The sequence below is a fragment of the Bos grunniens genome, chromosome 11 (assembly GCF_055505025.1).
Source record: "Bos grunniens cultivar Pamir isolate PY7600 chromosome 11, Bosgru_T2T1.0, whole genome shotgun sequence".
NCBI lineage: Eukaryota > Metazoa > Chordata > Mammalia > Artiodactyla > Bovidae > Bos > Bos grunniens.
Window position 1 is genome coordinate 103478554 of NC_141175.1, and position 243793 is coordinate 103722346.

The 243793-nt window shown below is 41.9% G+C and overlaps 4 protein-coding genes and 1 pseudogene across 14 annotated transcripts; 3 read left to right on the forward strand and 2 right to left on the reverse strand.

Moving 5' to 3' along the window:
• Positions 1-3959: 3959 nt before the first annotated feature.
• Positions 3960-180530, forward strand: MGAT4A (alpha-1,3-mannosyl-glycoprotein 4-beta-N-acetylglucosaminyltransferase A). 4 transcript variants are annotated; one of them, XM_086328065.1, is made up of 17 exons: positions 53613-53694; positions 58346-58542; positions 99975-100118; positions 108191-108358; positions 109736-109876; positions 120943-121076; positions 141321-141367; positions 143719-143832; positions 145679-145754; positions 153029-153143; positions 154269-154399; positions 156720-156827; positions 157744-157937; positions 162348-162426; positions 163233-163299; positions 173197-173309; positions 173452-180530. In XM_086328065.1, exons 2-17 carry the CDS (start codon positions 58449-58451, stop codon positions 173476-173478), a joined length of 1752 nt encoding a protein of 583 aa, XP_086184191.1. In that variant the 5' UTR covers positions 53613-53694; positions 58346-58448; the 3' UTR covers positions 173479-180530. The 4 variants fall into 4 exon arrangements, with proteins under 4 accessions (XP_086184192.1, XP_086184191.1, XP_086184193.1 ...); XM_086328066.1 differs by lacking the exons at positions 53613-53694; positions 58346-58542; positions 99975-100118 and adding exons at positions 3960-4047; positions 51123-51245; XM_086328067.1 differs by lacking the exon at positions 99975-100118.
• LOC147363730 (uncharacterized) lies at positions 52970-58542 on the forward strand. The gene is made up of 2 exons (XM_086328078.1): positions 52970-53446; positions 58222-58542. Exons 1-2 carry the CDS (start codon positions 53077-53079, stop codon positions 58320-58322), a joined length of 471 nt encoding a protein of 156 aa, XP_086184204.1. The 5' UTR covers positions 52970-53076; the 3' UTR covers positions 58323-58542.
• LOC147363731 (F-box/LRR-repeat protein 14-like) lies at positions 135737-137312 on the reverse strand (annotated as a pseudogene).
• A 586-nt stretch (positions 180531-181116) lies between the features above and the next one.
• UNC50 (unc-50 inner nuclear membrane RNA binding protein) lies at positions 181117-190119 on the reverse strand. 8 transcript variants are annotated; one of them, XM_086328077.1, is made up of 6 exons: positions 190050-190119; positions 188557-188840; positions 187024-187144; positions 183010-183149; positions 182820-182921; positions 181117-181447 (listed from the first exon to the last, which is right to left on the reverse strand). In XM_086328077.1, the coding sequence occupies exons 2-6, from the start codon at positions 188834-188836 to the stop codon at positions 181311-181313; spliced, it is 780 nt and encodes a 259-aa protein (XP_086184203.1). In that variant the 5' UTR covers positions 188837-188840; positions 190050-190119; the 3' UTR covers positions 181117-181310. The 8 variants fall into 8 exon arrangements, with proteins under 8 accessions (XP_086184203.1, XP_086184198.1, XP_086184199.1 ...); XM_086328072.1 differs by having other exon boundaries at positions 182820-182924; positions 190050-190083; XM_086328073.1 differs by lacking the exon at positions 190050-190119 and adding an exon at positions 189894-189995.
• An 11-nt stretch (positions 190120-190130) lies between these two features.
• Positions 190131-224174, forward strand: COA5 (cytochrome c oxidase assembly factor 5). Its single transcript, XM_086328079.1, has 3 exons — positions 190131-190301; positions 221470-221553; positions 223646-224174. The coding sequence occupies exons 1-3, from the start codon at positions 190203-190205 to the stop codon at positions 223685-223687; spliced, it is 225 nt and encodes a 74-aa protein (XP_086184205.1). The 5' UTR covers positions 190131-190202; the 3' UTR covers positions 223688-224174.
• The last annotated feature ends 19619 nt before the right edge of the window (positions 224175-243793 follow it).

Consider the following 243793-nt stretch of genomic DNA (forward strand, 5'->3'; position numbering starts at 1 on the left):
CCACTTGATTTAGTGCTGACATCTTTTGGAGCTTTTGATATCTGCCACAATGATTGAGATGTTGGAAGGTATGCAAATGTGTTTTCCACTATATTTATTTATGTCCCCTGCCCCAAAACCATAAACATGTTGCTGAGAATGTTACTTAAAATAAGAAAGAAACCAAAGTTTTTTTTTCCCCTATAATGCACCACTTGGACTGCAAGGAGATGAAACCACTCAATCCTAAAGGAAAGCCCTGAATATTCATTGGAAGGACTTATCCAATATTTTGGATACCTGATATGAAGACGTGTATACCTGTGGCGAATTCATGTTGATATATGGCAAAACCAATACAATATTGTAAAGTTAAAAAATAAAATAAAATTTAAAAAAAAAGAAAAAACTCTGATGCTGGGAAACATTGAGGGCAGGAGGAGAAGGGGATGACAGAGGGCATCACCGACTCAGTCACCGACATGAGTTTGAGCAAGCTCCACAAGATAGTGAAGGACAGAAGAGCCTGGCGTGTTGCAGTCCATGGAGCTGCAGAGTCGGACACAACTTAGTGACTGGACAACAGAAACAGCGCACCACTTAAAGAGCAGCTGTGAGCTATCCCTGCTTGGCTTGCCTGTTTATTACTTTTGGGGCTGGTGTCATGAAAGGCAGGGACACACCCGGCTAGGAAACTGGTTTCAAAACTACCAGAGCATGTGTGTGTTCACTGGTTTGCGTTTCATAATAGTGTAAAGTGGACACAGTCTAACCTTTATTTCAGCCACTTTGAGGGAGAAAAGAACACCACGGCCTCCCGGAAGAGTGGATTTTATGTGTCAGTTTGATTGGATCACACAATGCCTGGTTAAATGTTATTTCTGGGCGTATCTATGAAGATGTTTCCAGAAGAGATTCACATCTGATTTGAAGAGCTGACCCCTGGTTGGGGAACGTGACAAGTTCTGTTCTGCTCTGCACTTAGCACAACCCTGGACTGTAAATCTGGAATAAAGGGACGTTCTTTCCTGTAACCATGGTTGTAACTCTCCCGAGGGGATCCTTGAGTTACTTCAGAAGGCCTCATGTATATGCACACGTGCTAAGTCTCTTCAGTCCTGTCTAACTCTTTGTGACCCATGGACTGTAGCCAGTCAGGCTCCTCTGTCCATGGGATTCTCCAGGCAAGAATACTGCAGTGGGTTGCCATGCCCTCCTCCAGGGGATCTTCCTAACCCAGGGATCGAACCTATGTCTCTTAAGTCTCCTCATTGGCAGGCAGGTTCTTTACCACTAGCGCCACCTGGGAAGCCCAGAAGGCCCCGTGCCAACATCTAAATCCCAAGGTCACTTCCTCGTCTCTCTGCCCAAGCAGTTCACAGTCACTCCCGTGAAGAGGCGCTTTGCTGTATGCAACCAAGCCATAAATGGATACACAATATAAAAATACTACTAAATTAGAGCCTGTGCTCCAAAGACAATCCCAGGAGAGTGTTGGCAAGTGCGGGGCCATAGCAGCTGTGTATTTATCCAGGGTGGGGTTGGGGAAGGCCTCACCGAGGGGTCGGGCTTTGGGGACATGTTTGAAATGGGGCCAGAGAAAGGGAGGCTGCCATCGAGGAAACAAGCAGGTACATTTCCTGGCATCTCTGAACGCCCTCCTGTCTCCTGAGTACACAGTTCTTAGCATCCAGGAGAGGCTGGCCGGACTCCAGGGACCAGACGTTTCCAACACCAGCAACACTGGGATTTTCATTCTTTGGGGCTGTTTCCCAAACCTCAGGAAGCTCATTTCATAACGTCTTCTTTTGACAGATATTTTACTGATCATCCACCAGGAGCCGGGCACTGGTACACAGAGGGGTGGGGAGGGGGATACTCACGGAGGGGGTTGGGTCCTGTGGCCTCTTGTGTGGTGACTCAATGTGACAACTGCTGTGGGAAGATCCCTTGGAGGAGGGCATGACAATTCACTCCAGTATTCTTACCTGGAGAATCCCAAGGACAGAGGAGCCTGGAGGGCTGCAGTCCATGAGGACGCTAAGAGTCAGACACAACAAGAGCCGAACACAACTGAAACCATACATTTACAAGTTACGTTTGGACCACCAGGAAAGCCCTCTGAAAGCTTTTGTTTTAATCTATATGACATGACCACCGTCCACATGCTGACAGCTCTGTCCCTGCATCCCAGGCCACTGCTCTGGCCCCATCAACATCCTCAGCATCTCCAGACTCCCAGTAGAGTAAACACCTGCAGCTCTAGACCACATCCCTGCACAGATCTGCTCTTCCTGCCATCGTCCCTGAAAGACTGTGATATAGTAAGAAATAGGTGGATTTCATCTTTGTACTGTTTCTGGCACAAGAGCTGCTGAAACACTTGCAACTTCCGGGTGGGGTAAGAGGAGCAGCTATCGTTGTTCAGAACAAGCCCTACTTCAAAGCTCGTGCTGATAAAGTGACTCTTGGAGGTTTGGGGCTGGTTTGCCAGAGGAATGAACCTTGAGATTCAAGACTGGCGCTTTCAGGACTTCCCTAGGGGTCCAGTGGCTAAGACTCGGCAATTCCAATGCAGGGAACGGGGCGGCACAAGTTCAATTCCTGGTTGGGTGAGGGAACTAACGTGCCGCCTGGGATGCAGCCAAAAAAAAAAAAAGATTGGAGCTTTCAACCTCATCCCCACACTGCCAGGGAGAGGAGGGGGTGGAGGTTGCATTCAGTCACCAATAGTCAGTGATTTAATCAAACATGGAATGTCCGTAAAACCCTAACAACAGGTTTTGGAGGCTGTCGGGTTGGGGAACACACCAAGGGAAGGGTGGGGTTCAAGAGAAGGCAGGAGAGATCTGTGTGCCCCCTCGCATGCCTCCCCTCACCACTCTACATACGCCCTTTCCAGGAATCTCTTCCATCTGGTTGTGAGTTGTATCCTTTATAGGAAACTGGCAAATATATGGAAACTGTTTCCCTGAGATCTGCGGAGTCAGTCTAGCACTCTGATGACCCTGAGGAGGCAGTCGTGGGAACCCCTGATTGATGGCTAGTACGTCGGAAGCGCAGCAGGCCTGTGACTGGTAACTGGAGTCTAATTGGAGGCAGTTTTGAGGAGTTGAGCCCTGAACTTGAGGGCTGTGACTCTAGCTCCAGGGAGATAGTGATGGGATCGAAGTGAATTCTAGGATACCCAGACTGTGTCCAGAGAGTCGGAGCATAGATTGCATGCTGCATGCTCAGTTGCTCAGTCGTGTCCAACTCTTTGCAACCCCATGGACTATAGCCCACCAGGCTCCTCTGTCCACGGGATTCTCCTGGACAGATTCTGGAGTAGGCTACCATTTCCTTCTACGGGGAATCTTCCTAGCCCAGGATCCCCCATCTCCTGTACTGGCAGGCAGATTCTTTACCCTGAGCCACTAGGAAGTCACTATGTCCATAGGCTGAGAATAACACGGATGACACCTTGCTGTGCCTCTCTTCCATCTCTGCATTTAGAGATAGCAAGTTGGGAGCTTGAAGCTGGCCGTGATGGGAGTATTGACACCACAGAAATCAGGGACCTTTACACATCAGAGCTTTCAATAGCCCCAGAGAGCCAGTTGTTAGACATCTTCCAGCACACTATGGAGAAAGAGGGTGAGGCTGTCATCTTGGCAGACAGAAAGGAGGAAAGGACAGCACACTCAGGCAGATTTGTGGGCTTCATGGTGAGACAATGAGGCTTTTTTTTTCCTGTGCACTTCCACTTTTCTCTGAAGTCAGCTGCTTGCACAAAGAAGCCGAACAGGACAGAAGCCTAGAGCCATGGATCCAAACCAGCTCAGCTTAGAAACCGAAGTGCTGGGAGGTGCAGAGCAGAGCAAGGGGATGCAAGGCCCGCGGGGATGGATAAATAGGAACAGCTGAGAAGGCAGGGGAGGACGCGTACCACCTGGGCTGGGCGGAAAGCTGGGGAGACGGATGTGCTCATGGGCGTTCAGAGCGCTGCCTTTTGACAGGGTCTGATGCGCGGGCCCTGCGCTGCAGACGTGGTGACGGAGATAGGCTTGGACCTTGTCCTGCATTCTGGTGAGGAAGACAGGCACCCCGGGAAGAAACAATTCCAGCGTTGCGGGGAGCACTCTAGGACAGGGGTTCCGAAGCTTTTGGGCCCCAGGGACTGAGTTCATGGAAGACAATTTTTCCACGGCGCGGGGGGGCAAGTGGGGGAGGTGGTGAGCGGCTTAGGGGGTAATGCCAGCAGATGAGGAGCGATGGAAAGGGACTAACAAGGCACAGACCAGGGGTTGGCGGCCCCGGCTCTAGAGGAAATAAAAGGAAATGCTGATGCCAGGTCACAGGGGGGTTACAAACTGGAAGCCCGTGGTATGGTGCTTTTGTTTTGTTACCAATCTGGATTCTTGGACTCTCTGTAAGTTTTAGTTGCTCAGTGGCGTCCGACTCTTTGGGGACCCCATGGACTGTAGGCCGCCAGGCTCTTCTGTCCATGGGGATTCTCCAGGCAAGAATACTGGAGTGGGTTGCCATTCTCTTCTCCAGGGGATCTTCCCAACCCAGGGCTTGAACCCAGTCTCCCACATTACCTTAGATTCTTTAATCATTAGAAATTGATAAGTGGGCCCCTAGAGGAATTCAGGCAAGGCTTTATTGAGGCTCAGGGCTACAGTACAAGGTAGCAAAACAAGTAACAGGTGCCCTTGCTTGCTGCCTGAGTGGGGGTGGGCTGTCCCTTAAATGGGGTGAGCGTGGCTGTGGCTCAGTGGGTCCAGCTGGAGGGGTGGCTGAGAGGGTCTGCCCGCCCCCTTGGTGGTGCTGTGTGCAGGGGGGCATGCCCAGGATCCTGCTTTTGCTCAGAGTTGGCAGTTAGTTTGTGGCCTTTTTGTATCTTATGGTTCATAATTTCCCTGACTCTGCTAAGTTATTTTTAGTTCCTTATAGTTTCTTTGTATTCTGTTGCTCAAGGAAATGAGTGTTTGTCCAGGTGCAAGCATTTCAATTAGGGCTTCTCTGGTGGCTCAGCATTAAAGAATCCACCTGCTAATGCCAGAGATTTGGATTTGATCCCTGGGTTGGGAAGATCCCCAATCCCATGGACAGAGGAGCCTGCCAGCCTACAGTGCATGGGGTTGCAGAGTCAGACACGACTGAGAGACTGATCACTTCACTTCAGAGAAAACAGAAGCAGAGCCAAGAGACCGCCAGCATCACCAGCACGAGAGCCTCTAAGTAGGAAAGGCTGGGCAGGTGACCACATGGACTGTAGCCCACCAGGCTCCTCTGTCCATGGGATTTCCCAGGCAAGAATACCGGAGTGGGTTGCTGTTTCTTTCTCCAGGGGATCTTCCTGACCCAGGAATCAAACCCAGGTCTCCTGCATTTCAGGCAGGTTCTTTACCACTGAGTCCCAGGGAAGCCCCAGACAGTCAAAGCATTTCCATTTTACCTTTTTTTTTTTTAATGGAATTTTGTTTTTAATTGTACAAGTTTTAAAAGAACACTTATTTGGCTGCGTTGGGTCTTAGTCGCAGTGCGTGGGATCGTCGTTGCCTCATGCAGAATCTCCTGTTCCGACACATGCGCTCTCTAGGTGCGACAGGCAGGCACAGTGGCCCTGTGGAATGTGGGATCTCAGTTATCCGACTAGGGATCAATCCTGCATGTCCTGCATTGCAGAGTGGATTCTTAACCACTGGACCCCCAGGGAAGTCCCTGGAATTGTTTTAAAAGAGGGGAAGGGCAGGAAGGTGGGTGAGGACCACACACGGAAGGCGTCTCCTTGATTTTGGTGAGATTAGCCCAGCCGGTGTCAAGTCACAGCTGCCCACTGGGCACCTGCTGAAAGGGTGAAGCCAGGCCTGCAGGTCAAACGTCCCTGCAGGCGACGGAGCTGGCGCTGGACACGAGCCCCGTCCTGTCCCGTTCCCATTCTTCATGTGGGCCTATTACTCTAATCATCTATTCATGTGTACCAGATGGTCATTTTCTTCTAATTTGTTTATTACTTTTTTCTTGACTTACGTGGTTGCATTAGAGTTTTGCACATGGGAGCCTGCAGGGGCATCTTTGTTTATTACTTTATAACCTAAAATGGAGGCAGAAAAGCTCTTAACCCAGTTTTATCTTAATGCTAAAATTTTATTATCTTCTAATTCTTGAGCTTTGAGCACCGTGGAAAAACAATCCTTGAGGAACAAGTGTTATAAATTATTAATAACTGTTAAATTAGCACGGAGTTCAGTTCTCCCTAAGCGTGTTTCGTAACTATGGAGCAGGGAGAGGCCCTCGTTGGGTCTCCCTCTCATCCAAAACTGAACAGCTCATTAACATAACAAAAGACACGACACCTTCACTCTCAACGCTCAGCTCTGTGCTCCCAGGGACAAGACCAGTTATCTACTTCTTATAAATCACAATATGACACTTCCTTCTAGGATAGTGAGGATCCGACGAGTTAGTAGATGATTTGCACACATTGTAAGAGTGTTTAGTGGCCTTGTTGTAATGATTAGCTGTGCGAGTCTTGGTTTCCTCATCTGTGACTTCGAGCTATTGTTATAAGTAGCAAATGAGATACTGAACGTCAAGCCCTTTTGTTGTTCAGTCACTAAGTCGCGTCCTACTCTTTATGACCCCCTGGACTGCAGCACACCAGGCTACTCTGTCCTCCACTCTCCCAGAGTTTGCTCAGATTTATGTGCATTGAGTCAGTGATGCTATCTAACCATCTCATCCTCTGCCTACCCCCTTCTCCTTCTGCCCTCCACCTTTCCCAACATCAGGGTCTTTCCCAGTCTCTTGGCTGTTTGCATCAGGTGGCCAAAGTATTGGAGCTTCAGCTTCAACATCAGTCCTTCCAATGAGTATTCAGGACTGATTTCCTTTAGGATGGACTCCTTTGCTCTCTGTGAAGTCCAAGGGACTCTCGAGAGTCTTCTCTAGCACCACAATTCAAAAGCATCAATTCTTCAGCACTCAGCCTTCTTTATGGGCCAACTTTCACATTCTTACATAACTACTGGAAAAACCATAGCTTTGACCATACAGACGTGTGTCAGCCAAGTGACGTCTCTGCTTTTTAATACACTGTCTAGGTTTGCCATAGCTTTCCTTCCAAGGAGCAGGCTTCTTTTCATTTCATGGCTGCAGTCATTGTCTGTAGTGATTTTGGAGCCCAGGTAAATAAAATCTATCACTGCTTCCACTTTTTCCCCATCTCTTTGCCATGAAGTGATGGGACTGTGTGCCATGATCTTAGTTTTTTTTTTTAATGTTGAGTTTTAAGCCTTGGCATATAGTAAATGCTCAGCTACTGTTTATGCTTTCCCTCTTCCTCTGTTTAAGGGAAGCTGGTAATTGAGCAACACTTCACTTGGCAGGAACATCTGCGGACACTCATGTCCTTACCCATCTAAACACAACCAAGTGGCCAAAATAAGTACCAGTGAGGCCATGTTCTGAGGACTCTGGCTTCCTCCGTGATGACATTTTCCTTAGATCCTGTCTGCTCTCTTCTTCCCAAGCAACCTTCTGAGCTTTACCTCATTTAAGCCTCAAAACAACTCTTTGAAATAGATATTACCCCAATCTTAAGACAGGCTTAGAGAGGGTACCAAATGTGTCCAATATCACAGTGATGGTGTCACAACCCTTCCTGAAACCCAGGTCTTTCTGACTTCTGAGCCTGGCTTTGAACAACTCTGCAGTTTCCAGAACCAGAGCCAATAGGAAATATCTGATTCCATGGAACTGTCTCAGGCAAGCACAGGGACAGGAAGGCAAGGAGACAGGAGATGGTGCCCAGCAGGATCTCAGGGGGCAAAGGATGCTTCAGAGAGGAGGGGGATCTTAGCACGGCTGGCTCCTCCCCCGGCCCCCCTCCCCACCCTACCCTCCCACCCTCCTTAACCTCGTTCAGATGTTGTCTTTTTCTCTCCTCAGAACATTGCCAAGCTGTTTTTTGTTGTTTTTTTTTTAAGTACAGCTTTGTCAAGATGTGCTTCACATACAGTGTTGTGTATTAATGCATGTAGGTGGAATCTAGAAAAATTGTACGGGTGAATGTAGTTCCAGGGCAGGAATAGAGACACAGATGTAGAGAATGGGTGTGTGGATACCCCCTGGGGGAGGGGGAGGAGAGGGTGGAATGAGTTGGGAGATTAGGATTGACATGCATACACTACCAGCTGTGAAATAGCTAGCTAGTGGGAAGCTCGTGGGAGCACAGGGAGCTCAGCTCAGTGCTCTGGAATGACCTAGAGGGGTGGGGGGGAGGTCCAAGAGGGAGGGGACACATGTATACCAATAGCTGTTTCACTTACTTGTACAGCAGAAATGAACACAACATTGTAAAGCAATTATACTACAATATAAAATATAATTAGTTATTTCTTTCATCAGCGTCTTATAGTTTTCAGAGTACAGGTCGTTTGTCTCCTTAGGTATATTTATTTTGATGTGATGGTAAATGGCATTGTTTCTTTCATTTCTCTTTCTGATCTTTCACTGTTAGTGCATAGAAATGCAAGAGATTTCTGTGTAGTAACTTTGTATCCTCTAAGTTTACAGGATTCATTGATGAGCTCTAATAGTTTCCTGGTAGCATCTTTAGGATTTTCTACGTATTCGGATTTTTCTGTGTATAGTATCATGTCATCTGCAAACAATGACATTTTTACTTGTTCTTTTCCCACTTGAATTCCTTTTATTTCTTTTTCATCTCCGATTGCTGTGGCTAGGACTTCCAAAACTATGTGTTTTTTAAAATATATATTTCTTTATTTGGCTGTGTTGGGTCTTGGTTGCAGCATGCAGGATCTTTCATTCCAGCACGTGGGCTCCAGAGTGCACAGGCTCAGTAATTGCTGCTCTGTGGGCTTAGTTGCTCCGTGGCTTGTGGGAATCTTAGCTTCCAACCAGGGATCAAACCCACATCCCCTGATTGCAAGGTGGATTCTTAACCACTGGACCACCAGGGACGTTCCCAAAACTATGTTGAATAAAGGTGGAAAGCTTGTCATTAGTCTCCAGCAGACTCTTGGTGTGGCTGTACCGCAGACCCAGTCCCTCCTCCTCATAGCTTTTCCCGCCCTGAGCTCCTCTCCTGGCTCCTCTGGCCCCCAGGTCCTTGTCTTCCAGCTGCGCCCCCCAGCCTGGTTTTCTGTTTTTCTGGGCTGCTCTGTTTCTAGCTGATTACAGCTGGCATACAGCCAGAAGCCTCATCCGCCAAGGGTGGAAGTCGTCTAGAGTGAACGTGTTCCCCTTAGAGAATTTGAACCCACCCAGCATCTTGCCATTTGTATGGACCTTCCTCATTCTTAGTACAATACTATATTTGATCCCAGAGCTGACGAGTGCTTCCCATTCTCAGTGAAGTTCTCATCTCTGGAAACTGGCCCACTCTCAGTTTTCTGAGCCCTGCATCCCAATTCCAAAAGTTGGGAAATCATATATCAAGCCTCAGAGAAAGCTAGAACTCCTATACATACCTACAACCCATCCATTCACAATCTATTGCTTTCAAATTGGAGTTGATCATTTGGGTCTGGAGCCAGACGGTGCAAGAATGATCTTTCGCCCACGGGAGAGCCATTGTCAGTCGTTACATCCTTTCAGAGGGTGATTTAGTGGTGTGTCTGCTGCTGCTGCTGCTCAATCGCTCAGTCACGTCTGGCTCTTTGTGACCCCAAGACTGTAGTCTTGCAGGCTCCTCTGTCCATGGGATTTTCCCAGCAAGAAGACTGGAGAACCACCAGGGGAGCCCAGTAATGTGTCAGGGCCTCTTAAAAGCCCTTAGAATTTTTCATTCCACTCCTAGGAATTTATCCTAAAGACATCAACAGATGTGCACCCAAATTTGTGTGCAAGAATATCATGCAGACTTTCTATACTGAAAATCTTGGAAACAGCCTACTTTTCCAAAAATAGGGCTAAATAAAATATGGTGCACCCAATAGTGAAATATTATGTAACTATTAAGTCATTTCTCACACAATATTTTTAAAATAAGAGAAATTCCAAAACTTTTAAGAATTTTTTAAAAATAAAAGTATACAAGTGAAAATTGGGCTATAACATTTTTTGTAATATTCCAGTTTTGTACAGAGAAATAAAAATGTTTGCATGTAGGCATGCTTATGACAGAACCAAAAGTATTAACAGTATTTATCTCTGGGTGGTGGTAGAATTACTGGTCATTTAAAAAATACATGTTTCTGTATTTTCTAAGTATCCAACAATCAACGTGTTACTTTCCTAATCAGAGAAACAATTATTTCTTTTATTCAAAGAAATTAAGCCAGAAAAAGGCAAAAGCACTCAAAACCACCAAAATCTTTGCCTTTTTTTCTTAACTGTTTCACCTCATTTTTCTCAGTAATATAGATAAAAGAGGAGCTAACATTTATCATGCTAAGAGTCTAACTTCACCCCTTATCTCTGGAAGGTATATATTTTCCCATTTTAAAAGTAAGGAAACAAAGTCACAGTGAAAAAGGTGGGAAAACCAAGACGTGAGGGAATTTGTTTGGTCCAAAGGCAAGTTCTCCTCACTTCTGTGCGATTTCTTCTTGTGATAATTTAAAAAGATTTTTTTCTGGCTTGCACTGAGTGGCGTGTGGGATTTTAGTTCCCTGACCAGGGACCAAACCCAGGCCCCCTCTAGTGGAGGCACAGTCCTAACCGCTAGGCCGCCAGCAAAGTCCCTTCTTGTGATAATTTTAAGTTGCATCTTAATCTGTACCTTAGCAACCTGATTTTATCAGAATAAACTTCCCCTTTGGTTAACAAAGATATTCTGTTTTTCATAAATTCTCGTCCTAGTTAACTCTCTAGCTAAGATTTTGCACTGTGTGCTGTGCTGAGTCGCTTCAGTCTTGTCCAACTCTTTACGACCCCATGGCCTGTAGCCCGCCAGGCTCCTCTGTCCATGGGATTCTCCAGGCAAGAACACGGGAGTGGGCTGCCGTGCCCGCCTCCAGGGGATCTTCCTGACCCAAGATCAAAGCCGCGTCTCTTGCATCTCCTGCATTGCCAGGTGATTTCTCACCGCTAGCACCACCTGGGAAGGCCGAGATTTTGGCTAACTAGCACCAATTCTTTGAATACTCTTATTAGAAATTCAGCCTGATTGGTCTGAATAAAACAGGAAAGCTGTTCAAGCAGCCTGCCTGCAGCGTTTTTGCACACGCCTTCTTGCTTTGGCAAGTCATCATCGTCAACAAATATCAACACACGAATCTCAGAGAAGTACAGAGTCCTGTGATGAGGTTAAAGCAGATTGTCATCTCCCCAGTGTCTCATAGAAAATGCTTATGGCTGGCGGTGACAGTACCCTCCTGTTCCGGTAAAGGCCAGTTGACAGTTGTTGGAAGCCCCCTGGGGCACCGAGGGGTGGAGGGCTGACCAGGCTTCAAGTGCTCTTAGGCGTGACCCACTGTCCACATGTTGTGAAAACTGCCTTTCACAAACTGTGGCACCTAAATTTCAGATACGACTGGGAATTACGTCACGTAAGTCATTTTGCCATTTGTCTGCACCTGTGCTTTCCCTGCCTCTGTGACACAGTGACCACTGTGTCCTGCTAATCTGTTGTCATAAAACCAGGAGGGACTGAGCATACAGGCGCGAGCTGGGCAAAGTCCAACTACTATCCTTCAGGCTTTATGATAAGGGAACAGGAAGCCCGAGACATTAAGCAATTTGCTCAAGGTCGCACGGCTTTGAGTGCACCCTCCTGCCCAGGACTGTACTGTTGCATAAAGAGTTCCGTGCTGCTGCACACGTGGCTTTTAAGCGCTTTTCCTGTGGCCGGTCCGCACTGAAAGGTGCCCTAAATGTGAGCTCCATCTTGAACTTCAAAGAGTTCATCTGAAAAAATAAAGCGAAATATTCCAGTCATAACTTTTCACACTAACTATATATTTAAAGGGACTTCCCAGCTGGTGCTAGTGGTAAAGAACCTGCCTCCTAATGCAAGAAATGTAAGAAACACGGGTTCCCTCCCTGGGTTGGGAAGATCCCCTGGAGGAGGGCATGGCAACCCACTCCAGTAAGAATACTGGAAAATCCTGGGAAATCCCATGGACAGAGGAGCCTGGAGGGGTGATAGTCCATGGGGTCACAAAGAGTTGGACATGACTGAAATGACTTAGTATATGCATATTTAAATGAATTATTTTGGAGTTTTGAGTGAAATAAAATACATCATCAAAACTCATTTTACTTTTGTTTTTACCTTCTGAAAACGTGCTTACTGGAAAAAAAATTTATATTTTATGCTGTGATGTAGTTGATTTACAATGTTGTGTTAGTTTCAGGTGTGCAGTGAGATGACTTGGTTATACATACGTGTGTATTCATTCTTTTTGAGATTATTTTCCCATGTAGCTCATTACAGATTAGGTCCTTGTTGTGGAAAATCTGAAGTTGCAAATGTGATGCACATTCTGTTTCTAGGGATTCACATTGGAGGAACCTGTTTCTTCATCTGTAAAAGGCTATCAGTCAGTTCAGTCACTCAATCGTGTCTGACTCTTTGCGACCACATGGACTGCAGCACGCCAGGCTTCCCTGTCCATCACCACTATAAAGTGCTATAAGCAATGAAAACACATGTAACGTGCCCAAGTCAGAGAACGTTCTTGAAATGTTTGCTTTCCTCCCACCGAACTCCCCACCCCACTTTCTCCCACCAGAACACCCAGGTCTCCTGATCCCCACGTGCACACATGTTCAGAAACGCTAAAAGAACCACTGTTTCTCCACTTCCATCCAGACTCCTCTTTAGCAGAGGCAGTTTTAAAGTCATGTGTTTTAAAGTCATGTGTTATTAGAAATCTTATAATGTACAGTTTGTAAACGGCAAGTCAGAAATTGGAAGCTCAGGCCAGGATCCTGAGACTGCCTGTCCGACAGCAGAGGCATCAGAGAATACACCCATTCATAAGCTCGCCAGAGACACGAGGTGGAAAAGACACTGACGTACAGACAGGAAGTGCAGACAAGGCTGATTCGTTGCCACTGAAGCTTGCTGAGCGTGGTCTGGCTGTGACGTAAATTATTCATGCATTCCCCACGGCACCCTTGTGTTGAAGGCTGATGTCAGGACAGGACCCCGACTTCCTCTTCTGCCCCTCCGGAGCTGAGCCGCGGTGTACAGGGTCGACACACCATCCATCCTAAAATCCACTCTGTCCTCCAAGGGGGCCCACAGTGCAAGGCTGGCCAGTGCAACTAGGCTTCCTTGTCCAACTGCCAGAGACAGACGGATTCATTCAGTGGCCAGCCCGATACCCCCTGATAATGGTGATAATGTCTGGAATTGATTTATGGTGCTCCTCTTGCCATGAGAACGCAGTGGAGGCTGGACTGCATAAGTGGCCTTTTGTTGCAGGTACAGAATCATCCTCTAATTGTTCATCTAATGTTTCAGATGTCCTAGTCAGGAATAACAAATTCATGTGCTATAGGGGCCCAGAAGTCACAGTGGTAAAGAGTAAGATGAGAGACTTGCCTAGTGGTCCAGTGGCTAAGAAGCTGCCTGCCAGTGCAAGGGACATGGGTTCAATCCCTGCTCAGGGAAGATTCCACATGTCACAGAGCAGCTAAGCCCATATGCCACAACTACTGAGCCCTCGTTCCTAGAGCCCATTCTCTACGACAAAAGAAGCCACCACAATGAGAAGCCTGTGCATTGCAGTGAAGAGCCAGCACAGCCATAAATAAATAAATTTTATTTTTTAAAAAGGAGTAAGATGATAGGGAGTGTTGGGGAATGTCCAAGAGGAGATTGCCTGTCCCATCCTTCCGGAATGCTCCTTGCAGACCCAGCACAGATTGTTGCCTCCTGAGGGCGCATGTCTTGGGTTATTGCATCTTCTGATTTTTCACAAGAAGCTGGATTCCCAGATTTTAATGTGGAAATCTCCTAGTTTTTAAATTTAAGTGCTGAATGAATCCTTCCATTGGTCCAGTTCAACTAGACTGTTTATAATCTCTGATCTTATTTGTTTCCCTATGTAAAGATAGCCTTTCACAGGAAGGGACATCACTGTTTCTCCCATATTCTCTTTTGTCCTCTCTTACACCGCATCATTCTTTGCATAACGTGTAGCATTTATATCAATTATGATCTTCAACCTTAGTCACCAGTTTACTGCTCTGGTATCCCAGACTCTGTGCTCCAGGTTCTTTTTCTTCTTCATCATTGCTTTCTGTGTCTTCTCCGCATTTCTCAAAGGCCTCCAGACACCTCGAAAGGAAAGGCAGCGTGAACAGGAGTCAGTAATGACTGTCTACTGACTACATGCCTTCATCTCTAAGACAGCATTTTCTCTCTTTCGAAGCCAGGTCATTGCCAAGATGGCAGGAGTTTAGCAGAGAAAAAGGGAGGAATTCCAGGGTAGAGTCCAGAAGGCCTCTCCTTCGGTGTAAGGCAGCACTAAACAGTTAATGCGCACCCGACTCACCTCCTAGCATCCTCCACCCCTCCTGCTCCCAGGTCCCACCATCTGTGGGGACGTTCTCCCTTTTCCGGGACGTGTTCTGTGGTGGGGGCCCACTGCTCCCTCCCGCTCTCCCCGACTCAGCCCAGTACTTTGTCTTTGATGACAGATCCCATCTGGTTACCCTCAAGTAACCAGAAGCTTCAGGTAGAATTCAGTGACATCCCTGGCTCTTTTGAGTCTAACAGGCCATTTATTTTTTATTTATTTGTTTCTGTAGTATCAGTAAAGTCACAAATTGACTTACTGTCCATAGAGAGCAGATCCAGACCATTTCTTTATTGACGAAGTTGACATTTTGAGAACTACAAGACAGCTGGAGAAGATACTAAAGCACTTGTGGGACTTCCAGGGGCAAAGACTCCGCGCTCCCAGTACAGGGGACCTGGGCTCGATCGCTGGTCAGGGAACTACGTCCCGTATGGCACAACCACAAGTTCACGGGGCACAGCTAAGGATCCTGCGTGTCACGGCGAAGACTGAAGGCGCTGTGTGCTGCAGCTGAGACCAGTGCGGTCAAATGCGTAAATATAAATGAGTATTTTTTAAAAGATACTAAAGCACTTTTTAAGGAACTGGAAGAAGACAGCTGTCTTTTCAGGAAATGAACTGAGAAACGCTGGGTGAAGCAACGTTAGCGTCTACTCGCGTGGAAACCCAGGCATGCGGCAGCTTGTCCACCAGGCCTGTACTCTGGGGTCGCACCAGGAGCACTCGTAACCGTGCTGATGGCAGGGATCAGACTGGGCTCTGCCACAGCGTGTCTACTGGTAGCAACACAGGAAGAACAATTTCCTGTAAAATACTCCTACTTGGTAGAAGAAACATGATACAAAGTGTAAAGTTACACTGCTGTCCACTGAGATCCAGCACACACAGAATCTGTTGTTTAAGAGTTTTTCGTATACATACAGCTGATTTTGCTTCCCAAGGGGGCTCAATGGTAAAGAACCCGCCTGCCAATGCCAGAGATGTGGGTCTCATCCCTGGGTCGGGAAGATCCCCTGGAGAAGGAAATGACAACCCACTCCAGTATTCTCTGGGAAATCCCATGGACAGGAGAGCCTGGCGTCCTACAGTCCACGGGGTCGCAAAGAAAAAGACACAACTTAGTCAATAACAGCATTAGGTCCTACTGTACAAGGGAGTAAATCCAATATCCTGTGATAAACCATAAAGGAAAAGAATATAAAAATGAATTATGCGTACATATAATGGAATCACTTTGCTATACAGTGGCAACCGACACAACATTGCAAATATATCAATAAAAATAAATGCCCTCATAATATAAGTTTTTAAAAAAGTTTTATCTACCCAGTCTTGAAGCCTGTGGGATTTTCTGAGATTTCTGCAGCTAATAATGCCAACATAAAGATTTCAAAATTCTCTGCGGGGAACAGAGGAGCAGCCGGATGCCCACTGTTGAGGATACAGGACATTCAGAGACTGTGTCTCATGTCTATAGGCACACATTTTTGCCTCCCTGTTCTGTGTTGAGCGACATACACTGGCTTGCCTTTGGTGTTTGGGGACACTTTTGCTGCCCCACACTTTGTAACTGGGCTTCATCTCGCACTTGTTGAGTTCTGCCTTAGGGTGCACTGCATGGTCCACATGTTCTGATGCCAGGCACATCTTGACGTCTTAACGTTTTGTGTTCTGGGCACTCGTAGCTTCCCAAGGTTTGAGTGTCAGTGTATAGCCTATGGTGTGTGATAGTCTCCTGTTTGAGGCATCCCAGGCTCTCTGTGCATAAACCTCCAAGGGTACAGTGGCTGGGGGCTGTGGCTTCTGTTCTTCTAACCCTAGTCCCCAGAGAGGCTGCCCTGGAGAAAGGGTCCTACAGAACAACACAATCCTATACCTTGGCGTTTAATAAGAAAATCTAAATTTCCCCAAAGTGAATGTGGCCCCATCACCAGGGGCTCCCTGTTCTTGCCCCTCACGCCCATCCTATCCTCACCATAACTCAGGAGCAGGTCTTTGGAAAACCTGCCTCCCAGCCACCAACAAATGGACAGCAATGGACACCCGGCCAGAGGGGAGTCATGACCCCTCCCTGCGGGGAGCGAGCTCCGCCCGTGGCAAAGGTCATGAGGAAGGAGGCTTGGCATACGCAAAGGCGGGATCAAGCCTCAGGAGTCTCCCTGGAAATTCTCGAGCAATCTACCCCCAAAACCAGAGTCTGCCTACTTTCTGCTTTGTGCTTTCATCTACACCTCTGACTTTACGGAGGGCTGTCCACCACTACCTCTCTCTGAAAAAAGAGTTAGCTTACAGCTCCAGTTAATAATTCCTGGGTGTGACAGTGTTTCAACCTACAAACTCCCTTGGAAGTCCTCTAGCCTGCCTGAATAGGTTTTTCCGGCCACATGTAATTGCTCAGAGCCTCCAAACTGTGAGAGGCATGAGATGTTCTAAACTGTCTAAATACAGATTCCTTTGAGCAGTTAAAAGATTGATTAGAAATTGTATTGGTGAAGGGATTTTCACTTGTTGGGCCAATGTTTGCTGCTAAGTCTCCATATCCCTTACCTGCTGTGTCCCTGGCAGTGTATTGATTAATATAATTGGTGTAAATAGTAGCTTTAATGTTTGTAACCTTGGACCCTTGAGTTAATTCTTTTTCTTGTTATAGCCCACCACACCTTTGCCCTGTAGGAATGCAACTTTATCTAATGCTTTTGGAGGGTGGTGCTTGATTTATCACCTTTAGAGAAAAATAAGTTTTCTGAAGAAAGGGTCTTAAAATGTTAACAGGCCTCTGGGCCAGAAGATGATGCAAATCACCTAAGCTTTTGCATATGATAAGTTTGCAGGAAGAAAGCCTGGCTTGCTGCATGACTCTACCCCTTCCCCCATTATCCTCTATGCACAACTTAAGGTATAAAAACTACTTTGGAAAATAAAGTGCGGGCCTTGTTCACCGAAACTTGGTCTCCCCATGTCGTTCTTTCTCTCACCTTCTGGCTGAATTATTCAGCCTTTTTTCTCCACTGAATTTCCTCACTGAGCTATCCTTATTCTATTACTCTTTATATCCTTAATTAAAGTTTAATTAAGCAGTTGTTTCCTGATCCTCGCCGACGCCGTCCCCGCTTCGGATTCCCTGGATCCACCGGGGCTGGACCCCGGCACCTCCCTTTCTGGAATTTTGAAACTGGAAATCAGAAAGAATGAGTGTCTTTCCCAGTGGAGGAAATTGTAACCTAGGACTCTAGTTGGCGGCGGGCGTGTTGTTAGCAGGAAGACGGAGTTGCATTTGGGGAGATGCGGAGCCAGCAGGGACCCCAACATCCTGGGGGTGTTTGTGTCTTGCTGTTTCTGAGGCTCATCTCCCACAGCTTGTGACCTAGCAATCTTCCCCCAAGCCCCACTTTCTGCTAAATTTTCTTCTAATTGGGTTCTACCTGTTGCTGTGTTTAGTCGCTCAGTCATGTCCGACTCTTTGCGACGCTATGGACTATAGCCCACCAGGCTCCTCTGTCCATGGGATTCTCCAGGCAAAAATACTGGAGTGGGTTGCCATGCCCTCCTCCAGGGGATCTTCCTAACTCAGGGATTGAACCCAGGTCTCCCACATTGCAGGTGGATTCTTTACAATCTGAGCCACCAGGGAAACTGGGTTCTATCACTTGCAATGAAATTGTCCTAATGATTATAGTGAAGTTGGGTGACATGCTGCCCATAGGAGCAAGGACAACAGAATTGCATTTGATGTTGGGGGTGTGTTCCTAAAGACCTTTTATGATTTATACTGGATGGTATTTCCAGTTTCCAACCAAGATGGCACTGCAGTGTACCATTACTGTAAACAGAGTGTACAATTTATTTGGCCCTACAGATTTTACTTATGTCAAAGTTTGCAGAATTTGTCCTCCTCCTTCCATCCCTTCCCTCCCTCCCTTCTTTCTTTCTTTCCTTCCTTCGTGTCTTCCTTCCTTCCTTTTTTAGTATTGAGAATTTAGGGGTGAGGAGGGGAATTTGGGGCCCTTACTGAAGACATTCAAAAATTCTTTCACATTTCTCCCTTCAAAAGATTTAAGACTTGGCTTTTTCTTTTTTGGATGATGTCAAACAGTTTTCCAAAGTATTGGTGTTAATTACCCCAGCAGTGTGGAGAGTATGGAGTAACTGGAGTTACTCCATATTTTCAGCAACATTTGATATTGTCAGTCTTATTCATTTTAGTCATTTTACACCACTATACAGTGAGCAGAGAGTGGCCTCTCATTATAGTCTTACTTTGCATCTTCCCAATGACTAAGGAGATTGAGCAACTTTGCATAAGTTTATGGCCATCTGGATATTGTATTTCATGAAGTGCCTGTTCGAGTCTTTAGACCATTTTCTTCCTTTCTTTTTTCCCATTTTCCTGTTGGGCCATTCCTCTTGCTGACTGATGGATTGAGGTCCGTTGTATATCCTGAATATCAGGGCTAGTGCAAATATCTTCTCCCACACGTGGTTTTCCTGTTCAATCACTCAGTATCTTTTGGTGAACAGGAGTTTTTAATGAAAGTAAAATGAAAATAGAAATCTCTTGATTGTTTCCTTTATGGCTAGTGCTTTTTATATTTTATTGAAGACATCTTTGCCCCCAAGGTCATGAAGTTATTCTCTTTATTTTGTCCTCTAACAGTTTTATTGTTTTATTGGCCTGGTCAGCTTATGCAACCACCTCCTTTTTCTGTTCTAGGTACTATCTTGCATGTCCACATCCACAGCACCCAATTGTCATTCTAACTAGAAACACACTGGGAGTCTGAGGGCAGGCAGTTCCCTAGTGAAATAAGCTGGTATCTGTGGGCTATTGAATTTGTAATAAAACAACACAATTTAAAACCAGCAAGAACACAGCATTAAACCAAGCAGGGCCCCATTTGCTGCTCACGGGAATCATCTGAAAGCTTTAACGTTGTTTTTTGTTTGCTTTAAGCTGTATGCCTGGACTACACTGCGTATCAGTTACGTCAGAATCTTTTGAAGTGAGATCCGGGCAGCAATAATTTTTTAATCTCTGGTGAGTGCAAAGGGCAGCCCTTTGGGAACCACTGAATAGGGGTGGTTTATTGGGTTCATTTCTTTTAAATGATACAAAATCTGAAGTTAGGCAATTGAAGCGAGATGTGGCAGCTTCACTAAGTACTTGGGACCCAGGTTCCACCTTGCCTTCAGCCCTCCTATCTCTGTGGATGAGGCCTATGTCCTCAGAGTCAAAAATAGCAAAAAAAGCACCATTCCACACAACAGGAAGGAGGAAGAGTCAAAGGTAAAAGCCTTACCTGACGATTTCTGCTTGACTGTCAACGGCAGGAAACTCATCATATTGTCATCTGGTTTGTCAGGGAGATTGGGGAATGTATTAATTTAGTTGGGCACATCATCATTCCCAATAAAACTGAGGTCCCATTAGCAAAGCAGAGTGGAGGACATAGAATAGGCAACACTGTGTTTCTTCCCCAAGAGTTCTTGTTAAACAAAATAAGAACTGCTGCCCATTAGAGAGAATTCCTTCATTCCTAGGGTCCATTCAGTCTGTAGTGGGAGAAACCTCTATGCCATATAGTCTAATTGTAAACCAAAGCATGTTTTCTAGAACGATTCAGATATATTGTCTCATTTTTACATCTGTCTTATTGAAAAAGAGGTCTTCAACTTAAAGAGATATATTTTTGTTATCAAACCTGACTTGGGTCCATTTGCCCAGGTGGTAGTAAAGCCAATCTGCTGATATCAGGTTGTGATGAAGGAAAGTGACAGAGTTTATTGCAGGCGCCAAACAAGGAGTCCAGGCAGCTGGCGCTTGAAAGATCTGAACTCCCTGATGCTTTTAGAGAATAGATTTTAAAGACAGGGGTGGAGTTGACCAATCAACCAACCGATTGGTTGGTGATGAGATAACCAGCAGTTAACATTATCAATCTTCTGGTTCAACCGGTCTGGGGTGTATGTCCTTGTGAAAGCAGAGGGTTAACTTCCACCCTGTGGGGTTTCAGTATTTGCAAAACAGTTCAAAGGACATGGCTCAGAATATTATCTATAGCCCTTGAGGAGGAAACAAAGGTCCTTGACTTTGTTTAATGGCTAAACTACTACCGTTTTGTCTCGATTGTTTTCCTTTCTTTCTGCATTTTCTCACTTCTCTGATTAAGATTATTCTCCACAACTCTAGGAAGACCTAGGAGTCTAAAGTTTTCCTACAGACAAGAGGTAGACAGAGGACATTGGGGGGTGAGGGAGGGGTCCAAGAAGACCCTATACGGCCCTGCTTGGTTACATTTCTTTTTTGAGACATTTTTACTGCATTAGATCCCTGTTAAATGATAAAAATTCAACTGAGTAAATTTAAAGATCAAGTTGGCTTTATTAAATAATTCACAAATTGGACAACATCCCACCTGGCAATATAGGAAAGCATTCAGGTGAGCTGTAGAAACGGGAAGTTTTTAAAGGCATAAATGGGGCAGAAAAAGCAAATTATTAGCAAAGAATGCATTGTTTCAGGCAAGGTTTCCTAAGGAAAATGGAAGGGCCTGTCAGGTGGATTGCCTCACCAGTTCTGACCAGTTAAGTCCAAATGGATTGGTTAAAGTTTATATTCCTGAGTGGTTGACACTGCAGTTAGCTTGGGTGTCGAGTCTTATATTGTTGACTTGGGGTTTAGTGCAGTGACTCTGTTTCGGGCCTGCTGTTTCCTTCGAACAATTCCCCTCTTGGGTTTCCCAGGTGGCTCAGTGACAAAGACAGCAGCTGCCAATGCAGGAGACACGAGTTTGGTCCCTGGGTTGGGAAGATGCCCTGGAGGAGGAAATGGCAACCTGCTCCAGTATTCTTGCCTGGAGAATTCCATGGACAGAGGAAGCTGGTGGGCTACAGTCCATGGGGTCACAAAAAATAGTAGGACACAACTGAGTGGCTAAACAATGACCATCTTCTCTTTGTTTCAGACACTCAGCTTGGCTGAGTGATGGAATCAAAGTTTAAAGCTTCAGCAGCATTCTTGTCTGTTGCTTTGTAGTTCTCATGGGTTCTGCTGATCCCCTGTGTGTATTTGTAGACCTGGCCCTTTTTCTTCTGAGTCTCTGTGATATTTGCAGGCCATGGCTTCAGGTTTACGTGTTGAAGCTGGTCACTGTCTTTGTTCATTTTCTGATGTTCCATTCTTAGGGAGGTCATTGCCTGGTGCTTGGCAGCTGCAAACATGCATTTAAAGGTTTTGAGAAACTGGTGGACCAGAGATTGCTATACTTATTATAAGCAGAAGAATTTCCAGTGTCTGGAGTGCACTTCAGAGCCATGGTCCTTAAGACCCAAACTGATCAAAGTCACGTAAGTCAAAGAAAGACTCGAATGAAAGTCACCTTTAAAGCCAAGGGGCTTGCTTGGTGATCTTATGTAACTGAGTTTCAAGCTCCCCAGAAATGTTAATCCAGGTGGAGAAAGTGGTGTTGGTCATGCCAGGAGGGCCAGGCACGGACAGAGGAGCCTGGCAGGCTATTGTCCATAGGATCACAGAGAGTCAGACACGACTGAAGCAACTTAGCACCAAGCATGGGGCACAGTTAGAGAACCTCAAGGTCATTGCCTGACCGTGCACAGCGTCTGGACATTCATAGGTTCAAGGAGAGTGATAATCACCACAGACAAGATAAATCCTGTCAGGGCACAAACCACTTCTGCTCAGGTGACATTGTGAATGGATTCACCCAGGGATTATTGCATTTTCCCTTTCAAGCCACAGTTCAGTTTGGTTTTCTTCTGGCCTGAAATCAAACGTTGTTCTAAATTCTGGAGGTTCTGCCCCCCCCTCACTGGCAGTGGTCTGGGAGATACAGGTAGTGTTATCTTTCTAAGCCAATGCCAGTGTAAAGGGAGAAAAGAGAAGAATAAATGGTTTCATGTTTAAAGTATGAAGTCTGGACTCAGCATCTTGGGAGGAAGCAGTCTACATGGATGCCCGTTATTTCTCTTCCCCATCCATTTGATTCAGAGGTCTCTAGGGTCTGCACAGACAGAAGTCAAAGTGTGTATCCGAAGTTCACATCCCTGAAGTTTGGCTGCCATCTGGGGATGAGGGGGACCTGGTCTAGTCTCTTCCAAGGAAAGCCACGGGCCGTCTTTGTTCATGAGTGTGCGTGCTAAGTCGCTTCAGTGGTGTCTGACTCTCTGTGACCCCATGGACTGTAACATGGCAGACTCCTCTGTCCACAGAATTTTCCAGGGGTGGGTTGCTATACCCTTCTCTAGGGGAACTTCCCAACTCAGGGATCAAACCCGTGTCCCATATCTCCTGCATTGGCGGGTTCTTTACCACTAGCGCCACCTGGGAAGCCCATCTTTGTTCTTACTGATTCCAAATCAAGAGTGGGAGAAGACTGAAAAAGTTAGTTTGGAGAGTCCGGGCTAGATATTTGAAGAAACTAGAATTTAGGATCCATTCCAATTTACAGGGATATATCAAAACCTCAAAGAAAGTTATCAGGCCTAGAATTTAATGTAGACAAAGGTACGAATATAATTTTTCTCTTTACAATTACCCCATTTCTTTATCAGAGATAATCACCATAAAACCAATTTGTTTGTGTTAAACTTGGTCTGAATACATAAGTGTGGCAAGAAAAGCAACTGGCCATATAGATTCTCTTTATGATTGCTTTGCCAGAACCTTGTATACAAAGTATCAGGTCAATTTTTCCAAGGGTTCTTATTAGCTCCATAAAGTCAATCTTAGTTTCTTAAAGGTCATATCTGAGTCTCTGTGTATCTTTCTCAAATATGACAGTTCTGTGAAAGCCTTGGTAATATAACCACTATTTCCAATTGTGTCCTGTTACAAGGAGAACAGATTTTTAAATTGAATTTATGCAAATAATTATGTTGCCAGGAAAAGGATATGTAAGAGCTTCCAAATTCTGAAGGTGTCAGGGAGGGATGAAGGTAACTGTTTCAGCTTTGCTTACAAAGGTATGGGCTTCCCTGATGGCTGAGATAGTATAGAATCTGCCTACAATGTAGGAGACCGGTGTTTGATCCCTGGGTTGGAAAGATCCCCTGGAGAAGGGAATGACTACACACTCCAGTATTCTTGCCTGGAGAATTCCATGGACAGGGGAGCCTGGTGGGCTACAGTCCATGGGATCGCAAAACGCTGAACATGACTGAGTGATTTTCACTTTACAAAGATATATTTTATCAAATTGTTGTAAATTATAGATAGCATGAGAGAAGAACTTTCCTTAGATCCAGAAAAGCAAAACATTAAGGAACCAGTAATAGATTAAAACAAAGAGTCATACAAGTTGTAGTCTATTCCTCAGTTCATTCAGTTCCATGTTACCAGTTTTTGTTCTGCTTGAATCCAGTTTGTCTATTAGTTCTGGAAATTCTTACCCAGTTCAGTTTTATGATCTTCCTTTTATGAGAAACCTCTAGCTGTCAAAAAAGTTCTTACCATGAATCCTCATGAAGATGAAGCACTTTTGCAAAAACATCAGAGTAAAGCAATAACTCTTTATAAATGACAAAAGACTTCTTAAAAATGGCCATTGTTAAAGATTTGATGAAAGTTCATTGTAGTGGAATTGACAGGGAAAATTTGGTTATTTCTGTAGCACAGCATTTTAAGATAATAACTGGAATTATGACTAATAGCATTATACGAGGACATACCAGAATTTTAGAAATTTCATATAATTTCTGAAACATTTATATTAATAAAATCAGTTCAGTTCAGTCACTCAGTCATGTCCGACTCTTTGCAACTCCATGAATTGCAGCACGCCAGGCCTCCCTGTCCATCACCAACTCCCGGAGTTCACTCAAACTCACGTCCATCGAGTCAGTGATGCCATCCAGCCATCTCATCCTCTGTCGTCCCCTTCTCCTCCTGCCCCCAATCCCTCCCAGCATCAGAGTCTTTTCCAATGAGTCAACTCTTCGCATGAGGTGGCCAAAGTACTGGAGTTTCAGCTTTAGCATCATTCCTTCCAAAGAAATCCCAGGGCTGATCTCCTTCAGAATGGACTGGTTGGATCTCCTTGCAAGTCCAAGGGACTCTCAAGAGTCTTCTCCAACACCACAGTTCAAAAGCATCAATTCTTCAGCACTCAGCCTTCTTCACAGTCCAACTCTCACATCCATACATGACCACAGGAAAAACCATAGCCTTGACGAGACGGACCTTGTTGGCAAAGTAATGTCTCTGCTTTTGAATATGCTATCTAGGTTGGTCATAACTTTCCTTCCAAGGAGTGATAGAAGCAGGGTCCGATGCTGTAAAGAGCGATATTGCATATGAACCTGGAATGTGAGGTCCATGAATCAAGGCAAATTGGAAGTGGTCAAACAAGAGATGGCAAGAGTGAATGTCGACATTCTAGGAATCAGCGAACTAAAATGGACTGGAATGAGTGAATTTAACTCAGATGACCATTATATCTACTACTGTGGGCAGGAATCCCTCAGAAGAAATGGAGTGGCCATCATGGTCAACAAAAGAGTCTGAAATGCAGTACTTGGATGCAATCTCAAAAACGACAGAATGATCTCTGTTCATTTCCAAGGCAAACCATTCATTCAATATCACAGTAATCCAAGTCTATGCCCCAACCAGTAACACTGAAGAAGCTGAAGTTGAACAGTTCTATGAAGACCTACAAGACCTTTTAAAACTAACACCCAAAAAAGATGTCCTTTTCATTATAGGGGACTGGAATGCAAAAGTAGGAAGTCAAGAAACACCTGGAGTCACAGGCAAATTTGGCCTTGGAATACGCAATGAAGCAGGGCAAAGACTAATAGAGTTTTGCCAAGAAAATGCACTGGTCATAACAAACACCCTCTTCCAACAACACAAGAGAAGACTCTACACGTGGACATCACCAGATGGTCAACACCGAAATCAGATTGATTATATTCTTTGCAGCCAAAGATGGAGAAGCTCTATACAATCAGCAAAAACAAGACCAGGAGCTGAACGTGGCTCAGACCATGAACTCCTTATTGCCAAATTCAGACTTAAATTGAAGAAAGTAGGGAAAACCACTAGACCATTCAGGTATGACCTAAATCAAATTCCTTATGATTATACAGTGGAAGTGAGAAATAGATTTAAGGGCCTAGATCTGATAGATAGAGTGCCTGATGAACTATGGAATGAGGTTCGTGACATTGTACAGGAGACAGGGATCAAGACCATCCCCATGGAAAAGAAATGCAAAAAAGCAAAATGACTGTCTGGGAAGGCCTTACAAATAGCTGTGAAAAGAAGAGAAGGGAAAAGCAAAGGAGAAAAGGAAAGATATAAACATCTGAATGCAGAGTTCCAAAGACTAGCAAGAAGAGATAAGACAGCCTTCTTCAGCGATCAATGCAAAGAAATAGAGGAAAACAACAGAATGGGAAGGACTAGAGATCTCTTCAAGAAAATCAGAGATACCAAGAGAACATTTCATGCAAATAAAAAAGTAAACAATTTTAAACTTTCTGACCTTTAGCATTCTGACTGGCAAATTCAGAAATAGTTTTTAAAATTTCTACAAATACATCTCTTCATAGTACAATTTTTATAGAACATGCTTACTAATAATCCCAAATGGCTTTAATTTTTCTATAAAAGGGAGCCAAAAATGAATAAACCTGTGTTCAGTAATTAATATTTCATTACTTTATCTTACTTGGAAATAATCCAAGTATTCAGTGAATTTCCATCATTTAACTCTGAAAACTCTAATGGTGTAAGTTACCAAAGAGATTCGGGAAATTATGTAAATAGACATATGAAACAATTATCACTAAAGAGTTCATCTAAAAACTTTTATCTCATCTATATCTATTGTTCTTAACGAGCATACTTAGATTACTCATGAAATTTTCATGAGACATTCAAGCAGTTAACCATCATTCCAAGTTACATGCAATTTTTTCTGAAAAATTTTATAACAGAGATAACGTGGGCTTATTTGACTTTTAGTAAACCTAGGTAGGCAGGAGAGAAAGGGGACGACAGAGGATGAGATGGCTGGATGGCATCACCGACTCGATGGACATGAGTTTGAGTGAACTCCGGGAGTTGGTGATGGACAGGGAGGCCTGGCGTGCTGCGATTCATGGGGTCACAAAGAATTGGACACGACTGAGTGACTGAACTGAACTGAACTGAAACCTAGGTAGAATAAAATCATTATACTTAATGCTGATAACTCCAAAGACATGTCTGTATTAATTAAACCAACAAATACAAACTTGTTTTTATGTATTGAAAATCATCCTGGATCATGTGAACTTGAAAAATATTTGGATTTGTTTCTATTGTATTTTTGAAAGTTTTTATGAATCAGATCAGATCGGTCGCTCAGTCATGTCCAACTCTTGGCGACCCCATGAATCGCAGCACGCCAGGCTTCCCTGTCCATCACCAACTCCTGGAGTTCACTCAGACTCACGTCCATCGAGTCAGTGTTGCCATCCAGCCATCTCATCCTCTGTCATCCCCTTCTCCTCCTGACCCCAATCCCTCCCAGCATCAGAGTCTTTTCCAATGAGTCAACTCTTCGCATGAGGTGGCCAAAGTACTGGAGTTTCAGCTTTAGCATCATTCCTTCTGAGAAATCCCAGGGCTGATCTCCTTCAGAATGGACTGGTTGGATCTCCTTGCAGTCCAAGGGACTCTCAACAGTCTTCTCCAACACCACAGTTCAAAAGCATCAATTCTTCAGCACTCAGCCTTCTTCACAGTCCACCTCTCACATCCATACATGACCACAGGAAAAACCATAGCCTTGACTAGACAAACCTTTGTTGGCAAAGTAATGTCTCTGCTTTTGAACATGCTATCTAGGTTGGTCATAATTTTCCTTCCAAGGAGTAAGCGTCTTTTAATTTCGTGGCTGCAGTCACCATCTGTAGTGATTTTGAAGCCCAGAAAAATAAAGTCTGACACTATTTCCACTGTTTCCCCATCTATTTCCCATGAAGTGGTGGGACTGGATGCCATGATCTTCGTTTTCTGAATGTTGAGCTTTAAGCCAACTTTTTCACTCTCCTCTTTCACTTTCATCAAGAGGCTTTTGAGTTCCTTTTCACTTTCTGTCATAAGGGTGGTGTCATCTGCATATCTGAGGTGATTGATATTTCTCCCAGCAATCTTGATTCCAGCTTGTGTTTCTTCCAGTCCAGCATTTCTCATGATGTACTCTGCATATAAGTTAAATAAACAGGGTGACAATATACAGCCTTGAAGTACTCCTTTTCCTATTTGGAACCAGTCTGTTGTTCCATGTCCAGTTCTAACTGTTGCTTCCTGACCTGCATACAGATTTCTCAAGAGGCAGATCAGGTGGTCTGGTATTCCCATCTCTTTCAGAATTTTCCACAGTTTATTGTGATCCACACAGTCAAAGGCTTTGGCATAGTCAATAAAGCAGAAATAGGTGTTTTTCTGGAACTCTCTTGCTTTTTCCATGATCCAGCAGATGTTGGCAATTTGATCTCTGGTTCCTCTGCCTTTTCTAAAACCAGCTTGAACATCAGGAAGTTCACGGTTCACATATTGCTGAAGCCTGGCTTGGAGAATTTTGAGCATTACTTTACTAGCGTGTGAGATGAGTGCAATTGTGCGGTAGTTTGAGCATTCTTTGGCATTGCCTTTCTTTGGGATTGGAATGAAAACGGACCTTTTCCAGTCCTGTGGCCACTGCTGAGTTTTCCAAATTTGCTGGCATATTGAGTGCAGCACTTTCACAGCATCATCTTTCAGGATTCGGAATAGCTCCACTGGAATTCCATCACCTCCACTAGCTTTGTTCGTAGTGATGCTCTCTAAGGCCCACTTGACTTCACATTCCAGGACGTCTGGCTCTAGGTCAGTGATCACACCATCGTGATTATCTGGGTCATGAAGATATTTTTTGTACAGTTCTTCTGTGTATTCTTGCCATCTCTTCTTAATATCTTCTGCTTCTGTTAGGTCCATACCATTTCTGTCCTTTATCGAGCTCATCTTTGCATGAAATGTTCCTTTGGTATCTCTGATTTTCTTGAAGAGATCTCTAGTCTTTCCCATTCTGTTGTTTTCCTCTATTTCTTTGCATTGATTGCTGAGGAAGGCTGTCTTATCTTTTCTTGCTCCGTCTTTGGAACTCTGCATTCAGATGTTTATATCTTTCCTTTTCTCCTTTGCTTTTCCCTTCTCTTCTTTTCACAGCTCTTTGTAAGGCCTCCCCAGACAGTCATTTTGCTTTTTTGCATTTCTTTTCCATGGGGATGGTCTTGATCCCTGTCTCCTGTACAATGTCACGAACCTCATTCCATAGTTCATCAGGCACTCTATCTATCAGATCTAGGCCCTTAAATCTATTTCTCACTTCCACTGTATAATCATAAGGAATTTGATTTAGGTCATACCTGAATGGTCTAGTGGTTTTCCCTACTTTCTTCAATTTAAGTCTGAATTTGGCAATAAGGAGTTCATGGTCTGAGCCACGGTCAGCTCCTGGTCTTGTTTTTGCTGATTGTATAGAGCTTCTCCATCTTTGGCTGCAAAGAATATAATCAATCTGATTTCGGTGTTGACCATCTGGTGATGTCCACGTGTAGAGTCTTCTCTTGTGTTGTTGGAAGAGGGTGTTTGTTATGACCAGTGCATTTTCTTGGCAAAACTCTATTAGTCTTTGCCCTGCTTCATTGCGTATTCCAAGGCCAAATTTGCCTGTGACTCCAGGTGTTTCTTGACTTCCTACTTTTGCATTCCAGTCCCCTATAATGAAAAGGACATCTTTTTTGGGTGTTAGTTTTAAAAGGTCTTGTAGGTCTTCATAGAACTGTTCAACTTCAGCTTCTTCAGTGTTACTGGTTGGGGCATAGACTTGGATTACTGTGATATTACTGTGAATGAATGTTTTGCCTTGGAAATGAACAGAGATCATTCTGTCGTTTTTGAGATTGCATCCAAGTACTGCATTTCAGACTCTTTTGTTGACCATGATGGCCACTCCATTTCTTCTGAGGGATTCCTGCCCACAGTAGTAGATATAATGGTCATCTGAGTTAAATTCACCCATTCCAGTCCATTTTAGTTCGCTGATTCCTAGAATGTCAACATTCACATTGATCATGTGACCTTGAAAAATATTTGGATTTGTTTCTATTGTATTTTTGAAAGTTTTTATGAATAGTAAATTTATATAGGTGCTTGCTTGTTTAAGCCAATTAAGTAGAGCTCTTTTACAAGTTAATTGTAGTAACCATTCAGAAGTTGAAAAATATCATATTGAAAACATTTTTTGTTACTCAGTTGCTAAGTTGTGACCAGCTCTTTGCAACCTTATGGACAGCTGCACGCCAAGGGTCCCCTGTCCTTCACTATCTCCCGGAGTTTGCTCAGATTCATGTCCGTTGAGTCTGTGATACTATTTAACCATCTCATCCACTGCTTCCCCCTTCTCCTTTTGCCTTCAATCTTTCCCAGCATCAGGTCTTTTCCAATGAGTCCCCTCTTTCACATCAGGTGGCCAGAGTATTGGAGTTTCAGCATCAGTCCTTCCAATAAATATCCAGGGTTCATTGCCTTTAGAACTGACTGGTTTGATCTCCTTGCAGTCAAAGGGACTCTCAAGAGTCTTCTCCAGCAGCACAGTTTGAAAGAATCAGTTCCTTCGGTGCTCAGCTTTCTTTATGGTCTGCATCTCACATCCGTACATGACTACTGGAAAAACCATTGAAAAACATACATCATAAATGTACAGAGATCTTATAATGCTCATGGCTCAAATTTTAGCCATGAATCAAGTATAAGAATGAAAAAACTCACTGGTTTATAAATAGCAGTTGGAATCAGCTATGTTTATCCACTCAGATGGCTAACGTTTTTTGCTGTTTGTGGAGAAGACTTAAGATCTCTATTTGCTGTGGACAAGTCATCTTATGGAGGAAGTGGCAAGGGAGCATTTACAGCAGTTGGTATTTTTAAAATGCCTCTTTCCCTTTTTATTTTTCCTTCAGTCTCCAGAGATCATGGACTGTGTTTACATTTCAAAGACATTATGAGATTTAAAAGTTCAGGGAGCAAAGAAAGAATGCACGTTTTTTCCCTCAGAGTTTTGGAGTATATATATATCATCAGAAATCTAGGATAATTTTAGTTAACATTTTTCTTCATTTTCATAAGTACAGGACTATTTTGTTTCCAATATCATCATCTTTTATAATGTCTACGGTCATTTTGAGAAGAATAGATGAGGTTTGGTGGATTGTGAAGATAAATGGGCTGTGAATTGCTTCTAGAGTTGCATTTATGGTTTTCCAGAGCTTTGCAAGACAGTTGCTTCTAATGCCTCATGGAATTGGATTGTAACTTAAATGATACCATAAATGATCTACCGGCCTAATTACATTAACCCCAGTTAGTTTCTTTCCCTCTGGGTGGATTGTTTTATTTTAGCTTAGAAAAAGGCCTGAAAACAAAAATTCCTATCAGGAATTTTTTAGTTTAATTTATTAGTTCAGCCAGCTTGGTGGCCTGCCTTCCATCTTACTGTATTTTAAAAAAAATCTATCCATTAATCTCAGGAAGTAATCCATTTACAAATACTTTTAAAGATCCTGCCTGAGTTGAAGAAATTTTTAAACTCTGGCCCTTGGTTTGGCCTTTGACCAAGGAGTGAAAGATGAAGAAGAGAATCTTCTATAGCTTCAGGCGGTATTATTTTAAAGGGAGGGGACACGTGTACATGTATGGCCCATTCATGTTGATGTTTGTCAAAAAACCACCACAATATTATAAAATAGTTATCCTCCAGTTAAAAAGTAAATAAAATTTAAACATAAATAAAGGTAAGTCTTTAAATAGACTCCTTCTGGTGGAAAGGCAGTTTAGATCAGGATTACTATGAAGAGAAAGTGTGAAAATTAGGAGGCTAGCAGGGAACAGGAGGAGTTACTTCAGTCTTACAGTCTTTCTTTTTAGGTGTCTCATATACCTTGAATTTATCAACGGCTTTTTTTTCCCCGTAGAAATTAGGAAGTGGGTTTTATTATTTATTTATTTTATTTTAAAACCTTCGGCGGTGCTGGGTCTGTGTTCCAGCATGCAGCCTTCTCTAGCTGTGGTGTGCGGACTCAGCCTCCCCACAGCATGGGGGAAGTCAGTGTTCCCAACCAGGGATTCAACCTGTGTCCCCTGCATTGGAAGGGAGATTCTTTTTTTTTTAAAATTTTATTTATTTTGGGCTGTGCTGGGTCTTCACAGCTGCACGCAGGCTCGCTCCAGTTGCGGAGAGCAGGGTCTGCTCTCTGGCTGTGGTGGCGGGCTTTCATTGCAGTGACTTCTCTTGCTGTGGAGCCAGGGCTCTGGGCGCACAGGCCTCAGTCGCTGCCATACATGAGCTCAGTAGCGCAGCCTCTGGGCTCGAGCACAGACTCTGTAGTTGTGATGCGAGGGGTGAGCGGTTCTGCAGCATGTGGGATCTTTGGAGACCACGGATCAAACTCATGTCTCCTGCATTGGCAGGCAGATTCTTTATCACTGAGCCACCAGGGAAGTCCCACTCAGCCTTTTACAATGAATCTCTCAGTGCAGCTATTTTGGAATCTTGAAGCTTTTTGGAAGCTTTTGCGTACCAATTAAAATAGGTAGCTCATTCTGTTCATTTAGTTCGAAATCTCTTACTTTTAAATGCACTTCTTAAATGATCTCACCTAATTGGCACATTCCTCCTGATGGCCATTGTAATTCTAGGGTGTAATTCCCCTGAGAGCTGCTAGTAGCTTCTTAGGACCCTTAGCCACAAATGAGGTACGACCCACATCTCTGTCCAGTCATAATTTGGGGCCCCCAACCTGACAGTTACCAAGCTAAGTTCTCGACACAAAATTCTAGATTGTCTTTAGTAAGTGTGGGGCCATTTTTGAAGCTGTTTGTAGCTTCTGGAACTGTCGGGACCCGCGTTAGGCATTACTGACAAAATGGAGGCACGGCCCCAGACCCCTCTCCTCGTTCCGCAGGCATGGATCCCGGGATGAAGGAGTTAGGCCTTGTAATTCTGACTTGTCTTTTCCTCTCCTCGGCTGAGTTGACTGAAAAGGAATATTAAGGTGCTTATTTGGCACCCCACTCCAGTACTCTTGCCTGGAAAATCCCATGGATGGAGGAGCCTGGTAGGCTGCAATCCATGGGGTCGCTAAGAGTTGGACACAACTGAGCGACTTCACTTTCACTTTTCACTTTCATGCATTGGAGAAGGAAATGGCAACCCACTCCAGTGTTCTTGCCTGGAGAATCCCAGGGACGGGGAAGCCTGGTGGGCTGCCGTCTATGGGGTCACACAGAGTCGGACACGACTGAAGCGACTTAGCAGCAGCAGCAGCATTGGTCTTGAGAGGAGCATGAGAAGGCACAAAGCCTTTTGCAGCATTGCTCAGAAAATAATTCATGAAGTTAATCACTGACATTTGTTGAAGGACTTTTACAAAAGAGTGTTCCAGGATGAGTACATAGGTCGTAGCTTGAGGCCATGGGAGGGATTGTATATGAAGCCTATTTGTGAGGAGAATGTTTATGGCAAAGGAGTTTACTGAATTTAGGGTTTAGAAATAATTAAAATAGTTAGAAGTTATAGATTTAAGGAATGTTGTAAAGTTAGCATATTTTACTATAGCTTATAGAAGTTAGGAATTTTTAGAGACACTATAGCTAGAAGCCTTTTTAAGAGATAGTGAGCTCAGGATGTTAGGGGCAAACAGGATTTAGGAAGATAAGTAGTAAACTGAGGAATGTAGCATGAGCTACAATGTAATCACAAGTTAACTATAGGACGCATTAGAGGAGGTAGATAATAGATGATAAGGCTGATTCCGAGAGAATCACTGAAGCAGGAACTCTGTTTGAAGAGCAACAATGATTTATGGAGATAATAAATCCGGGAGAGGGGGAACTGAAAATGTCAAACCTCTGGCCTACTGTTTTTGTAAAAGCATAAAAGAGAATCTTAAACTTGGAATAAACAGGCAGTCCATAGAGAAATGAGAGGCTGTCTCATTGGGTGACACCGTCATCTCTTCAGGTTGAATCAATCCCTGGTTGCTGGAGTGGGACTCCGGCATGGAACCACAGATTTTAGACATAAAATAAGAAGGAGTGCCAGAAGCGGGGGTGCCTGAGGATCCCATTAACTAAGCCTTTGGGTTATTCAGAGAGAAACTAATCCCTCAGAGGGCTGTGTGACCAGGGGATGGTGTGGTATCTCACAGCACGCATCGTCACACACACATTTTCTTGAGGGAGGCAGGTGACCCAGTGTCTGACCTGCTCTGTGAACAGCCTGTCCTGACACAGACATCTTCGGGCTTGGTGTCAGACTCTCCAGCAGCTTTGAAGTGTTTGATCCATGCCCATCGATGTTTGCAGCTTTCTGGCCTCTGAGATCCTTCTTAACACGACAAACTAGTCTTTACTCAGAGGTAAAGAATTTGCCTGCAGTGCAGGAGACACGGAAGATGTGGGTTTGATCCCTGTGTCAGGCAGATTCCCTGGAAAAGGAAATGGCAATCCACTCCAGGATTCTTGCCTGGGAAATCCCATGGATGGAGGAACCTGGCAGGCTACAGTGCATGGGGTCGCAAAGAGTTGGACACGACTGAGCAAATGAGCATGCATTCTTATTAGTGATAGCCTTTATCTACACAAAACAAGGCAAATGTGCACTTTAACACACCAGCAGTAACCACAAGATGTTACCACAGCCTGGCCAAGAGAAGGCCAGGCCCATCCCCAGTAATTCCCAGCGTGGACTAACCCAGGAGACTCTAGTAAGCAGGCTAGAATTGGGGAAAGAGATGGCAAACGCATGGGGAATTGCAGACTGAACCACGGCTAGCAACTGGGTCCCAGGTGGAACTCTCTGCTACCTCCAGCTGACCTGCTAAGCCCTGGGCTGGAAAACCAATTAGATGGGAGAGCTTGATGCAAAAGGAGCAGAGCTCAGAATGGAGAGGGAGGTTAACCATGGCCCTGGAAACAGTGAGAGAGAGAGTGAACTCAGAAGGGGTGTGTTTCTCTCTGTGCTTCTTATTGTCCCCAAAGCCCTTGGAAATCTTCTTTGGTCCTGCTGCTGCCACCAGATCTGTTAAAGAACAGAACTTCGACTGAGTACATTTAAATTTATCAAATTGGATTGGGTATATTTGGTGCGTGTGTATGTGTATCTGTATATATATAAATGTGGTAGTGGGTCTTCATTGCAGCGTGCAGGCTTTCTCTGGTTGCAGAGCACAGGGCCTGGAGTGCGTGGCCTCAGTACTTGTGGCACATGGGCTTAGTTGCCCCACGGTGTGTGGGGATCTTCCTGGACCAGGGATTGAACCCTTGTTCCCTGCTTTGGAAGGTGGATTCTTAACCACTGGACCACCAGGGAAGTCCTTGGATTTTTAAATAGTTTGTGTATCAGGCAGCATCCCATTTGAAAATAGAAAGGAATTCCATCAAACACTGGAAAAGGAAAGGTTTTCAAAGGTAGAAAGAGGGCAGAAAAAAGAAATCGTTATCGAAGAATGCATTGTTTCTGGCAAGGTCTCCATCGTATGGGGACCAAAGAGCCTACTGGGCAGATTATCTCAGTAATACTAACCAGGTAACTCCAGGTGGACTGGTTAAAGGTTATATTCCTAGGGGAGTTGAGACTGCAATTAGTTATTAAGTTTGCTGACATGGGGCTTAGAACAAGTGACTCCATTTGGGGCCTGCTCTCTCTTGTTAACACCTCTTATGATTTAAAATCATAATTTTCTGAATAGTATGAGGAAGGAGAAGCAGGAATGCTCATGATACGTGTTTTTTAAAACAATATTTACTTTTTTACTTGGCTGTCCCAGGCCTTCATTGCAGCATGTGGGACCCTTTGTTGTGGTGTGCGGGCTTCCCTCTAGCTGTGGCACATGGGCTCGGTATCCCTAAGCTGTGTGCCATCTTAGTTCCCCAACCAGGGATGGAACCCACATCCTCTGCATTGGAAGGCAGATTCTTAACCACTGCACTCCCAGGGAAGTCCCTGTTCACGGTGCTTTTGAGGGAAACTACCATGAGGTGATGCAGGAGGCTGCAGATCAGGGGCCGGGGCGAGGGCCAGGCTGCGAGTTTGGGGCTCACCCCTTCCAGTAGATGGAGCCCCCGACATGCCCTCCACTCCCCAGGCCTCCTCTCCTATAAAGACTAAATCCTTATTTCTGGATGCACCTCGGTTTTTGGTTCTAGTTCTTGGTTTCAATCCTTCACAAAGCCCAGATATTGCCCTCTTTTTACATTTATGTTCGGTTGCAGAGGTTTCTGTAACACTTTGCCAGAGGCTGAGGTCACCAGGGCTGGTCCTAATGAGGAGACAGGAGAAACGAGACAAAACACTTGGAGAGTTTGTGAAAGGCGGACAGATAGGAGTAGGCCTCAGACCCCAAGTGCAGGGGAGACATGGGGAGGGGGGACGGACCATGGCTGAGTCTGAGATTCCAGCCTCAGGCCCTGGGAGCAAGAGGGTACCATCTCCTCCTCAAGCCCCGCCGTCAGTGGAGACATAGGAGATGTATTTTGGAGAAAGATGATGAACTTGGTTTGAGAAAGGGCAAGGACAGGAAGCAGTTTGTAACACGTACAGAGAGCCCTGGTGTACAGTCAGGGGACAATCAGGTGAAGACGCGGCCAGCTGGCTCAAGTCAGGGTCCTGGCTCACCAGGCGCTCTGCGGGGGACAGAAACACAGATGGAGGAGGCGCTGGCAGAAAGGCTGAGGGCGCTCAGGGAGGCGGGGAGGGGACGGCTGAGGGCCGAGGACCAGACCTTGCGTCTCTTGACATGACAGGGCAGGAGGAAGGTATAGAGTCAAGAGGAGACAAGGAAGGGCGACAGGCTCAGAGGAGGAAAGGTGCAAAATCGTGAGATGCTGTGCGGAGCGGAGAGTTCGCAAAGGGCCAGGCAGAGCTGAAGGCTGCTGAGAGGGGCCGGAAATCACACTGGCAAGACCTCTCAGACTTGGGAGTCTGTGGTCCTGGGAAAAACTGTCCATTCGGCAAACACAAAGATAAAAGTGGGAACATTCCCCTCCACACTTCAGTGATTTCCACAGAGGATGGTTTTCAGACATGCACACATATGTGTACCCTTTCTTTCTTTTTTTAAAATAGAGCATTATATATATACGTGTGTGTGTGTGTATACATATATATATATGGACTTACCTGTTGGCTCAGACAGTAAAGGTCCACCTGCAATGTGGGAAACCTGGGCTCGATTCCTAGGTCGGGAAGATCCCCTGGAGGAGGGCATGGCAACCCACTCCAGTATTTTTGCCTTGAGAATCCCAAGGATGGAGGAGCCTGGTGGGCTACAGTCCATGGGGTCACAGAGAGTCAGACATGACTGAGCGGCATAGTGCATATATATGTATTTGTAATATATATAGAATATATAAAACATATTCTAATATGTAACATGCACATTATTACAATATATACCACAAATTCATGTATAACACATATACTGAATGGAAACCCTAAGTCCAAAGACCACATCCACTGGTTCACATCACGGCAATGATGACCGAGAGGGTGTCACAGAGGTTGGAAGCCAAGGCCCACAAACCAGATGTGGCTAGAAAATGTGTCTTGTCTGGTCCTCCTGCTAGTTTAAAATAGGATCATTTACATGAGAATCAGAATTTCAGCTTCTTGTGAAAAGGTGGGTCCCCAGGAGACAAGTGACCAGATTGTGCGGTGACCACCCCTTCAGACACCCTGGGTGCCCTCTTGTTCGCGCTGCCCCATCGCTCGCCCCGGCCTTCCTGCATCGGGGACTGAGACCAGCTGTCATTCAGAATGGTAACTGAGCAGGACGCGTTCTCAGCTCAGCTCTTGTCACTTGCTTTGATGCCTGTCTGGGTCCACAGACCTGTGTTAGTCTTGGTGTAAGGCAGGGTCCTTGCTAGGATCACTCACTTTAAAAGAACAAACAAAAACTTTATTGAGGAATGATTGACAAATATAATTGTATACATTTAAAGTGTATAGGGACTTCCCTGGCAGTCCAGTGGTTAAAGCTCTGAGCTTCCAGTGCCGGGGTCAAGGTTTGATCCCTGGTCAGGGAGCTAACAACCCACATGCTATGCAGCATGACCAAAAAACCTCCCAAATAAACAGTTTAAAAGAAAAATCCAGTTTAAACAAATATAAAAATACAATGTATAACATGATTTTACACATAGACATTGTAGAATGATTATCATTGTAGAATGATTGTAGAAGACCAAGATAACGAACAAAGGGAAAAATCTTAAACTGAGTGATATGCCATAACAAAGTACTAATCACCAAGAAAAGTATCTTTGTCCCCCGGTGTCCATAAAATCAAGCCCATATAAATAAGGGCCTATTCTATAGAGTCTCAAATTCAAGCTGGAAACAAGTGACATTTTTGTAATGTGTTTTTTTTATATTTGTAAATGTGTTTTTTTAAAATATTTTCTATCAGTCATTCTATAAGTCATTTAATTTAATTTGATTTAATCATACAGAAGAGTGGCCTCAACATAGAACCCGTCTCCAAGCTGAATGCCAAAGATGATCTTGAGTAGTGATAACTTCTCCCTCTCCTGCCTCAGATTTGACACCACCCAAAAAGCTGGACCAGTTTGCGGAGAGGCCGTTATTTTGCAAAATGTGCTTTTTGTTTCTCAGTCTGTGGGTGGGGCCATTTAGGGAACAACCATATTTGCACAGTCAGATTTTTGGTGGAAAGCTGTTTTTGCAAGAGACACTCATTTCGTGTATTCGCAGTACTGCTTCCCTGTTGGCAGCAAGAGGAAATGCCATTAGAAGGTGAGAGTTAGCATCTGCAGCTCAGATACTCAGAGCCTCAATGTTGGAAAGAAGTAGACAAATCCTAAAGAGAACCAGGACCAACATGACACAGCTCAGGTCACGTGTTTTTGTGTGACTGTGTGTTTCTGTCCTGTTGGATCCAAGAGGATTCTGTGGAGGTTACTTTCTTGCTTCCCTAGTGGATCTAGAGGAGACCCATGAAACGACTTTTCCTGTGCATGTTTCTCCTCTGATTGTTCACTTATTTATCTATAGATCAATTAAATAATATTTATATTGAAATATAATTGATTTACAAGGTATTGGTTTTTGAGGTACAGCAAAGCGATTCAGTTTCATCTGTGTATGTTCTTTTTTTTCATGGGCTTCCCTGGTGGCTCAGCAGTAAATAATCCATCTGCCAATGCAGGAGACTTGGGTTCATTTTCTGGGTTGGGAAGATTCCCTCGAGAAGGAAATGGCAACCAACTCCAGTATTCTTGTCTGGAGAATCCCATGTACAGAGGAACCTGGTGGGCTACAGTCCACGGAGCCACAAAAGAGCTGGACACACTTAACAACTAAACAACAGCAATTCTTTCTCAGTGTAGTTTATGAGAAAATATTGATACAGTTCCCTGTGCTGTACAGTAGGTCCTTGTATATTTAATATCTAATGGTATGTATCTGTTAATCTCAACTCATCATCCCTCCCCCACTCCCTTTTCCCTTTGGTAACCGTAAGTTTGATTTCTATGTGAGTCTGTTTCTGTTTTATAAATAAGTTCATTTGTATCATATTTTAGATCCACATATAAGTGATATCATAATGGTATTTGTCTTTGTCTGGGTTATCTCACTTCCTATGATCCTCTCTAGGTCCATGCATGTTGCTGCAAATGGCATTCTTTCATTCTTTTATGTGCCTGAGTAATATTACATTGTGTATATGCACCACAGCTTCTTTATCCAATCATCTTTCAGTGAATGCTTAGGTTGCTTCCATGCCTAGGCTCTTGTACATAGTACTACTATGAACATAGAGGTGCATGTTTCATTAATTAACTAATTTAAAGTCAGTCTTAAAGCATTCATGTGCTGGGGCCTCACCAACATGTGGGTGCAGATCGTGGGACCCAGAGGTAGGGAGTGGGAGTGGGAATGGGGGTGGGAGTTGGAGAGACAGCAAGAAAAGGAGTCAGGCCAAAGGGCTGAAAGGAACATGCAGACTCACGGAAAGGCCTGTGGGGGCCGCAGCCTGTGGACAGGTCAGTACCTGCCACCCTCACTCTGAGCTGGGTTCTGGGGTGCAGCTTTGCTTCACTACCTGCCACTTCCTCCTCTCTCACCGAACGCCTCTCCCCATCTCCCCCACTTAACCTCCTCTGTGTGCAATGGAAAGACTCGGAATATGGAATCCAGTCTTATTTGGCCCTTAGCGGTATATGACCTCGACCCAGATGCTCTGCTGCTCTGGATGGTGGTTTCTTTTTATGTACAAGTGAAAAGAATGATCAAAGGGGACTTGAGGCTCCTCCTAGTTCCAAGAGCCTTCAGTTCTGGGCTTATGATATTGGTATATTTTTCAGTTTACCTACATAGCTGTTTGCCCCAAAACAAGTGGTGCCAAACTTAGCCTGTGTCATTTGCTAAGATAAACAAAATGACAAAATGTTTTCTACAGTTGTGTTTAGTTTTCGCAAAATTCCTAGGACTCCTTTAAGTGGTTTTGCAGGGGCTGCTGGAGGCCAGCATCATGATCAAGGGCACAGATGCCTGCGGGTTGTCAGGACTGAATCCAGGCCCAGTTCCTTCCCATTGTTGTTGTTGTTTAGTCGCTAAGTTGTGTCTGACTCTTTTGAACCCATGGACTGTAGCCCTCCAGGCTCCTCCGTCTATGGGATTTCCCAGGCAAGAATACTGGAGCAGGTTGCCATTCCTTTTCCAGGGTATCTTCCCAACCCAGGAATCAAACATGCGTCTCCTGCATTGGCAGGTGGATTCTTTACCACTGAGTCACCAGGGAAGCCCCCTTACTTCCTAGTTTTGTGAATTTAAGCAACTTATTTAAAATCTCTTGCCTCAGTTTCCTCCTGTGTAAAGAAGTAAAATCAGTGGCTCAACCTTTTAGGGTCGTCATGAAGATTGAATTAATTAATATGTATGAATCTCTTCTTGGGATGCCTGACAGAACGTGAATGTTCCGGGAGTGCTAGCTATATTTACTATTATTTCAATCTTATTTGCAATTATAGAAAAATAGCAGAGGCCTGGAGAATGGTTTAAAGACACTGGGCTGGCAAATCCAGAAGGGGATGTTCAGTAGGAGGTAGCCTGTGATGGGGGGCGATCGTCGTTTACCATTTAGATCCCCTTCTTGCTCTCCAGATGTTTCTGATCTTAGAAATAAAACCAGAATTACTTCACACCATGCTGCAAAACACAGTCCAGACTGTCTTCACTTCCTTACCACCCACTCATCCTTGGCAAATGGCCATGTCGCCTTTGCTGACGCCACTCCTCTAAAATGTCCCTTGTGAAGGCAGCTGGTAAACCCCGATAGCTTCTACTCACCCCTCATCCCTCCTGATCTTGCTGACGTCACCTGATCTTTCTCTTATATTCTAACGTTCGTGTCCCCTTCCTGCCATAGAGCACGACCTCTGTGTCTCTTATCAACTCCCGTCCAGTAGGGTCAAATCATCTTCCTCCTAAATATCTCCTTCCCTGGGATCTCTGCTTTGGTTTGGAGAGCTGCTATCAGCCTGATCTCTGACCTAAAAATCTCAGTGTAACTTTTGCCTTCCTCCACTCACCTCTCCCTGTGTGTGTGTGCTAAGTTGCTTCAGTTGTGTCCGAATCTTTGTGACCCTGTGGACTGTAGCCCACCAGGCTCCTCAGTCCATGGGGTTCTCCAGGCAAGGATACTAGAGCGGGTTGCCACGCTCTCCTCCAGGGGATCTTCCCAACCCAGGGATCGAACCCAGGTCTCCTGCATTGCCAGCAGATTCTTTTCCCATCTGAGCCACCAGGGAAGCCCCACCTGTCCCTGTAACAGCCTGAAATTGGGACCAATTAGTTCTCACTTGGAGGATCCACCCTCCTTCCCCTGCCACCCACTGCCCTGGCTGCCACCAGGAAGATCTTCTGACCCTTAGCTCTGACCAGTCATTCTCAAAAATGTCCACATTATCTACTGAATTAAGTCCAAACTCCTTATTTAAAAATTTTTTAAAATGTTTTTAATTGGAAGATCATCGCTTTACAATGTTGTGTTGGTTTCTGCGGTACAACAGCTCAAATCAACCGTAAGTGTTTATATAAATATCCTCTTGATCCTCCCTCCCACCCCCATCCTAAGCTCCTTATGCGAGCGCTGAATCCTCCCCCCGGGATCCCCCTGCAAAAAAGGGGACCCCAAAGCCCAGTCTTTCTATGCAGTCTCGTTTCTTGTTCTAGCCCCTCACCCCAGTTCAGTCTGGGCCACACGGTGCTTGGTGCCAGAACACAGTAAGCCCTCCGCAAATATTTGTCCAACAGGAAGGAAATACGATACATTGTCAGATAGCAGCTATGGCAAATGCCAAAATTCAGGAGGAGGGAGCTTCCTAAATATTTGTTCTTTTCTGTTGAGGCCAAGATGATGATAACTTTTTCCCCTGGAGCTTGGAAGAGGAAGAAACTGGCACGTACTTTCCCCACTAAGTTGAGGCTTTCACTTGAAAGGAGAAATTATTTCAGGTTTCTGGGCAGAAGGTACCTTCACCATTACAATAACATTTGACAGACACTCAAATGTAATGTGCCTTTATAGGAGGGCAATGAAATGGTGAATTATAAGGACCATTAGATGATGGGAAGGGAGTTTTTTTCCTCCCTCTTTATCAGATTTTTCTAATAAAGACTCAATTCTCATTTGAGGCAAATTCTTTTGGGCACTTTCCCAATACAATTCCAATTTATTTTCCCATTATCTGGGAGCAGTTCTTTGATTTTTTTTTTTTCATTAGAAACCTGCAGTGCCACATCCTGCTGGAAGTGTCAGGGTTCCATTCTCCAACACTGCTGAGCGCCACTCTCCCTGGCTCTGTTGTTGCTGAATGGCAACATAAATGTGGCCAGTGAGATAGGATTCAGGGTGGGAAATTAGGAAACTGATTGAGATATATACATATATATATATAGGGAGTTCTATAAATGCTGAAATGCAAGAGGATTTATCCAGGTAATCTCAAATCCTGGGTTTGGGGAGGATTAACAGAATGGGGAAACTGTGATCATCATGATTAGAAATAGGTCATTTTTGTCCTCTTTAAGATGGTTTAAGACATGTATACCTGTAAGCCACGCATTGACTGAAACTTTAGCTTTTTTGCATCTTGGGCCACCTTGATGAGGTTTGGCATCTTGGTCTCTTTACCCCTTCAATCCATGCTCAATTGTCTTAAATTCAAGTTTCAAACTGAAAATAAGTATAACTACCTACTTTTTTCAGGCTTCCCTGGTGGCTCAGCGGTAAAGAATCTGCCTGCCACTTCAGGAGAAATGGGTTCAATCCCTGGGTTGGGAAGATCCCGTGGAGAGGGGAATGGCAACTGACTCCAATATTCTTGGCTGGAAAATCCCAGGGACAGTCCACGGGGTTGCAAAGAGTTGGACATGACTAAATGACTAACAACAGCAATCTACTCTTTTCAGCTAGTAGGTGACAGGAGTGTGGCGCAATGGAGCAAGACACACTGGATAATCTAAAAAACCTGTTTCTGTTTTTGATTCCAGAATGTTTTAGCTTTCCCATTTGAATGGCCGTATGTCATTTTTTAAGAGCTCAGTTTCCTTCATGAAAACAATCGAGTCCTGGGGACTTCCCTGGCAGTACAGCAGTTAAGACTCTGCACTTTCACTGAACGGACATGGGTTCCATCCCTGATCGGGGAACTAGCTCCCTCATCCCTCACAGCACATGGCCACAAAACATTTAAAAAGTGACGACAACAAAAACGATCAAGTCCTGTTTATGAAGACCTGAGCTGCCTTCCCCAAACGCCTGACCCCTCTGCTCTGCCCTTTGTACAAAGTCACGTGATGGAAAGTTCTGAGAGCAGGAACTCAAACCTGTAGCCTCATGGACAAGTTCAAGTCCGTCTGTCCCTGACCTGTCAGCAGCAGGCACCCTCCCCACCGCAGCTGGGTCCCAGAGGCAGCTCCTGCCCCTGCCTCGGGCTCTGCTCCTCCCGCGCCTGCTGCTCTGACCCTTTTATGCTCTCCCTTCTGTTCTGTTGTTTGATTGCTCAGTCATGTTCAACTCTTTGCAACCCCATGGATTGTAGCCCACCAGGCTCCTCTGTCCATGGGATTCTCCAGGCAAGAATACCGCAGTGGGTAGCCATTCTCTTTTCCAGGGGATCTTTCTGACCCAGAGATCAAAACTGTGTCTCCTGCATTGCAGGTGGATGCTTTACCACTGAGCCACCTGGGAAGCCCCCACTTCTGTTTACTTTTTATCTTTTGGCTGCTGCTTCCTCTCTGCTCATGGCTTCTGCCTACTTCCTCTCCTGTCTTTCCACTTCTGCCCTGACAGCAAATGAGACCACATGTCTTTGTTTCAAAGATGTTTGAAGAAGAGATTTGATGAGTCCTCTTGGTCTCAGCTCTGTTTAAGTCATGCCTACAGAGAGGTCCGTGTGTCAGGGCCCTATATCCTGGGATATCAGCTAGTCTGTAAAACAGCTGGACCATCTGTCGCACTGTTATGAACCAGAACTTTTGATTTTTTGCCTACCCATGTATCACCTGATTAATAATAGGATAATGAGTAAGCAATACTCATTTAGCTGGTTTGCTATGTGGAAGCCTTGTTATTTAGTTGCTCAGCTGTGTCCGATTTTTTGCAACCCCATAGACTGTAGCCTGCGAGTCTCCTCTGCCCATGAGATTCTCCAGGCAAGAAGACTGGAGTGGGTAGCCAGTCCCTCCCCCAGGGATCTTCGCCAGTCAGGAAGCCAATGTGCATCTCTTGTATCTCCTGCATTGGCAGGCAGGTTCTTTACCACTGAGCCACCAGGGAGGCTTTAGATAAGCCAGAGTCTTTAGGAGGAAAATCAACAGGAACAGAAAATTCTCAATGATAAAAGGATGGGGCAAGTATTCAACTGGTGAAAGAAGTCAACATCTAGGGAAAGGAAGATGGTTCAAGGCTGTGAACCAGGCCTGCCCTGCCTCCTCACAACAAAAAGGAACAGGAACCCAATTGGCACAAGACTTGAGTTCCTTTGGAAGGAAGACTCTGTGTTTGTACTCATGCATGTTCAGGTACCTCTTTTAAAATTGTTCTCTTGTCCCTTAGCCTAGAAAAGATTTGCTTACTTCTCCATTACCTCCAGGATAAGATATATACTGCGGCCCCTCTGTGCCTTCCCATGCAGAACCAGAGGCGGGTCAGTCTTATGATGTGTCACTTCAATAAGCACTTTTAAATTCACAAAGCAAATTGCCATCCAAAAGCGTTTTAGAGAGTTCTGACAAAATTAATTTTGTGAAACACTCTGTGGAGGTTGTCTTGGAATGTTTTATTGACATTTCCGTGCACCAAGATTTTCTATTCCAAGGACATTCCTGATTTCTTATACCATTTCTACTTTCCCGAATGCCTTCTATAGAGACCAATTTGAACAAGGCTATTGAATGGAGTGTTCAGAATTCTGGAAGATGCTTTTCCCTGAAGAGACACCTGAGCTCTCACTCTCTTACATTTCTGAAGCGATGCGACATTTTCAGTTGCATTTGAGACACTAAAGTTAGCTTGTCCATTGAATGATCTGTTTCTCTACTCTCTATCTTATCTGAAGCTTTGTGATTTTAAAAGTAATTTAAAATATAATGGCACCCCACTCCAGTACTCTTGCCTGGAAAATCCCATGGACGGAGGAGCCTGGTGGGCTGCAGTCCATGGGGTTGCTACGAGTCGGACATGACTGAGCGACTTCACTTTTTCCTTTTCACTTTCGTGCATTGGAGAAGGAAATGGCAACCCACTCCAGTGTTCTTGCCTGGAGAATCCCAGGGACAGAGGAGCCTGGTGGGCTGCCGTCTATGGGGTTGCACCGAGTCGGACACGACTGAAGCGACTTAGCAGCAGCAGCAAAATGTTTATTTATGTGTTTATGGCTGTGCTGGGTCTTCATTGCTGCATGTGGCCTTTGCTCTAGCTGTGGTGGGCAGGGGCTACTCTCCAGCGCGCAGGCTTCTCGTTGCAGTGGCTTCTCTCATTGCGGAGCCCGAGCTGTAGTGCCCAGGCCTCAGTAGTTGTGGCGCATGCGTTCAGTTGCTCCATGGCATGTGGGAATTTTAGTTCCTGGACCAGGGATGGAACCCATGTCACCTGCATTGGCAGGCAGATTCTTAACCACTGGACCCCCAGGGAAGTCCCAAGCCTTGTGATTTTGATCCTAGGCCAGTGAAATTTAAAAAAGGAAGCAAAAACAAAGCAGTGAGCAAATATTTACTGGGAGCCTCTAGTGAAAGAATGTAGACAGGGCAGACAGTAGCAGCCCAGCAAATATTTGTTGGATGATCATAAGACACATTGTTTTCTCACTCAGGTAAAAATACCACAGCAACTTTGTAGCTGGGGCCAATGACATAAGGATTGGCCTTGAGGATTCCTGTTATAATGTTGCCTTTATATTCTGCAATCTTCCTGTCACCAAAGCTTGAGGTTCTGTACAGTCTTCATCTCCTAGCCTTGCCCCTGCCCAGGTGCCGTGCAGACTGGCACGTCGCCCTCTGTGTGTGTCTTCCTCTTTCTCACTGAATGCTTATTTCCTTTCCCCCCTTGTTGGTGTTGGTCAGTCATCTTGTCCAGCTCTTTTGGACTGCAGCATGCCAGGCTTCCCTATCCCTCCCCATCTCCCGGAGTTTGCCCAGGTTCATGTCCATTGAGTTGGTGATGCCATCCAATCATCTCATCCTCTGCCCCCCTTCTCCTCCTGTTCTCAATCTTTCCCAGCATCAGGGTCTATTCCCATGAGTTGGCTCTTCACATCAGTATTGGCGCTTCAGCATTAATCCTTCCAATGAGTACTCAGGGTTGATTCCCTTTAAGATTGGCTGGTTTGATCTCCTTTTCCCCTACATCTGCGCAAATCCCACACCCTTTCTCCAAGGCTCAGAGCAAGCGCGTCCTCTGCCACAAAGTCCTCCTTCATTCTGTCAGAGAACGCTGCCAGTGGCTCCCATGTGCCTGCCACACAGTGATGAATCAGACGGTCCCCAACCTCGAGCGGTGTAGCAGCTGAATGAATGAGGCAGATAAGTCAGCAGATGATTATATCTGGTGCCGCCCAGCTTTTTTTTTTTTTTTTCCTTTCACTAAATAGAACACAGAGATAATGATATTTGCCATGACTCTCAGGCTGCTTGGAACTGGAAGGTTCCAGCTGCCCAGATCTGAACCAAACACTTCAAAGGCTGAGAAGCACTGAAGCATGCCCGTCCTCTAACTAACACCAGCTTGGTAACTCAGGGTGATACTCCAGTGTGATAAACCCACCGGGAGGAGCAGGAACAGAGTACAGTGGGTCCCTCTCCCAGTCTTGGCAGAAAGGAAATCCTCCTGCAGAGTTGGCCTCAAGCTGAAATTTGAAGAATGTCAGCTGTATCTGCGACAACGTAGAGGGATAGGAGGGGTTTCAAGAGGAAGGGAACATGTGTCTACCTACGGCCGATTCATGTTTATGTATGGCAGAAGCCAACACAACACTGTAAAGCAATTATCTTCCAATTAAAAATGAGTATATTAAAAAAAAAAAGAATGTTAGCCGTAGAGGGTGGTGTGGTGGGGCTGTGGAGTGAGTTGCTAGAAAAAACCAGGATGCGGTGCAGGCAGAGAATGGTCCAGGATGCTGACACGGCTTGGAGGACAGAGGCTAGACTGTGGTTCTTGTGACAAGCAGGCATGAAAGAGGAGAGTTGTGGGTGTTCCTTCAACCAGACTGTGAATTCCTAGAGGGTCGAGACCACATTTTACAAGTCTGTGTCTTTAAACCCCTAATCACAGAAGGGCTCAATACAGCATCCCCAACTGATAGGAAAGTCTCCCGTTCCGAGTGACAATATCAAGATGGCTGCCACGAGACATGTGGACAGGTCTCTCAGAAGACTGTGTGAATGTGAAAGGTGTTTTCTAGAGTTCCTGAGTCCCACTGGGGCGGAAAAACCTGACAGGCTCCATTCCCTCTTGTTTCCAGGACAAGCTCTGGTTTCGCTTTAAAGAATGCCTAAAGTGGTGTTTTATCCTGAAAACCAATTTGCTTGTTTACCTGTTGTCTTGAGCCTCCCGTGTTGCTGCCTTTCTATCTTCTGCTGTGTGATGCTGGAGCTGCCAGTGGGCAGGCTGCAGTTGCTGGGCTTCCTGGAATGGGCTTTCTGTTAGTATAAAGCTGCCCATAGAAGGCCAGTGGCTGGAGGTTAGAAGGCAGAGGAAGGAGAGAAGCTTCCTGCTTCTGCTTGCAACACTGTGGCAGCTGTTGGAAATTGTTGCCAATAGTTGCAGAACAGTGGGTTGTGGAGTGATTCCTGTGTCCAGCCACCTAGGCTAAGACAGCATCTTTCAGGGTTCCAGACCAAGAGCAACAGTTCTCCAATAATGCATCAGCAGACGCAAGCTCCAAGTGTCCACCCAGGGGCACTAGCAGCCTCTGATCCTTGGGTATCAGTCATACATTCTGTCTGCTCTTTGTGACCCTTCTTTCTTTGTTCAACCCTTCCAACACCTTTGCAAGCAATTTCCTGTGTAATATTCCCTCCATCCAAAAAGAGCTAGAATAGTTCCTGCCTTCCCTTTTTCCTTCCTCGTTCTTTCTTTCCTGTCTGGCCCATGGCTGATGACACTTGCAGAGTTGTGTTCAGTTGCTACTGCTGTTGTTGCGGTGGTTCAGTCACCAAGTCATGTCCAACTCTTTGTGACCCCCATGGACTGCGGCATGCCAGGCCTCCCCGTCCCTCACCATCTCCCAGTTTGCCCAAGTTCATTTCCACTGAATCGGTGATCCCATCCAACCATCTCATCCTCTGCTGCCTTCTTCTCCTTCTGCCTTCAGTCTTTCCTAGTATCAGGGTCTTTTCCAATGAGTCGGCTGTTCACATCAGGTGACCAAAGTATTGGTGCTTTAGCTTCAGCAACAGTCCTTCCAGTGAATATTCAGAGTTGATTTCCTTTAGGAAATCAGTTGATATAAAAAAGGGTAAAGAAGCACTAGATCTATGAAAAAGATGACATAGATTATGTTGTCCTGTTATCCAGAACTCCAAATGGCCTAATATTGGACAGTCATGGTCCTGAGTGTATTATTCAAGTAAAGGTTTTTATCCCGTTTGAAAGGTATTGATGGAGTAGCACAGTTGAGCTGCTCAAATTGGTTTCATGTATGAATGGATTTCAGAGGCAGGGCTGTTGATCCAGAATCTTTTCCAAGTACCAAATTCATAGAGGAAGAGTGAGAAAAGAAAAAAATCCCCAAGGCTCTGCCATCCTCTGGCACACAATTATTTCCACCTGACCTTTGGAATATACGTCAAATATAATGAAACCAGTGAGTCAGCTTTAATGGTGTGGCCAAGTCACTTAGAAGGAAAGAGAGATCTCGCTAAGCCTTCTAAACTTCCTGCCACATGGCATGCTGAGGGCACCAGTTCCCAGTAAGATGGTTGGATTCCCTTTTGTTTGGGGATTTTCTTGAAAAAACTGTTTTGCTGTGCTCTGTACACATATGTGAACACCACTGGCCACAACACTTCAGTATGGCTTGCTTGCGTGCTAAGTCGCTCAGTCGTGTCTGACTCTTTGCGACCCTATGGACTGTAGCCTTCCAGGCTCCTCTGTCCATGGGATTCTCCAGGCAAGAATTCTGGAGTGAGTTGCCATGCCCTCTTCCAGGGGACCTTCCTGACCCAGGGATTGAACCCACATCTCTTAAGTCTCTTGCATTGGCAGGTGGGTTCTTTACCACTAAGGCCACCTGGGAAGCCCGTTCAGTATGGCACGGGCCTATAATTCCACAATCCTATAGCCACACAGCCTGGCTTTTGTTGAATAGCCTTATAGGTACATCTACCCCGAGGGGGTGAATGTGGACAAACAGGAAAGGGATCATTCAGGGGTTCTCTCACAAAGAGATGAGCAAAGGTGTGGGGAGAACATGTAGAAATGAAAACAATTTTCTAAATCTAGCTCTCTGCTCTCTTTCATCTGGATAAACCTTAATGACCACCTAGAGTTGAATATTAAATATGGTGGTTAGTTCAGTTTGAATTCTCCCATTAATTTATTGGACCTTATGTGCCCTGTTGATTACACAACAGAAATACTGCGTACACTCTGTCTGAAACACTCTGTGGCTAAGAAAGAGTTAATAAACTCTTACTGCCCAGCCGGGTCCTAGTTCCCCAACAGCTTCTAGACTAAAGAGATAAAACACACAATTTATGAAGAAAAATGGGAGGGCTCCTGCCACCTGTACATGTTGTTCAGTCGTTCAGTCGTGTTTGACGCTTTGTGACCCCGTGGACTGCAGCACGCCAGGCTTCCCTCTCCTTCACTATCTCCGGGAGCTTGCTCAAACTTGTCCATTGAGTCAGTGACGCCATCCAACCATCTCATCCTCTGTCGCCCCCTTCTTCTCCTGCCTTCAGTGTTTCCCAGTATCAGCGTCTTTATAAAAGTAAAGACTATCAGAGTCTTTACACCTCTGCATGAGCCATTTACAAAAAAGTCAAAACAAAACCCGGAAGGCCCTCCAATGTGATTCTCATGAAGGTTTTACAATTGCGAAAAGAAAAGAAAAAGATCCCATTTGAGCCAGTAGCCAAAAAACCAGAATCACAACATTCATCAACACTCATAAAATGCTGCAAGTTTTATTGTTCATGCATGGAGGGGACTGGAGCAGAAAAGAACTAAAGATCCTGTGTTTGATTTCTTAGAAGCTGATTGCTACAGGCACTGCCCCACCAAAAACTACTCACCATCAAAGTGATGAAAGATTAGCTTCCTGTGTGTACTCTGCTTTTAGTGTCACCTCCAGGAAGCCTTCCCCGCCCTGAAAATCTGATAGAGGGCCCCGGTCTGTCTTCTGTCCCAGTAACCAGAGCTTCTGGCACTGCTTGTGGTCTAATTCCTTCTGCACCTCTCTCACTAGTCTGGAAGCACCTATGGGTAGGCACCAGCTGCCTCCACACCTCTGAGGAACTCAGAACAGTCACCACATCACAGTTTTGTTGGAGACAGAGTATAGAATGGTGAAGTTACAGGCAGAACTTTAGCCTAGATACCTCCCCAGCTTCCACTGATTGTGTGGACTTAAAGGCCAGGAGAAGGCAAAAAGAGAAGCTGCAGAATAATGGAACTAGTGAAGTATCACAGGGACTTCGCTGGTGGTCCAGGGAATAAGACTCTGACCTCCAAAGCAGGGTGATCTGGTTTGATTGCTGGCCGGGGAACTAAGGTCCCACATGCCTCGGGGCCAAAAAACCAAAACGTACAATGGGAACAATATTGTACCAAATTCGGTAAAGACTTTAAAAATGGTCCACATAAAAAACATCTTAAAAAAAAAAAAAAGAATCTTGCAGAAAAGATGAAGAAAAGAACTAGATGAGACTCAGTGGAGTTTGTGTGAAAGTGTTTGTTGCTCAGTCGTGTCTGACTCTTTGTGGCCCCATACACGGTAGCCCGCCAGGCTCCTCTGGCCATGGGATTTCCCCAGGCAAGAATACTGAAGTAGGTTGCCTTTCTCTTCTCCAGGGGATCTTCCCAACCTAGGGACTGAACCCCGGTCTCCCACATTGCAGCTGGATTCTTTATCATCTGAACCACTTGGGACAGAAGTGATTGGAAAATCCAGGATCATGTACTCTGCAAATGAAGGTGAATGACAAATCCATTCTAACCCATACCTTGGTGTATATCCTGTGATGTTCTCATTTCTTAGGACAACAAACTGAAATCCAGACTTCGTGGAGCTAAAAGTGATTGGTTTACGACAAGTTTAACTGTAACACCAGATTTCTCCTGAAACCCGTTCTTCTGTTGCCAGATGGAGTAGCAATAAGCTATCAAGAAGGGCCCCAAAGGAAGGCAGTTCTGTTTGTCCTGCTTTTTGTCTTTTGATGTCAGTTCTCCACTAACCTTTGTCCAGGGGGAATTCTGCTGTCTTCCTGGATAAGCCCATTGAGTCCATCGTTGAAGCTTGCCCTTTGCAGCTGTCCTTTCTCTCTGACATATGCCTCTGCTTCTAGAATGTTTCTGAATGCTTTCATTTTCTTCCTGAGAGAGAAAAAAAACTGGAGAAAGTAGAGTGAAATGTATCTTTTTAATAGTCATCCACTCAACAAGATTTTGTCAGCTGCTGAAGATATAAGCAGAGGGGTACAGGAATGCTGCAGGGACTCAAACCCAGTCAAACAGATCTGGGTTTGAATTCTGGTTGGATCACTTACTAGTGCCTACATCACTGTTTGTATCAGTTTGTATTGTGTTATTTATTTATTTATGCCTATGCTGGGTCTTCGATGCTGCCCACGGGCTTTCTCTAGTTGCGGTGCTGGGGCTTCTTATTGCAGTGTCTTCTCTTGTTGCAGGCACAGGGCTCTAGACAAGTGGGCTTCAGTAGCTGCGGCACTGGGGCTCAGTAGTTTTGGCGCAGGGGCTTAGTTGCCCTGCGGCATGTGGGATCTGAGTTCCCAGATCAGGGATCGAACCTGTGTCCCTTGCATTGGCAGGTGGATTCTTAACCATTGGATCACCGGGAAAGTCCTGTATTGTATTATTATTTGTACTGTTAATCTCTCAGGGCTTCCAGTTTCCTTCCCATAGAATGGGGAGCTCCCTGGGCAATTTAAGCTTTTGGCCAGTCTTGTGGACATGGCTTTGTTAAATGCTAGTGCTCTCTTCTGCATGGAAATTGCCTGTCATTGAGCATTGTACACCAAATGGAAAGCTTTGGGCTTTCCATTCCCAAGACATATGTCAGCCAAAATATATCAATGTATCAAAGGTTGTATCAGAGTAGGTTTCAGCCTTTATTACTTACATCTGGTCATGAAATTTTTGCCAGCTTGCTACTAGGAATTGTCTTTATCTTAGACTATAGGAGGAGAAGGCAGTGGCACCCCACTCCAGTACTCTTGCCTAGCAAATCCCATGGACGGAGGAGCCTGGTAGGCTGCAGTCCATGGGGTCGCTAGGAGTCGGACACGACTGAGCGACTTCACTTTCACTTTTCACTTTCATGCATTGGAGAAGGAAATGGCAACCCACTCCAGTGTTCTTGCCTGGAAAATTCCAGGGACGGGGGAGTCTGGTGGGCTGCCGTCTATGGGGTCGCACAGAGTCTCGGACACGACTGAAGTGACTTAGCAGTAGCAGCAGTAGACTATAGGAAATCTGGCCCTCAAGCCAGTTACTAACCCAAGTCCTAGTACCAAAGGATACTAAGAAAAACAGGCAGACCACTCAGATCTCTCAATAGATTATTATCTATTTGGTTCTCAAGTTAACCTCCAACTTTACAGAAATGGTAATAGATTAGGACATGGAGCTCGCGAGAAAGGGACAGGAGAGGGTGGTGTAGTGGAAAAATCAGAAGCTTTAGCACTCAAATGATCTGCATTTAAACCCTAGTTTATTTATCTTCTTGCTAAAGCTAGTCCTGGACTCTTGGTAGGTAAACTGAGGATAATAATGCCCATTAGTGGGGATGTCGCAAGGGCCACAGACAGTGGGTGAGGCTCCTGGACCCTCGGAAGCTCTTGCTGGATTAGGGCGGGAGCTGGCCCGGGACCGGTCACCGGGAATGCTGCCCAGCGGGGTGCGGCGGGTTGCGGACCGCAGTTGGGGGAAGGCGCTGAGGCCGCGGCAGCCCGGGTGGTCGGGTCGCGCGCCAGGCAGAGGCCGGGGGCTCCCCGGGGCCTTTTGTTGGCAGCCTGAGCTGCCTCCGCGCACACGCCCGAGAGGATTAAAGCCAGATGTGGCGGCCCGGCGCCGCCGAGCGCTTAGAGCCCGGGCCGGAGACGCCGCTCCAGACCCGGCGGTGACAGTGAGTGAAGCGGGGAGATCTCACGAGAACGGTACAGGCTGCAAGGCGGCGCCCCTAAATGACAACCGGGCGGGCCTCCGGCCGGCGGCTGGGCCGCGCGGGGGCGCCCGGGGGACGGCACAGGCGGCCAATGGCTGGCGGGGTCCCGGGCGGGGCCGGCCGCGGGGGCCGCGGCGCTCCGGCGGCGGGGCGGAGCCGCGCGGGGAGGCGGGGGCGCCCGGCGGCTGCTCGGTGGCGGCTCGTCGGCGGCCGCGGCAGGACTGGCAGCGCCGGCGGCGGGTGAGGGGTTCGCGGCGGCGGCGTGCGGGCAGCTTCGAGCGGGGGCGCAGGGCGGCTGCGCGGAGGGCGCGGGATGGAGGGGCGGCGCCGGGTCGCGGGAGATCCACCTGCTGGGAACGGAGCCGCGGGGCCGCGGCCGGGCCCGGAGCTCGTGCGCCTCCGGCTGCTGCGGGGCCGTCTCGGGGCGCGGGCGGGCTGGGCCTCGGGGGCGGGCGCGGGCCAGGCCGCCCTGGGCGCGCCGTCAGCCCCGCTCCGCCGCCGCAGCCCCTCGTTGCCGTGCGCTCTCTCGGTGGCCCACCGGGCGCCTGATGCGCTCTCCGCGCTCCGTGGCGCGGCGGGGCTCGCTGACTTTGGGGCAAAGTGAAGGAAAGTGGGGGTTTTGGGGGTGAGGCAGAGTTGCTCGCGGGACTGCCCCAGGGCTCACGCCCGTCCCGGAATCGGCGGCGTCCCAGGGCCGCGGGGCAGGTGGGGCGGGGGCGAGGCGGGCCGGGGTTGCTCCCGAGACGTGCACCGTTCTGGCGAATTTTCCTACAAAGTCAAGACCTGCGGGTCCTATGTGTAAGCGCACCCCCATACCCAGGCCTCAGTTCCCCGCTATCGAGGAAGCTGCGAGTGGGATCCCCGGGTCGGGGCCAGGTGATTCCACTGAGGGTACCACCAGGTGACAGCGGGAAGGCGTGCTTTATGAGCTGGCAGTCAGACCACTCGCGCGCCCGCTTTTTATTTCTCGCAGCGAGTGTTTCTCTGGAGCCCGCTCATTGCTTACAATCCGGATTGCGAAATAGAAGCAGGCGCAGTGTCTGTTTTCAGCCCTCTCCATATATTTTGCTGTTGTGCTTTTGCTGTCGGACGACTTCTGGCCAAAGAAGATGGCAACGTCGTTCGTTTGAATTTAGAAGCTAAATTTAGAAGTGAATAATATGCGTTTAATGGTTTATCTTTCTTTTTCTGAATGTTAAAAAACAACACCTCTGTCATTAACAGGTTATCCTAACAAAGGTTTCTTTAGCCCGCACCGTGTAAATCTGAAAACGCACAGGACGATGAAGTTATGTAAGCTGTATTAAGGAAAAATAGAAATCCTATTATAAATATAAAACCAATGAATTTTAATAAAACCGCGCTGAATAAAGTTACAGGGCTTACATCATGGTATTTATGAGGGTGCCTTTCCTTCAGGCACCCCTGTTCTGTCGGAATGTCAGTGAAATCATATGTCAAGCATTTTTAGCCATGGAACATACTATTTCGGAGAACACTTTAAAATCAAAGGTTATGTATCTAATAATAACATAAGACTGCAGCCCTTAAAAGACTGTTAATAAAACAGGTTTTTCTCCAGCCTGAGATCTGGAGTTGAAAGTTGGAAACATCTTTGGCAGGATGGAGGAGATGACCAATAACTTTAGCCACCGCCTTTTTGTTGTTAAGGATTCCGATGTGTTAAGTGATAGTCTCAGAGAGCGTCAAGGTGTTAGATTGAAATTTTTGTTGAGTGTGGACTCTGACAACAAATATGGATCACTTCTCCTGCCTTAGGTAGTCAGTCAACCCAGAGGGCTCTTGGCTGTCTGAACTACCTCTCCTGGTTTGAGAGCATAGGGATCACTGGTTTTGCTCTTTTATGGTGCAACTAAACTTCATTAGTGTGGGAACCCTGATTAAAAATGTATGACAGTATTCTGAGTAAAATGCCCTCATATTTCTCTTGCTGAATTTCAGGTCCTGTTTGTTGGTAGAGTTCATTATTTGCATTTTCTTCAAACCAGATATGAATAACTTCCTGGATCCAATATTTAATATTCCTTATGTTTTTCATTTTACCAATACTGTATCTATAATCTACTTTCATTATAGAGTTCATTCACTTTTACTTGTCTCTCTACCCCTTTATACTGACTTTCATACAAATAAGTATTTAATAAAACTGTGTTTCAAAAATCTTTCATTTTCTACTTCTTCACTTCACCTTCCCTGTGATTACTGATTGAATGTTTATTCTAATAATCTGTATACTTCTGGATCTCTTATCAGGACAGTATCTTTTTTGAAGTAAAGTGGGGCTCAGGTGGGGATATAGCAACAGAAAATTATATGCATCTTCATATAATGCCATGAAAAAATTAAAATTCCAAGTTACATAATTCACTGAGTTAACCCTTCATTTTTTTTATAATCAGAATCATTATCGAGTGCTTTAAAAAAAAATTATCTGGCTGTGTTGAGTCTTAGTTACAGCATGTGGGATCTTGTTCCCGGACCTGGGAGCAAACCCTGGCCCCCTGCATTGGGAGCACAGAGTCAGCCACTGGACCACCAGGGAAGCCCCTTGAGTGCCTATTGATATGTTAATAAGACAGTATATTAGGTACTTATGGAATTGAGTTGAAATTCTGGGATTTCACCATGAAGACTTTAGACATGGATATGTTAGATGAATAACTTTGGTTTTAGAAAATAATCATAATTTGAACGCGAGAGTATCTTTGGAAATTCTTGATTGCAGAGAGTAAGGGGAAGGGAGGAAGTAGAAAAGTTCAGTGCCTCTAGAGTATTATATCACTACTACAGAGCTGCTGGTCAAGGAGGGTTCACAGGCTGCTTGGGTGTGAGTAGGGGAGAGGAGGGCCCAGCCCAGGGTACAGGAAGTGAGAAATTCATTCAGATTTTAAGTTGAAATTTTGAAGTTGCCTGTGAATTTTGCAGTTTATTCCATAATAGATCTGTATTTGTTGTAGAGTCTAATTTTTTTTTTTTAATTCACACTTTAAACTGTTGGGTAAAGATAACACCTCGGGAAGATTCTCCAGTGTAACCTGAGGCTTGGAGTGCCCCTGGAGCTTCTTTTCACAGGACTGCGGTGCAGAGGGGCAGAGGGTGGGGGATGAGAACTTGGACTTCAGAGTTGTGCAAATTAGGGTTCCTTCTCTGGGTTCATTTCATTGTACAGTAGGGGAAGCGGAGTTTGGAAGATTTAGGAGTTTGGAAGATTTAGAGCGTGTGAGGAAATGCTTAGTGAGTTGTAGTGTCTCATTATCGTTATTAATCCAGATGATCTTTTCTCACTAGTGGAGCTTTCTAGCCATGGTCAGTTTTACAAACCAGCTGAGATAATTTCTGAATTGCCTACAAATGGCTGCTTTAGCCAGAGAGAATTGTCCCTCGGGCTTCCCAGGCCTCTTTGGAGCTGCATTAACTCACCTACTGGAGTGACACGTGGTGGACTGCCAAGTGCCTCTGTGGTCCCCTGGGGCCACCAGGAATCAATGCATATCTTGTCTGGCCTGACATTCCCCGAGGGAGTGAAATTGGTTCTTTGCAGAGAGGCCTAAACCAGTGACTGGCTGCAGGTTTTTGGTTTTATTTGTTGTTATTAATACAGCTGACATTTATTCAGAACCTAGAATTGTAGTAGGTACTATGTAGTACTATGCTTAAGTACTTCCAGGGACATGATTTCATTCTATTTTCTTTTTAAAAGATTTATTTATTTTTGGCTGTGCTGGGTTTCTGTTGCTTCGAGCAGGCTTTCTCTAGTTGTGGCCAGTAGGGGCTACGCTCTTTCAATGCGGTGTGCGGGCTTCTCATTGAGGTGGATTCTGTTGTTGGGGAGTATGGGCTCCCAGGTTCGTAGGCTTCAGGAGTGGAGCGTGTGGGCTCAGTAGTTGTGGCGCATTGACTCAGTGGCTCTGCGGAACGTGGGATCCTCTCAGACCAGGGATCAACCCCCTGACCCAGATTCTCAACCACTAGACCACCTCATTCCGTTTTCTGAACAGGTTTGCTGGATGGGAGGTGATCTCCAGGTTTCCTGAGTTAAAGCAGTGCTCAGTGGTTAATCCTGGGTCCGGTGGCATCCTGGTTGGATCGCCATGTTTTCAAAATGCCAAAATAATCCCAGTTTACACCTGAGGAGTAGGTTAATTGTTGGAAAAACTACATTTATCTTATGCTGATGATCAGCAGCGGTCATCACTGTAACCTTTTTATTATTTATGAGAACAGGAGGAGCCGAGACAGTTAGCTTTCTCAGTTCCTGGATGAAACCACAAAGCCGAGATAATTGACATGCCTGAAGTCACGCAAGTAATGGTGGGGCTGGATCTAGGACCAGGGCTTTTGACCCTTGTAAGTTTTGTCTGTTTTCTTTAAACATTTTGAGCCATTAACTATTATTGTGCAATAGGAGGATTGTAGAGAGTGAAGAATGTTCCTCAGGAACCATTGAGTGATCCTTAGAGTTCTCGTGGGCCCCACCACTTCTTCCTTTACATAAGTAACCATGACTCTCTTTCCACAGACACAACAGAACCAACGAGCAGGGAGTATAGTTGAAAGCTTTTTTCCCCAGAGGAGAAGAACCATATCGCTCAAGGATATCACATGAGTCATTTGGATGTGGGGGGTTATCTTTACAGATACAGTGTAGCCCAGCCAAGAATCTGTTTGTAACAGTGACTGATAAATGAAGAAACGAGTATTTTGCATCCTTGAGCAAGTTTTTCTTTCCCTTTTCCCCTTGAATAGGGAGAAAGAAGCATCCACCTATGAAGACCGTGCAGACAGTCCTGAATAATAATTGTGAATGGTGTGGCTGCCAGACTAGTTCTGCTGAGCATCTGAAATGAACCTCTCCTATTGATTGTTTCAGTTGGCCCCGAGCCAGGAGTACTGGGTTTGCTTGACTTCAGGATAAAAAGAAACGGACTTGGTTATCATCGTAAACATATGAACCAGTGTGATGGTGAAATGAGATGAGGCTCCGAAATGGAACTGTAGCCACTGTTTTAGCATTTATCACCTCGTTCCTCACTTTATCTTGGTATACAACATGGCAAAATGGGAAAGGTAAGGAAAACATCTCCAAAAAATGTGCATGCAGTGTGTTTGGCTTTTTGCTTTGTCAACGGTGCATAAATGCTCTGAGTTGAACACCCCTACAGTCTGCGTATTTCATGCTATCTGCTGGCGGCCTGCCAGTTTCTTTCTGACACCGAAATGAAACAGTATTCTTGGACGGAGGACACAAAATTTCTCATTTGAATGGGGTTTGCTTTGTTTCTTGATTTCTTGTAATTGCTTGTGTAGAAACATGCTCATCAGCGGTTTGTATTATAAATGACAGCCAAGTTGAGTAATGAAGACTTTCATTTTGGCATTTTATTTTTCATTATTAAACATCATCAATGTTTAATAAGCTTCCTTGTACCGGATATTGTATGAAACACTTAGAAGGACACAGCGGCTTCATGAAATTTATACGCTGATTATCCTGATGATTTGGTGCTGTGTAGTTAATGATTTAAACCGCATGTGTTGATAGGTTGCTCTTTAGGTAAAAGTATTTTTGAAGTGGGTGAGAAATTCGTCTGAAATTTTAAAAATTAATTCTGTTGAGACTATTGAACTGTGTTTTTAAGGAAGGTTATCTGTTTAGAGATTGGAACTGTATTGAAGGATAGTGTATTTCTTTTAAAATATATACAGTAAATTCCTACCCCTATTTTTATTATTTGTAGACTTTTAAGTAAATAATGTACTTGTTTATGGCTGCCCTAGTTGCAGCCATATGGATTGCAGCCTGTGGGCTTTCTCTAGTTGCGGTGAGCAGGGGCTACTCTAGATGCAGTGCATGGACTTCTCTGGCAGTGGCTTGTTGCAGAGTGGGCTGTGGGTGCACAGGCTTAGCTGTACCACAGCATATGGGATCTTCCCAGACCGGAGGGTGAACCCATGTCCCCTGCATTGGCAGGTGAATTCTTAACTTCTGGACCACCAGGGAAGTCTCCTACCTCTTCCTTTTACATATCTCTTTTCCTCATATTAATCTAGGAAATATTAATGGCAAGAAGAATGGAGATTTGTTAGAGTCAGGGTAGAGTAGTAATCATCACTTGGTTATCAAAAGGTGCTATTGTTGGCATTATTGACTTGCATGAAGGTAACTTTATTCTCTATTAATTTTTCTCTGGTGTGTGTGTGCTGTGACTAAGTCACTTCAGTCGTGTCCGACTCTGTGCGACCCCATAGACGGCAGCCCACCAGGCTGCCCCGTGCCTGGGATTCTCCAGGCAAGAACACCAGAGCGGGTTGCCATTTCCTTCTCCAGTGCATGAAAGTGAAAAGTGAAGGTGAAGTTGCTCAGTGTGTGTGTAGATATGTATATATCTGTGTCAGTGTGCATATATTCATGAAATAAGCTGATATAAGCAGGCAAATGTACTCTGTGCTTTGAGCAAGTTTAGTATTGTTTTTCTCTTTCTCTGAGTTGGGCTCTAATTTTGGAAGGCATTCTTTGGGGGGAAAATGAATAAAACACTTACTGAAGATCTTTCTTCTTTGCACACAAATACATACATTTTAGATTTCATTTTTTAATCATACCAAAAGGAGAGGACTTACTTAGGAAGAACTTAGTTAATCAAACTATTGGTTGGCCCTGATGTGAGTAGAACATATGACTGGCTTTAGCGGTCAATTTAGAAAATAAGAGAGTTAATCCTGAGAGTATATGGAATTTTTCCTTATCAGGAAACTTATCTACCCAGAAAGTTATAGTAACAGAAAATTGACCCTTTTGACTGGGTCTTATTTAAAACTTTTGGCATCTCCATTCCATTTATCTGATTTCTTACGTAAAGGCATTACTAAGCACTATTTTTGTGTGTGTTAGGTTGTCCTTAGAATCAATATTAATCAAAAAGAATATACAGGTTTTGTCACCAGAAGGGGAAAGAATGTGGTATTCAAGCCACACACACACAGTCTCTCTGCTTCGGGTGGCACTCTGAGCAGCTGTAATCCTCCTGTGCATATTTTTCTGCTCTGTTTTTCGGTTTGGTGTTTTGTCTGAACTCTTTCAGGTATCAACAGAGGTCTCCTGTCGTGCTTATGTAAAATCCCCTGTGCTTTAATGACATCGTTTATGTAACCACTCTAACTGCTGAGCATTTGGATTCTTTCTAGATGGTTCTGGCAGTCAGCCTGGATTTTCCAGAGCCGGCCTCATTTCAGATGTTTAATTCTTGTATACTCATAAACCACATGCTCTGCTTTTTATATTGAAAGCGTGGTTTCCGTAATCGCTGGATGTTGCTGGGCTCAGAGTTGTTATTTTTCATGCATGCATCACTCCCTTTCCTGTACCTACCTCGTGCCCATCTCTGTGTTATATGCTGTAAATATGAAAAGGAAGGAGAAACTACTCACCTTTGGAAATCTCAAGAACCAGTAGGGGAAGGTGCAAGTAAAAAATGTGATACCATCTGATAGATAGAGCAGTAACAGAGTGCATATTATAAGTTATGAAACAATAACATAGTCTCATTTAATCCTCATAACAACCCTAGGAAGTATGATTACTCACTTTCTATAGATGAGGAAACCAAGGCTGAGTATAAGAAACTTGTCAAGGTCGTACATTAAGTGGAAGAGTCAAGTTTAAGCTCGGTCAGGCTGGTTCCAGAGATGATGCTCTTAGCTATTGGTCTGCTGCCCAGAAGAGCAGAGACCAGGCAGATTAGGGGAGAGTGGGCATGGCAGGTAGAGGGAGCTGCCTTTACTTTCATGAAGCTCTGAGAGAGTGTGGAGTATTTGTGCTTTGGAATTGTAAGATATTCATTGTGGTTGGCAGATAGCGTTCCAGGACTGTCCCAGGGCTTAGCTGGTAATCCCAGTGTGGTCCCTATCATATTTATCCTAGGTCTTCATTTACCACTTGAAAGAATAAATGAGCTGGTCCATGGGATTGGCATAATTTGAGGAAGATATCAGTAACTCCACTAGGAAAGCTGGTGTTCAGGCCAGGGTACAAGTTTCTGCAGGGTATACTGGATTCTCACATTAAAAAATGAGACAGAATTTCAAGTGTATGGAAAGCACAGTGGGAAAGCTGTATGCAGGTGTGCAAGTGGGACGAGAATCATTGCATGTCTTACTCGTGTGTGTGTGTGTGTGTGTGTGTGTGTTGGGGGGGGAGGTGGTTCTCCTGATGAATTTCCTATTTTGGTCAGGTACAACCCAGAAAGTGGACATCTTAGACCCCTGTCCCTAGGGATACCTAACATTCATGTATGTGTTTCTGTGTGGACATGTATTTTCATTTCTCTTTATCTATAAGTAGAACTGCTGGGTCGTGTGGAAACTCTATATTTAATCACTTGAGGAGCTGCCAGACTTTTTTTCCCAAAGAAGCTGGACCATTGTGCATTTCCTCCAACAGGATATTAGGGTTACAGTTTCTTTACATTCTTGATGATACGTGTTTCCTGGCTTTTGGATTCTACTTGTCCTAGCGGTAGTGAAGTAGTATATCATTGTAGTTTTTATTTGTATTTCTAATAATACCTAGCATCTTTTTATGTACTTATTAGCCATTTGTATATCTTCTTCAGAAAAAAATGTCTATTCAGGGTCTTTGCCTATTTAAAAATTTAAACTTGAAGAATTCTTTATTCTAAGGCCAAAATACGGTAAGGGTAGGGGATCAACCACCTGTGTATCTAATATGAGGCTTAAAAGACAAAGCTAGTAAAATCATGTAACTATCAATAAAAATGTATACACACACTAATTAGGGAGCGGACAAAGTAAAAACACATAAAAGATGAGATAAAAAATGTAAAATGAGGGGGTGGAATAAAAAAAAGTGTGCTGTCATTTCAGTTGTGTCCAACTCTTCATGACCCGATGGACTGTAGCCTGCCAGATCCTCTGTCCATGGGGTACCCAACATAGGAACACCTAAATACATATAGCAGTTACTAACAGACATAAGGGAGTAATTAACAATATAGTGAGTAGGGAGCTTTAACACCCCACTTAAATCAATGTGGATAGATCATCCAGACAGAGAATCAATAAGGAAACATTGGCATTAAATGGCACATTAGGTCAGATGGATTAAATATATATAGGCCTTTCAACTCCAAACGAGCAGAATGCTCATTCTTCTCAAGTGTGCATGTGATCAGTATTCTCCCGGATAGATCACCTGCTAGGCCACAAAGCAAGTCTCAGAAAATTTAAGAAGATTTAAATCATATTAAGCACCTTTTCTGACCACTGCAGTATGAGACTAGGAATCAACTACTGGAAAAAAAAAATATGTGAAGTCTAAACAATATGCTACTAAACAATCAGTGGGTCATTGAAGATATCGAAGAGGAAATAAAAATATACCTTGAGACAAATGAAGATGGAAACACAGCATTCCAAGATTTATGGGACATAGAAGACTCTTCTAAGAGGGAAGTGTATAGCAATACAGGCTTACCTTGGGAAACAGTAACAATCTCAAACAATCTAACCTTACACATAAAGGAACTAGAAAAAGAATAACAAAGCCCCAAGTTAGTACAAGTAAGGAAATAATAAAGATCAGAGTGGGAGTAAATGAAATAGAGATGAAAAAAGCAGCAGCAAATATGAATGAAAGAAACTAACATCTGGTCCTTTGAAAAGATAAACAAAATCAATAAACCTTTAGCTGGACTCCTCAAGAATAAAAGAAGGCCCAAATAAAATTAAAAATGAAAAAGAAGTTACAACTGATACTACAGAAATATAAAATGTAAGAGATTACTATGAAAATTTGTATCTTAGCAAATTGCACAACCTAGAAATAATGGATAAATTCCTAGAAACATACAGTCTTCCAAGATTGAATCAGGAAGAAATAGAAAATCTGAGCAAACTGATTACCTTAATGAAGTTAAATCAGTAATTAAAAAAAAAAAAAACTCCGGAATAACAAATGTCCAGGATCAGATAGCTCCACAGGTGAGTTCTACCGAACGTTTAAAGAACATTTAAATACTTCTCAAAGTATTCCAGAAAGTTGAAGAGGAAGGAACATTTGCAAATTCAGTCTATGAGGCCAGTACTACCCTGGTACCCAAACCAGGCAAAAATATCACACACAAAAAATTATAGGCCAGTATCCTGGATGAACATAGATGTAAAAACTCTCAACAGATTATTAGCAAACTGAATCAACAATACATTAAAAGTTTCATACATCATAATCAATCACGATACACCACATTAGAAACATTAAGGTTAAAAGTCATATGATCATCTCAACAGATACGGAAAAACATTTTGATAAAGTTCAACATCCATTTATGATAAAAACTCTTAACAGAGTGGGCATAGAGGGAACATACCTCAGTATAATAAAGGCTGTATATGACATACCGCTAACATGATCAACAATGATTCAAGCTTACAGTTAAGTCATAGGAATGTAACATAGCATAGGGAAAATAGTCAATAATACTGCACTGATTTTGTATGGTAATGTCATAGACTTGTCATGATTATTTCATAATGTATTTGATTGTCAGATCCCTATGTCATACATCTGGAACTAACACATCGTACATCAGCTATATTTCAGTATTTAAAAAGGGAAAAAAAGAAAAAGTCCTTTCTAGATACAAGTTCCTTGTGAGAAATGTGATTTGCAAATATTTCCTATCGTTCTGTGAGTTGTCTCTTCATATTCTTGATGGTGTTCTGTGAAGTGCAGAAGTTTTAAATTCTGATGAAGTCCAGTCTGTTTTTTGTTGTTGTTTCTGCTTGTCCTTTCGGCATCATATTTAAGAACCCGCTGCCAAATCTAAGATCGTGAAGATTCTCCTATGTTTTGTTTTGCTCTTCAGTTCAGTTGCTTGTGGTGTCAGACTCTTTGCGACCCCACACGTTGCATGTTTTGCTCTTACATTAGGTCTTTAATCAATTCCAAGTTCATTTCTGTGTGTGCTGTAAAGGACCCACTCCATTCTTCTGCATGTGACTATCCAGTTGCCCCATAACCATTTGTTATGTCTCCTGTAAATAACATATAGTTGGAGCATGCTTTTTTAAAAATCCAGCCTAATAGTGTCTGCCTTTAGACTGGACTGTTACTCATCGACATTTATATGATACTGATGTAGTTTGATTTACAGATGCCACCTTACTCTGTAGTTTTCATATGTCTCATGTCTTATTTGTTTCTGTATTCCCACTTTACTTTTTTTTGCATTGATTGAATATTTTCTAACGTAGCATTTTCATTTCGTTAGTGACATTTTTCACTATTTTTTGAGTATTTTTAGTGATTGTTCCAGAGTTCACTGTGTACATTTCAGCTTATTGGATTCAAATTCGAGTTTATACTAGTTAATTCTAGTAATATATAGAAAGTTACTCTTATTTAGCTCTGTTCCTTTTCTCCTTTGTTTTGTGGCACTGTTGTTCACACATTACATCTGTCAATGTTATAAACCCAAGAATACACTGTTACAATGATTAATTATTACACCACCTGTTATTTTTCCCTTAGCACATAGCAGCCTTTTTCCCCTCTACCTTTTTTTGTGCTGTTTTTAGCAACTTTATTACATTCCCATGTATTACAGATTCAACAATGCATTATATACGTATCATTTTATGAAGTTTATAAATCAGTTGAGGGAAAGGAGAAAATGGGCATCAGCAATTATATAATTGCAGACTGTATGGATTGGATCACTCGTATCAGTTGTTTGCAGCCTGGTGAAATTCCTTTAGTATTTCTTATGAGGCAAGACTGCTAGCAATGAATTCTTGTTAATTTTTGTTTATCTTGTAATGTGTGAATTTTATGTTTATTTTCTAAAAAAAGTAGCTCTCCTGGATGTGGGAATCTTCGTTGACAGGTTTTTTTTTTTTTTTTTTGCGTGTGTGTGTTTGTTTTTTAGTACTTTGTGTTACCCACTGCCTCTAGCCTCTGTTATTTTTGCTGAGAGATCAGCTTTTAATCTTATTGGGGTCCCCCTCGTCAGTGATAAATCATTTTTCTCTTGATGCTTTCAAGATTCTCTTGTGTTTGACTTTCATCCTTTTTACCATGATGTATCTGTTTATGGGTCTTGCCTCCTAGATGTGTGCAGTTCAGTTCAGTCTCCCAGTCGTGTCTGACTCTTTGCGACCCCATGAATTGCAGCATGCCAGGCCTCCCTGTCCATCACCAACTCCCCGAGTTCACCCAGACTCATGTCCATCGAGTCGGTGATGCCATCCAGCCATCTCATCCTCTGTCATCTCCTTCTCCTTCTGCCCCTAATCCCTCCCAGCATCAGGGTCTTTTCCAGTAAATCAGCTCTTCGCATGAGGTGGCCAAAGTATTGGAGTTTCAGCTTCAGCATCAGTCTTTCCAAAGAACACCCAGGGCTGATCTCCTTTAGGATGGACTGGTTGGATCTCCTTCAGGTCCAAGGGAATCTCCAGAGTCTTCTCCAACACCATAGTTCAAAAGCATCAATTATTCAGCGCTCAACTTTCTTCACATTCCAACTCTCACATGCATACATGACTACTGGAAAAACCATAGCCTTGACTAGACGAACCTTTGTTGGCAAAGTAATGTTTCTGCTTTTGAATATGCTATCTAGGTTAGTCATAACTTTCCTTCCAAGGAGTAAGCGTCTTTTAATTTTATGGCTGCCATCACCACCTGCAGTGATTTTGGAGCCCCCAAAAATAAAGTCTGACACTGTTTCCACTGTTTCCCCATCTATTTCCCATGAAGTGATGGGACCAGATGCCATGATATTCGTTTTCTGAATGTTGAGCTTTAAGCCAACTTTTTCACTCTCCACTTTCACTTTCATCAAGAGGCTTTTGAGTTCCTCTTCACTTTCTGCCATAATGGTGGTGTCATCTGCATGTCTGAGGTTATTGATATTTCTCCCGGCAATCTTGATTCCAGCTTGTGCTTCTTCCAGCCCAGCGTTTCTCATGATGTACTCTGCATAGAAGTTAAATAAGCAGGGTGACAATATACAGCCTTGACGTACTCCTTTTCCTATTTGGAACCAGTCTGTTGTTCCATGTCCAGTTCTAACTGTTGCTTCCTGACCTGCATATAGGTTTCTCAAGAGGCAGGTGAGTGGTCTGGTATTCCCATCTCTTTCAGAATTTTCCACAGTTTACTGTGATCTACATTGTCAATAAAGCAGAAATAGATGTTTTTCTGGAACTCTTTTGCTTTTTCGATGATCCAGCGGATGTTGGCAATTTGGTCTCTGGTTCCTCTGCCTTTTCTAAAACCAGCTTAAACAGCTGGAAGTTCACGGTTCACATATTGATGAAGCCTGGCTTGGAGAATTTTGAGCATTACTTTACTAGCATGTGAGATGAGTGCAATTGTGTGGTAGTTTGAGCATTCTTTGGCATTGCCTTTCTTTGGGATTGGAATGAAAACTGACCTTTTCCAGTCCCGAGGCCACTGCTGATTTTTCCAAATTTGCTGACATATTGAGTGCAGCACTTTCACAGCATCATCTTTCAGGATTTGAAATTGCTCAACTCGAATTCCATCACCTCCACTAGCTTTGTTTGTAGTGATGCTTTTTAAGGCCCACTTGACTTCACATTCCAGGATGTCTGGCTCTAGGTCAGTGATCACACCATCGTGATTATCTGGGTCATGAAGATCTTTTTTGTACAGTTCTTCTGTGTATTCTTGCCATCTCTTCTTAATATCTTCTGCTTCTGTTAGGTCCATACCATTTCTGTCCTTTATCGAGCCCATCTTTGCATGAAATGTTCCCTTGGTATCTCTAATTTTCTTGAAGAGATCCCTAGTCTTTCCCATTCTGTTGTTTTCCTCTATTTCTTTGCATTGATCGCTGAAGAAGGCTTTCTTATCTCTCCTTGCTATTCTTTGGAACTCTGCATTCAGATGCTTGTATCTTTCTTTTCTCCTTTGCTTTTCTCTTCTCTTCTTTTCACAGCTATTTGTAAGGCCTCCTCAGACAGCCATTTTGCTTTTTTGCATTTCTTTTCCATGGGGATGGTCTTGATCCCTGTCTCCTGTATAATGTCATGAACCCCTGTCCATAGTTCATCAGGCACTCTATTAATCTATTTCTCATTTCCACTGTATAATCATAAGGGATTTGATTTAGGTCCTACCTGAATGGTCTAGTGGTTTTCCCTACTTTCTTCAATTTAAGTCTGAATTTGGCAATAAGGAGTTCATGATCTGATCCACAATCAGCTCCCAGTCTTGTTTTTGCTAACTGTATAGAGCTTCTGCATCTTTGGCTGCAAAGAATATAATCAGTGTGATTTTGGTGTTGACCATCTGGTGATGTTCATGTGTAGAGTCTTCTCTTGTGTTGTTGGAAGAGGGTGTTTGCTATGACCAGTGCGTTCTCTTGGCAAAACTCTATTAGCCTTTTCCCTGCTTCAATCTGTACTCCAAGGCCAAATTTGCCTGTTACTCCTGGTGTTTCTTGATTTCCTACTCTTGCATTCCAGTCCCCTGTAATGAAAAGGACATCTTTTTTGGGTATTAGTTCTAAAAGGTCTTGTAGATCCTCATAGAACTGTTCAGCTTCTTCAGCGTTACTGGTTGGGGCATAGACTTGGATTACTGTGATATTGAATGGTTTGCCTTGGAAGCAGAGATCATTCTGTCGTTTTTGAGATTGTATCCAAGTACTGCATTTCGGACTCTCTTGTTGACCATGATGGCCACTCCCATTTCTTCTAAGGGATTCCTGCCCATAGTAGTAGATATAATGGTCATCTGAGTTAAATTCACCATTCCAGTCCATTTTAGTTCGCTGATTCCTAGAATGTTGACATTCACTCTTGCCATCTCCTGTTTGACCACTTCTAATTTGCCTTGATTCATGGACCTAACATTCCAGGTTCCTATGCAGTATTGCTCTTTACAGCATCAGACCTTGCTTCTATCACCAGTCACGTCCACAGCTGGGTATTGTTTTTGCTTTGGCTCCATCCCTTCATTCTTTCTGGAGTTATTTCTCCACTGATCTCCAGTAGCATATTGGGCACCTACTGACCTGGGGAGTTCCTCTTTCAGTATCTTATCGTTTTGCCCTTTCATACTGTTCAAGGGGTTCTCAAGGCAAGAATACTGAAGTGGTTTGCCTTTCCTTTCTCCAGTGGACCACATTCTGTCAGACCTCTCCACCATGACCCACCTGTCTTGGGTGGCCCCACGGGCATGGCTTAGTTGCATTGAGTTAGACAAGGCTGTGGTCCGTGTTATCAGATTGACTAGTTTTCTGTGATTATGGTTTCAGTGTGTCTGCCCTCTGATGCCCTCTCGCAATACCTACTGTCTTACTTGGGTTTCTCTTACCTTGGACGTGAGGTATCTCTTCACGGCTGCTCCAGCAAAGCACAGCCACTGCTCCTTACCTTGGACGAGGTTGCCTCTCCTGACCTTGGACGTGGAGTAGCTCCTCTTGGCCCTCCTGTGCCTGCGCAGCCACCACTCCTTGGACGTGGGGTTGCTCTTCTCGGCCCTCCAGCACCCGCGCAGCTGCCGCTCCTTGGACGTGGCATTACTCCTCTCGGCTGCCCCTGGCTCCGGGCGTGGGGTAGCTCCTCTTGGCTGCTCCTGTGCCGTCGCAGCCTGGCGCTCTCTGTTGTATACTTGAGCCTGCGTACCAGTTCTAGCATAGCTATTCCAGATGACATTACTGAACAGGGAAAACATTCTGGAAATTGGTGGAAGCGCTTGGTGGCAGGAGGGATAGCCAGCAGAGTTCCAAGGACGTGTGCGGCACCTTTTGACTGCTTGAAGGTCATGATGCAGGATTGCTGCTTCCTCAGTGCCAGGTGACATGGCCGTGGGTCAAGCCACCGGGCCTACTGGAGAAAGCTTGTTTGTCATGCCCACCACTGATTTGGCCCACACAACCCTCCCATGCTTTTCCCAGAGCATCAGCAGCAACTTCTGTGTCCATATGCTTCCCTCAAAAGATTCATAGTTTACAGTGAGGGAAAATGAGATTGCTGGATGGGTTTAAGCAGATGGTAAAAGAAGGAGGAATTCGTTCTCTTTGGTGAGGAAATGGTGTAAATGTTTTAAAAATTGCACCTGAGATGGCGCTCAAGGGACCTGTGAAAAAGACCAGACTGGCTATAGGTAAAACTGGATGGTACTCAGGGATTATTGATTGTGGCAAGCAGCTTCTGAAGCGAGAAGGTGCTAGAGCCTTTTTCCAAGGTTATATCCCTAACTTGCCATGAATTATACCTTATGCACGCATAGATGTTTGTGTTCATGAGCATTTGAAGAATCGTTGGCTAGAACAACACGCAAGAGGCTCTCTAGACCCTGGAATAGTGATTTCCTGGGATGTAGTACTCTGTCTCATGCCTGTGGTCAGATGGCCAGCTTCCCTCTGAACCTAGATGTGTAGGTTATTGTTTTTTCAGTCATTTATTTCTTTGAATTTTTTTCAACCTTTCCCCTGCTCTTGGTATTCCCATTCCATTTAGGATGATATGTTAAATGGTGTTCAGTGTCTCTCTGAGGCTCTGTTCTTTTTTGTCCTCTTTCATCAGCATAATGTCTATTGATCTGTCTTCAGGTTTGCTGGTTTTTCTTTTGCTGGTTCCAATCTGTTGAAGCCTTCCGGGGACTTTTTCCTTTCTGTCATTGGGCTTTTCAACTCCAGAATTTTCATTTGGGTCTTTCTTTAAATTGCTGTTTCTTAATATTCTTTATTTGATGTACCATTGTCATACCTTCCTTTATTTCTTTAGTGGGGCTTTTTTGTTAGATCTCCGAGTATAATTGTAATGCCTGCTTTGAAGTACTTATCTGGAATCCTGTATCTAGCTGTGCTCACAGGCAGTTTTTGCAGCCCACTTTTTTTCTGGTCTATGGATCCTACTTTCCTATTTTTTGCACATCATAATTTTTTTTTTTTTTGACACTGGACATTTTTTAGGTAATATATTTTAGTAACACTGGGTACTTCCTCACCTCAGGGCTTGTTTATTAATATTTGTCTATTTGCTTAATGACTGGCTGGATTATTTCAGTGAAATCTGTCCTCCTCACCCCCCTCAAGGTTAAGTCTCTGTTGGTGCTTCCTTGGGGATGGGGGTGCATGATTTGGGTGCACCCACAGTCATCCTGGGATGACTCCTCCGGTGACCACTACACTAATTACTGTCTAATCGTTTATCACAATGCCCTGGAACATACATTCTGCTACAAATTAATCCAACTGTGGATCCCTTGGAGAAACTTCCTGAGTTCAGTGTTTGAGATTTGTTCTGACCACAGGAAGGCTCCTCCTAGCTGTCACTTTCCTTGGTTCTCTTTAGCCAACTAGCCACAGATGCCTACAGCACAGGCTGCCTCTTCCTGAAATCCACGATGCTCTCCATTCCCTTCACCCCAACCTCCGCTGTCTCTCAGAGGGCTCTTAGTTCCAATAACTCTGTGCTCTGCCGCAAATGAAGCTGATTTCCTTGGGAACAATTAGGAGCTATTTGTTCTGTGGGCCACTTTTCCTCCTGGCAAAATTTCTGAGCCAGGGCTCTGGAGGTGGGGTGGGGACAAAAGAGAGGCTTCTGTCTGGGTGGCACCCCCACTTTAGGAGCTGAGCCCTAGTGAAGGAGAAGGGGCCCGTAGCCTTGGGTCTGCCTCACCAGCTGGAGGAAGGTCTGTGGGGACCCCAGTGTTCTCAGCACACTGAACTGAAGGTGGAGCCTTGGAGCCTGAGAAGGTCAGAGGTCATATCTCATTTGCTGTATCTGGTGTCTGTGTTTTTATATCATTTTATTTAAAATTGTGATTCTCATTGGACACAAAACAGTGAACCAGAGCTTGTAGATTTTTTTTAGCTTTTCTTTATGGAATAGCAAAGTGAAAGTTGCTCAGTTGTGTCTGACCCTTTGTGACCCCATGGATCATACAGTTCATTGAGTTCTCCAGGCCAGAATACTGGAGTGGGTAGCTGTTCCCTTCTCCAGGGGATCTTCCCAACCCAGGAATCAAACCGGAGTCTCCTTCATTGCAGGTGGATTCTTCACCATCTGAGCTACCAGGGATGCCTGGAATAAGCAAAGCTTCTTTCAAATAGAATATAAAGAAAATTAATGGAAAATCTAGGATTTGGAGTACGCTTTCATGGTTCTGTGTGTGTGTGTGTGTGTGTTAGTCTCTCAGTTGTGTCCAGCGCTTTGCCACCCCATGGACTGTAGGCCCTCCAGGCTCCTCTGTCCATGGAATTCTCCAGGCAAGAATACTGGAGTGGGGGACTTCCCTGGTGGTCCAATGGCCAAGATTCTATGCTCAGCGCAGAGGTTTGGGGTTTGATTCCTGGTCAGGGAACTAGATCTCACATACTTCAACCAAGACCCTTTGCAGTCAAAAAAAAAAAAAAAAAAAGAATATGGAGTGGGTTGCCATTTCCTTCTCCAGGGGATCTTCCCAACACAGGAATCAAACCTGGGTCTCCTGCATTGCAGGCAGATTCTTTACCATCTGAGCTATCAGGGGAGCCCTTTCATGGTTCTGGCTCACCAAAATTGTGTAATTGTGCTTATTGAGTGCTTTCTGGCCTAGATCTGATAGATAGAGTGCCTGATGAACTATGGAATGAGGTTCGTGACATTGTACAGGAGACAGGGATCAAGACCATTCCCATAGAAAAGAAATGCAAAAAAGCAAAATGGCTGTCTGGGGAGGCCTTACAAATAACTGTGAAAAGAAGAGAAGCGAAAAGCAAAGGAGAAAAGGAAAGATATAAACATCTGAATGCTGAGTTCCAAAGAATAGCAAGAAGAGATAAGAAAGCCTTCTTCAGCGATCAATGCAAAGAAATAGAGGAAAACAACAGAATGGGAAAAACTAGGGATCTCTTCAAGAAAATCAGAGATACCAAAGGAACATTTCATGCAAAGATGAGCTCGATAAAGGACAGAAATGGTATGGACCTAACAGAAGCAGAAGATATTAAGAAGAGGTGGCAAGAATACACAGAAGAACTCTACAAAAAAGATCTTCACCATCCAGATAATCATGATGGTGTGATCACTGACCTAGAGCCAGACATCCTGGAATGTGAAGTCAAGTGGGCCTTAGAAAGTATCACTACAAACAAAGCTAGTGGAGGTGATGGAATTCCAGTTGAGCTATTTCAAATCCTGAAAGATGATGCTGTGAAAGTGCTGCACTCAATATGCCAGCAAATTTGGAAAACTCAGCAGTGGCCACAGGACTGGAAAAGGTCAGTTTTCATTCCAATCCCAAAGAAAGGCAATGCCAAAGAATGCTCAAACTACTGCACAATTGCACTCATCTCACACGCTAGTAAAGTAATGCTCAAAATTCTCCAAGCCAGGCTTCATCAATATGTGAACCGTGAACTTCCTGATATTCAAGATGGTTTTAGAAAAGGCAGAGGAACCAGAGATCAAATTGCCAATATCTGCTGGATCATCAAAAAAGCAAGAGAGTTCCAGAAAAACATCTATTTCTGCTTTATTGACTATGCCAAAGCCTTTGACTGTGTGGATCACAAGAAACTGTGGAAAATTCTGAAAGAGATGGGAATACCAGACCACCTGACCTGCCTCTTGAGAAACATATATGCAGGTCAGGAAGCAACAGTTAGAACTGGACATGGAACAACAGACTGGTTCCAAATAGGAAAAGGAGTTCGTCAAGGCTGTATATTATCACCCTGTTTATTTAACTTATATGCAGAGTACATCATGAGAAACGCTGGGCTGGAAGAAACACAAACAGGAATCAAGATTGCCAGGAGAAATATCAATAATCTCAGACATGCAGATGACACCACCCTTATGGCAGAAAGTGAAGAGTAACTCAAAAGCCTCTTGATGAAAGTGAAAGTGGAGAGTGAAAAAGTTGGCTTAAAGCTCAACATTCAGAAAACGAAGATCATGGCATCTGGTCCCACCACTTCATGGGAAATAGATGGGGGAACAGTGGAAACAGTGTCAGACTTTATTTTTCTGGGCTTCAAAATCACTACAGATGGTGACTGCAGCCATGAAATTAAAAGACACTTGCTCCTTGGAAGGAAAGTTATGACCAACCTAGATAGCATATTCAAAAGCAGAGACATTACTTTGCCAACAAAGGTTCGTCTAGTCAAGGCTATGGTTTTTCCTGTGGTCATGTATAGATGTGAGAGTTGGACTGTGGAGAAGGCTGAGTGCCGAAGAATTGATGCTTTTGAAGTGTGGTGTTGGAGAAGACTCTTGAGAGTCCCTTGGACTGCAAGGAGATCCAACCAGTCCATTCTGAAGGAGATCAGCCCTGGGACTTCTTTGGAAAGAATGATGCTAAAGCTGAAACTCCAGTACTTTGGCCATCTCATGCGAAGAGTTGACTCATTGGAAAAGACTCTGATGCTGGGAGGGATTGGGGGCAGGAGAAGGGGACGACAGAGGATGAGATGGCTGGATGGCATCACTGACTCGATGGACGTGAGTCTGGGTGAACTCCGGGAGTTGGTGATGGACAGGGAGGCCTGGCGTGTTGCAATTCATGGGGTCGCAAAGAGTTGGACACGACTGAGTGACTGATCTGATCTGATCTGTGTATCAGGCATGGTTAGAAGTTTGGGTGACTTTAGTGAGTATATCAAAAATATTCCTGCTGTAGTGTAAGGGAGGAGAGGTGGTTGTTCAGTAGTTAAGTCATTTCCGACTGTTTGTGAACCCATGGACTGGGAGGAGAGGGAAGACAGCTAAAAAAAAATAATAATAAACAATAAGCTAAAGAATAATGTGTTTTTTAAACTTTCTTATTCTGAAATTTAGACTTTACCAAAAATTTGCACAGTAGTATGCAGAGTTCCCTTATGCCCTGTAATGTGAACAGCTTACATAAACACAGAGTACAATTTCCTAAGCCAAAAAATTCACTTTGATACAAGACTGTTAACTAATTTACAAAGCTCATTTTTCTGTCACCAGTTTTTTCCCATTAACGTCCTTCTTCTGTTCTGAGATCCGGACTAGGACCCCACACTGCATTTACTCGTCATCTTCCTAGGAGCCTCCTCCTCCATGGAAAATTTCCTTATTTTGTTCTCAGCATTTTTGCAGTGATTTGGTCAGTTACCTTGTAGAATGTTCCTTATAAGGAACTCGTCTGATTATTCCTCACGGTTAGACCGAGGTAACGCGTTTTTGGTGAGAATACCAGAGAAATGACATTGTGTCCTCCTTAGTGCCTTATCGGAGAAGGCAATGGCACCCCACTCCAGTACTCTTGCCTGGAAAATCCCATGGATGGAGGAGCCTGGAAGGCTGCAGTCCGTGTGGTCGCTGAGGGTCGAGGACACGACTGAGCGACCTCACTTTCACTTTTCACTTTCATGCATTGGAGAAGGAAATGGCAACCCACTCCAGTGTCCTTGCCTGGAGAATCCCAGGGACGGGGGAGCCTGGTGGGCTGCCGTCTAGGGGGTCACACAGAGTCGGACACGACGGAAGCAACTTAGCAGCAGCAGCAGCAGTAGTGCCTTACATCAAGGGCTGCCTGAAGTTACAGGTCTTGTGTTAACCCTGCTCACGTGGCTCAAGTGCTGTCTGCCAAGCTTCTCCCCTGAAAAGCTGCTGTTCTTTTCTTTGTAATTAATAAGTATTTTGTGAAAGCATCTTTAAAACCAAGCAGACGTCCTGTTTCTCATCGTACGTTCGCTCAGAGCTAAACAAGTATTGATGGTTTTTGTCGGCGACAGTCACGGCTGTGCTCTCTGCCAGATATGATTTTCTGTTTCCATCGCTCCTTCTGTGTTTATTAACTGGAACTTGACTGAAAGAAGAGATGTCTATTCTCTCTCATTTATTTATTTCTTGTTATATGAGTGTGAACTCATGAGTATGTATTTTGTCCTATGGGTTATAACCCTCAACAGTCGTTAATTATTTTATCGTTAGATTGTCCAGAGGTGGCCATTGGGAGCTCTTTGAGTTGGCTTCTGTGACTTAAGCATTGCTTCAGTTTCAAATTTGTTGAGGTGAAATTCACATAACAAAATTAACCTTATTAAGTGAATAATTTAGTACATTCAAAATGTGCAACCACCATCTTTAGTCTCCATTCATTTTTTTGAGCAATTTTTAATATTCTATTGCCATAATATGGTCCAGGATCACCTTGTATTTTCTCTGCCCCAGCCCTGGAAGTCGTCATTTCTTCAAGGAACCTCTAGTTTCTTGAGGAATGGAGTCTTGGTGGACTCATTCCTTTGTGGTACCAGCACTTCTTGTTCCTCTTAGTGGACAGTGTAAGGCTCTCTCTACATGCGTGTGTGCGTGCTAGGTTGCTTCAGTAGGGTCCAGCTGTTCGTGAGCCCATGGACTGTAGCCTGCCAGGTTCCTCTGTCCATGAGATTCTCCAGGCAAGAATACTAGAGTAGGATGCTATGCCCTCCTCCAGGGGATCTTCCCGACCCAGGGATCGAACCTGAGTCTCCTGTGGCTCCTGCATTGCAGGCGTATTCTTTACCACTGAGCCCCCAGGGAAACCTATATATGTATATAGAGAGAGGATATATATATATATGGAACCACCAGGAGTTCATGCTGGTCCCTCTGACTTTAATCCAGTGCTATAGTATTCATTCTTGTCTCCACATTTCCCTGTATCCATAAAAAACATGGCTGTTAATATCCCAATATAGTAATTATTAGCTAAATCTCAGGGTGTGTGTAGTTTCAAGGACTTCCCCGGTAGATCAGCTGGTAAAGAATCTGCCCTCAATGCAGGGGACCCCAGTTCGATTCCTGGGTTGGGAAGATCTGCTGGAGAAGGGATAGGCTACGAATTCCAGTATTCTTGATTTCCCCCGGTGGCTCAGACGGTAAAGAATCTGCCAGCAGTACAGGAGACCTGGGTTGGGAAGATACCCTGGAGAAAGAAACAGCTACCCGCTTCAGTATTCTGGCCTGGAGAATTTCATGAACAGAGGAACCTGGCGGTCTACAGTCCATGAGGTCGCAAAGGGTCAGACACAATTGAGCATCTTACACTTTCTTTTCTTAGTAGAGTTTCAGAGTTGCTAACCCATGCCCAAGTGAAAAGTAACATTATTTGTACATGGTTCTTTTTGTATTTACTTTCACAGTTATATAGTCAAATATTTTGCAGAGTTCCTTATTCCTTGTTTTAGTCATTTCCTCTTCGGTGTGGTTATACTGTTTATTTATAACACACATAGGTCCATTTATTACTGTGAATATTCTATTTTGGATTTCCCCCATATCCTGTGTAATTGCAGTCATGTACATTTTGGATATGTGAAACATTTTCTTGGTTCTGAGACTCACCAGTTGAGGAAAAAAATGTGTCCTGAGAGAAATGTTCTCATTCCCTCTGCCCCATTTCCATCCTTTCCTTTTTTCTCCAGTGCTCCCACCTGTCCTTTGCAGGTAAATAATCTCATTATTTTCTGGCTCTTTCCTTCCTATATTTCTTGGGGCACCCATGAGCAGATACACAGACATTTTCCACATCCTTTGCTTTCTTCCATGAGGGATAACACACCATAGATAACGCTTGGTTTTTCACTTAGCAGTGTATGCTGGAAATCATTCCCTGTCACTTCATTTCGTAGAAATAATCTTCATTGCTTTTTTTTTTTTTTAAACAATTTCATAATACTCCATTGTGTGGATGAACCATAGTTTTCCAGCTACCCTCCTCTCCAGGGACATGTGCATATGGTTTTATACATCTCCCATCCATGCAGTGTGTGTGTGTGTGTGTGTGTGTGTACATGTTTTCTGCCAGGCATTGTGCAGAGCCTTGAATAGTGGAAATCTAGCTTATAGAGGCTTTTATTTGTTGGTTTAATTTTAGCCTTAATTTTTTATCCAGATCATGGGAAATCAAGATCTTAATTTTTTGGAAGAAAACTGGAGTTGTTATCTCTGTCGTAAACATGAAAGTCTGAGGGTAGAATAGTTTTGATTAACATTTAGATTTAAATACCTTATTCAGGCAGGAAAAGTTTTTTTTTTTTTTTTGCTGAAGTATTTTTTGTTTGCCTATCTAACTTAATATTTAGTTTTCAAAACCAGAAGACAGAAGGTAGGCCAGTTTTTTAGAGGCTCTATTCCATACTTTTTCAACAGGAACCTGAAAGGTGACTTAACACATTATTGACCGGAGACTTATCACAGCCACAGGCATTAATTTCTGCAAAATCCCCCAGTCAATAACGTGTTAAAGCAAATTGCAGTCATTGTTCATTTTTTAAAGTTTATGCCTGCAGTTTAAAAAGTAATAAATAATCACATGAGACATTTTACTTTCTCCCCAGTTGAGATGATAAGATATTTTCTAGCCATGAGGAAGCAGAAGTGGCATGTGTATCCCATCTTCATTTCAGCAGATTTCAGTATTTATTGTCTTCAGAGCAGTTTCCTGTCAAATAGGAGTTCGATAACAGGAGGATTGGATTCCCTGCAGTAGTGGAAGGTGGATGTTGGGTTGAACCAAGGTGTGTGCTGGCGGCAGAGAGGCCTTGGATGGTAGTAGCATTTGACCTGCTGGATCAGAGGCCCAGATGCATAAAGGATGGAAGGCAAGCAGGAAGAGATGGAGGGAGTAGGAGAGTGGGGACTGGAAGCTTCTGACAGACCAGAAGCAGAGATGGTAAGAGCTGGTGCGGTAGTAGGAAAGGTGATGAGAGATCTGAAGGGCCGGGAAGGAGTTCATGATGGAGAGTATCATGGTTCTATTACTTTCTCTAAATCTTACTTCCAGTAAAATATCCTATTCCTTTAGTGTGCTTGTGCTCAATCACTTCAGTCATGTCTGACTCTTTACGATCCCATGGACTGTAGCCCTCGGGGCTCCCCTGTCCATGGGATTCCCAGGCAAGAATACTGGAGTGGGTTGCCATTTCCTTTTCCAGGGGATCTTCCTGACCCAGGGATTGAACTTGCGTTTCTTACACTGGCGGGTCTGCTTGCCTCTCTGAGGATGCTTTATTTACACCCGAGATGCTTATGAGCATCTTGGGTATTTTTTGCAATGAAATATACTTTGTTAGGTTAATAAGGCCTTTTAAGCACCCTTTGTTCATGGTGTTAGTTTTTTCCATGCTGGTATTTTCCCTAGGATTCTTGATTGTCCTCCTGGTAGACATGTTGTAAACTTAAGCATGTTTTATTAGCATCTTCTGATTATAAGGCCAGCTAGAGTTTTTTCCTCTGAGATGAGGGAATCTAGTCTAGAAGTGTGATCATTTTAGGGCAAATCATTCTTCTTTTAATTTTTTGTATGACCATTGTTCTGATCATCCCTTCCCCTCTCCCACTCTTGTTACACTTCTTAACATTGATTGAAGACTCTTGGGCTTGCACAGAATCTCCCCCTGCTGCATTTCTTGGTATACACAGCTAGATACAAAATTATATACATACTTTATAAGGAGATATGCTTTATTAGAAACAGCATATACTCAGTTTTATTGACAGTCTCCTTATTTACATTAACAAAAAATTAACCGTAAATTCTTTACCTCTTTTATCATCATATCAACCTTTTTCTGAAGATTTTTCTTTTTTAGTACTATTTACAAAATGAGTTTACATCTACTTAATATTTTTTTTTCCTTCTACTGTCACAATTTGTCTACTGAAGGTCCTTTTAAAAAGGCTGTTGCCTTAAAATTTGCCTGGTGGTCCAGTGGTTAAGACTTGGCCTCCTAGTGCAGGGGGTGTGAGTTTGATCTGTGGTCAGGAAACTAAGATCCCACATGCCATGCAGCATGGCCAAAAGATTAAAAAAAAAAAAAAGGAGAAGAGAAGAAGCTGATGTCTTTATCTCATAAAAACTCTCTCTGACAACTTTGGAAGCATGCTTGCTTTCTTAATTCAATTTCAGTGCTTGCAGACAATCCTAATATTTTTCTGAAATAGAAAGTGTGGAATAAGTTGTGCCTTAAGAGTGCTACTTCCTTTCAGGAGGGATCATATTAAAGACCAATATTGGGTCTTCTTAGGATTTCATGAAGAAATGGCAACCCACTCCAGTATTCTTGCCTGGAAAATCCATGGACTGGGGAGCCTGTCAGGGTACAGGCTACTCCCTGTACGGATGAAGAAAAGTGTTGCTGTTGTTCTTAGAAGATGGTCATTGGTTGGTTTTTCCAGTTTAACCCATCGTGGTGCTGTCCTCTGCTTTCTTTATGAGGTTTTCTTGATCTCTAAGACTTTGTTCTATGTTCATGAACTCCAGCTCTCGAAAGAGGCGTTCTGATAGGATTGGAGTTTTGTAGGGCAACCAGGCCGCCTGGGACTTGTTACTTAAAGGAGAGTGTGAAAAGTCATGTGTGGGGTAGGAAAAATGTGTGTGTGCTCAATCACTTCAGTCCTGCCTGGCTCTCCTGTGGCCCCATGGACTGGAGCCTGCCGAGCTCCTCTGCCTCTCTCGTGCCTCCTGCATTGGCAGGTGGGTTCTTTACCACTGCGCCACCTGGGAAGCCCCCTGGGAGAAGTTTGCGTCCTGTCAATAGTTCATCTCTTTCCTCACCTGGTGGTTACTCGAATTTACTTCTTTGTTAATCCTGGGCATCTTCAGTGTAAAGAAACTTCTGTTGATGCCTTGATAAACTTAGAGAAAAGTTTCTTCACAAATCCTGTGTCTGAGTTATGGAAAAAGAGCCTAAATGTTCCAGGAAATATGATATCCCTAAACTGCATGTCTGGTGGCTTACAGCCATGATAGAGTTTTCCCTGGTACCTTATGGTTGATTAATTAAGCCAGTGGAGGTTAAGTTTAAAAACCTGACCTTCAAGATTTGAAAGTAAACTTTACAACAAGATTTGTTGTAAAGTTTTTTTTTTGTTGTTGCCTCTCATAATTTGAATTTATCTCGGATTGTCTCATAACTGCACCATTCCTCCAGATCTTTTATCCGTTCCTATTTTTCCCTCTTTAATCAGTGGGCTTCCCTGATGGCTTAAATGGTAAAGAATCCACCTGCAGTGCAGGAGACCTGGGTTCAGTTCCTGGGTCAGGAAGATCCCCTAGAGAAGGGAATAGCTACCCACTCCAGTATTCTTGCCTGGAGAATCCCATGGACCGGACAGCCTGTGGGCTGCAGTCCATGGGGTTGCAAAGAGTAGGACATGACTGAGCAACTAACACAAACCCAAGGTTCTGTTAATTTATAAGCAGTTTGCAGAGAGATAATAATACTGATTAGACCTCTGTTACTGCTATTTCCTGGGCTTTCCAGGTGGCTCAGTGATAAAGAATCTACCTGCAATGCAGGAGATATGGGTCTGATCTCTGGGTTGGGAAGATCCCCTGGAGAAGGAAATGGCAACCTACTTCTCTAGTCTTGCCTGGAAACTCCCATGGACAGAGGAACCTGGTGGGCTACAGTCCCTGGGGTCGCAAAAGAGTCAGACGTTACTTAATAGCTAAACAACAATTGCTATTTACTGCTGCTGTTTCAGGAGAAATAAGCCTGTAGTTTCAAAATTGAAGATAAGCATAGAATTGGCATTTGGGAATGGTAAAGAATGCCATTTGATGGTCTCATTCAATCCTCACCACAGCTCTAGGGAGATAAGGGAGTATGAAATCCATGTTTGACGTGAAGACACTCGGGCAGTTAGTAAATTACTTCGTCCCATACTGTTATGTGATCGGAGAATGATAGAATCTGAGTACAGGTGGATCTGATGCCGTGGCTCGTACCACCTGAAGCCGACTGCCCACTGCTGCAGAGAACGGTCTCCACAGAGGAGCTTCTGGAAGTCCCGTTTTGTTGGTCACCGAACATGGCTTCTTTCACGTGGTTTTTCTAAAATAATACGTTCTTTGATAGTATTTAATCATGTTCTAGCCCTGTTCATTTATGTTGTGATTTTCTTTTAGAGTATGAGATTTCGATTTTAAGAAATTTAGAAAAAACTCAAGTTTAATTTGATTGTTTTTCAGCTAAAAAGTCAGTTCACTCTGCCTTTACTTAAAGGGTACTTAGGTCATGCAGGTAATCTGTTGCAAATTCCCTTCGAATTGAAGTGTCTATGTTATTGGTTGCTGAAGAAGTATGTGTTCATTTGACTGATGATGGTGAGATTTTATTTTGGCACATTAAAGTCTTCCTAGCAACATGTTGTCATAGTTTAGGATGGTTATAACCTTTTGTTTTCCCCCAGATATAATTATACAGAATCTTAAACTTTCAGAGTTTAGGTTTATTGGTCTGATGCAGGGGACACATAAATCTGGGGAATTTTGATCAAAATAAAACACATAGTCAATGTGTTTTATCAAACATCAAATTTAGTATCTTTCCTTTTATTATGGACCTAAAAAGCAGGCTATTTCAGTTGTGCTAGCCTGAAAGGACCTTGACATTGAGTAAATCACCGAGGAGAATGTCCTAGACTTGACTTACATAGTTTGGTTTATAACAGAGTTGATTAAGGTGAACCTGAGGCTGCTGGCAAAAAGATTTATAGGTATTTAGAAAATGTAAGTTTGCAGTGTGGAACTTGTTACTTTGAAACCATTTTCGGGGAGTGAGTTATAATGAAGGTCAGGTGTATCATGGAATGTGTGAAATTTTTGACTTGTAACAAATGTTTAAATATTTGGATTAACAGAAGGTGCAGAAAGAACTCTGGAGATGACAGATGACCAGCCTTCCTCTGGCAGAGTAGGACTTGATTCCTTTTTAGAAGTGAAAGGCAAGGTGAATGTGGAGAATATTTAAAAGTGTTACGAAGCTGTTGATAGTATTTTCTTTTCCTGAGGAACGATGGCAGTATTATCATTGGTAAAAACAAGAGCCTGGAGCCTTTGGTTCTCTTAGAGCTTGCTCTTGGATTTTGGAAAAGTCACCTTTCCGGCTTTGTTTGGGGTTTGAGTTTTTGTTTTTCTTTTTGCCTTTCATTTTCCTGTTAACGTCATGGAGGAATTCTGAAGACCGGGTGAAGTGCTTGAAGGTAAAATGTAAGCAAACAGGTTTTTTGGGTTTTTTCCCCCCTCCAAGGACAAAAAGGTGGATCCTGTCAATTATGGAACTTGCCATTTGGGGACATGTTAATTGAGTAGTTTCAGAGCATGAATATTTATAAAAAGAAGCAGTGACTTCTGGCAGCCAGCAAAAATGAACTAGGATTAAGTCTAGACAGTGAGCCTCTTACAGGACAGTGACCATGTCCCCACCCTACCTGACCCCATTTTTGAAAATTTCAGAGTATAGAGAAAAAATATAATGAATGACACAGAAGTATTCCCCCCCACCCCCAGATTTCCGTACTTACTTCCAGTCTTCTAACTGTTACTAAGCGAAGCGTGGCATGCGTCTCTGACCTCTTTCACGCATTTTCTGCCTCTGCCCCCGCGTTGACCCCGGCAGACTATGTCATGTCTGTGTGCCCTTCTAGTCCAGTGTTTATACGTTAATTTATGCATGCTAATGCCCATAAATTATATGTATGTATAGACATAACCTTTCTGTGTTTTATAACATTTACACAAATTGTATAGTGATCTGTGTAACAGTGCTACGCAAGTATTATTCTACAGGTATAGTAACATCTCGTCTTTTTTTTTTTCAGTCACATCATTTCAGTGTTTCTGAGGTCCGTAAACACCTGGAGCCCCTACTCCATCATTTTTGCAGATGTTACTCTGCAGTCATCTTTTACACTGTTCTGTTCTTATAAGATTGGTCCAAGTTCTTCTGAACTAGCTGTATGACATTTTCATCCTTGTTCATTCAACAGCTTGCCTTGACTCTTTTGTCCCTGTATACATGGTAGTTAACGTTTAGCACGTGATAACAAAACCTCTTGAATTATTAGTTTTATTGACGTCTTTAACATGCATATTGTAGTCCTCATTTCAGTGTTTGCGCACACTTTATTCTTGGTATTGAGTCATAGGAGTTTTATGGCTAGTTGATCTTCATTAAGGAGGTCAGAGTGTTCCAAGATTACATATCAGTTGTTCAGCTGTAGATAATATTTTTAATGGGCATCATTTATTTCCTCAATAGTTAGGATGATCATATAATTTATTGTCCAAACTGATGAACTAGAGAGTAATTATTATTACTATTAACAGTTAGCCTGGGATAAGAGTTGCAACCCACCCCAGTATTCTTGCCTGGAGAAACCCGTGGACAGAGGAGCCTGGCGGGCTACAGTCCATAGGGTCACAGAGAGTCAGACAGGACTGAAGTGCCTGAACACACACAAAGAAAATGACTGGCCATGTTCGAGCAAAACAGGGAAACCGATTTGCTCGTGATGGGAAGTGAAGTTCTCAGTGGTTCTCAGAATCACTGTGAACCTGTGTACCTGAGAGAGAGTGTGATCCAGTGCACTCATTAAACACTGCATAGAACCAACCCAGGGTTGCAGTTAATTCCTAAAGAAGGAAATACAACCAGCAAGAAGGGGAAATTGTTCCCTGGGTGGTGGCAAGCTTGTGCTGACGCAGTCATGAAAGGAAGTTACTTTTTAGTGTGTTGATTGCAATTTAGAAGGTTAATCAACTCTCTTCTCAAGGGAAATAAGCTGTACTCTTTCTCACCTGATTGATAAAAAGAGTAAAGATCACTGGAGTTTCCTTATCAGAAAACTCAAGATAAAGGTAAGGTAGAAATAGAACACTGCAGATGCCCTCGTCACCCTCTGTAAGGGACGTTTCTTCCTGCTTGTGAACTATGCCTCTTGTGTTCTTTTGATACACTGGCCAGAAGTTAATGTGCAAACTATCGCTGAGTAATTGAACAATGCACCCATGAGTGTTACAGCTTTCCCTGCTTGGTGATGAATTCAATCTTGAAGGCGATGTACTAACCCCAGTTATAGGATAATGGTGGTTTATTGCCACAGTGCTCTTTGGTTTGAAACTAGCTTTCTTCAGATTGCTTGTTTTTGTCTCTTTAGCTCAGTTAATTTATTATTCACCTCGTGCTTGTTGAATGTGGACAAGGCAATGTTTCACCAGGTACTGGCAGTGTGGTGGTCAACATCCTTGCTACCATAGTGCCTGTGGATAATCGAGATGCTCAGTGGGGAGAGGTTGCACAGTCATAGCTGAGCAGCTGACCAGACTCGATGACTTAATGCTGGCAGTGAAACACGCGAATGGGGTGGACAGTGACAGGTGGGCCCGAGGGCCACCTGTTTACATGCAGGTGGTCAGACAAGGCCTCTCCGAGGAGGTGAATCGAGGCCTGAGTGATAAGAGGCCAGGGAAGCAGGCAGAAGGGAGTCCCAGCAGGAGAATCAGGATGTGTACAAGTCAACAACGAGCTTGGTGTGTTGAAAGACCATCAGGGAAAGTGAGCCCAGGTGAGGCGCAGTGCGAGGATGGGGGCGTCGGGAGGAGGGTAGAGATGCCATTGTGAGTTCTGTGATAAACGCGAGGTGCTTAGGCCAGAGATAGAAATTTGGGTGTTACTGGCAGCTGCATGGTGTGGCCAAAAAGAAAAAAAAAATTTTCTGTATAGATACCAAGAGAGATGAGTTGGGAAAGTGAGACTGACACATATATGCTATCAATACCATGTATAAAACAGATAACTAGTGAGGACCTACCAGGGAACTCTACTCAGTGCTCTGTGGTGACCTGAATGGGAAGGAAATCCATGGAAGAGGGGATAGATGTGTGTATTCATGTAGGACTTCCCAGGTAGCACTAGAACCCACCTGCCAATGCAGGAGACACCAGAGACACAGATTCGATCCCTGGGTTGGGCAGATCCCCTGGAGGAGGAAATGGCAACCCACTCCAGTATTCCCTGCCTGGAGAATCCCATGGACGGAGGAGCCTACAGACAGAGGCGGGCTGCAGTCCGTGGGGTTGCAAAGGGTTGGACACGACTGAAGCGGCTTAGCACACACATGTATACCTATGGCTGGCTCACTTTTCTGTACAGCAGAAACTAACAAGACATTGTAAAGCAAGTATGTTATGTGTGTGAAGCCATTTCAGTCGTGTCCAACTCTTTGCAACCCCATGGACTGCGGCCCAGCAGGTGCCTCTGTCTGTGTGATTCTCCAGGCAAGAATACTGGAGTGGGGTGCCATTTCCTCCTCCAGGGGATCTTCCCAACCTGTGTCTCTGGAGTCTCCTGCATTTGCAAGTGAGTTCAAGCGCCACCTGGGAAGCCCTGTACACCCATACGCCTATTAAAAACAAAAACACCAAAACCAAACAATCAACTATACTCCTATACAAAAACTAAAAACAAAGAAGTGTGAGTGTTATTGGCATATAGACAAACTGAGTGTCCTGGGGATGGACGAGAAAAGTGAGAGGGTTGAGTCCTGGCACACTCCATCACTGAGGTCAAGGGGAGCAGGAAAAACGGAGAAGCAGGCAGAATGTTAGGGGTTGTGGCGTGAAAGGTTGCCTTCAGGGGAGCAATTTCAGGTGGAGAGAAGTCATCAGCCACTTGGAATGCTACTGAGAGGTTGTGTAAGATGAGGACAGACCCGTTTTGTGTGCAGTTTTGAGTTTCTCATCCTGACATGTCAGAGGTCTCCAGGATCTGTTCATCTTCATCTTCCATCCTGAGTACTTGATATTAACCCTGGCTTGTTGACCTTCTTTACTCCTGTGAATGTCCCTCCCCTAGCCCCCTTTGCCACAGCCGTATCTGCCCCGTAGGTTCTGGCTGCAGTGACTCAGCAGTCCCATAATCTCGGGCTGCCCACCCTCGTGGCGCCTTCCAGCCGGTATGTCACCGCGTGGCCTGATCTTAGAAGTTGGTGCACGGATGCGCTCAGCCTCCCAGCAGCGCCTCCCAGGGCGTGGCCTTGCTGACCCTCCTCGTGCCCTCTTCTCCACGGGCTCTGCTCCCGAGTTCTGCCATCTCATGGCTTCCTCAGGGCTTCGTTTCTTCTCGTCCTCCTGTACTGCAGAGTGGCTCTTCCAGTCATGGTTTCTAGGTCCTTCAGTGACAGTGGTATTATTGCTCATGTGTGTGTGTTGTGTGCTTTCAAATTAAGTCAAAATTTTTATTGAAGTAAAATATGCCCATAGTTTAAAATTTTTTTGGATAACTCTGAAAGGTGATATTGGAAGACTAACATCCAGTTTCATTCCTTTTTAGTCTCTTAGTTTCCTAAATCTCCTAAATCTTAAAAGAACCTATTATATGTTCAGTTCTTTTGGCAGTTCCATATTTATAAATTATATGTGTGTGTGTGTATACTACTTTCTTAATTTTTTTAGACATCTTTTAGATATCATCTGCTGCTAAGTCACTTGAGTCGTGTCCGAGTCTGTGCGACCCCATAGTCGGCAGCCTACTAGGCTCCCCCGTCCCTGGGATTCTCCAGGCAAGAACACTGGAGTGGGTTGCCGTTTCCTTCTCCAATGCATGAAAGTTAAAAGTGAAGTCACTCAGTCGTGTCCGACTCTGTGCAACCCTGTAGATGGCAGCCTACCAGGCTCCTCTGTCCCTGGGATTCTCCAGGCAAGAACACTAAAGTGGGGTGCCATTTCCTTCTCCAATGCATGAAAGGGAAAAGTGAAAGTGAAGTCGCTCAGTTGTGTCTACTCTTAGCGACCCCATGGACTGCAACCCACCAGGCTCCTCTGCCCATGGGATTCTCCAGGCAAGAGTACTGGAGTGGGGTGCCATTGCCTTCTCCTAGATACCATCTATGGACTTCCTATTATAGATGAAAATTTAGCTCTGATTTCCTCTTTCCTTCTCATTCTTCCAGTGTAATCACATCACAGTTTTCAGCTAAATCGTGATACCATATTTACATTGTTGAGACTGAATAAATATACCTTCTGAGCTGCGTATTGTCTGTGTACCTTTCCTTCAGTGTGCAGCTTTTTGTTTCCCCGATATTAAACAGTTTTTATTCTGGTTTCATTTTCTGCGTGCCTGTTTTATTCCACTTGATTCTCTGGGCCATATGTCTGTCAGTAGTTCTCTCCAAATCTTTTCGCATACCAGATAACTCACCAGTTTTATTTTCTTCCCAGTTACTTCCTTCCTGAGACTCCCTGTCCTTCTCCAATCTGGACGGTCACACACCAGGCCTCTGCAGAGCTGTCTTTTGGCTTTGCAGTCACAGTTATCCCTTTGTCTCCCTCTTGGGAAGGGCTTCCCTTTTGGCTCAGTGGTAAAGAGTCTGCCTGCTGTCCAGGAGACCTGGGTTCAATCCCTGGGTCGGGAAGATCCCCTGGAGAAGGAAATGGTAACCTGCTCCAGGATTCTTGCCTGGAGAATTCCATGGACAGAAGAGCCTGGTGGGCTATAGTCTGCAGGGTTGCAAAAGGGTTGGACATGATTGAGGGACTAAAGCATCACCAGCTCCACCCTCTGGGGAGTGTTTTCCAGATTGTGAGTGTTTCTTTTTCTTGGCTTTTTTCCTTTGCATGTTCTCCAGCAGCTTCCTGAATAGGTCCGTGTTTGAATATTTTAAAATCCTAGTTTCATACTTCATTGATGACTGGGTAAAGAGTTTTAAGTTGAAAATTTTGTTTTTTCTGAATTAAAAGAAAAATGCTCTTACTATCTTCTAGCAGCCAGTAAGGCTATGGAGTCCTATATTCTTGGTATATTACCTATTGCCTTTATCCCTTTAGAAACCTTTAAAATGTATTTTATCTTTCTTTTTCTCTTTCTTCATTCCCCTCTCCCCCAACTCTCCCTTTTTCTGTGTTGTACTGGTTAGACAATCCAGTGTGACATTGAATAAAACTGGCATGTTCCCATTAAATATGATGTGAATTATAGTTTTTTAAAATCACAAGTTTTGGATTTTTAAAAAATATTTTATTTTTCTGTGCCAGATCTTAGTTGCAACATGCAGGGTCTTTAGTTGCAGCATGCAAAGTCTTTACTCTTAGCTGTGACAAGTTGGATCCAGTTCCCCAACCAGGGATTGAACCCCCAGCTTCCCTGATTTGGGAGTGTGGGAGTCTTAGCCACTGGGCCACAAGGGAAGTACCGATAGTTAAGTTTTGTCAATTGCTTTTTAATGCATCTATTGAAAATCATGTTCTTTTATCTTTTATTCTATTAATGTGCTGTATTAATTGATTTATGATATTGAACCAACCGTGCATTCATTACCATCTGAGCCTGGTTTTTTTTCCTGTGGGAGGATTTTTACCAAAGAACTACCTTCTGGCTTTATTGATTTTTCTTTGTAGATTAAGTTGGGGAGAACAGACATCTTACTGTATAGATTAAATTTGGAAGAACTGATATCAAGAAATATCAATTTAGATCTCCTTTGATTTCTTTCAGCAAAGTTTTGTAGTTCTCTGGGTAGAGACCATGGACATAATTTGTTAGATTTATTTATTTTGGGGACTGCTAATGTACATGGTACTGTGTTTTGAATTTCAAAATCCAATTGTTGATGGTCTGTAAGAATGCAGTTGGTTTTTGTATATTAGCCTTGTATCCTGAAACCTTGCTATAACTGCTTATTATTTCCAGGAGTTTTTTTGTTGATGTTTGCGATTTTCTACATAGACAGTTGTCATCTGCAAACAAAGCCACTTGTCCTTCTTTCTTCTCAATTTGTACAATTACCTTTATTTATTTAAAAAAATACTCATTTCTGTGTATTTGACTGTGCCAAGTCTCAGCTGCAGTGTGTGAGGTCTTGGAGCTTAGTTGTAGCATGCGATCTCTTAGCTGTGACATGCAGGATCTAGTTCCCTGAAGAGAGACTGAACCCAGGCTCCCTGCATTGGGAGCGTGGAGTCTTGGCCACTGGACCACCAGATAAGTCCTTGAATATGTGCTTTTAATTTCCTTTTCTTGTTTTATTCCAATATGATATTGGGTAGGAGTCGTGAGAGCAGACATCCTCCCCTTTTTCCTGATCATAGGGGTAAAGCGTCTAGTTGATCACTGAACATTCAGTGCAGTGTTAGCTGTAGTATTTTTGTAGATGTTCTTTCTCAAGTTGAGGAAGTCCCCGTGTTCCTTAGTTTGTGGGACAGCCATTGATTTTTCCATATATTTTCTCTCTTCATCTGGGTGTACTTGGTGATATCTCATATTATAAGGCTTTCTTCAGTTTTCTTTAATCTTTTTTTCCTCTCTGTTCTTCAGATTCGTTAATTTCTCCTGCTCTAGCTTCAAATTCACTCATTCTTTTGCCACCAGACATCTGCTGTTGAGGCCCTACCACGAATTTTTCATCTTAGTTACTGTTCAACTCCAGAATTTCCATTTTGTTCTATAATTTCTTCCTCTCTGTTTTCTCTATTCATAGCATCAATTTCATCACACTTCCCTTTAATCCTTCAGATGTGGTTTTGTTCAGTTCTTTGATAGTAGCGGTTTTGAAATCTTCATCTGCTAAATCCAACATCTGGGAACACTCAGATATTGCCATTGACTGCTGTTTAACCCAGGCTTCCATGGTGGCTCAGACAGTAAAAAAAAATCTGCCGGCAATGCAGGAGACCCAGGTTTGACCCGCAAGTCAGAAAGATCCCCTAGAGAAGGGAATGGCTCCTCACGCCAGTATTCTTGCCTAGAATTCCATGGACAGAGGAGCCTGACAGGCTACAGTCCACAGGGTTACAAAGAGTCTGATAAGGCTGAGCAACTAACACTTTTCACTTTCACTGTGGGTCACCCTTCCTTTCTTCTTTGCTTGTCTTCCATGTATTTGTTGACTACTGTATATTTTACTTGGGCTTCCCAGATGGCTCAGTAGTAAATTATCTGCCTGCCAGTGTGGGAGACACAGGAGTTGTGGGTTTGGTTCCTGGGTCGTTGGGAAGATACCCTGAAGGAGGAAATGGCAACCCACTCCAATATTCTTGCCTGGGAAATCTCATGGACAGAGGAGCTTGGCGGGCTACAGTCCATGGGGTCACAAAAGAGTCGGACACGACCAAGCAACTGAGCGTGCATGCATGCTTTTTTTATAAGTATATTGATGCAGCTCTAGATTCTTTCTTTTTACCTTTGACAGTGGCGGTAGTGGTTTTGTTCGCTCATTTGTTCAGTACCTTGACTGGACTAAATCTCTTGAGTCTGTCTCTCCACAGTGTGACTACTGATGCTCTCCACTTTTGTCTTGGTGTATTTTTATTTTTAAGCCTGGTTTCCTCGTGGGATTGCACGTATGTCTGCATAGTACTGTGCCCAGCCTCAGGTAGCTCAGAGGTTGTGATCAAGCGCTCGGAGCAGTAAAGCTCCCTCCCCTGCTGGCGGTGCATGTGGCTGGCGGGGCAGTCAGACTTGAGGCTCTCCTCTCCTCCTCTGGCCTCTTTCTGTTCCTCTGTGTGCAGGTGTGTGTGGGTGCCCAGGCCCCTCTCTGGTCTCTGCTGTGCATGCTGACAGTTCCCTGTCAACCTGGGAGATGGGAAGAGCCTTGTAAGCCCCCATAGCTGTCTCAGTGCCCAGAGCTCCTGCCCCATCTCTGATTGGTCTGCAGTGTCCAAGTCCAGTGCTCTCCCCAAACAGAGCAGCATCTCAGGCTTGCACGGCCTCTGGCCCTCCCTGAGCACCTGCCTCTAGATGACACTTTGACCAACAACACTGAATCTGATGAGTCGCTATCCCACACCCACCCGCCGTGCCCCAGGGAACTGGCACGTGTCCAGACCTATGTCTGCCCCGTTGAACCTCTGAAGTTGTATAGCTGGGGAGGCAAGAGAGTAGCTGCTGCCAAGACAATCAAAGACTTAGCCTGTTCTTCCCCCTAAGTGCCGTCGTCTTCATGAATAAACTCTTCTCAGTCTACTCTGTCTTTGGTTCATTTCCCATAGTGCTGAAATGGTGGGATTCCCCCCCACCCCTTGTAGCTTTATAGTTGCTTTTTGGAGAAAGCATTGAATCTGTGGGCTCCCTCAGTCTTTTATGCCATAAGTTAAAAATCCCCTGAGCATTTAAGAAAAAAAATTTTTTTACTTTAATTTTTTTTTTTTACCTTTTGGCTACACCAAGTAGCGTGTAGGAGCTTAGTTCCCTAACCAGGGGTTAAACCTGGGCCCCCTGCAATAGAAGCAGAGTCTTAGCCACTTGGCCACCAGAGAAGTTTCATCCCGAGCATTTGTTTAATGTTCCCTCAGGTGATTCTGATACTCAGCCAGCATAGAGAACCACCATACCTGTGATTCTCCAAGTTCTAAATTGTTGCTGCTGTTTAGTTGCTTAGTTGTGTCCAACTCCTTTGCAAACCCTTGGTTTGTAGCCCACGGGGCCCGTCTGTCCGTCTATGGGATTCTCCAGGCAAGAATACTGGAGCAGGTTGCCATTTCCTTCTCCAGGAGATCTCCCCAACCCAGGGATGGAACCTGGGTCTCCTGCATTGCAGGTGAATTCTTTACTTTCTGAGCCAGCAGGGAAGCCCTCAAGCTCTAAATACATACACACAAAATCACAGCATAGCAAAGTTTTTTGCCATATTGAACTTCTTTTTTTTAAAGTCTTTAACATCCGAGATTTTATAAATAAGGACCCAATTTTAACATAGGAACTGAAGAGGGCTACAGTGTAGACCCATTTTCTGCCTAGTTGGCCAGTAGCCTCTCTTGTTTATATATTAAAGTTGGCACATTTGGCCCTTGGACTTGCCTGGGGTATTTATTTTATGTTCAGCTCAGTTGGCCAGCATCCATTTCCTAAAACAGTTTCCTAATCTAATTTTTCCAGGTTGGAAAGCAGGAAATGTATTCTGCTCAGAGGTTGTCTGGAATCTGTGCTTGAGGTGTTCTTAACTCTAAAAGGATATTATTCACGGCTGACATATTAGTGGAGACTAAATTGAGAACATTGGGTTATTACAGGACATTAGCTAACTGACTTTTTTGCGTGTGTGTGCTGCTTTAGAAATACTGCCAGTCAGACTTGAAGGATGTGAGTAATTGCCCAGCTCTAGACTTGATTGTTTAATGAAGTACACAGATAAAGGTGCCCTGGGCTCTTTAGCCAGTAGTGGAAAAGAATAGCTTTAAAAAAAGGAGATTAATAGATCAGTCTTACTTAATAGAATGTAACTGCATGAAAATCTTAAATAAAGTGCTAATCAATGGAATCCAGCAGTTAGAGCAATGTTAACTTTTGGGGTACGTAAGCTTTCATGTTTCTGGATTAGTGGTTCTCAAAGTTTGGTTCAAGGACCCATGAGGGTTCCTGAGACCCTTTCAGGAAATTTATGAAGTTAAGACTGTTTTTCTAATAACACTGATATGTTATTTGGTTATATCCCTTTTTCACTCTCATAAGAAATAGCAGAAAAACAGATACAAGAATTCAGCTGTACTTTAAGCCAAATATTAGAGATTTGAGCAGATTTCACTCGACCAAATTTTTTATTTTGGAAAATGTAGTTACTTTTGATACAGTTTTTTATGTTAACATGCAATGGGTTATAATTCATATAAACAAAAGGTCTTTAGGGGCTTCCCTGGTGACTCAATGATAAAGAATCCACCTGCCAGTGTAGGAGATGTGGGTTCAATCCCTGGGCTGGGAAGATTCCTTGGAGAAGGAAATGGCAACCCATTTAAGTATTCTTGCCTAGGGAATCCTATGGACAGAGGAGCCTGGTAGGCTGCAGTTCATGGGGTCACAAAGAGTTGCACATGACTTAGCGACTAAACAACGGCAATAGACTGTTGAGCTTACAGACTGTAAGTCTCTCTTACTCTTGCCCAAAATCATGTATTGTGTCAACGATCTCATACTGCCTAGAGTTCTACAAACACACTAGGAGTTTTATCTCTTTTAGCTCAGGCTTAACAGACCCACCCTACTCTTTCTTCATTTGATAAAATTCCATTCATCCTTCAAAATACCGTTATCTTCTCCTTGAAGCTCTCTCCAACTCTTCAGCAATCCCCTGGGCTGTAGCCCACCAGGCTTCTCTGTCCATAAGATTCAGAGATCAAGACCATCCCCATGGAAAAGAAATACAAAAAAGCAAAATGGCTGTCTGAGAAGGCCTTACAAATAGCTGTGAGAAGAAGAGAAAAGAAAAGCAAAGAAGAAAAGGAAAGATATAAGCATCTGAATGCAGAGTTCCAAAGAATAGCAAGGAGAGATAAGAAAGCCTTCCTCAGCGATCAATGCAAAGAAATAGAGGAAAACAACAGAATGGGAAAGACTAGAGATCTCTTCAAGAAAATTAGAGATACCAAGGGAACATTTCATGCAAAGATGGGCTCAATAAAGGACAGAAATGGTATGGACATAACAGAAGCAGAAGATATTAAGAAGAGATGGCAAGAATACACAGAAGAACTGTACAAAAAAAGATCTTCACGACCCAGATAATCACGATGGTGTGATCACTCACCTAGAGCCAGACATCCTGGAATGTGAAGTCAAGTGGGCCTTAGAAAGTATCACTACAAACAAAGCTAGTGGAGGTGATGGAATTCTAGTTGAGCTATTTCAAATCCTAAAAGATGATGCTGTAAAAGTGCTACACTCAATATGCCAGCAAATCTGGAAAACTCAGCAGTGGCCACAGGACTGGAAAAGGTTAGTTTTCATTCCAATCCCAAAGAAAGGCAATGCCAAAGAATACTCAAACTACCACACAATTGCACTCATCTCACATGCTAGTAAAGTAATGCTCAAAATTCTCCAAGCCAGGCTTCAGCAATACGTGAACTGTGAACTTCCTGATGTTCAAGCTGGTTTTAGAAAAGGCAGAGGAACCAGAGATCAAATTGCCAACATCCGCTGGATCATGGAAAAAGCAAGAGAGTTCCAGAAAAACATCTATTTCTGCTTTATTGAGTATGCCAAAGCCTTTGACTGTGTGGATCACAAGAAACTGTGGAAAATTCTGAAAGACATGGGAATACCAGACCACCTGACCTGCCTCTTGAGAAATCTGTATGCAGGTCAGGAAGCAACAGTTAGAACTGGACATGGAACAACAGACTGGTTCCAAATAGGAAAAGGAGTACGTCAAGGCTGTATATTGTCACCCTGCTTATTTAACTTACATGTAGAGTACATCATGAGAAACGCTGGACTGGAAGAAACACAAGCTGGAATCAAGATTGCTGGGAGAAATATCAATAACCTCAGATACGCAGATGACACCACCCTTATGGCAAAAAATGAAAAGGAACTCAAAAGCCTCTTGATGAAAGTGAAAGTGGACAGTGAAAAAGTTGGCTTAAAGCTCAACATTCAGAAAATGAAGATCATGGCATCCAGTCCCATCACTTCATGGGAAATAGATGGGGAAACAGTGTCAGACTTTATTTTTGGGGGCTCCAAAATCACTACAGATGGTGACTGCAGCCATGAAATTAAAAGATACTTACTCCTTGGAAGAAAAGTTATGACCAACCTAGATAGCATATTCAAAAGTAGAGACATTACTTTGCCAAGAAAGGTCCATCTAGTCAAGGCTATGGTTTTTCTAGTGGTCATGTATGGATGTGAGAGTTGGACTGTGAAGAAGGCTGAGCACCGAAGAATTGATGCTTTTGAACTGTGGTGTTGGAGAAGACTCTTGAGAGTCCCTTGGACTGCAAGGAGATCCAACAAGTCCATTCTGAAGGAGATCAGCCCTGGGATTTCTTTGGAAGGAATGATGCTAAAGCTGAAACTCCAGTAGTTTGGCCACCTCATGCGAAGAGTTGACTCATTGGAAAAGGCTTTGATGCTGGGAGGGATTGGGGGCAGGAGGAGAAGGGGACGACAGAGGATGAGATGGCTGGATGGCATCACTGACTCCATGGACGTTGAGTCTCAGTGAACTCCGGGAGTTGATGATGGACAGGGAGGCCTGGCGTGCTGCGATTCATGGGGTCGCAGAGAGTCGGACACGACTGAGCGACTGAACTGAAGAGAGACTGTTGGAGAGTTAAGCAGAGAGAGAATTAAGGGTTTTCAGTTTAGGAAATATGCTATGTGATAGTCCAGGGATGCAAGAAGGCATGGGGAACAGTTGTGTTCTGATCCAGGTGGGGGATAACATGAGGGCTTACAATGGCATCTGGATGAAGATGAGGATAGGTACTTACCTTATACTAAGGTAAGCAAAGGTGATGAAATTTCAGAGCCTATGAAAAGCTTCAACATTCAGAAGGGTGGATGAGTGGGGCCCAAGGAATTTTCGAGAGGTATTTTCAGCCTATAAGTGAGAACTTCAGGATGTGGGTATTTTTCTTAGCAACTGCAGCCTCTGTTGTTTCTAAGAGGATGACTGTCCCCTCCGTCCTCTTTACCTCCCCAGATGTAGGAGTTGTCACGTTGGCTTCACCATGTGGCTGACCTTGTAGGAACTATTAGAGTGGGTGGGACCGTGGGAAACTTGATGAACTCACTGGTCCTTTCTGTGTTGTCCAGTGCGATTCTGAGGACTAGACCCCCATCCACTGAGGTTTGCTCTAGATAACGTGGGAAGAGTTGAACTGTGAATGGAGGGAAGTGCTCATTTCCTTAAACCCAGTTTAAAAGTCCTCATTCTACCAGGAAAAATAGACATCAGTGTTTACCCAGTCGTCTGGGTCCTGTGGACATCTTTACTTTTATTGGAAGTGATTTTATAAATAATACATACATAAGAATAGAAGGACAGTGAAAAACAACTCTCTTGTAAATTTTAACGAAATTAAGCATGGCAAAGCCACATTTTTACTCTCCTGTTTCCACTTTGCTAGGTGTATAAACTAAAATGGACGGTATCCTTTGACTACAGGATGTGACCCTGGTACACGTCTTGCTAGTAAATTCTAATTCCAGATTTCAGATGCACGTCTAATGGGTTCTAGTTCATCATTCGTTGCTTCTAGTTCTTCTTGACCTCTATTATCAAAACACAAAATTTTTGAAAGCATTTGCAGCTCAGTATTTCGTTGAAGAGAGTATATCCATCTTCTTTGCACCTTGATTGTAAACGTTTTCATTATTAAATTTAGAATGCTTAGTCCAATGAAGTTTTTTCATTCCAAAATCCTTTCTGATCACTCTAGTATGCCCACAAGCCTTTATCATTTATCTGCTTGTGAACCTGCTCAGTAAATCCCATTGTACAATCACATCATAGACAAAAGAATGCTGTTACCCATCCTTTTAGCAAAACAGGATGTTCTGGGTTCTTATGGTTCATTATGATGAAATCCTCCCAGATGAATGACTAACTTGATGAAAATGCTGTGCTTCCTTTTAGTTTTCAGAAATGATTATTCATTCGTTGATTCTTTTTTGTTTTGCTTTACAAAACTATTTAAAAGAATTATAGAAATACAGGCAGCTGTGAAGACAGTTCAGAGAGATGCAAGGTAACTTTGATCCATTTTCCTCAAATGCTTACTTCTTGTGACAGTTCTATGGAATAATGTACAGATTCAAAATCAGGAAGTTGGCATTGGTACTATAGGTGTGTATAATTCTATGTCACATTATCACATGTGCAGATTCCTATAACCACTGCTGCTAACACGGTGAACAACAGTTTTATCATCACAAAGATCTCCCTTTGTGCCGCCTTTATCGTCACACCTGCTCCTCCATCCCCCACCATCACTGATTCTTGGCAACAAGTAATCTGTTATCTATCACTGTTATTTTGTCATTTTGGAAATGTTATATAAATGGAGTCATACCGTACATAACCTGTTGAAAGTGACATTTTTCACTCAGCAAAATTGAGGTCCATCCAAGCTGTTGGCTACTTCAGTAGTTCATTCCTTTTTATTGTTGAGTAAGAGTCCATGCTGTGCATGTCAGCTTTGTAGATAGCATGTAGTGGGATCGTGTATTTTAATTCACTATTCCAACCCCTCTTTTAATTGGTATATGTAGAATATTTACATTCTGTGTGATTAGGAATGTCAGGCTTAAAGTCTGTCATTTTATTTTGTTCACTGTTTTTCCTCTCTGTTTTTGTTGTCTTTTTCCTGACTTCTTATGGGTTACTTGAACATTTCTTTTTAAATCCCATTAATATTTTTTTATAGTGTCTCTGAACGTGTCCCTTTTGTACAGATGTTTTACTGGTTGCTTTAGGTATACAATGCACAGACATGACATCACAGTCTACAGCCACTGGCATTCTATCAGTTTATGTGAAATGTAGAAACCTTATCTCCTTTAAAACTCCTTTTCCCTCCCCAGTTTATAATTGGTTTAACAATTTCTTCCACACTGAGAACCAAATCAGATGTTTTTGCTTTCAGTCATCAAACATAATTAAGAAAAACTCAAAAACAGAAGAAACATCCATTGTGTTTCCCTGTGTTTTTGCTCTTTTAGGTCCTTCTTTCTTCTTGATATTCCAAGATTTCTTCTGTCATTTACTTTCTCTTTCAAGAACTTTCTCTAGCAATCATGTCAGGGTAGGTTTGCTGATGACAAATTCCACTAGTTTTTCTTTGAGAGTATCTTGATTTCTCCTTCATTCCTTAAGGATAATTTTTCCAGATATGGAAATTGGAGTTGATATTCTTTTTTTTTTTTTTCCCCCAGTAAAGATGGTCCCCAACTTATGATGGTTCTACTTAATGATTTTTTGATGTTGTTCTTGTTCAGTTGCCCAGTCGTGTCTGACTCTTTGCGACCCCATGGACTGTAGCTGGCCAGGTCTCCCTGTCCCTCACTGTCTCTGAACTTTGCCCAAATTCACGTCTGTTGTATCAGTGATGCCATCCAGCCATATCATCCTCTAATGCCGCCTTCTCCTTCTGTTCTCAGTCTTTCTCAGCATCAGGGACTTTTACAATGAGTTGGCTGTTTGCATCAGATGACCAAAATACTGAAACTTCAGCTTCAGCATCAGTCCTTCCAACAAGTATTCAGGGTTGATTTCCCTTAAGATTGACTGGTTTGATCTCCTGTCCAAGGGACTTTCAGAAGTCTTCTTTTTGATGTTATGATGGTGCAAATGCTATACGCATTCAGTAGAAGTCATACTTTGAATTTTCATCTTTCCTGGGCTAGGAATATGCAGTATAATACTTTCACATGATACTGGGCAGTGCCAGAAGCGTGAGCCACAGCTCCCAATCAGCCACTGGATCATGAGGGTAAATAACCGATATACCTACAACCATGCTGTATCCATACAAACATCCTGTTTTTCACTTTTAGTACAACATTCAACAAATTACCTGAAATATTCAACACTGTTGAAAAATAGGCTTGTGTTAGATGATTTTGTCCAGTTGTAGGCTAATGTGTTTTGAGCACATTTAAGGTAGGCTAGACTAAGCTATGATGTTCAGTAGGTTAGGTGTATTAAATGCATTTTCTACTAATAATGTTTTCAGCTTACACTGGCTTTATTGGGATGTAATTCCATAACAATTCGAGGAAGATCTGTGCTTGAAAATGTAGTGCCACTTCCTTCTGGCTGTCATGGTTTTTGATGAGAAATCTGCAGTCATTCAAAAATTTTTTTTTTCTAGTAGATAATGTGTCATTTCTCTCTGACTGCTTTCAAGATGTTTTTGTTCCTAGTTTTTTGATGTTTATTTGTGGCATTTTTTTGACATGGGTTTCTTTGGCTTTATCCTGTTTTGGATCTTCTCAGCTTTTTGAATCTTTATGAAGGTTTGTCTCTTGCCAAATTTGGGAAATTCTAACCATCATTTCTTCTAATATTTTTCCCACTCTGCCCTCTCTCTTTTCCTTCTGGGACTCTGATAATACGAATGTTAGATTTTAGATCTTTTGTTTTAGTTCCAAAGGTTTCTGAGCCTCTGTTAATTTTTTTTTTTCCCCAGTCTGTTTTCTCTTTGTTGTTCAGATTGGGTTATACTGATTATTTTTCTCAAGATTCACCAATATTTTGGGGGGCCCTCTCCATTCTTCTATTGAGCTCATCCATTAAGATTTTTGTTTCAACAATTGTATTTTCTGTTCTAAAATTTTCACTTGTTTTTATAATTTATGTCTTCTGTTTCTCTGCTTAAGGTTTCTATTTTTTCCATTTATTTAGTTTGCCTGTTGAAGCATTTTTATGATGGCTGCTTAAAGATCCTTATCAGATAATTCCAACATCTGTGTCATCCTCAGTGTTGGCATATATTGATTGTCCTTTTTCATTCAAGTTGAGCTTTGTCTGTTTATTAACATGATAAGTGACTTCAGTTGTATCCAGGGCATTTGGGGTATTATGAGAATCTGGGTCTTATTTAATTTGTCCATCTTCACTGACCCCCTTCTGACACCATTCTGAGAGGGAAAAAGGGAATGTTACCTCGTTACCACCAGGTGAGGAGAGAAGTCCAGTCTTCTTACTTGGCCTCTTCTGATTCCACTCTAGCTGGCAGTGGGAGAGGTCCCACTAACACCTCAAATGGGTATTCATTACTGCTGCAAGTTAAATGAAAGTCCTGGCCTCTCACTCAGTCCTGAGTGTGTGTGTGTGTGTGTCTGTGTCCTTGTTACAGTTAGGCAGGGGTAGACATCTAGGCTCCCTTCATGGCTTTTGCCTATAGAGCAGAGATGGGACTTTTTTTTTTTTTTTTTTAATAGTCTTTGAAATAGAACAGTTATTGTAGAACATTTTTTCTCTCTTACTAGGCCATCCTTGGACTTTGGTAGACAGAGTGAGACTTTCTTGGGGCATTTTTGTGCCCTCTTGTTGGTGTTTCCAGGATGCTGGCTTCTCTGATACCAGTCTGGAGTGTAAGAAGCAGAAAGAAAACTCATGGCACTCACTGTTAGGTAATTCCTTGGGTCCCAGGATCTCTTCTGTCTGCTGTCTTCTTCCTGCTGTGTAGAGTTTTCTGTATGCTTAATATATAATGTGCAGGGTTTTCATTGTACTTAGTGTGAAGGAGCAGGAAATGGCAACCCACTCCAGAGTTCTTGCCTGGAGAATCTCAGGGACAGGGGAGCCTGGTGGGCTGCCGTCTATGGGGTCGCACAGAGTCGGACACGACTGAAGCGACTTAGCAGCAGCAGCAGCAGCAGCAGTGTGAAGGATAGGGAGAAATGTGTCTGCTCTGTTTTGGTCTGTAATTGGAAAGCCTGATCTTGAACCTGAGAAAAGTCATTTAGGATATTGTCATCTAAAGACTTGTAGTATGAGATTTCACTTTTATGATTGAATTGATCAACATTGTTAAGAGTTTACAGTTCCACATTCATGTTCTGATTTATCTTAATCATTATGAAACATTTTCCTCTGGCAGTTTTCTTCTCTTTGCCATGATGAGTACAAGAAGGAAAAATCCTAAATTTTCATTTGTATTCATTAAAGACTACAAAAGACTACAAAGTTAGGGTCTCCAGGCAAGTGGCCTATTTACGTCAATTGGAGAATAAAGTGCTTGGTAATTTGAAACAGACAGCAGAGAAAGATATCGTGGAGTGGATGGGGGGGGGGGGTGGAAATATGTGAAAGAAGAAGTGAGAGGTGTGAAGTTTGTGGTTGAAAATGAAAGGTCCAAAAAGACACAAAGAAGAATTTGAAAAGAGTTTTACAGAAGAATAGGAGGGGGAAAAGGTGGAAAATGAGGAAAAGAGGAAAGTGAGGCGATGGAAGAAAGAATCATGAAATTGGTCATAAAAGGAGTAGTCATGTCCAGGTAGCACATTCATTAGTAGAGCCAGTCCACTGGGTAGAATTGATAGAATTGATTAATTACCAGTATTATTATTTTTAAGTAAAGATGATTCTAATGAATAAAATGCTCTGTCTTGAAAGATTCTTCGTAGAAAAATATATACCATTATATATTTCACTCAGTCACCATTATATAATTCACTGACTCTGCGAATTCTCCAGGCCACAATACTGTTGTGGGTAGCCTATCCCTTCTCCAGAGGATCTTCCGAACCCAGGAATCAAATTGGGGTGTCCTACATTGCAGGTGGATTTTTTACCAACTGAGCTATCAGGGAAGCCCCTATATTTTAGAATACAAATGTTTTTTTTTTTTTCCTTTTGGGAGCAAAGCGACACCTTTATGGAAAATGTCTGCCAATAAGTTTAAGTTCTGAAGGAAAATAGTTAATAACCATCTGGTGATTTTTACCCTGAGTTCCTTACGGCTTATTGAATTTGACAAAATCAGGTTACATAAAATCATTTATATTTTTTAGAAGTAAAGAACTGTTGTTATGGCTAAGTACCTTTATCCCAGGTTATGCAAATTATGGTTTTTCTTCTCATTTCACAATGATAATGGACTTTGGGACTTGATAGTAAAATTCCTAAAGAGAGACTACCCTGTCTTCAAGGGAAATCAAGGGAAGTGATTGCAACTATTTAGACGAAGATAATATTTCTAAGAAAGTGTGGGTGATAGGTATATGCAACATCATTTTATATCTTAAGGTTTTGTGCTTTACAAGGTCAGTGGATAGATTTTTACCTGTTAAACCTCTACTTGGAAGTTTGTTTTGTTTTGAATGACGTCATTAATAATTATATTACTTTAGGGGACAACTTACAAATAGTGATCATGTTCCAGAAGACTCTTCAACCGTAGCATATCTGTTATTCACTAGGGTCCTGTTGTATAAGCATAGTGAAAACATCATGTAAGGGAACAAATTGAATTATATTCTTTGTTTTAATGTAAATAAAATATATGGTTCTCTATATCTGTGAGCCCCATTTTCCCTTTTGAGTTTAGAAGGGTACAAGTTCTCTTCACAGTTCATGTTTATGTCATGGGTTCTGACTGAAAGACTCCAAAAGTAGGCAGTGATCTTGTTCATTCCTGTAACTCTTAAAAGAGACCTTGGAAATAGGTGTTGGCTGAACATTTCAAAATCCTTTCTGTCCCCAGGTGTAACTTCGGAATTTTTTTTAGAGCGGTGTATTTATTTAGCTGTGTCAGTCTTGGTCGCAGCACATGGGATCTTCGTTGCGGCCCGTGGGCTCTTTAAGCTGTGGTGCTCAGGGTCTTTAGTTGCAGTGCATGGGGTTAGTTGCTCTCTGGCATGGGGCGTCTTAGTTCCCTGACCAGGGATCAAACCTGCGTCCCCTGCATTGCAAGGTGAATTCTTAACCACTGGACCACCAGCAAAGTCCCTGAATTGAGGATTATGGACCTAAAATTTTTGATGAACCCCTCTTCTCCTTGGAGCTCTTAACATCTCATCTCTTGAGAGATGAGAGAAGAGATCTTGGGACCCCAGGAATTACATAACAGTGAGTGCCCCGAGTTTTCTTTTTGCTTCTTACATGAGGAGAGAAGGGGGTAGGGGGCAGAACAGTATTAATTTGCAGGCTGCTGGAGTCTAGACCCACGTTGAGGACAGTATTGGGTCTGTCAGTGCTACTCACCCAGTGGCTCAGCATCAATTTGGAGCTTGTTAGAGATTCTCAGGCCCTGTGTCAGACTGGAGAAGGAAATAGCAACCCACTCCAGTATTCTTGCCTGGAAAATCTCATGGACCAAGGAGCCTGGCGGGCTACAGTTCATAGCATCACAAAGAGTCGGATACAACTGAGCATACACATGTCAGACCTACTGAATCAGAATCTTTGGAGGATGGGGCCCGAATTTTATGTTTGACAGGCTCTTTCTGGTGGTTCTGATGCTCAAAAAGATTAGAGAAACAGTGAGATACCACATCTTGTTTGTAATTTTTAGCTATCCATTCTCCTTAGAAATGTCTTCAGTTTCTGTTCTTATAACCTGTTTCATTCAGTCTCCTGTCTTTGACTTTTCTAGGCTTTTAGTCTCCTAAACTATCTTCTGAATCCAGTTCTTTCATTTTTTTCTTTAAGAGATCTGTTCATGGGAAAGTGTCCATAATTTCATGTAGGCCTTCTCCTTTCTGTTTAAAAATGGTTGTATAAGAATGGTGAATGTGGAATAAGATGTTGTCAAAAGCAGTGACTTCCTGAAGTGTGCAGCTTGTTAAATTTTAGAATCTGTTACAGGGAGTTTTTCATATATTTAAGAAAAATTTTTTCTGTATGAAATAGTTCAGTGTGGTTACCAAAGAACAGAGGGATGGATCAGATGGTTTGTCAACCTTCTTTCCAGTGCCAGAATTTTATTATTTAATAAATACTAAAATAATTTAAAAGTACGTTTAATTTTTGATAATTTTAATTTTAACATAAAAAGCCAGTTTTTAAATGTTAAATTAAGTAGTGCCACCCAACATCTTGCTGATAACAATGAAAAAAATGTTTTCTGTTTGACTTTTATGTACTACATATTGGATATTAGTTATTAGTGCTTCTTTATGTTTTCATCTGTAGATTTATAGATTTATTATTTATTTATAGATTTTTAAATTGAATTGTTGAGTCTGAAGCTATTATTGTTGAACCGTATGAAATTACCATTTTTTTTGGTCAAAAATGTTCAAACACTGGCAATTTTATATGGTTCAGCTAGTAATTCTTTGAAAACCTAAAGGTACTGTTTTCATTAGACAACTGACTTGATTACTGATTTGAAGAAATGAAAGTGGTTTCTTTAGAAATTTTGTATGTTTCAGATTCTTAGGTTCACGGAATGTGATTTATACTTTTAATGTCTAATGTGGGTATGTGCTTTTCTACAATTAAGAAAAAAGAAGCTATATTCAGTCTTCAGTAAAAACAAACCAGTGACCGAAACCAGGGACTTTCAGTAAGGTTGTGTAAAAGTTCCCTCATGGCTTCCTGCCGGCTTCTCCCATAGAAACTGATTGATATGATTCAAAGAAATACAAAAATAAAAATTTTGTCAGTAACATTGAAAACAGGACATCATCAAACACATATCACTAATTTGATGGAGTTTTTTCTCTATTATGATAGAGTTTGAACTTTTTCTGAGAGCTGGTAAGCCACTCTCCCCAAGAGAGTAGGGTGGTACTATGGAAAATATGCGTGGAGAAAATTCTGGAAGTCACTAGTAATGCTGTGTTCGGGTGGACAGTGGAGGATACTCTGGGAGGGATGGTTGTAGGAAAACCATGTGTGACTGTTCCCTGATTAGAACAGTCAGTGGTGTCCCTTGGAATTCCAAGCAGGACTAGCTGAGAGCTTTACTGCCCAAAGTCTTAAGTTAGGTAGTGTAGACTTGCTCTGATGTCATGGAGAGAACACTTTTTAAAATTTATTGTATTAAAGTGTACTTGATTTACAGTGTTGTGTTAGTTTCAGGTGTACAGCAAACTGATTTAGTTATACACATACATACACACATTCCTGTTTAGTATTGTTTTTCATTATGGTTTATCACAGGGTATTGAATAGAGGTCCCTCTGCCCTACAGTAGGACCTTATTGTTTATCCAGTCTCTATAATAGTTTGTATCGGTTAATCCCAAACTCCCAAGAGAGAACACTTTTAATATGAAAGGGTGGAGTTAGAAGCAAAGAACAGACAGGAGATGACCCATTTTGAGCACTTTGATAGCTATATGCTGTGGAGTAAGAGTAGCCGTAGCGTCTGAATCTGAAAGAAAATATGTGTGACTCTCAACCCAAGACATCTTTTCAAAAGCATGGCTTTTGAAAGCCAAAGTATGGGGTGCAGATTGGAATTTGGAGTGGGGGTTTTTCCTCTGCTGGCACTGGCTGGTCTCCCTGCTTGGTGAGGCTGGCCTCTGGGAAGGTAGTTTGCAAAAGTACCAAGATGTGCATGAGGGCAGAGAGCGGCCTCAGGTCCACATCCCTCCTACCACAAAAGAGCTGCTGAAAGACCGAACCTGTATGCCATCCCATCCTCCTGCTTACTTTTAAAAAACTTCTTATTTTTAAAAAAGTTTCAACTAAGATGAAGTTATAACTTCTCTATGCATTTTGCATATTGTGAACCTGTTGCCTCTTATTGTTTTATCTATCTGTAGAAACTTGTTTCTTTTCAGAACCAGGTGAAAGTTCATTACAGAAATCATGCCTTTTTACTCCTGAATAATTTTATTTCCTAAGAACAGGGAATTCTCTTATGACAGTCAGGTGTCAAGTCTTAAAAATTTATGCACCATGTTGCATACTCTGTAGTCTTCTTTTTTTAAAAAAAAATCTTTTCGCCACACCACGACGCACGTGGTATCCTAGCTCCCTGACCAGGGATGGAACCTGCGTCCCCTGCATTGGAAGGTGGAGTCTTAACCACTGGGCTGCTGGGGAAGGCCCTGTCATCCGTCTTCTACTGGTTTGTCCCAATAGTGTTCTTTATAGCATTTTTTTTCCTGTTCCAGATCCCATCCAGAACTGTCATTTGTATTTAGTTGTATCACACATTGTTTGCCTTTCTCTGTCTTGCATCCATGTTTGATTCTCACTCGAATTTGTTATTGCTTGGACAGTTGCAGAGGGGTGATTTTCTAACATTCATCCTTTTTTCATAATTTATAAGCTGGCATTCCACTGTAAGAAACACTTTTCCATCATCTGTTAATTGTTATTGATTAAAATGGACTCAAGATTCTTACTTTATTTAGTAAGTTAGAAGTCATTACCATCAATATTTGTTTTAATACTTAAATTGCCCTGAATTTGGCCAGTGAGAGCCCCTCGGGGAGCTTCCTGTGTCCTTTTGACATATCCTGTCTTGTTCTTTAAGTTGAAGTATATTCTTTCTTTCTTTATTTGGCCATACTGCAGAGCATGTGGGATCTTAGTTCCCCAACCGAGAATCCAACCCCCTGCATTGAAAGTGCAGAGTCTTAACCACTGGACCACCATGAATTCCCTTGGCCTGCTTTTCTTTTTTAAATAACATTTTCTTACTTGACCCAAGTGTGCTCCAAGTTTATCTTAAAGTTATTTCTTCAAGGGTTCTAATCCTTTGTTAGTGGCAGGTGTCTAGAAGCCACTGTCTGGCACCTTGTAGGTGGTAAGAGGTAACGAGGGGAAGAACTCAAGGATAGTTCACGCATGCTAATTTTGGACACAGTCTGCTTGGTGTGGTCAGCCTTTTCCCCACTGTCTGCACCTGGCAGTCAGCACGGTTTTCATTTCTAGAGCCATAGAGTGCATTCTCATCTCAGAGTAAGTTCCCCGTTGCTGCTTCTAGATTTTTTTGACCCTTTAAAAACATTCTTCTACATGAATTTTAGAATGACATGTCAAAAATGAAGTTCCAAATTTTTTTGCTATTTTGAAAGGCGTTGCATTTATTATTTAGCTTAGGGTAGGGTCTATCTTTTTTATTTTTTGCAAGATTGGGTTTCCCACTTAGAATTAATAACTGAGTTAATTTTTTTTTCTTCCATTACAGGCTCTAGGAAAAGGCTTATAGATTTTTTTAAATTTAATTTTTTAGGCATTTAGTTTTTTATCACATAACTCTTGAGTGCCTCTTACAGTGTAATTGTTAATAGTTTTGTGTTTGTGAATAGTACTTGTATAACATTTCTTTTGTTGTAAATGTACATGCATGGAAAAGTACTTAGACCATGAGTGTATAGTAATGAGTTTTATATAAGCCAGGCCAATGACTTGAACCTTGTTGGCACCTTGAGACTCCCCGTATACCCTTTCCTAGTCACAACTCCTGCCTCCTTCCTTCCCTCCTACAGCCAGCAAATTAAGAAACTAAAGCTGTTTATATTGTTCAATACAAGGAAACATGACAGTTAAGCAGGAAGACCTTATTTGCCACAAAATTCTTACGTGATATCTACTGTGTGGTCCTTTATGTGAGGGACAAGGAATAAGGCAATTGACTGTTTTTAAGACTAGCTTTATGAAACAGGCAGATTTCTGTTCCTTCTGTTTCTTACTGAGTCCATCCTTAAGTAAAACTGAGATTACAATATGAATTAAAAGTAGTCTTTCCAAGATTTGTTTCATTTAGATGTCAAATTAGTAGTAGCCTTAGATTATCTAGCTTGATAGAGATGCCAAAACCGTTCTGATTTCTCTTGTTTAATGAGGTTGTGGAAATTGCTTCACCAGCCTCAGCTTCCTTTCAGTGCTGCTGATCAAGATAAATGCATGATTTCTTTTCTGCGATCTCTCAGATTTTGGTGTCCGTTCTGTCCTGGGGCCTCTTATACACAGTGTACTTCATATTGAGCTGTCTTGTTCTCTTATTTCAGTGTCTACATTTACCCCCTTGTATTTCCCAGAGTAGGCTTTCTTGGCATGCGACTGTCTCAAATTCAAGTAACTGACTTTAAAAAAAATTGTGTTTATGTTTTTGGCTACGCCTCTTAGTTGCAGCATGTGGGATCTAGTTCCCTGACCAGGGATCAAACCCAGGCCCCCTGCATTAGGAGAGCGGAGTCTTAGCCACTGGATCACAGGGAAGTCCCTGAAATAATTGACTGTTGTCCTCTTACATCCACCTGAGTGATTTGTTAGGCATTAGGAATTTGACCCCAGTCTGGCCTGGGGAAATTTTTGCAGAATAGAAAGTACAGAAGAAATAGCCTATGGAAATGGATGGTTATGCTATAAATGTTATATTTATTATATTATTAGATATATTATCATCAGTTTCAATGATCCGTCTCTACCTTCATACAAATAGGGTCTTTATGGTTGTCTCTACCTTTTAAGAAATGATGTTGGTATCATGCTTGAAATGTTAGTTCCAAAAACGTTGTCTTTTTCTCCCTATCTTTAGCTTTCCAAAGTGCTAATTAGAAAGTGCTCACATCCTTACAGATATTGATAGCACTGTGTTGCTGGTGGCTTTGTCGCTACTTTGTTAGTTCAGACTCTTTTATTTTCAGTTCTGTCTCAGTGAATTCAAAAATGAGTATCTGTTTCTGAAAAGTGCAGCTTTAAAATTTCTGCTGTTCCAGTTCAGATTTGATTATGATGGTGTTTTTATGTTTTTTTTTAAGAAATGCACTAATAACGTGTAGTTTTGTTTTTAGAAAAAGTGATTGCTTATCAACGAGAATTTCTTGCTCTGAAAGAACGTCTCCGAATAGCTGAACATCGAATCTCTCAGCGCTCTTCTGAGCTCAGTGCCATTGTACAGCAATTCAAGCGTGTAGAAGCAGAAACAAACAGGAGTAAGGATCCAGTGAATAAATTTTCAGGTACAGGCACTGTTTTTTGTTTTATGGACAGATTATATTTTCAGAGAGTCGCGTGAACTACTCTCTTTGAAAGCTGTCGACGGTTGCTTACCAGCCAGCATTTATTAACCTCTACAGAGAGAAAAATCACCACGTAAAACTCTTTCTGTTGTTGTTAATTATAAAGCAATTTCATTAATTGCTAAATTTGATTTAAAGAGAGTAATATTAAGTTACATTTCAGTTATATACGTTTCATTGACAATAGTGAAGAAACAGCCTCTTTTTAAAAACATACAATATGAGGCTAAAATTTAACTTGGTGTTTATGATCCTTTCTGTTGTGACCTGTATGGACTTCAGATGAACTCTGGGGAATCTTTGAGCTATTTGAAACAAGTAGCGCTCTTAAATATGACTTACAAGAAATAAAAAAGACATAGTTTTACAATGGGTACTTTGAATTCATAAAAGTTAAATTCCTAAAAGGGAAATTACTGAACAATAGGATAAAATGTTTTCAGGTTTTTTATGCTGTTCTGAATAGCTGAAACATTTATTATATTATCACCACAATTTTAATATATATTATATAATCTAATTTAATTTGAAGGTGAATATTGTTGTCTTCTAATTTGTAGTTGTTGCTTTAAGATAAGATTAAACTTGAATTTCATGTATGATAGTCCTTTTGCATTTCTTCTGTGAAATTTTGGTTCTGAATTTTTGGAATATTTTAATGGAGTTTTCATATTGTTCTATATGAAATTGTTGTCAAGGCTACCAGTCCTTCCTGCTTACTTTCTTATGTCAAAAGTTAAGTTCTAGTTCAGTGGAATTTTAAAACAATATTCCTTATCCTATCAAGGTTTTATTTTTATATTAAATGGTTCATTGGTTCCTCTCATAAAACTGAAAAATGATTTAAAAGTTATGAACAGTACCAAAGATTCTCAGCTTGTGCTGTTTAAATTATTGTACTTGAATTAAAAGAAGAATCTTCCATGTGAAATTTTGGGCAAACGTAGTCGCATAAAAAAGTGGAAGCTACTGGTGGTCGTATTTATAATTATTACATTTTATGAATAGGTCACTTGTTTAAAGTCTGTCCCCTTGGGCTCGAGTTCTGACATATTACAAAGATGAGGAGTTCATGTCCCACCTTTTCATAGTACTTTAACTCACATTTTTAGCTTTATTTAGACTATTCTCAATATCATGACTCTGTGAGACTCTGGTTGCAAGTGTCCATGGAAATCTGACTCACCACAGCATGAGAGAAAAATTTAGGAGAGAAAATTCTTTTAGTTTTCATATATTTTTACTGCTGTCTTGGTAGCATCCATAACATCTAAAAGTAAGATATTAGCATGGAATGATTATACTTCTGTGTTTCAGATGATACCCTAAAGATATTAAAGGAGTTAACAAGCAAAAAGTCTCTTCAAGTGCCAAGTATTTATTATCATTTGCCTCATTTATTGCAAAATGAAGGAAGCCTTCAACCTGCCGTGCAGATCGGAAATGGACGAACAGGAGGTATGTTTATTTTGTTTCCCGTTGTAGCTGCGTTGCTGGTCAGAATTGTGTCTTGGGGTATTATGTGGTATTAACTTTACTGAGGCTTTCAATGGCTAAGTCAAATATCTCTTTGTAAATGTCACATTGCACTTGAAAATACGCAGGTTATTTTCAAATATCTTTTGATACTGATTTCTAACATTAATCCACAGTGATAAGAACACACTGTATGATTTCAGTACCTTTAGACCATAAAATTGTTTTTTATCCCTGGATATATTCCAGTGTCTCCTAGTTTATAGTCTATGGGAACTTGAATTTGTAACGTACTATTGTGTGAAAATTGTATAAATCTTAATTATGTTCAGTTGGTTCACGGTACTTTTCAGGTCTACTATATCCTTCTACATTTCTGTCTCTTCATTCTATTAATTTTTGAGAGTTTGATATTGCAACTGCAACTAAAATCTTAATTTTCTAATTAAAAATAATTTAAAAATAAGAGGAAAAAAGAAAAATGCACATTACTACTCTTAGTTGAATAGTCTCCATTTAAATAGTTACAAGCAAATTAAGTATTTGTATATTATATAAATAAAATTAATTTATACCAGCATCCTCGTGCAAAAGAGCCATTTGTGAATCTTGTAGCATTCAATATGCTTACTAATAAAACTTTAATAAAAGTTTTAGTTTATTAAAAAAAAAATCACCATCTGGATAAGATGCCATAGCCATTTCATGCATTTGTTGTTTTAGACTATTTATTTATTAATAAGAATCAAATCAAAAGAAAGTAGAAGTGTTTTTAAAGTTATTTAAAACCTCTAAGGTCTCTTATAGGTTCTTTTATAGTCAGTTCTTGTTTCATGAATGTGACATTCTCTCTCTTTTTTGAAGTTGCTTTTTCTATCCCATTTGTTAAAGATTTTTTTCATCATAAATATAATAAAATCTTAGTCAACCAGCCTCTCAGTAGTTAACATTCTTATTAAGCTGAAACTGTTTTCTAAAGATAGAAAAAGCAGACAACTTGGGGGAAAACGACCAAGAGAACCTGCAGATTTTCTTTAAAAATCTTCGTTCCTAAATCTTTAGGCAATGGTTCTTAATATTTTTAAAGTAATACAACCCTTTAGTTATGTTAGGAAAGCTATTAACCTTCTACTTAGAAACATGCTCCTAGAAAAGTAATTTTATATGTAATTTCTGGGGTTTTGTGGAGCCCTAAAACCTATCTAGGCACTATACATGAAGAACTTCAGTTTATTTATTTTAATTATTTTTTTGTGGACTCCCCAGTGAGCCTTTTTTTTAATTTTTAAATTTTTTGGCCACACCACTTGGCGTATGGGACCGAACCTCCTCCCCATGCGTTGAAAGCACAAAGTCTTAACCACTAGACTGCCAGAGAAGTTCCCAGGAGCTTCAGTTGTTTCAGATCAAAGAAAACTGCTTTTTGCTTACAATTCTGTTCTTCCGAGGTCAGGCTGATTAAGGAACACTACTCAGACCAGCATATCCTTCTAAGGGTAAGGAGGGAGAAGATGGTCAGGGCAGCTACTGACCTCCTCAGGAAAGGAATTCTCACATCCACCCATCCTCCCGCAGATTTAGATCTGCAATAAACAGGCACAGCGAGCACAGATGGATCAAAGGCTGTCTTGTATAACGAGGGTTCCCAGATAGTTAAGAAAACCAACATCATGAATGACTTAATGACTCACAGAGCAAGCAGACTATAATATTAAGACATATTTTCAGAGGGATTAGAGATGAAAGCTCATAAGTGACTATTTATAAAAGGATCGGTTAGCATTTTTGTGTTTTTATTTTGATATTTGTATTTTAAGTTTGCATATTGTAAGGATAGATACAGCTGAAGATCAAATTAGTGATCAGAAAGATTGAGCTGGCTATGGAATTCTTCTGGAATGCAACATAAAGGATACAAAGAGTTCAGACCAACATTCTGACATTTATGTAAAAAGGAATATGAGAAAGAGAACAAAGAGAGTGAGGGGGAGAAATAATCAAATAAATAGTAGAAGAAAATTTCTTTGATTGAAGAAACACATGTGTCTTCAGATGAAGGACTCACTGCTGGGCAAGGTGGTTGAAAAAAGACCCTCCACAGGTTACCTATCAGAATGGCATTACTGATTGGTAGAGGACAGTGGGTAATTCTTTAAATATTTGCTGAAGTTAAAAGAAAAAATGGGGAGACTCCTCTGGGTGTCCAGTGGCTCAGACTGTGTGCTCCCAATGCAGGCGGCCCGGGTTAGAGCTAGATCCCACATGCCTCAACTAAGAGTTAACATGCCATGCCTAAAGCTTGTGGCAACTGCAGGCTGCAACCAAGACCCAGAGCAACCAAAAAAAATCCATGCGCTTGTGTGAGTTTTGTTACACAAAATCAGAAGTGATTCCTAGTCTTGTGATCCTCCTCCTACTACAGGAAGAATGCTTTAGTCAAATAATCAATTATATAAACAGTTGTACAGTTAAACAATGTTAATGATGTGAAGGATGATTTGAGAATGAATAGAAAGACTATTAAAGAGTTTAGTCTTGAAAAATACATTTGACCTGAGATCAGAGGAGTAGGTCGTTTACTGGTAAAGATGGGTGAATTAGTTTCCTGTTGCTGTGTGGCACCTTACCACAAGCTTGGCGACTTGAGACCACACAAATTTATTATCTTATAGTTCGGGAGGTCAGAAGTCCCAAAATCAGTGTGTCAACAGGAGCGTGTTTCCTTTGGAAGCTCTGGAGGAAAGTCGATTTCTTTGTCTTTTCCAGCTTCTAGAGACACCTTCGTTTTTTAGTCTGTGGGCCCTTTTATCTTCAGAGCATAGCATCTTCAGATTTCCCCCTGAATCTGACCCTTTAGCTTCACTGCTACACCTTAGAGCAGTGCAGATCACTGGGCTACGCCAATACCTAAGGTAAAAACTGTTAGGGCTTTCATAGTTTACTTGGTACCTCGGTCGTGTAATCTTTTCCCACAGATCTAACAGGTAGTTCTGTGAGTAAAGGAAACCACACAGTTGCTCTGTGATCCGTTTCCAATGAGTCATTTAGTTTTTAACAAACTGAGTAATTGAAGAAATGCCAAATTAAGGTTGTTCTTGATTTTTAAAGGAAATAAGTACTCGATTGAAAACTTGCTAGAAAATTGAAGAAAACTGATACAACTGTTGATATCTCTGTCAGTTTATAAACTCCACGAGGCAGTGGCCTTAGCTATCTCATGACTGTGTTCTATTTTATTGTTTTAGGCGTTTTATTTTGTATTTCAGTTCAGCTCAGTTCAGTCGCTCAGTCGTGCCCGACTCTGTGACCCCATGGACTGCAGCACGCTAGGCCTCTCTGTCCATTACCAGCTCCCGGAGTTTACTCAAACTCATGTCCATCAACTCAGTGATGCCATCCAACCATCTCATCCTCTGTCATCCCCTTCTCCACCTGCCTTCAATCTTTCCCAGCATCAGGGTCTTTTCCAATGAGTCAGCTCTTCACATCAGGTGGCCAAAGTATTGGAGTTTCAGCTTCAGCATCAGTCCTTCCAATGACCACCCAGGACTGATCTCCTTTAGAATGGACTGGCTGGATCTCCTTGCAGTCCAAGGGACTCTCAAGAGTCTTCTCCAACACCACAGTTCAAAAGCATCAATTCTTCGGCACTCAGCTTTCTTTACGGTCCAACTCTCACATCCATACATGACTACTGGAAAAACCATAGCCTTGACTAGATGGACCTTTCTTGGCAAAGTAATGTCTCTGCTTTTGAATATGCCATCTAGGTTGGTCATAACTTTTCTCCCAAGGAGTAAGCGTCTTTTAATTTCATGGCTGCAGTCACCATCTGTAGTAATTTTGGAGCCCAAAAAAATAAAGTCTACCACTGTTTCCACTGTTTCTCCATCTGTTTGCCATGAAGTGATGGGACTGAATGCCATGATCTTTGTTTTCTGAATGTTGAGCTTTAAGCCAGCTTTTTCACTCTCCTCTTCCACTTTCATCAAGAGGCTCTTTAGTTCTTCTTCACTTTCTGCCATAAGGGTGGTGTCATCTGCATATCTGAGATTATTGATATTTCTCCCAGCAATCTTGATTCCAGCTTGTGCTTCATCCAGCCCAGCGTTTCTCATGATGTACTCTGTATATAAGTTAAATAAGCAGTGTGACAATGTACAGCCTTGACGTACTCCTTTTCCTATTTGGAACCAGTCTGTTGTGCCACGTCCAGTTCTAACTGTTGCTTCCTGACCTGCATGTAGGTTTCTCAAGAGGCAGGTCAGGTGGTCTGGTATTCCCATCTCTTTCAGAATTTTCCACAGTTTGTTGTGATCCACACAGTCAAAGGCTTTGGCATAGTCAATAAAGCAGAAATAGATGTTTTTCTGGAACTCTCTTGCTTTTTCCATGATCCAGTGGATGTTGGCAATTTGGTCTCTGGTTCCTCTGCCTTTTCTAAAACCAGCTTGAACATCTGGAAGTTCACGGTTCACATATTACTGAAGCCTGGCTTGGAGAATTTTGAGCATTACTTTACTAGCGTGTGAGATGAGTGCAATTGTGCAGTAGTTTGAGCATTCTTTGGCATTGCCTTTCTTAGGGATTGGAATGAAAACTGACCTTTTCCAGTCCTGTGACCACTGCTGAGTTTTCCAGATTTGCTGGCATATTGAGTGTAGCACTTTTACAGCATCATCTTTTAGGATTTGAAATAGCTCAATTGAAATTCCATCACCTCCACTAGCTTTGTTCATAGTGATGCTTCCTAATGCCCACTTGACTTCACATTCCAGGATGTCTGGCTCTAGGTGAGTGATCACACCATCGTGATTATCTGGGTCGTGAAGATCTTTTTTGTACAATTCTTCTGGGTATTCTTGCCACCCCTTCTTAATATCTTCTACTTCTGTTAGGTCCATACCATTTCTGTCCTTTATTGAGCCCATCTTTGCATGAAATATTCCCTTGGTCTCTGATTTTCTTGAAGAGATCTCTAGTCTTTCCCATTCTGTTGTTTTCCTCTATTTCTTTGCATTGATCACTGAGGAAGGCTTTCTTATCTCTCCTTGCTATTCTTTGGAACTCTGCATTCAAGTGGGTATATCTTTCCTTTTCTCCTTTGCTTTTTGCTTCTCTTCTTTCACAGCTATTTGTAAGGCCTCCTCAGATACCCAGTTTGCCTTTTTGCATTTCTTTTTATTGAGGATGGTTTTGCTCCCTGTCTCCTATACAATGTCACGAACCTCCATCCTTAGTTCATCAGGCACTCTATCAGATCTAGTCCCTTGAATCTATTTCTCACTTCCACTCTATAATCGTAAGGGATTTGATTTAGGTCATACCTGAATGGTGTAGTGGTTTTCCCTACTTTCTTCAATTTAAGTCTGAATTTGGCAATAAGGATTTCATGATCTGAGCAACAGTCAACTCCCAGTCTTGTTTTGCTGACTGTATAGAGCTTTTCCATCTTTGACTGCAAAGAATATAATCAGTTTGATTTTGGTGTTGACCATCTGGTGATGTTCATGTGTAGAGTCTTCTCTTGTGTTGTTGGAAGAGGATGTTTGCTATGACCAGTGTGTTCTCTTGGCAAAACTCTATTAGCCTTTTCCCTGCTTCATTCTATACTCCAAGGCCAAATTTGCCTGTTACTCCAGGTGTTTCTTGACTTCCTACTTTTGCATTCCAGTCCCCTATAATGAAAAGGATATCTTTTTTGGGTGTCAGTTCTATAAGACCTCGTAGGTCTTCATGGTGTCATTCAACTTCAGCTTCTTCAGTGTTACTGGTTGGGGCATAGACTTGGATTACCATGATATTGAATGTTTTGCCTTGGAAACGAACAGAGATCATTCTGTCATTTTTGAGATTACATCCAAGTACTGCATTTTGGACTCTTTTATGATGGCTACTCCATTTCTTCTAAGGGATTCTTGCCCATAGTAGTAGATACAATGCTAAGTGTTATGTGGCAGCCTGGATGGGAGGGGAGTTTGGGGGGAAATGGATACATATGTATGTATCGCTGAGTCCCTTTGCTGTTCACTTGAAACGATCACAACATTGTTAATTGGCTACACCCAAATACAAAATACTGTTCATGGGGTTCTCAAGGCAGGAATACTGAAGTAGTAAAATTTACCCATTCCAGTACATTTTAAGTTGCTGATTCCTAGAATGTTGATGTTCACTCTTGCCATCTCCTGTTTGACCACTTCCAATTTGTCTTGATTCACATACCTAACATTGCAGGTTCCTATGCAATATTGCTCTTTAACAGCATCGGACCTTGCTTCCACACCAGTCACATCCACAGCTGGGTGTTTTTTTTGCTTTGACTCCGTCTTTGGCTCAGCCTTATTTAACTCAATGAAACTTTGAGCCATGCCATGTAGGGCCACCCAAGATGGACAGGTCATGGTGGAGAGTTCTGACAAAATGTGGTCCACTGGAGACGGGAACAGCAAACCACTTGAGTATTATTACCTTGAGAACCCATGAACAGTATTTTGTATTTGGGTATAGTCAATTAACAATGTTGTGATGGTTTCAGGTGAACAGCGAAGGGACTCAGCGATACATACGTAAGCATCCATTTTCCCCCAAACTCGCCTCCCATCCAGTCTGCCACATAACACTGAGCAGAGTTCCCTGTGCTTACAGTAGGTCCTTGTTGCTTAGCCATTTTAAATATCGCAGTGTGTATGTGTCCATCCCAAACTCCCTCTCTCCTCTTCCCAGCCTTCTCCCCAGCAACCATGAGTTCCTTCTCTAAGTCTGAGAGTTTCTATGTTGTAAGTTGCAACTGTGGTTTTAGATTGTCTGGTACATTACAGACCAGACAGATGTATTACAGATGCACAGTTCATACTTGAATGGGAAATACTGGACAGTGAATCAATGGAACAGAGTACCTAGTCCAGCCCTCGGGCTCTATTTCTGTTTGGCTACTCGACGCACCTTGCTCCTCACGTCAGGATGACGAGTGTGCTCAGTTGCTCAGTTGCATCCGACTCCTTGTGACTCCACGGACTGTAGCCCACCAGGCTCCTCTTGTCCATGGGATTCTCCAGGCAAGAATACTGGACATTAAAAAGAATACATTTGAATCAGTTCTAATGAGGTGGATGAAACTGGAGCCTTTATACAGAGTGAAGTAAGCCAGAAGGAAAAACATAAATACAGTATACTAACGCATATATATGGAATTTAGAAAGATGGTAACAATAACCCGGTGTACGAGACAGCAAAAGAGACACTGATGCATAGAACAGTCTTATGGACTCTGTGGGAGAGGGAGAGGGTGGGAAGATTTGGGAGAATGACATTGAAACATGTAAAATATCATGTAAGAAACGAGTTGACAGTCCAGGTTCGATACATGATACTGGATGCTTGGGGCTAGTGCACTGGGACGACCCAGAGGGATGGTATGGGGAGGGAGGAGGGAGGAGGGTTCAGGATGGGGAACACATGTATACCTGTGGCGGATTCATTTTGATATTTGGCAAAACTAATACAATTATGTAAAGTTTAAAAATAAAATTAAAAAAAAAAGTATAAAAAAAAAAAAAAGAATACTGGAGTGGGTAGCCATTCCCTTCTCCAGGAGATCTTTCCATCCCAGGGATTGAAACCAAGTCTCCTGAGTCACAGGAGGATTCTTTACCATCTGAGCCATGAGAGAAGCCCCCACTGGGAGGATGATACGGCCTTATTCTTGATATTCCTGAAGTTTTTCTTCCAAACTCTGACCCTTTAGAATACTTTCATTTTCTACCTTGTAAACCACAGAAGAAGAATTGTAGCAAATAGGACAGGCTGGGTTATGTGGTGGTAACTAACAACTCCCCAGATTTAATTAATTGAAGGTTTATTTATTTCTGCTCAAAGTACATGTTCATTAGGGTTAGCAGGGGACTTCATGCATCACTGACCACTCAGGATCCAGGCTGATGGAGCAGTTGCCATGTTAAATGTTAAATGGCTGCTCTGCTAAGCAGAAAAGATTTCACACTAAGTTCTAGGTACTCAGGACCCGAGTTACACGTGGTGGTGACTCATTGTTACTAATTATGTCCTCTCCTCCCAAGTTCCCCAGCCACTCAGGTGGTGCTAGTGGTAAAGAGCCCTCCTGCCAATGCAAGAGAAATAAGAGGCATGGATTGGATCCTTGGGTTGGGAAGAGCCCCTGGAGGAGGGTATAATACTCCAGGATTCTTGCCTGGAGAATCCCATGGACAGAGGAGCCTGGTGGGCTACAGTCTGTGGGGTCACAAAGAGCTGGACATGACTGAAGCGACTTAGCACACAGCATGCACCAAGAAGACTTTACCACATCTCCAGAAGGCAGGAAAGAGCTGTCCTTTTTTTATGGTATTTTGTGAATTACCACTGGCATGGATACTCTTAATTCTGTAGATTTAGCTGAAATTAGTACTTTCCTTTTTAATGCTTTTGGAGACCTTGAGTGCCTTGGTTTAAACTAAAGAATATCTATTTCAGGTCCAAAACAGTCTATTGGGGAAAAATGGCTTCTTCTCTAAACATGCCATCTAACTCTTTGTGTCTATTCTCCACGAAGTTTGGTAACCTTTTAAAATTGCAAATGGATACTGTCACTTCCCCACTTACCACCTTACAATGGCTTTCCCTTGCACAAAACTAAAACTAAATTTAAGGTTATATGTGATCTGATCCTGAACTGATTCGTCTGAGTCTAATCTCATTCTGCTTTGGATACGTTCTATTCTTGCTCTTGCATGACTAGCTTAAGACCACTCTCTCTTCAGCACCCAGCTATTTCCTCATCTTCTTCATCTTCTCTCTCTCATCGTTAGTTACCAGCTCCATTGATATTAGAGAGTCTGTTCATGACTGTACTGTCTGTAGAGGTACCTTTCCTTCCCCTGTCCTCTGCACATTCTTTTTAATATTGCCACGTTTTAAGATTTTTGTTGTTGTTGAGGTGCTAAGTCATGTCTGACTCTTTGTGACCCCATGGACTGAAGCACAACAGGCTCCCCTGTTCTCCACTATCTCCTGGTATTTGCTTAGATTCCTATCCATTGAGTTGGTGATGCTGTCTAATCATCTGATCCTCCGGCGCCCCCTTCTCCTTTTGCCTTCATTCTTTCCCAGCATCAGGGTCTTTACCATTGAATTGGCTTTTCACATCAAGATTATTAAAAATTGTTTATCTTTTTCCATCCTCTAGAATGTGTTCAGTAAGAAAGGTCCCATGAAGGCAAGGACCTTATCTATGTTGGCCACTCTTATATCCCTAACACCTAGAATAATGCCTTGTGTTTAATGTGGTCAATATGTATGTTCAAAACAAATATAGCACTTCTTTTTTTGAGTCCTTGAAAACTCTTCAGCCCAGAATGAGAGAGAGGATTATGATATTCACACTTGGGGGTTTCCCTTAAGCTATTTGGACCTTAGTATTCTGAACTGCACAATCCTGGTAGTAAAATCATGGACCCATAATCTTTAAGCCTCCTTCTAGCTTTAGAAGTCTATGACCTCTAAGTATTGGGTTGGCCAAAAAGTTCATTTGGATTATGGGAAAAGCTGATATTTTGTAGTACAGTATCTCCAATGAATTGTTACGTTATTAAAACTTCATTTAAAATTTTGCAAGCTACTTCTCCACTGATATATAACACTTAAGATACTAAGACTTTGAAAGATGTTATTTTTAAAAACATTGTGAAATACTGTAATATATGTGTTCCTAAATATTATTGTGCTGTGCAGAATTGTGTCATAAAATGCTAAAAATGGGGTTAGGATCACAGCACTCAAAAACACTGTCAGTTGCACACGAAGAAAAGATGAGCTCATCAAAGCGGTGGCACGATGTCACACATACTCAGTGTCGGAGAAATGCGTAAACACTACAAGAAATACCATATTCCATCAATACCTTGTGATGAAGACTTGAGGTTTGCTTGTTGAAGTGGGCTTCGGAGGGACTGCAGCCTGGAAGGTTTTTGTGAAGTGGTGCAAAGTGGGCGGACTGAAATCTGGTGGAAAGTTGTAGCACCAGAAATAGACGGGTGTGGTTCTCAGCGTGCAGTGAAGTGAGACAGCTGTGCATTATTTTTACCCGGCTTGGTTCACTTTTCTGAACTCAGTCCAAATGGGTACGGTTTTCTGTGCTCACCTAGTAAGTGTTTGTCCCGGGGGAGAATTGCATAAAAGCCAACATAAAATCCACATCATGCTCAGATTGTTCTCTAGTGTATTCATCATGTCGGAAGAATGCTTTAAAACAGGCATTATGGTAGACCTGACTGTAACTTTAAGACTTTAAGTTGCACAAACAGAACACAATTTCCGCATTACCTCACTTAGTTTCTGTAAACATTCACACCTTTTGTAGCTGTTGTATAATGATCAAAACCAGGAAATTAGCATTAATGCTGTTAACCTTGGCTCTTACTCAGATTCTGTCATTTTATTACTGTTGTTGCTGTTATTCTGTTCCAGGATCTAACTCAGGGTCCCGTATTTCTTGTACTTGTCAGGTCCCCTTAGTCTTCTCCAGTCAAGGACAGTTCCTCATCCTTTCTTTCCTGGTCTTGGTGGAGTATCCCCTGAGTTTGTATTTGTCTGACGTTTCTTCATGGTTAGATTGGGGTTATGAATTTGGAAAAAAGCCACAGAAGGGCTGTTGTGTCCTCCTTAGGGCGCCTCATACATAACATGTGAGACATTAATTTTTAGGATGTGTTTAATATTTCTAAGTTTCAATTATATAATAAAATCTGTTGTTTATACTTTACTGTTCATTTTTACTGTGTGGTTTAATGTCTTTCATCTTTATCAGTTCTTTGGCATTATTGCTTTCCTTACGAAGAAGCCATATGGAAAAGAATTACTGTGTAATAGGCATACCCCATATCTTTGATTATTTTTCTTTCTGAAATGTAGTATATTTTGATCACCCAATTCTTTCTATCAATTTTAGAGTGTATAATTTTGAAATAGTGGAGTTTTTCTGCATTGTCTCTGTGACATCTTTTAATATAATTACTATCATTTTTTTGTTTCAGTTTCAATAGTAATGGGAATTCCTACAGTGAAGAGAGAAGTTAAATCTTACCTCATAGAAACTCTTCATTCCCTTATTGATAATCTGTATCCTGAAGAGAAGTTGGACTGTGTTATAGTAGTCTTCATAGGAGAGGTAATTATTTGTTATATATATATTTTTACTATGTATAATCTGTAAGAATTGAGACCATATTTTGAATATGCTCTTATAAACTTTTTGTATAAAATGTGATGAGCAGCAGCAAAGGTTAGGTGGTCTATTCCATCTGACAGTTAAATATAAATCTAACTTGTAATCTTTGCATTCACTTCCTTTCTGTATTCACAATCCAGGAATGGCAATATCTGTTGTCAGTTGGATGATATTATATATATAGATCCTTTACGAACGAGTCTCCATTTTTAGCTCTAGGACCTGAACTTGGAGATTTGCATTAATGTCTTTGGGGAGCTTTGAAACCTGAGAAAGGTTTAGCCTAGGCTGGGGTTTCTCTCATTTCTATCCTCCCTACCCCTTCTCTGCACTCCCAATGTCCAGCACATTATCGTAAACCTATGGCTGATCCATGGTGGTGTTTCTATCATTTCTATCCTCCCTACCCCTTCTCTGCACTGCCAATGTCCAGCACATTATCGTAAACCTATGGCTGATCCATGGTGGTGTTGGTAGACGCCACCACAGTGCTGTAAAGCAGTTGTCCTTCATTTCAAAACAAAGAAACTTTAAAAAGTCAAAAAATGAAAAGTCAAACATCATGTTAATGATAAATACTATATTTCTTTTATTTTAGTCTCCTCAAAAGATATGGGGAAAGAGTAAATCTGGAGCAAGTTTTTTTAATGAGGAAGAAGCACCCTGGAATAAATATTTCCTTAATTATTATAGAATTTCAGAACATAAGAAGGTTTTATAACCTCATCTGATGATTCTGGCCCACTGATTGCCAACTTTTCAGTGTTTCCTGTCTCTTTTTAAATGAAAATGTTCTTGTTTATATATAAAGAATAAACACATGTATATTGTTCAAAACATTACAGAAATATATATTGAAAAATTGCCTGTAATTCCTCCATATAGATATAACTACTGTCACTATTTTGAAATACATATATCTTGAGGTATGAAATATGAAATACATATATCTTAAGACATTTTTCCCCTGGCTGTATACATATATGTAAATGGAATTGTTCTGTATATCTCTTAGTATCATGGACATTTTCCCAAGCTAAAACAGATAGCTATCACACCATCATTGTTATGGCATCGTAACATTCCACTGTATGGTTTTTAACATTCTTTTTTTTTTTTTTTTTTAACATTCTTGATTTAGTTTCTGATTGACAGATTTAGACTGTTTCACACTTTTGCTATTTTCACAGTGCACTGAACATGACTATAAATAAATGGTTGTGCACTTGGCTGGTACTGATGCAGGATCAATTCCTAACTAACATGGAATTACTGGGTAAAGTCCACATACATTAAATTTTCACACCTGGGCAAGATGCCGTGCAGAAGTTAAGCTGCTCATGTCCCTTTTCAGCAGTCTGGGAGAGAGCTTGGTACCCTGTCCCCAGGCTCTGTGAGATAATGTTACTATTCTTCAAGTTTATTTTGGCTAATTTGATAGGTAATGATAATACATTGCTTTTGTTTAATTTGGATTTGTCTATTGAATGGGTTTACATGGTTTATATATATTTGGGCCATTTGTATTTATAATATTATTATTATTTAACTCATTTATTTTAATTGGAGGCTAGTTGAAATATTGTGGTGGTTTTTGCCATACATTGACATGAATCAGCCACGGGTGTACATGTGTCATGGCACCCTACTCCAGTACTCTTGTCTGGGAAATCCCATGGACGGAGGAGCCTGGTGGGCTGCAGTCCATGGGGTTGCTAAGAGTCGGACATGACTGAGCGACTTCACTTTTCACTTTCCTGCACTGGAGAAGGAAATGGCAACCCACTCCAGTGTTCTTGCCTGGAGAATCCCAGGGACGGGGAAGCCTGGTAGGCTGCTGTCTATGGGGTCGCACAGAGTCGGACACGACTGAAGCAACTTAGCAGCAGCAGTACATGTGTCCCCCTGTCCTGAACCCCCCTCCCACCTCCCTCCGCCTCGGGTTGTCCTCTGGGTTGTCCCAGTGCACTGGCTTTGAGTGGCCTGCTTCATTCATTGAACTTGGACTGGTCATCTGTTTCACATATGGTAATATATGTGCTTCAATGCTATTCTCTCAAATCATCCCACCCTTGCCTTCTCCCACGGAGTCCAAAGTCTGTTTTTTACATCTGTGTCTCTTTTGCTATCTTGTATATAGGGTCATCGTTACCATCTTTCTAAATTCCATATATATGCGTTAATATACTGTATTGGTGTTTTTCTTTCTGACTTTCTTTCTTACTCTGTATAATAGGCTCCAGTTGCACCCACCTCGTTAGAACTGACTCAAATGTGTTCTTTTTTATAGCTGAGTAATATTCCATCGCATATGTGTACCTCAGCTTTCTTATCCATTCATCTACCAGTGGACATCTAGGTTGCTTCCATGTCCTAGCTGTTGTAAACAGTGCTGCAATGAACATTGGGGTGCATGTGTCTCTTTCATTTCTGGTTTCCTCGATGTGTACACCCAGCAGTGGGATTGCTGGGTTGCATTCTATTTCTAGTTTTTTAAGGAATCTCCACACTGTTCTCCATAGTGGCTGTGCTAGTTTGCATTCCCACCAACAGTGTAAGAGGGTTCCCTTTTGTCCACACCCTCTCCAGCATTTATTGTTTGTAGACTTTTCGATAGCAGCCATGCTGACGGATGTGAGATGGTTCCTCATTGTGGGTTTGATTTGCAGTTCTCTGATAATGAGTGATGTTGAGTAGCCTTTGCTCATTTTCATTTGTAAGTGTTGATTTATAAGAAATTTTCATATGAATGAACTCTGACTGTTTAACTCTTGTCCAGTTTGTTTTTTGCATGAGCTTTGTTTATGATGTTTTTGTCTGTTATAGAAATTTTACATTTTAATTAATCAAATTTGTCAATCACACATTGTATATCAGTAGAAATTGGTACAACCTCTTTAGAAAGCAGTTTGTCAGTTGCTGTTAAAATGTCAGGTCTCCTCTGTGAGCTAACATCCTGCTTCTAAAAATTGATCCAGTAGAAACATTTTTGAGTATTTAAATATATTCCAGCACATGACACATTCATACAGCTCTTAAAGTGCATTGACAAATGAATGGAGAAAATGGTCTCGTGAAATAGACTGGGAACCATTTTTTAAATTAATTCTTATTGAAGTCTCACTGTTTTACAATGTTGGTTAGTTTCTGCTGTGCAGTAAAGTGAGTCAGTTTTATATATGTGTATATATTTATATATATCCCCTCTTTTTTAGACTTTCTTAGACTTGAAACTGTTAGTAGCAGATATTTTGAGAACGGGGATTATGGGAAGATACCACTTTATATTGCATTTAGTTTTGTAAAATTAAAACTGAAAAAATTGCTCTCTCTTTGTTTTTGACTGTGCTGGGTCTTTGTTGCTGTGTGGGAGCTTTCTCAAGTTGTGGTGCCGGGCTTCTCATTGCAGTAGCTTTTCTTGTTGGGGAGCATGGGCTCTGGGGTGTGTGGGCTCAGTAGTGTGAGGCACGGCTTAGTTGCTCTATGGCATGTGGGATCTTCCTGGACCAAGGATCAAGTCTGTGTCCCAGGCATTGGCAGGTGGATTCTTATGCACTGTACCACCAGGGAAGACCTAAGATTAGAACTTTTTTGCAACGAGCTTGCACTGATTTTTATCAGGAAAAAAGCCTTAAAATTTAAAAACTATAGAATAAAAAACTATCCTTATTCATTTGAAAAATTGTACTCAGCTTATAGACAGAGATAAACACTTGCTGTTGTTCAGTTGCTCAGTTGTGTCCAACTCTTTGCGACCCCGTGGACCTCAGCACGCCAGGCTTTCCTGTCCTTCACTGTCTCCTGGAATTTGCTCAAGTTCATGTTTATTGAGTTGGTGATGCCATCCAGCCATCTCATCCTCTGTCTCCCCATCTCCTGCCTCAATCTTTTCCAGCACCAGGCTCTTTTCCAGTGAGTCAGCTCTTTGCAGCAAGTGACCAAAATATTGAAGCTTCAGCTTCAGAATCAGTTCTTCCAATGAATATTCAGGGTTGAGTTCCTTTAGGATTGACTGGTTTGATCTCCTTGCAGTCCAAGGGACTCTCAAGAGTCTTCTCCAGCACCACAGTTCTAAAGCATCAGTACTTTGGCACTCAGCCTTCTTTCTGGTCCACCTTTCACATCTGTACATGACTACTAGAAAAAACATAGCTTTGACTGTATGGACCTTTGTTGGCAAAATGATGTCTCTGCTTTTTAATGTGCTGTCTAGGTTTGTTATAGCTTTTGAACACTATGAAGATTCAGGGCCCTCTTGCTGTAGCTGTTTCTCTGATCACTAAGATGTAATAATGCTGGGTTTGGAGTCACATGACCTGTGTTCAGGGTCTGGATTCTGCCATTGGAGCAGGTAGTTTTTTTGGTCAGCCTCAGTTTCTTCATCTTTAAAAGGAGAATAATGCCTTTGAGGTCAACATTGTTGCAGGGAGGTGCAATGAGATCACACTGAGGAAAGTCCCAGTATAAAATTATTAATCCCCACATTTGGTTCAACATTGATTAAGAGTTTTCACTTAAGTGTCTGGTAGCCTGGGACTCATTTAATACTATTCCCAAATGTGTGTTCTATGACTCTGACCATGATCTTCGTGTAAGGTGGTTCCTAATCTAGATCTCTAGCTTCTTCTTGAGTCTCTACTTTCAACTGCTGACTTGATAACATTATTTGAAGTATTTTATGGGCAACTCTTAATCTGTCCGTAACTAAATTAATCTGGTTTCTCCAAACTGCCTCTCTTCCAGGTTTCTGGTCTGTTTATTAAAGGTTCTTTATATCATAGTGTGGGCTTCCGTTATGGCTCAGCTGGTAAAGAATCCGCCCGCAATGCAGGAGACCTGGGTTCGATCCCTGGGTTGGGAAGATCCCCTGGAGAAGGGAAAGGCTACCCACTCCAGTATTCTGGCCTGGAGAATTCCATGGACTGTATAGTCCATGGGGTCGCAAAGAGTCGGATATGACTGAGCGACTTTCACTGTCATTTGACATCATAGGGTTAGTAGGTCTGGGCTGTGGTCATTCTGCTGTCAGTTTGTTACATAGACCTTGGATGGTCTTGATTCCCTTTGTGTTATTTCTCACCCTAAACGTTGTTTCTTCCTTTTTCTTTCTTATTCCTCCTTCAGCTCCCAGCTCATCCCTCTTATGAAAGTTTCCCCTACTCTCCCATTTGAAATTAACCTAGAGTGAATTGGCCAAAGTAAATTTGTGTTTGGCTAACCTTTTCAGCTTTTAGAAAAGTATGAATTACCATGAGTCTACTTTAACATGTGAGGAGAAAATTAGAATTGAAAAAACTAGACAAGAATACACATAGGCAGTGAAGCAGGTCATAGTCTCTTCATCCTTGTTGAACTTTCTGTTCTTTGTGTTTTTTCCTTGAAGTAGGGAACCGTAAGATGCCCCTTGGGGAAGAAAGGAGAGTCAGAAAAGTAATCATCTGTTGTGTTTCTATTTCTTTGTTCCTCTCTGATGATTTTTCCTTAAATATCCATTGGTTTAACTTGATGAGATATTTACAGAAAATTCAAGGTTTTGAACAGTTGGCTGTTGGTGCATTACTGAGAGTTCAGTAACTGCATTCTGAAATTGCAGGAGGAGTAGAGAGGAATGAATGCCACGTGCTCTGAAGGATCTGTGATACCAACCAAGGGTGGTATTCCTATTTGAAGATTGCATCATTCTTGTGTTTCCTTATACTTAGAATATAATTCTTATTTTTGTATCCCAGTGATCCTTGGTTGTCTTATTTTTATGTATATATTTTACTATTAATTTATAATATTTCTTATTTCACAATCATTTCTATAACGTTATTTCTGTCACCATCATTTCTGGCAGAATATTTTCCTACAGTATACTCTGAATTTTAGCAAAAATTATTTTTTTATGTTCCTTTCTTATCTTTGGAGAATTCCCCATTTAATGAATCTTGTTGAAAGAAAGTGTCTTCCTCCCACTGTGGAAACTAAAAAATGCCAGATATTTGCTTGACTCGTTCAGTCATGTGACCTAAGCTCAGCTATGTGGCTGTTCCTTTCCCGGACTTTGCATGGAGCTTCAGTTTTTTCAGATGACATGGAAAACCCCTCCAAAACAGGCAGATTGCTTTGAGTAAGAGGAGAATTTATTAAGGTGGCTGGATACAGGATCAGTTTATACTTCTAAATGCCAATAGCAAAAAATTGGAAAATATGTTTAGCATTATTTTTCTAAAGAAGCAGAGATCATGGACAGTGCATTCTGGTGATGGACAGTGGTGGTATTGGGGTCTCCAGGGACTACAGGGGCAGAGTCCAGAGCACCGACTATTGATGGATGGTGAGGACTTGAAAGCTATGGCATTGTGACCATTCTGTGATTTTTGGCTCTGACCCCGCTTTATTTCTGCCGCCTTCCTAGCCTGGTTCCTCAGCCTCACTGGAGGTTCTGTGAATTCTAACCAGTAGTCTTCAGTAAATTGTTTTTCTAACTATTCTACCTGAGTCAATTTCTGTTGGTTCCAACTAAGATCCTGTTTGCCTAGAAACAATCTGAAAGCCATATGTAATTATTTTTAAGTTCCTAAACAATAGATTTCAAGTTGTGATCCTACAATGAAATAACAAATTCATCATGTTGGGAAAATACCTAAAAGTAGTCTCTGAAAAGTTGAGTTTAGAGACTTTCTGGCTCCTTGGAGTGTTTTAATATTTGGCGTGAGAAAGTTTTGCTTTTTCCTCAGTTTCCGGTTTTACTGCTGCACACATCCTAGTTTGAGTTTTGCGGTGAGAGTGCCAGAGACCTTTAGTATGCTTTCTTTAAGTTCTTTGATTTAAATTGAGTCAGTAGTGCTAGTTGGTTAGCAGGCCTGTGGGCAGGATTTGCAGAGCAGGTAAATTTGTAAATGAAAACAAATTGAATAATAACCAGAGAGAATTGATCCAGTTGCTGTGGATTTTAATTTTTTGTTCTATGGTTTATTTGCAAGGGAAAATTATTTGCTACTTAGTTAATTTTTTGGTCAGGTAATAGGATCATATGGTTTAAAAATTATAAATGTGTGTTATATACCCCAAAAAGTCTCTCCTGTAAGGCTGTTCCCCTTGCCTGTTGTTGTTGGATTTTTTATTTTAAGCTTTTATATTGGACATTAGCCAATTAACAATGTTGTGATAGTTTCAGGTGGACTGCAAAGGGGCTCAGCCATACATATACATGTGTCCATTCTCCCCCAAACTCCTCTCCCATCCAGGCTGCCACATAACACTGAGCAGAGTTCCCTGTACTTACAGTAGGTCCTTGCTGGTGATCCACTTTAAACACAGCCGTGTGTATATCATCCTCCCAAACTCCATGACTATCCCTTCCCGCCTCCATCCCCTCTACCCCACCCCTGGCAACGGAAAGTTCATTCTCTTAAGTCTGTGAGTGTGTTTCTGTTTTGCAAATACATCCGTTTGCATCATTTCTCTTTAGATTCCACACGTAAGGGGTGGCGTGTGATGCGTGCCCTTCTCTGCCTGCCTTCACTCAGCACGGCGCTCGGTACGGCCCCCTCGCCTGTTACGGTTTTCTCCCCATTCAGAGATGCTTCACGAGTGTAGGCGTGGATGTGTTATTTTTCTCCCCGTTTCTACATAGATGATATAATACTAACAGACTTTCATATTAGAACAGTAAGAGCTACCTAGGTTTCTTGTCAGTTTTGATAAAATGCCTTCCTAGAAAGTGGTTCATTTTATAAGTTTGAAAATTTGCTTCATATAGAGTGGAGCAAAGTACTGTTCTTTTTGTGATGATTCCGCCATAATCTCTTTGTTCATGTGTTTGTTTGTATGCCCTTCCCCTTTGATGGGTTAGCCAGTGGGTCTGCTTTTATTCATTATCCTCTAAACCATCTTTTAGGTTCATAATTTCTCTCTTTTGTTTTCTAATTTATTAATGTCTGCTTTTAACACTATTAATTTTTTGCTTTTGTTGGTCCCATTTTATACTTTGCAAACATCTTGACCCAGATGCTATGCTGATTTATTATATGCTATTTATTTTTTCCTTTTGCTAATATAAGAACTAATATAAATTTTCTTTTGAGTACTGTGTTAGCTGTATCCCATAGGTTCTAATGTGAAATGTTTCAATTCTTATTAGTCCATGATTTGTGAAATTGAAGTATCGTTTATTTATAGTGTTACAGTTTCAGGTGTACAACATGGTGATTCAGTGTTTCTGCAGATTATCGTCCATTTAAAGTCATTATAAATGGCTATATTTTTTGTATCTATTAATTTCCTACCCCTACCCTGCACCATCTGTGATTTTGGTTTGTGTTTCCTCTTCGACCAAGGAGATGACCAAGAGTGTTCTTAAATTTTCTTGTTGGTAGGGGCTTTTTGTTTTTTGCATTGGTTATTTTGGGGGGAAGTTTCACATTTCATTTTTAAAAACTATTTTGAAATAATCTTCAACTTGTAGGAAATTTGCAGAAGTTATGCTGAGTTCCCAGATACCCTGTCACCGATCTCCCCAAACGTCGGCATCTTACACGGCCATAGTGTACATCTGTGTGCATCCTGTGTGTGTCTGTTGGGAGGTGCAGCCCAATACCACAGGGTTTATTCTGGCCTCCGAGCTCATTCCTTAGTTTTGTCTCTTTTGCTCCAACGATGAGAAGTTTGGTCCTCATGCTTCATAGTGTAGCTACTTACTTGGTGTGTGTGCTCAATTGTGTCCGACTTGCAGCCCCAGCGACTGTAGCCTGCCAGGCTTCTCTGTCCGTGGACCTTTTCAAACAGTACTGGAGCAGGTTGCCATTTCCTGCCCCAGGGGATCTTTCCAACCTGGGGATTGAACCCGTGTCCCTTACATGTTCTGCATTGGCAGACGGGTTCTTCGCCACTAGCTCCACCTGGGAACCCCATCTACTTACTTGCTTAACCTACTTAAATCTGTTGATTGAAGTTCATTTTCTCGTTTTCCTCAAGAAAGGTTCATGTGAGGAATTTCTTTTTTTTCCCTAAGAGGTTAGGGGAGTAGTATAGTGCTGTTGCTGAAACTAGACAGATGTTATTCCAGCTTTCTTATTTTTGCTACAAGTAATCCATATTTAGTCTGATTGCCCAGAAGATTCTTTTTCAGTTTTAAAGCCTACTAATTTTGCTATAATATGTCTTGATTTTAACAACTATGTGTGGATCATTTTTCCTGGCACACGATATATTCTTTAGGTATATAGAGTCAAGTCTTCTTTAAGTTCAAGAAAGAACTTTGGAATGGTACCTTTTATTATGAAAACTTTAAGACATACAACAAAATTGATAGAATTTTACAGTAAATACCTATTTACAGACTACCTGAATTCTACTAATGTTTTCGTGTTTGTGTTTGTCACATCTCTATCTATCATAATTTGAACCTTGCCCATTAAAAATTTGGATGGTGGTGTTGAGGTTTTTAGAGTTCTTTGCATATAATGGATGCCATTCCTTTGTCAAATACGTGATTTTGTGAATGTTTCCCCCAATCTGTGGAAGTCTGTGCATCTTTTTGCCTTGTCTTAGTGAGCACAACCTTTTCATTTTGATGAAGTTTAATTTGTCAATGTTTCTGACTTTGTCAACAGTTATGACTGTTGCTCTCCATGACTTAAGGAACCCTTGCTTCCCCCTAAATCATAAAGATTTTCTTCTCTGAAAAATTCACACTTCAACTTCTGCTTTAGGTCTACAGTCCATCTAGTGGTAATTTTTTGGTCACATTAAAGTTCACTGTTTTTATATGGATGTCATTTACTCTTGTACCAGGTACTGAAACATGTTCCTTTCCCCATTGGATTTCTTTGGTGCTCTGGTTGAAAATCCGGTGATCCTATAAGTGTGGGTCTTTTTTTGTTTTATTCCATTGATCTGTAGGTTGATCCTTATACAAACTCCTCACTATCTTAATGACTATAACTTTTAAGTATTGAAGTCAGGTAAGATTAAGTCCTCCAATTCTCTTCTTTTCAAGATTATTTTAGATACTTTAGGTCTTTTGCATTTCTGTGTATATTTTAGAATCATTCCAATCATTTCTACTATCTGCAGCTGCTTCACAACAGCTTCAACTGGGTGTGTTTTTCTTTTAAGTTAATGAAGAAGTATTTGGTCCTTATTTCTCACCTGTTTTGTGGCTATTGATGTAGTTATTTTTGTTCACAGGTTTTGTTGAAGCTCTTCTTTATTTCTTGTATTTTTCTGTAGTTGCTGTGTTGGTTCCTTCTTTGTGAATCATCATTGAAGGAAATGGCTTTTTTCTCTAGACTCCTGATTTATAGGAGGAGGCGGCACAGGCTAGTTGGTGATTTGTTTTAGTTTTTGATCAAAAACCATGCTTTTGTAACTGCCACAGAGTCTGGCTGCTTCCTGCAAGTATAGCTAGTTTTCACAATTCTGCATGTTACCTTGGATTACTGGAATCAAACTGGGTTCCTTTTGAGTGTGAGAATTTTGGTTATTAATTTTGGTTTTACCGAAAATAGAGTTTGCAGTCATAGCTGTTTCTCACCGGTGAGCATGTGTGACGTCAGCGCGGTGTTCCTGGGTGAGCTCTGTGTGAGCGCTTTGGTCTTTGTTGGATAGACAGTCACTGTGCGTTCAGCCGGGAGTTCTGACCTGAAGGCTTCGGGACTTGCTTCCACCCCACAGCACCTGACAAGTGCAGTTTCCTCAGAAACGGTGGCCATCGCTAGACTTAACATTTTCTCAAACTCGCATCATTACCTGTTTGTCATCTTTTTTAATAGAGGCAAAAGAATAGATTTCATTCCAAGTATGCTTTTACTCATTGAACTAGTATTTATTGAAGCACTAAAATGGGGAAGGTACTGGAGGAGATTAAAAAAAAACCCACTAGACAGTGGATTGTGCCCTTAACTTGTAGTCTGGAATTACACAAGAATAATTTTTTCTGTACGCTTTTCTTTTTTTGAAAAATTAGTGTTAGTTATATATGCACAAAGCTAAGTGCATTTAAGTTATATATGCACAAGAGTCCAATAGAATGAAAACAGCAGTCTCCTCTCTTCATTCTTCCTCCCCCACCCCCATTTCCCTTCCTTTCTGTTCCCCGTTTCCTCCCCCTCTAAGATCGCCAGCTCACTGGCCATCAGGGAAAGTAGAAATACTTCTTGTGATGCTGTTCAGTTGATTATCATTTTTGATCTTTTTGAAGAACTGACTCTTAGTTTTATTGCCTTTATCATTTCTATATTTTCATTTTATTTTTATTTATTTGATTAGTTTTTGTTGAAGTATAGTTGAATTATGTTAATGACTGCTATACAGCAAAGTGACTCAATGATACATATATATATATATTCTTTTTCACAACCTTTTCCATTATTGAATATAGTGTTCATGCCTTTTGCAGACTTGCTGATGATCTGTCTAGTTATTAGTTGTTTCTATTCTTGAATTTAAATCACAGGTAACTGTCTTGGTGCTTCAGAAGTATTTTTGACCTGTAATTTTTTTAGCAGCTAGATTTTAAGATGTTGGGCTTCCCAGGTAGCTCAAACAGTAAAGAATCTGCCTGCAATGTGGGAGACCTGGGTTTTATCTTTGGGTCAGGAAGATCCCCTGGAGAAGGGCATGGCATCCACTCCATGGACAGAGGAGCTTGGTGGGCTAAGTCAAAGGGGTTGCAAAGGGTTGGACACTACTGAGCGACTAACACACACACACACACACACACACGCAGACTTATGCGTTGATTATAAATCACACAAATGCTGATCAGGAGGTGTGTGTGTGTGTGTGTGTGTATCTATATGTCCTATAAAAGTTGCTTGTAGTTATTTACCGAACTGTGGTGTTAGACACATCATTGAATGAAACAAAGCCTCTTCCCAATGAAACTTACATTGTCAAGAAGGACAGGTAAATGTGTTAGATGGTAATGAATAATATGTTAGATGGTAGCAGAGAATAAATCAGAGTGAATAATAAAGGAAGTACCAGTTTATTTGAGTGATCAGGACCTTTGGGCAAAGACCTGAAGGGTGCAGCAGCTTAACAGTCCAAGTGGACTCAGTGTGTGCAAAGGCCCTTAGGTGAGAGCACTGCGTGGCACGTTTTGTGAACCAGCAAGGAGAGGCCTGTGTGACCGGAGCAGAGAAGGTAAGGGGCTCAGCAGTGGGCAGCAGGTGGAGGAGAGGGTTGGCCCAGATCGCTTAGGACTCTCTAGGCTATCACAAGAATCTGACTTTCACCCTCAGTCAGAGAACTGACAAAAAGTTTTTACTTTTGGTAAAGAGCCACGTGACAAACGTTTTAGCTTTGCAGGACATTCAGTCTCTATTGCAACTACTCAACTCTGCTGTTGTAGCCCCCCAAACAGCCAGAAACAATATGTAAATAAAAGGGTGGGCTTGTGTTCCAGTAAAGTTTTTAGTTTATGAAAACAAAGAGTGGGTCTGTTTTGCAAACTGCTGATGTAGAAAGTCATTTGAGAGCTTCAAGTAGAAAAGATGCCTGACTGGCTTTTTTTTCTTTGAAGGCACTTTTGTTGTCGTTCAGTTGCTCAGTCGTGTCCTACTCTTTGCCACGCCATGGACTGCAGCACACCGGGCTTCCCTGTCCTTTACCATCTCCCAGAGTTTGCGCAAACTCATGTCCATTGAGTCAGTGATGCCATCCAACCATCTCGTCCTCTGCCACCCCTCTTCTCCTCTTGCCCTCAGTCTTTCCCAGCATCAGGGTCTTTTCTAGTAGGTCACTTTAAAATACTTTATTTGGAAATAATTTTAGAATTACAGAAAAGTTGGAAAAGTGATGCAGAATATCCCCTTCACTGCACTGACTCTAATGTTAATAACTCACGTAGCCACATTTGAATGATTAAGACCAGGAAATTAACCTTGACATAATGCTATTAGCCAAACTGTAGACATGATTCAGATTCCATGTTTTTACATCTAAGGTCATTTGTCTATCCAGTGTACAAGCCAAAGTATCACATTGCATTTAGTTGTTTTGTTTCCTTAATCTCCTCCTATCTATGACAGTTCTTCAGTCTTTTCTTGTGTTTCATGAACTCGGAGACTTTTCATGAGTTGTTCAGTTGCGTCCAACTCTTTGTGACCCCATATACTGTAGCACGCCAGGTTGCTCTGTCCTCTCCTATCTCCCAGAGTTTGCTCAAATTCATGTCCATTGAGTCAGTGATGCTACCTAACCATCTCATCCTCTGCCACCCCCTTCTCCTTCAGTCTTTCCCAGCATCAGGATCTTTTCCAGTGAGTTAGCTCTTCGCATCAGGTGGCCAAAGTATTGGAGCTTCAGCTTCAGCAACAGTCCTTCCAATGAGTATTCAGGGCTGATTTCCTTTAGGTTGATAGCTTGACTGTTTCAGAAACTACACGCTAACTGTGGTATTTGTTACCTTCATTGGTTGCTGCTGCTGCTGCTAAGTTGCTTCAGTCGTGTCCAACTCTGTGTGACCCCATAGACGGAAGCCCACCGGGCTCCCCCGCCCCTGGGATTCTCCAGGCAAGAACACTGGAGTGGGTTGCCATTTCCTTCTCCAATGCATGAAAGTGAAAAGTGAAAAGGAAGTCGCTCAGTCGTGTCTGACTCTTAGCGACCCCATGGACTGCAGCCTACCAGGCTCCTCCATCCATGGGATTTTCCAGGCAAGAGGACTGGAGTGGGGTGCCGTTGCCTTCTCCGGTAGGTTCTACCTTCATTGGTAGGTCTGCAATTTATTATGAGCTGCCAACCGCATTGTGGCACATGCCTGTCATTTTAATCCTTTTGTCATGTGTACACGCTATCTTTCTGGAATTCTCACTGGGTCCCCACCCAGCACGCACTCAAGGACACAGTCATTTTCTGTGCAGCAGTCAGTCTCCTTTTGGCAAGTCTGTTCTGCACTCTCCAGCTGCTGTCTTCAGATTTCCCTTCCTGCAGTGTGATCTGGAAATGTCTCCAGGTGAAAGTCGGGACAATCGTGATGCTCAGTTCTCTCTCGGAGAATCCCATCCCGCACAGCCTGCTGTCCACTGTCTGAGAACAGCTGGATCATATATTTTGCCCAGCTTTTTAGTTGTTTATTGTTGTTGTTCAGTCACTAAGTCGTGTCCAACTCTTTATGACCCCATGGACTGCAGCACGCCAGGTTTTCCTGTCCTTCACTATCTCCTGGAGTTTGCTCAAACTCCTGTCCATTGAGTCAGTGATACTATCCAGCATCTCATCCTCTGTTGCCCTCTTCTCCTTTTGCCTTCAATCTCTCCCAGAATTAGGGTCTTTTCTAATGAGTCAGCTCTTCATATCAGGTGGCCAAAGCATTGGAGCTTTGGTATCAATCCTTCCAATGAATATTCAGGGTTGATTTCCCTTAAGATTCACTGGTTTGATTTCCCAGATTTCCCAGGCAAGAATACTGGAGTGGGTTGCCAGTTCCTTCTTCAGCTGATCTTCCCAACCCAGGGATTGAAGATGCATCTTCTGCATTGGCAGGCAGATTTTTTTTTTTTTTTACTACTTAGCCACCAGGGAAGCCCTGTCCATTTGTGATGTCCAGTATCAAATAAGAATTTATTATTGTTATCCTGCATGCCAAGGAGCCAAAAAAAAGGGACCTATAACTGGAAGAAAATGTAGCCACTAGGAGCAAGGACAGAGGACTTCAGCAAAGCTGTCAATGGAATAATGGAGAGCTGTCAGGAAGCATTGTCAGGAACAGTGTGCTGTTTTGGATCTGTCAGGAATTCTCTGTTCCTTATTAATTCCTGAATATTCAGGAATTAAGAGGAGAGGCAAGCCTCTCCCTGGGGCTGAGGAATCCAGGCATTTCCTTCATTAGTTTTTCTATATGGTGATAAGTACCCTCTTCCTTTTTATGAACCATATGGTAAAAGTGATTATTTACAACCCTCTCTCTTTCATATGGATGACCTCATGTTTCCTTGATAGCTTGTAAGTTTTGATTTTATCTCTGCTGAAAATAGCTACCTTGTAAGACAGTGTAAATACCCACACAATGTTGAATAAAACACCTTTGCTCCATCAGAGCTTTGGTGCCCATGTCTTGCTTTCTTTGTCTCTCTTTCTCTCTCAGGCTATTTCCTTGGAGCGCAGAGGTCTTCTGGGTTCACTTTCCTGCCCAGGCTTCTAAGACCCTCTCAAGAAGGCGCTCTGCGCCTACACCCTATCTAGAGGGCACCTGAGGCCTTCGTGAACAGAACAAGCTCTGTGCAGCGGCTTTATTGGCTTTCTGCGTAAACCAAGGAATATCAGCCTCTTTCTCTCTCCTTTACTTTCTTATCGGTGGACTCCAGACCACCAGGTTCCGGTCCATTAAAGGACCTCAACAAGTGGCGCCCGAACAGGGACTTGAGGCCATCCAGCCCTTGTGCAGTGTAAGCCAGGCTCTGGTCCCCCACCTTGTCGCAGAAGGACACATCCAGCCCCTAGAGGTGCAGGCTGCCCATGGCCAGATGCATGACGCCCGTGTCGCTGATGTTGTCGCACGAGCGCAGGTTGAGGCTGCGCAGGCTGCCCATGTGTGACAGATGCAGGAGGCGGGTGTCTGAGATGCCCCCACAGAAGCTGAGGTTGAGGAGCCTCAGGCCCGTCAGCCCCCGGGAGATGTGCTTCAGGGACAGGTCCGTGAGCTTCTGGCTGTCCTGCCCCGTGAGCTGCTCCAGGCCCAGGCGGCCCTCGGCCCTGCTGCACATCATGCCTGCCAGGTGCCCGATGCCCATATCCGAGAGATGGCGGCAGCTGCGGAGATTGAGGCCCTTGAAGTGCTGCAGGGCCCAGGTGATGAGCAGGAGGCCGGTGTTGGTGATGTTGCTGCAGCTGCCCAGCTCCAGCACCTCCAGGCCCTTGAGGTACTGGGCGATGCGGCCCAGGCTGCTGTCAGTGATCTGCTTGCAGAGGTTCAGGTTGAGCGCGCGCAGCCAGCCGATCTCCTGCAAGAATGTGTGGCCCAGCCCGTTGTCGGTGAGGTTGTAGCAGCCGCTCAGGTTGAGGCTCTCGATGTTGGCCATACCCTGGATCACGTAGCTGAGGCTGCGGCGCAAGCTCAGGATCTGCACCCGGCGGATGCCCGGAGCCTGCAGGCTGTGCCGTGTGCCCCTTGTCACGCACGTCCAGGTAGCCAAAGATCATGGCCAGCAGCTCGGGAAACAGGCATGAGATGTGCGTCTCCATCTTCCTCCCCGCGGTGCCAGGGAGGGCGCCCCCGAGGCCCGGCCCTTGCTGGGCTTAGCCCTGCTGCGCCGGGCCGGTGCTGCCCCACTGCCACCCCCGCACCCCCAGCCACATCCTCCGGCACCACGGGGCCGGGCTGCGTGCTCTTTACTTTCTTATCAGTCGACTCCAGACCACCAGGTTCCAGTCCATTAAAGGACCTCAACAGAGAGCCAGCAGGGGTTATTTAGAAGGTAACTGTAAAAGGTGGCTGATAGCATCCTTATTTCTGTGGCCTATTTTCATTACCACCTGGTGGCTTGTTTGGCTAGTTCAACCTTCCTATCTCACCAGGACTCACCCAGTATAGCATTGCGAGCCCAGCCTTCCTGCTCAGCATCTCATTGATCCCATACTCCCAGCTTGTACATGTGTATACTAATAGTAGTATATTATACCCTCTAAAATATATCCAAAATAGAAAAATTTACACTGTGATGTATTCCAGTGGATTATCTTACACATACCCTGTCTAAGGGTTTCCCTTGTGGCTCAGAATCTTCCTGTAATGCAAGAGATCTGGGTTTGATCCCTGGGTCAGGAAGATCCCCTGGAGAAGGGAATGTCTACCTACTCCAGTATTCTTGCCTGGAGAATCCCGTGGACAGAGGAGCTTGGCGGGCTGCAGTCTATGGTATTGCAGAGAGTCAGACACAACTTAGCAACTGAACATGCATGCACTCAGAGTTTGAGGATATGGATATGCTGTGGATATAAATATCCCTGCTTATGGTGTAGACACTAAGTAAATATTTGTGGAATGAAATGAGTAGAAAGAAGATAGTAAATTTACTTATGTGTGTAAAGTGTGAGTGTACTAAGTTGTTTTAGTCGTGTCCAGCTCTTTGCAACCTGATGGACCGTAGCCTGCCAGGCCCCTCTGTCCATATATAAAGGACATTTAAAAAATGTTCTTTAAACACAGAATCAGTTTTTTAAAGACAGTTTTTACCTTCAAGTGATTTAAAATTCAGTCTTTTTAATTTTATGTTCTTTTTGATCTACTGCTTAAAATTTCTTCTTTTCATCCAAGTGACTGTTTTACAGCTGATATCTGTTAAAATTCTCTGACATTTGCAACATTTATTTTTCATAGGAGGTTGCCTCTAACATTCTGTTTTATTCATTGGACCATTAGAAATAAGTTTCTATAATTTATTTGTAGAAGTATCTTTTTACTCAGATTTCTGTTTCACATATTTGTTCTTTGCAGTATCACAGAACATAACAGCTATAGCATATTCAAAAGTGATATGATATTTTATATATTAATTGAGTTTAATCAAAAGTTTCTGGAAATATTTTGACTCTGTTGCAATTTCCTGACTGCCATGACATTTGGCAAAGAATTATTTCTTTTTAAATTGGACTGTATAAATTACTGATTTAAGGTAAAGATTGGAATTTGTTACTTTCATTTCATCTAATTTACACACTACTGGTAAAATTGATTCTTAAGCCAAGCATACATGTTGATGCGTGGTTACATATGTGTGACTTTACAGTGGTGAGTTGTCACTATTAGTGACTTATTGAACCTGCTTCTATGCTTCTTAAACTTTTCCTTATATATCCCTAAGAGAAGCTGACCCACAGTTTGGTATGCACAGTCTGAAATCCTTCTTTTTCTATGTTTAACTTTTTTCTTGGTTTTATGTTTTTGATTTTTATTTGGAATTCACATAACATACAGTTCACCTATTTAAAGTCAGAGTTCTATAGCCATCATCTCAATCAATTTTAGAAGATTTTTTTATCATCTAAAAAAGAAATTTTGCACCCCTTAGCCATTACTCATCAATACTGCTTACCTCTAGGCTTAGACACTACTTAGTAGATCACTAATCTACTTTCTGTCTCTGTCTCTGAGACTTTCTGTCTCAGATTTTTTTTTAAATTCTGGACAGTTTTTAAAAGTACAGTTATGAACTGTACGTGGTCCTTTGTGACTGGCTTCTCTCACGTAGCCTAGTGTCTTCAGGGTTCATCTGTGTTTCAGTATGTATTTATACATCTTTTGGTTTTAATTAAAAAATAATTTTGCTTAACCATAAAAAATCTTTGTGACCCCACCAGACTCAAAAAAAAAAAAAAAAAAAACCCCATAAAAAAGACTTGATATTCCAAGGGGGGTAAATGCTCTTTCTTCTTTTCAATGTATGTCTACTCTTTTCCCCCACCTATCTCAATCATATCGTATCACTTACATACCCTTGGAATAAATATTTCAGTCATAGATTCAGAGATACATTCTGATAATTGGGTAACAGTATTACGTTTTAAAAAGTCTTCATGTAGAACTTCCCTGGCAGTGCAGTGATTAAGACTTTACCTTCCAGTGTAGGAGGTGTGGGTTTGATCCCTGGTCAAGGAGCTAGATCCCACAAAGCCTCTCAACTTAAAATAAAACAACAAAACAGAAGCTGTATGTAACGAATTCAATAAAGACTTTAAAATGGTCCACATAAAAAAAAAAATCTTAAAAAAAAATCTCCACAGACCTTTATAAAAAAGATTTCAGGAAAAAGGTTCTTTAAATTTAAAGCAATGAAGCCTCCAAAATCTCAAAGGCTGTATAGTCCTTTAAATGAATCTTGCTACTTAATGTCAGTTAATGTGCAACGTAAGGGTTGTGTGTACTGTTAGGTATGGATCACTTGCGTTTTAGGTTTTATTATACATTACATGATAGGTCTGTGTTCACGTAAGACTATTCTTGGACAGCCTCCTGGGATAGGGAGCTGCTCTTCTGTGTCTTGTATTCCCATTTCCTTGGGTAGGCAGATCACTGGCTCTTAATAAATGCTTATCAAATTGAATTTCAGGTATTAGTAAACTCACTAAAGGTTACACAAACCAGAATTGATTGTGTTCTCCAAAATCATAGCCTGATGAGTGGTGAGATGTGTTTGGGTTTGTGTAGGGGAAGGATGGAGGGTTTTGAGTTGTGTGTTAGTTGTATTCCCATAATTCTTTGTTAGGAATTTGAAGGCTACGTTCTTAATGAGTTTCCTCACTCTTACGTCTTTAACAGTAAAATAGGAGTTACTTTCAATGAACAGAAATTACAGTCGAAATACTTTTTAAAAAAGACTTCTGCTAAAACAATTAAAAAAAAAAATTCAGTGGTTTTGTAATATCCAGGCTTAAAGCTTTATCTTTTTTGGTGAGTTTTGTTTTCCTCAAGTATGAAGTGTTTTGGCAGTCTTTGTAACATAGATCATATTATATATATCATTGATTCCTTTTAACAATTGAGCATTTTAAGCTGTCACTGTAGTTAAAATTGTTTGGGAGTATTGGCTGTCCACTTGTATATACTTTAGAAGTTGACAGGTTTGTTAAACTTTTTTTTCTGATTTGTTAACACGCTCTTGACTTGGATTCTCATTATCAGCCTAAAAATAAAATAATAAAAGTAATAAAGAATAACACAGCTTTTTATTACATAGCTTTTTCATTTAATGTCATAGTCTCTGAGATATTATCTCCTCCCACCCTTTTTTCTTTTAAATAGGATAGGAAACTGAGGCTCAGCATAGTGATTTTAGATCACACAGACCAGTAGCTCGGGAGACAAATCTTGAACCTAGATTTTATGATTCCAAGTGGAAATTCTTTCCCTATTGCATGCTGTGTCTGGTATTTATTCACTACTTATAGTTTGGATGTTGCAGAAGTAGAAATAGTTTCTGTGCTCACTTTTTTCTGCTGAATTGAATGGAGACAGAGACAATTGAAAGCAATAAAAACTTAAGAATCTGCTTATTGTATTGGTAAATACTCAGTGATATATGGCAGGGTCATAGAGTACAACTTATGCAAATCCCATAAGTTATCTGAAAATTTCATGTTTCCAATGAATGTTTTAATCATTTATTTAAGTTCAGATTTAAAAGTTAAATATGAAATAAAGATATAAAAACATAGAAACATGAATGTTGGTATAATTTTTTTTTTCTCTCCCAGACAGATACTGATTATGTAAATGGTGTTGTAGCCAACCTGGAGAAAGAGTAAGTTCTTAATTCTGGAATTGAAAATATTTTAGTTACTATGATCTCTTGCTTTTTGTGAAAAGAAAATACCTCCTTTTATAGTTCATTTTTCTGTGGAGTTCAGTGTTCATTAGATCACCTACCACTGGTCTTTTATATGTAAATTATCATAAAGTATACGTATGTATATCGGGTTACTTGATGGGATACATTGGTGTATTTCATTATAGAGAAGACTTGAATGTCATATATAACACTATCAAATAACAGTCTTTAACCTCGAAGACAGTTAGTAGAGAGAGAGGCAACATTTAAAAAAAAAACTAAGATCATGGCACTTGGTCCTACCACTTTATGGCAAATAGAAGGGGAAAAAGTGGAAGTAGTGACAGATTTTATTTTCTTTGGCTCCAGAATCGCTGCAGATGGTGACTGCAGCCATGAAATTAAAAGACACTTGCTCCTTGGAAGAAAAGCTATGACAAACCTAGGCAGCATATTAGAAAGCTGAGACATCACTTTGCTGACAAAGGTCCATCTAGTCAAAGCTGTGGTTTTCCCAGTAGTCATGTACGGATGTGAGAGTTGGACCATAAAGAAGGCTGAGTGCTAAAGAATTCATGCCTTGAAACTGTGGTGTTGGAGAAGACTCTTGAGAGTCCCTTGGACTGCAAGAAAATCAAACCAGTCAATCCTAAAAGAAATCAACCCCAAATATTCATTGGAAGGACTGTTGCTGAAGCTCCAATATTTTGGCCACCTAATGCAAAGAGCCAGCTTATTGGAAAAGACCCTGATGCTGGAAAAGATGAAAGGCAAAAGGAGAAGGAGGTGGCAGAGGATGAGATGGTTAGATAGCATCACAGACTTAATGCACACGAACTTCGGGAGATAATGGAGGACAGAGGAGCCTGGTGTGCTACAGTCCATGGGGTCACAAAGAGTTGGACACGACTTAGCGACTGAATAACAATGACACTAAATGAGATCACTTAAATCTTTCACGCTCTGTTTACCAAGAGAAAAATTTTCTGCTGTCAGGGCAGCCAGTCAGGAACCAGTTTCAAATCTCAATGCTAATAATGTCTAAAAATATGCAAAGGTTTATTAATAGTTTATTGTGAGTGGAGCACGTAGCAGGTAATAGGTGGACAGCTTAGTAAGTTGCAGATACCATTGTTGTTCTTGTTCAGTGGCTAAGTCATGTCTGACTCTTGGCAACTCCATGGACTGCAGCACACCAGGCTTCCCTGTCCTCCAGTCTCTCCCTGAGTTTACTCAAAGTCCTGTCCATTGAGTCGGTGATGCTATCCGACTCTTCATCGCCGATACCATTAGTTTTTATAACACTGCCCTTGTAGATTTCATAGTGATATCATAAAATTAGTCCTGCTATGGGTTTCTTGATTGAAATGTATCTGTTGTTGCCCCCAAAAGACGTATTTTTATGTGAATTAGGCAAGACAAAAGAGGAGCCAAAGAGTTTGCCAACTCTAGGATAATATGGCTCTATCTTTGTCTATCAGTATGCTAAAACCAGAAATTTTTACAAATATATGCATAGTTCAGGATTAAATTGTGCATTTGTTAGATTTTCCCTCAATTGCTCACTTTCTTGGCAGCCTTTATACAAGCACAAATTGGTGTAGAATCCTTAAATATAGGTACCAGGCAATCATTGGTCCCCCTTCCCACAGAGCACATGGGCAGGTCTGAGGGGCTTATACAAGGATTCCGTTGGTTCCTTCTTGCTCAGTGTGCAAGAAAACCAAGCCCAGGAAAAAGGGTGGTGAAGCACCAGGAAACTTTGTGTAAAGGCAAGTAATTGTGTTTTGTGGAGATTTGCAAACCTGAAGTAAGGAAGAAGGCAGATGCAAAGCAAATTACATTTGAATCAGTGAAGATGGATTTTAAAAACTTTAGGACAAATTTTCCTATCCTTGCACAACTTGCAGACATTGAGACATAGTTTGATGTACCCTCACAGGACAAGATCACCCCCAGGTGAGAAATACTATTTTAAAGTGACATACAGTCTGTATCCCACAACTAAGCGTTCCTGAAAATGAAAAAACTGGTTTTGCTAATATATGTGTATATTGGTATACATACACATGCATTAGGTTGTGTTTCTTTCTTATTTTCTGCGGCACCTTGATTGCTTTTTAAGAATTCTAATTTTTTTGGGACGTCAGTCCCTGCAGTTGGCCTAGAATTTCAACGAATCAGTGATGAGCTGCTTCACTTACCACATTGTGACTGTAGCAGTATACTTTACTGGTGTATTTTTCTGTTAAATACTTAAGTTGATCATTAAGATGTAAAATCCCACAGAACTTCTATAACTCAGCCCACCTTTCTCATGACAGATTTTCTAAAGAAATCAGTTCTGGCTTGGTGGAAATAATATCACCTCCTGAAAGCTATTATCCTGACCTGACGAACTTAAAGGAGACATTTGGAGATTCTAAAGAAAGAGTAAGGTGAGCCTGTGGTGTTTAAAATCGCCCACCTTTGTGAGTATAATATGTAATAACTGTCATCCTTGTTTTTCAAAACTTTACTCATTTTGAAAGTGAAAGTCACTCAATTGTGTCCAGACTCTTGGTGACCCATGGACTATAACCTGGCTCCTTTGTCCTTGGAATTCTCCAGGCCAGAATACTGGAGTGGGTAGCCAGCAATTCCCTTCTCCAGAGGATCTTCCCAATCCAGGGGTCGAACCCAGGCCGCCCACATTGTAGGCAGATTCTTGACCGTCTGAGCCACCAGGGAAGCCTTCATTTTAGGGTTGAACTAATTAGTGAGAGCTAATGCCTTTTTGATTATTTGGTTGGAAATTCTGTGGAGTTCCTGATGAGAGGTTGAATTTGGTCAACATAGTGAATTTTATAACCGTGCTGCTCTGTGCTGTTATAACTTTTCTTAAGAGTATATTCAATATAACTCAAAGTTAGTCCAGATAGAAATCTCATGTCTGTATGAAACATAAATGAGAACTGATTCAATAAAAGTAATAAAAACAATAATAGTCTTCTGCAGAATCATACTGCAATAAAACAGTCAATTTATTTATCTCTAAATCTCTAACATTGAAGGAGTTAGAAGCTTTTCTTGTGTTGTTGTTAAAGACAAAGTAATCTAAGAGATATTAGCATCATTTTTGGATTGTCTATAACCAGAAAAAAGGACAAAAATGATGTTTTGGGAAGAGATTTATTGTATTTCTTGAGTTGTTAATTTGTCACAAAGACAGATATGTCTCTATAATTGGTTAATTGTCTCTCAATGAATACGTTACTTAAAACATTTAGGATTGAGTTTGTTTAAAAAAAAAAAAAAAACCCCAGTGAATAGACTCATTAAATTCAGAACAGCTTATAAGGTATTTTCTGGAGAAGTTTACTTAGTGGTTCAGAGCTTTAGTTCTATTGTGTGTGTGTGTGTGTGTGTTAACTGGCTTTTAAAAAACCACTTCTCTATATTCAGCATTGGTCAGTGTGTTTCTGTAGGCTACCAAGAATTCATGAAAAGGACCTAATATTGTAAATTTTAATACAATGTTTAAGATTTTTTTTAAAAAAACTTTTACCTATATATGAAGCACTAGTTCATGGAGACATTAAGATATCACTGAAAAGAGGGCCTGTAGTCAAGAAAATTTGGAAAATATTGAATTAAAAACTTTTTTCAACAGATGCTACTTACTGCTGAATGTTTCAATGCTTCTAATATATTAATGTGTCTCTAGAAAAGAAATAAATGTCCTTCCCAAACTTACTAGACATTAGACTCCTTTTTCCCTCAGGACATCTTGAGGATTAGTGTTTTTGAGAATGTATTTTGATAAAACCTTCTTAAAGAAAAGTGAATTCTCTTGCACTCTTTCCTAAGTGGATACACCATGTATGTGTGGCTCCATCCATTTATTTGTCTACCTATCTATCTAATGTATGACTATTGTTGTTTAGTTGCTAAGTCATGTCTGACTCTGTGACCCTATGGAGCCCTCCAGGCTCCTCTGTCCATGGGATTCTCCAGGCAAGAATACTAGAGCGGGTTGCTGTTTCCTTCTCCAAGGGATCTTCCTAATCCAGGGATCGAACCCATGTCTCCTGCATTGCCAAGCAGATTCTTTACCACTGAGCCACCAGGGAAACCAATATATAACTGTACATTTTGTATAATATCATATTATCATATATACAATATATGTGATATTATATATAGGGCATATAACATTGTTATATATTATAAAATATACATCTAACCTTCTTTTGCTAACTTTGAGTCTGATTCCTAACTTATTTTTGAACATTTTTATTTCAGATGGAGAACAAAGCAAAACCTAGATTATTGTTTTCTAATGATGTATGCTCAGGAAAAAGGCACATACTACATCCAGGTAAGTTTTTCCTTTAGTTTTTTTTTCACAGTTTTTTAAAGAAAAAGTAATATCGAGGGTCTGTTTTCATTAGAATGGAGTTTCAAAAGCATGAGCACTCTAAAATATTTAAGATGATAGTAGTGTAGCAGAGCAGAAGGGTCAGACACATCTCTAAGAGCATGGGCTCTGCAGCTGCACTCCCTGGTTTATCTCTTAATGATTTAGTGGTCTTAAGGCAGATAGTGGTTTTGTGCAGTAATACATTTACATTTGAGTTCAGGATTATAAAACCAACATCTATTGTCATGTTCTTGGCTGTAGAATCCTATGGATAGCAGAGCCTGGCGGGCTACAGTCCATGGGGCCGCAAAGAGTCGGACATGACTGAGTGACTAACGCAGACATACACACGCACACAGGTGCGACTTTCAGTAGCGTGGCTGAAACAGTAAGTCCATCGTGATGCAGGTTTTAAGTGAGCCAGGTGGGCAACAGCTTAAGTAATTCTAGGAAGCTCTTATTTTTTCCAAGTGTTCTTCAGTTAATATTTAAGCTTAAATTTCTGCACTGGGATTTCACTTCTTCAGTCAGATATCTTTATCCCTGTTCAAAATGCAGATACCCCTGAGAGGTATATATAGCACATGAAGTGTGTCAGGTTTTTCTTTTTTCTTTTTTTCAGTATAAAAAGTTTATTAGGTGCTGGGAGGATGTGTGGATAAGAGTGGCAAGAAGCAGCCCTGAGTCCCTGAATTAGGAAGGAAATGGCTAGGGGGCTGCTGGCAGGGACTGGGGAGGGAAGGAAAGATGGAAGGAAAGGGGCTGGCATCCCGTGGAACGGCGGACTTCTTGAGGGCAGACTTTTGTCTCGTGATGCTGTACCTTGGGCCAGCTGTATTCAAGTGGGCATGAACCCTTCCTCGAGTCACAGGATGAAAAATAGAAATGGTGATAGGGCATGACATGTCTATTATAGGATACAACAGCTGTGTGTATAAAAACACGGTACCCTAGATATAGCTAGTGGGTTTCCTCCAAATGCTTCAGAGAAGTCTGATTTTAAAATAATAATAATAATAATTTTGAAGCATTTTAACATACCCCCAATATTATTGTGGACTTCCCTGGTGGCTCAGACAGTAAAGAATCTGCCTGCAATGCGGATAACCCGGATTCAGTCTCTGGGCGGGAAGATCCCCGGGAGAAGGAAATGGCAACCCCCTCCAGTATTCTTGCCTGGGGGAAATCCTGTGGACAGAGGAGCCTGAAGAGCTATGGGCCATAGGGTCACAAAGAGTAGGACACGACTGAGCAACTAACACACACACACACAATATTATTGTGGTTGAACCTTGCTGTTTGTTTCAGGCCCAGTATATAAATATTTACATTATGGTCAAGAACTTTATACACAGCATTAAAAAGTACAGCTGTATTACTTTTGAAATTTGTTTTCAGTTTTCTTCCAGGGGAATGATTAATGGAACCAATAAAGCTCTTGGGAGGGAATGTAGGAAAAGTTCATGTTTAAGAAATTGAGGAAAGGACAGGGTTAAGAAAGAGGGTGGTTAGGAAAATTTCCCTTAAGCAAGGTCAGTATATGAGATACTGCAGTATTATATGAGATCTTAAAACAACAGCTGCTATGAACTAACATTTATTGCACACTTATCCGGTCAGGCATTATTTTTTACACTTCATGCTTTCCACACATTAACCCATTTACTATGACCCTTTGTATAACAGAAAGGTGCTGTACATCCTGGATCAAAGTGTGTTTGGCTGCAACTTAATGTACAGTTGTTGTTTAGTTGCTCACTCAGGTCTGACTCTCTTGTGGCCCTGTGGACTAGAGCCCACTGACTGGCTGCTCTGTCCATGGATTTTCCAGGCTGGCGTGGGTTGCCATTTCCTTCTCCAGGGGATCTTCCCGACCCAGGTATCCAACCTGTGTCTTCTGCATTGGCAGGCAGATTCTTTACCTCTGAGCCACCAGGGAAGTTAACATGCTATAGTCACCTTTTCCGAGGCATAATTTTTGGACAAATAGGGTAATTTTAAGAATGTCCAGTGGGTCTGTCTTAGACTCAGTGGTTACTCTGTGGTCATCACAGGTGTACATCTAAAGGGAAAAGAAAACGCCACCTGCCTCACTGCTTTGCTTGTGGCTTGTCACAAAGTTTTCCATGACAGCCGCAAACCCGGATTCATAAAGTGCTCTATTGCAAGTGACTTGGACTTGAAGACGGTCTTCTGGAAAACTATTCGGTGATACAGACACTTCGTGGGTGGTACTGCCTCGTTCTTCCTGTATCACACCATGATGCACGCTGAGTCAGCTTGCCCCACTTTTAGGGATGCTGAGATTTAATCCATGGGTGTAGGGGTGTCAGTCTCATCTCTCCTTCATTAAAAAGCTACCCAGAAGCCATTTCTTGCATGGTTTGAGCTTCTGTAATTATTTTCCCCCAGATTGCTTTTTTTGTTAGAGGTTGCCAACTGGTAATTTTCTAATTCTATAAATTGTAATGTTCTTATAAATAGAGCTCTTCTGTAAAAGGACTCTCCCTTCTTAACTGTTTGGTGATGTTGAAAAATAGTTTACAAAGGAAAAGAAGATTAAGTGCTTGATTCTTTCTCTTTATTAATTTTTAAGTTGACACCGTAGCAGTCTGCAGTGGTGACCATTTTCAAAGTATTGTTGTGAACTCATGGATTTTTACAACTAGATTTGGTTTGCCTCAGTCTTTCAATCATTATTTCTAAATGTTCATTCATTCATTTATTTGGCTCCACCGGTCTTAGCTGTGGCACATGACAACTTTTAGTTGTGGGCGTGCAGGATCCAGTTTCCTGACAGAGGTCGGACGCGAGCCCCCTGCATTGAGATCACGAGGTCTTAGCCACTGGACCACCAGGGAAGTCTCTGCGATCATTATTGATACTGACGCTTGTACTGGCCCATCCTAAGCCAGTGAGAATTTCTTCAAATGGGCTCTTGTATTCTTTTCGTGTAAGCCCGGTAATCACCCGGATCACTTCCTTATTGACTGGCACGTCTTGCGCATTTCCTGTCCCGGAGGTAGAACCAGCCATTTCTTTAAGGAGTCCTGTTTGTTTTAGCGGTATACAGTATTTAGAACCGCACTGTGCGCTGGAGATGCTCATGGCTACTGTCTTTGCTTCTACGTATTTTAGTAAGGAAAGGAACATCTTATTTCTCAGAGGACGAAAAATCACATGTATATTGATAATCCCAATCAAGTGTAAGATTATAATGTTTTTATTTAACTTTTTTGAATTTTATGTATCTTCTTTTCTCTTACATTCAAAGCCTTGGTTTTAGTAAAATTATCTAAATAACATAATTCTTTTATTCTATAGTAGACCTAGAATGGGCTCTTCTGGTGGCTCTGTGGTAAAGAACCTGCCTGCAATGCAGGAGACATGGGTTCAATCCCTGGGTCATGAAGATCTCCTGGAGAGGGAAATGGCAACCCACTCCAGTATTCTTGCCTGGAAAAGCCCATGGACAGAGGAGCCTGGTGGGCTACAGTCCAAGGGGTCACAGGGTTGGATACAACTTACTGACTAAACAACAACAATAATACCTAGAACAGTTTCAAAATAACAGTATCAATTAAACTACTAAATGCAATTAAAAATATTTTATTCTTGTTTCCCTCCTGAAGAGTATATCCTGATATGGATATATAGTCAAAATTCCATATTTGAAAGTCAGTTGATACAATTCTTCATATTATGTGACCACATTAATAACAACCTGATATGAAAGTAGGTTCATTTATTTCCATTTGTATTCAGTGATTAGCATTTTTTTTCTTTTTTAGTTGTAAAAAGTATAATATTCCCAAATCAAAACTTATATAAAACAAGATATGTTTACAGAGGTCTCCTTTTTATCCCTGTTGTCTTCCCATGTCTCCTCCCTTCCCCATGGGCAACCACCATGAGTTTTTGGTTTCTCCTTGTACATTTTAAAAATTGGAACAAAAATGTAATATTCCACTTCTTTCAGACTCTGCAGGTACATAGTGCAAAAGCATAGTGAACAACCTTGTATTTTCACTTTCCTGTATAAACTAGTGATCACTAATGAGGTATATGTTAGATTTTCCAAGAGCGGGTCTTGCTGTGATGAAACATTGATGTCAGAGAAGCACGTATGTTCACTGAAAGACCTATACATGAAGGTTCATAGCAGCCTCATTCATAATAGCAAAACCTGGAAACAGCCCATATGTTCTTTGGCAGGTGACTGGTTAAACAAACTGGTGCCTCCATACTATGGACTGTCAAATAATGAAAAGAGAGGAACTGTGATACACGGCTTTTTTGGATCTCAGGGGAATTAAGCTCAGTTTAAAAACCCAGTTTTGGGACTTCCCCGGTGGCTCGGTGGTCAAGAATCTGCCTGCCAGTGCAGGATACACAAGTTCGATCCCTGATCTGGGAGGATCCCACCTGCTGCAGAGCGACTAAGCCTGCGCGCCGCAACTGCTGAGCCTGCGCTCTAGAGCCGGTGAGCCGCTGCTCCTGAGCCAGTGTGCCACAACTCCTGAAGCCCGTGCTCTGCCACAAGAGAAGCCACTGCAGTGAGAGACCCGTGCACCACAATAGAGAGGAGTCCCACAACTGGAGAAAAGCTTGCACAGCAGCGAAAACCCAGCACAGCCAGAAAGAAGTAAAGTAATAAGAACCCAGTCTTTATAAAAAAATTTATTTATTTGAAAAAATACGTTTGGCTGCACCCTGTGGGATGTGGGATCTTAGTTCCTCAAGCAGGGATCAAACCCACACCCCCTGCATTGGAAGGCAGAGTCGTAGTCACTGAACCACCAGGGAAGTCCTTATATAGCTTTCTTGAAATGACAAAATTATGGAGATGGAGAACAGACTCTTGGTTTCCAGAGGCTTGGAAGAGGGGAAAGGAGGGGGAGGCGGCTGTGAATATAAAGAGCAGCCTGAGAATCCCTGTGATGGAACTGTCCTGAGCTCTAGTGGTGCTCCGGCAAACAGACACACACATGTTCAGATTGCATGGAACTAAACACAGAGACACACAAACCACACCCACACACAACTACGTCTGTGTAAAACTGGTGAGATTTGAATAAGCTGGATGAGTTGTGTCAGAGTCAAGTTACTGATGGTGATATCATGCTGTAGTTTTATCAGAAGATGTATTTTGGGACTGTTTGGGGTCTCTCTGTATTGTTTTTTCATAGCTGTATATGATATACAATTATCTTGAAAAGTCTTTTTAGAAAGCACAGTTGTTTGCTGAGAGTGGAACAAAGCAATATTTCTAATTTAATATAAAAGTGAATTTTTTTGTGATAGCCAAGTTTAGTGTACTAAATTTAAATAGGCATTGAATTGTTTCATCTACACTTCTGTATATGTCAGTCAGTACCAAGCTTGTTTTCTAATCTGCTTGTTGGGAAAACGTGGGATTGCCTGGTATCTGGGGTCATCTTTTCTTTGGGCATCCACAGTCAGCATTTGGTGTGAGCGTGGGCATCTCTGGGAGAGCAAGGTTAAGTGCTGGTGGGAACTCTGTGCTCTGGTTTTCCCCCAGGCTTCTCTACAAGCTCTGAGTGTATAAAACTTGTGTTTTTGTTTACTGATGAGTTCCCAGGCTTTAGGATTGTGTCTGGAACATAATCAAAGGCCTGTAGATACTGGTGAGTCAAAACTGTATGCGTGCATGCCGATCACTTCAGTCATGTCCAGGCTCCTCTGTTCGTGGGATTCTCCAGGCATGAATACTGGAGTCAATTGCCATGCCCTCCTCCAGGGATCTTCGTGACCCAGAGATGGAACCCACATCTCTTACATCTCCTGCATTGGCAGGCAGGTTCTTTACCACTGTGCCACCTGGGAAGCCCCAGTCAAAATCATGCCTTTCCAAATATGGCTACCGTTTCTTCACAGACAGGAAGAAAGCTTATAGGGCTCAAATCTGTGAAAAACCCAAATACTGAAATAAGTAAAAATTACTTAGCAGATAACTGAAAATGATAATGTGTCATTAGAAAAAGGAAGAGTTTCCCTGGGATAATTAAAATCATCAGTGGTAAAGAATATTTTTAAAAGAATGTATGCATAGGTAAAAAAGAAATCATCTTGTGACTTTAAAATTCTCTGAACATTTGGGGGAAGAAGTCTTTGCAGACACTCAGGAGCCTCGATCTCTGTCCACTCCCTGTTGAACTTGCCCGTAACACACACGGTGATGGCAGAGCACATGGGTTAACGGCTACACTGAGTTGCTACAGCTATTTCATTATTTCGAGGATATCTTTTAAAATATAAAAAGATAACTTTTAGGAGCCAGTCCTACAGAAATGAATAGCACTGATGTGAAACGTAAGCACTGTTTGCATTGACAAAGAATGAGAAACAGTCTGGGTGTCTGCCTGTGAACAAACAGATGATTTGTCCATGCATCCCTGGGGATAGTATAAACCTATTGAAGAGACTGCTTTAAATATATACTTATTAACCTGGAAAGATATTCATGATATATTAGGAGGAAAAAGTCCAGTTTAATAAAAGTCTGAAGTGGTGGGAACCTTAAGGTAGGTTTACCTGTCTTGTCTCCCCATGTTGTATGTAGATTCTAAAGGTGTCCAGTGGGTGCACACCCAACCTTGAACTTTAGTCGCCTCCACTAGAAGGGTGGAGGGTAAAGAAGGAAAACTAGGTGTTTTGGTTTTTTTTAATGACTTGTTACATGTATTATGTAAAAAGGAAAAAAAAATTTTTTTAAAGGCCTGTAAAATTCTTTTCCTTTGAAAAGAAAACAGGTTAGTGTGAAATCCTATTGGGAGCCATAAAAGGGCCAAGATGAGTAATTCATGGAATGTTTGTAATTTCTCATAGTGAGGGAGTGGTTTTATTGATTTGCTGTGTGCATCTGCCATTTTATTTTCTACATTTCCCTTTAATAAAATTTATTTTTATTTTTTAGTTTTTTCCTTTTATTATTTTTTAAAAATTATTATTATTTTTGGGGGCCACATTATGAGGCATGTGGGATCTTCCCCAACCAGGGATATAACCTGGGCCCCCTGAATTGGAAACTCAGAGTCTTAGCCACTGGACCGCCAGGGAAGTCCTAAAATTTATTTTTATTTTCATGATTTTTGACCATTGTTTTCTTGATTGTCATTATAAAAGTGTGCTTGAGTTTTTCCAAAGAGTGTCCCATCTAAATCTTCCCTTCTCTTTCTGATTCATTAATATGATTATTCAACTTTCTTTAGCTTGAAGATGATATTATTGTCAAACAGAATTACTTTAACACCATAAAGAATTTTGCACTTCAACTTTCTTCTGAGGAATGGATGATACTTGAGTTCTCCCAGCTGGGATTCATTGGTAAGAAAAGTGACGGATTCATTTACTTTTCAGAAATAACTGTGACTCTTAGAATCTTGGACTGTTTTTTCACCTTAAAAAGGTTGTCTCTTTTTTTCTCTGGAAAGGGATTGCTTTTAAAGAAATTTACTAATAACTTAAGTAGTTATGATAACTACCTAATAAGTTAGGTAGACTTCCATGTAGAAAATGTTGAAGTCAGCTCAGAGTAGTATTTGGAGAGGTCTCACATGGTAGTATTTACTCTGGAGTGTTCTGCAAGGCAGCCTTGCTGACTTTCCATGCTGACAGAACCAGTCGTGGTCCTTGGGAGTACATCTGGTTCCTTCTCTGACGCCTCTAGTCCCTGTTTTAAAGCCCAGAGCTTTTGCAAGATTGAGGTCCTTTTAAAAAAGAATGCTGCATTAATGGCTTTTTAATAGGAATTTCTGGTATTCAGTGTAGTACCTGAAGTTCTTGTTCAGTCATTAATTTGTATTCATGGGTGCTTTCATGGGCTAGTCAGGGTGCTTATTTTAAAAGTTTGGTTTTTTTCCATTAAAATTCCTAAATCATCCAACTAAAGAGAATATGTTTAAAGTTGAAGATTGAAGGAAATTTATGGGTTTTTAGAAAACACCCCAGAGAATAATATTTCACTTCCTATAATGCTTTAAATCTGTAAATATTAGAGGCTGAGGCTTTGACCTTGTTGATCATTTATGTCAAAACTCAAGACTCAGAACTCAAAAAATATTTGTGAAGGCTTCAGTGAAGACAGAATTAGGAGTCCTTATGTTTTGCTTTTATTGATTTAGTTAAAATTTTGTTTAAACTTAAGTTCCTTTTTTATGAGAAGCAGTTTAATGAGACATGAAGGAAACATCTCCAATCTCCTTGAATCCTTTGGGCTGGTGGTGGTATGATAGATTCTGTAGTAGAGAAAATTGAGTTCCCTTTATATCAGGTGACAACTAAACTTAGCTAGAGCAAATTTGTTTTTGACAAGAGAGATGGGACAATTATTCATAATGATTTATAGTTGAAAGCACAAGCGTCAGTGTATTTGTTGCATGGACTTCACTCACTGAAGTCATTTTGATGGTTGGCTTCTTTTATAGTTACTGACTGGGAGTATCTTTTCAGGTAAAATGTTTCAAGCACCCGACCTCACTCTGATTGTGGAATTCATATTTATGTTCTATAAGGAGAAGCCCATCGACTGGCTCTTGGACCATATTCTGTGGGTCAAAGTCTGCAACCCGGAAAAAGATGCAGTAAGTCTTATCTCTTAGGAGAATGGAACAGGCTTATTTTATGTATTTAGTGAAAGTGATGACCCTAGGGAACCAGATTTTGTAAAGGAACAGTTAAATAGGTAGCTGAAAACAAACAATGTTTGTAAGCTATTGTTGCATTCTCTCTCTTTAAAAAAAAAAAAAACCAGCTTTCTTAGAGCAACTCATAGAATGTAGCAAAATAGCAGAGTGCCTACTTTCCAGCAATGACTGAACATAGAAATTGATTCAATCAACTCATTTTTATGATGTAAGCCCTTACCTGTATTTTCCTTGTGGATTTACAGGAATTTTTACTGTAGGACACAGAACTATTAATGTCATCTTCACATTCATACAACATACTTGCATTTAACTGCTTCCATGCAGTTTTATCTAATATATGGTTAGGTTCTAAAATGAGCTTGTGAGGTATAAGTCTCTGAAAATAAAAATTAAAACCATGAGGACACATTCTCTGACTCTTCTTTCTGTGGCCCATAGCATGTCAGTTGCTTCCACTAGGATGTCAAGGAAACTGTTGCCATGCACTTGCTTGCTCCAGAATCAGTCCCTTTGAGGGTGGTCTAGGAGACTCTTCCAAGCGTACGCTTATTTCACTGAGCGTAATACGCTCAAGGGCCATCCTTGTTGCAAACGAAGAGATTTCATCGTTTATATGTCTGAGTAGTATTCCATTTGTCTGTGTGTATACACAGCACATCTTTATCCATTCATCCACTGATGGGTACTCGGGTTACTTCCGTATCACGCCTATTGTAAGTAATGTTGTCATGAGCATAGGGCTGCCTCTGCTTTTGCCGATGAGTGTTTTTGTGTTCTTTGGATAAATACCCAGAAATGGGATAGCTGGGTCACATGGAACTTCTCTTGTTAATTTTTTGAGCACTCTCCATACTGTTTCCATAGTTGGTGCACCAATTTACATTCCCACCAATGGTACCAAATAAAAGCATGTTGATACAGAAAAGAGAGTAGTTGTTACCAGAGGGGCAAGGGCAGGGGGTAAGGGGAGGTGAAGTAGTGGAAATATAATGTTTACACATGGAACTTATATTATAAACTAGTGTTACCATAAAAAAGAGATAAAAATAATTCACACATTCTTCCAAAGGTTTATGGACCTGCTCTGACTCTTCAGGCTCAAATGTGTTACCTGTTTGCCTGTGTGTTGAGTGATGGGGTTGGCCTCAGACCCTGCTCCCTCCGCCCGACCCCACCATCCCTCCTCTCCCCGCTCCTCCCCTGGCCTCGCCTCCCTCCCTTCCCTTTCCTCTCCTTCCTCGTGACTGTTGTGTTTGTGTAAAAAAAAATGTTTAATGTTTGTGTAAATTTATTTTTATAATTTTAAAATAAAATTTTATTAATTTTAATCAACAATAAAATTTATTTTTATTAAATATATAAAAATAATAATTTATAAAATTAAAATATGTAAGTAAAAATTTATAAAATTTTATCTTACAAAATGTTTGTATATATAAAATTTCACCTCTATTCTCCCGTTAGCAATAATGCTAATGAAGTAAAGCTCTTGAGAAAAATTAGTCATTTTAACACCCGGAAAATTATCAGAGGTTTTTCAAAACAAAATGCCTTATACATTTGTCTTCTTCATTATGTTCTTGACCCAAAAGTTATAAAAGTCACTGAAAACGGAAAGAGTTTATGAAACTCTTCAGGACATAACCGAACTAGTGAACACACGGGAGCCCAGCCAGCGCTGTGGGTCCTCCAGGTGTGATCACCATGACAGCAGCTTGTAATCTGAAGGAAGACTGGGCCACGGGACACTTGAAGCTGAAATTTAGATGTCCCTCAGCTGTGTCGAGATGGATTTGTCTGTTTTGACTCTGTTTCCTTGCTTGTAGTCTACTTACTGCCTCCCGTTTTCACATTGCTTTGATGCAACAATTTTGGTCTTATCTTCAGATTCTTCATTGTATTATTTTGTGTAGCTATTTTGTGTATTTGAACCAAGCCTCTGGGTTTGGTGCATTTTAATATTAAAAGCCAAATTGATATTGACATTTTGTAAAAGGTGGTTGAAATTAAATCCTTATCTCGTCCCTTAGAAGTGCTTATGTTAAATTTCTCTTTCATGTCTATTTATTAAGTTGGTAGAAAATCTATTAACTTCTCCAAAAGGACCCTAAAAAAAAAAACACATGACTTGGAATTATGAGATGCAATTGGATTTTCTTTTTAATATTTACTTTTCTAAAGGATGTCTCAGCTTTCAGAGGAGGACAAGATGTCACTTTCTAATGTAACGCTAACATTCCTCTTTAATATTTAGAAACACTGTGATCGACAGAAGGCAAATCTGCGAATTCGTTTCAGACCGTCCCTTTTCCAACATGTTGGTCTGCATTCTTCACTCACAGGAAAAATTCAGAAACTCACGGTGAGTGATTTAATTTTATTTTTCTCATGCACAGACAATTTGCTATTTAATGTATAATCATTGTTCTTCTTAAATATAAATAAGCCGTGTGTTACAGCTGATTCTTTTGTACAGCAGAAACTAACACACATTGTAAAGCAGTTATACTCCAATTAAAAAAAACAACAACAAAGCAGATAACTAATAAGGACCTACTATATGGCATCGGGAGCTCTATCCAATATTCTGTAATGGCTTAGATAGAAAAAGAATCTAAAAAGAAGTGGATATATGTATATGCATAAGTGACATTACTTTGCCAACAAAGGTTCATCTAGTCAAGGCTATGGTTTTTCCTGTGGTCATGTATGGATGTGAGAGTTGGACTGTGAAGAAGGCTGAGCGCCGAAGAATTGATGCTTTTGAAGTGTGGTGTTGGAGAAGACTCTTGAGAGTCCCTTGGACTGCAAGGAGATCCAACCAGTCCATTCCGAAGGAGATCAGCCCTGGGATTTCTTTGGAAGGAATGATGCTAAAGCTGAAACTCCAGTACTTTGGCCACCTCATGCGAAGAGTTGACTCATTGGAAAAGACTCTGATGCTGGGAGGGATTGGGGGCAGGAGGAGAAGGGGATGACAGAGGATGAGATGGCTGGATGGCATCACTGACTTGATGGACATGAGTCTGGGTGAACTCCGGGAGTTGGTGATGGACAGGGAGGCCTGATGTGCTGCGATTCATGGGGTTGCAAAGAGTCGGACACGACTGAGGGACTGATCTGACCTGATAAGTGATTTACTTTGCTGTACACCTGAAACTAACACAACATTGTGAATCAACTGTTCTCCAATAAAAGTTAAATAAAAAGAAGCTATTCTGAACAAATAAAAAAATAAGCTGTATGTTGTTTAATAGCATATATGTCTTTCCTCCTAGGATAAAGATTACATGAAACCATTACTGCTCAAAATCCATGTAAACCCCCCTGCAGAGGTATCTACTTCTTTGAAGGTCTACCAAGGTCATACACTGGAGAAAACTTACATGGGTGAGGACTTCTTCTGGGCTATAACCCCAGTAGCTGGAGACTACATCCTATTTAAATTCGACAAGCCAGTCAATGTGGAAAGGTAGGTCCTTATTGAAATAAAATTTGGTCTTACAATTTAGACCTTTTCTTCACAATGTGATTTATGGTAGAATTTTTTTTTTATATGTAATACATATAAGGAATCAATGAGTCCTAAATGTTAGATTACAAAATATGTGGGGTTTCCCGGGTGGCGAAGTTAGTAATTCTCCTGCCAAGGCGGGGGATGTAAAAGATGAAGATTTGATCCCTGGGTCAGGAAGATCACCTGTAGAAGGAAATGCAACCCACTCCAGTATTCTTGCCTGGAGAATTCCATGGCCAGAGGAGCCTGGCTGGCTGCAGTCCGTGGGTTTGCAGAGAGTAGAACATGACTAAGTGACTGAGCACTCAGGCACGCACATAAAATACATTTCGTACAACTCAGTAATATCATGGGTGGGTTGCTTCCGGATAGAACACCAGCATTTAGTATGTTAGATAAATTCTATTGGTATTTCTGAAAGTATATTTAGTATGGATTTTTTAAAATATACTTGTTTTTATTTATTAACTTGGTCACACCGGGTCTCAGTTGTAACATGTAGTATCTTTCAGCTGTGGCCTGTAGAATTGTAGGGAGCATGCAGTCTGAACTGTGGATCACCAGGAAAGTCCCTAGTAGAGATTTCTAATACTTTTATGTGGAACTCTTCCTCAGAATCTCCAGTTAGGTTTCCTGCCCTTACCTTAGAATATCCCTTAAGATTTGACTGTGAGCTGGTGGACGGCCAAGCAATTGGCTGAAATGATAAAATTTATCAGAGTATGACTATTCCTAGGTAGTGATTTTGCAAGTGCTGGATGACTTTTAGTATATGCCATGGAGGAATTTACAACCCTTTTCTTTTTCTTTTTGTAAAATTAGAAGATAATTACTTTACAACATGGTAATAGTTTTTGCCATACGTCAGCATGAATGAGCGTTAGGTATATACATGTCCCCTCCCTCTTGAACACCCCTCTCCCCACCCCACCCCTCGAGGCTGTCGCAGAGCACTGGCTTTGGGCTCCCTGCATCGTAAACTGAACCCCCACTGGCTGTTTACTTTACACATGGTAATGTATATGTTTCAGTGCTGTTTCTCTCATTTCATCCCACTCTTTCCTTCCCCCACCGTGTCCAAAATGTCTGTGTCTCCTTTGCTGGCTTGTGAGTAGGATTGTCAGTACTATCGTTTGAGATTCATATGTATGTATTAATACACGATATTTGTCTTTTACTTTCTGACTTATTTCACTGTATATAACAGGCTCTGCCTCATTAGAACTGACTCAAATGTGTTCCTTTTTATGGCTGAGTAATACTCCATCGTGTATATGTACCACAGCTTCCTTATCCATTCATCTGTTGGTGGCCGTCTAGGTTGCTACCACGTCCTACCTGTTGTAAATTGTGCCGCAGTGAGCGTTGGGGCACGTGTGTCCTACAACCCTTTTCTGTGCTTTGGCGTTTGTGTTCACTTTGAAAACCTTGGGGTTTTTTCTTTCCCATTTTTCACCTAATGGTCACAATTCCTTCGATCTTTCCCCTGTTTTGGGTATGTTCTCTAGACTGTCTGTGGCATACTTACATAAAATCCCCAGAATAGAATATGATTTCCGAGCCTGTGGCATATGGTGTTATGTGTTTTCCTGTGAAGGCCATTTGATTTTTAGAATTTGTCAAATATTTGACCACCTTAATAATTCTTTTTAAGGTGGTCAGTAACAGTGCATAGCCACATGTAATGCTATTAGTTTTCTTTTCTTACTCTATGCTGATTCTAAAGAGGAATTTAAGCATAAAAATGTTATAAGCAATGGGAAGATCACTGGCAAAACATATTAAACTTATGAGTAATATTTTTCACTTATATGAGTATTTAATATTGGTTTTATTGTTATTTTATGTTCATTTTATACTGTATAGTGGAACTCTGCCCTGAGAGGTATTGTTCACCACATTTTCATGAGTCATCCTAGAATTAGAAACAACAGTTTTCACTTCAACAAGAATAGCTGGAAACCAATTTATGGGTTTATTTTTAGCGCATAAAAACAGTTCCATCAAAGAATCTGCTAAAGAGATCATATATTGGAGATCAAACTTAGTAACAACAAATATATTTACAGTAAACCTCTGTGAAGTAATATTTATGATGACTCTATTGCGGGCACTTTTCTAGTGAAACACAAGTCTTCTAAAATAACAGTATATAAGAATTTTCTTGACCTTCCTAGGACAGAAAAAAGGGATTACTTGATTTTTGCTTGCTGAGAGGGGAAGTAGCAAATTTATTAATACAGAAATGAAGTGTTAAAAATATTCTTTCTGTAACATATGTGTGCATTATACAAAAATTTTAAAGTGTGAAAATGAGGAAAGGGACTTCCCTGGTGGCCTAGTGGTTAAGATTTTGCTTTGTAATGCAGGGGATGTGGGTTGGATCCCTGATCAGGAAGCTAAGATCCCACAAGCCCTATGACCAAAAACATAAAACAGAGGCAATGTTGTAACAAACTCAATAAAGACTAAAAATGATTCACATAAAAAAAATCTTAAAAAATACTGAGGAAAAGATCATAACCCCAACGAAACCATTATGACCATATTGGCACCTTTTTTTCTTGGTAATTCTGTGTATTTTTGACCTTAAGACCATGGTCTACATGTAGTTTTGTATCTTACATTTTCCATTATACTCTGTTGTGACTCACAAGTATTGAGTTGGTCCAAACGTCTATTCAGGTTTTCTCATAGCATCTTACAGGAGAACCCAAACAAACTTTTGGGCCAGTCGAGTATTTTGATGACTGCACAGTATCTCATTGCATGGTTCTACCATTGTGTACATCTTCCAGTGTTAAACTTTTTAGGTGCTATGGAGGTTTTCACTATAAATAATTACATGGTGAACACCTCTGAATCAGTCTGTCTTAACTCCAGGTTTTATCCATGGGCTCTCTTCTAAAAAGTGGCTTCCCCGTCCCATTGGCATCTATAGCTGAGTTATTGAGTGGCCTGTGGTTATATGACATTCTGAGTCAAAGATGCCTTTAAAAAAATGTATCTCATCTGGAAACTCTGGGAGTTAGTTTCGGTATATTTAGCTTAGAAGCAGCTTCTTCTTAGGGTTCCCTGGTCTGTGTGACATTTGAAAACCAAATTCTCGCCCACAAATACCATACTGTAATGGTATCGTAACTATTCTGTGACTGTTACTCACTATTTTTAACATAGAAGGTAGTTTTAGTTAATTCTCAGGAACTTTCTGGTATAACTGTGTGACATAGATGGAAATAGCTGATTGTTTTGAGGAAACACGGGCTCAGAAAGCTTAACAAAACTTGCACAAGATGAGAATTCTAGGAAATGAGAGATCCAAGAGGAGCCTCTGGCTCCTTAGCATGAGCTTTTAACCACTGAACTTCACTCAACTCAAGTTTTAGGTTTAGGCTTAGGTATGCTTTGCACCCTATCCAGCTTCGACCCTCTCTCACACACTTTGGACCTACACACTAGTTTTCAAAGTATCAAAACACTAGAACATTATACCCAGAGAGTATTTGAAGTGGTTGGATGGTATCATCAACTCAACAGACATGAGTTTGAACAAACTCCAGGAGATACTGAAGGGCAGGGAAACCTGCCGTGCTGCAGTCCATGGGGTTGTAAACAGGTCTTAGCAATTGAACAACAATATCATGTAATCAGTCATGATATCCAAAGATTTGTTAATGTTGACAAATGGAGTGATTCTGATATTTGGAATTGGTTAATTCATTTTATCTGTTCATACCAAAATTATTTATATTGGCTAAAACTAGTCTCTGAACTTGCCACAACCCCTTGCTGTCCTAGTGAACATTTTGTCTGATACAAGATCCAGTAATGGGACTTCCCTGGTGGTCCAGTGGTTTAAGAGTTCGTCTTGCAAGGCAGGGGGCACAGGTTTGAACCCTGGTCAGGGAACTAAGATCCCACGTGCCGTGGGGAGCAGCTAAGCCTGCGTACCACAGCTACTGAGGCCGCATGCCACAGTGAAATGGAGCTGCAGCTAAGGCCCAATGCAGCCAAATAAATAACAAATAAATATAGAAAAAAAAGATACAGTAGTGTTCTATAGTGGCTATAATTGTCATTTTCCATCAGGAAGTTTATATATTTAAAGCAGTGTAAACAGCAACAAAAAACTGTCATCATTTTTTTTTCTTTTGGTCTGTTAAGTGCATTATTATGTTAGCAGCAAGCATGCCCCTCTGACAGAGGAGTTGACGTATCCGCTTAGCTTTTTAACATCCATGAGCTATTCAGAACACACAATGTGTAGTTACAAACTCTAGTGTCGACCTTATGCTAAGGTAAAGGCCATCTTCCCGAATCTTTGTCAAGTCTGATTCATATTCTTATTTTTATTTGTCTTTCCAGTTATTTGTTCCATAGTGGCAACCAGGATCATCCAGGGGATATTCTGCTCAACACAACGGTGGAGGTTCTGCCTTTGAAGGTAAGACTATGTTTCCCCCTCAGTTTCCTTTGAGAACGAATACTAATAAACTTGATTTGAGGCTCTTCTTGCTCATGAAAGAAAATTCTTGTGATTGCAGGACCTTGGTGGTGAGTCCTCCTGACTCTTTTTGGAACTGTGAAATACTTAGTATATTGTCCTGTTTGCCTTATTCATAGAAAGAGCCTTTATTTTGTTGCCTATTGGAAGATGACTTGGACATTTGTACTGGGAAAATAAATGAATCGTTATTTGATGTTAATGCTTACTTGCTGTTTGTATTTTGAATCCCAAAATACCATGTAGTTTCAATGCCTGTTGAATAATACCGAAAATTATTGGTCTTCTAGGAATGCTTTGGAGAAGGAGATGGCAATCCACTCCAGTAGTCCTGCCTGGAGAATCCCATGAACAGAGGAGCCTGGCAGGCTCCCAGTCCATGGGGTCACAGAGTCGGACATGACTGAGTGACTTTCACAGGGGATGCTTAATATCTTTCTAGTTAACACGCAGTTCTTTACTTCTGTCTGTTTTTAATAGAAAACTGCATTCTATTAAATTGATCTAAATTGGGAAATAATTAAAATTTAAAATTCCTAGCCAACAGTATATTATATACAGAGTCAGATGATGGTTTAAGAAAAGAACACTTAACATTAATAAGCCTTTTGAGGTTCAAGACTGAAGTGGCATTTTCTCTTCAGAGGTAGCTGTGCTGCAGGTGTCACTTTATGTTTATAAAATGGATTAATGACTTAGATTTATTTTAAATAGAAGTAATTATTCATGTTTTTGTTCTGTTTTAGAGTGAAGGTTTGGACATCAGCAAAGAAACCAAAGACAAACGATTAGAAGATGGCTATTTCAGAATAGGTAAGACTCACTTTCCACTAGGAAAACGTCCTTTCCTTTTCTGAACCTAGTTCTGAAGTAATTTTACGTTCTTTTCAGACGTTGAGCAGCTTTAGGATTATATATGCCAGTGTACTCTTTTATTGTTCTCGTGTTCTAGTACATTCTTTTATTATTATCTTGACCCAACTAGGATCTCAGAGCAGTGGTTCATTTCCTGGTTCCTCTTTCTCTCTCTCTGCTGTTTCATTGTTGTCACTGGCAGATAATCCATCTTCAGCCGCCTTCTGCAGTCTCATACTGGATGCCCTTAGCAGGCTCCTCTCGTGGTCTCACCAATACCCGAGGGCCAGAATCCATGTCTTTAGCCCTGCCTTCCTCCTGAGCTTTAAGGCTCTACTGAGATACCCATTGAAAAGTTTCCTGGAGGCCATGTGGCCATCTACCCTGGGCATCTGTAGTAGGGACATTTCTTTATTGATCACCATGGTTTGTGCCGTTAATGTTCATCTACCTGCCTGGTCTAACCTGAGGAGACACCCTGAAATCCCACACCCCTTTGGTGTCCGTTAGCATAAGATATCTGCATTAAGTCCCCTACATGTGCATGAGTTCCGTTCTGAGAGTCCGTTTGTAAGTCCAATTTGTTCATTAAGTCCAACAAAGTTAGCCTAGGTGCCTAGCACAGTCAGCTGTATAGCTGTTGTTCAGTTGCTAAGTTGTGTGCAACTCTTGCGACCCCATGGACTGTAGCCTGCCAGGCTCTTCTGTCCATGAGATCTCCTAGGCAAGAATACTGGAGTGGGTAGCCATTTCCTCTCCAGTGGATCTTCCCCACCCAGAGATTGAACCCAGGTCTCCTGCATTGCAGGCAGATTCTTTATCGCCTGAGCTACCAGGTGTATAATAATAGAGCCCGTCCCTTGATAGACATCAACTCAGTGAATGATTAGGTATTTTCTTTTACTTAAATTAATGCTTTTCCTAGTGGTATGCAAGAAGAGACTATATTGGTCAATTACTATTGTAGGTATACAGAACAGATACATTCTTCTAACTCTCTCCAGCAGTTTTGTTTTGTTAAAATACTTTTTTTTAATTTATTTTTGGCTATCTGGGTCTTTGCTGCTGTGTGGGCTTTTCTCTAGCTGTAGCGAGTGGGGGCTGCTCTCCAGCTGCAGTGTGCGGGCTTCTCTTGTGGAACACGGGCTCCAGGGTGCGCGGACTCGGTAGTTGCAGTTACCGGGCTCGAACGCACAGGCTCAGTGGTTGTGGCACACGGGCTTAGTTGCTCTGGGGCACGTGGGATCTTCCTGGACCAGGGATCAAACCAGCATCTCCTGCACTGACAGGTGGATTCTTTACCACTGAGCCACCAGGGAAGCCCTCCAGCAGCTTTATGTTCAGTGAATGTCACTCAGTTTTTGCTTCAAGGCTTGTGCAATAACCCTGACTAATTTCTGTGTCATTTTAGTGGATTGATGAGTTTAATTATTTTTATATTTGGATTATATTTTAGCCCACTTTAGAAATGTTCATAAAATTAGCTGCGTATGTGAGACATTTATTAACCCTATTACCTGTCAGTTATTTAATTTCTGAGAATGTTCTAGGTTATGAAAGTAGCATAGAAAATAGAGACATTTATGATTAAATGTCTCTGCAGTAATTTGAAGGTAATGGCCATCTAAAACATCAACTCATACATATTTAGAACCAGAAGAGAACTGTTGGGCAATGAGACCTAGGAACTTGTGGAACAAAAGCATGCATCAGAAGCAAAAGCAACTGATTTTTTTTCAAGTGAATATAAAAAAATCTCCTCCCTTAAGAAGCATGCTTTAGTGGAATAATGTGTGAAGGGCTTCACAGACCTTCTCCTAGTGACTCTGCCATAACTGGTAACAGTTATTTTTCATAAAAGCGCAGCATATGGGGAACCATTTACTTATAACATCTGAATTTCAGTAAAAACATTAAGAGTCTGTGACATTAGAGGGACGTCCTTGGTGTTCCAGCAGTTAAGACATCACCTTCCATTGCAGGGGAATACAGGTTCGATCCTTGGTCAGGAAGCTAAGATTCCACATGCCTTTTGGCTAAAAAATGGAAACATAAAACAGAAGCAGTATTGTTAGAGATTTCAATAAAGACTTTATTTTTAAAATGGTCCACATCAAAAAATTAAAAAAAAAAAATTGTTTATGGCATTGGAGCTCTGACCATTGCCTACTCTGGCCAAGCTCAGTGACACAGAAGCTCCTCTCTGCTTGTCCAGCCATGATTGCTGAGTCTGCCTCCTGCCAGTTCCTGCTCCAGGGCGAAGGCATCTCACTAGGAAAGGCAGGCCACCAGCACCTGGCATCTCCCCACGCCCAACCCCAGCTCCATGTTGCAGCAGCTCTATCCAGACCCTTGGAGACCTGAGGCTCCCTTCCTCCACCCCACCTCCATTCCTAGGGCAGAGTTTCGCTGCAGGCCTGGCAGAGCATGAATTCTTGGTCCCCCATGCCTCTCCCTGCCCACTGGTCCCCTCATGCTGGGAGAAGTCAGCAGGACATGAAGAGCTACCGCTACCACCTTGAACAGCAGGAGTGTCCCTTTCCCCCAGCTGCTGTCCTTGCCATGGATCCTGAGCAGTGGTGCAGAGGTGTGCTTCAGGGGAGAGGCAGCCCATCAGAACACGGAGCTCCGTAGCTCGCCCTAAGGGGACTGACTTGGAACAGAGCTTGGGGAAGTCCACGCCCAAGGGTGCTGTGGAATATGCTGGAGATTTATGATAAACAACTGGGAGGAAACTGGTAGCCTCATTCAAGCTAAACTGTAGCCCATACAGTAGCCCATGGCAGAGGGAACCAAAGAAAGAGATAGGCAATAAGAATCCTCTTGGGACTTTCCTGGCCATCCAGTGGTTAAAACTCCGCCTTCCAGTGCAGTGGGAACAGGTTCGTTCCCTGGCCGGGGAACTAAGATCCATATACTGCAGGGTACAGCTAGAAAGTTAAAAGGAAAAAAAAACGTAACTACTATCCTAAATTTTGTGGTTACTGTTTCCATCTGTGCTTTTAATACACATGTAATATACCCCTGAATAATGCATAGTCTTATTTTGTTTATTTTAAAGTATAAATGATTGTCATTCTGTAATCTACAATTTTTTGTCTCTCACCATTGTGAGATTCAACCATGTGGATCTGTATATCTATGGATCATTCATTTTCACTGTTGGGTAGACCTCCAGATATGATTACATTACTATCTGTTCTTCTCTTTAGTCATCAAGTTTGTCTTCATCTTTTTGCTGGTCTAAAAACTTATGCACGTGTACTAGAGTTTCTCTCCAGTGTATGCTTAGAAATGGAAGTAACTACAACTGCATTATCTACAACTTTACTTCATTCTCTTTATTCTTCCTTCATTCTTTTAATTGGCTGCCTAATATTCCCTTATATTAGCATGTCCTAATTTAATTAGTCCACTAATCATTGCTACTAAAATCATTTGCAATTTTTGCTGCAGTCTCAATATGCTTTCTGCACATGCAGGAGTATTTCTTCAGCATAAAATTGCTGGGTGAGAGGGTTTTAATGACGCCAGTCTTTTCATTTACTAATTATTGTTCTAATTAAATGAGCTCATCAAGTGAGCTCAGATATCTCATAAGTTAAAATGTTTCGAGTTCCACAGTATTTTTCATCCCTGAATCCACATCCTAACTAAATATTAAATAGTACTATTTTTGTAGCACACACTCCCTATCCCAGTCCAAATATGGACATACCTTTATGAAACAAGTATTAATAATTTTTTAATAAAAACATTACTTAGGAAGTTCATATGTTGAATATTTTCTGTGCAAATGATATATGTAAATGTGTAACAGAATCACTGTGCTGTGCACCTGAACACTGTAAATCCATTTTTGCGTGCTAAGTTGCTTCAGTCGCGTCTGACTCTTTGTGACCCTGTGGACTATAGCCTGCCAGGCTCCTCTGTCTATGGGATTCTCCAGGCAAAAATACTGGAGTGGATTGCCATGTTCTCCTCCAGGGGATCTGCTAGCCCAGGGATCAAACCCTCATCTTTTACATCTCCTGCATTGGTGGGTGGGTTCTTTACCACTAGCGCCACCTGGGAAACCCAAAAACTATACTCCAATATAAGATAAAAATTAAATTAAAAACAATAGCCATGATTATTCAAGAAAATGAGTATAAACTTTACCAGTATGGTTTTCAACTTGCGTGTGTCTTATCTTATTTTGAGCCTGGAATGTACTGGTCATAACAAACACCCTCTTCCGACAACACAAGAGAAGACTCTATACATGGACATCACCAGATGGTCAACACCGAAATCAGATTGATTATATTCTTTGCAGCCAAAGATGGAGAAGCTCTATACAGTCAGCAAAAACAAGACCAGGAGCTGACTGTGGCTCAGACCATGAACTCCTTACTGCCAAATTCAGACTTAAATTGAAGAAAGTAGGGAAAACCACTAGACCATTCAGGTATGACCTAAATCAAATCCCTTATGATTACAGAGTGGAAGTGAGAAATAGATTTAAGGGCCTAGATCTGATAGATGGAGTGCCTGATGAACTATGGAATGAGGTTCGTGACATTGTACAGGAGACAGGGATCAAGACCATTCCCATAGAAAAGAAATGCAAAAAAGCAAAATGGCTGTCTGGGGAGGCCTTAAAAATAGCTGTGAAAAGAAGAGAAGCGAAAAGCAAAGGAGAAAAGGAAAGATATAAACATCTGAATGCAGAGTTCCAAAGAACAGCAAGAAGAGATAAGAAAGCCTTCTTCAGCGATCAGTGCAAAGAAATAGAGGAAAACAACAGAATGGGAAAGACTAGGGATCTCTTCAAGAAAATCAGAGATACCAAAGGAACATTTCATGCAAAGATGAGCTCGATAAAGGACAGAAATGGTATGGACCTAACAGAAGCAGAAGATATTAAGAAGAGATGGCAAGAATACACAGAAGAACTGTACAAAAAAGATCTTCATGACCCAGATAATCACGATGGTGTGATCACTCACCTAGAGCCAGACATCCTGGAATGTGAAGTCAAGTGGGCCTTAGAAAGCATCACTACGAACAAAGCTAGTGGAGGTGATGGAATTCCAGTTGAGCTATTTCAAATCCTGAAAGATGATGCTGTGAAAGTGCTGCACTCAATATGCCAGTATTGGCATATTGGAAAATTGGCATATTGGCAAATCTGGAAAACTCAGCAGTGGCCACAGGACTGGAAAAGGTCATTTCATTCCAATCCCAAAGAAAGGCAATGCCAAAGAATGCTCAAACTACTGCACAGTTGCACTCATCTCACACACTAGCAAAGTAATGGTCAAAATTCTCCAAGCCAGGCTTCAGCAATATGTGAACTGTGAACTTCCTGATGTTCAAGCTGGTTTTAGAAAAGGCAGAGGAACCAGAGATCAAATTGCCAACATCTGCTGGATCATAGAAAAAGCAAGAGAGTTCCAGAAAAACATCTATTTCTGCTTTATTGACTATGCCAAAGCCTTTGACTGTGTGGATCACAAGAAACTGTGGAAAATTCTGAAAGAGATGGGAATACCAGACCACTCACCTGCCTCTTGAGAAACCTGTATGCAGGTCAGGAAGCAACAGTTAGAACTGGACATGGAACAACAGACTGGTTCCAAATAGGAAAAGGAGTTCGTCAAGGCTGTATATTGTCACCCTGTTTATTTAACTTATATGCAGAGTACATCATGAGAAACACTGGACTGGAAGAAACACAAGCTGGAATCAAGATTGCCGGGAGAAATATCAGTAACCTCAGATATGCAGATGACACCACCCTTATGGCAGAAAGTGAAGAGGAACTAAAAAGCCTCTTGATGAAAGTGAAAGAGGAGAGTGAAAAAGTTGGCTTAAAGCTCAACATTCAGAAAACGAAGATCATGGCATCTGGTCCCATCACTTCATGGGAAATAGATGGGGAAATAGTGGAAACAGTATCAAGACTTTATTTTTCTGGGCTCCAAAATCCCTACAGATGGTGACTGTAGCCATGAAATTAAAAGACACTTACTCCTTGGAAGGAAAGTTATGACCAACCTAGATAGCATATTAAAAAGCAGAGACATTACTTTGCCAACAAAGGTTCGTCTAGTCAAGGCTATGGTTTTTCCTGTGGTCATGTATGGATGTGAGAGTTGGACTGTGAAGAAGGCTGAGCGCCGAAGAATTGATGCTTTTGAAGTGTGGTGTTGGAGAAGACTCTTGAGAGTCCCTTGGACTGCAAGGAGATCCAACCAGTCCATTCCGAAGGAGATCAGCCCTGGGATTTCTTTGGAAGGAATGATGCTAAAGCTGAAACTCCAGTAGTTTGGCCACCTCATGCGAAGAGTTGACTCATTGGAAAAGACTCTGATGCTGGGAGGGATTGGGGGCAGGAGGAGAAGGGGACGACAGAGGATGAGATGGCTGGATGGCATCACTGACTTGATGGACGTGAGTCTGGGTGAACTCCGGGAGTTGGTGATGGACAAGGAGGCCTGGTGTGCTGCGATTCATGGGGTCGCAAAGAGTCGGACACGACTGAGCGACTGATCTGATCTGATCTGATTATGTTTTAAGACTTTAGAATTGATACATCATGTAACAGCACAAGGGTTAGCTGCTTGTTTGAATGGCCTGTGAGCAAAGAATGTTGAAACTTTTTTCATTATTTTCATTGTTAAGTGGTTGAAAAAAATAAAAATAGTACTGCTGCTGCTGCTAAGTCTCTTCAGTCGTGTCCGACTCTGTGTGACCCCACAGATGGCAGCCCACCAGGCTCCCCCATCCCTGGGATTCTCCAGGCAAGAACACTGGAGTGGGTTGCCGTTTCCTTCTCCAGTGCATGAAAGCGGAAAGTGAAAGTGAAGTCGCTCAGTCCTGTCCGACTCTAGTGACCCCACGGACTGCAGCCTACCAGGCTCCTCCGTCCGTGGGATTCTCCAAGCAAAAGTACTGGAGTGGGGTGCCATTGCCTTCTATGTCATGATATGTAAAAATTAGAAAATATCCCCATTTCCGTGCCCGTGAATAGTTTGTTTAGAACATGGCCGTGCTCGTTTGTTTCTGGGTTGTCTGTGAGTGTCTTTCTGCTACAACAGCAGAGATAAGCGAGCAGTTGCCAAAGAGATGGAGGTGGTGCTCCCGTCGCTTTGAATTGCTGCTCAGTGTATCACCAGTAGCACTGATGCGTTAGTTTGGCGGTGTGGATGTGCCACACACATCAGTCTATTGTGGCATTTCAAAGAAAATTACCAGTGATTACCCTTCAGGTAAAAACAAGAAGAGAGTGGACTTGGAATGCTGTGGTTTTTAACACAGTGGAATCTGGGTGCTTTTTACAAAGGTAGATGGCAGGTCATCGTGTTGACTGTGTAAAGGAACTGTACTGAAGAATATGTTACCAAACTAACCACTCACAACAGTATCCCCAGCTCACAGGAAAGCAATGGTCAGAAAAACTAGAAAATTTAACATATCACTGAGAGTTTCTTCACAAAAATAAAAGATTCTAATGAGGCTGTAACCAAAGTTAGCAAGCAAGAAAACCATTCACCAGTGTTTAGCTGTAACAGCCAGAGATCCGTGTACAGAGAAAAATCTTATTTCAGACCATTAGACTTTCAGTAATAACTTTTGATTGAGGAGTTGGGGACCTTGAGAGCAATGTCAGTAATCAAAAGGCAAGCAAATTATTTGAGTGGTTTTTTTTTGGCTTGAGTTGACAGATACTACTGCCTCATCTGTTAACAACCGCGGCCTTGTTATTTGGAGTCAATGCCAGGTTTGAAGCGACTGAACAACTGGCCTCTGTGCATAGTCTGTAGAGAACAAGTGCAGGCAAGAGTGTTTTCAAACAAGTTGAGAAGACACAGAATTTGTACATCTGAAGTGGAGTCTGCTAGGATATGTTACAGTGAATGGTGGTGAAAATACTTGTGCAGGAGAAGGGTTTGATGGACAGTTACAAAGCTTGTCGTTTACTGCTGTATTTAAAGTGGATAACCAACAAGGACCCAGTGTACCGCATATGGAACTCTGCTCAGTGTTACGCGGCAACCTGGATGGGAGGGGAGTTTGGGAGAGAATGGATATGTGTCTGTGTATGGCTGAGTTGTTCTGCTGCGCACCTGAAACCATCACAGCATGGCTAATCAGCTATACTCCAATGTAAAATAAAAAGTTTTAAAAAGCCATAAGGCATTCCAGTGTTCTTGCTGGAGAATTCCAGGGACAGAGGAGCCTGGTAGGAGGCCGTCTGTGGGATCGCACAGAGTCGGACATGACTGAAGCGACTTAGCAGCAGCAGCAGCAAGGTATTCCAAGCCTATGGTTACCTTATTATGCGTCAATAGACGCTTTACAGAGTGCTTGAATCTGTCGTGTATGATTAATTTATTGAACTAGTAGTATTGCCAGTGAATTTTATTCACTCTCATTGACTTCATCGACATCAGTTCTGTGAATTTTTGTCAGAAATAAGACCTGAATATTCTGACTTGCCCTACCAAACAGCAGTTCTGGGGCTTAGCAGTGATAAAATTTTATTTTTTTTTAAGCTCTGGAATAAAAATTGAAAATTTTCCAAGTGAGAAAGTTTTTGAGTGCCTTCGACTACTGTTATCTTTTTGAAAATAGTTTTTGCTTCAGACCTGATAATGTTTCTTAGTGAATTCAACCTAAAATTATTAAAATAAAACAGTTCTTATGTGCAAAACTTATATTGCATTCAAGTCACTTTGGTGACACCAAACTACAGGAAATATCAAGCTAATTGAGGAGGTTCCACATAACCTTTGGTTGGACGTGATTCATCTGTAATGTTATGATAAGGTAGATATATCTTTTGAAGAAAAGACTCTTAATAGAATTTGATGGCAGATACCTTCCAAGTCATGGATATGCTCCATTAAATCTTGTGCTTATGGATTAGTAACATTATTTGGCAGTATCTTATCTAGGCTGTGTGAAAGGAAACCTTCAAGATATATCAAAATCTCGTATGTTATGTGGCAGTTTGGAGGGGAGGAGAGTCTAAGTTGAAATTTTGAATTTCATCAATAAAAATTTTATGGAAATTAGTTTTTCTCTTTTCCTATATGAGTACCTGTGTGATATTCCCAAATGCTCTCTTGACCCACAAAACCTAAAATATTTACTATCTGCTATTTTTAGGAAGTTTGCCAATCTCTGGCTTAGAGCAGTGTGATTCAGAACAACCATTTTTCTGACACTTTTTCAACAGTGTTTTTGTTTTGTTTCCTTGCAGTTTCCTCACGGCAAGAAAAGTAGAGTAGAGAGCTTATTATCTTTTCTAGGTCTTGGTCCTTATCCTTACGTGAAAGCTTTATGAGCTTGTCATTTATAATGGAGTTTTATATTAGACCTGCCTTGAGGATGTATCATATCTTAATTCCTCCTAGATTTGACCTTGGAAATCACTCAAGGCCAACCATCGTGTGTGTGTGTCTAATTAAGCAGTGAAATTTGTTACTGTTGACTCAATCCTCAAAGTAGACTGAGAGATGGAAAGGAGTATGTTTTGTAAGACTTACAAAAGTCATATTTTACTAAAAACTTGTGTTAGTTGATGTCAGAATAAATATATTTACTTTTTAAAAATGTGCAATAAAATGTATTGCTCTGCCTGTTAAACAGGTTGCTGCTCATGTTTTAAAGCATGTACTACTTTGTGAAAAATTTAAACCTGGAATTAAGGTAGTAGGAAGAAAACAAATTCGCCCATCCTTTGTGTAAAAACCTCTACTGGAAATACTTTTTTGGTGTTTTCCTTCCCCGCTTTGAGTTAGTGATAGTTTATGCGTGCTTGTTTCGGTCTTACCCCAGCGAGTGTTGATTTTTCCTTTGCAGGGAAATTTGAAAACGGTGTTGCGGAAGGGATGGTGGATCCCAGCCTAAACCCCATTTCGGCCTTCCGACTTTCAGTTATTCAGAATTCTGCTGTTTGGGCCATTCTTAATGAGGTAAGACAATACATTAAATCAGTGGAACAGATTAGATTCTACATTTTTTTTTTTTTTTACAACATTTGGATTTCATACTTAAGATCTTTTTCGAATTGAAAATTGATTGCCATATCATGCTGTTCACTATCTTGTATTTCAGATCCATATTAAAAAAGTCACAAACTGACCATCTCTACTAAGAAACCAACACATTTTTTCCCTGTGAATTTGTTGATTAAAGACAGCTGAGCACGTACCTTTTTTTGGTAACTTGAATTCTACCTCTCGCGAAATCTACTGTAGATAAAATGATTGTCATATTTCCACTTGGAAAATGAATCTCCCACGGATAATTGTATTCATTTGAATCTAAGCTGTCCTCCAGTTTTAACTCAACTCAAACGTTTTACAGTTATGACAGCCTGTTAATATGACTTGTACTATTTTGGTATTATACTAATACATAAGAGTTGTACATATTGTTACATTCATTAAATTTGAGAAAAATTAATGTTAAATACATTTTATGAAGGGGGTACTTTTGAAGTTCATTTATTTTAGTATTATAGACCCTCTTTTATAGATGATCAGGGATTATATATATATAAATATATAAATATACATAAAACGTTATGGAGTTAATTTATTAGAAATACTTAAGAAGTACATATTTTTGTGCAGTAAATTTTTGAATCAATACTTTTTTTGAAAACCAGTTACCTTGCTTTTTTAAGTTCTTTCTATATTTTTCTTTGGAAATGCAAACATTACAAGTTAATGCCATTTTTCAAATGCACTGCCATTTAAGAATGATTCTAGATTGATTTCCTAACTGAAGTACTTTTATAATCACAATGATTCTGAGCAAAATATTTTCAAAGCCGTTTGTCATTCCTTAAAGCCAGGATTTTAAAGACCAATGTCCTTCTTGAGGGTTATTTTACTATACTATGTATGGTGTATAGCCACAAAAAATCAGTCTGATAAATTTTAATGTGCAAGGGTGATGCATTTCAACCCAAATTACCATAAACTGAAGTCATTACATTTCCTCTGATATGTAAAATGATAAACTCTTCTTTCTGTATTAATCTTTGTCTAAAATCCACGAATTAGATGCATTTTCTCTTGAGGCTTTTATATCTGCACTCATTCTGAGTTCTGACAAAATGTTTTCTAGGTAATGCTGTTGTACGAGTCACAATTGGTTTAATTTTAAAGAAAAATGTAATGGTGGGTTTTTGGTGAAAGGTATTGTAACAGGTGTATGTTTTTCAAAATAATTTATTCTGTTGCAGTATGAACTGTAAGTAAATTCACATCCAGAGAGTATTTATTACTCTTAAACTTGCAATTCCACATGATGTCACTGTAGACAAAAATATTATCAGCCTTAGCAGTCAGTGATCTTAAATGAAGTCTTTTACAAAATTATGAATTATCAACATCAGTTCCCAGCCACTGTGGTGTCCTCAGGTGGGTTGCAGACAGCTACAGGTGTGCAGAGCTTAAACCCTCTGGGCTTTCCAAAGAGCCCATGGCTGAGGCCTTGGGCACTGGAGGTTCTAGCTGGTTGCCTTTAGCTTGGAGAAGTGTCACCCATACCCAGCAGGCTGAACAAATAGCTTTCAAACAGCCTTATTTTCTGTACAGGGTCATGCAGTGAAAAAGGATGGAAAACACAGATAGGGTACAATTTTTTCCATTACTTGAATGGTTCTTGATTTAAAAGTTACAAGTTGCCAACAATGATTATTTTTATGTCAAAGTCTAGTTAAACATTTTCCTCAAGGTTTTTAAAATTTACTTCGTATTTTCTTTAATTTACCTTTTCTTCCCAACTCTCCTTGGCCCAGTGCCTGGCAGGGAAATTTCACTGGAAAAGCATAGCCTCTCATTATAAAATATTGGAACCAGCTTCACATACTAAATTGCTGCTCTAACAACCAAGTGGCAGGAGGTAAAAATCTGGGGGTGGGTTTAGAACCCCCTTGTTTCTCTGCTTCCCGAGTAGCCGACTGTGACCTGAGGAAGAAAGGCCATGCTCTGAGAGTCCGAGGAGTGGCAGTAACTGCAGCTCCTGGCCCTTTGTCAGGGTGCATGTCTTGAGACTGAGCCTTATCCAGGCAGCTTTGCAGAGCTGAGGGTGAAAACTTATTAGCTCATCCCTCCTGTTCCTAAGAAGAGTTTTAGCCACATCTTGTCTTTCAAGGACTCCCTTGTGCACCCCTTCCTTCCTGTGAATTTGTTACCAGCACCTCATTGAGCCCAGAACACTGCCTGACACACGGCAGGTACCCAGGCAGGGTCTGTGGGAAGGGACCAGCTCTTCCAGCCCACACTCCTCTTCCTTTTCCTGAACTCTCTTCAGCTGCTGTCCTTGCCACACACTTGCACGCGCGCGCGCACACACACACGGTCTCAACTGTCTAGTTTCTGTTTGTGGGGTGTGTGTGTGCACAGACATGTACTCACTCTGACCAAATGTCAAGCTCCCGTGGGCAAGCGTGTACGTCATGCTTCCTGTCCATCCCCTGTTGTACAGGTGTCCATGGAGCCTCTTCTCTGCTGAGCGCTCCTCCCCTGGTTTCCACTAGACAATTAGAAGCTTGCCAAGAACAGGCAATTCTGGTGGTTGCCCTTAAGAATCAGGTTAGGGACTGAAGTATTGGGACAGAAGATTAGGGAACTTGGAACAGAGAGAAAGTAAATGCTTGACCTTGAATGGATGCTGAACCACTTTTGCCCAAAGAGTGAGTGGGGAAAAGTGTGTCAAGCAGTGGGACTAATTTTACTTTTCTGTGTGTCTATGGCATGCTGTCTCTGGAGCCCTGCTGTTCTCTACAGTAGCCACTGGACAACCGGGCAGCTACTTAAATTAATAAAACATTCAGCTCTGTAGTCACACTGGCCCTCCCTATGGCTAGTGGCCACTGGATCGAACAGCACAGATGTAGAACATCTCCATCATCCCAGAAAATTCTGTAGGACAGCACTGTGTCAAGAGTGCTAATATTAACATTTTAGAATTCAGAATAATGAGCTGCAATCATGAAGCTAAAAGCAGACATGCAGAATATGTCATAGTGTAAATGATGATGAGTATTTGCAGGGAGAAGAGAAAGTTGAGGACCTATTTCCAGGTTCCTGACATCCAGTTCTAAATTCCTTGCTCTCAGTCTCATGCGTTCTTTACGGCATTCACTGTCTCTGCTATTGGAGTCCAGTTAAGATCTACAACTTTAAGTTGAGGTTCCAAAGCTTGTGATTGACAAGCTTTGGAAAACACGAATGCACGTGGCTTATTTAGCACGCAGGCTCTAGACATGTATGTATAGGTTAATTCAACTGTTGGAGATATCTTTTATAGCTTTTTTAGATCAACAACTGCATCAGTAAATAATTAGGAAAAACGTCAGCAGTGCTGTGAAGTCTTCTCTTAAATGTATCCTGGTAATGAAAACATTGTCTGCTAACAGTGCTGTCCGTGGAGCCAAGTGTGATTATATGCAAACAGCATGTTTGGAAAGATTGCTCTAATTGATAGCAGTGTGTATTTGTAGCAGCCAGACTTCTGTGGATGACCCCCAGTGACTTTAGATTTTGAGTGTATGTGAAACCTGTGATTATGACCCGTAATTATGTTGTACAGCAAAAGGGAGATTATCTGGGAACAGCTAGCCAAATCATGTGGGCCCTGAGTTTTCTCAGGCTGTCAGCAGAAGTCAGAGATTCAAAGCAGGAGGACTTGAGACACCATGGCTGGTTTCAGATGGGGGCAGCCACATGAGGAGAAATGCCTCTAAAGGAGCTGAGAGGCCCTAGCCGGCAGCCAAGGGAATGGAAACTGCAGTCCTGCAGCCGCAGGAACTGAACTCAACCAGCAATCTGAAGGAGTCTGCAGATGGACTCTGCTTCAGCAGCCAAGAGCCTGGTCCCCACCAGCACCTGGATTCCAGCCTTCTGAGACCTTGAGCAGAGAGCACAGTCCTGTCTGCCTGGACTTCTGGCCTACAGACCTGTGAGATAATAGATGGGTATTGTGTTAAGCTTTTAAATTTGCCGTGATTTAATGCAGCAATAGAAAATGAATATGATATTTAAAAGAGGTGAAGCAGAAAAGTCTTCCTACTTGATTCCTTTGGTGTGTTATTTTTATTTTTTAAATTGGAGGATAACTGCTTTACAATATTGTGTCGGTTTCTGCCATACATCAGCATGAATCAGCCACAGGTATACCTATGTCCCCTCCCTTCTGAAAACCCCTCCCACTCTATCCCACCCCGCTAGATTGTCACAGAGCACTGGCTTGAGTTTCCTGAGTCATACAGCAAATTCTCACTTGCTGTTTTACGTATGGTAATGTACGTTTCCATGCTGTTCTCTCAATCCGTCCCACCTCCCCTTCCCCAACTGTGTCCACAGATCTGTTCTCTGTCTGCATCTCCATTGCTGCCCTGCAAATAGGATCATCAGTACCATCTTTCTAGATTCCATATGCATGCATTAATATACAATATCTGTCTTTCTCTTTTTGACTTACTTCACTCTGTATGATAGACTCTAGGTTCATCCATCTCTAGGACTGACTCCGATGTACACTTTTTTATTTAACAGCTGAGTAGTATTCCACTGTATATATGTACCACAATTTCTTTATCCATTCATCTGTTGATGGACATCTAAGTTGCTTCCATGTCCTAGCTATTGTAAAAAGTGCTGCAATGAACATTGGGATTACATGTGTCTCTTTCATTTATGGTTTTCTCAGGCTATATACCCAGTAGTGGGATTGTTGGGTCATGTGGTAGTTCTGTTCCTAGTTTTTCAAGGAATTGTCGTACCAGCTGCATCAGTTTACATTCCCAGCAACAGTGCAAGAGCGTTCCCTTTTCTCCAGATCTTCTCCAGCATTCATGGTTTGTAGGTTTTTTACTGAAGACCCTTCTGACTGGCATGAGGTGATACTTCCTTGTAGTTCTGATTTGCATTAATAATGAGCTATGTTGAGCATCTTTTCATGTTTGTTGGCCATCTGTATGTTTTCTGAGAAATGTCTGTTTAGGTCATCCGTCCATTTTTTGATTGGGTTTTCTGTTTTGGAGCTGCACAAGCTGCTTGTGTATCTTGGAGATTAATCCTTTATCAGTTGTTTTGTTTGCCTATTGTTTTATTTCTCCCATTCTGAGGGTTGTCTTTTAATCTTTATTGTTTCCTTTGCCATGCAAAAGCTTTTCATTAAGTCCCATTTGTTTACTTTTATTTCTATTACTCTAGGAGGTGGGTCATGGAGAAGCTTGCTGTGATGTATGTCAGAGTGTACTACGTATGTTTTCCTGTAAAAGCTTTATGGTTTCTGGCCTTACATTTAAATCTTTAATCCATTTTGAGTTTATTTCTTGTGTTAGTGTTCTAGTTTCATTTTTTTATACATAGTTGGGTTATTTCTTGATAAACACATGAATAAAGTCTTGTCCTACCAGATTATATATCCAAGTCTCATCTGGGATTCTCTCCCAAAGACCTCAGTTAATTTTCATTGGAAGGTTATTGGCAAAAACCTGCAGCAGCTTAGCAGCACATTTCATAAAGGAACTGCTAGCATGACATTGCAGGAGCAGGATCCAGTAAGGCATATTTTTCCTGGAATCAGTGTCACTTTATGTTGATTTTGATTGTTCTGAGCCTGTCAGTTGTTACTAAGAATGAATAATGCTATTTTAAATAAGCTATTAAGAGGAAAAAAAGTATGCCTTTGTGTAGAGATCAAATCATCTGCTCTGTATTACTTTATAATCTAAGCACAGATCAAATCCTATATGTGCTAAACAAAGTTTTGTAATTCATTTATTTTCCAAAATACTTTTGCTTCCAAACTGTTAATTGCTGGTTTAATTTTGGTTTATCCATATTTTTTGTGCTTCTTTGACTATATTGCCATAGCCCTGATATAAGAAAAGTTGAAAAGAAAGAAAATGAGAGGCTAAAGTTATCAAAAAGTCAAAGACTTGAGTCATAATCGTATCTGAAGTCCTAAAGGAAAGGAAACATTTCCAAGCTATGGAGCAGTGTTCATAGTGTGTGAGATTTAGTTTGAGAATTGTATATCTTTAATTAGTAATCTTAACATATATATGGCATAACTAATATGCTTCATTTCTTCAATGCATGTGAACCTACAGTGCTGAAGAGACCACTACAGGAGTATTACTAAAAAAAAAAAAAAAACAGGCATTTTTTATATTTATATACCTGTATCATCACTATCTATACAGAAACTTGACTCTTCTTGCCCGAAACACTCGCTTCACCTGTTAGGGTGCTAGCTAGAGCATTTCCAGAGGAACAAACCAGAAAGGGCTGGAGCTTCGGAGTATGAGTGGGCAATTTAGATGTCATTCAAAAAATGTAAACTGAGTGTTGGCCTGGAAACGCTTGTGTGGAAAAACGTTAGGAACTGTGGTGCTAAAACTGTTCTAGAATAAGGATTGTCTGCTGTGGAGAACATTCCATATTCTTGGACTCAAGGAAGGCTGTTTAATTCAGAGCATTAGTGATTAGCAAATTGCCCTGGAATCAAAGATTTGGTACTTGAGTTTGATAAGCATTCCATTATTTGTTCGAAATGCTCAGTTTGCTGAAATTTGGGTGAAAATACCTTTTGAAGACACAGTCTCTGAGCCTTAATGATGGCCGGTGTGGACAGTACTGTAAGATGCACTGCCAGCAGATTTGACGTTTTCAGTGTAGTCGGTCGTGTTTTCTAAGAAAGATTTTAGAGATCAGCTGATTAAATGTAACCATTGTTTCATTTATGGGGTGAAAAACTAAAGCATTTCTCCTTGAGAACAAACTTCGTTTGGAAAGGCTGTCTTTGCAATTGGGGGTGTTTTTGGAAGCACCCCTGGGAGAAGCTGCCTGAAGAACTGCTTTTCCAGGTTGTACCAATGTTTTTTTTTTTTCCCCTGAAATATATTGTACATATTTCCCTTATAACATCTTCATTGGTCGGATTGGTAATAACTGTAGTACTATTTTAGGTCCTGTTGGATTTTCAAAGGCAGATTATTTATTTTCTAATTTGCTGCTAAAACTGAAAACCTGATAACTGGTCCCGTTGACTGTGCCTTCATCACTGTTTCTCTGTGCCACAACCGTTCATGTGTATTTGAAATAAAGAAGTTTAAAAAGCCATGTTGAATTCAAGACTCCTCCTAATAAAAAACAGGTAAAACTTCATGAGTACCAAGCTTTTTTATTATTATAGTTTTGTTTAACACTGATATATAATAATAGCTTACCAGGACTATTTTCAGTTAGAAAACAATAGTAGATTTGTGTGTTTTGGAAAGTCTTTAAAAAAAAAAAAAAAGCCTTAGTTGTTAAGACCATGATTATCAGCGTTATACAGAGGTTCACTCATGCCTTGTGTGTGTTATACAGTTCCCAGAGTGAGAAAAGCTTCTGGGGGACTCTTCATCTAGTACATTTTGTTGGTTGGGTATTTTTTTTTTTTTTTTTTTGCATAAATAATGGCTATTAGTGACATTTACAGCCTGTAGTTCAGTGATTCCTAAAGAGACTTTTAAAGCTTAAATTAGGACCCTGTGGCTTATATAAAAGTTTAAAATGTGGCCTGTTAGAAATGGGGGTGACTCTGTACCTTGTCAGTAACAGTTGGGGAGGGGATGGGACACACATGACTATTACGTGGATACGTGTTCAAAAATAATTTGTTAAAAAGTTTTACCTTTTTATTTTCTTCATAGCCTTAGTACTTTGCATATCATTCTGTGTGCAAATATTTATGAATAAAAGGTAACACTTTAGTTTAAAAAATATTTATTGTAGAAATGTACATTTAATTAGTTTTAAGGAATGTACTAAGTATTAACATTTATAGTTCTTCAAATTTGCAAACTTTATACCTTTAAGATATCTACAATGATAGTTTATTTACAGGTTTCACAAGAAATCACCTCACCAATACTGCTGCTCAGATGTAAGGGGCGCCCTGGCTCACTTCACTCTGTACTTGTAGAAGGAGCAGAGCGTGTGGGTGAAGTTCCAGCCCAATGCTAGTGACAGCCCGTAGAGCAGGATGAGAGGTGCAAACGGGTAGAGAAGGATCACTGTGTTTTTCAAAAATGGCAGCGCTGGAAAAGGACCAGGATCCGGGTTAAGGGTGAGAGTCAACATCGCCAGTTAGTAATGGATGAAGTGGGGAATTTAAACCTGTGATGCTGCAGAAGCTTCCCATCTTAATGTACCAGCAGAGATGGATGATGTTATAGGAAAAAACCAACTTTCAGCTGTTGGAGATTTCCCGACCGAGGGAGTGTTACACCTCCACTTTGAGAAAGTGAGCTCTCAACTAGGATCCCAGACTTTAGGAAGAAATGAAGCTCTCAAATATAAAACCCACCCCCAGATATCTGTGTTTCTTTCTTTCTCACTTGTCACTTCCTGTTAGTGGGTCCATACCCCATGCATTCAAATCTAAGTGTTTCTCATACAAGTAGTCCCCAAACTGAAACTGAGCTGTGCCCAAAGAATCTTCTAAATTGTAGGGAGTTACCAGGACAGTGATCCAAAATCCACTTCCATCTCTCCCGAACGAGAGACAGGACCTCCCTCATGCCCAAAACGAGGTGTTACAATTTGGAGATGGGGGGGCAAGTGGTTCCTGACAAAGTCAAGGGGACTCTCTGACCAGTGGAATCAGTCACACGTGAGTCCAAGTGACTTAGGTTTACGGTAAGATCCTGAACATCTAGAGGGACAGTAAAGGAAAGGGCTACAACACATAACACTAACAAGTCATACGATCTCTAAATTTAACTCCTAATAGCAGTCATTTCTTAACATACATGAAGAAAAATAAATACGGTTCTCATTCATACTATGAAAGATGAACCGAGAGCAGGATTGAATAATGAATTTATAAACATATCCTGAGTTCAGCAGGATCAAGCTGGGCTTGATCATCTGTGATCATCCACAGCACCTCTCACCCCTAGGCTTCTCCAGTCCAGCAGGTGGCCTGGGACCAACACAGATGTTTACAAAATGAAAAATATTTCAGAACCATCCCCCAATCATAAAACAGAAAATACGGCAAAGGTTTTAAACATGCCCAGACACTGGACCCAACCCTTTCCTCATCTGACTGCCTGCTGGTAACCCAGAACCCAAAAGCCTGGGAGAAAAAAAACTCGTCATGGGTTCCTGCAAGAAACCGGGAGAGCATCAGTATGGTTTAACATGGTTCCTTGAAATTATAAAGTTTGTTATGTACCAGCTATGCCACTTTGGAGCTACGGGACCATGGATAAATTACTTAATCTCTCTGGGCTTGTCTCATTTGAAAAATGGGGAATAGTAAACCTGTATCATGTAACTAAAGATTAACTGGGAGAATTTATGTAAAACACCAGGGACAGTGCCAGCTCCATAAAGCTCACTGTATTACTGTTACAACTTCTCCCCTCGCCATAGTGTTGTCAACCAAAAAAATCAATTACTTACCACTGTATCCTAAGAAAGTTACATAGATATAGTAGCCAACGGCAACCAACCATAAGGTATTTCCAACTAAATATCCAATAAATGTGTCTGTTAGGATGACATCTGCTGAAGAGACACGGACAATGAGTCTTTTTTCAGTGGGTACAATGAAGACTTTCTGATGACAAGTTTAGAAGAAACTGCTACTTACGGTTGATGAAAAAAAGCTGTATAAAATGCAGAATGACCAGGAGAGGATAAAAAGCATTCAGATGCACATCGAAGGCATAGCCCCACTCCACATCATAGTCTCTGCTCTGCCGTTTCACTAAATACTTATTGGAGATAAACCTGAAAAAAAAAGGTAACATTTCTTTCATAATACAATAAAATTAACCCCATGCGTATTTACTGACTATCTTCTATAGCTCAAGCATTATTCCAGACACTGGAGATATGGTGGTAAACAAATTTCTGCCTTCAATCTAGTGGGAGTGGACTGACAGTACAGTCAGATGGCCGTACGGAGAAAGACTAAGCAGGACAGAAGGGCAGAGGCTACCAAGGTGAAATGTTAACTATGACAAGTCATGAGAGAGCGACATCTGGGCAAAGAACCAGGGGCAGTGATGGGAACCCCTGGGGCAGAGCCTGCCAAGCAGAGAGGAGTCTTGAGCACAGAGTGGGGGAGGGGCTCAGAGTGCCTGCAACTGGTGAGAAGACAGCAGGCAATGAAATGGGACAAGAAAAAGGAGCATCTTATAGACCCTGTGGCCACTGTCGGACGTTTGGCTCTTACTCTTGGTGGAATAAGAAGTCACTGAGGAGTTCCCAAAAGGACGTTTGGGTTACTGTTTTGACGGGGTTCCTCTGGCTGCAGTCTGAGAACAGACCTTGGGGACAATGGAAGCGAAGCGGCAGGAGGGAAGTCACTGTGAGGAAGAGAGGAGAGGGTGGCGGCAGCGGGGGCGCTGGTCTGGGGCGACTACAGCAGGGACGCCCGAAAGACAAGAGTGGAGTACTAGACAGTGGGTGCCAGAGGAAAAGGTCAGTCAAGGACAACTGAGAGACTCCTGCCTTAAAACCACTGAAAGATGGAGGTGCCACTGAGGCAGGAGTGGCTGCACCAAGAGTGATTTGGGTGCAGGAAGGGGAGAGCACAGGAGTTTGGACCTGGCCCTGTTATGGTGAAGAAGTAAGAAATACAGAAAGAAGGTCTAGAAGCTTAGAGGAGCGGTCCACACAGGGGATATACAGATTCATGTGTGCAGATGCTATTAAAAGCCATGAACTTGAATGAGATCACCCAGAGTGAACACAAATAGGGAACAGGTCTGTGGCCTAAGACTGGGGTCACATACACCCCACCAACCCCCGCCCCGCTGTGGAAAGTTCAGGGAATCCGGAGGAACCAGTAAGGAAAGAGTGGCCAGCGACATCTCCAGCCACAGGAACAGTCACTCAAGCTCGTGCCTCTGTTCCACAGCATGGTCTCATGGTTCCTTTAAAAGATGAATAAATGAAAAGGCAGACATTCAGGTAACAGAAAGACAGGTCTTCAAAGGAAAAGAACAAAAAGGATTGTAAACAGTAATGGAAATTTGATGGTTTGCTTCTACATGTGATTTCAAGGATACTGTTAAGAAAAATGCTATGCCTACAGTGGAAATAAAAATAGAAAAAGAAACGAGAGGTGTTATAGTACTAATAAAATAGTCCTATACTCAATTGTCTGAAAATGTCAAGATCAGAGTGCTTTGGTAGAACAAACTGGAACTTACCAAAACACCTTCCACATGAGCCAAGGCTGTGCTATAAAATGAACGGAGTAAGAAGCGTTTAGCCCATCCAAGGGCTCCCATTCAATGGTCCTGCTGCCGCCCCACCCCTCTGCTCAGCCCTTAAACAGGTGCTTCCCAGGCTTCTGGCCTTCATCCAGGTCTCACCTCTAGAACACTGACACTCCTCCCGGGACAGCTCAAGACAGCTGAGTCCTCCCCTCCCACCTTCAGATTAAGAATGCCAGTCACATCCTCATTTTGGCCAGACTGCTGCAGCCTCCAAGTTCCCTCCCCCAGTGTCTGCTGCTGCTGGTAAGTCGCTTCAGTCGTGTCCGACTCTGTGCGACCCCACAGACGGCAGCCCACCAGGCTCCCCTGTCACTGGGATTCTCCAGGCAAGAACACTGGAGTGGGTTGCCATTTCCTTCTCCAATGCGTGAAAGTGAAAGTGAAGTTGTTCAGTCGTGTTCAACTCTTAGTGACCCCATGGACTGCAGCCCACCAGGCTCCTCCATCCATGGGATTTTCCAGGCAAGAGTACTGGAGTGTGGTGCCAATGCCTTCGCCGCCGCCAGTGTCTAATGAACCTTTATTTCATTATCAACAAGTCTCCTGAACTCAGCATGTCCCATATGGAATGCACCAGCACCCAAAGCCCACATGGGCACTCATAAGCCCACAGCCTGCAGGCCACCCTAGAGGCCCTGGGCTCCCCCCTCTTCCCTACCATCCTCTACTTTTGGAATCACCACACTAGTCTGGGCTTCCTCTGCTCAAACGCAGACCACACAACTGCACCCAGCCTCACCACTCTCTCCAGCTCATCCTCTTCCAGAGTCAGATTTTTCATTAGTTCAGTTTAGTTCAGTTGCTCAGTTGTGTCCAGGCCTCCCTGTCCATCACAAACTCCCGGAGCCTACCCAAACTCACGTCCATTGAGTCAGTGATGCCATCCAACCATCTCATCCTCTGTCGTCCCCTCCTCCTCCTGCCCCCAATCCCTCCCAGCATCAGGGTCTTTTCCAATGAGCCAGTTCTTCGCATCAGGTGGCCAAAGTATTGGAGTTTCAGCTTCAACATCAGTCCTTCCAATGAACCCCCAGGACTGATCTCCTTTAGGATGGACTGGTTGGATCTCCTTGCAGTCCAAGGGACTCTCAAGAGTCTTCTCCAACACCACAGTTCAAAAGCATCTTCTTCGGTGCTCAGCTTTCTTTATAGTCCAATTCTCACATCCATTCCTAACTACTGGAAAAACCATAGCCTTGACTAGATGGACCTTTGCTGGCAAAGTAATGTCTCTGCTTTTTAATATGCTGTCTAGGTTGGTTGTAACTTTCCTTCCAAGGAGCAAGCGTCTTTTAATTTCATGGCTACAATCACCATCTGCAGTGATTTTGGAGCCCCCAAAATACAGTCAGCCACTGTTTCCACATCTATTTGCCATCTTAGTTAGCAGTATCCTTTTTAGGACAGATTTTAGAATTTAAGGGGCTTCCCTTGTGGCTCAGGTGGTAAAGAATCCACCTGCAATGCAGGAGACCTGGGTTTGATCCCTGGGTTGGGAAGATCCCCTGGAGAAGGAAAAGGTTACCCACCCCTGTATTCTGGCCTGGAGAATTCCGCAGACTATGGGATCTATGGGGTCGCAAAGAGTCAGACATGACTGAGCAACTTTCACTTAGAATTTTAGATTACTGGTGCATGCATTTTTTGACTACCCAGCACATACAAAACCTATTGGACTGGTCAGGAGTTAACAAAGCAAACAGGCTGTATCCATCAGAGGCCAGCCTCTCACAATTTTGCTCAAAATGTTAACAGCTACCATTTATTGAGCACAGACTGTATGCCAGGTGCTTTTCATAGTACAAGCTTTTCAAATACCTCACAAATAGATAATTAACGTCCATCTTCCAAGGACAGGGTAAATGGCCGAGCTGGCACTCGAACCCAGGTCTCTCTGCAACTCAGGTTCCAGTGTTTTCTCTGATACACAGCAGCAACCACCAGCCCCCTGCTGAGCTCACCCGCCTGTCCACCCCTTCCACCAACCACACAAGAGCACCCATCAAAACATCAAACGCCAAATTGATACTCAGCACACTATTACTGGTACAGCAAACCCAGAGAGAGTCAGACTGAGAAATCAGTCAACTTCAGCAGAATTGGCTGTGAAACATTTTTGCAAAATCAGGGATTTTGTTAATACGACATAATCATGACTTCAATTCACTTATCTGGTGCAGTTTGACAAAGCAGACCATCCCCTGAAAAGTATTTTCTGCTCTAGGTGCCAACACAGGAGAATGAGATATGGTAATCCTGGCGGACAAAATCCGTGCTTTCAGTTCATAGAGTTTCCATTTCCATCAGCTACTCTCTGAAGCAAACAGAGGGAGGCTCTACAGTAGCATCTGAAAAACCAAAGCTTCTGTACTTACCACATTAAAGTTGATATGAGAAGACCGACGCCTACACAGTCTATGAATACCACCCAAAGGAGCAGCTTTATCGTCTCAAAAAACCCCATGTCCAGCACAAAGCCAAATCCTATTGTGGACACTGCAAGAAAGATTTACAAGATGCATTCAGGCACTTTGCTACATTCTAAGCATACAGGCCAGTTTCTGCCTTTCAGATGCCCATTCCAGAATGGGATGCAGGTATGTAAAATAAGCTATCTTACTAATAAATGTAACTGATTAAGAAATGCAGATCGCCCTGGAACACACAACTACCACTGAGATACCTGACGTTTACTGAGGAGGCCCCCATATATCTGTGATTCACCAGGGTAGCCCCAGCATTCAGAATACGACCACTACTGAGAAGGCACTCACATGTTTAAACCCAGTTAAAGGTGGGCTTCCCTGGTGGCTTAGATTGTAAAGAATCTGCCTGCAATGCAGGAGACCCAGGTTTGACTCCTGGCTCAGGAAGATCCTCTGGAGAAGGAAATGGCTACCCACTCCCGTATTCTTGCCTGCTGAATTTCACGGACAGAGGAGACTGGAAGGCTACAGTCCGAGGGGTCACAAAAAGTCAGACATGATTGAGACACTAAAAGTGGTTCAGACCCTTTCACTGCACTATTGGAGAACTTAAAGCAGTTTCTCAAGATCACATTAGTACTTTCAGAACCCTCACTCTGGATGGGCCTGATGAAAGTGAGAAGTGAAAGTGTTAGTCCCTCAGTCATGTCTGACTCTTTGCGACCCCATAGACGGTAGCCCACCAGGCTCCTCTGTCCATGGCATTCTTCAGGCAAGAATACTGGAACGGGTTGCCATTCCCTTCTCCAGGGGATCTTCCTGACCCAGGGATTGAACATGCATCTCCTGCACTGCAGAGGTTATTTACCAACTGAGTCACCAGGGAAGCCCTGGATCAGCCTGACAGTGAAATGTAATTTCCAATCTCAGTAGTCCTTTTTCACAGTAAGTTTGCATTTGGGTATCAGTGAATTTATGAGAAATGTGAAAGTGTTAATTGCTTGGTTGTATCTGATTCTTTTGCGACCCTATGGACTGTAGCCCACCAGGCTACTCTGTCCATGGAATTCTCCAGGCAAGAATACTGGAGTGGGTAGCCATTTCCTTCTGCAGGGGATCTTCCTGACCCAGGGATCGAACTCAGGTCTCCAGCACTGCAGGCAGATTCTTCACCATCTGAAGCACCAGGGAAGCCCTACGTATTTATCATGGCAGTTGAAAGACATGGAGTGACTCTGTACTGTGCTTTTCAAAGTTCCCAGGAACCAGTTTCCTCTGGCATCTGCTTGGGACCTTAAAAATCAGGAAGAATACCACTCTCTTTCCTGTGAGGAGATTTTGGAGACTTCAGAAAGGAAGACAACGGCTTCAGAGAACCCCAAATTATGACCCATAACACGCTGACAACAGGATTCTCCAAATGACAAGTCCAACCTGAAACACTCAATTGATTTCTCAACTCTCCAGCAGATAAACACTTACCACAGAGCCAGATACTTAACAGGACCAAGAAAGCCGGGTCATCCCTGGCCCACTGATCTTTTGTCTGCTTCCTATAGTGAAAGTTTCTATAAACTCTCTGTGGGGAAGTGAACAGGTAGAGCATCTGCCAGGCAGCAAACTCAAAGTCCATCTGCCGGAAACGGAAAAGCCTCCTCAGGTATTTGTAGCGTTTTGCTCCCGCTGTGTGTCTGGCTGCATCCCTGGAACTCAACACTCCGTTCCCCTGCGCTGGGGAATTCACCGAAGTACTTGGTAACATCTTCCTAGATAGAAGGGAGGGAAAACTATATTATTAATACAAATCACCAGAAGAAACTGCCAGCCTCTAGCACCCCTCTTGTGAGTTATTTAGGAGAGAAGTCACCTTACATTTTGGCCCCGATCCCTGAGAAGAGGCAGGACTCAGAGTAAATTTGGTTTTGAGGCTGATTTGGGAGCTGGAGAACTGCCCATTGCACTTCAGGAAAGGGCTGCCCCGTGGCCTTCTGAACCTTCATAATAACGCTTTTACAAGGTCCACCCATTCTCTGTACTTCATTTCTGTCAATCCTCAGACATGCTCCACCTCTCCCCACCTCCTCCCACCCCTTCTCCAGAAGCAGAGATAGTGATGGAGCCAAAATTTGAACTCAGGCAGTCTGAATCAAAAGTCCACCTGTCATCTGTGCTAACAATCAAGACTTTAAGGAAAAGCCCTTGCTGAACCCAAACAGAAACGATGTTCCCGACAAGGTAAAGTAAATGGCTTATCACACAAGTCCATCAGCGCCTCACCAACAAATAACTCGTTCATTAGCATGGGATGTAAAAACAAGGCAAAACTCAAACGCATAGTGTTTTACTTCCTGAATAGTTCATCATGGTCCAGTCCAACTAGTCTGAAGCCAGGGAGGCGCTGGTCATCGTCCGGCCTCCATGTCCCGCCCCGGCAGCCCAGTGTCGGGCTCCACTCCCCAGGCCTCCAGGACGCCAGCTGCTCCCCGCCGGCTCGGGGCCTCCGGTAAGGCGGCCAGATTGAGCATAAAAACACATGACGTCCAGTTACAACTGCATCGCAGATACAACAGTAATTTGTAATATAAGCAGGTCCGAAACACTGCGTGAGACCCACAGCTATGCAGACATCATTCGCTGTTATCTGAAATTCGGCTGTAACCAGCCTCCGCGATGGTGTCTGGCAGCCCCACCGCAGCCCGAGCAGCCGGACCGGGCGCGGTCACTCCAGGGCCGGGTGATGTGGGGCCGCAAGTTGCCGGAGGAAAAGGCTGACCAGCGAGCCCGAGTCGCGCGCAGACGGGGCCGTCGGCAGGCCTCACCTGGAGCCCCGCGGCGGCGTCCACCGGCTTCACATACACCCGCCACCACCGCCGAGCAGCCGACCCAGCAGCCGCTGGGCCAACTTCCCTCCCCGCTACGTCAAGCACGTAGGGGGCGCGTCGCGTCACGTGACCCACAAACGCCGCGCGCGATACCTTTCGCGTTACGTCTCTCGCCGCGCGCCCACCGGAAGTGGTTGCTACCGCTCTTTTTCCGGTTCCGCCCGCCGCAGCGTCACTGGCGTCCTGAGGAGTCTGGGCCATCTCGGAAGGAGAGGGTGGAGGCCGCGGCCAGCTGGAGGCGCAGTCATGCCCCGGTATTACGAGGACAAGCCTGAGGGCGGCGCGTGCGCGGGCGTGAAGGAGGATCTGGGCTTGTGTCTGCTGCAGTCTGACTGCGTGCTCAAGGTAGCGCGGCCTGGCGCTCGGATGACCGAGGCCCGAAGCGGGGAGGCGAGGCTGGCGGAGGGTCCCTAGCGGGCCCCAGTGGTGGCTGAGTCGTGCCTCCGAGTTCGCGGTCTTAGGTGTCCACCAACTTAATGAACTTGGGCGAGTCCACTGTTGGAACCTGACTTCCCAATAGTGAAATTGGAGAGAACGGTGCTGCCCCTTTGGGTTTTTGTAAAGTTTAAACCATCTCGAGTCCTGAAACACGAAATGCTGCTGCTTTGCTGGGTTCTGGTGGCATATAGGAGAGTATCACAGGTTTCTGGAGCCCTCGAAAATGAGAACCAGTAAATTCGCAGATAATTACATGAACCTGGCATACTATGTTGCCTCGTGAAACCTCCTTTCTCAGTTCAGTTCTGGCTGAATAGATGCTGTATTTACTTTGTGCTGGTCTGAACTTGTTGCTGAGTTCTGTGTATTCCAGGATAAGCTGTCAAAGAGGCAGCTTTTTTATTTTCACACTTTGTATCTTGCGCCCCCTACCGTTGAACTTGTGGTTTTAGGTGCTGTGATGGGAGACAGGAATTTGCTATCTTTCCCTCAGTACAGTCACAGGTCTTCTCTGGAGCCAATCTGATATCACACGTGCCTTAGTCGTTTCCTACTTTTTGCGACCCTGTAGACCCTACCCTCTAAGCTCCTCTGTCCATGGGATGGTCCAGGCAGGAATACTGGAGTTAGTTGTCGTGCCCGCCTCCAGGGGATCTTCCCGACCTGGGATCGAACCCGTGTCTTTTGTGTCTCCTGCGTTGGCAACTGAGTTCTTTACCACTAGCGCCACCTGGGAAGCCCAGTGAAGTTCAAAGTCGACTGGCAAACCTGGATTCTGCCCTTCAGTTCAGTTCAGTCGCTCAGTCGTGTCCGACTCTTTGCAACCCCACGGACTGAAGCACTCCAGGCTTCCCTATCACCAGCTCCCGGAGTTTACTCAGACTCATGTCCATTGAGTTGGTGATGCCATCCAACCATCTCATCCTCTGTCGTCCCCTTCTCCTGCCTTCAATTTTTCCCAGCATCAGGGTCTTTTCCAGTGAGCCAGTTATTCGCATCAGGTGGCCAAAGTATTGGATTATCAGCTTCAGCATCAGTCCTTCCAGTGAATATTCAGGACTGATTTCCTTCAGGATAGACTGGTTGGATCTCCTTGCTGTCCAAAGGGCTCTCAAGGGTCTTCTCCAACACCACAGTTCAAAAGCATCAATTCTTTGGTGCTCAGCTTTCTTTATAGTCCCGCTCTCACATCCATACATGACTACTGAAAAAACCAGAACTATTATTAGATGGACCTTTAGTTACCATTACCAAAGTAATGTTTCTGCTTTTTAATATCCTGTCTAGGTTGGTCATAACTTTTCTTCTAAGGAGCAAGCATCTTTTAATTTCATGGCTGCAGTCACCATCTGCAGTGATTTTGGAGCCCCCAAAATAAAATCTGTCACTGTTTCCATTGTTTCCCATCTATTTGCCATGAAGTGATGGGACCAGATGCCATGACCTTCGTTTTCTGAATGTTGAGCTTTAAGCCAACTTTTTCAATCTCCTCTTTCACTTTCTTCAACAGGCTCTTTGGTTCTTTGCTTTCTTCCATAAGTGTGGTGTCATCTGCATATCTAAGGTTATTGCTGTTTGTCCAAGCAATCCTGATTCCAGCTTGTGCTTCATCCAGTCCAGCATTTCTCATGATATATTGTGCATAGAAGTTAAATAAGCAGGATGACAATATACAGCCTTGATGTACTCCTTTTTTGATTTGGAACCAGTCTGTTGTTCCAAGGCCAGTTCTCACTTGTTCTTGACCTGCATACAGGTTTCTCAGGAGGCAGGTCAGATGGTCTGGTGTTCCCATCTGTTTAGAATTTTCCACAGTTTATTGTGATCCACACAGTCAAAGGCTTTGGCGTAGTCAGTAAAGCAGAAGTAGATGTTTGTCTGGAACTCTCATTTTTCCATGATCAAACAGATGTTGGCAGCTTGATCTCTGCATTTCCTAAATCCAGCTTGAACATAAGAAAGTTCACGGTTCACGTACTATTGAAGCCTGGCTTGGAGAATTTTGAGCATTACTTTGCTAGCGTGTGAGATGAGTATAATTGTGCGGTAATTTCAGCATTCTTTGTCATTGCCTTTTTTTGGGATTGGAATGAAATCTGACCTTTTCCAGTCCTATGGCCACTGTTGAGTTTTCCAAGTTTGCTGGCATATTGAGTGCAGCACTTTCACAGCATCATCTTTTAGGATTTGAAATAGCTCAACTGGAATTCCATCCCCTCCACTAACTTTGTTTGTAGTGATGCCTCCTAAGGCCCACTTGACTTCCCATTTTAGGATGTCTAGCTCTAGGAGATGGCAACGGCACCCCACTCCAGTACTCTTGCCTGGAAAATCCCATGGACGGAGGAGTCTAGTAGGCTGCAGTCCATGGGGTCACTAAGAGTTGGACACGACTGAAGCGATTTAGCAGCAGCAGCAGCTCTAGGTGAGGGATCACACCATCGTGATTATCTGGGTTGTGAAGATCTTTTTTGTATAGTTCTGTGTATTCTTATCTGCTTCTGTTAGATCCATACCATTTCTGTCCTTAATATTGAGTCCATCTTTGCATGAAATGTTCTCTTGGTATCCCTAACTTTCTTGAAGAGATCTCTAGTCTTTCCCATTCTATTGTTTTCCTCTTATTTCTTTGCACTGATCATTGAGGAAAGCTTTCTTATCTCTCCTTGATATTCTTTGGAACTCTGCATTCAAATGGATATGTCTTTCCTTTTCTCCTTTGTCCTTTGCTTCTCTTCTCTTCACAGCTATTTTTAAGCCCTCCTCCGACAACCATTTTGCTTTTTTGCATTTCTTTTTCTTGGGTATGGTCTTGATCACTGCGTCCTGTACAGTGTCACAAACCTCCGTCCATAGTTCTTCAGGCACTCTATCAGATTGAATCCTTTGAATCTATATGTCACTTCCACTGTATAATCGTTAGGGATTTGATTTAGGTCATACCTGAATGGTCTAGTGGTTTTCCCTACTTTCTTCGATTTAAGTCTGAATTGGGCAATAAGCAGTTCATGATCTGAGCCACAGTCAGCTCCCAGTCTTGTTTTTGCTGACTTGCTAGAGTCAGAAGTCTTGTTAGAGCTTCTCCATCTTTGGCTGCAAAGAATATAATCAATCTGATTTTGGTGTTGACCATCTGGTGATGTCCATGTGTAGAATCTTCTCTTGTGTTGTTGGAAGAGGGTGTTCACTATGACCAAAGAGGGTGTTCGCTATGACCAGTGCGTTCTCTTGGCAAAACTCTATTAGCCTTTGCCTGCTTCATTTTGTACTCCAAGGCCAAATTTGCCTGTTACTCCAGGTGTTTCTTGACTTCCTACTTTTGCATTCCAATCCCCTTTAATGAAAAGGACATCTTTTTTGAGTGTTAGTTCTAGAAAGTCTTGTATGTCTTCATAGAACTGCTCAACTTCAGCTTCTTCAGCGTTACTCGTTGGGGCATAGACTTGGATTACTGTGATATTGAATGGTTTGCCTTGGAAACAGATCATTCTGTTGTTTTTGAGATTGCACCCAAGTACTGCATTTTGGACTCTTGTTGACTGTGATGGCTACTCCATTTCTTCCAAGGGATTCTTGCCCACAGTAGTAGATATAATGGTCATCTGAGTTAAACTCACCCGTTCCAGTCCATTTTAGTTCGCTGATTCCTAAAATGTCAATGTTCACTCTTGCCATCTCCTGTTTAACCACTTGCAGTTTGCCTTGATTCATGGACCTAACATTCCGGTTCCTGTACAGTATTGCTCTTTATAGCATCAAACCTTGCTTCTATCGCTAGTCACATCCACAACTGGGTGTTGTTTTTGCTTTGGCTCCATCTCTTCATTCTTTCTGGAGTTAGTTCTCCACTGATCTCCAGTAGCATATTGAGCACCTACCGACCTGGGAGTTCATCTTTCAGTGTCCTATCTTTTTGCCTTTTCATACTGTTCATGGAGTTCTCAAAGCAAGAATACTGAAGTGGTTTGCCAGTCTCTTCTCCAGTGGACCACATTTTGTCATAACTCTCCACCATGACCCGTCCATCTTGGGTGGCCCTACACGGCATGGCTCATAGTTTCATTGAGTTAGACAAGGCTGTGGTCCATGTGATTAGATTGGTTCGTGTTCTGTGATTGTGGTTTTCTTTCTGTCTGCCCTCTGATGGAGAAGGGTAAGAGGCTTATGGGAGCTTCCTGATGGGAGAGATTGACTGAGGGGGAAACTGAGTCTTGTTCTGATGGGCGGGGCCGTGCTCAATAAGTCTTTAACTCAATTTTCTGTTGATAATCGGGTCTGTGTTCCATGTCATTTGACCTGAGGCCAAACTATGGTGGAGGTAATGAAGATAATGGCGACCTCCTTTGTACAAAGGTCCCAGGTACACACTGCTGCACTCAAGTGCTGCCAACCCTGCAGCAAGTTGCTTGTGGTTATTCTTGCATCTGGAGATGTAATTTCAGAAAGTTGCCCTTATTTCAAAGGAAAGACAACTACCCAAATATGGACATCAATGATATTGGCGATATTGGTGTTTCTGCTAATTGATGATTTACATTTGGTTCACTGGTGTTGACAGGGGCTGTGTGAAGTGAAAGTTGCTGAGTCGTGTCTGACTCTTTGCGACCCCATGGACTGTACAGTCCATGGAATTCTCCAGGCCAGAGTACTGGAGCCTTTCCCTTCTCCAGGGGATATTCCCAACCCAGGGATCAAACCCAGGTCTCCCATGTTGCCGGCAGATTCTTTACCAGCTGAGCTACAAGGAAGGACTGGGTGAGCTTTGGTAAATACTTGTTCAATGAGTAGAGGAGCAAAGTGCCTTGGGTGCCCAAGTGCAGCTTATTTTGCTTGAGAGTTTGGAAACTTCTCACCAGAGGAGGTGACCTTTGCTCTGAGTCTTAAAGGTTGAGTAGTAGTTGATGATGGAGAAGGCAGTGGCAACCCACTCCAGTGTTCTTGCCTGGAGAACCCCAGGGACGGGAGAGCCTGTCTATGGCTCCCCAGAGACGGTGGGCTGCCGTCTGTGGGGTCGCACAGAGTCGGACACGACTGAAGTGACTTAGCAGCAGCAGCAGTTGATGAAGTAAAGGAGTGGAGGCTGTGGTGGCTGTGGGGAGACTCTGAAACAACAGCATGTACAGAAAAATCAGGGAGATGTGGGAGGGCCACCCAGAAGCTGGGCTGGAGGAGGAGAGAAAGGTTGCCATGGACGATGGCCCTGGTGTGTCAGAGTGAGGGGCTTGGGCGCAGAGTAGGACTGAGGAAAGAAACTTTGGAAGTGGAAGAGGACACTGGTGATAAGGAGAACCCTGAATTGGTTTTTGCAGTGATGGGTTGATTTAGCAAACAGTTGAGTGCCAAGTCTGATTGCAGGACACAGATAAATGACCTCTGGGAAGCTGGAAAGCTGTAGGCAGAGAGAATGACCAGGATGTGAGGCACAGACGCTCCTTGCCCCCATTGAGTACACGGCCTTTTTGTTGCTGAATGTGGTCAACTAGGAGAACGTGTCATTGTATTTATAAACAGTCTCTTAAATGGAAGTGCATTTGCAGTTTGTGTTAAATTCATCCTGAACGGTCACTTCAGCGGGACTGGAAAGGGGCAATAGTGAGTCATGCACACCCAGCAGGTTGCCCTCCCTTCCCCTGGCGTCACTGCAGCTCCAGCCCTCCCCATGGGCACTCAGACCAAGGGAAATGCCTGCTTTGTGTGGCAGCCACATTCATGATAAGGTTCTTGATTTCTCTGCTCCTTGAGTAAGGAAGTTAACCCAGTCTTTTGACAGATAGTGAGCCCCACCTGAAAAACTTCTGGACCTCACTTTAGGGAAGAATTCAACATAAAATATTTAGTTTTGGGGCTGCAGTGAGAGAGTCCAGCAACTGTAGGGGCTCAGAGAAATGCCAGGTAATGATGCTAAGGATGTAAACTCCAGTGGGGCTGGAGAAGAGACACAGGAAAAAGCAGATTCAAAAGGCATCTTTCAGATAAACTTCTTAGGATTTTATGATTCCTGGGAGATCAAAAAGGTTGAAAACTGTGCCCAGGAAACTCAACTACAAGTTATCTCCCTTGTGTCTCTGTTAACAGCTTCCTGATTGCTGGCTTTTTATCAGAATCACCTGGTGTTGGGGATGGAGCCCTTAAAAGTACAGATTCCACTGCTCTCTGTCTCCCTTATAAATTAAAAGTGTCCCAGCTTGGCTTTTGGACACAGCCATGTTTGGGAGTCACCAATCTTGACCTCAGAAGGCAAATAAGCGTGGGAGTGTATTAATTAGTTTATAGATTCAGGTAAATGTTACAGAGACAGGAATAACACTGGCTTAAAATACCATAGAGAATTCTCTTTTTTGCTCTTGTGCCTGTAATTGGGGTCTAGTTTGATCCTGCCTTTCATGGATCTAAACACTGTTGATCTGTGGGGTTGGGTGCTGTGATGAGAGATAGGATGTTACTCTCACACTCATGGTCTGAGAATGCCATGCTGCCACGTCGTCAAGCCTGGTGACATTGGTGGAGTGAGTGGGAGAGTGGGCAAGCCACTTTCCCTTAAGGACCAACTCAGAAGTTTGACTTTCCAGTGCCCTACATATTCCGTTGGCTAGAACTTAGTCACATGATGCTGCCCAGCTGCAAAATGGCTGGTTAATCCAGCTCAGCCATAAAAGAGTGATTGTTAAGGGGTTGGAGGAAGATGAAGTAACATTTCTCTCCTAGGTGTTTTAGCTAGATGGATCTTCCCACTAGGCAGTTGGCAGTATGGGTTGAAAGCTTGTGAAAAAGATGGCATCTTAAATACATTTTAAGGAAGCGTCAGTTTATAGATTACAGTCTTTTGTATAATTGTAGTCCTTTCTCTCTCTGCACATTGTTCGTGTTTGCAGCCTCATTACAGAGTCTGAAGGAGGAACAGTGCAGAGAAGCTTACTGCTCTGTTCTGGTTCACTTTTGAGGTTCACTGTGGTATTTATTGAATTGGCCAAGAGCTTGATCCAGGTTTTTCCATACCATTCTATTACAAAACCTGAATGAACTTTTTGGACAACCCAGTAAATGACCATTCAAATCTAGGTCCAAGCAGCCATGAAGACTGGAATGTGGCCAAAATTCTTGGCATCAGGAATGCCATAGATGTATCCTGTAGCTTTTTTTCACAGAGAAAACTAGGAGTGTGACTGGCACTTGCAAAATAAAGGTTTTGGGGAGTGACTGTAGTGGTGGGGTTGTGGTGTCAAAAATCTGCTTGAGGGGAAATCCCTGATGATGGAGGCGCAGGCACAATTTAAATACCAGGTGTTTCTACTTAAGTAGTACTCCAGCCAGCCTTATTAACATTTTTCTGAAGTGTTGAGAACTGGCACTAAAGCTGTTCAGTTTTTAGAGCACCTAATTGTAGCTGTTTGGGCTTTTAAAGTTAACATCGAACAGAATCATTTTTATTCTCAGACATATATGCTTGACTCATTTTGCATTGGAACTCTCTTTGATGAGGAAGATTCCGTGATCTTCCTGTATATTGTCAAGTAATTCATGAAGCTAATGTTTATAAGCAGTACATGTTTTATTTACTTGTTATTTTTTTAATAGTAATAAGATGTTAGGTTTTGAATTTTTTCCCCTCATGAATTGACAGTTTAATGTCATTAAACCTCATGTGATTCAGAAAATCCAAGTTCAGTCTCCTTTTTCCAGATGGTGTTGCATACATCATGCTCCCGGGAAATGGAGCCCCCTCAGCACCGCCCCCTGCTCCCCTCAGCACCGCCCCCTGCTCCCCTCAGCACCGCCCCTGCTCCCCTCAGCACCGCCCCCTGCTCCCCTCTGTCACCGCCCCCTGCTCCCCTCAGCACCTCCCCCTGCTCCCCTCTGTCACCGCCCCCTGCTCCCCTCAGCACCGCCCCCTCATGCTGTGTGGCTTGCTCACAGTGCAGGGAGCACTAGCATGAGTACACCTCCTACCTGCTATTGGAGGCTCATGTAAACAGGGATATCTTTTTTAAAAATAATTGTATTTATTTATTTTTGGCTGTGCTGAGTCTTCGTTGCTATGTGGGCTTTTCTCTAGTTGTGGCGAGCAGGGGCTACTCTCTGGATGCACTAGCTTTAGACTGGTTGGGCTTCAGAAGTTGTGACATGTGGGCTTTGGGACACGGGCTTCAGTAGTTGTGCACGGCTTAGTTGCTTCTCGGCATGTGCGGTCTTCCCGGACCAGGGATGGAACCCTTGTCTCCTACATTGGCACCAGGGAAACCCTGGCAGGAATAGCTTGTATTTACTTTTAACCTCCTGCTAAACCGATCTGGGGCAGTTCTGATTTTTTTTTTTTTTTTAATAGAGTAGTCCTTATGGGTGTTTAGTTACTAGAAAAATTACAGGGTATGGCATTCAAAAAGAAATTTTAAAGTAGTGAAATTTTAAAGTAAAATTTTAGTCTTGCCTCTCTAAATTGTAAAATATACTTTCTGTAGGTGCTTCCGTGTGTCCCATATGTTTAAGTGCCTTTGTGTTCAATTTATGGCTGAATATTTGTTCAAAATATTTTAAGGTAATGAACATGTTGTTTTAGAATTTATATCCCACATTTGTTGTTGTTCAATCACAGTCCTTTCTGACCCCATGGATTGCAGCATACCAGGCTCTATTCTCTTCCCCTGTCTCGCAGATTTTGCTTAGATTCATGTCCATTGAGTTGGTGATGCCATCCAACCATCTCATCCTCTGCCACCCCTTCTATTGCCTTCAGTCTTTCCCAGCATCAGGGTCCTTTCCAGTGAATTGGCTGTTCACATCAGGTGGCCAAAGTATTAGAGCTTCAGCTTCAGCACCAGTCCTTCCAATGACTGTTCAGGGTTGATTTCCTTTAGGATTGACTGGTTTGATCTTGCAGTCCAAGTGCTCTCAAGAGTCTTCTCTAGCATCACAGTTTGAAAGGATCAATTCTTCCATGCTCAGCCTTCTGTGGTCCAGCTCTCACATCTGTACATTACTAGAAAAACCATAGCTTTGGCTATATGGACCTTTGTCAGCAAAGTGATCTCTCTGCTTTTTAATATGCTGTCTAGGTTTGTCATAGCTTTTCTTCCAAGGAGCAAGCATCTTCATGGCTGCAGTCACTGTCCACAGTGATTTTGGAGCCCAAGAAAATAAAGTCTGTCACTGCTTCCACTTTTCCCCAATCTATTTGCCTTGAAGTAATAAAAACAACAGAATGGGAAAGACTAGAGATCTCTTCAAGAAAATTAGATATACCAAGGGAACATTTCATGCAAAGATGGACTCAATAAAGGACAGAAATGGTATGGACCTACCAGAAGCAGAAGATATTAAGAAGAGGTGGCAAGAATACACAGAAGAACTGTACAAAAAAGATCTTCATGACCCAGATAATCACGATGGTGTGATCACTGACCTAGAGCCAGACATCCTGGAATGTGAAGTCAAGTGGGCCTTAGAAAGCATCACTACGAACAAAGCTAGTGGAGGTGATGGAATTCCAGTTGAGCTATTTCAAATCCTGAAAGATGATGCTGTGAAAGTGCTGCACTCAATATGCCAGCAAATTTGGAAAACTCAGCAGTGGCCACAGGACTGGAAAAGGTCAGTTTTCATTCCAATCCCAAAGAAAGGCAATGCCAAAGAATGCTCAAACTACCGCACAGTTGCACTCATCTCACAGGCTAGTAAAGTAATGGTCAAAATTCTCCAAGCCAGGCTTCATCAATATGTGAACCGTGAACTTCCAGATGTTCAAGCTGGTTTTAGAAAAGTCAGAGGAACTAGAGATCAAATTGCCAACATCCGCTGGACCATAGAAAAAGCAAGAGAGTTCCAGAAAAACACCTATTTCTGCTTTATTGACTATGCCAAAGCCTTTGACTGTGTGGATCACAAGAAACTGTGGAAAATTCTTCAAGAGATGGGAATACCAGACCACCTGACCTGCCTCTTGAGAAATCTGTATGCAGGTCAGGAAGCAACAGTTAGAACTGGACATGGAACAACAGACTGGTTCCAAATAGGAAAAGGAGTACGTCAAGGCTGTATATTGTCACCCTGCTTATTTAACTTATATGCAGAGTACATCATGAGAAACACTGGACTGGAAGAAACACAAGCTGGAATCAAGATTGCTGGGAGAAATATCAATCACCTCAGATATGCAGATGACACCACCCTTATGGCAGAAAGTGAAGAGGAACTAAAAAGCCTCTTGATGAAAGTGAAAGTGGACAGTGAAAAAGTTGGCTTAAAGCTCAACATTCAGAAAACGAAGATCATGGCATCTGGTCCCATCACTTCATGGGAAATAGATGGGGAAACAGTGGAAACAGTATCAGACTTTATTTTGGGGGGCTCCAAAATCACTGAAGATGGTGACTGCAGCCATGAAATTAAAAGACGCTTACTCCTTGGAAGGAAAGTTATGACCAACCTAGATAGCATATTCATAAGCAGAGACATTACTTTGCCAGCAAAGGTCCGTCTAGTCAAGGCTATGGTTTTTCCTGTGGTCATGTATGGATGTGAGAGTTGGACTGTGAAGAAGGCTGAGCGCCGAAGAATTGATGCTTTTGAACTGTGGTGTTGGAGAAGACTCTTGAGAGTCCCTTGGACTGCAAGGAGATCCAACCAGTCCATTCTGAAGGAGATCAGCCCTGGGATTTCTTTGGAGGGAATGATGCTAAAGCTGAAACTCCAGTACTTTGGCCACCTCATGGGAAGAGTTGACTCATTGGAAAAGACTCTGATGCTGGGAGGGATTGGGGGCAGGAGGAGATGGGGACAACAGGATGAGACGGCTGGATGGCATCACTGACTCGATGGACGTGAGTCTGGGTGAACTCCGGGAGTTGGTGAAGGACAGGGAGGCCTGGCGTGCTGTAATTCATGAGGTCGCAAAGAGTCGGACGCGACTGAACTGAACTGAATGGGACTGGATGCCATGATCTTAGTTTTTCGAATGTTGAGTTTTAAGCCAGCTTTTTCATTCTCCTCTTTCACCCTAATCAAGAGGCTCTTTAGTTCCTCTTCACTTTCTCCCTAGAGTGGTATCATCTGTATATCTGAAATTGTTGATATTTCTCCTAGCAATCTTGATTCCAGCTTGTGCTTCATTCAGCCTGGCATTTCGTATGATGTACTGTGCATAGAAGTTAAATAAACAGAGTGACAGTATACAGCCTTGTTGTATTCCTTAACCAATTTTGAACCAGTGTGTTGTTCCATGTCCAGTTCTGTTTTTTTTTAATTTATTTTTTAATTGAAGTATAATTGCTTTACAGAATTTTGTTGTTTTCTGCCAAATATCAACATGAATCAGCCATAGGTATACATATGTCCCCACCCTCTTGAACCTTCCTGCCATTTCCCTCCCCATCCCACCCCTCTAGGCTGTTACAGAATCCCTGTTTGAGTTCCCTGAGTCATATAGCAAATTACTGTTGGCATTCTATTGTACATATGGTAATGTAAGTTTCCATGTTACTCTCTCCATACATCTCACCCTCTCCTTCCTCTCCCCACGCCTTGTGTCCATAAGTCTGTTCTCTATGTCTGTTTTTCCATTGCTGCCCTGTAAATAAGTTAATCGGTATCATCTTTCTAGATTCCATATATATGCCTTCACTTCAGTTCAGTTCAGTCACTCAGTCGTGTCCGACTCTTTGCGACCCCATGAATCGCAGCACGCCAGGCCTCCCTGTCCATCACCAACTCCCGGAGTTCACTCAGACTCACGTCCATCGAGTCAGTGATGCCATCCAGCCGTCTCATCCTCTGTCGTCCCCTTCTCCTCCTGCCCCCAATCCCTCCCAGCATCAGAGTCTTTTCCAATGAGTCAACTCTTCGCATGAGGTGGCCAAAGTACTGGAGTTTCAGCTTTAGCATCATTCCTTCCAAAGAAATCCCAGGGCTGATCTCCTTCAGAATGGACTGGTTGGATCTCCTTGCAGTCCAAGGGACTCTCAAGAGTCTTCTCCAACACCACAGTTCAAAAGCATCAATTCTTTGGCACTCAGCTTTCTTCACAGTCCAACTCTCACATCCATACATGACCACACGAAAAACCATAGCCTTGTGTTTCTGACTTAACTTCACTCTGTATAATAGGCCCTAGTTTCATCCACCTCAGAACTGACTCAGATATGTGTGTTTTTACGGCTGAATAATACTCCGTTGTGTATATGTACCACAGCGTCTTTACCCAGTCATCTGTCTGTGGACATCTAGGTTGCTTCCATGTTCTAGTTATTGTAAATAGTGCTGCAGGGAACGCTGGGGCACACACACGTTGGTGTCTTTTTCAGTTTTGGTTTCCTTAGAGTGTATGTCTAGTAGTGGGATTGCTGGGTCATACATTGGTTCTATTCCTCGTTTGTTAAGGACTCTATACCATCTTCGATAGTGGCTGTATCAATTTACATTCCCACCAGCAGTGCATGAGGCTTCCCTTTTCTCCACACCCTTTCCAGAATTTATTGTTTATAGACTTTTGGATGATGGCCATTCTGACTAGTATGAGGTAATATCTCATTGTGGTTTTGATTTGCATCTCTCTAATAATGAGTGATGTTGAGCATCTTTTCATGTGTTTGTTAGTCATCTGTATGTCTTTGGAGAAATGTCTGTTTAGGTCTTTTCCCCACTTTTTGATTGGGTTGTTTGTTTTTCTGGCATTGAGTTGTATGAGCTGCTTGTATATTTTGGAAATTAATCCTTTGTCAGTTGTTTGATTTGCTATTGCTTTCTCCCTTTCTAAGGGTTGTCTTTTCACCTGTTTATAGTTTCCTTTGCTGTGAAAAAGCTTTTAAGATTCATTAGATCCCACTTGTTTTGGTTTTTATTTCCATTACTCTAGGAGGTGGGTCAGAGGATCTTGTTTTGGTTTATGTCATCGAGTGTTCTGCCTATGTTTTCCTCTAAGAGTTGTATAGATTCTGATCTTACATTTGGGTCTTTAATCCATTTTGAGTTTATCTTTGTGTTTGGTGTTAGGAAGTGTTCTAATTTCATTCTTTTACATGTAGCTGTCCAGTTTTCCCAGCACCATTTATTGAAGAGGCTGTCTTTGCCCCATTGTATATTCTTGCCTCCTTTGTCAAAAATAAGGTACCCATAGGTGCATGGGTTTAATCTCTGGGCTCTCTGTCTTGTTTCATTGGTCTGTATTTCTGTTTTTGTGCCAGTACCATACTGTCTTAGCTTTGTAGTATATTCTGAAGTGCGGAAGGTTGATTCCTCCAGGTCCTTTCATTTTTCTTAAGACTGCCTTGGCTATTTGGGGTCTTTTGTGTTTCCATATGAATTGTGATATTTTTTGTTCTAGTTCTGTGAAAAATACCATTGGTGTTTTGATAGGGATTGTGTTGAATCTGTAGATTGCATTTGGTAGTGTAGTCATTTTCACAATATTGACTCTTCCAACCCAGGAACATGGACTGTCTCTCCATCTGTTTATGTCATCTCGTTTCTTTCATCGGTGTCTTATAATTTTCCGTACGCAGTTCTTTTGTCTCCTGCTGCTGCTGCTAAGTCGCTTCGGTCGTGTCTGACTCTGTGCAACCCCATAGACGGCAGCCCACCAGGCTCCTCTGTCCCTGGGATTCTCCAGGCAAGAACACTGGAGTGGGTTGCCATTTCCTTCTCCATTTGTCTCCTTAGGTACGTTTATTCCTAGATATTTTATTCTTTTTGTTGTAGTGGTGAATGATATTGAGTCCTTAATTTCTCTTTCTGATTTTTTTTGTTGTTGTTAGTATAGGGGAAAGCAAGTGATTTCTGTGTATTGATTTTGTATCCTTTGACTTTACTAAATTCACTGATTAGCTCTAGTAATTTTCTGATAGTATCTTCAGGGTTTTCTGCATATAGTAGTATCATGTCATCTGCAAACAGTGAGTTTTATTTCTTCTCTTCCGATCTGAATTCCCTTTATTTCTTTTTTTTTTCTCTGATTGTCATTGATAGGACTTCTAAAACTATGTTGAATAGTAGTGGTAAGAGTGGAACCCCTTGTTTTGTTACTGATCTTGGAATGCTTTCTGTGTTTCACCATTGAGAATAATGTTTGCTATGGGCTTAAGCCACTCCAGTGCTCTTGCCTGGAGAATCCCAGGGACAGTGGAGCCTGGCGGGCTGCCGTCTATGGGGTTGCACAGAGTCGGACACGACTGAAGCAACTTAGCATGGGCTTATCATATATGGCCTTTACTAAGTTGAGGTAGGTTCTTCTCTGCCCATTTTGTGAAGAGTTTTTATCATAAATGGGTGCTGAATTTTATCAAAGGCCTTTTCTGCATCTATTGAGATTATCATATGGTTTTTATTTTTCAGTTTGTTAATATGGTGTATCACATTTATTTGCATATATTGAAGAATCCTTGCATCCCTGGAATAAACCCGACTTGATCATGGTGTATGAGCGTTTTAATGTGTTATTGAATTCTGTTTCCTAGAGATTTGTTGAGGAGTGTTGCATCTATGTTCATCAGTTATATTGGCCTATAATTTTCTTTTTTTTATGTTGTCTTTGCCTGGTTTTAGTATCAGGGTGATGGTGGCCTCGTAGAATATTTTTGGATATGTTCCTTCCTTTGCAGTTTTTTGAAAGAGTTTTAGAAGGATAGGCATTAGCTCTTGTCTAAATGTTTGATAGAATTCACCTGTGAAAGCATCTGGCTATGGGCTTTTGTTTTTTGAGAGGTTTTTGATCACAATTTTGATTTCAGTGCTTGTAATTGGGTGGTTCATAATTTGTATTTCTTCCTGGTTCAATCTTGTAAGATTAAACTTTTCTAAAAACCTGTCCATTTCGTCCAGGTTGTCCATTTTATTGCCATATAGTTACTCATAATAGTGTTTTATAATCCTTTGTATTTCTGCGTTGTCTGTTGTAACCTCTCCTTCTTCTTTTCTCATTTTGTTGATTTGATTCCTCTTTTTTTCTTGATGAGTCCGGCTGAAGGTTTATCAATTTTGTTTATCTTCTCGAAGAACCAGCTTTTAGTTTTATTCATCTTTACTATTTTTTCTTAAATTTCTTCTTCATTTATTTCTGCTCTGATCTTTATGATTTCTTTCCTTCTGCTAATTTTGGTTTTTGTTGTTGTTCTTTTTCTGTTTCCAGTTTTAGGTGTAAAGTTAAGTTGTCTGTTCAATGTTTTTCTTGTTTCTCGAGGTAGGGGTGTATTGTATAAACTTCCCTCTTAGAACTGCTTTTGCTGCATCCCATAGGTTTTGAGTTACCATGTTTTTATTGTCATTTGTTTCTAGGAGTTTTTTTATTTGCCTTTTGATTTCTTCAGTAACCTGTTCATTATTTAGAAATGTATTGTTTACTCTCCATGTGTTTGTGTTTTTAGTTATTTTCTTGTAATTGATATCTAGTCTTAAATTTACTGAGGCTTGACTTGTGACCCAAGATGTGGTCTATCCTGGAGAATGCTCCGTGTGCACTTGAGAAGAAAGTGTATTCTTCTGCATTTGAATGGAATGTCCTGAAGATATCAATGAGATCGACCTGGTCTAATATGTCATTTAAGGCTTGTGTTTCCTTATTAATTTTCCGGTTTAATGATCTGTCCATTGGTGTAAGTGGGGTGTTAAAGTCTCCTACTGTTATGTGTTACTGTCAGTTTCTCCTTTTATGTCTATTTGTGTTTGTCTTATGTATTGAGGTGCTCCTATATTGGGTGCATAGATATTTACAATTTTTATGTCTTCCTTTTGGATTGATACCTTGATCATTATGTAGTGTCCTTTCTTATCTCTTGCAATATTCTTTACTTTTAGGTCTGTTTTGTCTGATACGAGGATTGCTTCCCTAGCTTTCTTTTGATTTCCATTTGCATGGAGTATATTTTTCGATCCTCTTCCTTTCAGTTGTATGTGTGTTTGGGTCTGAAGTGGGTTTCTTGTAGGCAGCATATATATGGTCTTGAATGTATCCATTCAGCCAGTCTGTGTCTTTTGCTAGGAGCATTTAATCCATTTATGTTCCAAGTAATTATTGATATATACATTCTAACTGCCATTTTCTTAATTGTTTGGGGTTTGTTTTTGTAGATCTTTTTCTTCTCTTGTACTTCCTGTCTATATAAGTCCTTTTAACATTTGTTGTAATGTTGGTTTGGTGGTACTAAATTATCTTAACTTTTCCTTGTCTGTAAGGTTTTTGATTTTGCTATCAATTTTGAATGAGATCCTTGTTGGGTAGAGTAATCTTGGTTGTAGATTTTTCCCTTTCAGTACTTTAAATATATCACTTTTGGACTGCAGATTTTCTGCTGAAAGATCAGCTGTTAAAGGTGTGGGATTTCCTTTGTATGTTACTTGTTGCTTTTCCCTTGCTGCTTTAAACATTCTTTCTTTGTGTTTAATCTTTGTTAGTTTGATTAGAATCTGTCTTGGTGTGTTTCTCCTTTTATCCTGAATGGAACTCTTGCATTTCTTGGACTTGATTGATTATTTTGTCTTCCATGTTGGGGAAATTTTCAACTAGACTCTCTTAAAAAATTTTCTCATACCCTTCCTTTTTCTTTTCTTCTTCTGGAATCCCTGTAATTCGAATGTTGGTGTGTTTAATATTGTCCCAGCGGTCTCTGAGACTATCCTCAATTATTTTCATTCCTTTTACTTTATTCTGCCCTTTGGCAGTTATTTCCACCCTTCTATCTTCCAGGTCACTTGGCTGTCCTTCCGGCTCAGGTATTCTGCTATTGATTCCTTCTGGAGGATTTTTAATTTCAGTTAATTGTGTTGTTTGTTTCTGTATGTTGATTCTTTATTTCTTCTAGGTCTTTGTTAATTGATTCTTGCATTTTCTGTATTTTACTTTTGAGGTTTGGATCATCTTTACTGTCATTATCCTGAATTCTTTTTCAGGTAGTTTGCCTACTTCCTGTTCATTTATTTGGACTTGTGTGTTTCTAGGTTGTTTTTTCATTTACACAGTATTTCTCTTTCTTATTTTCTTTCTTTTTTTTTTTTTAACTTATTGTGTCTGAGGTGTCTGTTTCTGAGACTTGGAGGTTGAGTTCTTTCTTCCTCTCGGTTTCTGCCCTCCTGAGGTCGGTCTGGTGGTTTGTATAAGTTTTGTGCAGGGTGTGGCATGTGCTTGTGTTCTGGTAGAGGGAGTGAGTTGTCCCCCCTACCCCCTGGCAGGGCTGAGTGAGATGATAGTTCTGTCTGCTGATGATTGGGTTTGTGTTTTTGTCTTGTTTGTTGTTTGGATGAGGTGTCCTGCCCAGGGTTCTGTTGGCAGTTGGGTGATGCTGGGTCTTGTATATACGTGGTAGCTTTGTGGAGGTTCATTATTTGATACTCCCTAGGGTCACAAGTTCTCTGGTAGTCTAGGGTCTTGGAGTCAGCGCTCCCACTCCAAAGGCTCAGGGCTTGATCACTTGATGGGAATGGAGATTCCACAGGTAGTTTGTTATGACATTAAATGAGATTAAAACAAATAACACAAAAACGAAAAACAAAAGACACACCACAGACAAATGTCAGTTACATAATCAGGCAGTTGATAACTAAAATAATGGAATATACGTACATAAATATACACCCATAAGCAAAGCCAAACGGTCCAAAAAAAAAATAAAGTACAATGGATTGACCCGTGAACAGAGAAAACCAGAAATAATATCCATCAGTTAAGAACAAAACTAACCTAAAGCACAAACTGGAAAACGAAACTAAAGCAAGGTGCCAACTGGGGAATAAAGCAACAAAAACAAAACAAACACATACGGTGAGAAAAAGAAAGAGAATAGAAATGCAGGGTTAAATAGAGGTAGACGAAGAAGACATATTAAAGATTAACCGCAGTGGGAAAAGAACAGTAGGAAAAGCAAACAAAGGAATACGTGTAGGAAAAAATAGTAGTATTTTAAAATTTAAAAGCTGAAAGTAAAGAAAGGAAAAGGATAGGAAATAAAAGAAGAGAAAAGAAAACCCCACAGAACCATGAAAGGCCAATGTAGAGGCAGAAGTATGTAACAGAAATAAAAAGTGTGATTTAAAAAAGTTTATAAAGCTAAATAGATTTAATAGTGCTAATAAAGTCAAAAGATACAACAGCAGATGAAAAAGAAAAAAAAATCCAGAAGTAACCACAGAACAGTCAAAATATAAGAATAATAAATGTCTTTCTTGAGTCTCTGCCGTCAGCATCCTTTCCCTTGTTGGGAGTCACAGTCCTCCTTGCCTCCCTAGAATGCACTCCAGCACTGGGCTGGTGTCTGGGTCTGCTGTGGGGGCAGCTCAGACTCTAATCTGGTCCTACTCCTATGTGTTCTTGCCTCTAATGGCCACAGCTGTCAGAACGCACATGCATTTTCTTTTGTGAGAGTTCTCAAAGTCCTTTTATATATTCTATAGATACAGAGTCTGCGTAGTTGATTGTATGGATTTAATCCACAGTTTGTACAGCTAGTGGGAAGGTTTTGGGTCCTCTTCCTTAGCCATGGTGCCCTGGTTTCAGTTGGGTTTTATCTCCACCTCTGCATGTGGGTCATCTTAGAGGGCTCCCTGGCTTGGGTCCTTTTCTGTAGCTCCTCAAGTCAGGCACATAAAGGGATTCCCCTGGCACATAAAGGGACTTCCCTCCCTTGTTTCCTGAGTCAAGAGCTTGAAGGGCCAGTGTCTCTCTTGTTCAGCTACTGGTGTTGGCATGTGGCGAGAGAGATGCTATGGTGATGGCTCCATCCCCTACACATGACTGAGCTTATTGCGTTCCCTCAGTGTCTGGTTTTCCTCCACAGGCTTTTCCCACCACAATCTCCTCATCTCCCCTCGGGCTGTCTCCCCACAGTCAACAGAAATCCTCGCCCTGGAATTGCTCTACAATCCCTGTGCTCCAGCTCCCAGCCACTGAGCCTTCTAGGAGACCTGTCTGGGATGTGTATAGCTGCAGCAAGGATTGTCTGTGCGATTCTCATTCCATTTAGACTGTCACAGATCAGCTGCTTCACTCTCAGCATCAAATGTTTCTCCTCTGACCCAAAGAGTTGTCCCGTGTGGGGATCAGACCCTTGCTTCGGTTCCCCCACCCACCGAGGGCAGGTCCAGTCCTGCTAACTCTCCTAACTCTCCTGTTCCCCTTCCTTCCTTCGTCCCGCCGAGTTTTGCGTGGTTCTGTGTATCTTTCCCACTGGCGGGCACTCCTGCCCACTCTCAGCTGGTGCTCTGCACACGCTTCTGTGTCTGAAGGTGCGTTCCTGATGTGTCCATGGAGAGAGATGCACTCCACGTCCACCTCCGCCTCCGCCATCTTTTTCTCCCTTTGGCTGGTTCTAGCTGTTGCTTCCTGACCTGCATACAGGTTTCTTAGGAGACAGCAGAAGACAGGTAAGGGGATTTGGTATTCCCGTCACTTTAATAATTTTCCACAGTTTGTTGTGATCCACACAGTCAAAGGTTTATCATAGTCAGTGAAGCAGAAGTAGATGTTTTTCTGGAATCCCCTTGCTTTATGATCCAATGAATGTTGGCAGTTTGATCTCTGGTTCCTTTTCTAAACCCAGCTTGTACATCTTGAAGTTCTCGGTTCATGTAGTGCTGAAGCCTAGCTTGAAGGATTTTGAGCATAGCCTTACTAGCTAGTGAATTGAGTGCAGTTGCTTGGTAGTTTGAACATTTTTTGTCATTGCCTTTCTTTGGGATTGGAATGAAAACTGATCTTTCCCCATCCTTTGCCCATTGCTGAGTTTTCCAAGTTTGCTGACATATTGAGTGCAGCACTTTAATAGCATCATCTTTTAAGATTTTAAATAGCTCAGCTGGAATTCCATCACCTCCTCTAGCTTTTGTTTGTTTGTTCTTTGCTTCTTATGTTTTTATTTTTAAAAAATTAATTTATTTTAATTGGAGGATAATTACAGTATTGTGATGGTTTTTGCCATACATCAACATGAATTGGCCATAGACATACATATGTCCGCCCCATCCTGAATCCCCTTCTCACCTCCCTCCCCACCCTGTCCCTCTAGGTGTCCCAGAGCGCCAGCTTTGGGTGCTCTGCTTCGTGCATCAAACTTGCACTAGTCCTCTGTTTTACATATGGTGATATGTACGTTTCAATGCTATTCTCTCAAGTCATCCCATTCTCGCCTTCTCCCACTGAGTCCAAAAGTCTGTTCTTTACATCTTTCTCCTTTGTTGCCCTGCAGGTAGGATTGTTGGTACCATCTTTCTAAATGCCATATATATGTGTTAATATACAGTATTTGTCTCTTTCTGATATACTTCACTCTGTATGATCGACTCCAGCTTCATCCACCTCATTAGAACTGACTCAAATGCATTAGTTTTTATAACTGAGTAATATTCCATTGTGTATATGTACTACAACTTCCTATATATTCATCTGCCAATGGACATCTAGGTTGCTTCCATGTCTTAGCTATTGTAAACAGTGCTGCAGTGAACACTGGGGTACTTGTGTCTCCTTCAGTTCTGGTTTCCTTGGGGTTTATGCCCAGCAGTGAGATTGCTGGGTTGCATGGCAATTCTGTTCTTGGCTTTTGAGGAATCTCCACACTGTTCTCCACCAACAGTGTAAGAGGGTTCCCTTTTCTCCATATCCTCTACAGCATTTATTGTTTGTAGACTTTTTGATGATAGCCATTCCGACCAGTGTGAGATAATACCTCATTGTGTTTTTGATTTGCAGTTCTCTAATGATGAGAAATGTCAAGCATCTTTTCATGTGTTTACTAGCCATCTGTATGTCTTCTTGGAGAAACGTCTGTTTAGGTCTTCTGCCCACTTTCTGATTGGGTTGTTCATTTTTCTCGTATTGAGCTGCTAAATATATTTTGGAGACTAGTCCTGTGTCAGTTGTTTCATTTGCTGTTGCTTTCTCCCATTCTGAGGGCTGTCTTTTCACCTTGTTCATAGTCTCCTTCATTGTGCAAAAGGTTTTACGTTTAATTAGGTCCCATTTGTTTGTTCATTTTTTTATTTCCATTACTCTGGGAGGTGAGTCAGAGAGTGTTCTGTTTTTGTCTGCGAGTTGTATAGTTGCCGGTCTTGCATCTAGGCCTTCAGTCCATCTTGGGTTTATTTTTGTGTGTGGTGGTAGCACCCGTCCTAGTGTCATTCTTCTAAGCACAGCTGACCAGTCTTCCCAGCACCACTGGTTGAAGAGACTGTCTTTTCTCCATTGTATATTTTTGCTTCCTTTGTCAAAGATAGGGTGTCCATAGGTATGGATATATCTCTGAACTTTCTATTTTGTTCCGTTGATCTGTATTTCTGTCTTTGTGCCAGTACTGTCTTGATGACTGTAGCTTTGTAGTATAGTCTGAAGTTGGGAAAGTTGATTCTGGTTCCATTCTTCTTTCTCAAGATTGCTTTGGCTATTTTGGATCTTTTGTAGCTCATACAAATTGTGAAATTATTGGTTTTAATTTTGTGAAAAATACCATTGGTAGATTGATAGGGATTGCATTGACTCTATAGATTGCTTTGGGTAGTATATTCATTTTCACTATATCAATTCTTCCAATCCAAGAACGTGGTATTTCTCCGTCTATTTGTGTTATCTTTGATTTTTTTCATCAGTGTTTTACAGTGTCTGTATGTCTAAATATTTTATTCTTTTCATTGCAATGGTGAATGGGATTGTTTCCTTAATTTTTCTTTCTGTTTTCATTGTTGGTATATAGGAATGCAAGGGATTTCTGTGTATTCATTTTATATCTTTTGAATTTACTACACTCATTGATTAGCTCTAGTTATTTCCTGCTGGCATCTTTGGGGTTTTCTGTGTAGAGAATCACGTCATCTGTGTGAGACATTTACTTCTACTTTTCCATCCTGGATTCCTTTTACTTCTTTTTCTTCTCTGATTGCTGTGGCTAGGATTTCCAAAGCTATGTTGAGTAGCAGTAGTGAGAGTGGGCACCCTTGTCTTGTTCCTGATTTTCGAGGAAATGCTTTGAAGTTTTAGCCATTGAAGATAATGTTTGCTGTGGGTTTGTTGTATGTGGCTTTTATTATCTTGAGGTATGTCCCTTCTATGCCTACTTTCTGGAGAATTTTTTATCATAAATGAGTTTTGAATTTTGTAAAAGGCTTTCTCTGCATCTGTGGAAATAATCATATGGTTTTTATCTTTCAATTTGTTGATATGGTGTATCACATCAATTGATTTGTGAATATTGAAGAGTTCTTACATCCTTGGACTAAAGCCCACTTGATCATGATGTATTATCTTTTTAATATGTCATTGGATTCTGTTTGCCAGAATCTGCTGAGGATTTTTGCATCTGTGTTCATCAGTGATATTGGCCTGTAGTTTACTTTTTGTGCATGTGGCATCTTCATCTGATTCTGCTATCAGAGTGATTCATGTGCCCTTGTAGGATGAGTTTGGAAGTTTTCCTTCCTCTGCAATTTTCTGGAAGAGTTTGAGTAGGATAGGTATTAGCTCTTCTTGAAATTTTTGGCAGAATTCACCCATGAAACCATCTGGTCCTGGGCTTTTGTTTGTTGGAAGATTTTTGATTATAGTTCTGTTTTCCATGCTTGTGAATTTCTGTTTCTTCCTGGTTGAGTTTTGGAAGGTTATACTTTTCCAAGAATTTGTTCATTTCTTCCAAGTTGTCCATTTTATTGGCATACAGTTGCTCATAGTAGTTTATGTTTGTTTGTATCTGTGTGTTGTCTGTTGTAATTTCTCCATTTTCATTTCTAATTTTATTGGTTTGAGTCATCTCCCTCTTTTGTATCTTGATGTGTTTGGCTAACAGTTTGTCTGTTTGGTTTATCTTCTCAATATCTTTTTCATTTATTTCTGCTGATTTTTATGATTTCTTCCCTTCTGCTGACTTTGGGTTTTTATTGTTCTTTTTCTAGTTGCTTTAGGTATAAGGTTAGGTGGTTTGTTTGATTTTCTCTTGTTTCTTGAGGCAGGCTTGTATTGCTGTGAACCTCCCTCTTAGCACTGCTTTACTGTAGAGTCCATAGTCCTGGGTTGTTGTGTTTTCATTGTCATTTGTTCCTATGCATATTTTGACTTCCTTTTTCATTTCTTCAGTGATCTGTTGGTAACTCAGAAGCGTGTTGTTTAGCCTCCATATGTTTGTGTTTTCTTACAGTTTTTTTTTCCTGTAGTTGATATCTAATCTTACAGTATTATGATCAGAAAAAGTTCTTGAAATGATTTCAGTTTTTTAATACTCACCAAGGCTTGATTTGTGGCCCAAGATGTGATCTGTCCTGGAGAATGTTCCATACACATTTGAGAAAAAAGTGGAATCCATTGTTTTGGGGTGAAATGTTTGCAGATCAATTAGGTCTGTGTGGTCCAATGTATCATTTAAGCTTGTTAATTTTCTGTCTGGATGATCTGTCCGTTGGTGTGAGTGGGATATTAAAGCCCCCCAATATTTTTGTGTTACTGTCAGTTTCCCTTTAATAGTTGTTAGAATTTGCCTTATGTATTGAGATGTTCCTATGTTGGGTGCATATATATTTATAATTGCCTTAAATTGTGCATAGAGGATAATGGGGGAAGGGGTGGAGTCATGCAAGGACAGCAGCTCCCGGTCCTAATCGAACCCAGGCTTTCAAACTTATCATATGCAAAAGTTCAGGTGAATTACATCATCTTCTGGCCAGGAGGTCTGTTAACATTTTAAGAAACTTATCTTTCTCTAAAGGTGATTATTCCAAAGTCAGGCACCAGCCTCTAAACAAGCATTGGACAAAGCTGCATTCCTATAGGGCAAAGGTGAGGTGGGCTCAATCAAGAAAAGAATTAACTCAAGGGTCCTTGGCCCAATAAGTGAAAAACCCTTCACCAATACAATTTCTAATCAATCTTTTAACTACTCAAAGGAATCTGTGTTTAGACAGTTTAGAACATCTCCTGCCTCTCACAGTTGGGAGGCTCTGAACAATCACATGTGGCCGGAAAAACCTATTCTGGCAGGCTAGAGGATTTCCAAAGGAGTTTGTAGGTTGAAACACTGTCACACCCAGGAATTATTAACTGGAGCTGTAAGCTAACTCTTTTTTCAGAGAGAGGTAGTGGGGGATAGCCCCCCGTAAAGTCAGAGGTGTAGGTGAGAGCACAAAGCAGAAAGTAGGCAGACTCTGGTTTTGGGGGTAGATGCTCGAGAATTTCCAGGGAGACTCCTGAGGCTTGATCCTGCCTTTGCGTATGCCAAGCCTCCTTCCTCATGACCTTTGCCGTGGGCGGAGCTCGCTCCCCGCATCTCTTATAACAGTTTTTATTTTGAAGTATTTTATCTGATATGAGAATTGCTACTCCAGCTTTCTTTTGGTCTCCATTTGCATGAGATATCTTTTCCATCCCCTCACTTTCAGTCTGTATGTGTCCCTTGGTTTGAGGTGGGTCTCTTGTAGGCAGCATTATATAGGGGTCTTGTTTTTGTATCCATTTGGCCAGTCTTTGTCTTTGGTTGGAGCATTTAACCTATGTATGTTTACGGTAATTATTGATAAGCATGATCCCATTACCATTTAGTTTATTGTTTTATAAACCTTTTCCATGTTTCCTGTCAAGAGAAAATCTTTTAGCATTTGTTGAAGTGCTGATTTGGTGATGCTGAATTCTGTTAGCTTTTGCTTGTCTGTAAAGCTTTTGATTTCTTCTTTAAATCTGACTGAGATCTTTGTTGGGTCGAGTAATCTTGGTTGCTTTTTCCTTTCATCACTTAAATATATCCTGCCATTTGTTTCTGGCCTGCAGAGTTCCTGTTGAAAGATCGATTGCTATCCTTATGAGGATCCCCTTGTGTGTTATTTGTTGCTTTTCCCTTGCTGCTTTTAACATTTATTATTTGTGTTTAATTTTTGTTAGTTTGATTACTATGTGTCTTGGTGTGTTTCTCCTTGGGTTTATCCTGTATGAGACTCTGTTCTTGGACTTGGGTGGCTATTTCCTTCCCCATTTTAGGTAAGTTTTCGACTGTTATCTCCAGTACTTTATCATATCCTTTCCTTTTATTGTCTTCTGGAATGCCTATGATTTGAATGTTGGGGCACTTAACATTGTCCCAGAGGTCTCTGTGGCTGTCCTCATTTCTTTCTAGTCTTTGTTCTTTTTTTGCGCTGTTTCATTCATTTATACCATTCTATCCGCCAGCTCACTTATCCTTTCTTCTGCCTCAATTACTTTATTGTTGGTTCCCTCCAGAGTATTTTTCATCTCAGTTATTACATTGTTCATTACTGATTGGCTGTTCTTTATTCCTTCTAGGTGCTTGTTAAACATTTCTTACGTCTTCTCAATCTGTGTCTCTAGTCTGTTCATCTGTATCTCCATTTTGTTTTCAAGATTTTGTATCATCTTTACTATCATCATTCTGAATTCTTTTTCAGGTAGACTTCCTATTTCTTCATCTTTGGTTTGGTTTGGTGGTTTTTTTCATATTCTTTGACCTGCTGGGTATTTCTTTGCCTTTTCATTTTATTTAGTGTGCTGTGTTTACGGTCTGATTTCTGCATGCTGGAGGGGCATAGTTCCTCTCAATTGTGGAGTCTGCTGCCTGTGGGTTGGGTTGGCCCAGTGGCTTGTGAAGGTCTCCTGGTTGGGGAACTTGTGTCTGTTTCCTGGTGAATGGAGCTGGATGTTGTCTCTCTGGAGGGCAGTACAGTGTCCAGTAGTGAGTTTATGGGTTTGGTATACCTTTGGGCAGCCTTCTCATTTTTTTAATGTTCAGTGTTGTGTTCCTGCTTTGCTGGAGGATTAGTGTGGGGTGTCTTGCACTGGAGGTTGCTGGCTCTTGGGTGGAGCTTGATCTCAGTGTAGTATGGAGGTTTTGGGATAGGCCTTTATCTATTAATGTTCCCCGGGGTCAGGAGTTTTGTTATGGTCCAAAGTTCTGGAGTTGAGCCTCCTGCCTCTGGGTTTCGGTCCCCACCTTTTAGAGTAGCATCAAGATTCCAACCACACAGCACAGAAGATAAAACCACTAGGTTAATGGTGAAACAACTCTCCACAGCCGGAAACAAAGAGATTCACAGAGTTATACAGAAAAGAGAAGAGGGAGAAAGCAGATAGAGGTGATCAGGAGAAAAGGGAGAGTCAAAAGGGAAGGGACCAATCAAGCCAGTAATGAAATCCCTAAGTGAAAATGGATACTGAAAATCAGACTCTTAAAGATACAAAATTAATAACAAGAGCCCAAAAAGCAAAAGTTAAAAAACTAAAGTAAAAATTAGACTCTCAAAAGTACAATATACAAAAAGCCAGAGTCAAACATAAAAATAAACAATGTGGAATTTATTTAAAAAGTAAGTTTTTTTAAAGAAAGATATAAGTAGGCTATTAAAAAGTTAAAGGAGTACTAAAGAAGCATATTAGGACAATATGAGGGGGAAAAGCAAAGGAAGGGGAAAAAAGAGGGAAAAAAAGATAAAATAATAATAACAAATTAAAAGGAATTTAAAAACTAACAAAAACTTTAAAAATAATAACAAGAAAAACATATCAGAAATGTCTCTGGAGCTGTTGTGGGTAGTGTGGGGTCAGTTCAGTGTCAGATTTTCCCTTGTTCCAGCTCGTGCTTGTTCTCAAAGTCTGCGGTTGCCCCTCAAATGTACCGTCGCAGCTTAACTGCAGGGTTTTAATCTGTTGCACCTGCCGGTTCTGGAGCGGTCCCCCCTCCTTTTCATTGCTTAGGTTGGCCTCCTCTGTTTGCAGGTCTCTCTTCAGTGTCTAATTTCTGCCCTGACATGAGAGGGTGAAAATGCCCACTAATTTGGGTGCACTTGCTCAGCTGTGCTTTGGAGGGGGAGGGGCACTGCTAACAAAACACTCGTGTGTGGGGAGCACTTGCAGTGGATGGACCACACGGGGGCTGCCACAGCGCAAGGCAGCATGTGCCTCCCAAGTCCAAGCTGCTCAGGCTCCCGGGTGCACTGTGAGGGCACAGTCCCAGTGGGCTGTGCATTTCCTCAGGGGAGCTGGTCTCAGGCTGTGACACTGCCGGCAGATGGGAACCATCCAGGATCCCAGGAAGACGTGGTTAGCGGTTGGCAGCCTGCTCAGTGCTTGCTGGGAAACATGGTCCCTGGGGCTGAGATTGCAGTGGTCCCTTGCCTTTCGCCTCTGGCTGTCCTACACCTGTCTCTCTGCCTCCAGGGAGAGCCACAAACAGCAGCTCCCCTTTGATATTTGCAGGGGTGCGACCCTTTGCTCTGTGAGTGCACCAGGGGTCATGGTGCGGCATTAGAGCCTTCCCTAGGGAAAGGTCCCTTGCTTTTCTTTGTTTCTCTGGCCTTCCCACGGTTTGGGTTTTCCCCATTCTGTCTGTGCTGTGTCACATTGGTCCCCTCATTGAGTCCTCGTGGCATTCAACCCTGGCCTTTTCCCTAAGGACCGACTGCAGCACGCACCTCTGCACCCAGCCCCACTCACTGTGGGCAGTTGCAAGCCTGGGAGCTGCTTCTTGGCTGGTAATTGCCTTTCAGCAGGATTTCTGTGGTGATTTTTTATGCTGCCTCTGAGATTCCAAAGCTCCCCACTGATCCCACCTATGAGAGGGTTTCCTGTTGTGTGGAAACTTCTCGACTCCCTCCCCAGGACGAGTCTCCGTCCGAAAATCCTTGCTCTCCCTTTTCGTCTTTATCCTTTGTGCTACATAATTTTAGAGAAATTGGTATCTGGGGTCCTCTGCCAACACTCAGAAGTTGTTTAGTGGAAGTTGCTCCACACGCAGATGATATTTTGATGTATTTGTAGGGGAGAAAGTGGTCTCCCCCTCCTATTCCTCTGCCATCTTGGAACTGCTTCCCTCCTCTAGCTTTGTTTGTAGGCCGACTTGACTTCACACTCCAGGATATCTGGCTCTTAAGTGAGTGACTACACCATCATGGTTTTCTGGGTCATTAACACCTTGTTGGTGCAGTTCTGCTGTGTATTCTTGCTACCTCCTCTTAATCTCTTCTGCTTCTGTTAGGTCTTTAGCATTTCTGTCCTTTATTGTGCCCATCCTTGCATGAAATGTGCTCTTGATATCTCCAATTTTATTGATGAGATCCCTAGTTTTTCCCATTCTGTTATTTTCCTCTCTTTCTTTGCATCATTCATTTAAGAATCTAGTAGGCAGATCTAATCCCCTGAAGTATTTGTCACCTCCACTGTATAATCATAAGGGATTTGATTTAGGTAATACCTGAATGGTCTAGTGTTTTTCCCTACTTTCTTCAGTTTAAGCCTGAATCTTCCAGTAAGGAGCTTATGATGTGAGCTAGGTAAGAGCTAAAATTTAGTACTATTTCAGTAGGTAAACATTCTGTTATCTCCATTAACTTTGTTCATAGAAATGCTTCTTAAGACCCACTGGACTCCAAGATACTCCAAGATGTCTGGCTCTGAGTGAGTGACCACACCACTGTGGTTATCTGGGTCATAAAGACCTTTTCTGTATAGTTCTTCCACATGTTCTTTCCACCCTTTCTTAATCTCTTCTGCTTCTGTTAAGTTGTTACTATAACATTTTATAGGAGGCAGTGACCAAAACTATCCAAAAGAAAAAATAATGCTGAAAGGAAAAGTTCAGTTCAGTTGCTCAGTTGTGTCCGACTCTTTGCAACCCCATGGACCACAGCACGCCAGGTCTCCCTGTCCATCACCAACTCCCAGAGTTTACCCAAACTCATGTCCATTGAGTCGGTGATGCCATCCAACCATCTCATCCTCTGTCGTCCCCTTCTCCCACTGCCTTCAGTCTTTCCCAGCATCAGGGTCTTTTCAAATGCTTCAGCTCTTTGCACCAGATGGCTGAAGTATTGGAGTTTCAGCTTCAACATCAGTCCTTCCAATGAACACTCAGGACTGATCTCCTTTAGGATGGACTGGTTGGATCTCCTTGCAGTCCTAGGGACTCTCAAGAGTCTTCTCCAACACCACAGTTCAAAAGCATCAATTCTCTGGCGCTCAGCTTTCTTTATAGTCCAACTCTCACATCCATACATAACCACAGGAAAAGCCATAGGCTTGACTAGACGGACCTTTGTTGGCAAAGTAATGTCTCTGCTTTTTAATATGCTGTCTAGGTTGGTCATAACTTTTCTTCCAAGGAGTAAGCGTCTTTTAATTTCATGGCTGCAGTCACCATCTGCAGTGATTTTGGACCCCCAAAAAATAAAGTCAGCCACTATTTCCCCATCTATTTGCCATAAAGTGATGGGACTGGATGCCATGATCTTTGTTTTCTGAATGTTGAGCTATGGCCAACTTTTTCACTGTCCTCTCACTTTCATCAAGAGGCTCTTTAGTTCTTCTTCACTTTCTGCCATAAGGGTGGTGTCATCTGCATATCTGAGGTTATTGATATTTCTCCCAGCAATCTTGATTCTAGCTTCTGCTTCTTCCAGTCCAGCGTTTCTCATGATGTACTCTGCATATAAGTTAAATAAGCAGGGTGACAATAAACAGCCTTGACGTACTCCTTTCCCGATTTGGAACCAGTCTGTTCCATGTCTAGTTCAAACTGTTGCTTCCTGACCTGCATACAGATTTCTCAAGAAGCAGGTCAGGTGGTCTGGTATGCCCGTCTCTTTCAGAATTTTCCAGAGTTTCTTGTGATCCACATAGTCAAAGGCTTTGGCATAGTCAATAAAGCAGAAATAGATGTTTTTCTGGAACACTCTTGCTTTTTTGATGATCCAGCGGATATTGGCTATTTGATCTCTGGTTCCTCTGCCTTTCCTAAAACCAGCTGGAACATCTGGAATTTCACGCTTCACATATTGCTGAAACCTGGCTTGGAGAATTTTGAGCATTACTTTACTAGCTTGTGAGGATAAGTGCAATTGTGTGGTAGTTTGAGCGTTCTTTGGCATTGCCTTTCTTCAGTTTAAATCTGAATTTGGCAATAAGGAGTTCATGATCTGAGCCACCGTCAGCTGTGTCTTGGGTGGCGCTACACGGCAGGGCTTAGTTTCATTGAGTTAGACAAGACTGTGGTCCATGTGATCAGATTGGCTAGTTGTCTGTGATTGTGGTTTCAGTCTGTCTGCCCTCTGATGCCCTCTCTCAGCGTCTGCCGTCTTACTGGGGTTTCTCTTACCTTGGACGTGGGGTAGCTCCTCTCGGCCACGCCAGCGCCGCACAGCCACCACTTGCTGCAAGTAGGTGTCTGAAAAACCAGTGGTTGTCTGGGATTTACCTGCTAAAATACTACTAAATTTTAGCTCTTAACTACTTTTCACAGTTACTTTATCAAGTGTGATTTTTAAAGTCTTATTATTTTGTTAAGATCAGAAATAGCACTAATCTTATAGCAGTACCTGCTTCTGAACTTCAACAATATCCTGTCTTGTTGGCAGAAAGGGAATGGTTCAATCTAATTTTCTTAAGCTCTTATGAGCTTTCACTGCTTAAAGACAAGTTAATTACACATTGCGCCCAGGAAGATCTTCCCTCACCAGTGTATATAATTTTGTTTAAAATTTCACTTTCCTTTTCCAATTCTTAGTGAGCTTCTCAGAATAGAGAACTTGACTGTGAAGGTAAGGGGTGGGAAAAGCAAAGGTGTGTTCCAGGTAGACTTGCTTGTATAAAAAGATAATGTGATTGGAGACTTTAAAGCGACTTGATCCTGGCTTCCAGGACAGACGCCTCCCCTTTGCTCCCACAGTGTGGCTGAAGTCTCACCTGCGTGCTCTCCCGCCTCTGCCGCTGTGTCACACACACTGTCCTCCCTGTCTTCAGGGCTCCTTGAGGGTCTAAGTTCGGAAAACACTGAAGAAACCCCATTACTACTTTCACCTCCACTCTCTTCCTTTCTTACACAGAAGGAGCTAGAGATGTCAGTTTCTAGATTTTTATACAAACATTTTAAAGAAAAGTGTCCCATGGAAACCAGTGTTTTCAAGAATTCAAGGGTATCCTTAAAGTGCCCCCAAATTATTTTACACATTTCTTATTTTATCTTTTTCTCCTTAGGTACCAACAGTTAAAATGATTTATGAATTATTTATTATATAAATTACTGTTTTCTCCTTTTGCTTAGCTTAAAAAAAAAACAAAAAAAAAACCACTGGACAGTTACTTTGTACTTTGTGAGAAATTTTCCCTTGTATTTATATTGTTTTTGTGTCATAGGAAGGAAAATCCCCTCGGCAGTGTCTGAAGGAAGGAAACTGCAAAGCTTTGAAATACTCATTTTTTGAGTGTAAAAGATCAATGGTAAGTGGCTAAAGATTTTTAAAAGCTTATGCTCAAAATTAGCTCTGTAGAGTCAAATATGTTAGTGACTTAGTAATTATAAATAGGTTGCAGTGGTGTCACTTGGAAAAAAAGATGTACTTTTTTCTCACCCAGTGAATTAATGTGAGGTTCATGGAAACCCACAGCTGATTGTTCTATTATGCTGACCACAGTAGCTGAACTTCATGAATTTCTAAAAACGAGTTAAGACCATGGTCTTGGCAAGTATAAATGGAAAAGAGTTGATGTTGGTCACTGTATTTGGGTCATTTGGCGATTGCACAGCCATAATGCGGGATCTAAAGGGTGTGTACTGCTCCTTACATGTTAATGTGATTGGAAAAAATGTTGGCATCTGTGTTTGAATCTGTAGTGATGAACTGTGGAGAGACAGCCTGAAGGACATTACAAATCTCATCTTTGATTCAAAGATTCACAAAGGTCTTTGGAATAGAAACCAGGAGCCTTGTGTTTGTGAAAAGAAAATAAGAAATCACAAAAATGAACATCCCTTTAAAAACAGCAGTAACTTTAACTTGAACATGCTCTCGATTGGTCAGCAGCACTTAAATCCCTTTCCTTTTGTTGATAGGAGAAGCAGAGCGTATAGGATATTATGATCTGGGAGGCCAGAGAAAAACTTTGCTAACTAATCAGATCCAGGGAGGTGTAAAGTGAGATTAAAATTGGCAATGCTTTCTCAAGTGACACAGTTCTTTGCCATATTTTCCTGTCATTTAATGTAGGAAAAGAGGATTTTCTTGCCTTCTCCCACACAGTTTTGTTACCCTTGTAAAATGCAAGCCTTTAGACCTTTCAAAGAATGTTAAATCATGTTTATATAATTGAGAAGTCATAAAGAACAGTTAGTGTAGGAGGCAATGAGGTGTCCTTATTAATCACAATGACTGGATTTGTAATAAACTCCCTGTTAATTCCTATCCTGAAACTCAGGCTTTGATCTCCAAAGAACATTAAGAAATCAGAACATATAAAGCTTTTCCACAGTTTTATCTGCCTTCTGCAGACATTTGTAATAATCTTGAGTAAAAAAAAGTTAACATGCTTCTGACCATTTCTAAATATCAGTACGAGGCAGAACTTGACTCACACTTTGACTCTAGAAGGAGCAGTATTAGGAACCTTATAGCAGATTTAAGAGACCCTTGCAACCTTTCTTCAAGACTAGGACGCACTGGTAGTCCTCCAGTGTGAGGAATAACTGTTGCAACTTCGGTTGGTCAAAACCTGAAATAAAATGATTTAAATTGTGCTGGTAATTTTGCTTATTATTTCAAACAATGGGTATGTAACTCAGAGTGAAGGTAAAATGGTCAGTTTGAATCGGCTGTGCCCTCCTAATAGTAGCATCTCATCATCCTGATCATGACTCTCGTTTGAAGATTACTTGGTTTTTGAAAGTGTGGCTCTTAGCTACTGTATCTGATGCTCAGATGAAGAGATAGTGGTCTGTCCCACGCTGGCTGTGTTGTCCTCATTAACAGGGTTTAGCTCTAAACTAATTCATTCCTCTGGGATTTCTGTGGAATGGTATTGACTGCAGTTCTGCCTTCTGTACTGACTAGGACCCTCCATCCTGTGGCCTCACTTAAGAAGTGGCCTTACTGGGAGGCTTAAGTGAAAGAATATGCAGTTGACCTATGAGTAGTAATTTAAGGGTTTGTAATCTCAAAATGGCTGTGTGTTACATATATTTCAAGGCTCTTTTCTCAGTTACTATTTAAAGATTCTAAAAACACTTGAATATTAACCCAAATAAAGCTTAATCAGAAAGTCAGCTTTGTTAGAAGAATAATGTATATTGAGTGTACTCCAGAAAAAAAGATGAATGTAAGTTGGACTTAAGAATTCTTACTGTGACCATGAATGGAACTCTTGTTTCTAACGCCTTCTTTCCCTCTTTGTTATTTTTTCCTCCCCCGAGCTGGGACAGTCGCCTTTTTGATTATGCTGGAGGCTGGTTTACTCCTCTCATGTAGTGACACCTGTTACCAAAACTGTGTTTGATTATGGTGTCCAAAATGTGATTTACTTGTGTATTTATTTTCAGTTGGATGCCAGATCAAGATTCAGGGGAAGAAAAGGATATTGATACTACTATGTTGAAACCAAGATGGATACAAGAAAGGACTCTGGTCATTAATCCAGAGAAGCCAAAATAAGAAACATACTTTTTGTTACATCTGTTCAGGTGGACCAGTTTTTTCCTCCATGAAACAAGAAAATGGATGAGTTCTGGTTTTCAGTAGGTATAAATGATTCCCTTGTTCTAAGTTATTCTTAGAATAAAAATTCAATTGAATAGTTATGAGCTGAGAACATAATAGATGTGTTTTAAGAATTGTTCTGAAGCACAGGGAATGGAAAGATTGTTAGTTTCCAACTTGACTTCTCTACGAGATGACACAAATTTGTGCATCCTTTGTCAGTACTGTGGAGGCCAGGGATGGGACTGTGAAAATCAACATGCAGCCTGATGAGAAGATATCCGTCTGGAAAGTTTAGGGTAAAACTTTCTTTTATTCAGATTGTACTATTTAGTTCTAAAATAAATTGTGTTTGATTGCTTGGTGAAGAAATGCTTCCCCTGCACTGATTCATTCAGTAACAACCTCAAAACGTTAATGCCACTCATTAGGCAAAGCTGGATCCAAATCTGGGACTATGCTGCCAGGCCTTCTGGCCTCCTCTCCTGAGTGTTTTTCTGTTTCCTGACCTCATTTTTAGGCTGGCCCTCTCTCCATAATGGGGAAGAGGCCAGTGTCCCCCCAAAGCACACATCCTTAAAGTCTGTGATCCCAAAAGAAGAAAGATAACCTCCTTTTCTGGGGTCCACTAATCAGATTCCACAAAAGAACTGTTGTCTTCTCTGGAACAACTGCCTTTGAATTGGACCAGTCCCTGTGGGAAAAGGAACAGGACCCCATGATCTTGGCCAGGGCTGGGTCTTAGGCACTGTGTTTGGTAATTCATGTCAGAATCACCTTGGTTGAGTGGTGGGCCTTTATCCTAAAAGGAAAGGATTCAGAGCAAACTGAAACAGCAGGTGTTGACGTTAGAAGGCAAGACTGAAAATTATGAAATACTTGAAAAAGTTTACAATCACAGTGATTTTATTCCAGTCACATAATACAGTAGAGCCAGATATGAATCCAAGTTTCTAGTTTTATTTTCAGGATTGAAGAACGATGGAAGAGCCGTTGCTGCTTCATAGATCTGCAGTTCACTGGAGTTAGAACAAGCAAGGTGTTCTGTAGCTCTTTGCTTTCTTAAAAGTTCACCTAAAGTGAAAATTCTGTTATCAGCACTGGTCCTTGCTGCAGAACATCACTGAGGTCTATTTTATATATTATTCATTGGTAAAGAGAAAATGATAGATTTTTTTCAATAAATTTTTGTATATATCTGTTTAAGTGCCACAACTTTTATTAAAGGTTAAGTTTGTTAAGAAACTCAGATTATGTTATAGAGCCCTATCTTTTCTTAGCTATAGCTTTTTTGAGAGCTTCACTGGGAGAAATTCAGATACCTTAAAATTCACTCTTAAAGTAAAGATTCGGCTTTTTTTTCTCTTAGTAGTCACAGAGTCATGAACCCATCACCACTGTCCAATTCCAGAGCATTTACACCGCTCCAGAGAGAAGCCCTGTCTCCATTAGCGGGCATTCCCTTCTCTCCTTGGGTACCCCAGTTCCTAGCAACCGCTTACACATTTTCTGTCTGTAGATTCACTTCTTCTGGGCATTTCATAAACTTAGAATTATGTAACATGTGACCTTTTGTGACTGGATTCTTCATGTTTTCAAGGTTCATCTATATGTAGCATCCATCTGTACTTCATTTCCTTTTATTGCTGAGTAATATTCCATAATATAAATGTACCACATTTCATGTAACCATTTATCAGTTGATGAATATTTGGGTTGTTTGTACTTTGGGGCTATTATGACTAATGATATGAACATTCATGAATGAATTTTATGTGGACATGTTTTATTTCTGTGTCATATGGTAACTCCAGCTTTAAATGATGAACTCCCAAACTTTTCCACAGTGGCTATATCATTTATATCCCCACCAGCAATGTAGGAGGATTGCAGCTTCTCCATATCACCAACAGTTGTTATTTTTCATATTTTTGTTTGTTTTTTATATGATAACTATTTTTAAGTCATTTTTATTTTTTGAAAATTTTATTGGAGTATAGTTGATTTACAGTGTGCTGTTGGTTTCACGTGTACAATCAAATGACTCAGTTGTGAGTGTGTGTATATATTTCCCTTTTGTAGGTTTCTTTTTCCATATGTGCCATTACAGAGTATTGAGTTCCCTGTGTTGTACAGTAGGTCCTTATTATCTGTTTTATATATAGCGTATGTGTATGTCCATCCTAATCTCCCAGTGTATTCCCTCCCCCCTTACTCCCTGGTAACCGTAAATTTGTTTTCTACAACTTTCTTTTTTAAAGCTGAGTTCATCTGTGTCAGTTAAGGTTCCGCATATAAGTGCTGTTTGTTATTCCGCTCTAGTGTTGTTTGTCTGCCTCTCTTCATTCAGTATGACAGTTCCTAGGACCATTCACGTTGCTGCAAATGGCCTAGCTCTGTTCTTTTTCTTTGGCCAAGTAATACTCTATTGTATATATGTGTCTCATCTTCTTTATCCACTCCTCTGTTGATGGACATTTAGGATACTTCCACATCTCGCCTATTGTAAATAGCATTGCAGTGAATATTGGGGTGCATGTACGTTTTTGAATTATGATTTTCTCCAGATACATGCCCAGGAGTGGGATTGCTAGGTCATATGGCTGCTGGTGGTGGTTTAGTTGCTAAGTCGTGTCAGACTCTTGCTTCCCCTCTGTCCATGGGATTCTCCAGGCAAGAAAACTGGAGTGGGTTGCCATTTCCTTCTCCAGGGGTTCTTCCTGACCCAGGAATCGAACCCAGGTCTCCTTCATTGCGGGCAGATTCTTTACCAACTGAGCTACAAGGGAAGCCCTGCTAGGTCATATGGTAGCTCTGTTTTCAGTTTTTTAAGGAATCTCCATAGTAGCTGTACCAATTTACTTTTCCATCAACGGTGTAGGAGGGTTCCCTTTTCTTCATAACCTCCTCCAGCATTTATTGTTTCTGGATGGTCATTTTGACTGGTATGAGGTGATACCTCATTGCAGTTTTGATTTCATTTCTCTAATGATTAGTGATGTGTTGAGCATCTTTTCATATGCTTTTTAGCCATCTGTCTTCTTTAAAGAAATGTTTTTTTGGATCTGTGTTTTTTTTTTTTGTTTTTTTTTTTTAACTGAGTTGCTTGCTTTTTTGATATTGAGCTATTTGTACATTTTGGAGATTAATCTCTTGTTGATTCCTTCACTTGCAAATATTTTCTTCCATTTTGAGGATTATCTTTTCTTTTTGTTTATGGTTTCATTTGCTATACAAAAGCTTTTAATTAGGTCCCTTTTCTTTATTTTTATTTTCATTACTCTAGGAGGTGGATTGAAAAAGATCTTACTGTAATTAATGTCAGAGTGTTCTGCCTATGTTTTCCTCTAGGAGTTTTTAGTATCTGGCCTTGCATTTAGGTCTTTAACTCATTTTGAGTATTTTTGTCTGTGGTGTTCATTCTTTTACATTTGCTGTCCGGTTTGCCCAGAACCACTTAGTGAAGAGACTGTCTTTTCTCCATTGTATACTCTTGCCTCCTTTGTCATGGATTAGGTAGCCATAGGAATAAGGGTTTATCTCTGGACTTTGTACCTGTTCCGTTGATCTGTATTCCTGTTTTTGTGCCAGTACCATACTATTTTGACTGCTCTAGCTTTGTAGTCTGAAGTCAGGGGGCCTGATTCCTCCAGCTCCATTTTTCTTTCTCAAGATTACTTTGGTTATTCATGGTCTTTCATGTTTCCATACAAATTGTAAAATTTTTTGTTCTAATTCTGTGGAAAATGCCATTGTTAATTTGATAGGGTTTGCATGGAATCTGTAGATTGCTTTGGAGGGTGTCATCATTTTTACAATATTGATTCTTCCAGTCCAAGAACATGGTATATCTCTCCATCTGTGTGTATCATCTTTTATTTCTTTCATCAGCATCTTACAGTTTTCTGAGTACAGATCTTCTGCCTCCTTAGGTAGGTGTTTTATTCTTTTTGATGTGATGGTAAATAGGATTGTTTCCTTGATTTCTCTTTCTGATCTTGTTATTAGTGTATGGGAATGCAAGATATTTCTGTTAATTAATTTTGTATCCTGCCAGTTTATCAAATTCACTGAAGAGCTCTAGTGGTTTTCTGGTAGCATCTTTAGGATTTTCTGTGTATAGTATCATGTTATCTGGAAAGAGTGAGTTTTACTTCTTCTTTTCCAATTTGGATTCCTTTTATTTCTTTTTCTTCTCTGATTGCCATGGCTAGGACTTCCAAAATTATGTTGAATAAAAGTGGTGAGAGTGGACATCCTTGTCTTGTTCCTGATCATAAAGAGATGTTTTCAGTTTTTCACCGTTGAGAATGATGTTTGCTATGGGTTTGTTGTATACGGCCTTTATTATGTTGAGGTAGGTTCCCTCTATGCCCCCTTTCTGGAGAATTTTTATCATAAATGGGTGTTGAATTATGTCAAAAGCTTTTTCTGAACCTATTGAGATGATCACATGGTTTTTATTCTTCAATTTCTTGATGTGTATATCTCACAACATTGTATTTATACAACAATGTTGTATATCTGGATCGATTTCCAGATACTGAAAACTGCATCACGGGTATAAATTCCACTTGATCATAGTGTATGATCCTTTTAATGTGTTTTTAGATTCAATATGATCATACTCTGTTGAGGACTTTTGCTTCTATGTTCATCAGTGGTATTGGCCTGTAATTTTTTTTGTGATATCTTGGTCTGATTTTGGTTTCAGTATGACGGTGGCCTTGTATTGGTAGAATGAGCTTGGGAATGTTCCTTTCTCTGAAATTTTTTTGGAAGAGTTTCAGAAGGGTAGCTGTTAACTCTTCTTTACATGTTTGATAGAATTCGCCTGTGAAGTCACCTGATCCTGGATTATTTGTTTGTTGGAAGATTTTTAATCAGTTTCAGTACTTGCGATTGGTCTGTTTGTATTTTCTATTTTTTCCTGGGTTTAGTCTTCAAAGGTTGTAACTTCCTAAGAATTTGTCCATTTCTTCTAGGTTGTCATTTTTATTGGCATGTAGTTGCTTGTATTATCTCTTAAAATGCTTTGTCTTTATGTGGTATCTATTGTAACTTCTTTTTCATTTCTAGTTTTATTGACTTGAATCCTCTCCTTTTATTCTTGGTGAGTCTTGCTGTTATTGTTCAGTCGCTAGGTTGTGTCTCTTTGTGACCCCATGGACTGCAGCACGCCAGGCTCCCCTGTCCACTGTCTCCTGGAATTTGCTCAGATTCACGTCCATCGAGTCAGTGATGGTATCTAACCAACTCATCCTTTGCTGTCTCCTTCTCCTTTTGCCTTCTCTTTTCCAGCATCAGGGTCTTTTCCAGTGAGTCAGCTCTTCATATCTGGTGACCAAAGTATTAGAGCTTCAGCTTCAGTCCTTTCAATGAATATTCAGGATGGTTTCCTTTAGGATTGATTGTTTTGATCTCCTTGCAGTCCAGGGGATTCTCAATAGTCTTCTCCAACACCACAATTCGAAAGCACCAATTTTTTAGCACTCAGGCTTCTTTATGGTCCAACTCTCACATCTGTACGTATCTACTGGAAAAACCATAGCTTTGACTATACGGCCTTTTGTTGGCAAAGTGATGTCTCTGGTTTTTAATACACTGTCATGGTTTATCATAGGTTTCCTTCCAAGGAACAAGCATCTTTTCTTTTTTGAAGTGTCTTTTAATTTCATGGCTGCAGTCACCATCCAGTGATTTTGGAGCCCAAGAAAATAACAGTTTCCACTTTTTCCTCTTCTGTTTGCCCTGAAGTGATGGGACCTGATGCCATGATCTTATTAGCTTTTTGAATGTTGAGTTTGAAGCCAACTTTTTTACTCTCCTCTTTCACCCTCATCAAGAAGCTCTTTAGTTGCTCTTCACATTCTGTCACTACAGTGGTATCATCTGCATATCTAAGATTGTTGATATTTCTCCTGGCAGTCTTGATTCCATCTTCTGCTTCTTCCAGCCTGGCATTTTGCATGATGTACTCTGCATGTAAGTTAAATAAGCAGGGTGACAACTCCTTTCCCAATTTTGATCCAGTCTGTTGTTCCATGTCTGGTTCTACCTGTTGTTTCTAGACTTGCATACAGGTTTCTCAGGAGACAGGTAAGGTAGTCTAGTATTCCCATCTCTTTAAGAATTTTCCACAGTTCGTTGTGATCCACACAGTAAAAGTCCAGGAAGCAAAGGTAGATGTCTTTCTGGAATTTTTTGTGTGGGATCCAGCAGTGTGTGCCAACAGTGGATGCTGCCAGTTTGATCTCTAGTTCCTCTGCCTTTTCGAAACCCAGCTGAAGGTTTATCAGTTTTCTGGCTGAAGGTTTAATTTCATCTTCTCAGAGAACTAGCTTGTAGTCTCATTGACCTTTACTGTTTTCTTTGTCTCTATTTCATTTATTTCTGCTCTGGTCTTTATGATTTCTTTCCTTCCGCTAATTTGGGGTTTTGTTTGTTCTTTCTGTGGTTGCTTTAGGTGTAAGTTTAGGTTGTTTATTTGAGATTTTACATGTTTTCTGAGTAACATCGTATTGCTGTAAACTCTCAAACTTGCTTTCGCTGTGTCCTCTGGGTTTTGGATCGCAGTGCTTTGTTGTCACTTGTCTCTACGTTCTTGATTCCCTCTTTGACGTCTTCAGTGATCCATTGCTTATTTGCTTTAGCCTCCATGCCTTTGTGTGTGTGGTTTTTTTTTTTTTTCCTGTAATTGATTCCTAATCTCATAGCGTTGTGGTCAGAAAAGATGCCTTATACAATTTCAGTTTCTTTAAATGTACCAAGACTTGATTTGTGACCCAGGATGTGATCTGTCCTGGAGAATGTTCTGCGTGCACCTGAGAAGAAAGTGTATCCTGCTGCTTGCAGATGGAATGTCCCATAAGATATCAGTTCAGTCTCTCTGGTCTAGTATGCCATTTAAGGGTTGCATTTTTTATTAGTGTTCTAGCTGGATGATCTGTCCATTGGTATAAGTGGGGTGTTCAAGTCTTCCACTGTTAATGTGTTACTGTTGATTTCGCCTTTTATGGCTGTTAGCATTTGCGTTATATATTGAGGTGCTCCTATGTTGAGTGCAAGAAAAAAACCCATATGTATGCTGTCTACAAGAGACGCACTTTAGACCTAGGGACACATATAGACCGAAACTGAAGGGATAGAAAAAGATATTGCTTGCAAATGGAAATCAAAAGAAAGCTGGAGTAGCAGTACTCACATGAGACAAAATAGACTTTAAAATAAAGACTGTTACAAGAGCTAGGGGTTTCCCTGGTGGCTCAGACTCTGGTAAGGAGTTTGCCTGCAATGAGGAGACCTGGGTTCCATCCCTGGGACGAGAAGATTCCCTGGAGAAGGGCATGGCAGTCCACTGTAGTATTCTTGCCTGGAGAATTCCATAAACAGAGGAGCCTGGTGGGCTGCAGTCCATGGGGTCACAGAATTGGACACAGCTGAGTGACTAACACACGAGAGATAAGGACATTACGTAATGATCAGGGGATCAATCCAGCAAGAAGAAATAACAATTGTAAATATATACGTGCACCCAACATAGGAGCACCTCCCTGTACTTTTCACCCTTTCGATTGTGGTCGTTCTACTAGATATGAAGTGGTATCTAACTGGGATTCTGACCACCATTTCCCAAATGGTTAATGATATTCACATGTTTTTGTGTGCTTATTGGCCATTTGTATGTCTTTGGGAAAATGTCTGTTCAAATCCTTTGCCCATTTTTCAAGTGAGTCTTTTTATTGTTGAGTTGTAAGACGTTATTTTATACATTATGTATACAAGTTACTTAAAGACAAATGACTGGCCTTTGAAAAACACATGTTTTCTCCCAGTTTGTGGTTTATCTTGTTTAATGCTGTCTTTTGGAGCACAGTTGTTAATTTTGATGAATTCCAGTTTTTCTTTTTGGTGTATCTAAAGGAAGCCTCTGCCTATTCCAGGCTTGTGAAAATTTATTCCTGTTTTCATCTGAGTGCTTCATGGGTTTGGCTTACATATGGGTCTATGATGCATTTAAATAATACCTAGTACCTATATTTTAAATTTCTAGTTGTGGTAAAATGTACATGATGGAAAATTTACCATCTTAATCTTTTTAACAATTTTGTTTCTTTTTGGCTGTCCAGGGTCTTCGTTGCTGCTGGGCTTTTCTCTGGTGGCAAACACAGTCTGCTGTCTAGCCGTGGTACATGGCTTCTCGTTGCAGTGGTTTTTCTTCTGGAGCGCAGGCTTTAGGGTGCGTGGGCTTCGGTTGTTGTGGCTCCCAGGCTCTAGAGCACAGGGTCAGTAAGTGTGGCGCACTGGCTTAGGTTCCCGAGGCACGTGGGGTCTTCCCTGACCAGGGATCAAACTCAAGTCTTCTGCATTGGCACTCGGATTCCCCACCACTGAGCCACTAGGGAAGCCCTCAGGCATGTTTTAGATTGTAGTTTTTTACACACGTATCCAGTGAGAGAGGCCAGGATCAAGAGGCCTGGGAGCTGGGAGCCCTCAGCCACAGTTCTGGCTCTGCCGTCAAAAGCTCTGGGGCTCTAGCAAGTGCCTCCTGCTGCCTCAGTGGTGTCCAACTCTTGTGACTCCATGGACTGTAGCCCACCAGGCTCTTCTGTCCATGGGATTTCCCAGGCAAGAATACTGGAGTGGACTGCCATTTCCTTCTCCAAACCGTTTTTAAGGAAACAGTTCAGTAGTGTTAAGTAATTCACCTTGTTATGCAACCAGTCACCAGAACTCTTCTCATCTTGGAAAACAGAAACTCTTTACCAATTAAACAGTTCCCCATTTCCCTGTCCTCCAAGTCTGCTGATGTTGAGCACTGTTTTGTCATTTCAAGTGTTTGTTAGCTGTCTGTAGATCTTCTCTGGAGGAATGTCTATTAAGGTCTTTGCCTTTTATATAAAAAGTGTTGCTTGATTTTTTTTTTTAAATTCTAGTTCTTTTCATTTTCTAGATATTAACTCCTTATCACATATATGATTTGAATATATTTTTCCCACTTGGTTTCACTCTGTTGGTTGTGTTCTTTTGATGTGTAGTTTTTTGATATAGACCAGTTTATCTGTTTAATACTTTTGTTGCCTGTGCCGAGAAATAATTCCAGTCCAAGAAAGCTCTTCCCCTAAGTTTTCTCCTAGGAGTTGTATCATCTTAGGTTTAGGTCTCTGTTCCAGTTGAGCTGATATGTGTAAGGTCAGGGTCCAGTCTCAGCCTTTTGCACGTGGACGTCCAGTTTTCCAAACACCGTTGACAAGACTGTTGTTTCCTCTTTGAATGGTCTTCCTCCTTGTGGAAAGTTATTTGCCCATCAGCGTTAGGGTTTATTTCTGGGCTCTTTATTCCTTTGCACTATGTGTCTGTCCTTATGCCATTGCCACACTGATTTGATTATTGTAGTTTTCTGTTAAGTTGAAATCAGGAAGTACAAGGCCTCCAACTTTGTTATTTGTCAAGACTGTTTTGGCTGTTCAGAGTCCCTTGAGATTCCATGTGTATTTTAGAATGGACTTTTCTATTTCTTAATGAATTCCAATGGGATTTTGATAGGGAATATTTTGAATCTCTACACTTTGAATAGCATTGGTGTCTTAACAATACAGAGTTTTCCAATCCATTCATATAGGATGTCGTCTCATTTATTTCTGTCTTTAATTTCAGCAACATTTTGTAGTTTTCGAGTATACGACTTCTATGTCCTTGATTGGGTTTATTCCTAATTATTTTACTCTTTTTGATGCAATTGTAAGTGGAATTTAAAAAATTTTTCAGTTTTCATTAAACGATGGATTAACAGGTAATTTTTACTGTTAAATATATCAGAAAAGTCAATAAGATGTTGATTTCTTCACTAAGGTGTAGTTGATTCACAATGTTTTATAAGTTTCAAGTGTACAACACAGGGATCACAATTTTTATAGATTATAAACCCATTAAAGTTTTTATAAAATACTGGCTCTGTTCTCGGTGCTGGACAGTATATCCTGTAGTGTATTTATTTTATGCAAAGCAGTTTGTACTTTTTCATCCACTACCCGTCTTGCTCCTCCTCCTCCTGTCGCCCCAGGGATAACCACTCGTTTGTTCTCTATTATATCTGTAAGTCTGGTTGTTGTATTAATTCATTTTATTTTTTAGATTCCACATATAAATTATACAGTATTTGTCTTTGTCTTATTTCATTAAGATTAATACCCTCCTGGTTCATCTACCTTGTTACAGATAGCAAAGTTTCATTGTTTTTTTATGGCTGAGTAGTATCATGTATATATATCATGTCTTTATCTATCTGTTGATGAACACTTAGGTTGCTTCCATAGTTTGGCTATTGTAAATAATGCTGCTAAGAACATTAGGGTACATGTATCTTTTCAGATTAGTGTTTTCATTTTCTTTGGATATATACTCAGGAGTGGAATTGCTGAGTTATATGGTAGTTCTACTTTTAGTCTTTAAAGCAGTCTCCATACTATTTTCCATTGTGACTGCACCAGTTTACATTCCCACCAGCAGTGCACAGGAGCTCCCTTTTTTCACATCCTCACCAACATGTTACTTGTGTTCTTTCTGTAGATGCCAGTCCTATCTTAAGGTTTTGATTTGCCTTTCTCTGATGATTACTGATACTGAGCATATTTTCATGTGCCCGTTGGCCACCAGTATGTTGTCTTTGGAAAAATATCTATTCAGGTTTTCTGCCCATTTTTAAAGCAGGTTATTTGTTTGTTTGATGCTGAGTTGTAGGAGCTGTTTATATATTTTGGATATCAACCCCTGCTTGGTCATATCATTGTCAAGTATTTTCTCTTGTTCAGAAAGTTGTCTTTTCATTTTGTCGATACTTTCCTTCTAATTGGGTCCCATTTCTTTATTCTTGTATTTGTTTCCTTTGCTTTAAAAGGCAGATCTAGAAAAGTATTGCTAGTTTGTCAAAGAGTGTTCTATGTTCTAGGATTTCTTTTTTCTATGGTTTCCGGTCTTACACTTAGGTCTTTAATCCATTTTGATTTTATTTTCGTATGCAGTGAGAGGAAGTGTGCCGATTTCGTTCTGTTGCATGAAGCTGTCTGGTGTTGCCTTTTGCCCATTGTGGATCTTGCCTCCTCTATCGTGGGCTGTGTGACCACACGTGTGGGGTATTTCTGGCCTCTTCAGCTCTACTGTGCTGTGTATGTTTTGTGCCATCATGTTTCAATGACTGAATCTTTGTAGTATAGTCTGAAGTCAGGGAGTACAACTCCAGCTCTGCTACTCTTTCTCAAGATTGGTTTGGCTATTTGGGGTTTTTTGTTTCCCTATGAAGTTTAGCATTAATTGTCCTGGTTCGTGAAAAATGCCATTGGTACTTGGATAAGGCGTGCTCTGAGTGCGTGACTGCCTTGGGTAGTGTGGTCACTTTCGCAGTATTCTTCCAGTCCGTGAGCAGAGTGTACTGTTCCATCTGTTCGTGTCTTCAGGTCTTTCCTCACTGTCTCACAGTTTTCTGCCTCTTATCTCCTCAGTTGGATTTATTGCTAGGTATCTTACTCTTTTTGATGCAGTGGTAAATGGAATTCTTAAGTTCTCATTCTGAAAGTTCATTGTTAGTGTAGAGAAATATAGTTCTGTATGTTTTTGTCTTGCAGCTTTACTGAATTCATTGGTAAGCTCGAGTAGTTTTTTGGTGGTGTCTTTAGAATTTTCTATATATAGTGTCATGTCATCTGCAAACAGGGATAGTTTTACTTCTTCCTTTCCAATTTAATCTCTTTTTATTTTGTTTCTTGTCTGGTTGCTGTGGGTAAGACTTTGAATAGTATTTTGAATAATAGGTGTGCATTTTTCTATTCCTGATCTTAGAGGAAATACTTGTAGCTTTTCACTGTCAAGTGTGATGTTAGCTATAAGCTTATGATATATGGCCTTTATTACATTGAGGTTATTCCCTCTGTAGCTACTTTGCAGAGAGTATGATGAATGGTGTTGAATTTTGTTAAAAGCTTTTTCTGCGTGTATTGAGATGATCATGATTTTTTTGTTTTTTGGTCATGTAATTTTTATTTTTCAGTTTGTTAATGGGGTATGCTACATTGAATGATTTGCAGACAGTGGACCATCCTTGCCTCCCAGAGATAAACTCCATATGATCATGGTGTATGATCTTTTTAATGTGTTGTTGAATTCAGTTTGCTGTTTTGTTGAGGATTTTTACATCTGTTTTCATCAGTGATTTTGACCTATAATTTTCATTTTTGTGATATCTTTGTCTACCTTTGGTATCAGGGTGATGCTGCTGGCTAGAATGATTCTGGAAGCATTCATTCCTCTGCAATTTTTTGGAACAGTTTGAGAAAGATGGGTGTTAACTCTCTTCTAAATGTTTAGTAGAATTCACCTGTGAAGCTTTTCTAAATGTTTAGTAGAATTCACCTGTGAAGCCATTTGGTCCTGAACTTTTGTTTTTGGGAGTTTTTATTACTGATTCAACTTAATTACTGGTAATTGGTCTATTCATACTTTTTATTTCTTCCTGATTCAGTCTTGGGAGATTGTATATTTCTAGGAAATTTTCCATTTCTTTTAGGTTGTCCATTTTATCGGGGTATACTTTGTGGTATAGTCCTATGACCCTGTGTATTTCAGTGGTAAGTTGTAATGTCTTTTTTCTCTTATAATTTTATTGATTTGGGTCTTCTGTCTAGATGAATCTGGCTAAAGGCTTATCAATTTTGTCTTCAAAGAACCAGATCTTAATTTTATTGATAATTCTTTTTTTCTTAGTCTCAGTTTCATTTATTTCTTCTCTGATCTTTATGATTTCTTTCTATCAACTTTGGGTTTTGTTTTTTCTCTGGTTCCTTTAGGTGTAAGGATAGATTGCTTATTTCAGATTTGTCTTATTTCCTGAGATAAGCTGTTGCTATAAACTTGCCTCTTTAGAGCTCCTTTTGCAGTAGCCCGTAGATTTTGGATCACTGTGCATTTTGTTTGTTTTCCATTTATGTTTTGCTTTCCTCTCTGATTTCTTTAGTGAGCCATTGCTTATAGCAGCATATAGTTTTGCCTCTACGTGTCTGTGTTTTTTTGCAGTCTTCTTCTTGTAGTTGATTTCTAGTCTCATAGAATTGTGGTCAGAAAAGATGTTTAGGGGTTTTAATTTTCTTAAATTTGCCAAGGCTTGCTTTATTGCCTAGCATGTCATCTGTCCTGAAAAATGTTCCATGTTCTCTTGAAAAGAATGCATTCTCCTTCTCTTGGCTAGAATGTTCTAAATATATTAAGTCCATCTGGTTTAATGTCATTTAAGGCCAGTGTTTCCTTATTGATTTTCTTTCTGGATGATCTGTTGATGGAGTTGAGATATAAAAGTCCCGACTGTTACGTTACTGATGATGATTTGTACCTTTTTGTTAGATACTATCTTGGGTGAAAAGTGAAAACGTTAGTCATTCAGTTGTGTCCAACTCTTTGCGATTCCGTGGACTGTAGACCACTAGACTCCTGTCCATGAGATTCTCCAGGCAAGAATACTGGAGTAGTGGGTTGCCATTCCCTTCTCCGGGGGATCTTCCCAACCCAGGGATCGAACCTGGGTCTCCCGCATTGCAAGCAGATTCTTTACCATCTGAGCCACCAGGGAAGCCCCTCTTATCTTGGGTGCATATATAACAGTTGTTATATCTTCTTGGTCTCTTTGTCATTATAAATGTCCTTCTTTGTCTTGTTAGTCTTCATTTTAAAGGTTTGTGGGGGCCTGGCGTAAGTACTGCTACCCCATCTTTGTTTTGATTACCATTTGCATGAAATACCTTTTCCCATTTCCTTTCTGTCTGTGTGTGTCTATAGTCAGAAGTGTGTATCTTATAGGCAATGTATATATATTAGGTCTTGTTTTTCTATTACTCAGCCACTCTTGTCCTTTGAAATTGGAGGATAATTGCTTTACCATGTTGGTTTCTCCTAGAGCAGTTAAGAATCAGCCGTAAGTATACATGTGTCCCCTCCTGTGAAACCGCCCTCCCACCCTCCACCCTACCTCACCGCTCCTGGTTGTCACAGAGCACCAGGTTGAGCTCCCTGTAGTATACAGCAACACCCCTTAGCTGTCTGTCTTACATACAGTCATAGGTTTCGGTGCTCCTCGGCCTGTCCCACCCTCTCCTTCCCCTGCTGTGTCCACAGGTCTGTGTCTGTCTCAATGTTCCTGTTCTGCAAATAGGCATGTCAGTACCATTCTTGTAGATTTCCATATGTGTGTGTGTGTGTGTACAATAATGTGTTTCTTTCTTTCTGATTTACTTCACTCTGTATAGCAGGCTCTAGGGTTATACACCTCACTAGGACTGACTCAAATGTATTCATATTTATGGCTGAGTATTCCATTGTATATGTACCACATCTTTATTCATATGTTGACAGACATCTAGGTTGCTCCCAGGTCCTGTTGTAAACAGCCCTGCAGTGGACATTGGGGTACATTTATCTTTTTGAATTATGATTTTCTCAGGGCATATGCCCAGTAGTGGGATTGCTGGGTCATATGGCAGTTTTAGTTCTAGTTTTTTAAAAAAAATAAAATTTATTGGAGGTTAATTACTTTACAATATTGTATTGGTTTTGCCATACATCAACATGAATTAGTTCTAGTTTTTAAAGAAATATCCATCACTGTCTTTTAATTGGAGGATTTAGCTCATTAGTTGTTTGGGGATTGTTTTCGTAGTTCTTTTTTGTTCCTCTTCCTTCTTTTGTTTTCTTCCCTTGTGATTTGACGACTGTCTTTAGAGTTATAATTCCTCTTTTTTTGTGTGTATGTACATTATTTTATATATGTTTCTAATCTCATAAATTCAAAGGCATTGTAACTAACCCTACATTTTGTTCCTCTCCTCAACAACTACCAGTTTTCATATTTTAAATATTTATATAACCAGTAACTACTTATTGAGGATACAGATGGTTTTACTACTTTAACCTCCTACTAGCTTTGTACATGGTTAACACATTATTGACTAGAAACACATTAATATATCTTTTGTTACCCAAAGGTTACGGACTGACCAGAGACATTTCAACATTTACTTACATAACCAATCACCAGCCACAGGCATTAGTTTCTGCAGAATTTCCCTGGTCAGTAAGGTGTTAATTTACTGACTTTAGCAGTAAGCTTTTTCCTTTTGTGACTCTCATTTTTCTCCTCCTAGCCTTTTCTTTTTCACTTAGAGAAGTTCTTTTAACATTTCTTATAAAGCTGGTTTTGTGGTGCTTGAACTCTTTAAATAGCTTTTGCTTGTCTGTAAAACATTTGATCTCTCCATCAAACCAGAATGAAAGCTTTGCTGGGTGGATTATTATTAGTTTGTAGGCTTTTCCCTTCTATCACTTTAAATATATTGTGCCACTGCCTTTTGTCTTGCAGAATTTGGGGCCTGTCCACTGGGTGTGTGAGGCTGGTCCCAATAAGAGTATTTTTATAATTTATCGATTAACTATACAGTAGGTCACGTATAAGCAGCATCCAGATCAGTGGGATACTGTCTGACCCCTCAGTAATGCCTGACATTCTTCAGAGACCCTCTTGCTCACCCCCAGAGAAAACCACTGTCCTGGTATTTGTCATGTATGCTGTTAAGCTTGCCTTCTCCCTTGAGCCTGTTGAATTTGATTCCTTATATTTAGCTATTATATAGAGAAAAGCAATAGTCTAGTAATGAAACAGGTAAGATTTCAATTGATCAAAAACATCTTTCCCTTCAGTAAACTTTTTTGAGTAGCTCCTGTGTGAGGCATTATACTTGCTGTTGAAACTCAAAGTAACATGCTGGACAAAGTAAAAGGTAAGTAACATGATGAACGTGACATGATGAATGAGATATGCATCATATAATAGGTATATATTCAAGACTGACTAGAGGAACTTTTTTTTTTTAAGGGTCAGCTCATTTTGTGGATAGAAATTACCGTAAAAGAGGGCAATCTGTCTGAAATGGGCCTTGAAAAGAGGAATAAGAAAGCTGAGGGGAAGTGGTCTAGATCAGAATGAACTCAAGACAGGGACCAGGGCTGTGACTATGTGGATGGAAATTATGGGATGGGTTGAAGAGACAGGCTCTTAGTGGCTGATGGGAAGGGGAGGTCATTTATCCTAGGAGAGCTCAGCTAGTCTGGAGGACAGAATGTGAGTTTGGTGTTGACATGCTGTGTTTGGGACACCAACGAGACACTCAGGTGGAATGGCTGGCATGTGGTTGATATTCAGATGAGTCTGGGCAGAGTCTAGGATAGATCTGGAAATGTAAGGGTCATTAGCAAATTATTCGGTAACTGCTTACCAAATAATTGGTAATTTATTCTATATGAAAAACTAACAAGATTTTTCAGGAGGAGCATATGAAGTGTGACAGAAGAAACCGAGGGACCACCACAGTGCTGGTGATAGGTGGAGGACAACAGCCGATGGGAGTGAAGAGGGCTGGGCAGAGTAGAGAGGAGCAGGAGCGGGAACCACAGAGGCCCAGAGCGAGGGGAGCATTAGGGAGGTGGGGCGAAGTGCCACACCCTGCCTTCCTCTCTGACACAGGCAGGCTCCTCCTCACTGAGAGCGAGCACATTTCCTGTTCTCCTCAGCCTGGCTGGTGTGTGTGAAAGGGTGCAACAGAGAGTGATGAAATGCAGACCTGCCTGGACTGGCCAAAAAGGCCCACTGGAAGCCCGGTGCAGGAAGCGGTCAGTGCCAAGTAATGCAGAAGCCCAGAGGGTGTCCGAGGTGGGGGCTTGGGAGTGTGGAATCTGTGTCAGAGCCTAGGTAGTGAGAGCAGTAATAAAAAGAAGACAAAGTTGTTACCCATTTGCCCAACCTCAGACTGGGGAGAGGATTCTCCCCTGAGTGGCACAGGCTAAGCTGTGGGCGCAGGAGGCACCCTGTGTGGCTCCCCTCACAGCGCCCTGCTGCAGTTCAGGACACAGCAAGGCCCCCACCTGCGCTCTCCACGGGACGTCACCATCTGACGCCCAGACACACTGTGGGCTGATTCTTGGGCCGACCCGTGGCTGTCAGCACCCGCAGTCGGTATAAGCCAAGCACTGGATGCTCTATTCTGGCCGGGGCTCTTTTGCTTCCAGGATCCTGTTGGGAGCATGGCGTGTGCTAAATACAAGTTTCCATCTCTCCAATCACTCCCCCCTCTAGTGCCTGTGCTGCTGGGTGCTCGGGGGAATTAAAGGCAGATCTTACCTCAAGGCAGATCTTACCTCTGAAGGACTGAATTTTCATTTTTGTTTTCCTTACTCAAATACTCAATTTGATCCACTGTAAATGTACTTACTTCCTGCTTTTGGAAAGGGCCTCTGAGAGGAGGTACATTTAAAAGTATATAGAGTCATCACCAGCTGTAGGGCAGCCCTGCCCTCCCTCTGGGCAGCCCCCGTGAGCAGTATGGGGCACGTCAAGCACCCTGAACTGTGCTGTCTCCCGGAACTTTGTGCTTCTGGACTAGGGTTCATATACTGCAGAGCAGTAACTGCAGTAAAAAAAACTTGAGGCTTGTAAGGGAAGACGTTTGGAGGAAGGAAGCATTGGTTCCCCTCCACATGGAGAGTTTCACGAGGGCTTCTTGCCAGAAGGTGCTGCCCCCAGAGGATGTCCAGACGTGAGGCCCGGCCCTTCCACTGGCGCAGCTGCTGGCGCTCGCCAGCCCAGAACAGAAGGCAGCGCTGGGAACTCTGCCGCCTGACGGGGGGGTCACCCTGTGCAGGAAGCGAGACCTCACGACTACAGCACAGGAGTGTGAGGCTGGGGGTGGACACTGCAGGGAGCTGTCAAAGATGGTTCCAACTCGCTGGTTGATGTTTCAGCAAAGCACATAGCATGTAAATTGGTGCAGCCACTACGGAAAGCAGTGCAGAGGTTCCTTAAACTGAAAATGGAGTTACCATATGAGGCAGCAATCCCACTCCTGGGCATGTATCTGGAGAAAACGAATTCAAAAAGATACACGCATCTCAGTGTTCACTGCAGCACTGTTTACAATAGGTTGCATGGAAGCAACCTAAATGTCCATCAGCAGATGAATGGATAAAGATGTGTGGGGGCGGTGCGTGTGTGTGTATATATACACACACACACAATGGAACACTACTCAGAATAGAAAAGAATGAAAGAATGCCATTTGCAGCAACACGGGTGGACCTAGAGAGGATCAAAGTCAGACAGGAACGTATGTCACCTATATATGGGCTCTAAGATACGGTACAAGTGAACTTAGAAATAGGAACTTCCCTGATGGTCCAGGGCTTCAGGCTCCATGCTCCCAAAGCAGGCGGCCCGGGGTTTGATCCCTGGTCAAGGAACTAGATTCTACATGCTGCAGTGCAGCCATAATTTTAAAAGCGTGCACAGAGAAACACTCTCTCAGACATATAAAACAGACCTGTGGCTACTGTAGGAGAGGTGGGGCGAGGGACAGAAGTTTGGGATTAACATATACACATTACTATATATAGTACAGTGAACTATATTCAGTAACTTGTGAAAACCTCTAGTGGAAAATATGAAAGAATATATATACACAGATACAGGACTGAGTCACTGTGCTGTATACCAGAAAATAACGCAACATCGTAAATCAACTGTGTCAAAAAAGTTTTTTAAAAAAGGAGACAGGTTGGAACAGCCTTCAAGAAAGTAACAAAAGGGCGGGCCCTTTCAAAAGCACTGTTTCAACAGGACTGTTTATGTCCTCAGCAAAGTTACAAATGGGAACTCCCATCAGCCAGTTCCTCTTAGCTTCCTCAGATCAGAACCTCCATGGTCACTGCCCCTAGAACCAAGCAGCCCGGCTGAACCAAGTCACCCACTACAGGCTGGAATGGAAGCCTGGGGTGGCATTGAGGAGGGGCAGCAGGAAGTGCCTGGTGACTGTGGCCAGTGGCTTACAACTTCTACCTTCTCTTTAAAGAAGCAACGTTCGGGCTGGCTTAGAGGGAGTCATGCTGACTACAGCAGATAGAACTCACGCCTTGTGCCAGAAATCATCCCAGATGAACCGCTCTAAATGTAAAGCAAACCATCAAAGTTCTAGAAGTAAGAACAGGCGAATATTTTTTACATAACCTCAGTATCAGAGCAAAGGCAGGAACCATAAGTGGATTTCAACCGTGGGTGTGCAAGGAGACGAGCACACTGGCCTCCCGCAGTGAGAACACAGCATGGCAGCCTCTTCGTGGACGAGGATGGGGCCAGTGGTCACTTCACTGGGGAAGCCAGGACTCATTTCAGAATAAGCAGCAAAATGAAAAGACAGGTATGTACATCATCACACAGTATGTTTTCACTTCTCTAGACCCCTACCTGGACTTCCCCAGTACCTCAGCAGTGCAGGAGACGTAAGAGCTGGGGGTTCGATCCCCGGGTCAGGAAGATCCCCTGGAGGAGGGCACGGCAACCCACCCCATTATTGCCTGGAGAATCCTGTGGACAGAGGAGCCTGGCGGGGAATGGTTCATAGGGTCACAGAGTGTCAGACACAGCTGAAGCAACTTAGCACGCAGACCCCTTACCATCAATGAAACCAAAAGACAATTGACAAATAGGTTTTTTAAAAAACTGCAAAATACGACAAGAATATAGTATTAAAAACAGTCACGTGAAAAAGACCAACAGTCGAAGTTACAAAAGTAGAAGCATGAATATAGTATGAAAGCTGTTCAGTTTCAGAGTAATCAAAGAAATAGAAGTGGAACAAGGTGCCATCTCCAGCTCCGACGAGAAAGGGAAAGGCTGGTGTTCCAGGTGGTAGGTTAATTAATGTTCTGTGAGTACTGTGGTAATACTAAAAGTCCAAAAATTTCAGAACGGTTAAATTATTCTTTAGCTGTACATTTCTACTGCTAGGAATCTGTCCGAGGGAGATCCCAGGCAGGTGTGCCAAGCACAGGGTGCAACAGTGAGCAGCGAGACCACGGGGCAGCACTTTAGCGAGTCACAGACGGACTGCCAGCCGCCCACACTCGTG

Coding starts and splice junctions, on each gene's coding strand:
- LOC147363730 (XM_086328078.1), top strand. CDS start 53,077: ATGTCGCAAGGGCCACAGACAGTGGGTGAGGCTCCTGGACCCTCGGAA. Junction 53,447..58,221: donor GGGGAGATCTCACGAGAACG/GTACAGGCTGCA, acceptor CCCCTTGAATAG/GGAGAAAGAAGCATCCACCT.
- MGAT4A (XM_086328065.1), top strand. CDS start 58,449: ATGAGGCTCCGAAATGGAACTGTAGCCACTGTTTTAGCATTTATCACC. Junction 143,833..145,678: donor GATTCTAAAGAAAGAGTAAG/GTGAGCCTGTGG, acceptor TTTTTATTTCAG/ATGGAGAACAAAGCAAAACC. Junction 145,755..153,028: donor AAGGCACATACTACATCCAG/GTAAGTTTTTCC, acceptor AACTTTCTTTAG/CTTGAAGATGATATTATTGT.
- UNC50 (XM_086328072.1), bottom strand. CDS start 188,836: ATGTTACCAAGTACTTCGGTGAATTCCCCAGCGCAGGGGAACGGAGTG. Junction 183,150..187,023: donor CTCATATCAACTTTAATGTG/GTAAGTACAGAA, acceptor TTTTTTTTTCAG/GTTTATCTCCAATAAGTATT. Junction 182,925..183,009: donor ACAGCTTTTTTTCATCAACC/GTAAGTAGCAGT, acceptor GTGTCTCTTCAG/CAGATGTCATCCTAACAGAC.
- COA5 (XM_086328079.1), top strand. CDS start 190,203: ATGCCCCGGTATTACGAGGACAAGCCTGAGGGCGGCGCGTGCGCGGGC. Junction 190,302..221,469: donor AGTCTGACTGCGTGCTCAAG/GTAGCGCGGCCT, acceptor TTTGTGTCATAG/GAAGGAAAATCCCCTCGGCA. Junction 221,554..223,645: donor TTGAGTGTAAAAGATCAATG/GTAAGTGGCTAA, acceptor ATTTATTTTCAG/TTGGATGCCAGATCAAGATT.